At 44.1% G+C, this 272850-nt stretch overlaps 7 protein-coding genes across 9 annotated transcripts; 2 read left to right on the top strand and 5 right to left on the bottom strand.

Moving 5' to 3' along the window:
* Positions 1 to 11989: 11989 nt before the first annotated feature.
* LOC311111514 (sulfotransferase 2B1-like) lies at positions 11990 to 14744 on the bottom strand. The gene is made up of 6 exons (XM_084154248.1): positions 14437 to 14744; positions 13854 to 14062; positions 13604 to 13730; positions 13410 to 13507; positions 12553 to 12733; positions 11990 to 12398 (listed from the first exon to the last, which is right to left on the bottom strand). Exons 1-6 carry the CDS (start codon positions 14573 to 14575, stop codon positions 12274 to 12276), a joined length of 879 nt encoding a protein of 292 aa, XP_084010374.1. The 5' UTR covers positions 14576 to 14744; the 3' UTR covers positions 11990 to 12273.
* A 17465-nt stretch (positions 14745 to 32209) lies between these two features.
* On the top strand, positions 32210 to 43321 carry LOC311111341 (dipeptidase 1-like; the record flags this gene model as incomplete). Its single annotated transcript, XM_084154061.1, has 10 exons — positions 32210 to 32337; positions 32644 to 32770; positions 33252 to 33384; positions 34979 to 35129; positions 35648 to 35717; positions 37793 to 37969; positions 38882 to 38966; positions 42236 to 42311; positions 42760 to 42895; positions 43133 to 43321. The coding sequence occupies 10 exons, from the start codon at positions 32210 to 32212 to the stop codon at positions 43319 to 43321; spliced, it is 1272 nt and encodes a 423-aa protein (XP_084010187.1).
* Positions 43322 to 44724: 1403 nt separating this feature from the next.
* Positions 44725 to 66218, bottom strand: LOC311111808 (putative solute carrier family 22 member 31). Its single transcript, XM_084154663.1, has 9 exons — positions 65665 to 66218; positions 57936 to 58039; positions 57574 to 57728; positions 50214 to 50382; positions 49844 to 49989; positions 48161 to 48269; positions 47745 to 47959; positions 47303 to 47414; positions 44725 to 47085 (listed from the first exon to the last, which is right to left on the bottom strand). The coding sequence occupies exons 1-9, from the start codon at positions 66052 to 66054 to the stop codon at positions 46641 to 46643; spliced, it is 1845 nt and encodes a 614-aa protein (XP_084010789.1). The 5' UTR covers positions 66055 to 66218; the 3' UTR covers positions 44725 to 46640.
* Positions 66219 to 67031: 813 nt separating this feature from the next.
* On the bottom strand, positions 67032 to 69147 carry LOC311111433 (putative nuclease HARBI1). Of its 3 annotated transcripts, XM_084154149.1 has the most exons (6): positions 69061 to 69147; positions 68946 to 68981; positions 68293 to 68847; positions 68108 to 68223; positions 67900 to 68011; positions 67034 to 67805 (listed from the first exon to the last, which is right to left on the bottom strand). In XM_084154149.1, the coding sequence occupies exons 3-6, from the start codon at positions 68762 to 68764 to the stop codon at positions 67435 to 67437; spliced, it is 1071 nt and encodes a 356-aa protein (XP_084010275.1). In that variant the 5' UTR covers positions 68765 to 68847; positions 68946 to 68981; positions 69061 to 69147; the 3' UTR covers positions 67034 to 67434. The 3 variants fall into 3 exon arrangements, 2 of the variants coding, with proteins under 2 accessions (XP_084010275.1, XP_084010276.1); XM_084154150.1 differs by lacking the exon at positions 69061 to 69147 and having other exon boundaries at positions 68293 to 68981; XR_014610770.1 differs by lacking the exons at positions 68108 to 68223; positions 68946 to 68981; positions 69061 to 69147 and having other exon boundaries at positions 67032 to 67805; positions 68293 to 68849.
* Positions 69148 to 76717: 7570 nt separating this feature from the next.
* On the bottom strand, positions 76718 to 216695 carry LOC311111633 (ankyrin repeat domain-containing protein 11-like). Its single transcript, XM_084154407.1, has 14 exons — positions 216261 to 216695; positions 179690 to 179767; positions 128109 to 128176; positions 102649 to 102794; positions 99550 to 99682; positions 89275 to 89448; positions 88008 to 88208; positions 86938 to 87080; positions 86683 to 86830; positions 79255 to 86522; positions 78954 to 79052; positions 78545 to 78712; positions 78321 to 78413; positions 76718 to 78194 (listed from the first exon to the last, which is right to left on the bottom strand). The coding sequence occupies exons 4-14, from the start codon at positions 102733 to 102735 to the stop codon at positions 78009 to 78011; spliced, it is 8700 nt and encodes a 2899-aa protein (XP_084010533.1). The 5' UTR covers positions 102736 to 102794; positions 128109 to 128176; positions 179690 to 179767; positions 216261 to 216695; the 3' UTR covers positions 76718 to 78008.
* A 3658-nt stretch (positions 216696 to 220353) lies between these two features.
* LOC311111292 (mitochondrial inner membrane m-AAA protease component paraplegin-like) lies at positions 220354 to 225947 on the top strand. The gene is made up of 17 exons (XM_084154007.1): positions 220354 to 220800; positions 220957 to 221059; positions 221144 to 221236; positions 221359 to 221600; positions 222030 to 222169; positions 222343 to 222445; positions 222537 to 222662; positions 222760 to 222922; positions 223055 to 223228; positions 223408 to 223532; positions 223624 to 223726; positions 223906 to 224016; positions 224133 to 224248; positions 224410 to 224566; positions 224646 to 224809; positions 224946 to 225023; positions 225196 to 225947. The coding sequence occupies exons 1-17, from the start codon at positions 220585 to 220587 to the stop codon at positions 225397 to 225399; spliced, it is 2418 nt and encodes an 805-aa protein (XP_084010133.1). The 5' UTR covers positions 220354 to 220584; the 3' UTR covers positions 225400 to 225947.
* A 1312-nt stretch (positions 225948 to 227259) lies between these two features.
* Positions 227260 to 253986, bottom strand: LOC311111340 (cadherin-15-like; the record flags this gene model as incomplete). Its single annotated transcript, XM_084154060.1, has 15 exons — positions 227260 to 227460; positions 227604 to 227798; positions 227907 to 228052; positions 228167 to 228406; positions 228563 to 228796; positions 228894 to 229036; positions 229142 to 229386; positions 230035 to 230220; positions 230409 to 230537; positions 230708 to 230889; positions 230995 to 231139; positions 231533 to 231688; positions 232132 to 232296; positions 242982 to 243080; positions 253909 to 253986. 15 exons carry the CDS (start codon positions 253984 to 253986, stop codon positions 227260 to 227262), a joined length of 2544 nt encoding a protein of 847 aa, XP_084010186.1.
* Between the last annotated feature and the right edge of the window lie 18864 nt (positions 253987 to 272850).

Here is a 272850-nt window from a genome sequence, read left to right as displayed (position 1 = left end):
GGAGGTGGAAACATCATTCTTTGGGGATGCTTTTCTGCAAAGGGGACAGGACGACTGCACCGTATTGAGGGGAGGATGGATGGGGCCATGTATCGTGAGATCTTGGCCAACAACCTCCTTCCCTCAGTAAGAGCATTGAAGATGGGTTGTGGCTGGGTCTTCCAGCATGACAACAACCCGAAACACACAGCCTAAGGAGTGGCTCCGTAAGAAGCATCTCAAGGTCCTGGAGTGGCCTAGCCAGTCTCCAGACCTGAACCCAATAGAAAATCTTTGGAGGGAGCTGAAAGTCTGTATTGCCCAGCGACAGCCCCGAAACCTGAAGGATCTGGAAAAGGTCTGTATGGAGGAGTGGGCCAAAATCCCTGCTGCAGTGTGTGCAAACCTGGTCAAGACCTACAGGAAACGTATGATCTCTGTAATTGCAAACAAAGGTTTCTGTACCAAATATTAAGTTCTGCTTTTCTGATGTATCAAATACTTATGTCATGCAATAAAATGCAAATTAATTACTTAAAAATCATACAATGTGATTTTCTGGATTTTTGTTTTAGATTCCGTCTATCACAGTTGAAGTGTACCTATGATAAAAATTACAGACCTCTACATGCTTTGTAAGTAGGAAAACCTGCAAAATCGGCAGTGTATCAAATACTTGTTCTCCCCACTGTATATATCTGCTTACCTAAGTTAACTAATTTCTTCAGTAAAAAGACAGGTGCTGGTGATAATACTGCCATCGTCGTCGAGGCAGAGGCCATGTATCTGATGCTGCCCATCTATCTGATGCTGTCTGATGCTGTCTGGCCTCAGACTGGACTCTGCCTGGAGCCTCCAAATCACTAAGTCCGCCCCTGCTTGCGTGCAACTCTTTGAGGAAGGTTTACAGTTCCATGCATTACATTTCATGCACTATTGCCTTCTCGCACACAGTTGAAAGCCCTGCCACCTACACCTCTGATCCACTAACTGGCCTCTATAACCTTACACGACCTAGAGGGACCAAGACAATAGAGGAGAGTGGGTATTATGAGTACTGACACTCTCACTAGTTTCAATACCAGCATATCCCCACTTATATAATCAGAGGCTAAAAATTCCACATTTTGTTGTGTTACAGCCTGAATTCAAAATGGATTTAAAAAAGTATAATTCTCACCCATATACCCCATAATGAGAAAGTGAAAGCATGTTTTTAGAAACATTGGCAGATTTATTGAAAATGAATTACAGAAATATTTAATTTACATAGTATTCACACTCCTGAGTCAATACATGTTAGAATCACCTTTGGCAGCAATTACAGCCGTTAGTCTCTAAGTGCTTTGCACACCTAGATTGTGCAACATTTGCACATTATTCTTTAAAAATTCTTCAACCTCTGTCAAGTTGGTTGTTGATCATTGCTAGACAGCCATTTTAAATTCTTGACATTTAAAAAATCCCTAGTCCTTCCTGATGACAAGCATAACCATAACATGATGCAACCACCACCATGCTTGAAAATATGAAGAGTGGTACTAAGTGATGTGTTGTGTTGGTTTTGCCCCAAACATAACGCTTTGTATTCAGGACATCAAATTAATTTCTTTCCCACATTTTTTGCAGTTTAACTTTTTTTGGGGGGTCATTAGTGCCTTTCTTTGTGAGGCATTGGAAAACCTTCCTGTTCTTTGTGGTTGAATCTGTGTTTGAAATTCACTTCTTGACGGAGGGACCTTACAGATAATTGTATGTGTGGGTTACAGAGATGAGGTTGTCATTCAAAAATCATGTTAAACACTATTATTGTACAGTGAGTCCATGCAACTTACACTACAGTATATATACAAAAGTATGTGGACACCCCTTCAAATTAGTGTATTCGGCTATTTTAGACACACCCGTTGCTGACAGGTGTATAAAATCGAGCACACAGCCATGCAATCTCCGTAGACAAACGTTGCCAGTAGAATGGCCTTACAGAAGAGCTCAGTGACTTTCAACGTAGCACCGTCATATGATGCCACATTTCCAACAAGTCAGTTCGTCACATTTCTGCCCTGCTAGAGCTTCCCCGGTCAACTGTAAGTGCTGTTATTGTGAAGTGGAAACGTCTAGGAGCAACAATGGCTCAGCTGCGAAGATGTAGGCCACACAAGCTCACAGAACGTGACCACCGAGTGCTGAAGCGCGTAGCGCGTAAAAATCGTCTGTCCTCGGTTGCAACACTCACTCCCGAGTTCCAAACTGCCTCTGGAAGCAACGTCAGCACAATAACTATTCTTCATGAAATGGGTTTCAATATCCGAGCAGCGGCACACAAGCCTAATAATCTGGGTTTGGCGGATGCCAGGAGAACGCTACCTGCCCCTCGCTCTACAACCAAAGTTCATGACGCAATCTGAAGTGAAGAGGAGGGTAGATGTAACTATTTGACAATCATTCCATGCAACTGAAATAAAGTATTTCCTTTTTTACCATAGCAACTCTACTGTGGTAATTTACTCTACATGTTTTATGAATGGAATACTCATGTTGGTGTAGCCTACTCTATTATTTTTTTGTTTCCAATTTATGTTATAGATTAATTACAACAATATCCCTGCACTCTCCATATTTAAAATGTGTAACTAAATCAACCCAATTGTGATTGAATATAATCTATACTTTTTTAAAATCAAATTAAAGTTATTTCAAATGGCACATATATTATTTTGTCATTTAAGATGAAACATTTGAATGAAGTATAGGTCTACTACTCCTATACTGTATACTTCTACTGGTATTTTACATTCATCAGCCTTACGGTTTCTGATCCCCTGATTTCAATTGGGACGTGAATAGAGAGCCTAGACGGCGAAAGTTGCAGCTGCCTTGTATCAAAGTGAGATCAGCTAAATCACTGGTTTATTTTTGTGGGTTTTGCGTTGTAATCAAGCTTATTTTAGCAAGCTGGTGCATGTAATCTCCCGTTAGTATCGTTTTAAGAAAACCATCGCTAACACAGTGCAAAGTTCAGCTTCTTCGTTAAAATTGACCCAAAATGTTTTGGCCCGTAGCCATAGTAAAAAAAAAAAAACGATGAAGGCTATAGGCCAAAACGTGTTGGTTTTAACAATAAATAAGCATTTTATTCACTTCCACACTCCCCCTAGGTTTGCTGAATTTCTTCTTCACTTTCTGCCCAGTCTTTAAAAGTGCGTAAGACATTTAGTCTCTCTTTCTGTTCTCATAGTCTCACCTACACTTGCCAGTGTCCTTTAGAAGAGACTTGAGACTTGTATGCAACTTCTGGGGCTTTGTGTCCAACAAAGAGACAGACACACACACACGTTTGTTTTACTATCCTTGTGGGGACCAAACAATTGATTCCCATTCAAAATCCTATCTTCCCTAACCTTAACCCTAACCCTAATTGTAACCCTAAACTTAACCCTAACTCCTAACCCTAAACCCTAACCCTAATTGTAATCCTAACCCTAATTGTAACCCTAACCCTAAACTCTACCCCTAAGCCTAAAATAGCCTTTTTCCTTGGAGGGACCGGCGAAATGTCCCACACTTGTCAGAATTGTCCTTGTTTTAATATCCTTGTGAGGACTTCTGGTCCCCACAAGGATAGTAAAACCAAAAACACACACACACAGCTCATTCCCCAGACATTTGTCTCATGTGCATGAAACGTGAGTGAGGTGCTTTGTACTTTTATGTTGATATTGGGTGATCACAATGTGTTCTGAGGTCTGATTGGAGGCTGTGTGTGCAAGTGTGTTTCTGAGAACGTGTTTGTGAGTAAAAAAAAGACATTTCCCATAGGGCCTGAGTTATCAGACCATTGATAGATGGGTAGAATGTGGCTTTAGAGGGAGCCTTATCAGAAAGCCTTTCATGTTGCTGAACTGACAAATAAAAGTCAAACAGCCTTTCAGAGTAATATTCATTAATAATATGTTTTTTTCAATCGCTCTGACGTTGTGGAGAGGACACTGTGTACACAGCTGTTTGGCTGTGTCTCACGTCCTCCACTGCATCTGGGAAACGAATAGCTGCCAAGCCAACCATAAAGGAAACAGTGACAGCTGACACAAATGTACCTTTCCAACAAGCAACAGTATCAGAGATACTGTATATCCACAGAAGCCTGTGAACTCTACCAGAAAATTAATATTGAACTAGTCCGATATTTAATTGTTATAGATATGGCCGGTATACAAACACACATTTGATAACGCTAGTACACACTTAGAAAAGAGGGTTCGTCAAGTGTTCTTTGGTTAGGGTAATGGTGTTAAGTGGAACCATAATGACTCAACGACCCCTTTAATGATTATTGGCCTCCACCCACACCTGAGAAGCTGGGACAGCTCTGACTGGTCGTGGTGACCGTGGCTAACTCTCCCATGAATTAGCTCCCAAGGATACTACTAGACTCAATGGTGTTGTATGAGTGACAGCCCCTCACTCCAGGTGGGAGCTGAGGGGTAATGTTTTCCCAGTGACAGAATAAAGAGAAAGTAGAAAAGATAGAGAGAGTTTTATATGGAGATGAGAGGACTGTATGACAGGATGCCAGAGACACCAACATGCAGAGATTAAGTCACTGAGAGATATGATGTAAGAGAATACTTTATCATATCACTGTCTCCAAACGCAGATGATCTGATTTGTTTATATCCCTGGCCTGTGCATAAGGGCTGAAGAAACCACTCTGAAAGTTACTGGATTTAAATAGATGACTATTCAGTGTTGCAGACAGTGCTGTGTATGTGTGACATATTTCATCTTTCGTTCTGTGGTTTCTCTGCCTTTGTCATCCATTCTGATTGAGTTTGCAGATTAGGTTATATAACATCTCTGGTTCACGTTCATTATGTTTGATTCATATAGCAGAGGACACGGCCATCTGAATTACATGATCAAAACATAGATAAGATAGATAAGCAGCTATAAATAAAAAATGAAATCAAATCAAATAATAACAAGCATTCAGTTTTGTCTGTACCTGTTGGAATAATGTCATAGCACATCATCTAGCTATTATTACCAGAATCCACAAATTATTTTCCCTTCTGACCCTAGATTGGCATATCTCACCATTTGACTGCAACAAGTGTAATTCTCCCTGACTACTGACATTACAAGCACTATGACTGTCAGTGTAGCATTAGATACCTCTACAACAGTATGACTGGTAAAGCTCTCTGTAATGATGCTGTCTCTGTAGGAAGACACCGGCTTTCAGCTGCTTGATTATGTTTGAGAATACATTTTACATTCAGATGAAGAACATGATTAATTATTGACTCATGAGACGGCATTTCAGAGTTGTTACTTAGTTCACTGATTCTTAGTTACTGAATGTCAACATGCTGCCCAGACAGGCTCTTAAGATGATAAGAAAAGAGGGAAAACGAGTTCAAATACAATATTGAAGCCAATTGGCTGAAAAGATCATGCATGAAATTATGTTTTTGACAGTCTGAATCGCTTAGGGGAAACGTTGTGGTTCTGCTTCAACTGATCAGCAACCACTGTGCACAAACTCAACCGCTTCACTCTTCATTCGTTCTTATTTTTTTCTTCTTGGGTCTGAGAGGCAGTACTCATTGGCTTTGATATCATTTGGTAATTCACGATTAACAAGGTTCCGGCTGACAGAGTTTGATTGATCAAAAAGTCCAAGGCTTAACTTCCTGAGAAGTGGATGAGATTATGTTGTAATTGGAACCAATTTGGATAGAGGCACAGAGAGGAAAGGCAACTTCCACTCGACACTTACCTCTAGTCCCTTTGTATGCTGAAGTGAGTAGCACAGCCAATGAGGTTGACTTTTTTAGGAAATATTAATTATTTCCACTGCTGTTAGGAGTGGTTTGATGATCTCTCCTTCACCACTATTCCTGATGAATTTTAGTGATTCAAATGAATAATTCACCACATTCCCAAAAAAATTATGTTCCAGGCTTCCAATCTCACCTCCTCTGGAACATTTTAAATACATTTATACAATTTACAGGAACTTCCTTCGGAATGGGAATCAGCCGATGATTCATATTACTACCCTAGGCTCCCCAAATCTCTGGGTGGTCTGTTTTTAACCAATAGTAAATTACATATTTTTCATATTGAGTTCCTCATGGAAAGCTTTCAAAAGTTGCATAGTCATTTTATTTAAACATGTTTCTCTGACTAAAAGCTCTGCTGTGTGAGAGCCGGGTGATGATGATGATAATTTGGACAAAGAGACAGACCAACAGACAGACAGACAGACAGACAGGCAGGCAGGCAGGCAGGCAGACAGACAGACAGGCAGACAGGCATGCAGACAGACAGACAGACAGACAGACAGACAGACAGACAGACAGACAGACAGGCAGACAGGCAGACAGGCATGCAGACAGACAGGCAGACCGACAGACAGACAGACAGACAGACAGACAGACAGGCAGACAGACAGACAAACAGGCAGACAGACAAACAGACAGGCAGACAGACAGGCAGACAGACAGACAGACAGGCCTGGTTTGGAACTATAAGAACTGGGGACGTTGGTCCCAGACGGCACAGGAACCCTGGCTGTCTCAGTGACTCTTCCAAGACACCCCCTCCACTCAGGAATGAAACGCTCATTACTGCCCCAGGCCAGGCTCTACACAGCTGCCCCATTACAACCAGGGTGTGCCGGACAGAGACACAATGTGTGTGTATGTGTGTGTGTCTCCTGGTCATCAGCATTGAGACACACTATGGAGTAAGGAGCTGCTGTGACACACACGGTACCCAACACTGTCACTCACACTCCACTATAGAGGAAACTCATTCTGTTACATGGCCTTTTAAGGGTCCTCTGTCTCTGTGGCTGAACGTCATGGACCAGCAGCTAATTATAACAATATGCTCTATTCAGTATTCCAGAGACACTCAACACTATGTGTGTGTGTGTGTGTGTGTGTGTCTTGTATGTTGTAAATATACTATAAGTTCTACTGTATATCTGTGGAGCGCGTGCCTGTCTCTGAGCAGGAGTGACTGTGTTCTGTCTCTAAGGGTGGTTGGTGAGTGGGTTATAAGCACGGGGCCGGGCTTCTTTTCTTCACAGCTCCCTCAGTGGCTAAGTGCCTTTCCAGGTTCTGACACGATGGGGCTTTACGATGGTGTAAATGAGAGTGGACAGGTATTAAATGCCATGTCTGTCACACCTGTTTTAGGCAGCAGCTTGCGATGGCCTTCTCTCTTGTCCTCACCCAGCCTTATTTACAGGAGAGGCATCTGGACCATGGGTAGAGGGGGAGCTCAGGTGGCCACACTGATCATTGTCACGTTCGTTGATGAACGGGTCAGACCAAGGCGCAGCGTGATATGCATACATGTTTATTACACGAATAAACAACGACAAAACAATAAACCAACGAAACGTGAAGTCCAAGGTAGACAAACAACATACCTCACACGGAACAAGATCCCACAACCCACTAGTGCCAATAGGCTGCCTAAGTATGGTCCCCAATCAGAGACAACGAGCGACAGCTGCCTCTGATTGGGAACCACACCGGCCAACATAGAAATACCCATACTAGAATCTATAACATAGAACAACACAACATAGAATAAACACACCCTGACTCAACAAATAGGAGTCCCCAGAGTCAGGGCGTGACAATCATCTCTCTCTCTCTCTCTCTCTCTCTCTCTCTCTCTCTCTCTCTCTCTCTCTCTCTCTCTCTCTCTCTCTCTCTCACACACTCTCTCGCTCTCTCTCTCTCTCTCTCTCTCTCTGTCTCTCTCTCTCTCTCTCTCTCGCTCTCTCTCTCTCTCTCGCTCTCTCTCTCGATAGTTTTCTTGATCGTCTCTCTCCATCTCTCTGACACACACACACGTGCGCGCGAGCACACACACAGGGTCATCACCCGGGGTACTGTGGGGACGTTGAGGGTGAATGCCAGTGTATTGTGTTGGCTAAACATCCCAGAGCATGTCACACAGTTCCCCTGACACCCCTCCCCCCATTTCCCCAGAGGGATGCAGCTCTGTGTCCTTATGTCCCCATGTCTCTGAGACCCCTGTCTGGCTGGAGCCACAGCCATGTGCTGCTGGATCTGAAGGAGGACATGTTATGTGACTCACAGCTGTAGTCATTTAGCATATATAATAGTGTGTCTGTGTCACGCCTTGCTCAAAATCCATATGAAAACATGTTGATATTAAGATGGCTGGAGCCAGGTCTAGTCTATAATGGCATGGGTGATATGTGGACCTCAGTAGGGCAGATAGGGCTCTTGTTCTGGGAGAAATGTGACTTTGGATGTGAGAAATATGCTCTTTATTCAACCATGATGATTCATTATAATGGAATGCATATACAGTATAGTGCACAATGACTAAACACTTTGGTCACACAACCATCAGTGCTAGTCTCTGAGACCGAGGAGGGTTCTGGGGAGAGTACTCTTCAGACAGACAACTCTCCCAACAAATCACGAGGTTTGCTAAGGCAGGGCTTAAAATGTGGGCGGGAGTTGTGCTCATGTTTAGCTAAGGCAACAAGCGGATACGGCAGTGACGTCACCGGTGTCGCGCATCCCATTTCCAACTCGTTCTCTATGTCCCAACACACGCCGGAACTTCTACAGACACGTATGCAGGAAAATTGGTACATTGTGGGAGGCAACCCGTCTGTCTAGAGAGACTATTGTCATGCTACACATTCAAGGTCTGCTGAGATTTGTCTGATTTCACTCCCACACAACAATTTCTCTGCTATTTAATAAAAGAAAAAAGTGACTCAGTGGAGTCTCATACAGTGAAAGCTGTAAAACTTCAGAGCAGACCAATACCTATATTCACCAAATGTTGTGACAGATATTCACACTGACAATTATCTCTCCTCTTAGCCCAGTGCACAGGTGGAGTGGTGTGAAGAGGATCCCCACGAGCACTGTGTGTGTGTCTCAGTCAGAGCCTAGTAAAACTGAGGTGGTCTCTGGACAACATGAGGACTCCAGAGGAACTTATGACAACAAACTGTGTTTTTCTCCTCTTAGCCTGTGTTTCCATTAATTGTTTCACTGCACATAACTTAATTAGCAGTTGTTAAAATAACACGTGCACTGCACAGTGTGCATTAGCATAGCTATGATAATTATATGGAGTGAATGTGAGGACAGCTATTGTGAGGATTTGAGCCCTTTGCTGCCCTACTCCTCACTTAGCTCTGCCTGTTTGCTAGGTGCAATTCCACGACAGGTTGGCCCAAAGATATTTATGATGTTTTGGATCTTCCTGAAATAAAACCATATAAAGGCCCTTTGGGGGAAGGATGTTTTGAACACCTTTGAAGTCTAAATGATTAGAATTGGGAAATGTGTGACACTACAACGATGAGTCTGTATATGCTACAAAGTCAGTCTTGGTGTCATTTGAAATATGAGTAGTGTTTAGACTAAGAATAGCTAAATGTCTTTACATTCATTTATCCAAAACATCATAAATATCTTTAGGCCAATCTAGTGTGGAAATGCAAATTCAACATACACTATATATACAAAAGTATGTGGACACCCCTTCAAGTGAGTGGATTCGGCTATTTCAGCCACACCCGTTGCTGACAGCTGTATAAAATCGAGCACACCGCCATGCAATTTTCATAGACAAACATTGGCAGTAAAATGGCCTTACTGAAAAGCTCAGTGACTTTCAACATGGCACCATCATAGGATGCCACCTTTCCAACAAGTCAGTTTATAAAAATGTCGGCCCTGCTAGAGCTGTCCCGGTCAACTGTAAGTGCTGTTATTGTGAAGTGGAAATGTCTAGGAGCAACAACGCTCAGCCGTGAAGTGGTAGGCCACACAAGCTCACAGAACGGGCCCACCGAGTGCTGAATCGCATAGTGCGTAAAAATCATCTGTCCTCAGTTGCAACACTCACTACAGAGTTCCAAACTGCCTCTGGAAGCAACCAGCACAAGAACTGTTCGTCGGGAGCTTCATGAAATGGGTTTCCATGGCCAAGCAGCCGCACACAAGCCTAAGATCACCATGCGCAATGGGAAGCGTCAGCTGGAGAGGTGTAAAGCTTGCCGCCAATGGACTCTGGAGCAGTGGAAACGCGTTCTCTGGAGTACTGAATCATGCTTCACCATCTGGCAGTCCGACGGATGAATCTGAGTTTGGCGGATGCCAGGAGAACGCTACCTGCGCCAATGCACAGTGCCAACTGTAAAGTTTTATGGAGGAGGAATAATGGACTTGGGCTGTTTTTCATGGTTCAGGCTAGGCCCCTTAGTTCTAGTGAAGGGAAATCGTAATGCTACAGCATACAATTACATTCTAGACGATTCTGTGCTTCCAACAATTTTGGGGAAGGCCCTTTCCTGTTTCAGCATGACAATGCCCCCGTGCACAAAGCGAGGTCCATACAGAAATGGTTTGTCGAGATCAGTGTGGAAGAACTTGACTGGCCTGCACAGAGCCCTGACCTCAACCCCATCAAACACCTTTGGGATGAATTGGAACACCGACTGCGAGCCAGGCCTAATTGCCCAACATCAGTGCCCGACCATAACTAATGCTCTTGTGGCTGAATGGAAGCAAGTCCCCTCAGCAATGTTCCAACATCTAGTGTAAAGCCTTCCCAGAAGAGTGGAGGCTGTTATAGCAGCAAAGGGTGGACCAACTCCATATTAATGCCCATGGTTTTGGAATAAGATGTTCGTCGAGCAGGTGTCCACATGTAGTGTATATTCATCCAAAGACCCATCACCATGCCCTATTCTGAACTATAGATTCATATAGTTATATTTGGGTGGTGTTTGAGGGCAGCAGGGGCAGTGCTCTAGCTCTAGCCCTTTCCCCTGATAAACAGCAAACACTTCTCATCAAAGAAACATTCCTGCCAGGTATGCGCTCTCTGAAGCACCACTTGGCTTGCCGTGTAAGTACTAATCAAGCACCCGGAGTCTGAGAGCAGCAGATACAGATTGATGTCATTAGTTGCTGAGGGAACACTCATTGGATCAGTGTGATACACTGCCACTCATTGATATAAGCTATGATCGGGGGGATTATGACCTTTGTTAGTGTTCGCATAACGTCACCATAATGTTCTCAGCTTGACAGGCTCAAGGGGGATGGTGACACGTGACGCGGAATTTACCACCAGTGAAAGAAGAGACCATTTCCTCTTTGACTAAACCACTTCCTGTACTAATATTGCTGATACATGGCATACAGGGACAGAGTTCGGGTTGACCCCCAGAAATAGCTCTGTGGCACAACACTTTGAAATGGAATCCAGTGGTGTATCCTGACCTCACTGACAGCTGACCACAAGAGCCATGACACACAAGCCCCCACAAAGACAACTCTGGGTTCATCTTCAACAACCAACCCAGACTGAATTACATGACATTAGGTGGACATATGTGGGTGTATATTTTAGCAGCATCAATGAGACAACCGGAGCACTATGATAAAGACACATGACCACAGTCTCCGGTGGGTGAGACAGTATCCTAACTGTCACGAACGCTTTCATTACACAACTCACCATCCTTCACATTATTTTAGTTGAGCAGCACATGGAATCTGGGATTACATAGGCCTAATGATGATATCTGCCCATATGTTAGCATCAGTCACATAGTTTTCCAACAACTCAGGGCTATGAACCTTACTGATGGAAGTACAGTACGTAGCTATGAGCTATATATGGGAAATCCAGGTTGTTCGGAGTCAAGCTATGTGACTGACGTAACAACAGCTGTTAATGTACACGTCAGCCTTTCTGGAGTTAATGTATCAGCCCTTCTGCTTGATGCACTGCCACACACTGGGAGGTTTTCTAATGTGTCAATGTCAGGGAGTTAAATGTTTCCCTCTCAGATCCCATCAGCAGGCTAATGAGAGGGACAGGCTGACAGCGCTAGCTAGGGAGGAGACATGGTTTATTCATCTAGCTATTGCAGCACAAGCCAAGATGGAGGAGAAACTTCACTCTCATTCGGTTAACTGTAACATTTCAATTTTATTAGAGGTGGAAAAACCCAACTACAACAACAAATAGGTCACCCACAATATTTGTTTATATTAGCATATACATTTATTGTATAGTTTACTATATTGGCTTATGTACATTACATTTACATTCACGAAAACACAGAGAACATCAGTGGGACAATTCCAGGGTTTGTATGAAGCGTATCCATCAATCTCCGGCGGCATGGATAAGGGCCCTATCCTGATCCCCAAAGGCCTGTCCTCCTCCTCCTCCTCCTCCTCCTCCTCCTCCTCATCAGGACTCAGGAGGACACTCCCACAGGAAGGTCAGGGGACAGTCTTGCATCTGGCAGCTGTAGACGGTGTCGAAACAACCAATCTGCTCCTCTGTGAAAGTGTTTCTCCAGTCACCGATTTTACCTGCAAACAGAACAAGACCTTCATTATTATGGCCAATCTCTCTCCACAGCACTGTGAGTGCAGGGGAGGCCTATGGCATTGTTCTATTCTTCTGACGCTGACTGACACATAACTCTAGTCAGGATTGTACTCCTGTTGAGCAAGGGAGCCTCACCTTTCCTCATGAATTTGCCTTTGCTGTGGTCCATGATCTCCTGTGGGATCAGAGTGTAGTTCACCATGGCGTTGTCTCTCATGCTGCTGAAGCTGCAGTGTCTTAGGGAGCTGGTTAACTCCTTGCCCACCAGGGGGCACTGCAGGAAAGAGCTGATCCTCTCAATCGAGCCTCGCAGGTCCTGAGGAAGGTCAATGCTCTCTCTTATTATAGATATGGACAAAGAGGGTTGTTTTCACAAGAGGCTGAATTGATCCTCTATGTCTAGTCTATCCACAATATTTGTGGAATACTAAGAGATCAAACGCTCATTAAGTTGGATACAGTGAATATCTACAATGCAAGCAATTATTTTTCCTAAAACAATGTTCATGCAGTATTTTATGTGCACCTGTTCTCCAAGAATAAATCCTAATGTCACTTAAAATAGCATCTCACAAAGGTCTATTTATAATCTATGATTAATATTTTAATGTCTCTGATTTAACCAAAAAATGTGTTATTTCATAGTTTTGATGTCTTCACTATAATTCTACAATGTAGAAAATAGTGAAAATAAAGAAAAACCCTTGAATGAGTAGGTGTTCTAAAACCTTTGACTGGTAGTGTATGTCTGAAGGCTAGCCTATTTATGTAGTTAACACAACCTTAGAGACTCATGAGACTGCTGTGATACAAGTGTTGTGTTTTGATGTCCTTAAATGGACATGTCTACAATATGGTTAGTGGTGACAACTTCTATGAGGAAGAGCCTCATTTACTGAAGTTTTACTGCAGAGAATGTAATGGGTTGTTGGCTGAGCAATTTATGACAACAACAATAAATAGCAGACAGTAATAGACAATAGCTCTCTTACCAGCCACATCTCCTCATAAGAGATATAAAGAAAATGTGCCAAGACTCCTGCTTGACTGGTCCAGCCTTTCACATGATCGAACCAGGACCCATAACTCACTGTAAAAATGGTCAACATTGGATTAAATCTGACTGTTAACAGGAGGATTAAATCCCAGAACTGCCCAAGGTACAAATCATTAAGTGTCAACTCACCTGTACCCTCTAGAAAACCATCCAGAAACTCATCAAATGAGTTGGGCTCTGGGAGGAACTTGGCCATTTTATGGAAATGGTAATATGACACAACAACATCTTTGGGGTTTCTGGCGACATAGATGACCTAAGAGATGGGGTGGAGAGAGTGTCACTAACTGTCAACATATCATTTCCATAGAGTTGCTTTACAAAATAGGAAATGTCTCACAGCATTGAGAATAGTATTTTCAACATAACCACATCTTACCTTAGCTTTGGAACCCTGGAGGGCAGAGGCCAGCAGGTGGTAGGGCAGGTGAGTGGTGATGATTCGGGGGCCCTGGGAGGCCCCCAGCACCTTCGCACAGTAATGCTGTTCCAGCCAGGGGGCTCGGGCCCAGTTGGGCACAGTTTTGGAGAGTTGTGGGTCCCCTCTGTTTTTCACAAGAGTGACCACTTCCTGCATCCAGGTAGTCCCTTTAACCAGAGATCACAGAGAGAAAGAAAGAAAGAAGAGAGAGAGTTAAAGAGAGAGCGAGAGAGAGAGTGAGAGAGAGAACTATATACCTAATACCTCTGTCTTCATTGAACCCCTCCCTAAACCAGTACTTCAATAAAGACAGGTGGTCTGAGAGAAGTGTATCCTGAAAACAATTAATCAATAACAAGTAAAACCAACAGTAACAATACAATAACCTACTGTAGTCTGTACATATACAGTTATTAAAGCCCTGACTGTCTGCTTCAACTGCAAAGTGTGTGAAAGAGGGAGAAGTACTGTAGTTGGCTATTGTTGCATGTCTAATGTGTTGTGACACCGAGCAGGTGTGTGACAGCTGTCCTTTCCTCACCTGATTTGGGGTAGGTGGCAATGACAGTGTCCCTGTCCTGGAACTGGAAGTGGAGGGCATAGTTCAGGGAGTCCTGGGTGTGAATGTGCCCAGGGAATGAGATGTGATGGAAGGTCTCTGTCACGTCCAGCCTGGCCATGTCTGTCCGTCTGCCTGTCTGTCTGCCTGTCTGCTTGTCTACTTAACTGCCTGTCTGCCTGTCTGGCTGTCGTCTGCCTGTCTGTCTGCCTGTCTGCTTGTCTACTTAACTGCCTGTCTGCCTGTCTGGCTGTCGTCTGCCTGTCTGCCTGTCTGCCTGTCTACTTAACTGCCTGTCTGCCTGTCTGGCTGTCGTCTGCCTGTCTGCCTGTCTGCCTGTCTGCTTAACTGCCTGTCTGCCTGTCTGGCTGTCGTCTGCCTGTCTGCCTGTCTGCCTGTCTGCTTAACTGCCTGTCTGCCTGTCTGGCTGTTGTCTGCCTGTCTGTCTCTCTGTCTGTTTGTCTGACTGACTATCTGTGAGGAGGGAAGTATGAAATGCTCTGGCTTGCTACAGACCTTAAATAGCCAACCAGCAAGATACAACAGGAACTGTAAGAGGAACTCATGGGAGAAAAGCTGAGTGGGTGTAGCTGTGGAAATAGTTTAAAATATCTGACCTTAATGTTGTCTGCATGGAGGGGAATCTCCCAGGAGGTACTGTAGCTATGGGAATTACCACTGAGTAAAATGATCTGCACTGCCTGTACATAGAAACTGTCTCTGAGCCTGGTGGTCTGGGTCTTAAAGCTGGAATCTGTAGTTGCTACATCAAAAAAAAAAAAAAAACTTTATTTAACCAGGTAAGCCAGTTGAGAACAAGTTCTCATTTACAACTGCGACCTGGCCAAGATAAAGCAAAGCAGTGCGATAAAAAACAACAACACAGAGTTACATATGGGGTAAAACAAAACATAAAGTCAAAAATACCACAGAAAATATATATACAGTGTGTGCAAATGTAGCAAGTTATGGAGGTAAGGCAATAAATAGGCCATAGTGCAAAATAATTACAATTAGTATTAACACTGGAATGATAGATGTGCAAGAGATGATGTGCAAATAGAGATACTGGGGTGCAAATGAGCAAAATAAATAACAATATGGGGATGAGGTAGTTGAGTGGGCTAATTTCAGAAGGGCTGTGTACAGGTGCAGTGATCGGTAAGGTGCTCTGACAACTGATGCTTAAAGTTAGTGAGGGAGATCTCCAGCTTCAGAGGTTTTGCAGTTCGTTCCAGTCATATACTCATTGATGCTTAAAGAATATAACTTATAAATGCCTCATGAGTTTAGTTCAACTGTCCTACCCCATCAGAACCCAAAATACAAGCTTGTTTTACTCCAACGTTTGTAAACAAACAAGGCCCAGTGCAGAAAACATGTATTTTCCTGTGTTTTATATATATTTCCACACTATGAGGTTGGAATAATACTGTGAAATTGTAAAAATTATGATAATGCCCTTTTAGTGTAAGAGCTGTTTGAAAAGATCACCTGAAATCTCAGCCTGTTTTGGTGGGATGGAGTTTTGACCTGCCTGGTGACATCACCAGGTGGTAAATGAGTAAGAAAGAAATAACAGCTAGTTTTCAGTTTCCCCTCCTTACTCAGACCCCTCCCAGAAAGTCCTAGCAAAATTCTTGCTTGAGAAATTGCTATTTGCTAAAAAAGCTATTTTTGTTTCATTTTGACCATTTTAATTGAAAACAATCACAGTAAGGAATTTAATTGTTACCCAGAAATGATTTAATATTGAGATCAAAATGGCTGCATTGGACCTTTAAGGGCTCCTCTATTCAATCCTTACTGCGGAAATTCAGTGTTACAGAATGATTGAAATTTAAAGGCAATGTTCCTGCGTTAGCGGAGACAGCATTCACGGTAAACGCTGCTTATGTCGGCTCAATCAGAAATTACCTTTACATTTCTATTGCCATCTCTTAGCTTTTTACCAAAACACAGGCAGGGTGACCGTTTTGTTATTGTTTCAATGAAGGATTCTAGCTTTAATACTTCAGTACTCTCTGCCAGACTGAAGGATTTGCCTGATTCATGACCAGGGTGACTGGGGTCCCTGATTATACTACAGTGTTAAGTTTTATTTTTTCCACTGCTTTATTGACTCAAGGACCAGAGTTGTTGATGATGAGCGAAGAGTCCGGAGGGCGCTCTAAGGACGTTTTATCTAAGAGTTGATTATAATAATGCAAACAAGTCATGACCTTCGCAACTCATCTCCATGGTCATGGATAGATAAGACTCAAGGCTCTCTTTACTGCTCCTGATAGAGAGCTGACTGTAATCTGATTCAAATTAACCTCTCACCTCCAAACACTTATCTTTAGAGAAGACTTCAAAGTAACCAATCATAAGAGGCTATTACGGGATGGTCCTCACAATAGTCAGGATGATAAGCTAATGATACCCATAAAAACGATGAATTCAGTCATAAATGAATAAACCAACACAATGGCCAACACAGTGGTTAGAGTGCTTGCACTGAGATTGGAGGATTGGGGGTTCCATCCCTGGTTGAGTCATACCAAGGATCGAACCTCATGCCTCTCTGCTTGGCACTCTGCATTAAGGAAATGGATTGGGGGTAAGGTCCTGCGACTGACTAGCGTCCTGTCCAGGGGGTGTACTTGCTCCTGCCCCTATGTGTCATTCTGGCTCAGACAAGGCTTACTTGTCTAAGGCTTACTATTTAGGATTATTAGGAATACCTGTAATGTATCATATGCTATTTAGCAGCAAAAGTTTCCCAGATGTTAGAGTTGCTTTGCAGCTTCCGGTTTCATTTCCAAAATAAAAGTCTAGAGCTTGTTTTATAACTGCATTCAATAACAACGTTATACCAGTAGATGGCGTAGTATAGGCTTGGGCCTTCAGCAAATGACTTGTGTAAATATGATACAGACACAGAAGGGCCTTGTCTAGAATAACCGCCTGAGCAGCAAAACAGAAAGTAAATATGATTTAGGCTAGGCCTATTCCGCTATCTAAATATGACATGCTGTTGTGTGTTATTTAATGGCCAAATAATTGCTTAATTTATTTTGTATAGCCGAATGGGGCTACTGTGGTGATCATGTAACCTAATGAATCACACTTTTTCCAGTATTTGGGAGCACGGACTGTAGGCCTTGTATTAGGCATTTTGACTGTTGTATTAGTGAATTCCACTCGGTATGTAGGCTTGTTACAGCCATTTGTGTTGCACAACCCCATCAAGCAGAGGCTATATGTGGTCCTCTGTAGCTCAGCTGGTAGAGCACGGCGCTTGTAACGCCAAGGTAGTGGGTTCGATCCCCGGGACCACCCATACACAAAAAAAATGTATGCACGCATGACTGTAAGTCGCTTTGGATAAAAGCGTCTGTTAAATGGCATATTTATATCCATATCAATTTTTAAGGGGAGCCCTATAATAAACACAGTTATAAAACATAAATAGAGTTCTACAATTATTCTGCAAGACACCAGTACCCAAAATGATAGCCTAAATTGCAATGCCTACAAGTTGAAGGCCTATTTTTTATTTGGATATGCCTAAATTAAACATTAAATTATTAAAGTGATAGGCCAAAGAACTTTGGATAATTATGATCATTTTGAATACACACATGAATTTCAATAAACAAATGGATAAGACTGTTCTACTCTCTTTGATTTAGTTCCTTTTGCAACTCAGACAAATTACTGAATGGATGACATACTGACTGACTGAACTGAATGAAGGATTAATTAAATGTTCAAATATGTTGGAATAACGAGTTGCACGCATCATGCATGCTCTGCACTTTATTTGGCTAGTAGGCAAATAGGTCTATGTTACGGATACAGGTATCCTGTGTCCTGTGTTTTTCCTCTCCTTCTAACCTAATCACAGGTGTCCTGTATGTTCCTGATTGGTGGTCGTTGAGATGTCTGCTGATTGCTAAGGTGAACATTCCTCTGCATTGCACCACCTGTTGCTGGTTTTTCAATCACACAGCCCATTGTATAAAAACCAGTCAGTTGTGTTTGTTGGTAATTTTGAGAGAGACTATTTCCGTATGTGAGTATGGATACTGTTGTGTCCTGTGTATTGTGTACTCACTAAGTTGCTGGTTACCCTGTTTGGTAATTTTGTTAGACTACTTTTTTGTATGTGAGTAATGGATACTGTGATGTCCTGTGTTTAGAGTACTCACTAATTTGCTGGTTACTCTGTTTGGTAACTGTGTGTTTCTGGGAAAAGGGGAAGTTAAGCAAGCTGCCCTTGGGCATACATTACCCGTAGAAAGAACTGTCTATAAACACTAGTTAGACCTGAGCGGACCACCCACTGTATTTTTGTATGAGTAGCAGTAGCTTAGCGGTTCTTGAGGCAGGCAAGATCAGTTTAGGAGTGTTTTACACTATTGTTTCATTTCTTGGGTCCTGCTCAGCCCTTTTTCCCAAACCTTTACCGTGTGTTCCCAAATAAACATTTTATGTTTGACGGTAGTTTATGGTTGTCGTGTAGTTTTTCGTTCTCACTGTTCCATGTCATCATCCTAATTTGCATGAATTATGTTACGGGTCTCATGTCCATCCCCCTAGACGTTTAAAGCCACGGGGTTCGTAACATAATGTGGGGGCTCGTCTGGGATCATTCTCATTGATACTCATGCAAATTAGGTAGTGTCTGGTTCAGTGTTGAGCTTGGCAGCTGTAACTACCAGTTTTTTTTTGTGTGTTCAGTATTCGACGGCTCGTGTTGCTAGTTTAGGATGGCTACTTTTGAGTTGGATGCATTTTTGGAAAACCCTACGTGGGAGGTTTTTGAGAATTGCCGTAGAGTGGATCTGCAGGCTTTGGCTGACCACTTTTCTGTACCCATATCCAGGGTTTTAGTGAAAGCCGAAGTGAGGAAAGCAGTGTTAGAGATATTGTTGAGCGAGCGAGTGCTTGAGTTACCGCCGCCTGAGTCTGCTGCTCCTGTAGGGGATGTGGTTGCTGTTCCTGTAAGCCCATCAGTGTCTGAGGACGAGGCTAAGGCTCCAGCCACATTGCCCCGTTTTGACCCACTCTCCCCACTGACTGACAGTGATGCCAGGATGGATGTCCGCTCGACACGGCTCCAAATGGAAGCGGAAGAGTGGGCACAAATCAGGCTAGACAAGCTGGAAACGCGTAGGCTTGATCAGGAACTGGAGACGCGTAAGATGGAACTGGAGACGCGTAGGCTTGATCAAGAACTGGAGACGCGTAAGATGGAACTGGAGACGCGTAGGCTTGATCAAGAACTGGAGACGCGTAAGATGGAACTGGAGACGCGTAGGCTTGATCAAGAACTGGAGATGCGTAAAATGGAACTAGAGGCAGAAACAGCGAGGTTAGTCTCTGCTCATACTATGCCTGCTAGTGAGCCATCCTCACCAGCTGTGTCGTCTACTACTTTTGATATTAGTAGACAGATCACCTTGGTACCTGTGTTTAGGGAGTCAGAGGTTGATTCCTATTTCAGTGTGTTTGAACGTATAGCGGTAGCATTGAAATGGCCCGAAGAGGTATGGTGCCTATTACTTCAGTGTAAATTAACAGGTAAAGCCCAAGAGGTTCTGTCAGCACTACCTCTTGAAGACAGCTTGAATTATGACGTGGTCAAAGCTACTGTTCTTCGTGCCTATGAGCTTGTTCCTGAGGCATATCGACAGAGATTTAGGTCTCATAAAAAGGCTTCTACTCAGACTTATGTGGAGTTTGCTAGAGACAAAGGAAATCTGTTTGACAAATGGCACAGTGCTAGTAAGGTAACTGATTTTAACTCTCTACGGGAGTTAATCTTGTTAGAAGAGTTTAAAAATTGCTTACCCGAACGCATTGTAGTTTATCTGAACGAACAGAAGGTATCCTCACTGTCGGAAGCGTCTGTATTGGCAGACGAGTTTGTGTTGACGCATAAGAGCGTGTTTTCGGCTCGTACGGAGAGCAGGGCCACAGAGTTGTTAACTTTTAGTCCTAGTCGACCAGCAGTACATCCAGCACGCCCAAAAGATGTGCGTCACTGTTTCTATTGTCATAAGGTGGGACATATGGGTAATGATCGCTTTCTGCTTAAACGCAAACAGGGGATGCCTCAGCACGCCAGGCCGCCAACGGGTGTTGGGCTGATTCGTACGGTTGTAAGGCCAGAATCAAGACAGAGGCCTCATAGTGAATGTGGTTTGAAAGTCCCTGTCCCAGATCACTGTTATGAACCGTTCATTTTTGAGGGGTTTGTTTCTATATCAGATGACGAAGCGTCTCAGCGTCCAGTTAGAATCCTCAGAGATACTGGTGCGGCGCAGTCGTTCATACTATCTGATGTGTTGCCCTTGTCCAATAATACATATTGTGGTTCCAATGTGTTAGTACAAGGAATTGAAATGGGATTCGTCCCCGTGCCATTGCACTTTGTGAACGTATACTCTGAGTTAGTCAGTGGAGTGTTCAGAGTTGGCGTACGTCCTATGTTGCCAGTAAAAGGTGTGACATTTATAATGGGCAACGATATTGCCGGAGGAAAGGTGATACCCGTATTGGAGGTATTGGATAAAAGTGACCAGTCTCTCGCCGAGGAGCTGGGACAGGGTTATCCAGATGTGTTCCCCGCTTGTGCTGTCACACGTGCTCAAGCACGACAAGTGGGTGAAGTGATAGATTTGTCGAACACGATTCTATTCAGAGAGTGTGACCCAGAGGATAGTTCGGGTGCTACCTCTGGTAAACTGGTGCAGTCTGACCAACAGCCCAGAGAAAGGAAGAAGAATGTGGAACTTGTTGCTGAGGCAATACAGTTACCAGTTACTCGTGAGCAGCTGATCGCTAACCAAAAGGTTGACATTAGCCTGGCTAAATGTTTTTCTAGTGTTGTCTCAGAGGAGGAGCTAAAGAAGAAAAACATGGCATACTTCATTGATGGTAATCTCCTCATGCGTAAATGGACATCCCATGTTGACGCTGGCGGAGATTGGAATGCTGTTTACCAAATAGTGATTCCTACAGCCTTTCGACAAAATGTTTTATCCCTCGCTCATGATCACCAGTGGTCCGGACATCTGGGAGTCACCAAGACTTATGATCGAGTTTTGCGACATTTCTTTTGGCCTGGTTTAAAACAAGATGTGGCTCAGTTCTGTCGGACTTGCCACACCTGTCAAGTAACTGGGAAACCGAACCAGGTTATTTTCCCCGCGCCTCTTTGTCCCATACCGGCCATAGGTGAACCATTCGAACATGTGATGGTTGATTGTGTTGGACCATTACCAAAGACAAAATCTGGTAACCAGTTTATGTTGACGATTATGTGTGTGGCCACCAGGTACCCAGAGGCCATTCCTCTACGAAGGATTACTGCTCCGGTGGTGAGTAAGGCGTTGATCAAATTCTTCTCAACTTTTGGGTTACCTAAGGTGATACAAACTGATCAGGGTACGAATTTCCTTTCTAAACTTTTCAAACAGGTGTTAAAATCCTTGTCAGTTACACATCATGTGTCAAGCGCATATCACCCAGAGTCTCAGGGTGCGCTTGAACGTTGGCATCAGACACTGAAGTCTATGCTCTGTAAATATTGCTTGGAATCTGAGAAGGATTGGGATGAGGGAGTTCCTCTAGTTTTGTTTGCTGTCCGTGAGACAGTACAGGAATCCTTAGGGTTCAGCCCAGCTGAACTGGTGTTTGGACACACCATGAGAGGACCTATGAAAGTCCTTAAGGATCAGTTTTTGTCACAAGAGTTGTGTGTGAAAGAAAATGTGTTGGACTACGTTAGTCGCTTTCGTGAGCGCCTACATGGTGCCTGTGCTCTAGCAAAGGAAGCGCTGTCTTCCTCACAGAAACGGATGAAACGACACTATGACACACAGGCTGTTTCTCGTTCACTGCAGCCAGGTGACCAAGTTCTTGTATTGTTGCCTGTGCCAGGAGCGTCATTGTCAGCACATTTCTCTGGTCCTTATGTAATTGAAAAGAAACTAAGTGAAACTGACTACGTGATACAGACTCCTGATAGAAAACGCCAATCTTGTGTGTGCCACGTTAACATGTTGAAGACATACCACACCAGACCCGTCACTCAGATAGACAGTCCAGAGAAACTGTCCGAGTCGGCTGTCTCTATTGCTGCTACGGCTGTAGTGGGAGGTCATGTTAATGATGTGGACGGAGATGGTTTGGAGTTGCGCAATACTCAGCAGCAGTGTGCTAGATTGCCCAATTCAGAGATGCTGCTGTCTCTCCCGTCAAGCCTGATTCATTTAACGGACAGACAGTCAGATGAGATTGTGAGACTATTACACAGCTTTCCATGTCTTTTTAATGATGTTCCTACATGCACAAATGTGTTAGAACATGACATTAATGTTGGAAACGCTGCACCTATCAAGCAACATGCTTATCGTGTCAACGTCTCTAAGAGAAAGATAATGAGGGATGAGGTTGGTTATTTGCTGGAGAATAACCTGGCTATGCCAAGGTCAAGTCCTTGGAGTTCTCCGTGCATTCTGGTTCCTAAACCTGATGGGACATCCAGATTATGTACGGACTATCGGAAGGTCAATGCTGTCACAGTGCCCGACTCGTTCCCGTTACCCAGACTGGATGACTGTATTGATACTGTTGGTGCTGCTACTTATGTAACCAAACTGGATCTTCTAAAAGGTTACTGGCAGGTGCCGTTAACCTCACGTGCCTCCGACATCTCTGCCTTTGTGACCCCAGATCACTTCCTACAATATGCTGTCATGGCATTTGGGATGCGGAACGCACCAGCCACTTTCCAACGCCTGGTTAACACAGTATTGGCTGGAGTTCCTAATTGTAGTGCTTACCTTGATGATCTGGTAATTTATTCAACTGAGTGGTCTGAACATGTTAACACTCTAAGGGTAGTGTGTGAACGTCTCGCAGCCGCTTCTCTAACCCTGAACTTAGCAAAGTGCGAGTTTGGGAAGGCCACTGTTACTTATCTTGGTAAACAGGTCGGCCATGGTCAGGTGCGCCCTCTAGATGCCAAGGTCTCAGCTATAAACGCATTTCCCGCACCTACCACCAGAAGAGAGCTACGCCGCTTTTTAGGGATGGTTGGCTACTACCGTAGTTTCTGTAAAAATTTATCTGCGGTAGTTGCTCCATTAACGGATTTGCTCAGTCCGGCGAGAACATTTGTGTGGTCTGAAGATTGTCGTACTGCTTTCAACACTGCTAAAGCACTATTATGTAGTACTCCTGTTCTTGCTGCGCCAGATTTTGAACGACCGTTTAAACTGGAGGTAGATGCAAGTGCCAGAGGTGCTGGTGCTGTTCTACTGCAGCAGGACCAGAGTGGAGTGGACCATCCTGTCTGTTATTTTTCACGGAAATTTAACAAATGTCAGAAACTATTCCACCATTGAACAAGAAGCTCTAGCTTTGTTGTTAGCTCTGCAGTACTTTGAAGTTTATGTTGGTTCCAGTGCATTACCAGTGATAGTGTATACTGACCATAACCCCTTAGTTTTTCTCCACCGGATGTACAACCAGAACCAACGCCTTATGCGTTGGGCACTTGTCGTGCAAAATTATAATTTGGAGATCCGCCACAAAAAGGGGTTGGATAATGTGTTGGCAGATGCTTTGTCTCGTGTTTAATGATCTAGGTTTTTTTTGTTATCCCGGCAGGATGATTTTTTAATTTTGGGTGTTGTGATGGTACGTGTGTCGCAAACCATTGTGGTTTGCTCTTTTAAGGGTGGGAGTGTTACGGATACAGGTATCCTGTGTCCTGTGTTTTTCCTCTCCTTCTACCCTAATCACAGGTGTCCTGTATGTTCCTGATTGGTGGTCGTTGAGATGTCTGCTGATTGCTAAGGTGGACCAATCAGTGAACATTCCTCTGCATTGCACCACCTGTTGCTGGTTTTTCAATCACACAGCCCATTGTATAAAAACCAGTCAGTTGTGTTTGTTGGTAATTTTGAGAGAGACTATTTCCGTATGTGAGTATGGATACTGTTGTGTCCTGTGTATTGTGTACTCACTAAGTTGCTGGTTACCCTGTTTGGTAATTTTGTTAGACTACTTTTTTGTATGTGAGTAATGGATACTGTGATGTCCTGTGTTTAGAGTACTCACTAATTTGCTGGTTACTCTGTTTGGTAACTGTGTGTTTCTGGGAAAAGGGGAAGTTAAGCAAGCTGCCCTTGGGCATACATTACCCGTAGAAAGAACTGTCTATAAACACTAGTTAGACCTGAGCGGACCACCCACTGTATTTTTGTATGAGTAGCAGTAGCTTAGCGGTTCTTGAGGCAGGCAAGATCAGTTTAGGAGTGTTTTACACTATTGTTTCATTTCTTGGGTCCTGCTCAGCCCTTTTTCCCAAACCTTTACCGTGTGTTCCCAAATAAACATTTTATGTTTGACGGTAGTTTATGGTTGTCGTGTAGTTTTTCGTTCTCACTGTTCCATGTCATCATCCTAATTTGCATGAATTATGTTACGGGTCTCATGTCCATCCCCCTAGACGTTTAAAGCCACGGGGTTCGTAACAGTCTACATTAGGGTATAATGACTCTATGGCTGCATGCCTCCAGAAGGGCATCTTCTGAGGCTGAGGGATGCTTTTCCGAAGGCGCATGGTTCTGTGGTGTCGCATGGAGATCACAAGCTCTTCAACTGGACAGCAGTGTGGCGATGGAGGGAATAACCTATACGGAGACCACTGCGACAGAGTTATTATAAAGTGTGGGAATAAGCTTATGCCAGATTTAGCCTACGTTTAACCTCTCTTGTTCATTTCAAAGTCCATATGTTTATGACCTGATTCATAAAATCATGTAAAATCATTTAAAATTAATATTAAGCCCTCCTACAGAATATGCTTTGGCAAGATTTTGAGTGAAAATATTATATTTAAAAAACATTGAGTGGCAAAGACTCCAGTAGTCATACATGATTCACCAAACATATATTATTGTTCTATGTTTCATTATTCCTGGTAGATACTATTGGTTATGATTGCAGACAGAGCCCAGAGAATGGGATGGTGCAATAATTAATTAGTCATATTTTGATAAGGTGCATGCATGGCGATGTCCACTTCACCCAGAGATATGCCCATGCTGTAGAGATACACAGGCTCTGTCGTAGCCGGCCGCGACCGGGAGACCCATGGGGCGGCGCACAATTGGCCCAGCGTCGTCCAGGGTAGGGGAGGGAATGGCCGGCAGGGATATAGCTCAGTTGGTAGAGCATGGCGTTTGCAACGCCAGGGTTGTGGGTTTGATTCACACAGGGGGCCAGTATAAAAAAATGAAAAATAATGTATGCACTCACTAACTGTAAGTCGCTCTGGATAAGAGCATCTGCTAAATGACTAAAATGTAAATGTAATACACCTGGCAGACTATAACACTTCACTGTTGTAGGCATAATACAGCGAGTGCTATCTAGACTTGCGCTGGCAAACAAATCCTTAGCTACCTAAATGTGAAGTAAACTCAACTGAGAAGTAATAGAGAATGGAGACTTTTAACTTGAAAACGTGCAGAATACCTCTTTCCAGTTTTCCTGACTTCCGTTTCTTTTTTCACTGTGTTATGCTTGTTTGCGTAGCACTCCTCGCATCCCGTTTGGTGTATGTTTTTTTTTGTTGGTGAGATGAAAGTGTCAAAACTCTGAAAGGTATTATTGTACGACAGAATTGCAACACAATATTTGTTCATGCCTAAAATGTTAGTCCGTAATCGTAACATGGTGTTTGTATGTTCACAGATGAAATTTCACACGATCCTAACAATTTACATATGGATTTTCTTTCTTACGATCCTTACGATACGTACGTTCAGGACTCAGAATATGTGGTGGGGCGTTTCGAACGTCCCCAGTGGCTGCATTACAGGTGGAGATGGGGGGATATGCCATTGCAGATTAGGAGACAGCAGTTGGCAATGAATTATTGGGTCAACCTACAGGGACATGGGGTGTCTCATCCTGCGAAAGGGATTTTACAGGCATGCTGGGAACATGAGCGAAGACAGAACACAAGCTTTGGGTGGATGGGTAATATCCAGGCGAAGGAGATGGGACTGTATGGAAGGGAGTTTAGTCCAACAGGTAGTTATTCCTGTAAATCCACCATGGCTACTTCTGCCTCCAGTAGTTGATCTAGAAGTGTTGGAGAGACTACAGAAAGATAATCTGGCTGTATATACGGCGGAGCTGATGGCCATACTGTTGGCCTTGCAGTGGGTGGAGGAAGCTAAGCCAGCAGAGTAGTTATTTGCTCTGACTCATGCGCAGTGTTAATGAGTCTCCAGTCCTTTAGCTCACGTAGCAGACAATACCTTCTTTATGAGGTGCTACAAACCCATGGCAGGATTAAACAGATGGGTATTCAGATAAGATTTACTTGGGTTCCAGCCAATGTGGGGGTGGAGGGGAACGAGGCAGTAGATGCACAGGCTAAACAAGCACTTAGTAGTGGGGATGTTGATGTTGTAGTTTCAATGAGCAAGGCAGAGGCAAAAATACTGATATATACAGTGATGGTGCAGAGATGGCAGGAGCAGTGGAATATAAATACTAAGGGAAGGCATTTATTTCAAGTACAGAGGAAAGTCGGGGAGGGGAGGATGGCAGGAAGGGACAGAAGAGAGGAGGCTATATTTACAAGATTAAGGGTGGGACACAGCCAGTTGAATAAGACACTAAGCATGATAGGAAAGCATCCGTCTTGAAAATGCGATTATTGTCAGGAAATAGAGATTGTGTAGCATGTATTGTCCCCTGTAGCTCAGTTGGTAGAGCATGGCGCTTGCAACGCCAGGGTTGTGGGTTCGTTTCCCACGGGGGGCCAGTATGAATAATGTATGCACTCACTAACTGTAAGTCGCTCGCGTCTGCTAAATGACTAAAATGTAAATGTATTGCTACAGTGTGGGCAGTATCAGAGGGAAAGAGAGAGGATGATATTAAGTATGAGGGAGAAGGGGATACATGAAATTAGTTTAAAGAGTATATTGAGTAGAACGTCATTAGATATAGTATCACATATTTTGTTGTCTTTTTTAAGAGAAACTGGGTTGGCAGGTGGGATTTAGTCTATCCCTGTCTCTGGCCCACACTCCAGTACGGTAGGTGGCGGTAATGCACCATAACGTTGGCTGCCAACCGCCGATAAACCCCACTGAAGAAGAAGAAGAACTGACAAAGGGGCGTAGAGTTCGGCTACCTAACTTCGATTTACATCAAGAAAAAATGTGGTGTGCGTGAACAGTCTGAAAAAACCCTGCCGAACACCAAAACGAACAAAAACATCACAATATTTAGTCATAATATATGCGCGAACTGTTTCGACTGGGAAGTAAGCTTTAGGGCCGCTACACACTTAACGCAAACAGAGCGATGGAGCATCATATAAGATCCATTCCAAACGATCCATATTCATAACTAAAGGCCTTATGACAGTCCACATAATGGTATGAAGAATTGAAAACGTAGCCGTTTTTGTTATGAGTTAGTCATGAATTGAACACCCTGTTCCTATTTTCATATCCTAAAAATCAAAAGGGTAATTCCCTGCTGAGGCCAGATAAGACCGTGGGAAAAGGCAATAACAATTCACTGGAAATAATGCCATTGTATAAGACTGAGCAATATCATTTCAGGTGAAATTCATTGTTACTCATATATATATATTATTTTTTAAACCTCAATTGTATTATACACTGAGTCTACCAAACATTAGGAATACATTCCTAATATTGAGTAGCTTTCACCTGGTCAGTCTATGTTTACATTTTTTACATTTTAGTCATTTAGCAGACGCTCTTATCCAGAGCGACTTACAGGAGCAATTAGGGTTAAGTGCCTTGCTCAAGGGCACATTTACGTCATTTAGCAGACGCTCTTATCCAGAGCGACTACAAATTGGTGCATTCACCCTATAGCCAGTGGGATAACCACTTTACAATTATACTTTTTTTTTGTTTTATTTTTTTTTTTTGGGGGGGGGGGGGTAGAAGGATTACTTTATCCTATCCCAGGTGTTCCTTAAAGAGGTGGGGTTTCAAATGTCTCCGGAAGGTGGTGAGTGACTCCGCTGTCCTGGCGTCGTGAGGGAGCTTGTTCCACCATTGGGGTGCCAGAGCAGCGAACAGTTTTGACTGGGCTGAGCGGGAACTATGCTTCCGCAGAGGAAGGGGAGCCAGCAGGCCAGAGGTGGATGAACGCAATGCCCTCGTTTGGGTGTAGGGACTGATCAGAGCCTGAAGGTACGGAGGTGCCGTTCCCCTCACTGCTCCATAGGCAAGCACCATGGTCTTGTAACGGATGCGAGCTTCAACTGGAAGCCAGTGGAGTGTGCGGAGGAGGGGGGTGACATGAGAGAACTTGGGAAGGTTGAACACCAGACGGGCTGCGGCATTCTGGATGAGTTGTAGGGGTTTAATGGCACAGGCAGGGAGCCCAGCCAACAGCGAGTTGCAGTAATCCAGACGGGAGATGACAAGTGCCTGGATTAGGACCTGTGCCGCTTCCTGTGTAAGGCAGGGTCGTACTCTCCGAATGTTGTAGAGCATGAAAAATCTACTCTTTCATGGAAAGAGCAGATGTTCTTAATGTTTTGTATACTCAGTGTATACCACATATGTATTAATTGTGAGTCATACTGCGTAGTATCAGATTCGGGGTCCATGGTTTGATCTCCAACCAGGCTGTTCCCAAATTACAGCATCCAGCTATGATATACAGAATACATGGATCATGTGAAGTGTGCACTGTATCATCAAGTTTGTATATGTCAACACACATTAAAAAATAATATAATAATTCAACAAGAAGCCATTTGACAGGAAGAACATGATATTTACCGCCTAATGGAAAAATAAGCCTTACCATATAAGATAAGAAAGAGACTATACAGTCGTGGTCAAAGGTTTTGAGAATGACACAAATACTAATTTTCACAAAGTCTGCTGCCTCAGTTTTGATGATGGCAATTTGCATATACTCCAGAATGTCATGAAGAGTGATCAGATGAATACAATTAATTGCAAAGTCCCTCTTTCCCATGAAAATGAACTTAATCCCCCCAAAAAACATTTCCACTGCATTTCAGCCCTGCCACAAAAGGACCAGCTGCCATCATGTCAGTGATTCTCTCGTTGACGAGGACAAAGCTGGAGATCACTCTGTCATGCTGATTGAGTTAGAATAACAGACTGTAAGCTTTAAAAGGAGGGTTGTTCTTCCTCTGTTAACCATGGTTACCTGCAAGGAAACACATGCCGTCATCATTGCTTTGCACAAAAAGGGCTTCACAGGCAAGGATATTGCTGCTAGTAAGATTGCACCTAAATCAACCATTTATCGGATCATCAAGAACTTCAAGGAGAGAGGTTCAATTGTTGTGAAGAAGGCGTCAGGGCGCCCAAGAAAGTCCAGCAAGCGCCAGGACCGTCTCCTAAAGTTGATTCAGCTGCGGGATCGGGGCACCACCCGTGCAGAGCTTGCTCAGGAATGGCAGCAGGCAGGTGTGAGTGCATCTGCACGCACAGCGAGGCGAAGACTTTTGGAGGATGGCCTGGTGTCAAGAAGGGCAGCAAAGAAGCCACTTCTCTCCAGGAAAAACATCAGGGACAGACTGATATTATGCAAAAGGTACAGGGATTGGACTGCTGAGGACTAGGGTAAAGTCATTCTCTCTGATGAATCCCCTTTCCGATTGTTTGGGGCATCCGGAAAAAAGCTTGTCCGGAGAAGACAAGGTGAGCGCTACCATCAGTCCTGTGTCATGCCAACAATAAAGCATCCTGAGACCATTCATATGTGGGGTTGCTTCTCAGCCAAGGGAGTGGGCTCACTCACAATTTTGCCTAAGAACACAGCCATGAATAAAGAATGGTACCAACACATCCACTGAGAGCAACTTCTCCCAACCATCCAAGAACAGTTTGGTGACGACCAATGCCTTTTCCAGCATGATGGAGCACCTTGCCATAAGGCAAAAGTGATAACTAAGTGGCTCGAGGAACAAAACATAGAAATGTTGGGTCCATGGCCAGGAAACTCCCCAGACCTTAATCCCATTGAGAACTTGTGGTCGAACCTCAAGAGGCGGGTGGACAAAAAAAATACACAAATTCGGACAAACTCCAAGCATTGATTATGCAAGAATGGGCTGCCATCAGTCAGGATGTGGCCCAGAAGTTAATTGACAGCATGCCAGGGCGGATTGCAGAGGTCTTGAAAAAGAAGGGTCAACACTGCAAATATTGACTCTCTGCATAAACTTAATGTAATTGTCAATAAAAGCCTTTTACACTTATGGAATGCTTGTAATTACACTTCAGTATACCATAGTAACATCTGACAAAAATATCTCATAACACTGAAGCTGCGAACTTTGTGAAGACCAATACTTTTGACCATGACTGTAGACTGACTACAAGGGTTATGTACTAGCATTCAGATAACCCACTGCTATAGTGATATACAGAGGCCAGATTCACTGCCTGTCATTTGAGAAAATGATTAATGCTGAAAGCCAAATCATTTGATTTATTGAAAATTACAATTCAAAGAAGAACACATAAGATTTGAATTGTGTACATTGCACCTAGCTAATTATCTAGGAGCTGTATGAATTACAACTACGTTTCATACATTTTAATTCACTTTCTCATCAAAGGTTAGAGAGCTACCATGAAGCAGAAGCTGTGCAGAGACAGCATAGCTCAGCAGCATAGGCTCGTTAAAGTGTGGCTTAAGAGGGATGAAAACAAGAATGAGAAGAATGTTCCTCTATAATGATGGTTTTAAATGAGGGTGCAGAGGTTAACCTTATGTTTGAATTGAAGAGTCAATTGTGTGCTCTACTCATGAGCACAAAAAACATTTATATATATAAAACAACATGTACATTTAGCAGATGCTCTTATACAGGAGAAATTAGGGTTCAGAGCCTTGCTAAAGCACACATCTACAGATTTTTCACCTAGTCAGCTCAGGGATTCAAACCAGTAACCTTTCAGTTACTGGCCAAACACTCTTGACCACTAGGCTGTCTGTTGCCATGTCATATGCAGGTATTGTGACTCAAATATAGATTTATGTATCTTTTTAGATGTATTACAGTGACTCTACTCCAAGTACAGCAAAAGGTTAACCCTTTAGATAGATCTGATTAAACTTGCCCTCACCCCTGATAGACTCTGACCCTCAGCACATATTGTTGATATTTATAACACCTTTTTATATAATTTCTTATTTGAGTGGTCATGCCATCATCGGGTATCGGGCAGTGTCCAACGTTAATCCACATCTAAATCATTACTGGGGTTGTCTTGCATATGGATTTCAAATTTGAGGGATGTGTACTGAACGTTACACATTAACCAATATGCTTAACTTCATGCGTTCACTTTACAACCAAAGTGATAATGACAGAGGAACTGAGGAGGCATAATAAACTCTCTCTGTATTTGAGCCTGACCCACAAAGAGACACTTTGGGGACAGATGAAAAGTGCGGAGGGAACACTGTGAAATCTGAAGAGGCACAAGACAGACCAAAGACAAACTAACTTAGTGTAGGCTGAGAAATGTATTGAAACAAGTCAAAAGACACCTTTTGAGTTAGTAACAAACAGAGTTAGTGAGAAAACCATAGTGGCTGTAGGGAACCAGAGGCTGTTGGAGAGGACAAGTCCAGGTCAGGCTGGATCAGATTGTGTGTTAGTTACAGTGTAGTGAGAGGGTAAGAGATGTTGTCTGGAAATATTGTATGGGGGACTCTGCTGGTACTGTCCTGTGCTCTCAAACTCCCCTTGGCACAGGATGAACACATGAACAACGCACTGAGACTAATGTCAGAGACACCACTGATTGATGGGTAAGTGACCAACACATTTCTCTCTCATAAGACCCTAGGATGGGTGATTTTAATGTTTAAACCAAAATGAATATTTTATAATACATTACATCTACACATTTTATGCATACTGTAATGCTAATGGCACAAAACCAATGTCAATGTGAGCTGTGTACTGTACATGCTTCTATAAGATTTTGGAGGCTGTTTTTTAATGTTTCAAGATGGTTCTGTCCTAATGTACAGTTAAAGAATGGCCGTGTGTTAGCAGCACTGACTGCCCTGTATGAATAGTATCATGCGTTGTATCTCTCTGTCTGACTACAGCCATAATGACCTGCCCTGGCAGATGAGGATGAAGTTTAACAACCAGCTGAATAAAGTGGATCTGTACACCCTCAACAACACACACACCAACATCCCCAAGATCAGGGAGGGACGACTGGCAGCACAGGTACACACACGCATGCACGCACGCACACACACACAAACCGACAAGGACTCACCAAAGGTGTATGTGAGGGTGCCTGATAATAATACATGTATTACATAAGGGATCATCAACTAGATTCAGCCGCACGCCAATTTCTTTTCTTGAGCGGATGGTCGGGGGTCAGAACATAATTACAAATAATTTGTAGACTGCAAATTGACCTCAAGAAGCCCAAACAGATATAATATTTGACTAAAACATAATAATTTCAAACCTTGCTTACATTTGTATATGATTAAGCATCTCTCTATTATACGTGGAAATACTTGGGAACAGATTTCCCAAATTAAAATCACTTGGAGCTGATTTCCTGGTGTTTTTACAGTTATTCATGTTCATCAATGAAAAAAAAAAAAAAAAAAAAAATGCTCAGAAAACCGGGGGGGAGTGGTGTATTACACCATAATAATAAACTGATCAAATGTTTATTGTCCCCTTGCAGTTCTGGGCAGCATATGTACCATGTGAGACTCAGTACAAAGATGCCGCCAGACAAACTCTGGAGCAGATTGACGTCATCCACAGAATGTGCATGAAATACCCAGAAGCCTTCATGTTTGCTACCAGCAGCAAAGGTGAGACAGTCATCTACAAAAAATGTTTTAATAAAAAGTAATACAGTAAGGGCTCTACTCAATATGTAAAGCGGAAGTGTTGTAGATTCCGCTATATACAGTGCTATGAAAAAGTATTTGCCCCCTTTCTAATTTTCTCTACTTTTGCATATTTGTGATACTGAATGTTATCAGATCTTCAACCAAAACCTAATATTAGATAAAGGGAACATAAGTGAACAAATAACACAACAATTACATATTTATTTCATTTATTTCATAAACAAAGTTATGCAACACCCAATTCCCCTGTGTGAAAAAGTAATTGCCCCCTTACACTCAATAACTGGTTGTGCCACCTTTAGCTGCAATGACTCCAACCAAATGCTTCCTGTAGTTGTTAATCAGTCTCTCACGTCGCTGTGGAGGAATTGTGGCCCACTCTTCCATGCAGAACTGCTTTAACTCTGTGACGTGTGGGTTTTCAAGCATGAACTGCTCGTTTCAAGTCCTGCCACAACATCTCAATTGGGATTAGGTCTGGACTTTGACTAGGCCATTCCAAAACTTCCAATTTGTTGCTTTTTAGCAATTTTCATGTAGACTTGATTGTGTGTTTTGGATCATTGTCTTGCTGCATGACCCAACTGCGCTTCAGCTTCAGCTCACAGACGGATGGTCTGACATTCTCCTGTAGAATTCACTGATACAGAGCAGAATTAATGGTTCCTTCTATTAAGGCAAGTCGTCCAGGTCCTGAGGCAGCAAAGCATCCCCAAACCATCACACCACCACCACCATGCTTGACCTTTGGTATGATGTTCTTACTGTGGAATGCAGTGTTTGGTTTTCGCCAGGCATAATCGGACCAATCTCGTCCAAAAAGTTGACTCAAGTTTGCCAAAAAGCACCTGGATGATCATCAAGACTCTTGGAAGAACGTTCTATGGACAGATGATTCAAAAGTATAACTTTTTGGACGACATGGTTCCAGTAATGCCTGGCAAAAACCAAACTCTGCATTCCACACCAAGAACATCATACCAAAGGTCAAGCATGGTGGTGGTGGTGTGATGGTTTGGGGAACATTGCCTGTAAATTTCAATCACACTGTCACACCCTGGCTCTGGGACTCATTATGTTGAGCCAGGGTGTGTTCATTCTATGTGTTTATTTCTATGTTGGTAGTTCTGTTGTGTTTATTTCTAGGTTGGTCTGAGTGACTCCCAATCAGAGGCAACGAGTGTCAGCTGTTTGCTGGTTGTCTCTGATTGGGAGCCATATTTAACTGTCTGTGTTTCACTTTGGGTTTGTGGGTTTTTGTTCCGTGTTCGGTATTTTGTCACCGTGGACTTCACGAGTCGTTTATTGTTTTGTTTTGTTATCACTAAAGATAATAAAGATCACCATGTTCGTGCAACACGCTGCGCCTTGGTCTCTCCCTGACGATCGTGACACACACTGTAAAGTTGAACTTCTGCGATGCGGATTGAATAGAGCCCAACATTTGGTTGTGAGAATGAAACCCCTTTAGAACACTCAACTGTGAAATACCATAGATAACAGAGTTGTATTCACTTCCCACCTGTATTATCAAGTATTTTTTTTACCACAGATATCATGGATGCCTTTAGTCAGAACAGGACAGCCAGTCTGATCGGAGTGGAAGGAGGACACTCTTTGGACAGCAGCCTGGGCACCCTGCGCACCATGTACCACCTGGGGGTCCGCTACCTCACCCTCACACACAGCTGCAACACACCCTGGTGAGTAGGATAGGCTCTGCTAGCCTGCTGACGACAGGGCCACCCTGGTCTGGGGACAAGTTGCCACAGATTATACTTTGTAAGTGACAAGGTGTTTTTTTTTTTTGTGGTACTTTATATTTGAGATTCCTAAGTATATCAACACTTTACACCCCATATGATGCTCTCTCAAAGAGCTAGAAATGACACGAATACAAATGAATGAGACAACAGGTAACAGCTGAAACGGCTTATTAATAGACAAACAAAATACTGTATTCACTGACTTCTATGGTTGGGAAAATAGGGGATTCCTGTCGTCACCTGTTTCAGAGGTATCATATTCTGGGAGAGTTGTCTAAACAGATGGGCTAGCTAATCAAACCATGGCCCTGGACAGACCACAGAGCCTAGTGAATCCCCCATCAGCCCCTCACTGACTCATATCATATTAGCAGGATATAGGAGCGTGGAAAGGAAAGATCACTTTCAGAAGCTGACCTGGTGTTTTACTACGGTTGTGTGTGTTTTCCCTCCAGGGCAGATAATTGGCTCGTGGATTCGGGAGCCGAGCCATCACAGCACAATGGACTGTCTGAGTTTGGCAAGGTTGGTCCATCACACTGAGCCACACACACACATTGGAAATACCCACTCATTTCAAAGGTCAAATCTAAGATACTATTTAGTGCAGCTTGTAATACTTCTGCTTTTGAGTTTACTTGGAAACCAGACGTAAATGCCTGTCATAAACCATAGGTAATATTTCAAGTAAATATTTTAATAAAATGAGCAATTCCTCAGAAACTATTGGGTTACCCTCAAAGACTCATTTTCATCTACAGCTTGACATTTATGTTATAGCAGTATGACATCACCTGTATAAAACACTCTTGATGAAAACATGTTCATTCTCTTGACAGACTATCCTAGCTACAAATCATATCATTAGGTTTGATAGGCTGAATGAATCGCATATACAGTTGAAGTCGGAAGTTTACATACACCTTAGCCAAATACATTTAAACTCAGTTTTTCACAATTTCTGACATTTAATCCTATTAAGAATTCCATGTCTTAGGTCAGTAAGGATCACCACTTTACTTTAAGAATGTGAAATGTCAGAATAATAGTAGAGAGAATGATTTATTTCAGCTTTTATTTCTTTCATCACATTCCCAGTGGGTCAGAAGTTTACATACACTCAATTTGTATTTGGTAGCATTGCCTTTAAATTGTTTAACTTGGGTCAAACGTTTCGTGTAGCCTTCCACAAGCTTCCCACAATAAGTTGGGTGAATTTTGGCCCATTCCTCCTGACAGAGCTGGTGTAACTGAGTCAGGTTTGTAGGCCTCCTTGCTCGCACACGCTTTTTCAGTTCTGCCCACACATTTTCTATAGGATTGAGGTCAGGGCTTTGTGATGGCCACTCCAATACCTTGACTTTGTTGTCCTTAAGCCATTTTGCCACAACTTTGGAAGTATGCTTAGGGTCATTGTCCATTTGGAAGACCCATTTGCGACCAAGCTTTAACTTCATGACTGATGTCTTGAGATGTTGCTTCAATATATCCACATAATTTTCCTTCCTCATGAAGCCATCTATTTTGTGAAGTGCACCAGTCCCTCCTGCAGAAAAGCATGATGCTGGGCCCCTGTGCTTCACGGTTGGGATGGTGTTCTTCGGCTTGCAAGCTCCACCTTTTTCCTCCAAACATAACGATGGTCATTATGGCCAAACAGTTATATTTTTGTTTCATCAGACCAAGGACATTTCTCCAAAAAGTACGATCTTTGTCCCCATGTGCATTTGCAAACCGTAGTCTGGCTTTTTTATGGCGGTTTTGGAGCAGTGGCTTCTTCCTTGCTGAGCGGTCTTTCAGGTTATGTCGATATAGGACTAATTTTACTGTGGATATAGATACTTTTATACCTGTTTCCTCCAGCATCTTTACAAGGTCCTTTGCTGTTGTTCTGGGATTGATTTGCACTTTTCGCACCAAAGTACGTTAATCTCTAAGAGACAGAATGCGTCTACTTCCTGAGTGGTATGACGGCTGCGTGGTCCCATGGTGTTTATATTTGCGTACTATTGTTTGTACAGATTAACGTGGTACCTGCAGGCGTTTGGAAATTGCTCCCAAGAATGAACCAGACTTGTGGAGGTCTACACATTTTTTTCTGAGGTCTTGGCTGATTTCTTTTGATTTTCCCATGATGTCAAGCAAAGAGGCAATGAGTTTGAAGGTAGGCCTTGAAATACATCCACAGGTACACCTCCAATTGACTAAAATTATGTCAATTTGCCTATCAGAAGCTTCTAAAGCCATGAAATCATTTTCTGGAATTTTCCAAACTGTTTAAAGGCACAGTGAACTTCTGACCTACTGGAATTGTGATACAGTGAATTCTAAGTGAAATAATCTGTCTGTAAACAATTGTTGGAAAAATTACTTGTGTCATGCACAAAGTAGATGTCCTAACCGACTTGCCAAAACTATAGTTTGTTAACAAGAAATTTGTGGAGTGGTTGAAAAACGAGTTTTAATGATTCTAACCTAAGTGTATGTAAACTTCCGACTTCAACTGTAATTGTCTCTATAACACCAGTAGGATGACACAGTAAGAGGGTAATTTCCCCCAGTCCTGGCAGAAACATTCATAATGGTTTTTCACTCGACAGCAACTGATATTTGAGATGAACCGCATTGGGATGTTGATTGACTTGGCCCACGTGTCAGAGAAAGTGATGAACCAGGTTCTGGACCTGTCCAAAGCCCCAGTCATCTTCAGCCACTCCTCTGCCTACGCTGTGTGCCCACACAAGAGGAACGTGCCTGACGATGTCCTGAGGAAAGTGGTGAGTGAAGGGGGAGAGGGGCAAGAGGATAGTGGATTACGGAATACATATGAGGAATTTAGCCATTCCTTCTCCTTAGACCTCATCCCTCCCCTGAGGAGGGTGGTGAGTCAGGGGAGAAGGGTGAGAGACGAGGGGATAGAGAATTGGGAGTCGGGTAGTGAGAGAAGAAGGACTAGGGGAGCAGGCAGAGTGAGGTGATTGGATGCTGAGGAAGGTGAGGTGTATAAAGCAATTGGACCTGAGAGTGGTGGTGAGTGGACATGTGATAGGATGAAGGGGTATGTGACAGGGGGGATAAGTGGAAGAAGATGGAGAGAAAACAGACAGGGAACTGAAAAGGGGTTTAAGAGTGAAAATGAGGTGTCTGTGGGAATAGAGGCTGAGGAGATGAGAAAGAGGAAGGTTGAGACAGGTTGTTTTAGGCAAAGACAAAGAAAAGTAAGCAAAAAGATGGAGACAGGTTGTTTTAGGCAAAGACAAAGAAAAGTAAGAAAAAAAGATGTGGTAATGTCTACAGTAGTATTAAAACTACAATGATATCAAAAGCAAGTTAGAAAAGCCATCAGATCTTTCCAATACTTTGGAAAACAGGCACAAACTAAGAAGTTTTATTACACTATTAAACCCAGCTCACGTCAGAAGGAAGGAGTTGAACATTTATTGTGAAATCCCTCAAGCTGACAGTAGCTTACAAAACAAGAGTACGGGAAACATTTTAGTTATTCACCTGTAAGGGCCCATAAAAACTGTTTCTGTATAGCACCATAAAATGTTAACAACAGAACATAAAAGCCCAACTGACTATACCAATATGGTAGCTACAGTTATTCATTGTAATGGTTAGTGACTTGAGTTCATAGTTCTGATTCCTCACACAGTTACATGTGTCTGCGTCCTTTTTCTCACCAGCGAGACAAAAAAGGCATTGTCATGGTGAACTTTTACAACGACTATGTCACATGCAGCAATACAGCCAACCTATCACAGGTGGCAGGTGAGTAGCAGTTAAATAAAATGGCTGACTTACGGTCATTGTTTTTATCACAACTTTTTACTCTCCACCACTCACTCACCCAACCTTGTCTCTCAAATTGTTATTACACAGTGCCTTCAGAAAGTATTCATACCCCTTGACTTATTCCACATTTTGTTGTGTTAGTCTGAATTCAAAATTAATTAAATAGATTATTTTCTCACCCATCTACACACAATACCCCATAATGACCAAGTGAAAACATGTTTTTAGAAATGTTTGCAAATTTATAAAAAATAAACTGAAATATCACATTTACATAAGTATTCAGACCCTTTACTTAGTACTTTGTTGAAGCACCTTTGGCAGCGATTACAGCCTCGAGTCTTCTTGGGTATGACGCTACAAGCTTGGCACACCTGTATTTTGGGAGTTTCTCCCATTCTTCTCTGCAGATCCTCTCAAGCTCTGTCAGGTTGGATGGGGAGCGTCGCTGCACAGCTATTTTCAGGTCTCTCCAGAGATGTTCGATCGGGTTCAAGTCCGGGCTCTGGCTGGGCCACTCAAGGACATTCAGAGACTTGTCCAGAAGCCACTCCTGCATTGTCTTGGCTGTGTGCTTAGGGTCGTTGTCCTGTTGGAAAGAAAACCTCCGCCCCAGTTTGAGGTCCTGAGCGCTCTGGAGCAGGTTTTCATCAAGGATCTCTCTTTACTTTGCTCTGTTCATCTTTGCCTCGATCCTGACTAGTCTCCCAGTCCCTGCCGCTGAAAAACATCCCCACAGCATGATGCTGCCACCACCATGCTTCACCGTAAGGATGGTTTCCTCCAGACGTGACACTTGGCATTCAGGCCAAAGAGTTCAATCTTGGTTTCATCAGACCAAAGAATCTTGTTTCTCATGGTCTGAGTCCTTTAGTTGCTTTTTGGCAAATTCCAAGCAGGCTTTCAGGCCTTTTACTGAGGAGTGGCTTCCGTATGGCTACTCTACCATAAAGGCCTGATTGGTGGAGTGCTGCAGAGATGGTTGTCCTTCTGGAAGGTTCTCCCATCTCCACAGAGGAACTCTGGAGCTCTGTCAGTGACCATTGGGTTCTTGGTCACCTCCCTGACCAAGGCCCTTTTCCCCCAATTGCTCAGTTTGGCCGGGTGGCCAGCTCTAGAAAGAGTCTTGGTGGTTCCAAACTTCTTGCATTTAAGAATGCTGGAGGCCACTGTGTTCTTGGGGACCTTCAAAGCTGCAGAAAATTTTGGTACCCTTCCCCAGATCTGTGCCTCGACACAATCCTGTCTCGGAGCTCTACGGACAATTCCTTCGACCTCATGGCTTGGTTTTTGCTCTGACATGCACTGTCAACTGTGGGACCTTATATAGCCTTTCCAAATCATGTCCAATCAATTGAATTTACCACAGGTGGACTCCAATCAAGTTGTAGAAACATCTCAAGGATGATCAATGGAAACAGGATGCACATGAGCTCAATTTCGAGTCTGATAGCAAAGAGTCTGAATACTTATGTAAATAATGTACAGTTGAAGTCAGAAGTTTACATACACTTAGGTTGGAGACATTAAAACTAGTTTTTCAACCATTCCACACATTTCTTGTTAACAAACTATAGTTTTGGCAAGTCAGTTAGGACATCTACTTTGTGCATGACACAAGTAATTTTTCCAACAATTGTTTACAGACAGATTATTTCACTTATAATTCACTGTATCACAATTCCAGTGGGTCAGACGTTTACATACACTAAGTTGACGGTGCCTTTAAACAGTTTGGAAAATTCCAGAAAATGATGTCATGGCTTTAGGAGCTTCTGATAGGCTAATTGACATCAATTGGAGGTGTACCTGTGGATGTATTTCAAGGCCTACCTTCAAACTCAGTGCCTCTTTGCTTGATATCATGGGAAAAGTAAAAGAAATCAGCCAAGACCTCAGAAAGAAAATGATAGACCTCCACAAGTCTGGTTCATCCTTGGGAGCAATTTCCAAACGCCTGAAGGTACCACGTTCATCTGTACAAACAGTAGTACGCAACTATAAACACCATGGGACCACGCAGCCGTCATACCGCTCAGGAAGGAGACGCGTTCTGTTTCCTAGAGATGAACGTACTTTGGTGCGAAAAGTGCAAATCAATCCCAGAACAACAGCAAATGACCTTGTGAAGATGCTGGAGGAAACAGGTACAAAAGTATCTATATCCACATTAAAACGAGTCCTATCTCGACATAACCTGAAAGGCCGCTTAGCAAGGATGAAGCCACTACTCCAAAACCGCCATAAAAAAACAGACTACGGTTTGCAACTGCACATGGGGACAAAGATCTTACTTTTTGATGAAACAAAAACAGAACTGTTTGGCCATAATGACCATCGTTATGTTTGGAGGAAAAAAGGGGAGCTTGCAAGCCAAAGAACACCATCCCAACCGTGAAGCGCGGAGGTGGCAGCATCTTGCTGTGTGGGTGCTTTGCTGCAGGAGGGACTGGTGCACTTCACAAAATAGATGGCATCATGAGGAAGGAAAATTATGTGGATATATTGAAGCAACATCTCAAGACATCAGTCAGGAAGTTAAAACTTGGTCGCAAATGGGTCTTCCAAATGGACAATGACCACAAGCACACTTTTAAAGTTGTGGCAAAATGGCTTAAGGACAAGTCAAGGTATTGGATTGGCCATCACAAAGCCCTGACCTCAATCCTATAGAAAATGTGTAGGCAGAACTGAAAAAGTATGTGCGAGCAAGGAGGCCTACAAACCTGACTCAGTTACACCAGCTCTGTCAGGAGGAATGGGCCAAAATTCACCCAACTTATTGTGGGAAGCTTGTGGAAGGCTACCCGAAACGTTTGACCCAAGTTAAACCATTTAAAGGCAATGCTACCAAATACTAATTGAGTGTATGTAAACTTCTGACCCATTGGGAATGTGATGAAAGAAATAAAAGCTGAAATAAATCATTTTCTCTACTATTATTCTGACATTTCACATTCTTAAAATAAATTGGTGATCCTAACTGACCGGGAATTTTTACTCTGATTAAATGTCAGGAATTGTGAAAAACTGATTTTAAATGTATTTGGCTAAGGTGTATGTAAACTTCCGACTTCAACTGTATTTCTGTTTTGTATTTTTTTTAATGGGATATTGATGAGAAACATTTTTCCCCATCCATTTTAGAATAAGGCTGTAACGTAACAAAATGTGGAAAAAGGGAAGGGGTCTGAATACTTTCCGAATGCACTGTATATTCACCTTTCTTTTCATGTTCAATCTAGATCACTTTGACCATATAAAGACTGTGGCTGGACACAGTATCATTGGTTTTGGTGGGGATTATGATGGAGTGGGCAGGTGAGTAGAGTGAATTGACCTAGGAGTTATTCACCTAGTTACAATAAAACACCAATGAACTTGATTGAGCAAAGTGTATTATCTTAAAAGTTGCTCATTGTAATATACCAGTAAAAAAAGTCTAATGTCTGAGTAGTAGTAGTAATTTTTTTAAATAAAGTCAAAAGTCATGTCTGAGTAGTAGTAGTAAAACATTTAATCAAAAGTAATGTCTGAGTAGTAGTAAAACATTATAAAAAGTAATGTCTGAGTAGTAGTAGTAAAACATTTGATCAAAAGTCATGTCTGAGTAGTAGTAAAACATTATAAAAAGTAATGTCTGAGTAGTAGTAGTAAAACATTTAAGAAATGTTTTATGTGGAAAGAAACCCATTCTGCTGGGGGAGGAGTGCATAATATTGGCTTCAGTTTGACACACACACACACCTCTACCTGTGCTGTCTGTCAGGGTACCGGAGGGTCTGGAGGATGTGTCCAAGTACCCTGCCCTGGTGGCAGAGCTGCTGAGGAGAGGATGGACAGATGTTGAGGTGAAAGCTGCTCTGGGGGACAACCTGCTCAGAGTGTTCAGAGAGGTGGAGCATGTGAGTCCTACAGTAACAGTTACACACTGACCTCTACAGCTTAGCACCATTCACAACACCACTGTTTCCACAAGCTTGACATCAACACACAAGCCTCCATAGATCTATTTAAAAAGGGCAAAGGGCTGATGCAATGCAAAATACAGTGTCATACACACAGAGATTACAGGCATATTTAATGCACTATTTGGTCCAGTGCCTTGTTACCCTCCCTGACTCTGAACTCCTATCTTCCAGGTACGAGACAGCCTGAATGGTACGGCTCCAGATGATCTGCCTATCCCTTATGAAGAAGTGGAGAACGACTGCAGGACCAGCTATGGCTACCCTGTCCCCAACACAGACAGTGCTGGGACGATTCTGTCCCTCAGCCCTCTGGCCCTGGCAATAACACGGACTCTGAGCAGCCTGCTGTCCTGGGCCTAGATTCACAAAACCTTCTGAAGAAGACATTTCTTCTTAACTGCCATTTTTTACTTAACTATATACTTAAGAAGAAAGTTAAGCAGAGTTGCTATTCCTCGAAAAGGTTATTGGAAATTTGCTTGAGCTATTTCTTATGTTTCTCCTTAAGCAAAAAGTAAAAAAATTTGATTCTTGAAAGTTCTTGGAAATGTTCTTTATTCCAAGATAATAATAATATGCCATTTAGCAGACGCTTTTATCCAAAGCGACTTACAGTCATGCGTGCATACATTTTTCGTGTATGGGTGGTCCCGGGGATCGAACCCACTACCTTGGCGTTACAAGCGCCGTGCTCTACCAGCTGAGCTACAGAGGACCAGATAGATAGACAGACCAGACAAGATAGCTAAACCCTTGTCTTAAACTCAGGGCAGTGAGAGAAAAAGCTCATGAAAGCAATTGAACATGTTAAATTCACTCACAAACTTCATCTGAAAGTGTCAGCATTGATTATTTTAAACCCAAGAACATGTTTTAGAACCATAATCTCAGTAAGAAATATGCTAAAATGATTGCCATGGCTAGCTAGCTAAAACTATTGCCTAGCAACAAACATCTTAAGATTTGCAAGAAGAAATTTGAGAAGTTTGTAAGAAAATCATTAATTCTTACGAACTTATTTTGTAAACGTTTTTACGTAAGTGTTTTGTGAATCTGGGCCCTGGTCTCCATAGGCCCCCTCTACATAGACCATGCTGGGTGTGATGGTATTATCACCCCTTGTCTATGGCAGTACGGCTGCCCAAGGCATTGTAACACCTTACTACTTGAGTTCTGTGGTCACTTCCTCTTTCACAAGTTATATTGGGGATGGAATCCATGAACTGCGATTGAAGGAAGGATTTGTACATAGAAATGTTAACATTACTAAACCAGTAAGTGCTTCCGAAACGGTGTTGACCTTATACCAAGCAAACCCATGACCAGGCTACTTTACATTTAAATTTAAATTGAATGGTTAAATGTGGCCCTCAGTAACTAAATAATCAGGAAAATAGTGTAATCATTAGTTTTTTTTGTATATAATAATATGCATCTAATAACTTTACCATGCTGCTTTTTTTGTTTTAGTGTGATGCATGTGACAAAGGAAATACTAAACAGACTGAAAAGCTTTCGGAGGGGAGTTTATGGTTGAGACAACATCTGCTTTACTTCCTTCCCCTGTTCTTATACAGCCTTAGAGTCAATAGAACATTAATGGAACACTGTCCAATGAGCACAATTAACTTCATTTTCACATATACAATTCAAATTCAAGGCCAGGCCAGAACGGTGTGTTTCATTCAACAAAACTGTGTCTATTATCCCATCTGGTTCAATCATTTTGAGAATGCTGTACAAACGGACTTCATGAACTAGGCTGTTTGGCAATGGTGTGTTTGGACTAACTCCAAGCACCTGGCCATTATTTTATTCACACTCATAACATTTCCAATTCTTCAAAGTACAAAAATCTGACTGTTGATAATCAAACATAACACCCAGTTGAGAAAGACAAATGGTGGATTTTGTACATTCGATACATTTAAGAGAACAACACCATCTTGTGGTAAGCATTGTATCAGACATGACGCACAGTGCAGAACTCAACACATTTTCAGTTTAGGCCATACAAACTTGATTAACTGTTTAACAGATTTCATTTTTGAAAAGTGAGGTGAACAAGCGAATAAAGTTAAAAATAGAAAAAGTGGACCAGCTTAAAAAAGTGACCTTGTTAAGACCCTGTTGATGTCAAAAGTTGGATAGCATTGTTGAAAATGTCCTGGCCGGGTCTGAGGGACAGTGTGTTTTTCATAATCTGAAAGGAAATTGTGCATTTCTTTAATTGATGCTTGAGGACATAATTTTTGCTACTTTTTCAGATATTTTAAATTTTTTTGAGAAATGTGTAGAGGGGCAAACAGTAAATCAACATTATATGGCCTCAGCTTCCAAATAAATCAAATTAAACTTCTGAGAGTTGGACAACTTATTCATTGCTGAAAATAACATAATACTTTGTATATTGAATTTAATATAAGTATCTCCAGAAGAACAGAATATTGTCCGCTGTGGGGGAAAGTTGATTCCTTCCCAAATCAACTTACTGTGCAGGGGGATTGTTCCCATGCAAGCAAAACAGAGGGGGATGAAAGAGAATGAGTTGGAATAATAAGAGTGTAAACATCCTATCCAACAATAATGTAAAACAGTTCCACAGATAGGCCAAGAAGGGCAACAACTCAAACCTCAAACCACAGTCAAATACCAAAGAGAGCAGTGAAAAGTGGTTTAATAGTTGATAAAAATGTATATTCAGTTAAATGACTTCTAGAATGTTAAGTATCATGTCCTAGCAACTGCCTTCTTTGAAAAGGAAAGTTCACAGTTTAAGGCAGAGAGATGGATGTGATACAACTACTACACAATACGAGGTAAAGTCCCATTTGAAAGTTTATAATGACTCAGAGTAGAGGTCATGACCTAAGCACATTTTAATAATCTAAAGCAACTCTTTATCTAGGAACTTTGTTCCGGGTGCAAATCATCATGTGACAACATCTCATGTTCTTAACACATGTCCAACAAGTGGACAGGATGTAATGACATTTCATTGCTAAGGTCATAACTTAGGTCATATTATCAGTGACTGATACTTCATTGTGTCCCCCCCCTTATCAAACAAGGGGCTACAATACATTCCAGTTTGAGCCAAACTGACTTCTATCTTTGAGTTCCCCTCGTTGAGTCACCAGTGAATCAGATTAAGTAACAGTCAGGACCCTGCTCTCTCTCTCTCTCTGCAGTCACAGCACAAGACAGCAGTAATGAAAAGCATGAGTCACCAGTTAAGTGGACAAGCAACGCTTCTCAAGTGAGCCTTTAGCCTTAGTGGTTAATAAAGCCATAGCACCATACTGCACAACCTAGAGAAGAGAGGGTGTTAACAGTCTTAGAAACAGCAGTTCTCCATCAATACAAAAACAAAGGCCTAGCACTAGCATAGTCTTTCAGTAGTCTGTGCAAGTACACACACATTGTTTTTTTGTATAGTTTGAAACATTTGGCACAACACAAAAAAAAGACACAGTAAATCCACATATCATCTCCAACTCTCCCCTTCAAAATATTCACGAAGAGCCGTCGTTCAGAGCGATACGAGTCTGGATCACTGTGTCTCAGTCTGGTGAAAGGGAACCAGCCAGCTAGCCCAGTGGATGATACGAGGGAGAGATATCCAGTGGGTTTGAGGCGTGGTCTCTCTGTGGGAGAGGAGGATGGTAGTTAGAGGCTGCTAGGACAAGTCTTCTCTTAGTGCCTCTTCCTCCAGTATGCAGTGCACCTCGCCGTTGGAAGGCAGCAGTGGGGGCTGGGAGGGCGCGACGATCTTATAGGGTAAATTGTCTTTGATGAGCATCTTCCTGGTGTTGGAGACCAGGCGTGAGTAGTTATCAGGGCTGTACTCGGAAGCTCGGCGGCGGGTATAGAGCAGGGGCAGGTTGTCTTCACGGGACAGGAAGAGAGGGGGCCGTCGCTGGCTCTCTCCGTCCTTCAGGGAGTCGGGTAGCGGCTTGCGCTTGCTCTCCGGCAGCAGCATGATGGACAGCACTGAGAGGACGGCGAAGGAGGCGAAGATGACGTGGTGGAGGAAGTAACCCCTGTTGTTCTGGAGCTCCATCATAGAGGAGGCAGCCATGCCCATACAGCCAGCCGCTAGCACCAGCCCCAGACAACCACCACTGAGACAGAGGGAGAGAGAGGGTCAGGAGAGATAGAGCTCACTAACATTGTCAAGGGCACCTGACCCAGCATTTTGCATTTGATCCAGACATACAACCCACATTTCATATTCCTCCCTCAGACAGAAAATACATAGACAAACAAGCACCCACCCACCCACAGACAAACTAATGACAGTTTAGTGTGATCAGGACAGTACAGACAGATAATACTTACCGGACTACGGTGGGCATGACCTCACTGGCGAAGAATGCACTGAGCATGGCCAGGGCCTGGGAGAAGAGGAGCCCCAGCACAGACAGCACCAACACCAGCACTCCACGCAGATCTACAGAAGGACAAGGACATGTTATTCTGATGACTCACTAAAAACTAGGCAAACTAGGAAACAGGTCCTTAAAAAAAATTGACCTGAAATCACCTGAATAAATCAAATGGCCAATCAGAATCATAACAGTGACATTATGAATGGGGTTGTCATGGCAAACCTAGGGCTACTGTATGATGAGAATAATTACTAATGAACCATGTACAGGGGAGAGAAGATGGTATGAGACCCTGTATAGAGGCTCTAAAAGAAAATGTGTGTATAAAAATTGTATACCAACATAGTTTCATCAGTCATAGCACACATATATATAGAGCAGGTTAAACCTACACTGTGTGAGGGCCAGCAGCAGCAGTGAGGACAGGCCGGTGATAATGGCAGACAGCAGCAGGATACCACGGCGACCAAAGCGGTTGACGGACAGGCAGAGGAAGATACAGCCCAGAGCTCCAGTCAGCACACGCAGGAAGTAACTAAAGTAGAAGTTGTGGGAGTAGCTGCGGAGGTTCCTGGTGAAACAGTACTGGATGCCTGTGCCTATGAACCTGGAGGAGGAGTAGAGTTAGGAAGGTTAGGTCCTTGGCCCAAAACATGAAACTCACTCTGTCCAAACAGTACTATTAAAAGCAGCTGCGGTAAATGGTAACATTACCATTCCTCGTGGCTGTATTGTTCAGTGGAGGGAGTCATATAGAAGGTCATAAAAGCAGAAAATCATTCATCATCTATGTTAGATCCTAACTCACATAGTAAAGCTAAGGATGAGGCAGTTCCTCCAGATCACTCGGGTGGAATGCAACTCCAGGACTGAGTGGTAGCCAGGCTGGGTATCATCTGGGTACTCCGCATCTATCTCTACAGAGAAAAAAAGGAGGGTGGGAGAGAAAGAGAAGGAGGGGGAAGGAGAGATATGAGCCTACATTCACACTACCAATGCCAAAGGGCACTTGACCCAAACACTGTTCACTTGGTGCAAACATATAACCCACATTCCATAGGGAATTTCTCTCCTCAGAACCAGTGCCTACTATTAAATCACACTAAATGTAACCATTAGTTCGGCCTAGAGGTTAAGAGCGTTGGCAGTAACCGAAAGGTCTCTGGTTCGAATCCCTGAGCCGACTAGGTGAAAAATCTGTCGATATGCCCTTGAGCAAGGCACTTAACCCCGATTGCTCTGCTAAATGACCAAAATGTAAACGTAAAATGTAATGGGTCTTGATTTGGACTGAGGTCATTCCAGTTTGCGATTTAGTACACTACGGTCGTATTGAAATGTCCAGTAAACAAAGAGCTCTTATCATGGCTACCACAGGAGAACTCATGTGTTGGGTGCTCTCTCTCACTCATTAAGTGACTGGCTGCCTGTGAGAGGTGGAGCTGTGAGAGAGCTCAGTTGTCTAGCTAGCACAGGTAACCAGGAACCATAGACACGTCTGAACCATCTCAGAAACGTCCTATGCCACGTGTACCTCAAACAAAGTTCACTAATATTGGATATGAGGGAATGCTGAGAGTGGACTGGATGGGTTGTTTGTTATGTGTTGCTGTGCTGATTGTGGATGAGTGAAAACCAATAACATAAAATATGGGGAAACCTGGTCATTTGGATGTATTACCCAAAGCATTAGTTAACCTTGTAGCGGTATTGTTAGAGGGGTAAAGATAAAGATGTTTGTTTGGGCGCCAGGCAGGTATTAAGAGTAGGATAGAGAGAGTAATGCTACCAGAGACACACACACACTAGCAGAAGACACTGCCTTAAGTGTAGCCTGTTTGCCAGATATCCTTTCTCTCCACTGGCTAAAACACAGCACAGGGGTAACCCAACCAATAATCCCAAGGATTATAACGATTCATAGGCAATTGACAATAATGAACCCAGTGATCTACAAATTATTTGCAATAATTTGTATTAATTACCAGGGGGAAGAGTGAATGAGTGTATGAAATTGTGTGGGTGTAGACAAAACAAAAAAGGCCAAAAAAATGTCCCAAAGTCTGTCTGATACACCTGTTGGTTTGTTGGTATATTTGTCAACGCTTCGCAACAATGTTGCTACTAATCCATGCGATCAATGACAAGAGCGGTCCCAACAGATTCCAAACCCGACATAGAGCGGTAACACCGGCGATCGACTTAAAAACTTTACAAACTAAAGCACGCTGAAAATAAACAACACTTCTGCAAATGTTACACACGGTCGAAATTGCCGCGCCAACCGAGAGCTCTCACACAATGCCGGAAGAGTCATCTTTATTTCCTCCTTCCTGACTGCTGATGGGCTCTTAAAGTGGCAGCGCACAGTGAAGGCTCCGTGCAGGATTTCGCCGCAACCTGTTACACTACCCCAGGCAGCAGACATCATTCATTGACACAGACCAGCTAACAGGGCCAGGATAGGGTGGGGGGTGGGGGATGATGATACCTGAGAGCAGGTTCTCAGCAGGGTAGATGTCCTCACGGAGACACACTCCGTTCCTGGTGGAGAAGCTCTGGAGACACCTCTTAGCCTGGTGGATCTGACCTGTGGCCAGAAGCCAGCGGGGAGACTCTGGAAACACTGATGGACAGCTGAAGATGATTAGAGAAAACAGGAATATAAAATACACCTCTCTCTTTCTCCATCCATGTCGCTCTCTCTACTTTCTGTAATTCCACAAAAATAGACAAAAATTCATAATAATTATAACACACATCCCTCTTTCTCTATCCATGCCTCTATACTTTCTGTCCCATGACATAAACAATATACACTATACTGTGTCTACACAAAATAATGCTTATGACAGACTCACCACCAATAGGAGAGCAGCAGGAGCAGTGGCAAGGTTGCCACTGCTTGAAGAACTGGCCAATCACGACACAGCACCGCCAGCCCTGGCAACAAGAGCTCTGCCGCAACGGCAAAGAAGCCACTGACCATTTCAACCATGAGACGATGGGGAGGGTCACACAGCTCCAGTCCTGGAGAACACACAAAGGGAGATGGAGAGGATGAAGAAAGGAGATAGAGGAAAGAGAGAAGGAAAATGCAACTGGAACTAGTAGCCTGACTGACCATAAGACTATTTGTGACCGTTTGTGAAATTGAATGAAGTGGGTTGAAATTCCGCTCTACTTTGACCTAAACTCCAATGCCCTAGTTCTCCTCCTTCAAAACCCCTCACAGAGAAAACAGGGGGAAAAATACACATTTCCTTCCACTATGTTCTGTCCTGCTATTGTTCCCCCACTCCCCCTTTGAAAAACTCTCTGGCAGTAGATCACTGAGAGGCAGTCCTCCAGAATTCAGCTTAAAACCAAAAGTCTGGAGTCAATTTACCAGTGATCTTAGAGGAATGTAAGAAGAGCATTTGTGTGTGGGTGTGTTAAAGGCAGACTGCGGAGGGCCTCCCTCTCAGGCTGTATCTAGCACCATTACTCCCATACACAGAAGGGTCTTAAAAACACATTGAGCACTCTTTGGCTGCTTTCACTCAGCAAATATTCATCCACATACAAACACACACCATCTCCTCACAATCACAGGAAGGTTCCAGCAAGAAAACCCAGACCACCCTAACAATGGAACAACATCAGGGAGGGGACGACTCTTGGTCCAGGGGTGACCTAGATATCCTAGCCCACAGAGCCTTGTGTTACCTCACACTCAAGCCATCTCTCTGAGAGAGGGAGGGGGGTGTAAAGGGGGGAAGGAGGGAGTCAGTGAATGAGGAATGCTCAGCTTGGCTCAGGGGTGTGATTCCAACCAGTGCCCTTTTAACCCCAACATCACAGCAGTGCAACAATATGGCACTCAGTGACCTGGGTATCGGACCACAGCCCAGACACACGGTCAATCCCTAACCTGTCATCTTTCCCTATCCCTTCAACATCCCCCTATCGCTTCTCCCTTCAGTGATCCTTGATGTTTGTTGGCAACAGAGGGAAACCCCCAAGTGAGTAATGCTGAGGCTAGTGGTTGGTGTGGGATCATGGGGCATAATGGAAGGACTTTCTAACCCCCAGAGCAGCAATAGATGGCTATGGGCAACCTGGACGTAGCATAAACATACATCCGGGACACTCCAATTAGTATGACATGTTACATTTTGTATGGTATGTATTCATTTGTGGATGTCCATCATCCATTTCGTACGAAATGTTACGAATTGCAATTTGTACAAATAGTTATGAATTTGCAAAACGTATGATATGTTACGAATTCCAAATTTGTTGTGGCTAATGTTAGCTAAGTGGCTAGCATTAGCTGAGTTAGGGGTTTAGGTTAGGAGTTAGGTTAAGGTTAGGGGAAGAGTTAGCTAACATGCTAAGTAGTTGCAAAGTAGCTTAAAATGTAGAAAGTAGTAGCACATTTGCTAAAATTCTAAAGTTGTCCATAATGAGATTCAAACACGCAACCTTTGGTTTGCTAGAAGTTCGGGTTATACACCCACCCATCCACCCTGCATTCGTTTTTCATTAAGTAACCTTCTGTCTTATGTAACCATACCAAAAGTAACATATCATACTCATTTTAGTGTCTCGGATTTACATTTACTATGTTACATCTAGGTCTATGAGACCAGGTTGCTATGGGAAGTAGGGGGAATGCCACACAGCTAGCTGTCTACTGTCAGTAAAAGCCTCTATGTCAATATGTATTTGTTCTCAATGTTTTGCAATCAAACTGGTGACAGTTGTGAAAAATGTCAATAGTTGGAAGAGTTGCAGAGTTAATAGAAAATAATGCCATTGTTGATAAGATGCTTTCATTCATTAATTAGGCTATTTTCTCTTGAACCATATGGTGTATCTGCTAGTTTCTCCTCATGGACAAATAACAAATGAAAACTATATATGAAGAAAAAATTAACCTGTGCGCGCTATTGATTAAAGTAGAACAAGCTAATCAATTGCAGTCTGGAGTGACCGCTTGGTAAATGTTGATGCGAGAGCAGTTAAGGTACTAATTTAGCAAAATACACTGAACAAAAATATAAACGCAACATGCAACTTCAATTGAAATAAATTCATTAGGCCCTAATCTATGGATTTCACATGACTGGGAATACAGATATGCATCTGTTAGTCACAGATACAGTCCCTTAAAACAAAAAAGTAGGGGCGTGGATCAGAAAACCAGTCAGTATCTGGTGTGACCACCATTTGCCTCATGCAACGCGACACCTCTCCTTCGCATAGAGTTGATCAGGCTGTTGATTGTGGCCTGTGGAATGTTGTCCCACTCCTCTTCAATAGCTGTGCAAAGTTGCTGGATATTGGCGGGAACTGGAACGCGCTGTCAAACACGTTGATCCAGATCATCCCAAACATCCTCAATGGGTGACATGTCTGGTGAGTATGCAGGCCATGGAAGAACGGGGACATTTTCAGCTTCCAGGAATTGTGTACAGATCCTTGTGACATGGGGCCGTGCATTATCATGCTGAAACATGAGCTAATGGCGGCGGATGAATGGCACGACAATGGGCCTCAGAATCTCGTCACAGTACCTCTGTGCATTCAAATGGCCATCGATAAAATGCAATTGTGTTCGTTGTCCTTGGCCTATGCCTGCCCATACCATAACCCCCACCGCCACCATGGGGCACTCTGTTCACAACGTTGACATCAGCAAACCGCTCGCCCACATAATGCCCTACACGCTGTCTGCCATCTGACCGGTACAGTTGAAACCGGGATTTATCCGTGAAAAGCATACTTTCCAAGCATGCCAGTGCCCATCGAAGGTGAGTATTTGCCCACTGAAGTCGGTTACGACGTCGAACGGCAGTCAGGTCAAGACCCTGGTGAGGACGACGATGAGCTTCCCTGAGATGGTTTCTGACAGTTTGTGCAGAAATTATTCGGTTGTGCACACCCACAGTTTCATCAGCTGTCCGGGTGGCTCGTCTCAGACCATCCCGCAGGTGAAGAAGCCAGATGTGGAAGTCCTGGGCTGGCGTGGTTAGACGTGGCCAGCGGTTGTGAGGCTGGTTGGATGTAATGCCAACTTCTCTAAAATGACGTTGGAAGTGGCTTATTGTAGAGAAATGAACATTCAATTCTCTGGCAACAGCTCTGGTGGACATTCCTGCAGTCAGCATGCCAATTGCATGCTCCCTCAAAACTTGAGACATCTGTAGAATTGTGTTGTGTGACAAAACTGCACATTTTAGAGTGGCCTTTTATTGTCCCCAGCACAAGGTGCACCTGTGTAATGATCATGCTGTTTAATCAGCTTCTTGATATGCCACACCTGTCAGGTGGATGGATTATCTTGGCAAAGGTGAAATGCTCACTAACAGGGATGTAAACAAATTTGTACACAAAATATGAGAGAAGTAAGCTTTTTCTGCATATGGAAGATTTCTGGGATCTTTTATTTCAGCTCATGAAACCAACACTTTACATGTTGCATTTATATTTTTGTTCAGTATACAAGTAATCTGAACACAAGTGTGACGTGTGTATAGGAAGTATTTTTTATGTATTGTCTTCAACATATCAGGACTTATTTCAGCATATTGAATTTGGACATTTAAAATGGGTGTTTTGACACTCTGCTATAAATCAAAAATACATAACAGGAAGCGGCAACAGTATTAACTTAGGTTTTATAAATGGTACTTAACATAATTTTCCAACATGATTCTACTTAAATCAGGTAAAAACAACTGAATGAACCCAAAAACTTGCTATGATTTATTGATTTTGATGATATTAGTGAAATCGTGAAAATGACTTTGTCCTGGCTTCCCATAGACCAGTGTCCCTACACAGCGCTATGGAAAGCACTTTGTGAGGGAGCTTCTGATATATGGGTTAGGTCTATATTTATCCAGACATTAGCCACTGAAACATTTCCGAGTGAGAAGAAGTAATAAAAACTGCTATTAATACATTTTGCTGACTGCTTTAATTCAGCTAAACAATGTCTTATGTAGAACTCCCAAGGGCACAATCAGGTTAAATAATATATTCAAACTGAACTGTCCAGAATACAGAAATCTACAATATGATCCACATGACCATTTTACAAACAATATTACATTTTGAAGAGGAAATGTGATTACATTTCACAGAAATACACTGAGCTGACGTAGGAACAATAACCAGTAACTGCCCTAGGCTTGGGCGGTATACCGTTTACCGGGGTATTTGTAAATAGCCACAGGATGGTTTTTCAATACCGTCGAAACTATTTCTTTGAGGTTTTTCAATAAATTGACATATTTGTAGCTTTAAGTAAATACCTGCAGTCAACTTTTGCAATACGTTAGGAAATAAAGCAGACCGCGTTCTTCATTTCACCTTTCACATTATAAAGCTTACCGTAGTTCCCCAGAACAGTTGAGCCAGTCAAGTGTTTGTTTGTAAATAGCACAACAGGGAAAAAGCGGGAGCAGGTGAGTCCAGCTGTGTATTGACAGGGGACACATTTTATATTGAAAGTCAACCGTTTTTTTGCTTCAATAAAGTGATCAGGGCTGTGCAACTATATCGTTTTCCTTCACAGAAAATACATTTGTGCAACACATTCAGAAAGTGCGCAACGCTATTTGGCTAGCAGCCACACAAGTAAATGAGCTTACAATGAAAAAGCAAGGTTTTTATTGCATAAACGATGCATGGCCATCATATTTCCAATGTTTATCATAGAAAGAATGTAGCCAGCTACATTTCCTAATGTTTTGCTTGTAGATAATCTTGCATTTTACCGGAGAAAAGTAGGCTACACTGAGAAAAGTACTGGAGAAAAGTAGCGACACATCAGTCAGTCTGTCTGCTGATAGAATGCCCATTGCTGAATTCTCATCCCCGAGTGGAAAAGTACAATTGAAGCACAAAATGTGTCTGATGCAGAGCAGAAATTACTATAAGAAACATTTTAGATCTGCGTTTACAAAACGCAGCAAGATATTTCATACAGTGGGGAAAAAAAGTATTTAGTCAGCCACCAATTGTGCAAGTTCTCCCACTTAAAAAGATGAGAGAGGCCTGTAATTTTCATCATAGGTACACGTCAACTATGACAGACAAAATGAGAAAAAGAAATCCAGAAAATCACATTGTAGGATTTTTAATGAATTTATTTGCAAATTATGGTGGAAAATAAGTATTTGGTCACCTACAAACAAGCAAGATTTCTGGCTCTCACAGACCTGTAACTTCTTCTTTAAGAGGCTCCTCTGTCCTCCACTCGTTACCTGTATTAATGGCACCTGTTTGAACTTTGTTATCAGTATAAAAGACACCTGTCCACAACCTCAAACAGTCACACTCCAAACTCCACTATGGCCAAGACCAAAGAGCTGTCAAAGGACACCAGAAACAAAATTGTAGACCTGCACCAGGCTGGGAAGACTGAATCTGCAATAGGTAAGCAGCTTGGTTTGAAGAAATCAACTGTGGGAGCAATTATTAGGAAATGGAAGACATACAAGACCACTGATAATCTCCCTCGATCTGGGGCTCCACGCAAGATCTCACCCCGTGGGGTCAAAATTATCACAAGAACGGTGAGCAAAAATCCCAGAACCACACGGGGGGACCTAGTGAATGACCTGCAGAGAGCTGGGACCAAAGTAACAAAGCCTACCATCAGTAACACACTACGCCGCCAGGGACTCAAATCCTGCAGTACAAGACGTGTCCCCCTGCTTAAGCCAGTACATGTCCAAACGTCTGACGTTTGCTAGAGTGCATTTGGATGATCCAGAAGAGGATTGGGAGAATGTCATATGGTCAGATGAAACCAAAATAGAACATTTTGGTAAAAACTCAACTCGTCGTGTTTGGAGGACAAAGAATGCTGAGTTGCATCCAAAGAACACCATACCTACTGCGAAGCATGGGGGTGGAAACATCATGCTTTGGGGCTGTTTTTCTGCAAATGGACCAGGACGACTGATCCGTGTAAAGGAAAGAATGAATGGGGCCATGTATCGTGAGATTTTGAGTGAAAACCTCCTTCCATCAGCAAGGGCATTGAAGATGAAACGTGGCTGGGTCTTTCAGCATGACAATGATCCCAAACACACCGCCCGGGCAACGAAGGAGTGGCTTAGTAAGAAGCATTTCAAGGTCCTGGAGTGGCCTAGCAAGTCTCCAGATCTCAACCCCATAGAAAATCTTTGGAGGGAGTTGAAAGTCCGTGTTGCCCAGCGACAGCCCCAAAACATCACTGCTCTAGAGGAGATCTGCATGGAGGAATGGGCCAAAATACCAGCAACAGTGTGTGAAAACCTTGTGAAGACTTACAGAAAACGTTTGACCTGTGTCATAGGGCGGCAGGTAGCTTAGTGGTTAAGAGCGTTGTGCCAGTAACCGAAAGGTCGCTGGTTCTAATCCCCGAGCCGACTAGGTGAAAAATCTGTCGATGTGCCCTTGAGCAAGGCACTTAACCCTAATTGCTCCTGTAAGTCGCTCTGGATAAGAGCGTCTGCTAAATGACAAAAATGTAAAAGTAATTGCCAACAAAGGGTATATAACAAAGTATTGAGAAACTTTTGTTATTGACCAAATACTTATTTTCCACCATAATTTGCAAATAAATTCATAAAAAATCCTACAATGTGATTTTCTGGATTTTTTTTCTCATTTTGTCTGTCATAGTTGACGTGTACCTATGATGAAAATTACAGGCCTCTCTCATCTTTTTAAGTGGGAGAACTTGCACAATTGGTGGCTGACTAAATACTTTTTTTCCCCACTGTATGTGTTTCATATTTTTTTTCTGGGTGAAAAAACACCTGCATTTTGCATTAACGCAACCCGTAAATTTAACTTGCTAGTTGTCTAAGTAAGTGACTGAATTAATAAGGGGACGGGGCATCATATAGTGTTGGCTTTCTTCCGCGTTTGAGAAGTCAAAGCCCTTTGGATGAGTTATCTGTACAGCTGCCCCTGCCATCTTGATTTCCTTGCATTTTTTTTATCCTCTCCGTTCTCGTCCCATCTGCTATTACTTTTGTTAATTTTGTTAGCATTCTGGTAATAGATGCCCAATGGGCTTTTTTGGGATACTAAACCCGTAATACCATTAATCCCGAGATGAGAGAAGGACGGTATGACGATTTGAAAATCTGGATACCGCCCAACCCTAAACTGCCCCATTAAGTGTGTACTCAGGAGTGAGAGGTATTAGTAGGGTAAGTCAAGTATACTCACTGGCGAGGTAAGAGGAGAGGAAGACCCCAGCCAACATGGCGCCTTGAGACAGGCGTAGCAGCAGAAACACTACAGGGCTGTTGGACAGACACACAGCTACTCCTAACAGACCGGACAGAGACACAGACAGCAGGAAGCCCTGTCGACGACCCAACCTGAACATAGAGAAAATAATACAGTTAGATACATAGCTTCCTATGCTTACAGCCACATACACACATATTAAAACACTCATAATAGGATCAATAACAGAAACATAAAATACGTAGGGTGAAATTAATACAATTGTAGTTTACAATTATACAAACATACAACAGAAACATCATGGACACACACATGAAACATGCAGAGGGTGGAGTTACCAGTCACACACTGTGCCCAGGAGGACATATCCCACAATCCACCCTGTCATGAAGCAGATGTGCTGCAGAGGAATCTTCCAGTAGTCCCCACACACTAGGTTCCACTGTGGAGCAGAGCGAGAGAGCGAGATGGTGAGTCATTCCACCTCAAAAAGAACAATAAAGAGGATTTCAACACCCGCCATCTCAGATTGTTCTGAAATCGTTTCTGTAGTTAGAAACAGATAAGATTAGCATTCCTCAAACATTATTTGTTGAAACATAATTTAATCTCTGAGAAATTAAGCTAATTGATTTTACCCAAATTGGCCATTTTAAATGTATAGGATTCATATAGTAACTATTTGGGTGCAATCAATTAGCTTATTTTCTCAGAGATACCATTATATTTCAACAAAACACTGTTTCAGGAATGCTAATCTTATCCGTTTCTAACTACAGAAACGATTTCAGAACAATCTGAGATGGCGGGTGTCATGGCTTTCTGAAATGACATGGAACGACCCCGTTGCCACATACAGTCCCAGTCAAAAGTTTGGACACACCTACTCATTCAAGGGTTTTTCTTTATTTTTACTATTTTCTACATTGTAGAATAATAGTGAAGACATCAAAACTTTGAAATAACACATATGGAATCATGTAGTAACCAAAAAAGTGTTAAACAAATCAAAATACACTACCGTTCAAAAGTTTGGGGTCACTTAGAAATGTCCTTGATTTCGAAAGAAAAGCAATTTTTTTGTCCATTAAAATAACATAAAATTGATCAGAAATACAGTGTAGACATTGTTAATGTTGTAAATGGCTATTGTAGCCATTTACAACATTTGTTCTCAGAACAAGAATTACAGCCATTTGTTCTCAGAACAAGAATAGACTGACGAGTTTCAGAAGAAAGTTATTTGTTTCTGGACATTTTGAGCCTGTAATCGAACCCACAATTGCTGATGCTCCAGATACTCAACTAGTCTCAAGAAGGCCAGTTTTATTGCTTCTTTAAATCAGCACAACAGTTTTCAGCGGTGCTAACATAATTGCAAAATAATTTTCTAATGATCAATTAGCATTTTAAAATGATAAACTTGGATTAGCAAACACAACGTGCCATTGGAACACAGGACTGATGGTTGCTGATAATGGGCCTCTGTACGCCTATGTAGATATTCAATTATTTTATTTTTTCTCTGCCGTTTCCAGCTACAATAGCCAGTTACAACATTAACAATGTCTACACTGTATTTCTGATCAATTTGATGTTATTTTAAATGGACAAAAAAATTGCTTTTCTTTCGAAAACAAGAACATTTCTAAGTGACCCCAAACCTTTGAACGTTAGTGTATATTTTATTAATGAGATTCTTCAAATAGCCACCCTTTGCCTTTACGACAGCTTTGCACATTCTTGGCATTCTCTCAACCAGCTTCACCTGGAATGCTTTTCCAACAGTCTTGAAGGAGTTCCCACACTTGTTGGCTGCTTTTCCTTCACTCTGCAATCCAACTCATCCCAAACCATCTCAATTGGGTTGAGGTCGGGTGATTGTGGAGGCCAGGTCATCTGATGCAGCACTCCATCACTCTCCTTCTTGGTCAAATAGCCCTTACACAGCCTGGAGGTGTGTTTTGGGTCATTGTCCTGTTGAAAAACAAATGATAGTCCCACTAAGCCCAAACCAGATGGGATGGCGTATCGCTGCAGAATGCTGTGGTAGCCATGCTTGCATGTTTTGTTTTTCTCTTCCCTTCCAGAGATGGAGTCAATTTAGCCGACCAGCTCACAGGAAGGACAGGAAGAGGAGAGGAGTTGTCTGGTTGTTGTTTTGACCTCCCTCATTGTACCTTTCCTTTCACACACACACATCAGTTCCGTTTAAATTCAGTCAATTCATAAAGTAATTTGTTTCTAAAGTCATAGGATAGCATTCATTATTAGGGTTACATAGATTTCTGAATTGACAGATTTGAAACTCACACACTGGAGAATTCACAGATGCTGTTGTTGGTCTCTTACAAGACTAAAGGTGAATATATTTATTTTATTTAAAACCACTTGAAAACCAGGGTTTTGAAACTTTTTGTGAAGTTATGTTCCATCGACTGGTCCATGACGTCCAGTGGCCATTTGTTTGTTTAGCTGTGTTATGGCTACACAGTATTTTCTTATTTTCAGAGAGCCACACACATCTCCTCTCTGTACCTCAGATCTCCAGTGCCCTGCCCCCTCTCTCTTTATGGCCATGTCTGAAGTCCCCCTACTATGTCTAGGCTTTATGAGTAGTCCCTGTATCTGTCTGCAGTTGTGCCAAAAAGACATGCTCTTGTTGTTCTCTTACAGATTACAGGCTACACATTAATTTAGGTATTTTTACATGCACACACACCTTTCAATAGTTTTTATTTTTATTTTTTTACAAAAAATAAAACAAGTGCTATCTAGAACCTAAAAGGGTTCTCCGGCTGTCCCCATAGGAGAACCCTTTGAAGAACCCTTTTTGGTTCCAGGTAGTACCCTTTTGGGTTCCATGTATAACCTTTTCCCCAAAGGTGTCATTGTACGCTGATGATTCATGTTTTCTTTTAAATCCACAACTAGAATCCCTCCACAGCTTCATAGAGGATCTAGATACATTTTCTAACCAAATTATGACAAATGTACTATATTATGTATTGGATCACTAAAAAATAAAAATGTTACATTACCATGTAGTTTACCAATAAAATGGTCTGATGGTGATGTGGATATACTCGGAATACATATCCCAAAGGAAATAAATGATCTCACTTCAATACATTTTAATAGAAAGTTAGCAAAAATAGATAAGATCTTGCTACCATGGAAAGGTAAATACCTGTCAATTTGTGGAAAAATCACCCTGATTAACTCTTTAGTATTATTCCAGTTTACCTATTTGCTTATGGTCTTGCCTACACCTAGCGAACAGTTTTTTAAATTATATGAGAAAAAAATATTCCATTTTATTTGGAACGGCAAGCCAGACAAAATTAAACGGGCCTATTTATATAATGAATATGAATTCAGAGGACAGAAATTATTAAAGCATTAGACCTATCACTAAAAGCTTCAGTCGTACAAAAGTTATACTTAAATCCAAACTGGTTTTCTAGCAAATTAGTTAGATTCTTGAACATTGGGTGAGACAATGGCCTTTTTCCCTTTATTCAGATTACAACCTCTCACTTTCAGTTATTTGAAAAGGAAATCATCTCCCAAATATCACGATTTCTAAAACAAAGTTGGTTGCAATTTCAATTTAATCCTCCAGAAACGACAGAACAAATAATGCAACAAATATTGTGGTTAAACTCAAATATACTCATTGACCCAAAAACTTTTTTTTGACAACATTTAAAAAAAAAGGTATAATCTTCGTAAATTATATCATCGTTAGGACTGGTGGAGTAGTCGCACATGCAGCTAACAAAAATATATGGAAATGTCTGCTCTACCCAAAATTACAACCAAATAATTGCAGCCTTACCGCAAAAATGGAAGTGGAAAGTGGAAGGGGGAGAAAGTAAGGAACTTGTCTGTCGGCCTTGCATTAAAGAACATCATTGGTTAAAGAAAACTGTGATAAATAAAAAAGTATACCTGTTTCATTTAAGGACCAAAGGATTGACAGCCATCCCATATAGATTGCAAAATAGTTAGGAAGAGATTTTTGACGTACCGATCCCATGGCATAGTGTTTATGAACTGATACGCAAAACGACACCGGATTCAAAACTTAGAACCTTTCAATTTAAATGATTATATAAAGTTCTTGCTACCAATAGAATGTTATTTATATGGGGGATACAATCTTCCCAGCTCTGCAGATTTTGCTGCGAAGAGATAGAATCATTAGATCATTTGTTTTGGTACTGTCCATTTGTAGCTTGTTTTTGGACACAGGTCCAGGAATGGCTAAAGGATTGCAATATTTACCTGGAGCTAACCTTGCAGATAGCATTACTGGGTGATCTGAAATGTCATAGTCAATCGATCAATAATATAATAATACTTTTAGCAACAACAAAAAATCAATTTACAATCTGTAGAAACAATGAGAATAGAAAGGTTCAGAACTTTTGTAAAACATCACAGTACAGTTGAAAAATATATGGCAAATAGAAATCCTATATGGATGGTGTTAAGAGATAGATGGGTGGTGTTGAATGGAGTTGAAGGATGGGACTAATAACAAGATAACTAATAATGTAAGCATACTGTGTCCATAATAAGTATATAGGTTGTAGGTTGGGCGCTTTTGTGAAAGAGCACAGTTAGAAAGATATGGCATATAGAAGCAAACCGGATGGACATCATGAAAATGATCGGAGAGGTTGAGAGTAGAAGTAGTTCAGGAGAAAAAACAAACAAAATATAATTATTGTAAAATTGACTGTGTCCATAAAATTTATATAGTAAGTATAAACTGGAAGTAGAGGCCTAAGCATTGTTGTTCATTAGTTTACTCCAATTAGGGAAAGGGTGGTGGGGTTGGAAAGTAATAAAGGGGAATATATATATTTTTAAAGGATATGTATGTATGTATGTATGTATGTATGTATGTATGTATGTATGTATGTATGTATGTATGTATGTACAGTATGTATGTATTTATATATATATATAAAAACATGGGGGATTGGAAGTGATGCAGACAATTACATTGATGGAAGTTACAATCTATCTGCAATATTAAGCTGATCTACCCCCTAAAAAAAAAAAAGGCTTCTACCTGGAATCAAAAAGGGTTATCCTGTGGGGAAAGCAGAAGGACACCTTTGGAACCGTTTTATCTAAGAGTGTACGTGATTCCAATAAGAATGTAATGAATGACTAACTGTCCATCTCTGGACCAACAGCGCGATCAAGACCACCTTCCTCAACGTTGGTCTCATTGTTGAAAAAGCCTACTCTCTGCTATCTTGACTATTTATTATTGCATTTTGCTCAAAAACTATGCATTTTGGAGGGAAATTATATTATAGGCTCTCACAATTACATTTTTAGATGTCATAGAATAAATAATATGTATGCTACTTGGCAAATAAATGAATAAGAAATTAAGAAAAAGAAATTCTGCAGTGAAACTGTTTTTATTAATTATCCCACATTGTTTTTACTGGATGTGTGCAACATTCACATTTTGCTATTTTCTGTCAAGTCTACGCATACAATTTGATGCATACATTCAATAAATCCAAGGTATGCACCACACAGAACGTACAGCAACTGCCTCTGCAACACAATGCTGCAAGGCAACTGCAACACAACACAATGCTGCAAGGCAAACTGGTTCCATTGGAAATGAATGTACTTCTGGTGTACCAAAACGCAATGATGCAGTCGGTGTTCGAAGCGTAATGAATTTATCCTCTGCAGCAGTGGTAATTCTGGGTCTTCCTTTCCTGTGGCGGTCCTCATGAGAGCCAGTTTCAGCATAGCGCTTGATGGTTTTTGCGACTGCACTTTAAGAAAATGTCAAAGTTCTTGAAATGTCCCTTATTGCCTGAACCTTCATGTCTTAAAGTAATGATGGACTGTCATTTCTCTTTGCTTATTTGAGCTGTTCTTGCCATAATATGGACTTGATCTTTTACCAAATAGGGCTATCTTCTGTATACCCCCCCTACCTTATCACAACACAACTGATTGGCTCAAATGCATTAAGAAGGAAAGCAATTCCACAAATTAACTTTTAAAGAAAGCACACCTGTTAATTGAAATGCATTCCAGGTGACTACCTCATGAAGCTGGTTGACAGAATGTCAAGCGTGTGCAAAGCTGTCATCAAGGCAAAGGGTGGCTACTTTGAAGAATCTCAAATATAAAATATATTTTGATTTGTTTAACACTTTTTTGGTTACTACATGATTCCATATGTGTTATTTCATAGTTTTGATGTCTTCACTATTATTCTACAATGTAGAAAATAGTAAAAATAAAGACAAACCCTGGATTGAGTAGGTGTGTCCAAACTTTTGACTGGTAGTGTAGTTAGGAATGGAGTTCAAGAGCCAAGTCAATGGAGCCACTGAAATAATGGGTGGCCTATGTCTTCGTCCAGGATTTTATTTCCAGGGTAGAAAATTCCGGGGGCAGATTCAGCACACCCTATTTTTAAAAGACTGTTAATAAACATGCCTGGAATATGTTTGAGACTGTTTGAAACTGTAGCTCCTTAGTCAGTGCTCCATTCTCCCTTATTATTACATAAGTGAGAATTATAGCTCAGTGACGCTCACACACACACACACACACACACACACACTTGACGGCAATGGAAAGCCTTGTGCGAAGGAGGAGGAATTCAGCTGTGTGATAGATATAATCTCCTGATTGAATGAGAGTGACTGCAGATAGGTTTATCACATTAGAGCCACTGCACTGTTTGGTTTCCAGTGCCTTCCACCATTCCTCAACCTACTTCAATGCTTTATTTTTCCCTCCCCCATCTCTTCATTTCATTTGCTCTCTCGCTTCATCTCTTGATCTGTCCCTATCGGGGGGGGGGGGGGGGGGGGGGGGGGTTGCTTCCTATCGCCAGGGAAACATGTGAGAGAAAATACTCCACATCAGGGCCACTGCCTGCCTTGTTGATTTCCTGTACAGCCCACACACGCTGTCTCTCTCTCACACACACACGCATGGGGCATACACACACACCAGTATTTGCCTTGTGTCTGGACATTTGAGTAACTGCTGATACTTTTGTTTACCAAGATCCCTTTCCAGTATTTGCACAGTGGGATGGGCCTGCCCCTTTTCTGATATTATAAGGGACTGGTGAGATTAGTCCCAGTGCAATAAGTCAACATTTAGTTAACTTTTCCCAAGAAGCACAACAGGACAAAGTTAGAGAGGCATTGACTGTACTTGTCTGAAATAAGAATATAGGCCTAGCAGTAAAACAAATATGTAAAGGGTTCCCTTAGAGCCAAATAAATTCTGTTGAGCTCGAGTGTTCCTTGTTTATGAGATGGCTAAGGGTCAGTACAGAAAGATGAATGCTCATCCTAAGAGTGACCCCTGTCATGTGCTCTGTTGAGGACAGATCTTCCCAGGAACTCTATCTGGGTGGAAGAACACTGTGTTGTCCCTGCAGTTCCTGTTGTGCTGCTATCATCACATAAACACACATTCACCCATATTTCATGGCTCCACACAGCAGTCCCGTAATGTAATTATTATATAACAGACTAATGTGATCTGATAAACAGTGCTAATAAGGATATTTTTTAACTGGTAATCAAATTCAGCACATAACCAAACCAACATGTTTCCTAGAGTTGCAACAAACTCTAAAGCACGTTTACCAACAACAGATTTGAGCAATGAGTAGGCCAAACAGGGCATGCGGTGTCATCTATTGATGTCATCTAGTAGGCCTATTGATGACCAACTCTAGCCCCAGCAGTCTGTCTGGGATAAGATCAATTAACACAAAGAGGAATTAAAAGTTACAACCCCCGAAGTTATAGGCTAAACCCAAATCTACTTCGAGTGGCCTACTTTGAATGGATGAAGAACATTTGACAGGGCTTGGCTAAGATATTAACACATTAGCCTGAAAAGACGGCTAGCAGTAAACCAAATTAGGTAAGGTAAATGCGTCATCACAAAAACATCACTAACACATAACGGATTGCTAATCTGGCAAGACCACAAACTCTCCAAAAACAACAAACCATCGGATGCAAGTATACATTGTTTTACCTCTGTAACGTAGTTGCTTTGAAGGGCCGCAGCTTGGTCGTACTCCCATCCTCTCGTACATGGCACTATCTCCTTTGGAATGCTGTCTATGAAGTTGGAGACGTTTCTAGGGTATTTATAAAGTTCACAGTGACTCAGTCCAGAGCCATTCACCCACGGTATGGCAAAATGTAGATACCCTTGTCTGGAATAATTACTGAAAAGAAAAGATGAAGGTAAAAGGGTCGGGTCGGGTTTACAGTGGTACGACCCGGGAATAAGTGTGTAAAAAACGTCGCAAAAAAGATTCAGCATCACAGCAAAGTTCGGAAACCAGCTGAATATGGAAACAATTCGGTTATATCGTCCATATCCACCGATTCTGGTATAAATCTTAGTTTCAAAGTCCATTATTAGAAACCGTGCCGCAACAACTGTTTGTCAGCGGTGCGGGACATCCATTCCACACACACCGCAGGGCATGGTAGGATAGGCTAGATGAGGAAGCACAACTCTCCAGTCAAGTGGGCAGGTCGGTGAGTAATCGAAATGTCATTGGTGGGAAGTCCATCTGCTCGTACGCACTGTAGCCTAGACCTACTTCGCACTGACGGATCGCTATATTTATACACTTCATTCAGAGAGGGTGGCAGAAGGGATCAGGGGCCTGTTGCACAAAACTAGGATAAGGGATTAAGCCAGGATATCTTGGTGATCCTGGCTCAATTGATCCGTAATCCGGTTGCACTAAAGATGGATAGGGGGCAGGAGGATATGTTATGGTATAAATTACCATGGAGATTTATTCTGTGGAGCTAGCCTGCTCCAGACCAGGCTAAATTCCAGGATCTATTTAATCTCATCCCTAATGTCAGTCAGCAGTCACCACAAATGGAAACCAATAGTTATTTCACTGCTCACTATACATTGTTATCACATATAACTAGACCCACTGTCATTATTTAAACGTTTGTGATCATTAATTTCAATGATTTTGGATAAAAAATGATTTTTAGATGATGTTGCTATCATTAGATAATTTACAGTTTCCCATAGACTATAAGGCTATATATAAAATGATAGAATATTAGGGCCACAGAGGGGAAAAAAACACAAGTCATAATATTGTAACCAGTTGTTTTAAAGGAGGACAGTTGTTAAAATGACAGATGTGGGGCATTTCGTGAAATTGTACTTCAGTATGGTTTCATAAACAAAGACATGCTGATGTGCCAGAATATTAAGTATCACATTGTCATAAGTATCAAAACTGTAAAAACAATATGTAGCTTTTCTGCAGAAAGAACCAGCCTCATAAATTTATGACTTTATCCTTTTTCTTCAGTGTGGCCCTAGTACTCTGTCATATAAACAAATACACATTCCATATGAATATAAAAACACAATGTGTAACATTATGTTCCTTTATTGAATAAGGACAAAACAAAGCAGGTAAACCATCAGCTCCTTTCGAAACTGAAGTCACAGTGACTCTACAAGATGGAAAGCACAGAATCCAAGCATATTATACAAAATGATACATACACATTCAAAGGTCTGTATATAACACACCCTGCATGTCTGCACACTAAAATAAATGCAGGACAAATCCATACACATCAACTGAACAGACAAATGAATGGATGCAGTAGCCTCCCTGCAGCCTTGTATTACACACAGTATACCGCACAAACATCATAAGAGGCCAAATTCGTAAAAAAACGAACCCAAAAAAACCCAAATTCCTCTGCCACCGCAGGACATATTTAACCAAAATTGAAAGCACACATACTAACTAAAATAATTCAACACATATTGGTCCCTCAGCAGCCGACCACTGTCGTCATCAGGGAAGATTGCCGGATTGTCCCAGTCCATGGCTGGTGGCACTCTGGGGGCCCTCTCCTTCCTCAGGCAGGCCACATTGTGGAGGACAGCACAAGCCACAGTAATATCACATGCCCTAACAGGGCTGACCCTTAATTTGTGAAGGCAGTGAAAGCGTGCCTTCAGGAGGCCAAAGGTCATTTCAACTCTGGCCCTGGTCCTGGCATGGGCATGGTTGTAGGCCTGCTGTGCTTCCTGGGGGTCTGTGAAAGGTGTCAGGAGAAAAGGCTGGCAGCCATACCCCCTGTCTCCCAGCAACACACCAGAGAATTCACCTGTCAACACAAAATCTCATCATTACTACCTCATAAACACAGTGATATTCTTGACACAGCCATGATGGTTATAAATAGGGGTTGTGTGGCTTACCTTGTGATAGGCACTGATAGATTTCAGAGGCCCGAAAGATTCTGGAGTCATGGACTGAGCCAGGCCATTTTGCCACAACATTGCTGATCACACAGTCAGCATTGCAGACCATCTGAAATCATAAGATGAGGAATATTACACCAATCAATGCACATCACTGGCAATGCAGAGTGTTCGTCAATGGACAATATCAAAAAGTTATGTTCACCTGAACATTAATGCTGTGAAAGGATTTCCTATTCACAAAATCGGCCTCATGGGCACCTGAGGGGGCTTTTATCCTTATGTGTGTGCAGTCCACTGCACCAATGACATTGGGGAAACCTGTCACACAAAGTAATGAGTATCCTACTATGTGTTAACAGTTGTCCTGTAATTTGTAGATCCTCTTACCTGCAATCCTATAGAACTCCTCTTTGATGTCACAGAGTCTTCTGTGGCCAGGGAAGGAGATGAAGACATCTGCTAATGCTTTGATAGCCAGACACACACTCCTTATTGTGCGGCAAATTGTGGCCTTGTTCAGCTGTTCTGCATCCCCCACTGAGTACAGGAAGGCTCCACTAGCAAAAAAGCGCAAGGCCACACAAACCATTTGCTCCACACTCAGTGCATGGCTCCGTGCAGTGCGGTGCTTAATCCTGGGACCCAGTAGTCTGCATAGATACCTGATGCCATCTGCAGAAAACCTGTATCTTTCATATAGATGGTCATCAGGGAAGGCCAGTGGGTCCAACCGGTCCCTGAAGACCCTTTCTCGCCTGAAGGCTCTCCTCAGCACAAGTGCTTCTTCATCCACCACATCTCGCACGAATGGGCATGCCATTGTCAGAGCAGAAAGGAACACACAATTTTGGGCCTTCATATAGGCTAGTGGCCACACCTGGTGCTGGGGGGGTGGGCAAAAGAGGGCGATGCCTTATAACGATGACTTGGTTGTACTGATTGCTGGGAAAATAAAAAAAACCTTAGAAAGATGCCACCGTCCTGTGTGCTCACAATAAGAGCTCATATGTCATGGCTCACTTGACTTTACGAGAATATACCTAATTTTTATTTTGAGCTGTGTCATCTTCTTGGAGCTGGGGGAGGAAAGAAAAATAATGATTAATACATTTGTGTTACAGTTAGCATACAGTGTACATTGAAGGCATATCTCACCTCCCTCTCAAGTTTTTTTATTTCAAGGTCCAGTTTCCTAATTGTCCTCTTTTTTATTTCGGACTCCAGTGCAAGATTTTCCATCTTTTTCTTCTTGTACTGAATGTCTATGTCTGCCAGTTCTATTTGGCGCCGGAGGTGGTTGCCATACAACTTTCTGATAGCTTGTGAGCTCTGTGAACACAATACAATTAGCGCAGCTGGAATTTGGCAGGATGTGGTGTCCTTTTATTAATACGCACTATGTTGCCAGGCTGGTTTTCCCACTGTATAGCATCTGGGTCCTGTAAAAGAAATTAGATTTTTTGATTTTGATGAGGACTCCTCACCATTGTAGAGTAAATAGTACTTTCACAGTCTTAACATGATACCTCATGCCTTCTGGAATCCAGAGAGATGGTCTCCTCCTCATCATCATCTCCATCATGTGCTGTTGCTGCTGCACTGGGGCCTTCACCCTATCACATTTAATCGGATTCATATTGAAGCTAGTAGACAAGACATGCCAGGCCTACAGTATGCCTTTGATGGAGTACTCACTGGATCAGCATCGTCTGGTGCTTGTGCTGGTGGCTCTAACAGGAACACAGTGCTGCCAGACACTGCAAGGCAATAGGTAAACCAAAGTCAGACAGTCCAAATTGATTCAATATGAATGTGGTTGTATCCCATGTAGAGATGGAAGGACATACCTTGAATGAAGCGGGTGGCATCTTGGGAGGAACCTATGCTCGTCTCTTTCCCCCCAGGGATCCCCTCTAAGACGGGCCTGCCTTTATTTAGCTCCAAGGCCATGTCCTCTGCTGGGGTAAGGTCAGCCTTTGGTGACCCACCACCCGTGCCTTGTCTGTGGGTATTCTTTTTCACTGCTAAAACAGTACAGACAATGTGTGAGCAGGCACCTTCTGGGTACAATATATGCTTGTGCTTTGTTAAATATTAGTCAGGGACCATACCATTCTGCAGAATGTTCTTGTATTTGATTTTGACCTGCTGCCATGTCCGTTTTGGCCCGTTCATGTTTAATCTACACACACACACACACACACACACACACACACACACACACATTTAATGGAGTCACACTGCAAAAAATTACTTGGTATTTTTGTCTTGTTTTCAGTAAAAATATCAAAAAATTTATCATAGCTTTATACAGTGTGATGGAGTTACTTTACACAATTTCACTCATATCTGCAGTGCATTTCAATTAAAAATTTAACCGTTTCATAATTACAGTACAACTGCATTTTTGGAGATGTGAATTAAATATTTGAATTGTAATTGTGATGTTTCAGCGGAGCGGTGAGTGTGTAATTGTGCACTACTTACGCATTCAGGCGGTCTGCAATACTTTGCCACACTTTTTCTCTTTGCTTTATCACTGTGGCGGTGTTGCCTTTCTTCTTAATTATATCTTTTACCTCCTCGTATGCCTCCATGAGGATTTGTGCTTCCGACGGGGAAAAGTACGCGGCTCTAGTTGCCATGGTAAATCAGTTAATCTGTGATCTGTGGCGGGGTCTATTTGAGTGAGCCGTGAGCGCGCACCTATCCAGGATTGGTTTCACCTGGCTTAATGAATCCGTGTCTGCTCATCCTGGCTTGGTCTTTGTGCAACCAATTAAGCCTGGACGCACATGTTTTGGCTTCATTGAGCTCAGCTGAGTCATTTATCCCGGATGTCTTAATTCTACTTTTGTGCAACAGGCCCCTGGTTGTCAAATATATTTTTATTGTGTCGTTCACGAAACATGGTCACCAAACACTGCTCGATGAGTCAGGTAACAGGTGAGGTGAATAGAGGCATACTGGAATTATATTTTGGAGTGGATGTCACTGTCAATAGAAACGCTTGTATGATTTAAAATGGTTAACTCTTCATACCTTGTTCATAAGTAGCCTACTATAAATACTTCTGTGTCAACAAATACAATGGCCTCTACTAGTCATATTGCTAGGCAAAACTTGGCTTAAAGTTATTCTCAAAAGTCTAAACCCCTCATGATCACGGATTTAAATATAAGCCTAAACATGTACTTTTCCAGGCGTCCTCCTGCTGGCAAAGCAAGAGATCCGCCAGTGTTTCCCCTACCTCTGTATAGACAGTTTTCTAATTGGTTTCAGTTGACCACTTTGGTGCCACAGAAGCCTGAATGTTGCCTTTGGGACAAACTAGGGATTAAGTATATGGATGAAGTTAAAGTGTAAATTAGCTGTCAACTAAATCTGGTGCAAAGCATCCCTTCTCATACACAAACGGATGTTTTGTTGTACATTGTCCCTGCCAAATAAAGTATACATGGGTGTAAAGTGTTACATGTGTATACTGATTGGTATTCTATCAACTTAACTTGCCTGTGATAAATGAAAGCTAATCAACTTCCAGCAAATCAATCTTAATTAATAAAAATGAACTGGTGTTAAAGTTCCTAATTTGGCTTGTGTGTGCAACATAACCTGTGTGTGTGTTGGCATGGTGCTAAACTAGATGTGCCCATCTCCTGAATAAAAGCAGTAAACACAAAGTATTTCAAAATTTTATTTACGAACATAATCTCTGAGGAACAACAGCAGTTCTCGCGCTCTCTGTACATGCAACTGTAGAAAATAACAATTTAGAATTTTTACTTATCAGTTTAGTATTTATTATTTTCTCGCTTTTGTTTTCGCAGGAAATCAACACAGCTAGAGGCGAAAGTACTGGATCTTTAACAGCACTGACGATAGCATCAACAAACCCCTTCCCCCATAGCTGCTCCAACAATATGTACACAATTCAACTACATTGTACAAATAAAAAAAGTTACATCACCTGCAGCGAGCGCACTGTCTCGTTGCTGTTAGAACCCCACATTCTACGCAAGTTTAGACTAGTACAAAGAGGAGGGTGCAAAACGTCCTGGGATATTTATTTACAACTATGTACAATGTCTCTAACGCATTACAGGAGGAAAATTTACACAGCGGAGACCTTTAACTGAAACATACCACAGGTGTCAGAAAGATAATAAATAGGTTATTTCTCACCATTTAAAGAGTAGTTCTCCATGCTTTATTAGTCTTTTTCCATTCTAAAGAATTAGCTACTGTCTTGTTCAATAAAGAAAAAGAAAACTAGAAAAAGGCTTGAAATTGTGACTATTATGTAAAATAACAGTATGTCCAGTTAAAATAACAAAATATTAAATGAACACTCGAATTGAGTGTAACTTGTAGAGGTAACTTGTTGCAGACTGATGAGATCACAGGGTAATCTGTAGGGTGGAGATGGGGATGAGACAGGTGTTTGTTAAATTTCCTTATAGAAATGATTCTTCACTGGTGTGTGTTGGAAATAATATTTGGACGTGTGTAAGAGACACCGGTGTCTGGACAAAAATTACAGGGGATGTTGTCTTTATCAACCAAATGTCAAAAAATGTGAATGAAAAATACCAACTTGAATGGTTAAAACTATTGCTCTGTGCACTGTTTGCTGCAGGCTTTGAATACCGGGGTTGGATTTGACACTAATTAGCTATCACAATTTCAAGCCTTTGTGGTTCAATAAATGATCAAATAAAGAAATCAAGGCAGGGCTCAAACCGTTAAGGTGAGACACACACGAAACCGAAACACACTTGATGTCTTGTAAACAATATTGAGGGTGCGGGGGTATAGTAACGGTATACATTCTGCTCATAAGAAGTGATTGACATGCCACTGGTGTTTTATGCTTCGTACAGAAGAAAAAACCAAGACAAAAAGACAACACCCAACACTACATACACTGATCTAAAACACATAAGGATTCTGTTGACAAAACTCCCCCTCCCCCCGGAATAAAAATAAAAAATAAAAATAAATTAAAAAAAGACAATTGTGGGCTTCAATCAAACTGCTGAAGTCTACATGACCCTGACTACCTGTGTGCTATGACATTTATTCATGCGTTTACTGCCTTGTGACTAAGATGTTCCTCTTTCAAAATGTCAAGGACTACAACTAGTGAACTGCCTGTACACTGGAGTAGCAACACCCATTGTACTTGAATAGACACATCATACACAGCTATGTTGAGTGTGTACATAACGTCACAAAATGTCACTTAATATTGCCATTAGGATGAATGCGCAGATCACAGACTGACAGGCATCCTATGTGGAAGTTCAAAATGTTTTTTAAATCAGGACCCACCAAAAATAAGGAAACAATCAATACTCACAAATCAATATTCCAATTGGATAAAAACAGAAACATCCTTAACCATCACTTTTGCACCATTCTTCTCCCCTTTGTGTACGAGTTAACTAAGTTGTCTGTGTCTGCTTTTTGGTTCATGAAATTGAGGAGGTCAAAGTTTAATAATTGTCTATCTCGGCCTTACTCTTAGATTGGTAAACAACACAATATAGCACAGTATGATGATGGCCTATCAAACCAAACATTAAAACTTAACTTAACTGCTACACTTGAGAAGCTAAAGTGAAACAAACTACCTGCCTGTTAAATATCTCAGTCCACTAAATTGTTCTGAATAAACTATGTAACTCGCTTTTAGGGTGATTGGTCATAGAAGGGATTTCTGAATTTAACAAAAAAGGAATTTGATTAAAAGGCCAATTTAAAAATGTTATCAGTCATGCGCATATAAGTCAAATCTAGTTATTTTAAATCAAAGAAACAATTTACCCATGTTACGCAGAGGAGCATCATCTTTACTTTGGCGCCACCCTTTGAGTATTCGAAGAGCAGCACCTCATACTGTAAACTAATCTCCACTACTGTACAAAATGAGATAGAGGGGGTCCATACTTGGACATTTGAAAAAGTTTGAGTTTAAACTTTCTCTGTCTCAAAATGCACATCAGCCAATTAAAATCGCTGACGTAGTTGCATGTGAAACAACGCTACATGTTAGCTGTTCCTATTACATAACCTGGCACATTTAGCCCTATGCTAACCTGACCAGGTGGCAGTGATTATCCGCATCAGCCTATCAAAGATCCAAGACTTTATATCCACCAACCAATGGCATTTCTTAAAGTAGGTCAGCTTGGCCACCAGGGGGATATTTTAAGCCTCCAAATTCAAGGTTTACATTTTTTCCACTTGGTCTGTAAAGTATAGCGTCCCAATATTGCATGATGCATCCTTGACTATGCTGCTACTAATGTTAGACAATTCAAAGGGCATGTTTTCGCTATATGACAAATACACACGTGATGTCACCAGGCAGTCCAAAAACCCCACCCAGCCAAACAAGCTGAAATTTCAAACAGCTCTTACACTAAAAGTGCATTATCATAATTTCTGTATTATTCCAACCTCAGATTGGAAATATATATAAAACACAGGAAAATTGTTTTTGACTGCACTGCCCCTTTAAGGAAAAAACTTTACTAGTGGTCCACAAAGCTTGATTCAAATAACTCATTTGTGACGAGGTGAATTCTTATTTTTTTTGGACTGCATATAAAATGTTGTTGCCTACATAAGAAAATAAGTGGTGTTTTTGGTCTAACAGTAACGTTATACTATGGTATTATATTCGGTATGTAGAATAATAATGAATCATTAAGTAATCTTGCCAGACATTAATTCAGCTTTGATCTAAACTTGATCAAAATCCTTAAGTCTATTGACGTACCTGTGTGTCAATCTAATTAACATAAAAAAATACCCATACAAATCTGTTAGTTTAAGCTAGAGATATGTTTTTTTTGCATCTCAATCCACTGCATCCACCTATGTCGGCCTTCCGCATCTGCGGTGGAAAGTGGCAGAGCTACAGCGCTGTTTGTCAGATCAGGAGACATTTTGAAAATCGGTCTTCTCACGAAAATGTCTATAGCGTCCGAACGGTTGGCCTACTAACTAATATGACCACTCTATGGAAAGATGAGACTATCAAGAACACAATGGGGTTTTTGTTTTGCTCTAAGACCCCCACAACTGTCCCGGGACTCGTCTGATGGTAACCAGGTACCGGTAAAAAAAAAAAAAAAAAGTGAAGTATGGAGTTAGTTTTGTGCCAAAAAAATTGGTTAAATATGTGTCAAAAAAATATATACACATATTTCCTGATCTCCTAGATATAGGACAGACACTTCAAAACCTTATTCCTTATGATTATTTTTTTTACTGTCTTTTTATCCATTTATGAATGTGTTTTTCAATTTGTTTCTATGGGCTATAGTAGTAAAGCCCATATTTTATCAAATATTGTTTTCATATTTTTTTTCCATACTTACATGGGTCCTAAAATTCTTAATCAAATAGCTAAATGATCCATGGTATGACCATCTTAAAACAATTCCATGTTAGCTTAGGAGAACCCCCTCCCCCTCTCCCCCTCCATATGCTTAGACATTTAGAGGTTCAACAAGCACCATTCTGAGAAGTGGCGGAGAGCCGCAAATTGTCAAAAAATGACCAGGAGCCAGGCTCGCTACACTGAGCTATTGGTCCAGTTTACATTTTATTCTTCTTTTGATTAACTTTGATTAGCAGATGGTGCCGGTTGACTTCTGTTAAGGATGCTCTCATGGAAAAGTGTTCTATTACGTCCATCTACGTAAAGATTTGAAATTGGCTGATGCAGAATTTGTAACCTGACAATCACTGCCTTCGGGTCAGGTTAGCATAGGGCTAAATGTGTCAGGTTATGTAATGGGAATAGCTAACATGTAGCATTTTATCACATGCAACTACGTCAACAATTTGAATTGGCTGATGTGCATTTTGAGTCGGAGAAAAAAAAAAAAGACTTATAATTATAATGGTCGCAAGTATGGACCCAGGGAGTTTGGAAGCTAACACATTCCATAATTAAAGCAAGAATACATTTTTAAAACCAATATGGAATGTGGCCTGTATCTTGTGGATAAACAGCTTTGCTAAAAATTAAGATTCTAAACATTTCTTTAGTTTAGTAGTTTTAGGTGGTATACAGAAGAAATCAGCTAAATTCATGTCAATCTGATGTGGCCTGAAAAACAGTAATGCTTATGACAGTGACTTTCAAAAAGGGAAGTTAAGGATTTAAAATATTGAGCTGGCTATCAGATCCCTAGTCTTGTGTCCTGGAAATTCTCCAACATCATGATGAATATTATTCATAAAGACCCACACATACAATTAAAGTACAATTAAAGTACAATTAATGGGTAGATTAAAGAAAAAATTACAAAAAGAAAATCCCATCCAGAATTATAAATGAATGTGATGGTTTTGCTTGTTAGTGGCATTTCTTTCTTGACCAATCCAGATGGACCCTTGTTTGACTTGCCCAACATGGAGTAAATAAAAAATATTCACTGTAAAAAGGCATTTTCTTGGTTTCAATGTTTTTTTTTCTGATATAATTGTGTAATAAAGCAATGACTAATATAACTATTCTATTCTTTAAATAATTCAATAACCATTTTGCTACATCTGAGGACTATATTTGTGGCCCTTAGTTTGGCCATTACGGTGGGGTTTTGTACTACCTATTTATGTTGTGGTGATTCCAACCCAGGTAACTCATTTTGACCAGCCCTGGACAAAATCTATAGATGGGAACATTACAACTGTGCACTGGAGTCTTTAAAATACTGACAACGTGTACACATTTTGGCCCATGGGTATGAAGGGGAAAGTGCTGCCCGAAAGTGAACTGTACATACAAAGATAATTTTTATTCATTTATTTTTTTACACTTAACTGAGTGATGTTACAGTACATAAGTTATTTACAACTGTGCAGTAATGTGTGGCAAAATAAATTATCTAGAAGGCAGCAAGAATACATTGGTTAACGAATATAAAAACTGTACATAATTTACGGAATACAATTTTTTTTCAGTTTTATTTTTTTCCATTAAACTAATATTGGCTCTGTAGTGTTTCAAGTCACTTCCTCAGAAACAATTAAATGCCCAAGTAAAGAAATCGACAAAAAGAAGAATATTCTCCGCTAAACCACCATCTGTTTAGTCTTGAATCTTTGAATCGCAACATTCTTGTATTATTCTTTTGTCCTGTTTTTCCATTTGCAGTCATAGTTGCAGGTGAACAGGTGTGTGTGTTCTACCTAGCTTGGCAGAGTGTCAGAGGCTGGTTCTTCCTGCATGCAGAGCCAGGTGACCAGACTCTGGTGGGGATGCTCCGGTTCATCCCCATGCTCTGCCCAGGCCATGAGGCTGAAGATGCCGTCTCTTCCCCTCCGGCATTAACCCCCTGACACACTCTATGGACCCTTGGCTGTACTCTGCTCTGGGGCAGGTTGCTGGTTCTACCGGGTGTGGTGGAGGGCTGTGGACAGAGGGGACTGAGGCTCTCTGACTGAGTGTGGCCTTATGGTCCCGACCAGAGAGAGACAGCGTCCACACAGACTCCCCTGTCCTTTCAACAGGGAGAGGCTGGAGGTCCTGCAGATGCCACATGTTGCACCACCGCATAGCGCATGCATGCCCTTCTGGCCATGTGCTGCTTTCTCCTCTTCAAGGCTCACCTGGAGCTCTGTGTCCACTGTGGTGCCTCATTCCCATCCACCAGGAGATGATCCAGAATGGTAGGAGGGCTCCTCTCCGGCGTTCCTTTGTTGTTTCATTTACGGGGACCAATAAATGCAGAAAAATATTTCTATATCTTCTCCCCTATTCTCGATCCCAACATCACCTAAAAGGGAGGTGGTGTTGGGTGCTTCAAAGCAAAGCCGTTTTGCTTTTTATATTCTGAACAAAAGCATAAAAACTTGAGGGATGAAAGTGCAAGTTGTGTTTTTTCCCCGGTAAAAAGATGCTTCTTCCTCTCATGGAAGGGAATCATTAGCAAGTTTTTTTTTCTTTTACTTTTTTCTATATAATATATAGGTTTTAGTCCTCTTCAAACCGGCTAGCCCTTACCATACGTTCTGTTTGATGTCTGTTTGAAAAGTGATGATATTTGACCTCTAACTCTGTGAACGAGTGCATGTTTCTGTCACGCGGGCAACAGCACAAAGTCATCATTGACGTCAACCATTGGCACGTAGAAGGAGGGGACCTCGTTGACGCACAGAGACTTGTGTACAGCAGGGTCCAGCTCCTGCACCTTCAGTTGCCACTCCATCCTCTGCACTGCGTTCAGGGCAGCTGCCTCATGCTGCTGCCGCATTAACAGACACGTCTGAGAAGAGAAGAGCGAGAGAGGCCATTATGAACCGGCAGAAATACAACTGCCGTACACAGATACCCTGCATATCAACCACATAGCAAATGTGCCATAAAAGATGAAGTACAGTCATATCGTTACCTTCATGCGGTCATATTTGTCATCCACATCCTGGATCCAGGAAATGAACTGGCGGGCGTTGAAGCGATCTCTCACTGACTTGTTCTCATCACCCTGAGTTAAAGATGACAAGAGTTAAAGCATGTCACATTTTATATTTATGTATATAAAATATTAAGAGTAATTGGAAGAGATGACTAAACAAATCCCATGTCAATGGCCCTATCTGTCAACTTTTTGCCCACCTTTTTTACCACCCACAGACGCACCTGACTCTCTGTTGGCATGTTGTACACCTCAGAGTCCAGTAACATAGTGCAGGCACTGAATGGGACGGCCTGATTGGCTATCGTCCTTGCTGCTCTGCAATGGACCCGCAGTACTTCTTGCTCACACGAGACAATAAGCTTTTCCTGGAAGGAGAGATATAGAAAGTCAATACAATAAGATTGGAGAGAGGGGTGACAGACTGGAATTTCAACTTTACTTCAGAAAAGATTGCTTGGTTGGAGAAATGCATATTGCTGTTGCATTTCTATTACATAGCAGCTTTGAACATTCATCAAAGGATCGTTCAAAGCACTCCTTCTCAGTGAGACTTCAGAAGTGAGATGGATAGATATTTGGGAGGGTACAGTGAGCCCTGGTTCTTACCCTCTCTATGCTGTGCTGCAGTCTCAGCTTCCCCCTCACTGCCTCCTGCTGTCTGAAGAGCTCCTTCAGGGGCTCCGATAACGATGGAGGTGGAGCAATCTGAGAAACCAGGGCAATAATTATTTGAGGTTATGATGTAACCAATCTTTCCATTGCAACAAAGTTACAACTTTTGTTGTAAAGGTGCTGTGCGGTTATTATAGGTTACAGAATGCAGTTACTTGATGTTTATCATTGTCATGAAATAAAATCAATGAATCAACAGATGTGTGAACATTTGGAGGGGAAGGGAGGTACTCACCACTGGGATGTGCAGCTTGCTGAGAGGCTTGCCATCCAGCAGGTAGGAGCCTGTGTAGGTCACATACTCAGCGTAGCACTGAGGGGCCTGTGGTGTGATGTAGCACAATATCTTCCTCTTCTCCTCAATTTTTTTCCGTATCTGCAGGTATTCGAAGTAAGGGTTGGAGCGGTCACTGTGGTAGGGTTCTATGTCATCCAGTTTGATGGCGTTGACAATGACAGCCAGCGTCTGTTGAATCATCTCCCTGGTCTGCTGCATGGCTGTGTTGACCAGCTGAACTTGCGGTTTCGGGAACTTCCTCTTGCGTGGATGCTGCGTCTGGGATTCCTCTTCCTCCACCGGCCGACCTTTAGTTTTGCTGACCACTACAGGAGGCAGGGGAGCCGGGATAATGGTTGGTGTGGTGGAGATGGTGGTGACAGCCTCCTTTTCTTTCTCCAGAACAACAAAGGGGACAAAGGTGGGGGTGGGGATAGGGGTGGTTGTGGTTACAGCCATGCTCGTGGTGACAGGGGTAGGGACAGATGGAGGCATCACGCTATCAGGTATAGTGGTGGTGGTCGTACTCTCTGCTACTACTCTACTACTCTGCTTTTTTGTGTTGGTGGTGGTATTCTCCTGTTTTGCCAGCATCTGGGCCCTATTTCTGGTCATTCTCTGTGGGATCTCCTCCACCTTCTTGGGAAGGTCAGTTGGCAATGTTGTCAGAGTGACCGTGAGCTTAGATGTTGTCTCAAGAGCCTCCGAAACATGGACTGTGCCAGAAATTGTGACAGCAACTGGCAGAGGAACTGAGGGGACTGGACTGCAAGTTGGCCCAACAAAGGGATCTGATATCTGCCCACTTTGTTCTGGTTTAACAGTTGTCAAGGAGTCCATACATGGAGTAATTACAACTGATAAAGACTCTGTCAGTGACATCTGCCTGTGATGCTGAGTATTGTTTGTATCAACAGCTGAGAACATCATGTTTCCATCGCTCTCATCAGTCTCTTCATATGTGTCTCTGTTTTCGAAGACCTGTGGTTTCACAAAGTTAATTTCAGGGACATTCTGAGGCTCTGACTCAAATTCTGGTTGGAAATTGTGTTTTGGTGAGGGCACAACCAAATCCTGCAAAGAATCATTGAGTGGTAGGACCGTGGGAGGGCACAGTGGTTTGGCCAGGATAGGCAGGTCAACCTCCATAAGCTCTTCGTCCTCTATTGTTTCAATAGCAGGAGGCCTTATTTGAGTAGGTGGATGCTTGTGGTCGGCTGGCTCTGCATCTCTGACGTCAAGCTCTGGCATCTCCTTGTCTGGTAGGGAGGTCGGGAGGGAGAGAGAAGGGAGGTCAGGTAGAGAGAAAGGGCCAAGATCATCCAGTTCATCCACTGTAGCTGAGAATGGGTCTGTCCAGGGCACCACTGGCTCGTGGCTTACTGCTAGAGGCATATGGCTCTCAGAAGTAAAGCCATGGGAGTTTTGTCTGCCATCTTGTACTGCACAAGAAAGCTCTGAGTCCATCTGGTGATTATCCTCCAAGTTTGGCTTGCAGTCTGTGAAGAAACACTCTAACCTTGTGGAGGATGAGGTGGTTGTCAAGTAGTTTGGTTCCAATTCCATGGGTGTCATTTCAGGTCTTGCTGGAGAAATTGGAATGTCCTCCACAGCCTCTTTTTGCTCGTCAAAGTCAGTATCAGGTACATAGGACCTGTAAGCAGCATATGGAGGGGTCACTGATGGATGGCCAGGTATGGCAGTAATGTGCTGCAAATCACTGTCTGAATGCGAGAAGGGGCTGGTTATCTTGGAGACAGCTGCCTCTATTTCCCCATAAGTCCTTTGAGGAGATTTCAAGAGCATTTCAGAGTTCCAGCTGATGGTATGATCACTGGAGTTCTCCACCAGGTTGGGTGGTGGATGTGGGGGAGTCAACTGATGCACCTCTGTAACGCTTCTGTCTGGAGATTCAGCCCAGCTCTTCCTCAAAGGCTCTTCAACCCTTGGAGGAGAGAATGAGCAGACGTCCCTTGTCTGCTCAGTCTCCTCAGCAGCATGATGATCAGCATCTGTTGGTTCTTCAAGATCCCCTTCCTCCTCGTCCTCCTCCTCTTCTTCTTCTTCCTCCTCCTCCTCCTCCTCCTCATCTTCTTCGTAGTCCTCTTCTTCCTCCTCATCCTTTTCCTCAACGACAGGGGGCAGAAACTCACTGCCACTGACTGGGTCAGAGGGAACAAGACTGGGCTCACTTTGAAGAGGCTCAGAAAGGTCATCAATTTCCAGGAGAGGAAGAGCAGCAGGTGCAGGGGTGGGTGGAGCAGCAATGTCCAGACACGGCTCCTGGGGGTCAGGTCTGTGGACTGGCGTTGAGGGCTTCATCAGGAAGTTATTGTAGACACTCTCAGGCAGGTGTTCACTGGTCTCTGTGCCAGCCATTGCTGTGGTGGCCCCGTCTGGTGCTGGCTGGGCAAGTTCCAGCCCGGGAGACAGCATTCTAATAGGTGAGAAGTAAGGAGGAGACAGGCATTCAAGTCTCTCCACTGACGCTGCCTTGTCTTCTGGAGGCTGGGAGGCTGCCAAGTCAAACTCTGAGGTGTCAGGCAAAATGTGTTGCAGAAACTTGCCATCTTCAGCTTTGAACTCATCTTCCAGGGGTCTTCTAACATCAGATGAAGCCGATCGACTGACAAGGGGCAACTGGAGATTCTTAGCCGGAGTTAAACAAGTCCCCTCTTGGAAGGTGTGTGATGAGTTGGAGTACCTGTCAAAGAATGATGGGGAGCAGGCATTCATAGACATGGCCATGGCTGATGAGTTCTGACAATCTAACCCATCAAACATTATATCAGGGTAGTCCTCTGCACTGCAGGATGGAGTCCGTGGCGTCTGCATGATGTCCTCATAGCTGGGACAAGAGATTACAGATGTGGGGGTGGGAGCACCCGTTGGCCTATTCGGATCTTGCCTAGGTGAGGCAGGGAGATTTTCTTTCATCTGATGGCCTGCAAGCCAGTCCTTTGAATTTTGAGTGTCAATGGGTTGTATCTTTCTTTCCGGGGACATAATTTGGGCTGGGAGACAAACATCTTTGAGCTTCTTCTCTTTCAATGCAGATTCTAAACTATTTGATTTTTTTGATGATAGTTCATTGCGATTTTTCTTTATTTCATCAGTGGACTTCGTTTTATCCCTAAGTTTGGGATCCCCTGATCTGTGTCTTAGTTTCTCCATCTGCTTCATCCTCTCCTTATGCTTCTTATGGCGTTCTTCAATCTCCTGGTCTTTTAAACCTAACATTTGCCCAAAGCTGGTTAGTCTGAGATCTCCATCAACCAGAAGCTTTGAACGTGGGCGGTTGTCTTTGCGAGCTGTGTCTTTAGATTGAATTACTTTTTCATTTTCTTCCTTAGCCTTGGACTTAACATGGTCTGCCCTACTGTCTTTGTCCAAGGAGTCTCGGTTTCTTTCTTTTTTCACATCAAATTTGGGACTGTCTTCCTTTGATCTTTCCTTCAAATTGGTAATTTGAGGACTCTCTTTCAATCCAGATTTGATATCCTCCTTGGAGTGTTTAAGTGATCCAAAGCCGTCCGTGTACTTGTGTTTCTCCTCTTTGACTTTCTCCTTATGTTTCTCTTTTTTCTTTTTGTCCTTGATCTTATCACTGATGACAGTACTCAATTTGTCTTTGTCAGCTTTTTTAGACATCTCCTTTTCAAACTCCAATGTCTTATCAAAATCATCTTTATCGCCCTTAGACCCAAATGGAAATGTGTAAGGGTCCGCTTCTAATGGCATAGGCTCCTTCTCGAAGGGCAGACTTTCTCTGCGTCCATAGGATTCTCTTATTTCCTCTATCTTGTCTTGTTTATCCCCCTTTTCCTTCTTGACTTTGTCCTTCTCCTTGTCATGACTCTTTTTGGAGGATGATGAAGATGAATGCCGGTGCCTCTCTTTCTCTCTGAACTTGTCTTGAGGATTAGATATGGAGAGTGAGTCTCGTCTCTCATCAGTAATGTCTGGCAGGCTGATGTTGGAGGAATCATAGTAGCTGCTGAGCACTGGCTCATGACCCTGATCAGTGAAGCTGTCTGAGGATAACTCACTGTTCTTGTCATTGGAGTCATCCTTGTAGTCATTCATGGCCTCTTCCTCCAGCTTCTCCAAGAGCGACTTTTCATTTTCCCCACTCCCCTTTGAGGGCTTTCTGTCGTTAACATGATCTTGCTTGTCTTTATATTTACTCTTGGTCTTTTCCTCACTAGCTTCCCTCTTGTCCAACAGCTTCTGCTTGTTTTTCTTCTCTTGGTTTGAGTCCACAGACATTCTGTCTTTGCGTTCCTTGTGTTTCGCATCAACAGAATCCTTTTCTTTCTTATCTTTGTTGTGTTTCTCTAAGGAGCCCTTCCTCTCTTTCCCCATATCAAATGTGGTCTTGTCTTTTTTCTTGTGGTCTTTTTCTTTCGGTTTTTCTGTTGTGTGTTTGGCCTCAGCAGAATATTTTCTGGGTTTTTCCGTTTGGAAGTGATCAAGCTCATCCCTGTCAGGTGTGGAGTCTTTCCTGTGAGAATCTGACAACCCAAGGGAATCACTTAACTTGGCCACACCTCCGTTGTAATTGTCTTCTTCATCCTCACTTTCATCTGTGAAAATGTCTGCGATCTTGTACCATGTTTTCTCAGGTTTTACTTTCTCAGGTTTTCTCTCCTCCTTCTTCACCTCAACGACATCTTTATCCCTGTCAGCATGCTTGTCCTGTGAAGCCTTTTCTTTCTTGTCCTTAGTTTGTTCTGAAGACATCTTCCTGTCCTTGCTGTGTGTGTCTTTGTGTTTGTCTTTAGCTCCCTCCTTCTTGTCTTTAGAGCCTCTATCTGTGTCTTTTTCCTTCAAAGGCTTCTCAGTTGCTGTCTTGTCAGGCTTCTCCTTATCCTGTTCTATGGATCGGTCTTTAGGCTTTTCCTTGTGTTTGTCAGCTTTAGTCTTTTCTCTCTTTTCCACCCCATCTCCCTTTCTCTCCTTCTCTTTTCCAGAGTGGTTCCTCTCTCTAATTTCACATGGTTTGCTGACAGTTTCAATTTCTTTGAAGAAGGCATCATTCCCATAATCGTCTCTGATGGACTCCTGTTTGATTTTCAAGTCCTTTCTTTCTTTAGTGAACTCATAGGAATCTTTTCGGTCTCTACTGCTGTCCATGGAGTCCTTCTCTTTCTTCTCTTTGACAGTATCTGCAGATTCCTTTCGCTTCTTCTCCTTTTCTACAGAGTGGCTGGAGTTGAGTTTCAGTTTTTCGGTCAAATCCTTTTTCTTGTCACAAATCTTTTCTGAAGAGTCTTTCTCTTTCTTCTTGGAGGTAGGCTCTTTCTCTGACCGTTTGTCATTATGATCTAATTTCTTGTCTTTGATTTTGTTTTCCTTCCTCCGGTCTCTGCTCTCAATTTTTTCAGTCTCAACGATCAGCTTTACAGTGTTGTTTGCTTTATATTCTTTGTAGTCCTTCACAGGAGGAGCATCCCAGCTGTCATCTCCAAATAGGTCGCAGTCAGAGGAAAGGTCTGATGCCCATCGGTCATGGTGGTCGTCTGAGGCACTGAGCTTGGTGTCTTCCAGGTTTAAGAAACGGTTACTGACATCATAGACTTCATAATCAGGCTCTTCCTTCTGAACCTTTTCTTTCTTAGATTTTTCCTTCTCCTCCCTGGCATTTTTCTCCTTATCCACCTTAATATGTTTTTCTTCTTTTTGCTCACTGCTCTTCCTGTCTGGTTTAGATGACTTGTCCTTTGACTTTTTCTTCTTCTCCTCTTTATGAATCTTTTGTTGTTTCTCCTCCTTGGGCTTCTCTTTTTCCTTGAGGCTCTTTTCTTTTTCAGTTTTCAAGGGCTTTTCCCTCTCCTCCTTGCTAGGCTTCTCCTTGGTGGACTCTTTTGTTTTCTTGGATTTCTCCTCCTTAGCAGTTCTTTGCACTTCTTTTCCAGAAGACCAGTCTCTGTCCTCAGACTTGCCCTTCGACAACCTGTCCTCCTTTTTCAAATGCTCTTTTTCATGTTTAGACAGCTTGACTTTGCTTTCAGCTGGGGACTCAGTCTCAACAAGGAGTGACTTTTGCCTTGAATCATCAAAATCAAATGAGAAGCTTTTAACAAATTTCTCGTTCATGTCTTGATTGAGCACTAAACTGGGAGCCTTTTCTTTCTCTTTGTTTTTGTGCTTGTGTTTTACTTTATGCTTTTTCAACACTTTGCCATCTTTATCCATTTTGGAGACCGTACTGTCTGTGTTGGAGTTCTTGTGAAAGTCAGAGTTCTTTTTGTCTAGTGCATTGGTGTGCACATTGTTTTTCTTTCTGTTTTCCTGTGCTTTCTTTTTCACCTGTTTCACTGACTCGACACTTGAGTCGGCAGAGGAGTAGTCCGACTCACTGGAAAGCCTTGTTCTAACAGAGTCAGAGAGGGAGCTAACATCTGACCATACAGGAGATGACACAGTCTTCCAGCCGTCTGTCCTCCACTGCTTTGGGTTATGCTCTGTCAGCGAGGGTGTCAGTTTCTGAGAGCTCATGCTTCCATGAGAAGAGGAGGAAGAGGATGCAGAGTGAGTACTGAACGCAGAGGATTCTTTTAGGCTCATTGTGGAGTCCTTTATACAGTTCGAGCTCTTCATAGAGCCTTTATCATCCTCACTCCCTATGTCCCCACAATCAGAGTCAGAAGTGCAGAATTTGTCATTGACTTTACCAAATCTGACCTCCTTACTGACATTATTTTTTGTCTCCTTCTTCCTCTTCTTCTTCACTTTAGTTTTCTCTTTCTGCTGCTTCGAGCTCAGTGTAGCAGAGTCCCGGGCCTTGGCATTGGTAGGTGGCGCTGGTTGCCGTGGTGTGGGCATAGGTGTGAAACACAACGTCCCATCATCCTCGTCTGAGCTGTCAGAGAGAATCCGTCTAACAGTCTTCTTTGGTGTGAGCGAGTTGCTTTTGGAATAGGTTTTGACCACCTCCCCCTTCGGTATTGAAATTAAGCCGCTAGCCTTAGTGACACTGGGAGACTCCTTGCGGAACTCTTTCTTGAGCAAGTGCTTGTCGTCCACCGGAGGGACGCGCTCTTCCTCATCATCCTCGTCAAACTCATACTCGTCCTTGACGGGGGTAGTTGTTGTGGATAGGGGCTGATCCAGCTCTTTCTTCCCTATCAGCTTCAGGCCCTTCTCAAACTCTGAGTCTGTGTTATTGCCCTCAACAGAACTGGATGGGGCAAACGATGGGGCATCTTCTTCCTCTGAGGATTCTGAAAAAAAGAGATGATACAATCAAATAAATAACAGTTCAATAACAGCAAAAATCTGTCACACTCGGTGGTTAAAGGAAAAGCAAGGAAGTTAAAATAAAAGGAACAAATGGCAGGGTGAAGGTGTTTAGAGCTACTCATGGCATAAAATGTTACACACCTGACGAGCTCTCCTCACTGGAGGTATAAGTGCCTTTTCCAAGCAACAGATTGAGCATCGTTGGGGAGTTAGCAACCTTCAACGCGGTTTCCCCCCTTCTGTTGCTTTGTCGAGGGTCCCCTCCATACCTTAAAAGCAACTTTACCACCTACAAAGAAACAGAAAAGATTCAGAAACATCAAAACATTGGTCTCAGTCCTAAACACGGCCATTGCCCATCTACAGGAGCAATCACACACTTAACACTGAAGTTACCTTGAAGTGCCCGTTGTTTGATGCGTCATGTAGAGGGGTGTCATCATCCAAGCCCTTGGTGTTGACCTCTGCACCGGCTGCCAGCAGCTGCTTGGCCACATCGTAGTAGCCTCGGTTGCACGCTTCATGCAATGCAGTCCAGCCTGTGAATCACAAACACAGTTAAATAACGGCTCAAATATTTCTCAAACGTAGGATTCAAAATCATTTTTGCACCCAGTTTTGAACATTTTAGATTGCTAGAGAAGCAAAGAAATGTGCAACTATTATCATAAATATAAAATATAACACAGAAGTATGGAGGTGAAAGGCAAGAGGCTGGAGGAGGAGCAGCAGAGAGCAGAAGGAGGAGCAGCGAGAGGAGGAGGAGCAGAGAGAGGAGGAGGAGGAGCAGAGAGAGAGGAGGAAGCGCAGAGAGAGGAAGAGCAGAGAGCGGAGGAGCAGAGAGCGGAAAAGGAGGAGCAGAGAGAGGAGGAGGAGCAGAGAGAGGAGGAGGAGCAGAGAGAGGAGGAGGAGCAGAGAGAGGAGGAGGAGGAGCAGCAGAGAGAGGAGGAGAGCAGCAGAGAGGAGGAGCAGAGAGAGCGAGCGACGAGGAGCAGAGAGAGAGCGAGCGACGAGGAGCAGAGAGCGAGCGACGAGGAGCAGAGAGCGAGCGACGAGGAGCAGAGAGCGAGCGACGAGGAGCAGAGAGAGAGCGAGCGACGAGGAGCAGAGAGAGAGCGAGCGACGAGGAGCAGAGAGGGAGGAGGAGCAGAGAGGGAGGAGGAGCAGAGAGGGAGGAGGAGCAGAGAGGGAGGAGGAGCAGAGAGGGAGGAGGAGCAGAGAGGGAGGAGGAGCAGAGAGAGAGGAGGAGCAGAGAGAGAGGAGGAGCAGAGAGAGAGGGGGAGCAGAGAGAGAGAAGGAGCAGAGAGAGAGGAGGAGCAGAGAGAGAGGAGGAGCAGAGAGAGAGGAGGAGCAGAGAGAGAGGAGGAGCAGAGAGAGAGGAGGAGCAGAGAGAGAGGAGGAGCAGAGAGAGAGGAGGAGCAGAGAGAGTAAGATAACCACCAGACTGCAGTGGCAGCGACTCTCACCTGCAAAGTCTTTTACATTCACGTCAGCTCCCTCACTGATGAGCTCCTTGATGCGGCGTGCCTCTCCGCGGATGGCTGACCGGTGCAGCCTCGTCTCGCCCCTCTCATTTCTCTTGTTTACTTTGTCTTTGGTTTTAGATGCAGAGTTTGGCGTTCCCTTCTGGCCCAGACTTGACTGTGACTGATGCTTTGGTGTTGTGTCTACAAAAACAGGACAAAAACCGAGTTAATAGAATTGGCATGATTCATTTCTATAGTAAAAACATGAGCCAAGTGAGCATTGGGCTACATATTACAGTACCATTATGTAACGGTGCAGAATATTTCATTGAAAAACAACTGTTACAACTCCATCATCGCCTGTAGGTGGCACTCTTGCTCAAGACATCAGTCGGAGAACTAAGACTCCCAATTGCTTGAGTTCATTTCATCACATTTAGTGGATTAAACCAAAGCCTTAACCACATTTACATTATTGAGTTTGCAGAGAATAGTCCTGAATGCTATTTGAAACTCACTTAATCTGTGTTCTGACTTTAAGGCACAAACTCAGGCACTGGTGTATAATAATAATAATAATAATAATAATAATAATAATAACAACAACAATACTACTACTACTACAAACAACAGGAAACATATAAACCACATTAGAAGCACAACATAATGCCTAACACACAGAGATCAGCGCTACTACTTAAGAGGAAATATAGCCTACTAAAGCCTATGTTTCTTAAACGTTTAATTGCAATGTTTTAACGACAGAACATAAGTACAGCACTTGAAGAGGAAATGCTAGATCCGACTAATCTAATAACAGATAGCAGATATGAAATTAACAAAAGGCCTGGGTCTGGATATTCTGTGGTTTGGCACAGGTCTGATTTTGCACTATTAGTCCCTTTCAGACTCAATCCCTGGGGTAAACTACTTTCATTTCCCTCATGGTTTAATGCTACATTCCAAAACAAAGCAGCAACAATTTACCGTACAGGAATGTGATACCAACTTCTAGAGTTCCCCACAAACAGCCAGGCCCAGAAAAGAACAGTGGATTAAGACAGTGGAGGTCCATTTCACTGCAGTAATGGAAATTGATGAGGGTTATCTTGTATAATTGAATTCTAATTAAGCAGTGTGGTCTGTTCTTTAATGAAGCATGGCGCAAGAGTGTGGCTGGGACACTAAGCACCAGGGACACAGCACCCCCCTTCACCCCACCACGCGCTGAACCCTCAGAGACGTGGCATCCATGACAAACACGCACCTGGACTGTTGACTGACTCTTCAGCCGTCATCTGCATGAGAAGAGCCACCTGCTGCCGCTCAGAGAGGGGGTACCCGGCCCGGATCCCTGGCATGCCCATCCCAAACGGCAGGCCTGACTTCCTGGTGTTGGTGGGCTCCTTTTTAATGCGCTTCCGTTCCGGACCTTGCTTTTCTGTGAGGAGAGAGGGGAATGGACAATGTGAGGCCTATGGGTAGCACAAACACACAAACACAAGATAGCAAATTGCTCAGGCTATATCGGCTTTCACTTCAGCAGTCAAATTGAAATGGTTTAATTTCTGACCATGTTATAAGGAACCCCCTAGGTGAAACCCCTACCATCCTCTTGTCTAGTTTAGCCTGCATCCATCTTCTGAGGCGGCTGATGGTGGTGGGCCTTTAAACCCAGCTGCCCCAGAGGCAGGGAGGGGTCAACTATTGACAGTCTGATTTTTGTGTCTCTCTCAGGGGGTGTGACTTGGCAGAGTGACCGTGATTACAAAATGGCCGGTGTTCATTTCAAATGTGGCCGAGCCAAGGTCATCACAATGGCGACTTGCTGCTGGACAAAAGCAACTGCTCCTCAAAGACACGCCCATCAACTATTTTCAGTGTCTGGAGGTATTATCAAATCTCCACAGCACAATGTCAGTCTTACTTTACTATTGAGAGACATAAATACTCTACATTTGCAACTGCTGGATGATTTGGAAGTATGCTCCGTCAATGTTTGAACAAGCCCAAACTGTGCCAGCTACAAGATCCTTCCAAAACTCTTTTACATCAATAAAAACAAATTACATGGCCTTCAACTGCGTCCATGGAGACATCAACACACGTCGCTGTAGCTCTCAACAGAGTAGATTGCTCAAGGCCACAAACATAATTAATAGGAGTAGGAAACATGGCAGCTCACGCTTCCGGTCGCAAAACCCTTTCCAGAGATTTTCCATAGTCAGAGCTGATAGACTTTCACTAACATCTGTGAATACTTATGCCTAATGTACCCCCACCCCTGATACACACTCACATTCTCAAAGGAATTTGCCATTTAGACACATTCCTTTTATTCAGACTTAAACAGCATGAACCACAGCAGTGGATGTTTCAGGCGGTGGATGTCGAGGACTAAAAACACTAGAGTTACTTTTCCAAGCCTTTACAGTGAGCCCCAGTCAGTAATGAGCCTGCTTCAGTACTTGAAAAGGGCTGCTATCAAACTACATACAAGCCTCTAATTACAATGACTTTTCTACCAGATTTTGGACATGCATCGAGTAGGCTAAGCAGCACGCAAACATGTGTGGTCTGTCTTCAATGTAAATGAGATACAGTGGGAAGACTGAAAACAACAAAACAGCAGGATAACCCTCACACACATTCCACATGGATTACAAGGATGGAATTAAGACAGAGGCATCTGAAAATGCAACGTAAGCCCATAGATATCCGTAGCTGCTTCTAATTAAACAATTAAATAGTTTTAAAAAACATTTAAGACTATATATACACTGGCAAAAGAAGGCCTATGTATTCAACTAGGTTGATCCCTCAATCTCCCACTCTCTACCTCTCACACACATACAAGCATGCACACACACACGCTACACACTCACACAAGCGCACACACAGTGCACAGTCAGACACAGTAATGGGCTAAGCAAATAAATACTTACAGACAAAAGTGTGCAGTTGTTTAAAAATGGGTGTTTAGCTTGTGGAAAAGAGCGTCCATTACTCTCTGCTTTCAACTGGACGATTCAAACACTACATTTTGTTCATTAGTCTACTGTTGATATAGTCCCCAAATGTTTTGCATGTCAGCAGTCAAGTTTTCAAGATATTGGACTTTCAAGAAGCAAAGTGTCACTTCCAACATCAAGATGACGTGTTTTGCATCATCATGATGATGATGTGGCATTTGATTTGTCCTTTAACTTGAGAGATTTGATGGCAAAGTTGGAGGGAGACCAAGCTACCTCACTGTTCCCAAGAACGCCAATCTAGGCCAGGGGCGGGGGCCACAGCAAGACAACAGTCAAGTTACAATGGGCCCATGACGCCATTGTGTTAGCCTATTGTTGAAACTTTGCTATCAGCTTCCCACAGTAGGGGCAGGCAGAACCAGCCCAACTAGAAGAACCAGGTAGGCCTCGTCTGTTTGTGGTGTCCCCAAATTCAATAGGACAAAAAAGACGATGACAAGCTCATCTTTCTATCAATCCACTTGGGACATCAAACATGCTAACTTACTAACAGCCTGTCTTTCTCTGAGTGACAGCTATGGATATACTCAGACCAGTTCTGTCAGTTGGGGTTTCTGCACCGTGGGAGAGTTGTGTTGTGTTCTATTATTAGAGGTAGACCTGATGAGCTTTGTTTGCTTTACTACAATGTGAATGTAGGACTGGCCTTTCTTCCTGTGTTAAATTTCGTAGAACATGGGAATCAACTGTGAAGACAGTGAACAGTGAATACACAAGTGAGGCGACTAGGCAGGGTGAGATCTCATGGTCAATATATAAAAACATTAGCACCACAACTCTGTCTTTATTCTTAGACTGAGATTGAAACTGATAACAAAGCATGAACAATACTAGCACTTACTACCACACATACTAACACCACCACCACCCAGTCACACAGGAGCCAGACACATTCATGCTCCTGTATGAGGATTACCCTCAGGAGAATGTCATGGCCTGGGATAGTGAGAAGCAATTCCCTCCTACTCAGAAGACAGGGAGAGAAGAGAGAGCTCTGTTGTCAAGCAGCCCAGTCAGAGACAGCCAGCAAACAGGAAATGAAGGAAGAAGAGACCAGAAGTGGCCACAGGATGTTGTGTCACTGCTTTGTGCTTGGCTACGATGACGAGAGCAGAGGAAAGTGTCGGTGCAGAACAACAGTCTTCAGTGGTGGTAATGACAGAGAGAGAGACAGATCAGCAGACTACCGAAGGGCTTTCTCTCACACTGTGTTGGCCTACTAAAGAGCTGCCGCTAACTGCTTGACCTCCTTATCTCTATGTACAGAGTAGACTGGGCCATCCTGATGTAGGCTACAGTACACAAGGGGTCAAAGATGGACTGGAGAAACAATGGAACCGTTTCAGAACGTCTGGACAGAGTGCAACTACTAGCCTATCTAATATACCTAGTGGAGACTGTCAAGCTCCAAAACAACTGAACCCAGACCAAATCTGATATCAAGTCAAATCATAACAGTGAATAATTCATGGATCTTCCAAAGAATGGGAGATGAAATATTACAAAAACATTTCTCCCTCCAGGGATCTGAATAATAGTGGTGTGCAGCAGGCAGGCAGGCAGGGCTGATTTGGCCTGCGGTACGGTGGAGAACACCTAAAGCAACCACCCCCCCCCCCCCTACTAAAAGCAGCACCTGCTGATAAGACAGGCATCCTGTATTCCTGCCATATCGTGATGATGATGATGATGATGGTGTGTGTGCTAGCCTGCCTTCCAGTGCCAGCATAGCGTGGGCAGCAGCAGATCTGCACTCATCACTGTCTCTTATGTCTCCCACTCCTCATAGCGTTATCCAGAGCAGTCTCCTCGCTGAGCAGCCCTGGCTATGGCTCCTACACTCATACTGCAAGGAATGTGGAGGGTCTCTACACCAATACAGGTTAGAATCATCTGCTACACGCACTACCATCTCTAGAAAAATGTCTTGTAACCTGTCAAAACAGTGTGTTCAAGATAACAGAGCAATCACTGCAATTTGCAGTGAAAGATGATTCATCTAACAGATGCCTCAGGGAGAATAATTTCAGTTGAGATCGAGTGCCCTGTTATGACCATAAAAATGGAGGTTATGTACTCAAATAAGGTTCCACCACACACTGACTTCACTTTAAGTACTGACAGGGTGGTACTAGGCCTAGATAACTGTCAACACAGTATAATACTGTCATCTTGTGGTTTTGGAGAGTGCAAAGACAACACAAATGGAGAATGCAGCAAATCCCTGGTTACAAAATGACTCCAGTATGAATTACGTATTTCAAATGGAGTATATAGCCTAGTCCATGTTAGATGAGTTTCCTGCCCTCTACTGTCCCCTTCCATCAAAACTAGCCAGCAAATAAGGGGATGTGAAGGGTCTAACTTGCTCGTCTTTCATAGCTGAACAATACAATCAAAAGTAGCCACACCGTACATTTCTCAAAAAGCCAATATTATGCTACGAATTCAATACTATCTTATTGTATAGCTGCCTCAAGCTTCAAAACACTATCTCACAGGCCAACTATGGACATTTGTGTGACGGATGCCACGCAAAACCACTGAGTACATAGCATAGCCTCAGTCTGAACTCTCCATCATCACAGAAGCACGAGGAGCTGGAAGCACAGGGGCGTACTCTCCCAGCAGCCCACCACAGTGAAAACAATAGACCTGTAGTTCCTTTTCTGTGTAGGAGAGGAGCCACGCTGGACTGACTGCCATACCCTCAGAAAGGTTTAGAGAAAGAAATAGTGAGAGAGACAGAGAGAGAGAGAGAATATAGCTATGAAGTCATTAAGGAGGTTTCGGTTTCATCACTCGCTCTCTGTGTTGTTTTTCCCACTCAGGGCTGATGAGAAGGAGGAGGACCACAGCGTGGAGAAATGTGAAGCTCTCTCTCCTTCAGGAGGTCATATGAAGCCCAGCCTGCACTTTCCTCCACATCCTCAAAGTTCACTACTGGAATCCTTGTGGCTGTTATTTTCCAGGGTTCAGAATCCCTCTGTCGTCTCCTAACATCCATCTCCACCAGACATGAAGCCTGCAGCAGCACAGCCAGACCAGACTCCTCTAGCAGAACCTGGGCGGCAGGACCACCTCTGGTCTGTTCTGCAGGCACAAGGGAGCAGGCCAGGGGCACACAACCCCTCCATACAAAGGCCTACTGGGCCACAGTCTAGACTCTATCCCCACAATGGAGGGCCAAAGAAGGAGAGTTCACCATATCAAGAGGAGATACAGTATCATCAGAAAGACACCATCAATGTCAGGGGGAGGGGATGGGGCTGGCTGTAAAGTACTCAACAAATTCCATAGGGTAGAGACAATAACACAGCATGAAAGGAACTAGCTATCAAGGCCAAGACAACAGAAGAGGGGAAGTGTGTGTGAAACCACACTAGTGTGTATGGGTTAAATAAGAAGGTATGGAGACAACTGACACAATGGAGGATGAACCGTTTAATGAATGTTTCCATTTTACAGCCAGGTTTAAGACACGTGGATGGGAAAGATGACACTGAGAAGGAAAACAGGCAGGGAACACTAAGACAAACACACATTTCCACCCCCAAAGTGTATAAAGTACAGGCAAAGGCAATGTGTGAACTATGGTGTAGTTATTCTGAGAGACCGAAAGACATCCATCCTAGCTGTAGAGGTAGAGACCATCCAACATTAGCATGACAATAGACAATCAGGGCACTGTTCTAGACAGGGGGAGGGGAGATACTGAGGGGGGAGGCAACCTTTCTTTGCTAACAGCCTGCTAACAGCTTATAGGGTCACTACCACGAGCAAACACAAACACACAACCAAGCCACTATAGTAGTGACTAAACAGTGAGGACCTGGGGAATTGATTACGCTCCTGATTTGGTCACTAAAGCTGCACTGAGAACACAGGCTCTATATTCAATATCTCTTAAAAATAGAGAAATACAAGTTTTCCTGCAAAAAGCCAACCCACGTCACCAAAACAAAAAGAGAAATGTACACAATGGTTCACAGCAGTATTTCAAACAAACAGCAGTATTTCAAACCAACCCAATAACCCAGCACACAGAGGTGGGTTCCATTACCGTACATGTTATTACAGACCATCATCAACAAATAATTTCAAGATCCTCAAAGCTCAAGCCAAACAAGCTGGAACAGTAGTTCCCCTTTCTCTCTTATTAAAGAAAACAATTGAACACCTTACCCCAAACCTTTTCAGGCCCTCGTGATTGACAAATCCTCACTTAATTGGCCCATATTCTGTGTGGCCTTTTTCTCAACGATGGACAGTTGAACCAAGTTAAACCATGGCTAACCAAAACACACAGCCTTCTTTGAGGTTTTCTTCTTTGAGGTTATAAAAAAAAAAACAGCCTGCAGGAGCTCCTCCATCACACCTCTCAGCCCAGCGCCTCTTCAACCTCAGGAGGCTGAAGAAATTTAGCTTGGCTCATAAGACCCTCACAAACTTTTACAGATGCACCATTGAGAGCATCCCGTCGGGCTGTATCGCCGCCTGGTACGGCAACTGCACCGTCCGCAACCGTAGGGCTCTCCAGAGGGTGGTGTGGTCAGCCCAATGCATCACCGGGGGCACACTGCCTGCCCTCAGGACATCTACAGCAACTGGTGTCACAGGAAGGCCAAGAAACTCATCAAGGACCTCAGTCACCTGAGCCATGGCCTGTTCACCCCGCTACCATCCAGAAGGCGAGGTCAGTACAGGTGCATCAAAGCTGGGACCGAGAGACTGAAAACTGCTTCTATCTCAAGGTCTTCAGGCTGTTAAATAGTCACCACTAGCTGGCCCCAACCCAGTCCCTGCCCTGAACTTTAGTCACTGTCACTAGACAGCTACCACCCGGTTACGCTACCATGCACCTTAAAGGCTTCTGCTCTATGTACAATGGTCATGGAACACTGGTCACTCTAAGTAATGTTTACATACTGTTTTACCCACTTATATATATATATATATATACATACATATACATACATACATACATACATACATACATACATACATACATACACTGTATTCTAGTCAAGGCATATCCTATTTAACTATTGCTGTACATATACTATTCTTCAGATATACTACATATTCTATTCATATACTGTCCATATTGTCTATACATCCCATCCACCCACACACACACCCACATATATATACATACACAGTGGGGAGAACAAGTATTTGATACACTGCCGATTTTGCAGGTTTTCCTACTTACAAAGCATGTAGAGGTCTGTAATTTTTATCATAGGTACACTTCAACTGTGAGAGACGGAATCTAAAACAAAAATCCAGAAAATCACATTGTATGATTTTTAAGTAAATAATTTGCATTTTATTGCATGACATAAGTATTTGATCACCTATCAACCAGTAAGAATTCCGGCTCTCACAGACCTGTTAGTTTTTCTTTAAGAAGCCCTCCTGTTCTCCACTCATTACCTGTATTAATTGCACCTGTTTGAAGTTGTTACCTGTATAAAAGACACCTGTCCACACACTCAATCAAACAGACTCCAACCTCTTCACAATGGCCAAGACCAGAGAGCTGTGTAAGGACATCAGGGATAAAATTGAAGACCTGCACAAGGCTGGGATGGGTTACAGGACATTAGGCAAGCAGCTTGGTGAGAAGACAACAACTGTTGGCACAATTATTAGAAAATGGAAGAAGTTCAAGATGATGGTCAATCACCCTCGGTCTGGGGCTCCATGCAAGATCTCACTTCGTGGGGCATCAATGATCATGAGGAAGGTGAGGGATCCGCCCAGAACTACACGGCAGGACCTGGTCAATGACCTGAAGAGAGCTGGGACCACAGTCTCAAAGACAACCATTAGTAACACACTACGCCGTCATGGATTAAAATCCTGCAGCGCACGCAAGGTCCCCCTGCTCAAGCCAGCGCATGTCCAGGCCCGTCTGAAGTTCGCCAATGACCATCTGGATGATCCAGAGGAGGAATGGGAGAAGGTCATGTGGTCTGATGAGACAAATATAGAGCTTTTGGGTCTAAACTCCACTCGCCGTGTTTGGAGGAAGAAGGAGGATGAGTACAACCCCAAGAACACCATCCCAACCGTGAAGCATGGAGGTGGAAACATCATTCTTTGGGGATGCTTTTCTGCAAAGGGGACAGGACGATTGCACCGTATTGAGGGGAGGATGAATGGGGCCATGTATCGCAAGATCTTGGCCAACAACCTCCTTCCCTCAGTAAGAGCGTTGAAGATGGGTCGTGGCTGGGTCTTCCAGCATGACAACGACCCGAAACACACAGCCAGGGCAACTAAGGAGTGGCTCAGTAAGAAGCATCTCAAGGTCCTGGAGTGGCCTAGCCAGTCTCCAGACCTGAACCCAATAGAAAATCTTTGGAGGGAGCTGAAAGTCCGTATTGCCCAGCGACAGCCCCGAAACCTGAAGGATCTGGAGAAGGTCTGTATGGAGGATTGGGCCAAAATCCCTGCTGCAGTGTGTGCAAATCTGGTCAAGACCTAAAGGAAACGTATGATCTCTGTAACTGCAAACAAAGGTTTCTGTACCAAATATTAAGTTCTGCTTTTCTGATGTATCAAATACTTATGCCATGCAATAAAATGCAAATTAATTACTTTGTTTTAGATTCCGTCTCTCACAGTTGAAGTGTACCTACGATAAAAATTACAGACCTATACATGCTTTGTAAGTAGGAAAACCTGCAAAATCGGCAGTGTTTCAAATACTTGTTCTCCCCACTGTATATATACACCCCGGACTCTGACATTGCTCGTCCTAATATTTCTATATTTCTTGATTCCATTCTTTTACTTTTTAGATTTCTGTGTATTGTTGTGTATTGTTAGATACAGTTGAAGTCGGAAGTTTACCTTAGCCAAATACATTTAAACTTTTCATAATTCCTGACATTTAATCCTTGTAGAAATTCCCTGTCTTAGGTCACCACTTTATTTTAAGAATGTGAAATGTCAGAATAATAGTAGAGAAAATGATTTATTTCAGCTTTCATTTATTTCATCACATTCCCAGTGGGTCAGAAGTTTACATACACTCAATTAGTATTCGGTAGCATTGCCTTTAAATTGTTTAACTTGGGTCAAATGTTTTGGGTAGCCTTCCACATTCATCCCACAATAAGTTGGGTGAATTTTGGCCCATTCCTCCTGACAGAGCTGGTGTAACTGAGTCAGGTTTGTAGGCCTCATTGCTCGCACACGCTTTTTCAGTTCTGCCCACAAATGTTCTATAGGATTGAGGTCAGGGATTTGTGATGGCCACTCCAATACCTTGACTTTGTTGTCCTTAAGCCATTTTGCCACAACTTTGGAAGTATGCTTGGGGTCATTGTCCATTTGGAAGACCATTTGCGACCAAGCTTTAACTTCCTGACTGATGTCTTGAGATGTTGCTTCAATATATCCACATAATTTTCCTTCCTCATGATGCCATCTATTTTGTGAAGTGCACCAGTCCCCCCTGCAGCAAAGCACCCCCACAGCATGATGCTGCCACCCCCGTGTTTCACGGTTGGGATAGTGTTCTTCGGCTTGCAAGCAGCCCCCTTTTTCCTCCAAACATAACGATGGTCATTATGGCCAAACAGTTCTATTTTTGTTTCATCAGACCAGAGGACATTTCTCCAAAAAGTAAGATCTTTGTCCCCATGTGCAGTTGCAAACCGTAGTCTGGCTTTTTTATGGTGGTTTTGGAGCAGTGGCTTCTTCCTTGCTGAGCGGCCTTTCAGGTTATGTTGATATAGGACTCGTTTTACTGTGGATATAGATACTTTTGTACCCGTTTCCTCCAGCATCTTCACAAGGTCCTTTGCTGTTGTTCTGGGATTGATTTGCACTTTTCGCACCAAAGTACGTTCATCTCTAGGAGACAGAACGCGTCTCCTTCCTGAGCGGTATGACGGCTGCATGGTCCCATGGTGTTTATACTCGCATACTATTGTTCGTACAGATGAACGTGGTACCTTCAGGCGTTTGGAAATTGCTCCCAAGGATGAAACAGGTACACCTCCAATTGACTCAAATGATGTCAATTAGCCTATCAGAAGCTTCTAAATAATTTTCCAAGCTGTTTAAAGGCACAGTCAACTTAGTGTATGTAAACTTCTGACCCACTGGAATTGTGATACAGTGAATTATAAGTGAAATAATCTGTCTGTAAACATTTGTTGGAAAAATTACTTGTTTCATGCACAAAGTAGATGTCCTAACCGACTTGCCAAAACTATAGTTTGTTAACAAGAAATGTGTGGAGTGGTTGAAAAACAAGTTTTAATGACTCCAACCTAAGTGTATGTAAACTTCCGACTTCAACTGTATTACCCAACTGTTGGAGCTAGGAACACACGCATTTCGCTACACCCGCAGTAACATCTGCTAAATATGTGTGTGCAACCAATACAATTTCATTTCATTTCATTCTTCCAGCATGCAACACTACACTTCCTGGCTGCCAGGCTGAGGAAGTGATGCAACACCCCCTCCCCTTCCAGTCTTACCTGAGTCAGAATCTTTCTGGTCTCCATTGGCTCCAACAGTGAAGGGAAGCTTCCTCTTGGATGCCTTCTCTTTCATCTCTTTGACGCCATCGCTGCGGTCCAATTTAGGAGTCTTGTTTGACAATACTTTATCCTGGCAAATAAAATAAAACAAAATGAACACCGTATTGCACAGCTATAACAGTAAAGAAGACACAGATGATCATTTATGGGCTGCACTACTAGCTGGGAGGAATATTATTTCATTAAACTAAAACTTTAACCGTAGTTTAAAATGAAAGGGCCGATGTGGAAGGATATTTGTAGAATTTCTTCTAGATATAATATAAATATAATAATATAATATGCCATTTAGCAGACGCTTTTATCCAAAGCGACTTACAGTCATGCGTGCATACATTTTTGTGTATGGGTGGTCCCGGGGATCGAACCCACTACCTTGGCGTTACAAGCGCCGTGCTCTACCAGCTGAGCTACAGAGGACCACAGATGAGTGCCAAGCTTTAGCCTAACGTTTTGGAGACTTCCCTTAGCACTGGGAGAAGCCTGGACAGACAGAGACACAGGGACACAGCCCATCCAGGACAGGACAGACTGACAGAGGGACACAAAGAGACAAGCGGACGGCAGCTGTTTATCCCAAAGCTTTACACTGCAGCGTGCTTCTGTCTGCCCAGAGACTTCCAGCGATTAGGGGATTTGCAGAGCGTGACTTTTCCATGGAATTTCCTCTCGGCGCTCCGGCCGCAGAGCAGCACAGAGCAGAGGCAGACAGTCCCAGATGGGAAGAGAGAGATGGAGGGAAGGAGCTGTAACACCGCCGGGGTCTGTGGTCCACGGCAACTGGAACCCATCAGAGGCCCCCGTCCCCCCTTCAGCAAGCGGCCTGCTCCAGCACCAATGGCTCCCTCCAGCTGACATTCTGTCTATACAGTACAGCGCTGCCTCTGCCTCGACTTGCCTGGCCCAAAAGACTGCTGTTAAAGGGCCACGCAGCAGCTCTGCTCTCACACAAACAGCCTCACATTTAGCTCTAAGGAGAAGGGAGAGCTGGCTAACACTTCATAAGGTAAGGGCGCAGGGATATCAGTGTACAGTATTCCAAATACAGAAAAATATATCTCTGCTCTATGCAATATCCTGCTTATATATTAAAATATCGGGCTAGTAAACTGCCTCTGGATGGTTTTAGTTTGTAGTCAAAGTTAAAAGAACTCTGTGAACCCAGATTTTAATGATTGCTATAATGAAAAACATCTCAAACGATTATAAAACAAATAAATAAAACCTTATGTAATGCCTGTTTTTCTAACCACTAGATTTAGAGGAGGGCCAGAGCAGCTGAGTTGTTGGCCGGGTGCTGTCTGTGGTAAGGCAGGCTAATTAAATAGCTCTGTGTAGGTGGCTGTTTACCACAGAGCGGAGACGCAGGATCCAATCAGATAAGAGGTGGAATGTAGCAGCAGAATGCTCCCTCTCTCAGGCTAGTTCCCATTGCTGCACACTGCACAGTGGCACGCTCTGCAGCCCAGCCCTCCTACCGTCATGAGACTATGATGTCACCCTTACAGTACAGTGTAGACACACAGCAAGCTCTTCCTGCTGCTTAGAGCTGGGCTTAGCTATGTACACCAGCGAGGGAGGGAACAAGATACACATAGGTCTACATGTAGGAGGAATTTCCAAATAGAAAGACAGTACACAGTATACAGACAGCTGACACAGGCACACACATACACAAAACAACACATGTCAAGACAGACAGAGGCGTAGGCGCTAGGCAGAGCTAGCTAGAACTAGTCTTGCTGTGACACATGGAGAAAAGAGAGCTGTGAGCCACTGCTTCAAGGCTGCCTTCATGAGAAACCGTGTTTACTGGTCTCCTAGCAATGCTCTCGCTCCTCCTCCTCTCAGAGTCTGATGCAATCCTGTGCGGAAGGCTGTACATAGCCCACACGCACGTAAGCTGCAACTCTGTGTTGCTGCTGCTGACCCAGCGATTACCATGACATCATCATTCTGCGTCTAAGCCCACTGTTGCCAGCATGGACAGCCACACGTCCACAAAAACACAGGCTGGCTTTAGCTGCCATTTAAAAGGGACAGCCCTCCCCACTACCGAGGGGAAAGCACCCCTGAAATGACTCCCTAATCCCTAGTATCACAACCATGTGGAGAAACAATTACACAGGAAATGACACCTGTTATTACGTTACCATCACAACTCTGTTCATTAGAATCCACTTCTGGGAAATGATATTCAGTGGTCTAACATAGAATCTAGGGAGAAAATCTCTAGGAACTATTCTCTCTTGTTTTGTCTGAAAGAGTATAGTGTCTCTCATTGTCAGGCTAACTGTAGCAGTATGCCCTGGTCCGCCTGCCTGCCCAGCAACCTAATGCTACGTTTGATGCATGAGGATCTAAATTTGCCACACAGCGCCAGCAGCCTCCACTTCATTGGTCAAAAATAAAAAAAGATTAGTTCATAGATAAACCTACCTACTTTTACCTACTCAGGTGAGCCATATATAGCTGGCTAGCTAAAGCACATAACCTATGATATATCATGAGTCATTAGCTGATGCAACACTACAGACAGCCATTTCCCTGGCTCTAGGCTACATCTAGAAACACAGAAAGCGTCGCCATGTTTAAAGGGGAGGGTTGTGTGATGGTATTCCTAGTGCATTTAAGACAGTAGCAAGGAATGTTTCAGAGAGCGGGACACGTGTATAAGTTGCAGGTGTCACAATAATTCACGTAGGTTACATTTACTTTACAGTTTTACATAGCGCATTTTGCAAACTTGTATTTTAAGTGTTCTCAACAAGCTTTTTCTTTCACTGTAGCCCTAGCCTAGGCCCAACATTGGACCTCAGTTATAAGAAATAATCCTGAAAAAAGCGACAATGGGCTCTTAGCCAGTTGCATGCCAACTCCCATGGAGCTGCTTATTAAAGTCAATGATTTTTACTGTGTAATGAGGGCATGACCCCTAGATAAAGGACTCAGCAGCGGGAGCGGGTAAGGGGCTTTGTGTGTGTAGATTTGTGGTGTGTCCGTATGTGTGTGACAGTCTATGTGTGTGTTTCTTACCTTCTTCCCACCCTGCTTCTCCACCATGTCAGTGTTGAGTGGGAAGTCTTCCAGCTGGGGGGTTTTAGAACCCCCACCCTTGGGCATCGTTCAGCTATCGCCACGCCAAACCTCATTCACGCTTCCATCGCATCGTCATCGACCGTCTGCCAAAGGAGAGAGCGTGCAGATAGAGGGGGAGATAGAAAGAGACACGTTAGCACCTGGCCACTCGCCTCTACAGAAAACAAATTTCCGCCCCGCCACACAATGCTCCCATTAGCAGTACATCAGGCTCCCCATTTTCAACAATTACACCTGCACTCTGGTTTCAAAGGTGAGGAAGTGTGTGGGATAATGCCCCTGCTCCAGACCCACTCTCTGCCCTGTAAGTGTTTCATTGCTCTGCCATATCCAAAGGGTGAAAGAGATAGTATGGCATATTATATTATTATTATATTATATAGTGGTCAATGCGGGTGAAAGACAGGCCTACGGAAGCGAGTCTAAGCAAGATTTTAATACAATCCTGAAAAGTAGCTAATCCCTTATTCACACACAAGACATTCCTAATTTAAACCAATGTCTTGATGTCAATACCAATAATCCATCTTGAGTATAATAATATGGGGAGAATTATAGGTTGGGCTATATTGTGCACCGCCAGCAAAACTGTTTTTACTGTGGGACAGGAGGAGACAAACATCTCTGCTTCATGACTCCCGGTAACAGCTGAGGAATGTCTTCAGGGATATGGCACGTCTGGACAACAGCCCTGCTGCCCTACCCTACCCTGCCGAACATACATACTACACAGTGTTGGTGTGATGCAGGGAGTGGTGTGCTAGTGTGGGAGGCCTTTCTGAACCCACTGTTAGGTGCTAGCATGAAACCCACTCCGCAGTGAGCTAGTGAGGCCTCCTAAACCATCTACAGTGTTTATAGTGAGGCCTATTCTGTGCAAGCTTAGTATGGCCTCTCTCCTGCCCAGCTCCCTCCTGCTGAATCTCCACGCAGCCATGCTACTAGATTAGCCCTATTCTCTTTAGTAACCACTGCCCTGTCTGCATGTGGAGAGGTTGCTTCCGAGCGCTCATGAATAAATGATATATAAAGAGTTCCTCAATATTTTTCTCCTCCATAATGCATTTTTCTCCAGAGTGTGTGCAGAGGGCTGGTCTGGAGCCTGCCCCTCCTCCTGCCATCCTCCCTCTCTCTCCACTACCCGGGAACGCTGCCTGGCACTCAGCTCTGCCCTGGCGCCATGGCCCTCCCTCTGCAGCTCTCCTACTCAAAGACAGCTATTTATATCCCAGAGCCAGCGACGCACACCATCAGAGGAACACTGCTCCCCTCTCTTCCTGGCATATGGAACGTGAGACGCAGCAAACCTCTGCTTGGCTCTGCCTCCACCCCTCTTCTCTGTCCCCGTCCCCCAAAGCCGCACACACTCCAAGCTCACATTACGTAGCACAAAGTTGCAAAGGGGTCAACTACTAACAGAGATAAACAAACATTCTATGATACACACATAGCTCAAACTAGGTCGGCACATTATCTAGAACAATAAGTCCCACACTATTTTAGGATAATCTAATCTACAACTCCAAACCTCCATCGTAAATTCACACATCGTGACTGAAACCAGCCTTTGATGTTAGTGGTGCGAAACAGTTTCATATTATATTGAGATTATAATACTTTTTCTAATAACTTAACCAAGTACAATTTTCCCTCTGCTGTAACTTTCTGAGTGTGTATGTTGGTGCCTGCATGCGCATGGGAGAGTCAATAAGAACTTAAGTTTTCCTATATGGTTTCCACTGTGTACCATAGCAGTGACTGACTTAGTAGAACATTATATTTATTGAAGCTTATCTCTCCCTTTTTTTACATCAAGTAATAAAGACCCCTTGACTTTTTCACATTTTGTTACGTTACAGCCTTATTCTAAAATTGATTAAATAAAACAATTTCCTCAGCAATCTACACACAATATCCTCTGTAGCTCAATTGGTAGAGCATGGCGCTTGTAACGCCAGGGTAGTGGGTTCGATCCCCGGGACCACCCATACGTAAAAATGTATGCACACATGACTGTAAGTCGCTTTGGATAAAAGCGTCTGCTAAATGGCATATTGATGACAAAGCGAAAACAGGTTTAGAATTTTTGCGAATTTAAAAACAAAAAAACAGAAATACCTTTACATAAGCATTCAGACCCTCTGCTTTGAGACTCGAAATTAAGCTCAGGTGCATCCGGCTTCCATTGATCATCCTTGAGATGTTTCTACAACTTGGTTGGAGTCGACCTGTGGTGCATTTTATTGATTGGACATGATTTGGAAAGGCACACACCTGTCTATATAAGGTCCCACAGTTGACAGTGCATGTCTGAGCAAAAACCAAGCCATGAGGTCGAAGGAATTGTCCGTAGAGCTCCGAGACAGGATAGTGTCGAGACACAGATCTGGGGAAGGGTACCAAAAAATGTCTGCAGCATTGAAGGTCCCCAAGAACACAGTGGCCTCCATCATTCTTAAATGGAAAAAGTTTGGAACCACCAAGACTCTTCCTAGAGCTGGCCGCCCGGCCAAACTGAGCAATCGGGGGAGAAGGGCCTTGGTCAGGGAGGTGACCAAGAACCCGATGGTCACTGACAGAGCTCCAGAGTTCCTCTGTGGAGATGGGAGAACCTTCCAGAACGACAACCATCTCTGCAGCACTCCACCAAATCAGGCCTTTATGGTAGAGTGGCCAGACGGAAGCCACTCCTCAGTAAAAGGCACGACAGCCCACTTGGAGTTTGCCAAAAGGCACCTAAAGACTCTCAGACCATGATAAACTAGATTATCTGGTCTGATGAAACCAAGATTGAACTCTTTGGCCTGAATGCCAAGCGTCACGTCTGTTGGAAACCTGGCACCATCCCTACGGTGAAGCATGGTGGTGGCAGCATCATGCTGTGGGATGTTTTTCAGTGGCAGGGACTGGGAGACTAGTCAGGATCGAGGCAAAGATGAACAGAGCACAGTACAGAGAGATCCTTGATGAAAACCTGCTCCAGAGCGCTCAGGACCTCAGACTGGGGCGAAGGTCCACCTTCCAACAGGGCAACGACCCTAAGCACACAGCCAAGACAACGCAGGAGTGGCTTCGGGACAAGTCTCTGAATGTCTTTGAGTGGCCCAGCCAGAGCCCGGACTTGAACCCGATCTAACATCTCTGGAGAGACCTGAAAATAGCTGTGCAGCGACGCTCCCCATCCAACCTGACAGAGCTTGAAAGGATCTGCAGAGAAGAATGGGAGAAACTCCATAAATACAGGTGTGCCAAGCTTGTAGCGTCATACCCAAGAAGACTCGAGGCTGTAATCGCTGCCAAAGGTGCTTCAACAAAGTACTGAGTAAAGGGTCTGAATACTTATGTAAATGTGATATTTCAGTTGTTGTTTTTTAGTAAATTAGCAAAAATTCCTAAAAACCTATTTTTGCTTTGTCATTATGGGGTATTGTGTGTAGATTGATTAGGGGGGGAAAACGATTTAATAAATTGTAGAATAAGGCTGTAACCTAACAAAATGTGGAAAAAGTCAAGGGGTCTGAATACTTTCCAAAGGCACTGTAATACCATAGGCCTATATTATTATAGATTACATAACTATCCATTTGCTGTGCTTCTTGATGTAATTGTGTTATTAGGTTGTCTTCAAGGATTCTGGGGTGGTTTTGGCACATGGGCTAAATAAGTGTATTATGTTATTGAGTCCTCAGTCAGTTACTCTATAGGGGGTTTTGGCAGAGAGACTTCAATGTATCATCTGTGTGTTCTGAGCTTTCATCTCTTAGTGGGGAGAGGAACACACACACACAGACACACATGGACAGAAACAGAACCCTAAGAGGAAACACAATAACATCCATTCCAAAACACAGGCCTTATTTCCTCTGCCTTCCACCTCATTCAAAAGCTGCACAGCATCTGCTATCAGTGTGTGTGTGTGTGTGTGTGAGACAGAGGGGCCTCTCTCCACAAGCCAGCAGCTCTAATTCATTACATATGAGTAAATCTATGCACTGTAAGGTACAGTAGAGAGAGGCCGAGGCCCTGGTCAAATGCTGGATCTTGCAGCATCCGCTTCCCACACTTTTATACTGAAAACAACAAACCCTGGCTCTCTCCCTTCCAACCCCCCAAACACACACCATGTGTGCAGTCTGTCCACACTCCCCCAGGGGTCCCTTCCTGCTTTCTGCCACTCCGCAAACAGGGTCAGCCACGGGAGCTGTCAGATTTTTTTAATCGAACATTGGATATTTTTTCAGAGCTGTATTGATGCAATGTTGTACAGTTGTTGTGTTGCGTCAGCATCAACCACATGAGTAATGAAATTACCTCACTGACTGAGTTTCACTTTGACATTGTTTTGTCTGGGAGGCTAGGTAAACAAAAACCACGTTATCCTCACAGCACTGTTTACGGTGGAAGAGCAGCATGCCAAATTGCAAATGCTAAAGGCCTATTGGAGAACATTGATCTGCTATCACGGAACAGTACGATTTTGATAAGTGTGGTAAGTGTAAATGTGGCATTGTCAGGCAAAGTGACGTACGTTCCTTATTTTGCATGCAATATCTTATTGGAAATGCATTATCCGTCCAATTTCAACAGCATAAGCATGACGCACATGGCAGCCATTTAAAAAGGTATATATAAACAGTCTTTGATGTGGGTTGTTTTGGTGACAGCCCTTCCAGGCACCAATGTCACCTGACAGCAGTGATTGGTCATGTAACTAGGAACCACGCACTTCAGCCATTAGACAAAGCAAAAATCACGGGCCTGCTATCTAGCTGACTATTCTCAGCTGTGATTGGTGCTTGGAGAGGGTGGGTTCACACACAGGTTAGAGCTGTTACTCTTAGCGTAAATCAGACTATCCCAACAGAGGCAGGCCCTGGTGGGTTCATCGCACTGACCCAGTAGATGAGTGAAGAATGTGGTCTTTTATGGGTTCCCAATGGGGATGTTTTTACTGAGACTGACCCCTGGTCAGCAGAGCTGGAGGTTAGACTCTTAACTGCTTTTTCCTGGTTCTACAGTACACAGAGCCCTCACCTCTTTCTGCTGCTTCTACACTACACAGAACCCTCACCTCTTTCTGCTGCTTCTACACTACACAGAGCCCTCACCTCTTTCTGCTGCTTCTACACTACACAGAACCCTCACCTCTTTCTGCTGCTTCTACAGTACACAGAGCCCTCACCTCTTTCTGCTGCTTCTACACTACACAGAGCCCTCACCTCTTTCTGCTGCTTCTACACTACACAGAGCCCTCACCTCTTTCTGCTGCTTCTACACTACACAGAACCCTCACCTCTTTCTGCTGCTTCTACACTACACAGAACCCTCACCTCTTTCTGCTGCTTCTACACTACACAGAGCCCTCACCTCTTTCTGCTGCTTCTACACTACACAGAGAGCCCTCACCTCTTCTCCTGATACAACACTACACTGTGGCAGAAAATAGACGTTTTATAACTGTGCTGTTATAACTAACTTTTGTAGACGTTTTATAACTGTGCTGTTATAACTAACTTTTGTATCTTCTGTGATGTCTGCAGGGTTCTCCCCAAAGAACGTAAGAGGTGCGCTACGCCAGCAATAAGGCTGATGCAACAGATCAGAACGTTTAACTTCAAATGTTGATCAACTATTACTTCTTCACATTATGAGCGAAGCAATGAGCACATGGCAGTTGACTACACAGGTGAATGTTCCAAAATGCAATTAGCGGGAAAACACCGTTCTCACACGCGCACAGCACGTGAGCGGTTTCATGTGACAGTTGAAAATATCCAACAACCACCATGGGTTGCTAATTTAATTAAGATTGTGTCTTTTGCTGCTGGACACTGAAAGAAAGTTGATTTGAAAACCATAGAACATGAGAAACGCTGGCTTCAATTAGGGGTGTGAACGTTTAAACGAAGTCGGGATACTTAACGTTAAGAAAAATCCCTAACCGAAAAACTATGTTAAAACCAGAGAGGAAGAGGCAAACGTTAGACTACTTGGTGAATTTGCAAGGCATGCAAGACAAGACATTGCGAGATGCAGATTACCAAAACATATGAGCACGCTACTGCCTTCTGCCTCTCTCTCCCTCGCGCTGGCCTGCCTGCTCGGTCTCTTGCTAATGACACAAGTGTGTGTTCAGTCTTCGGTCTGTTGCATGTAGAATATCCTAGCCTATTCATGGTAGATGTCTTCTGGACAGTCTTGCGAGGACGGGGTAGCCTAACTCTTTGTTTTTGCCTCATGAAATTACAGTAGGCTACCGGTAGCCTGTATCGATTACGCTTTTCATACATAATGGAATGTGGCCCCTTGAAAGTGCCTCGGCTACGGCATGTTTGTTTGTCGGTCTGTTAGGGTAGAATACACTACGGTTTTTAAAAATGCCAACACGAAACCTTCTCTGGTGATATGAATGGACATTTTACTTGTCTGTAAAGGAATGCCGCTTCTGAAGCAGGACTAAAGTCCATCACTATGCAAACAGAACTGTCAATCAAAGAATCTCGAGCTGCTGCCTGCAGCCAGACCACTCTCTCCTAAAAAAGTACTTTGAATTTTGTTAAATACCTTGACATTTAGCAGAAATAAAACACATATAGCTACCATACCATGCAGCACTTTTAAAATAATTGTCTAAAAAGTGATCAAGTGTCGCTATCGACATACTACTGTAGCTGTGTTCTGTCTGTAAAGGGTTGCGGTAGATATAACTTCATTGCCCAGCAATACATATGTAATAGGACCATTATTCTGCATTTTATATTGACGTGGAATTTTATGATTTTTTCTTATAATTTTAACAGAAAACCTTTTTTTTTATGGCAGTTTAAAAGTTAAGCAAAATTGTCAATTTGTCACACCCCTAGTTTCAATGGCATATGAGGAAGTTATTCAATAATTTCTTCAACATTTCTATGGTCTGATTTTGGCGAGGCTACTTTGTCGACAGATTCAAGCCTTTAGATGTTAATTATCCTACATTATATTTGTCAAACATGACTGCCATTTGGCATATATATACACATACATACATACACAACTGTTCAAAAGTTTAGGGTCACTTAGAAATGTCATTGTTTTCGAAAGAAAAGCAAAAACAATTTTTATATTCTTATTCTGAGAAATGAAGGCTATTCCATGCGAGAAATTGCCAAGAAACTGAAGATCTCGTACAACGCTGTGTACTACTCCCTTCACAGAACAGCGCAAATTGGCTCTAACCAGAATAGAAAGAGGAGTTGGAGGCCCCAGGGCACAACTGAACAAGAGGACAAATACATTAAAGTGTCTAGTTTGAGAAACAGACGCCTCACACTTTCAATTAACAGGTGTGCCTTCTTAAAAGTTAATTTGTGGAATTTATTTCCTTCTTAATGCGTTTGAGCCAATCATTTGTGTTGTGACAAGGTAGGGGGGGTATACAGAAGAAAGCCCTATCTGGTAAAAGACCAAGTCCATATTATGGCAAGAACAGCTCAAATAAGCAAAGAGAAACAACAGACCATCATTACTTTAAGACATGAAGGTCAGTCAATACGGAACATTTCAAGAACTTTGAAAGTTTCTTCAAGTGCAGTCGCAAAAACCATCAAGCGCTATGATGAAACTGGCTCTCATGATGACCGCCACAGGAATGGAAGACCCAGAGTTACCTCTGCTGCAGAAGATATGTTCATTAGAGTTACCAGCCTCAGAAATTGCAGCCCAAATAAATGCTTCACAGAGTTCAAGTAACAGACATCTCAACATCAACTGTGCAGAGGAGACGGTGTGAATCAGGCCTTCATGGTCGAATTGCTGCAAACAAACCACTACTAAAGGACACCAATAAGAAGACAAGATTTGCTTGGGCCAAGAAACACGAGCAATGGACATTAGACCGGTGGAAATGTGTCCTTTGGTCTGGAGTCCAAATTTGAGATTTTTGGTTCCAACTTCTGTGGATTTGTGAGACGCGGTGTGGATGAACGGATGATCTCTGCATGTGTGGTTCCCACCGTGAAGCATGGAGGTGGTGTGATGATGTGGGGGTGCTTTGCTGGTGACACTGTCAGTGATTTATTTAGAATTCAAGGCACACTTAACCAGCATGGCTACCACAGCATTCTGCAGCGATACACCATCCCATCTGGTTTGGGCTTAGTGGGACTATCATTTGTTTTTCAACAGGACAATGACCCAACACACCTCCAGGCTGTGTAAGGGCTATTTGACCAAGAAGGAGAGTGATGGAGTGCTGCATCAGATGACCTGACCTCCACAATCACCCGACCTCAACCCAATTGAGATGGTTTGGGATGAGTTGGACCACAGAGTGAAGGAAAAGCAGCCAACAAGTGCTCAGCATGTGGGAACTCCTTCAAGACAGTTGGAAAATTATTCCAGGTGAAGCTGGTTGAGAGAAAACCAAGTGTGCAACGCTGTCATCAAGGCAAAGCGTGCCTACTTTGAAGAATATAAAATATATTTCGATTTGTTTAACATTTTCTTGGTTATTCTACAATGTAGAAAATAGTAAAAAATAAAGAAAAACCCTTGAATGAGTAGGTTTCCAAACTTCTGACTGGTACTGTATATATATTAGGGATGTGACAAATGGAAAATATAACATTTAAAACGTCAATAATAAATAAATAAAACATCAGTCAGCAACAGTTTGGGTCTCACAGTGAATCCCTTTCAGATAGTTAAGCATTGTACCTGTACTACCATTACTGTACCTCAATTCAACCTCGCAAAGTCTGCATTTCCTTCTCACTTAACTTCTCAAGGTATTGGCATACAGGACTTCGCTGCTGTCGCTTGCCTTTCTCTTCCATTTTTCTAACAGTTAACGACGATGACATAGTGGTGGAGAGTCGACTCCAAAATAATGTATTCCTCGACTCCTTGCATATTGACTCCCGGTATCGACTCCCATTTCTGAGTGTCAAGATTCGATTTGCTAGGAATCAACTCCTAAGATTCAGTATTTTTTAAACGGAGGAGTCTGATTAGTTGCGGTACTTCCGAGAACACAAACACTTGCATCTTTCATAGCGAGCTAGGAAGAGAGGGAGGGGCACAGTATAGGCAGGTCAGCCACCAGGCAGAACCGCGCACTAGGCCTATCTACCGGCAACCAAAAGCTGTATCTCGCAATTTCTTGGCTTGCAATGTCTCGCAACTTCATTAAAGCAGGGTTTACTATGATGTTTACTTTCTGCATCTACAAAAAAAAAAAAACTTGTTTAGGGAGTTATCGTAACATTAAGGATCCGAATTTCATTTAAATATTTTAATGTTCCCATCCCTAATATATATATGTAATTAAATGTCTGGCCAATTTTCCTGGTGCCTTCCTCATGTCAGCATAGGTGTGGACATGACAGGGTGTAGCCAAAACGCATAGGCTATCACCTACACTTTGACATGTAGGCAAATTATATATTTACATTTGCATATACTAATGTTTTTTCTTAACAGAATGCTTTTTTTTTTTTTTTTAGTTTTCGAATACATTTAATTGGCTATTTTGGATAATGTCCTTGGTGCCCTGGCAGATAGACTTGGTACCCTGGCAAATTGGGCACCTCTTGAAGGCCAAATGGCATTGCCCCTAAAATAGGGCTGGGCAACATATAAAACGAATTTGATTAATTTGAATGTATGTTTTAGCGCAATGTTCCAAATGCCTGTATCGTAAGAATAAAAACAAATATATATCCTTCGTTTTTATGAGTGTATTTTTGGTCTCGCCTCCTTCGCTCCTTCTGTGCTGTGTGCACCTTCCCACTCGCACACAGACACCAAGCCCCTCCCCCTGCCACTCACAACAACAAAGATGAGAGATCACTTCTTCCACTGACAAGCAGTTTGAACTTGCTATTTGCATTTGTGGTTTGGTCCAACATAATCGTCATATGGACACCGAAACACATTAAGACATTTTACTGTAATAGAGGAGAACTTAATATTTGTAACGATACTCTTTCTACGTCTCAACTCCCAATATTAAGAACAGAGCAGACCCTAATAAAAGGAATGTTCAGTTTCTGTCACGTACCGTTAGCAGCATTTTAGCCAAAGACTTGTGATAGCTGTGTAGTCTGTGTTTGATAAATGTGCAATGAGAATAAAAAAAATATGAATTTATATAAGGAATTGGCAACTCGTTCTAATTATGAGATTTCAACATCTAAACAAAGTGAACAGGCTATGTTGTTCAAACAGTTGGAGACAGACAGGAGGATGTATTCATAATAGTTCAACTGTTCTACCTTGTTAGCAAGAAAATAGAGCCAAATTGGCTAGATTTTAAATATAAAGATTAGCTGGCTACTCACTAGCAGATGGGCTTGTGTTTGAGAGATTGTTTGAGACCTGTGTTAATTTTCTATAATGCCTGCTACCAGAAGTTGTCATTATTAGTGGATGTGCATTTACATGGTTCTGTAAAGAAATGTGTATAGACTTGAAGCCAAAATAAATAATGAGTGTGTCTTACAGTTGAAGGCTTATATTTAGCCTAGGTATAATTTGACAAAGCCCTGAATTCATTAGATTATTCCTGACTGTTTGAAATGCAGTGTATTGACCTTTAATTTTGCAAAGCTTATTTAGAGAGATAAAAAAGACAAGTTTAAGCCATATCACCCAGCCCTACCCTAAAATCCCGAAATTCCAGGCCTGGTGACACAGGGAATTACTTGAATTACTCTTGACTGGCCCTCATGGTCCCAGTTCTGTTTACCACTGAAAAATGAAACTACTAGTATAACTCTAGGAAAAATGCTGTCAAAAATACTGCATTTAAATCACTGTGTTTGCTATATTCTTTGTTATGATTTTAGGCTCTAGATTTGAGGAAATGGCAGTTCCAGGTGTTAAAAGATGCACAAATATCTGAGTCAAAACAGGGGCACAGCACCCCTCCGGGCCTCACTTCAATAACCCTGGTCTGGAATACAATGGTAAACATATTCCATGTTAATTACATAGTATCATGGCTAACAGATGATTATGTCGCTGCACAAAAACATAATTTCATTCTGAGACAGCACCGTGTGTGGTTCCCAGGTTTCTCCAATAGGATCCACAGGGCTCAGAGGTGGGTGTGTTGTGAAGGCCTCCCTGTCCCCTGACACACACACTGCTAATAATCTCCAGTCTCCACTCGCAAGCAACCGCATCTGCTTTACAAACACATTTACTGGACGCGCTGCTTATGAACATGAAACATTTCGGGATATATAACTACCGTAATTCCATTGGGATGATAAAACAAACAAGCCCCTAAAATTGTAGCGAGCGTTCGTAAACAGATAGTCCTCTGGGAGATTGTGTGCAGCGGAGGGGGTGAGTTCACTTTTTCCACTGCGTGGGCCGAGCCTCTCCATACGTTTAACAGTATCACATGACCAGCTAGCACGAATGTACACACAGAGAAAGAGAGGGCACATATCTACTACTCCGCCATGGGCTGCAGGTACTATATCTCCACACAGCGAAGTAAAGTTTCTAATGAAAATCACAGAAGCAGGGTAAGGAAGTAATCTTTCCCCATTGAAAGCAGTTCAGCCAAGCCTCTTATATAACTGGATTATAGGCCCCGTCCAAATGTTGTGAATGATATACATTCACTGAAGGAAAAAATAAAACGCAACAATTTCAAAGATTTTACTGAGTTACAGTTCATATAAGGAAATCAGTCAATTGAAATAAATTCATTAGGCCACCATTTGCCTCACGCAGCGCGACATCTCCTTCGCATAGAGTTGATCAGGTTGTTGATTGTGGCCTGTGGAATGTTGTCCCACTCCTCTTTAATGGCTGTGCGAAGTTGCTGGATATTGGCGGGAACTGGAACACGCATCCCAAACATGCTCAATGGGCCTCAGGATCTCGTCATGGTATCTCTGTGCATTCAAATTGTCATAGATAAAATGCTATTGTCTTTGTTGTCTGTCGCTTATGCCTGCCCTTACCATAACCCCACCACCACCATGGGGCACTCTGTTCACAAAGTTGACATCAGCAAACCGCTCGCCCACACGACAACATACACGCACGTGGTCTGCGGTTGTGAGGCCGGTTGGACGTACTGCCAAATTCTCTAAAACGACGTTGGCGGCGGCTTATGGAAGGGAAATTAACATGAAATTATCTGGCAACAGCTCCGGTGGACATTCCTGCAGTCAGCATGCCAATTGCACGCTCCCTCAAAACTTGAGACATCTGTGGCATTGGTGTTGTGTGACAAAACTGCCAATTTTAGAGTGGCCTTATTGTCCCCAGCACAAGGTGCACCTGTGTAATGATCATGCTGTTTAATTACCCTTCTTAATATGCCACACCTGTCAGGTGGACAGATAATATTGGCAAAGGAGCAATACTCACTAACATGGATGTAAACATTTGAGGGAAATAAGCTTTTTGTGCATATGGACAGTTTCTGGCATCTTTTATTGCAGCTCATAAAACATGGGACCAACACTTGATATGTTGCATTCATATTTTTATTCAGTGTATAATCATGTCGTAGGTCCCAGTCAACTCCATTTCACTCAAAAGTTACTTCAACCAGTAAATGCTAGCAATGGCTAGCTATGCTAGCTATTCTACCAGTCTGTTTTAATGAGTGATATAATGCTAATAGCACACACCGCACACGAAAATACACAAACATTCCCAGCTAATGAGAAAAGTCATGGTATTTTATTTATGAGAATGAACAAGATTTAACAAGGCAACCTCTGGATTAATTTGAATTTGACACCAATGGCAGATTGAAGGATTTTTACATCCGTACCTCAGTACGACCCACGTGACCGCAGTGAAACGTCACGGCGTGAGGAACTATTGATGAGCCTAAAAGATCCAGCAGAGCTACCTGGTACCCAAACATCAACCCTCCAGTGATTGGAGGAGGACCGTGTCAGCATTCTGAGTGTGGCAAGCCCAGGCCTGTAGGGACAGGGGCAGAGACTCCAAGGAGAAGACTGGGAGGAGGGGGGTGGGAGTCTGTGGGTCTGCCAGACTGGATAATAGCTCAGTGAGGCGCACGCACAAACACAAAGACATCGAACACACACACAGGATGGAAATAGAGTCAAATAAATGCTGTGCTTTGATGCGGTATGGATGATGTCACACCTTCTGGCACGCTATACCATGTGACCGAGTGTAAGAATTGGACGCACAAACAAACAGGCATCAGAGAAATGGGAAAGGTGGTAGAAATAAGCCATCTCTGTTTCTGCCTGAGGAACTAGAGAGGAGGTGGAGAGGCTAAGGACTAAGACATCCTCTCTGCGTCATATCACTGTCCCTCCGCTTCTCTTCATTTCTCCCTCTATCGAGCCACTCCCTCTGCGGTCAGACAGAGGCCAACGCTTCAGCTCACTGCGGGATGTCGTTCTTCCACACACACATACGTGCACACACACACGCACAGCGCTGATGAGGGGTATTCTGAAGGCCCCTGCTGCTACTGCGAAGATGAAAGGCAGATCGGTAGCCCCGCGCCCCCCCCCCCAGCCACTCCTAACTCAGGCCTGTCATCAGCTCCACACCACTGCATTTCCCACTAAAGCAGCTGCTCTCATTCTAAAAATGTAGAAAGCTATACCGCCACAGACCCAGCAGCTGCACATAGTCATTCGGCATGGGGGGTGTATTTAGGGAGATTTGCCATATTATTCTCTCCATGCCCCTCTACCAGACACGAAAACAACTGCACAGTCCTTGTCATTCAATTTCTAGAGCTGTAATGTCTGTTATGGTTATAGTATATGATCAATCACCAGCCTACACTGTCCATCATTCATCGTTGTCATAATCATGGTTTGCTAGATCACAGGAGTTATTGAGAGCTACCTAATGAGGGGAGAGTAGGAGCAGTGAGGCCTTTCCTGCTGTGTGTACCATACCAGCGGCTGTGGAGTCTATTTACATTTCATATAAGAGAGGGGCGCTGCAGCTAGCCCTGTTTAGTGTGCAAATAGAGCCAGCCTGGCCCACTCCAGTATCCAGGCAACCAGGACCCAGATTGGCAGTGCAGCCCCTGACCCGCACAAATTCATTTCATTAGAGGCCTTTGTAGGCAGGGGGAAAGACAAACACGGCGAGTAGAGATGCATTAAGGTTGTGATGAACTGAGGGGCCTGGGGGAGGAGATGGGATGGAGGGGGCTCTGTCTCATCTCTCTCACCTGAGAGATCATAGGCCAGACAGACAGGACAGGACCTCCATCCAGACTGGACAGCGCCACCAGTCCACCCAGCAGTCTCTGTTCTGAGAGCAGGGGGCTGGAGAGGCTGGGGGCTGGAATCCAATCACTTCATCTGATATTCTGAGCACGACAGCTTTCCCCTACACCTTTCCCTCTCTCTCTCTCTACTGTGGAGAGAGCACTCTGACCAATACAGCTCAGTGCTGCTGCTGGAATGCGTCTCTGGTAAATCATCTTGTCTTTCTCTGCCAGTGACCTCGGCGAATTGAGGTTGTGCCATATATTCTGCCATGCATCTGGGAAAGCTAGTAAAATCTTATATTTTCTACCCTCATATCGGAAGGCTTCATCTCTTCGTCTCTGACTCACTCATCTTAGTGCTCCTCCCCCTCCATGCATCCTTCCTTTCCTCATCCTCCTTTCTCTTCTCTTCTCCTCTCCAAAGCTCAGCATCTGATCCTACCATCTCCTGGACAAACAGAAACGAGAGAAAGGCAGAGCGCCTGACATAGCCACAATAATAATACACACTGGGCTTGTTGCCTAGCAACGCAGGGACAGGGCACATGTACCGAACGAGCTGGCAGAATGAGAGAGCGTGTGAGAGGGGGGAGGGATGGAGAGAAAGCCAACATAGCTGGAGTAATAATGGTAATGCATGCCTCTGCATTCTAAGCCTAGCCAGCAATGAGGATCCATTTCTGCCCTTCACCTTTGAAAGAGTAGGGCTATTTTCACTCCACCCTAGTCTTAGAGAGAAGGGGATATTCCACATTAAACACCATGGATACACAGACATCCAGGCAGCAACAGCGACACGTCCGGGGCACATTTTGTGCTCCAATTCTCCGGGCTCGAGAGATGCTCGAGGTGTCACTGTCATCATGCTGCCCAGTTTCCTAACTAGCCTCCGAAAAAAGAACTATGAAGAGCAATAAGGAGACTGTGTAGTTTTCCCTAGCAACCAATGCTAGCCAAGTAGCTACCTAGTTTGCTTTGATTCAATGAAGAGATAAATGGCTGATTATTATTGAGTAGCTTGTATCTAGGAGCAGGAGTGTAGACCTTACAGTGAAATGCTTACTTACAAGCCCTTAACCAACAAGTTTTAAGAAAGAATATTAAAAAAAATATATATATATACAATATAAAATACAAAATAAAAGTAACAAATAATTATAGAGCAGCAGTAAAAATAACAATAGCGAGGCTATATACAGGGGGTACCGGTACCGAGTCAATGTGCGGGGGCACCGGTTAGTCGAGGTCATTGGGGTAATATGTACATGTAGGTAGAGTTATTAAAGTGACTATGCATAGATAATAAACAGAGAGTAGCATCAGCGTAAAATAGGGGTGGGGGGACAATGCAAATAGTCGGGGTAGCCATTTGATTAGATGTTCAGGAGTCTCATGGCTTGGGGGTAGAAGCTGTTTAGAAGCCTCTTGGATCTAGACTTGGTGCTCCGGTACCGCTTGCCGTGCGGTAGCAGAGAGAACAGTCTATGACTACGGTGGCTGGAGTCTGACAATTTTTAGGGCCTTCCTCCGACACCGCCTGGTATAGAGGCCCTGGATGGCAGGAAGCTTGGCCCCAGTGTTGTAGTGGGCCGTACGCACTACCCTCTGTAGTGCCTTGCGGTCGGAGGCCGAGCAGTTGCCATACCAGGCAGTGATGCAACCAGTCAGGATGCTCTCGATGGTGCAGCTGTAGAACCTTTTGAGGATCTGAGGACCCATGCCAAATCTTTTCAGTCTCCTTAGGGGGAATAGGTTTTGTCGTGCCCTCTTCACGACTGTCTTGGTGTGCTTGGACCATGTTAGTTTGTTGGTGATGTGGACACCAAGGAACTTGAAAGCTCTCAACCTGCTCCACTACAGCCCCGCCGATGAGAATGGGGGTGTGCTCGGTCCTCTTCTTTTTCCTGTAGTCCACAATAATCTCCTTTGTCTTGATCACGTTGAGGGAGAGGTTGTTGTCCTGGCACCACACAGCCAGGTCTCTGACCTCCTCCCTATAGGCTCGTCGTTGTCGGTGATCAGGCCTACCACTGTTGTGTCTTCGGCAAACTTGATGTGTTGGAGTCGTGCCTGGCCATGCAGTCATGAGTGAACAGGGAGTACAGGAGGGGACTGAGTACGCACACCTGAGTTGAGGATCAGCGTGGTGGATGTGTTGTTACCTACCCTTACTACCTGGGGGCGGCCCATCAGGAAGTCCAGGATCCAGTTGCAGAGGGAGGTGTTTAGTCCCAGGGTCCTTAGCTTAGTGATGAGCTTTGAGGGCACTATGGTGTTGAACGCTGAGCTGTAGTCATTTACATTTACATTTTTAGTCATTTAGCAGACGCTCTTATCCAGAGCGACTTACAGGAGCAATTAGGGTTAAGTGCCTTGCTCAAGGGCACATCGACAGATTTTTCACCTAGTCGGCTCTGGGATTAGAACCAGCGACCTTTCGGTTACTGGCACAACGCTCTTACCCACTAAGCTACCTGCCGCCCACTAAGCTACCTGCCAGTCAATGAATAGCATTCTCACATAGGTGTACCTTTTGTCCAGGTGTAAAAGGGCAGTGTGGACCGCAATACAGATTGCATCATCTGTGGATCTGTTGGGGCGATATGCAAATTGGAGTGGGTCTAAGGTTTCTGGGATAATGGTGTTGATGTGAGCCATGACCAGCCTTTCAAAGCATTTCATGGCTACAGACGTGAGTGTTACGGGTCGGTAGTCATTTAGGCAGGTTACCTTGAAACATGTTGGTATTACAGACTCAGACAGGGAGAAGTTGAAAATGTCAGTGAAGACAATTGCCAGTTGGTCAGCGCATGCTCGGAGTAGACGTCCTGGTAATCAGTCTGGCCCTGCGGCCTTGTGAATGTTGACCTGTTTAAAGGTCTTACTAACGTTGGCTACGGAGAGCGTGATCAGACAGTCATCCGGAACAGCTGATGCTCTCATGCATGTTTCAGTGTTACTTGCCTCGAAGCGAGCAAAGAAGTAATTTAGTTCATCTGGTAGGCTTGTGTCATAAAAATATAGGGTACTGGGATTGGTGGCAATTGCACACCCTTATTTACCTTGATTGACTCCTTTTAAATCAAGTGAACGGATTTAGAGGCACTTTAGCTAATTAAGGGCTCTACCAGTGGTGAGGGGTGGCCCCAGATTCGAAGGAGTGGAACTGGGGTAGTAGAGCAGGGATTGGGCAGAGACAGACTGATTTAAGGAACAACTACAGTAAGGCGAAGGCAACACAGGTTGCTCTAAATATCACACTGTCTCTACATAAGCCTGGTAGATTTCACCCTCTTAACTTACACTAACATAAAACATTGAGGCTAGGCTGGAGCTTTAAGCATGAATTCAGAGGGAACGTGCGTGCCGAATCCAACCTCCATGATGTGGAGAAACATTTCTGAAAATGGGCCAGTCGATTACTCTGCCTACGCATCATGCATGCACACATCACACACGCGCTTAAAACCATGCACACAAAGCACCCAGCTAGCTTCATACCTGCAGCCCAGCAGGCTATCTCCATAATGGATAGTAAATCTGCTTTTCTCTATGATGGCTCTGGCATCACTAGTAGGTTGCGCTGAATGGTTATTGGATTTCCACCTAGTAGTGCACATGCATTGGCCATATAAAAAAGAGCATTTCATTATGCGTATTCATACAGATCAATGGAGCGTGTAACAGGGAGTCCATCTAATCAGAAGTGCATTTACATTGGGCCTATCAGCAGCTAGGAGGCCGGTGCTACTGCCATGGCAGCAAGCTACATAAAGCCATGCTAGACTAGGATCCCAGCTAAACAAAGCCTAGGTCACTGCTACAACGGTACTGCTATACTATTTATTTACTTCCATGGGACCTGTTTAGTGACATTACCGTAACTCACTAGGGGCCATTATCCGACCACACACTGAATCTGCTTCTCAAAGATCTAGAAATTAATCTCAGTGGATCCCAAAGATGACAAACAAGACTGGGCCATCTCCCTCTACTTCCTCTGAACGCAGAAGGCAGCTGGGGTAATCACAGTTGGTCCTCAGAGCTCAACAGCCAATCTGGCTGAATGTATAGACAGGAGAGCCACCACGGGATTAGCCCCCTGAGCAGCTTCTCACAAGCCCCCTCACACGCATACACACGTACGCATAAAGGCTAAGACAAGCCTCCGCACCTCACTCAACCCCCTACACACACCCCTCACTCACACCCACGCACTCTACAACTAATGAGCTGAAGCTTAAACCTGGACTCACAGCCCTGAGAGGGGGCAGGCCTGAAGACCTGCCGTGCCTCTGTGGGGGAGGAGAACATACACACACGTAAATAATGTAGGCTTACACACGTGTGTATGTAGACAAACATGTGCCTATGGAGGGCAAAGAGCAGCACATCATTGCAGGGCCTGGTTGCAGAATGTAGAGCAGTCAGAAACCAAGCTCTGTTCGGTTTAGAATTCCTCAGCTGAAACACTCTCATTTACAATGCGCTGTGAACGGCGACAGCATCTTAAACCCCTCTGAGCCAGGGACAAATCAACTGCTCTCACATAGGCAACACAAAAACACACCACCATTCACAAAGCTAGTCTACATAAACAACCAGTTAGTGCTTCACACCCATATCTGTGGAGGGAGCAGTGTGCTGTTCTCCCTCTCTCTGGTGTTATGTTTCTATGCTTGGCTGATCACGTGGCCCTGGCACACACAATAACTGTGGCGTCGGCGTGGTCCTTCTAGGAAACAGTGAGAATAGCCATGACACGCAGACTGATAACAATTGGAGTCAGAGTGCTGTGGCCAGCCATGCCGCACTGGTAGATGTGAAGGCTGCAGCTCCTGCCAAGCCAAATCATGTCAGGATGAGACTGCAGCCAAAGAGAGGTGGGGGAACGGCAGAACGAACCCCACCCCCATCAAACATGCCCTTACTACCTCACACTGGAAATGAGGCCCGTCTTTCAATTCCCTACTCCTGAACTGAAATGAACACACGCTATGGGGGACTGACACATTTCCGCCTTTGAAATTATATTACAGTCTCTAATCAAAATGCTAGCGTTAAGGACACCAGGGTACTATCAACATGGTGTTTCCCATGTACTGTGCTACAGCTAAATCAAATGAAAGGAGAAGAAATAGCTAGCATGGTTTCCCAGAACACATTCAGCAGGAACGTCATTGCCTACCACTCAGTGTGTATGCGTGTATAATCAGGTGTGTGTGAATGTGTGCGTGTGTGAATTAGTGTGTGTGTGTGTGTGTGTGCTCGTAAGAGAGATAAATGTGAGGCGCTGTGACTAGGGCTCCATTAATTAAGGATTATGGGAGAAGGTAAAAATATCCGTTGAGCGGAGCTGGATAATGAACAAAGCACAGAGGAGGAACACAGGGAGATGGGATGTGACCTTTACCAACATGAATAGGAAAACAACATCAAAACAACACGCCATCAAGCTCTGCCTGCACCCATCTTGTCGAGCCGGGATGAGAAAGCTGTCAAAACCTTTCCCAGACGTAACGGGATTACGCAATCATGTGTGAAAGACAATCAGTAGATTACTGATGGGATGGGAGGCGTGGAGCTGGCAGGTTTACCAGAGAGAACATGGCTCGAGAGGTTTCTCAGGCCTCTCAGCCATACTAGTGTTGTAAATGTCTGGCACTGCTAGGTTAGCTCCTCGTTGGGTCAGTAACCTAGATCTTACTGGGAAAGTGTGTGTGTGTGTGTGTGTGTGTGTGTGTGTGTGTGTGTGTGTCTGGGGCTCCTAAGAGCAGGCTGGGGCGCCAAAACAGGCCGAGGCCCCAGAGCCCAGACCACAGGCAGGCTGACAGGGGACAGTTGGCAGGGCTGCCTGAGACAACAGCATAAACAACCATGAGGAGTGGAAACCCGATCCCTCACAGTGGAAAAAACCCTCAACGCACCAGGCAGGCAGAACAACAGCAGAGAAAACACTGCCATTATGCCACCTCATTCCACATGGAGCCTCTATGGCTGGGGAGCAGATTCACAGGAATCCTGGCCTGACACACACACTCGCCTTCTCTTGCTCTATGGGAAGTTGATTGGGAGCGTTCCGGGGGACCAAACAGAATGCTAATTTGTCCTGGTTCAGCAGTAGCAGTGGCATGAGAGGAGCCGCTCCCTCAGATCCCAGATGAATTTTATATCAATGAGCAGGATAAAAGGCCCCTAACAGCACAGCACAGCAGTCTGAGAGCTGGGGCGGGGCCTGGGGTGCTGCTACGCACCCCCAAATGCCCAATGGGAGGTGGCTGCCTAAAGAGGGTACAGCCAGGGATCCACTGTGTGTGTGTGTGTGTGTGTGTGTATGGCTGGACGAAGGGAACCAATTGGCTGGAAAACACTGAAAGCTTGGCCAAGGTGAACATCACACTAACGAGCTCAGAAGTTATTTCCCAGCGCCCACGCCCCCCTGGGGATCGCTGTATAACTTTGGAACATGTTCTCCACCAAGCACACAAGCAATTACAGCCACAGATGACCTGGAGCAGGCTGGCTCCACTAAATATGCTCTTTCCTTCTGAATACATTCCACCTCTAGCTCGGTCGTTCAATCGCTCTCTGGTCTCCCCTTTCTATCCTCTCTGCAATCTTTTCCTCCCATACATGCCTTCTCATTGCTACAAAAAGAAATCACCATTGGCCACCACTGAGCCCCACATATCCAGGGCAGCCCCCTCCCTCAGACAGACACTGTGTCCACAGCCGGCCAGCCCTGAGCCACACAATGGAACAATCAATACTCTCATTAGACAAAGTAGACCCGCATCAATTAGTGGTTTGGACTAGTGCCATCCAAGAACCCTTCCACTGAATCAATGACACTGGTCAACAAATATGGCAGTTTCCAATGACTATGCTACCTGCATGGCTAGCCAGAGGAGATGTGAATGGATTAGCATGGAGTGTTTCTCTCTGCTGCCTGCAGTGGATTCTAATGCAGGTCTGTTATACCCAATTCACATAGGATTTGCGGTACATTGCCTGAAAAAGAATTGGGCAATGTTTATATGGTCCCCTTTCAAACAGCCAAATGTTTACCACATTCTTATCACCATTCACCTTTCATATCACCATTACTTTTGCCAGGAGGGAGCAAGAGACATTAAACTTTGACCCTGTTGTTGTGATCATTGTCATGGTAACCTGAGTGACAGCAAGCTCGTGAATGTAAATTCCTCCGACAGAAATATGATTACTAGGTCGTTTGGTGGAAATAAAAGTTTCGGCTTTGGAAATACCTTTCAGATATAAAGAAAAGGTCGAAAAATAGTTGCGGTATGGTAAAGTTGCCGGGAAAATGTATTGGTATGAAAGAGATATTATTTCCTCCTCAGTGAGGCCAAGGCAAGCTGAAGCATCACTGAGCTGTGACTGTCTGCCCATGTTGTGTGTTACACTGGGCAGTAAACAAACTCTACACATGTAAGGAGAGAAGAAAGAGAAACACTTGATTAAGAGACAGAGGGTGTATCCGTTTTGAATAAGAAATATGTTGATGCACAGGCAGAGAGAGAGAAAGAGAGGAGATGGAGAGAGAAAATGAGAGAGAGAGAGGAGAGAGAAAGAAAGATTGAGAAAAAAGCCTTCTAGCTATACGCTCACAACATGATTTCATAAGGCTGATGGAAAGATGGAATAAAAACAGTCTTCCTTCCCCCTCCTCATCGCTGACTACTAGACGATGTGAGAGCAGCAGCCACTCTGAATTCAGAGCACAGAGCCTCACGCTACAGTGCATTCTGGGAAGCCCTCTCCATTAGCAGCGCTGGAGCGGTATACACACACAGGCCTTGTTCGAGGGAGCAGATGGAATTGGAGGAGGTGGGGGAAGGAAAGGAAGCCCCGCTACCTTAGTCAAGATGACCTTTTCCTTCTCAGAAAAACAGCTAAGCTTGGAGAGATACATAGCTAGCACAGAGAGCCGCACAGCACACAACATAGTTTTAGCCTGCGCTAGGCTAGGAAGTGGAGACACTGGCAACAGACTCACATTCTGAGCTTGTACAGACCCATGGACATCTTAGAGAGCAGCATGGCCGTGTCATTCCCTGGGGCAGCTCTGCGCCAGACTAGCACCGTTTGCCCTAGTGCTCCCTCCCCCACAATGACTGCAGAGCAGAGCAGGCCTTGAGGCCGGCTGGCACAACGCTCCTGGAGTAAATATCAGTAAATTGGGAAAAGTAATGACTGCAATAAAAGAGCTTTAGTGAGCCTTGCTCCCAGCAGCCAGCGTTGGGTCTGAGTGCTTTTAAGAGGCTCTGAGCAGACTTCCTCACTGATTTTAATACAGGCCTTTATGCCTTTAATGCAAGTGTTAACATAAAGCCAACCCGTTCACCACTTCAACCCAGGCCTCCTCCATTATTGTGGCTCCTGCAGAATGTACCATGTGGAGTACCAATTCTCTTAAGGCTTACATCTGTACCCAGTGAGAGACTGTCTGGCCCTAGTATTACAGAGGTAGAAGGAGGGGAAAGGCTGACACAGTGATACCAAATAATTTTTCTGAGAGAAAATCATCAGTTTCACAGGAGCTATCTGCGTTCAGTAAGGCGGCGTACTGTTCTTCTGTTCCCTGTTTACGCCAGTGCAATGCTAACAGGTCACAGCTTTGTTGTATAGTTCCCTATGAGGGTGGCTAGCTTGGCTAAAATGGCTCCAGTGTGCTCAAGCCAGTGAACCAGGGCTGTGTGGGCGGCTTTCAGCAGGATATCAGGGTCTTTGGGACACACTCACTCCAGCTATGAGCGGAGCCCTCTGTGTAAAACAAAAGATCTGAGTCACAAGACTGCCAGCTGAACATGGCAGTCTGTCCACACACGCACTCACCACGAGGGGTTAGCGTCAACAATGACTTCACAAATCCAGACCTTTTCCTTTGACAACCATACACCAACAAAATGGTTCTCTTGCACTCAGGGTAAATAAATGTGCTTTCCTTCAATCTGTGCCTTGGTTGACTGTGGTGGAAAAACACTTGTATAGCTGTGGCTTGAGTTCCCTTCTCATAGTGTCTGTATTTGAGCCTTGCTCCTGCTCCTGGCCCCAGGCAGGACAAAGAGCCCTGGCTATTGAGCCCTGGCCTGCTTTAGCCCAGGCAGGGAGCAGCAGTGTTTGGCCCCTATTGGGTTTCAGCTCTGAATGGATGGACAGGCTTCTCTGTCACAATGGCCACTCTGTTCTGGAGCCTCATTGGTGGAGTGGGGAGGCCGTGACCCCTCAGACTCAGGGAGGGGGTTGATGAGGAGGGTAAAGGGGGGGGGGGGGCGACAGACAATTTGGCTAAAACCAGTGCATTGTGGATTTCTTCTCAACTTATTCCCCTCTCCTCTTTTTCATGTCAAAGAATACAAATGAATGACCTGTCCAGCAGAAACCAGGTGACAGTACTTAACACTAGAAAGGCCTCGAGGGACCCCCCTTCCAGCCAATGACGTGTCTTTTGGACGTCAACATTTCAAGCAGCGCCCATCTCTTCATACAATTTGACAATTCATAGTATTGTCACCGATCAGACTATTGTCAATTTAATCTTGTCGTTAGGCTAACTATTAATATGTGTGAAATTAGTTTCAATATAGTTTAGGTACAGTTTTGATGGGCCATCTGCGCAGGCTGGCTGGCTGTGAATGACTGGCGGTGAATGGGGAAGGGGGGAAATAACATGTCCTCTTAAAACTGCGTATAACACACATTTTTGTTCTTGATATTAAGATTCTAACAACGACTGTGTTGTTATATAGACTTATTTAGAAAAATGGCAGCGTAATTAAACATGTAAATTAGTTGGGTCCACATCACGCTGTCAGCTTTTCTAGTGCTAAAAGCACACACTTCATCATTCACATGGATTCTGTAGCTTGCACTTTTACACCCCCTGCTATGGCCTGTGTTGGCCAAGCTTTTAACCACATGACCTCAAATATAAAGAGTCAAATCACCAGACTGACTTATCACATCGTATCAATGGAGGGAAAAGACATGAAAACACCAGAAACACAATACCAGTTCCCTGTGTAATTGTGTCTGTGTGTGATTGAGTGAGAGAGTAAATCTCTGTTTATATATATGCGTGTGTGTGTGCGCGAATGTGTGTGTGTGTGTGTTCGTTTTCCAGCTCTGCACTCCTCTGAATGGAAACTCCAGTAATTGACAGAGGCGCAGGCCTGAGGGGATAGTTCTTCCCTTTTTCACAGGGCATCACCACTCTGTCTATAATCAAAGCTGCAAGACACTTCCAGACACCAACTCCAACCAGATGTATGCAATTTAGACAATTAAATATTTCCCCTAACACTCTGCAGCTCTACCGCAACACAGGCACTTCTCATCAGCCTGAGCCTCATATAGTCCTTACCTACCCCAGAGGGCTGAAGGGGGAGAGAGAGACATCATCAGCTCTCTCTCTCTGTACCCGTGTCTCTGAAACATCCAGCCCCTCTCTAGTATGTCAGAAAGCTTTACACAGCAGAAAGAGAGGCAAGAGACAGGCAGGCCCCCGTGCACTGCTCTCCTGAAGCCATAAACGCTCCCTCTCTCCTTCCCTCTTTCAGCCTGGAATTTCCTGTTGATGGCCCACTGCTAACGGCCCACTTACTCTCATGGAAAAATTAGACAAGCTACAAACATTTTCTCTCCACTAGCAGGAAGGCAATCAGCGAAGAGAGGGAGGGAATGACAGAGTGGAGGGAAAAATAAGAGAAACGTGTCGTTGAGGGTTTTGGCGTACCAGGAGTTGCACCACACCGGCCCAGAGTCCTAATTATCCAGCCAGAGACAAGGCCTGGTAAGGCTGTAATGATACACCACTGCTTGTGATACAGACACCTCTGGATAGCAGAGATTAGGCCTCCCCTGGTCTGGTCAGGCAGCCTGCAGCATGTGACTGGGCCAGCAGACATGTGGAGTATAGAGAGAGAGCTGCTGATATAACACAGCTCTATCAGATAAGCCAGGCCAGGGAGAGAGAGGAGGACGTTGGGAGGAAGGGAGGGAACATCAGGTAGGCTGGCCTGGACTGAGATGGATGGACGTGGGCAACAGATTGGATGCGTTAGCTAGTGTGGTGGTGGTGTTAATTGGTTTTTGTAAGGGCTGGGTGGAGAAGAGAGTCGAGGAGGGCGGCCCCTGGTCTTACCAGTTGAACAGCAGTGGCACGGGATCCACGACAGCCTGGGCGCTCAGAGGACAAGGGGTGCATTGAGACTGGGGAGAAGAGAAAGATGATACACGCATGAGAATGTGCAGACCGCATACCCTGGCCACTCATGTTCCCTCCACAAAGCTCCCATTTTCCCCCAACCTCCCCCACCCACCCCCCTAGTGGTTTCCTGACGCTCTCCCTTCACCCTCTGCATGTCTCTCTTATGTTCCAGTACAAATGGACTTGGCCAACACTGAAAGGTAGTCTAATACATTTCAGCCCAACTTAGGATGTTTTCCTCCCATCTTTCCCTTAGTCGTTGTGCGGTTGAGTGACTCATCAAAATCCTCAGTATGCTCCTTACATCAAGAGGCACGCTCACACTGACATAAAAGAAGGCATAGAAAGGGGAACACAAAAGGACACACATGTGCGCACTCCAACGGCTCCTAAAAGTAGGCCAGGGCTTCTAGCTGTTCTTCAAGGCCTCTGCGTCATTCCTAAACGCCTGTGACAGTCGTGTGCATCTATCCAGCCTTCCATCCCCCACCACAAGACTCATGTTTAGTGTTCCCCTGACACACATCTTTCCAGGCCTCCCCTCTTCAGTTCCATAACACACACACGCGATTGCATAACAGCATGTGGGAGCGGGGGCCCCTGTGTTGTGCTGTGAGTGTGTGTGTGTGTGTGGGGGGGGGGGGGGGGGGGTAGCCTTCTGAGCAGAAGGCTACATTCATATGCAGATACTGCGGGCCATGTGTGGAGAACAGGAGAAGAATCGCCTTCCAACACTGGAACAAATCACTCGTTCACAGTGAAGACTTCCAGGAAAACAGAAATAGAAACAAATAAACAAAGCAATAAGACACCTTCTTTCCACCCTTTATGTAACTTAAATAGGGCTGCCTTTATAAACAATCCCAGTCAAATAGGAAGAGGGGCTTAAAGCAGATTTAAATCTCATCTGCCGGGCCTCAGCAGCCAACAGGTTAAAAAAAAGATTGGGGAAAGTTGCATGGAGGGTCAATCCCAATTTTGCATAATGACCCCATTTTGAAACTATAATTTTGTCAGTAAGATGGCAACTTTAAGAGCAGAGCACATCCCCTATGGACAGCTCGGTGGGTAGTGTCAGTGCTAAACCAAATAGCAGTCAGGCCCATTTAGAACAAAGCCCTTTTTCCCCATCAGGAGAGCTAGGGGGAGACACAGAGAAAATGTCCTATAATAGGTCAGCCAGTCACTCACTTTACCAGAGTGCATAAGTAAACACAGCCAGGGAGTGTCGTCTTTTTGTGGTTTAACTGGTGGTATAAACCTGGGATGGGCAGTTAGGACTGGGCTAGATAAACGTAGAGCCTTGGAATGCCATGGCTATTAGCTTGGGTTTACAGCCAAAACACTTAAGATTACTACAAGCTCTACACAGATGCAAGATTGCAACACTCAATGTCATTTTTCGACACAAAAGGGGCAGCTCCTTGTAATATCCTCTGGCATTCTACATACTTTTTTACTACCTGAAAATTGAGACGCGCCGTATCATTCCTTCCACAGCCGTGGGGGCAGTGTTGTTGCTTGGTTCCTTGATCTGATCTACAGGCTACATAGACTATTCATATTGTGCATTAATAATAATATAATAATATGCCATTTAGCAGACGCTTTTATCCAAAGCGACTTACAGTAATGTGTGCATACCAATTTTTTTTTTGTGTATGGGTGGTCCCGGGGATCGAACCCACTACCTTCGCGTTACAAGCGCCGTGCTCTACCAGCTGAGCTACAGAGGACCATTGATAAACAAATATAATCTCAGCAACCGTTTAAACAGTAAACCAAACAACAAGAATCGACCCAAAAACGTATTTAGTTTACAAGTAATAACTAGCGATTACAGGCTATTGTAAAATGGTAGAACCTGCTGTAGCCAACTAGCTAGCCATGTGCTTTTTTCTCCATTAAGTTGTATTTTTAGCTGATATGGGAATGAATACACAAGCAGCATATTAAACAAGTATAGTGTTTAAGGTTACATCAGCAAATATAAGAACATTTGCCAGGGCATATTTTTCCAATTATAAACCTGATTATTTCACATGGAGATGTGGGAAGCTAAAAAGGCAAGCTAGCTAGGCTGCCAACTAGCTAATACTACTAGCAAGGCAAGGTGACTCTTCCTTGCTTTCACAAAATGAAAAGAAAATACAAAAATGTGCTATCGCCCCCTTGTGAATGGGAGTGGGATCGACGAGGATATCACATTACCTAAAAAGGTGTCCGCTACTCCAAATATCCCATTCCGCCCACATGCACGCACGCATGCAGATCAACGGAGTAAAGCATGTAGTAACCTTTAGGCCTTGCTACAAACAAGAACACACCTGTGGGGGGGCCTCTTTCCCTATGATTTACATTTCTTGACATCAAAACGTTGGGTTTAGGTGTTAAATGTTCCCGCTAGGCAGTAAAAAAACAAATGTATCTGTGAAGGATGTGATTCCCATTAGAAGAAAGTAGTTTCCCATTAGACAAGGGGAATGCAAGATGGGTTGTTTCCTGGAGTCGAGGGTTGCATTAGCTTTTAGAAATCTGCATTATCAAAACGCAGACCATCAAAATCTGCGTTTTAAACCATTTCACCTGCATTTTATATTGAAAGTCAACAGTGTTTATTTGCTTCAATAGATTGATCAGGGATGTGCTACTATGGTTTTTATTTACACAAAATAAATTAATGTAACATTCAGCAGAAATCAGATGACAACGGAAGTGCAACACTAGGGATTTTTTGCTAAAACGATGCATGGCCATCAGATTTCTCATGCAACTACACCGGAGAGAAGTACTTCAGTCAGAGCGTTGTCTGCTGATCGAATGCCCGTTTGTGATTTATATCAAGACAATTGTAAATATTTATCATCTGAGTGAAGAAGTGCAACTGAAGCACACTAAATGAGTCCTTTTACATCATGATTTGAGCGAAATGTGACTGAAGCCGAGCAGAAATTACAATAAGAAGCATTTTAGATCTGCGTTTACAAAACACAGCAAAATATAGTTTGTGTTTTATCTTTTTTTCTGCGTGAAAAACACAGAATTCTAAGTTAACGTGACCCCTGGGAGTTACATGTGTGTTAGCTGGAGGTATTGAGAGCTACTTCCTACCGTAGGCATGGTTCTCCCTCCAGAATGAAACAGCTGCGCTGTGCTCCCTTCAATAACAAACCTCTGCCTCTCCTCTGACAAAACACAACCCAAGGTAAAATAGGACAAATTCTTAGTGTTTCTAATGTATGAGACACTCAAGGAAAGTAAGTGCAAGATATTATGTCTGCACACTCTTTTTCCACTTCACATAGGCCTAAACTCTGCACCCCGGCCTGCTAAACAAATTAGGGCAAAATGTAATGAATTTAAAAGCACATAAGTATGTTAGTTTCGACCAGATACGGTGAGAGCAGAGGCAGAGAGTGCGCCAGAATTCTCTCGGGTAGGCCAGAGTCTCAGCTCAAAGTCTGTCACAGACGCAGTCAGCTTAGATCAGACCAAACCCCAACTCACTGTACCGTGCTGTACCATACCCTGGTCTACACAGCCCAAATCCCATCAGGAGAGCTGGGGAGACAAACACACAGAGAAACTGTCCTATAATAGGTCAGCCATTCACTCACTTTACCAGAGTGCATAAGTAAACACACAGCCAATGACCATCGTTTCACACTGATTCTTGGAGATCTAGCCGACATAAAATTGGCAGTAAGTTACACTCTATTAGAGCAGCACAAACTAAGCAACAAGCTATTCTGCTCCCATGTGATTTTAAGCCATCAACCATACAACACCCAGTGGAGCAGACTCCTACTTTTCTAAAACAGGAAATGTAGCCTATGCTTTCTGGTTGGTTGCTAGTGGATTTCAGCAATTAGGTCAGAGTGAAGGCTGTGTAGAGAAGGGTTGTGTTTAAACATGACATGTTCCCTCTGCATTGCCTTCCTTGATTTTAGTTCTAGTACATTGAAAGGCCAGGTGAACATGAAACTCTGGGACAACATCACCATAGAACCTCCCATGGGGAATGGCCTGGCAAATTTCACACAAAAACAACACTGTATGACGACATCATGCAGCATGCTTCCAAAATGAGAACACAAATCAATCATGACAAATAGCTCACAAATCACAGAGATACTTGCTCAAAATAAAGGCAGAGAAAAATGGTGCTCTAACCCAATCCAAACCACATTCATTTTCTCTCTCTTGCCTTCTGAATGTGAGAATCTGTGGAGTGCAAAAATCCGTGGGCATGTGACCGTAGAAAAATGAGTCATGGTGACCTACATAGGCAGTGTGTGGAAGAGAGGGTTGTGCTTCTGCATATAAAAGTATTTACTTGGCTCCATTCTGCATGCACCTTCTCACTGAGAGGGGAGGAGAAAAACAGAGGAGAGAAGGGGCTATGAACGAAGAGAAGAGAGGGAACAGAGGGAGCAATAGAACTGCAATAACATTGCAAGGTAGATGACTGAGAGGACGACATTAGGGCGAGAGAATGGAGTGATTCTCTGTTCTTTCTCCAACAGAACAGAGGCCAGAGAGCTTGCGGAGGAGAGGACAGGGAAGTTAGTTGGAGAGGGAACAACGAGGGGGAGGAAGTCATCTTTGATTCAGCCATTATTAGTGGACCTTCCTGACTGCACCCCTGTCCAAATCTCTTGTCCTTTCCCACTCAGACACAGCACTTAATCTATTCAAAAGATGGACAGACACAGGAGCCAAACACATTCCCCACAATGCATCACAGAGGCACGTAAACACGCACAGACACTCAGTCAAGGTCCTGGTAGGAAACAGGTCTGCGCACTCTCCTCTCAGAGACCACATAGGAAAATATTCCCAAAAGGCTTCCCTGGCTGCATTCACAATAATCCACTCTTATACTTTAAGGAGAGCATATCACCATTAATTGAACGAAAAGTAGATTCATCTGCTCACTGCCTTGGATCTATAGGCACAGATATACAGCTGTGGAAAGAATTAAGAGACTGCAAATGTTTCTTAAATCAGCATCTCTACATGTATGACAGCCATTCCATTCCAGTGTCTGTTGAATTCCAACACAGGCACACCTCATTCTACTGAATTAGGTACTGATTAGGTGATCACATGAACCCTATCTTATTTAACGAGGAAAAGTATAAAAACCACTGCTGTGGTCATCACTATCGTCTTGCAATAGGACCAGCTGGATGGCAAAAACAGTGCTAATAGTACCTCAAAAGTAATATTAATCATAAAATAACTATTGACCATGTCAAAAGAGTTGAAAAGGAAAGTTTTGAGTGAGGAAAAGAAGGGTTCAATTCTGGCTTTACTGGCAGAGGGATACAGTGAGCGTCAGTTTGCTTCCATCCTTAATATTTCAAAGACGGCGGTTCATAAGAACAAGGTCAAGCAGCAGACATTGGAGACAACAAAGCTACAGACCAGCCAAGGGCGAAAAAACTACTCTAATGACTAGGATGACCGCCAACTAATTCGAATGTCACCCAACAACCGTAGGATGACATCAAGTGACCACAAAAAGAATGGCAAACGGCAGCTGGGGTGAAGTGCACGGCGAGGACGGTTCGAAACAGGCTCCTAGGGGCAGGGCTGAAGTCATGCAAAGCTAGAAAAATGCCCTTCATCAATGAGAAGCAAAGAAGAGCCAGGCTTAGGTTTGCAAAAGACCATAAGGATTGGACCGTAGAGGACTGGAGTAAGGTCATCTTCTCTTATGAGTCCAATTTTCAGCTTTGCCCAACACCTGGTTGTCTAATGGTTAGACGGAGACCTAGAGAGGCCTACAAGCCACAGTGTCTCGCAACCACTGTGAAATTTGGTGGAGGATCGGTGATGATCTGGGGGTGCTTCAGCAAGGCTGGAATCGGGCAGATTTGTCTTTGTGAAGGACGCATGAATCAAGCCACGTACAAGGTTGTCCAGGAAGAAAACTTGCTTCCTTTTGCTCTGACATTGTTCCCCAACTCTGAGGAATGGTTTTTCCAGCAGGACAATGCGCCATACCACACAGCCAGGTCAATCAAGGTGTGGATGGAGGACCACCAGATCAAGACCCTGTCATGGCCAGCCCAATCTCCAGACCTGAACCCCATTGAAAACGTATGGAATGTGATCAAGAGGAAGATGGATGGTCACAAGCCATCAAACAAAGCCGAGCTGCTTGAATTTTTGCGCAAGGAGTGGCATAAATTCACCCAACATCAATGTGAAAGACTGGTGGAGAGCATGCCAAGACGCATGAAAGCTGTGATTGAAAATCAGGGTTATTCCACCAAATATTGATTTCTGAACTCTTCCTAAGTTAAAACATTATTTTCTTTGCATTATTCGAGGTCTGACAACATTGCATCTTTTTTATTATTTTGACCAGTTGTCATTTTCTGCAAATAAATGCTCTAAATTACAATCTTTTTATTTGGAATTTGGGATAAATGTTGTCAGTAGTTTATATAATAAAACAAAAATGTTATTTTTACCCAAACACATACAGTGGGGGAAAAAAGTATTTAGTCAGCCACCAATTGTGCAAGTTCTCCCACTTAAAAAGATGAGAGGCCTGTAATTTATCATCATAGGTACACATCAACTATGACAGACAAATTGAGAAAAAAAATCCAGAAAATCACAGTAGGATTTTTTATGAATTTATTTGCAAATTATGGTGGAAAATAAGTATTTGGTCACCTACAAACAAGCAAGATTTCTGGCTCTCACAGACCTGTAACTTCTTCTTTAAGAGGCTCCTCTGTCCTCCACTCGTTACCTGTATTAATGGCACCTGTTTGAACTTTGTTATCAGTATAAAAGACACCTGTCCACAACCTCAAACAGTCACACTCCAAACTTCACTATGGCCAAGACCAAAGAGCTGTCAAAGGACACCAGAAACAAAATTGTAGACCTGCACCAGGCTGGGAAGACTGAATCTGCGGTAGGTAAGCAGCTTGGTTTGAAGAAATCAACTGTGGGAGCAATTATTAGGAAATGGAAGACATACAAGACCACTGATAATCTCCCTCGATCTGGGGCTCCACGCAAGATCTCACCCCGTGGGGTCAAAATGATCACAAGAACGGTGAGCAAAAATCCCAGAACCACACGGGGGGACCTAGTGAATGACCTGCAGAGAGCTGGGACCAAAGTAACAAAGCCTACCATCAAGTAACACACTACGCCGCCAGGGACTCAAATCCTGCAGTGCCAGACGTGTCCCCCTGCTTAAGCCAGTACATGTCCAGGCCCGTCTGAAGTTTGCTAGAGTGCATTTGGATGATCCAGAAGAGGATTGGGAGAATGTCATATGGGTCAGATGAAACCAAAATAGAACTTTTTGGTAAAAACTCAACTCGTCGTGTTTGGAGGACAAAGAATGCTGAGTTGCATCCAAAGAACACCATACCTACTGTGAAGCATGGGGGTGGAAACATCATGCTTTGGGGCTGTTTTTCTGCAAAGGGACCAGGACGACTGATCCGTGTAAAGGAAAGAATGAATGGGGCCATGTATCGTGAGATTTTGAGTGAAAACCTCCTTCCATCAGCAAGGGCATTGAAGATGAAACGTGGCTGGGTCTTCCAGCATGACAATGATCCCAAACACACCGCCCGGGCAATGAAGGAGTGGCTTCGTAAGAAGCATTTCAAGGTCCTGGAGTGGCCTAGCCAGTCTCCAGATCTCAACCCCATAGAAAATCTTTGGAGGGAGTTGAAAGTCTGTGTTGCCCAGCGACAGCCCCAAAACATCACTGCTCTAGAGGAGATCTGCATGGAGGAATGGGCCAAAATACCAGCAACAGTGTGTGAAAACCTTGTGAAGACTTACAGAAAACGTTTGACCTGTGTCATTGCCAACAAAGAGTATATAACAAAGTATTGAGAAACTTTTGTTATTGACCAAATACTTATTTTCCACCATAATTTGCAAATAAATTCATTACAAATCCTACAATGTGATTTTCTGGAAAAATTTCTCATTTTGTCTGTCATAGTTGACGTGTACCTATGATGAAAATTACAGGCCTCTCATCTTTTTAAGTGGGAGAACTTGCACAATTGGTGGCTGACTAAATACTTTTTTCCCCCACTGTACCTATAAATAGTAAAACCAGAGAAACTGATAATTTTGCAGTTGTCTCTTAATTTTTTCCGCAGCTGTATATTAGCTTTCCTAGTATTAGACTATTGAACAGCCTCTGGTGCACATGAGGGCAACAGCATTCCATTTTTAATCAATAGGCTCTGCAGAAGTATTCAGTTCCCTTTGAAGCCCTGGATCTGGTTTCCTAATCACCTCCCCATCCCCCCAGCCTTTCCAATACAATGTAGCTGTTTTCACACACTGCATGAGGCAGAGCTGGGTCAGCCTGTTTAGGGAGAGAGGGAGGAGGAGAGGGGAGAGAGACCTGTCCCTGGCTCAAACACAAATTGACAAGATTGGACAAAATCCCAGACTAGTGCCAGCATTAAACACAACTAGCGTCCTGCACACAGCTAGCTAATGGTGGAATTATCTTCCTCCAATGGTGGGCCTGCTTTCCTGAAATCAATAATACAGCTATTATCCAAATCACAACAGCAGGAGAAAGGTTTCGGTCTGATATCTGAGAAGCCAACAACATTCTATGTAGCAGTGTGTTGAGAATGAATAGCTCTTCCAAGGTGTCATGTAGGAAAATATCTTTATACAAAGAAACAAAACCACAAGAACAAAACATGGGTTTGTGTTATGCTGAAAAACACAGTAAAAAAAAAAAAAAAAATTACAACCAAGGGTCTTAAAAGGTTACAGTGGGGGAAAAAAAGTATTTAGTCAGCCACCAATTGTGCATGTTCTCCCACTTAAAAAGATGAGAGAGACTGTAATTTTCATCATAGGTACATGTCAACTATGACAGACAAAATGAGAAGAAAAAAAATCCTGAAAATCACATTGTAGGATTTTTAATGAATTTATTTGCAAATTATGGTGGAAAATAAGTATTTGGTCAATAACAAAAGTTTCTCAATACTTTGTTATATACTCTTTGTTGGCAATGACACAGGTCAAACGTTTTCTGTAAGTCTTCACAAGGTTTTCACACACTGTTGCTGGTATTTTGGCCCATTCCTCCATGCAGATCTCCTCTAGAGCAGTGATGTTTTGGGGCTGTCGCTGGGCAACACGGACTTTCAACTCCCTCCAAAGATTTTCTATGGGGTTGAGATCTGGAGACTGGCTAGGCCACTCCAGGACCTTGAAATGCTTCTTACGAAGCCACTCCTTCATTGCCCGGGCGGTGTGTTTGGGATCATTGTCATGCTGGAAGACCCAGCCACGTTTCATCTTCAATGCCCTTGCTGATGGAAGGAGGTTTTCACTCAAAATCTCACGATACATGGCCCCATTCATTCTTTCCTTTACACGGATCAGTCGTCCTGGTCCCTTTGCAGAAAAACAGCCCCAAAGCATGATGTTTCCACCCCCATGCTTCACAGTAGGTATGGTGTTCTTTGGATGCAACTCAGCATTCTTTGTCCTCCAAACACGACGAGTTGAGTTACCAAAAAGTTATATTTTGGTTTCATCTGACCATATGACATTTACCCAATCCTCTTCTGGATCATCCAAATGCACTCTAGCAAACTTCAGACGGGCCTGGACATGTACTGGCTTAAGCAGGGGGACACGTCTGGCACTGCAGGATTTGAGTCCCTGGCGGCGTAGTGTGTTACTGATGGTAGGCTTTGTTACTTTGGTCCCAGCTCTCTGCAGGTCATTCACTAGGTCCCCCCGTGTGGTTCTGGGATTTTTGCTCACTGTTCTTGTGATCATTTTGACCCCACGGGGTGAGATCTTGCGTGGAGCCCCAGATCGAGGGAGATTATCAGTGGTCTTGTATGTCTTCCATTTCCTAATAATTGCTCCCACAGTTGATTTCTTCAAACCAAGCTGCTTACCTATTGCAGATTCAGTCTTCCCAGCCTGGTGCAGGTCTACAATTTTGTTTCTGGTGTCCTTTGACAGCTCTTTGGTCTTGACCATAGTGGAGTTTGGAGTGTGACTGTTTGAGGTTGTGGACAGGTGTCTTTTATACTGATAACAAGTTCAAACAGGTGCCATTAATACAGGTAACGAGTGGCGGACAGAGGAGCCTCTTAAAGAAGAAGTTACAGGTCTGTGAGAGCCAGAAATCTTGCTTGTTTGTAGGTGACCAAATACTTATTTTCCACCATAATTTGCAAACAAATTCATTAAAAATCCTACAATGTGATTTTCTGGATTTTTTTCTCTCAATTTGTCTGTCATAGTTGACGTGTACCTATGATGAAAATTACAGGCCTCTCTCATCTTTTTAAGTGGGAGGACTTGCACAATTGGTGGCTGACTAAATACTTTTTTTCCCCACTGTACTTTGGAATTCTGGCAATGAGGCACTGTATCTACTTCCCCAGAGTCAGATTAACTCATGGATACCATTTGTATGTCTCTGTGTCCAGCATGAAGGAATTTAGAGGTAGTTTTGTGAACCAATGCTAACTAGCATTAGCGCAATGACTGGAAGTCTAAGGGTATCGACTAGCATGCCAGCAGATACACATAGACTTCCAGTCATTGCTATCTACTAGCATGCTAGCAGATACCTATAGACTTCCAGTTGTTGCACTAACGCTAGTTAGCAATTGCGCTAGCGCTATTTGGCAACTTCCTTCAAACTGCTCGCAGAGACATAGAAATGGTATCCACAAATTCATCTGACTCTTGGGAAGTAGATAAAGGGCCTCATTGCCAAAATCCCAAAGTATACCTTTAAGAGTGGTAGTGGGTTAGCTCAGAGAAAACACCCAATGGTGAGGGAGGAATTGCTCAGCAAAAGGCAAACAGGCTAGTTAGTGAGCTCATCCCCATATAGCCCAGGCAGAGGCCTAATTGTTCAGCATTTCCCGACAGAGCTAATTAAAAAAAGAGAAGAGGTGGAGGAGGAAGCAACAGAAACAGGGCATTGATCAGCCAGGAGGGGAGGCCTAACAAACCCAGCAGGAGCTGCAGTGATACACACTCCAATATTGATGGGCCTGTTTAACAGATACAAACCAAACACATGGGTTGTTATCAATGATGTGTATAAACCCTGGATTGCTGATGCTATGTATTGGCCATTGAGAGGCTTTATTGGTACTACCCAGTAGGAGTAGTCCTCCATAAGAATGAATGGAATTCTACAGTATTTCAATGAAATGTTAAGGACAAAATTACATGTATTTAAGTATACTTTTTTTGTAGTAGTGTGGAAAGCAAAATTAGTACTCCCCAAAAAATTATATATATCTCATTGGTTGTTATTGCCTAGTACCCTGGCTAGGCCTAGCATTGTGCAGAGTGGAGCCCATCCAGTTAACAGTGTTGTTCTGGGTCAGGATTCTCCAGCTTGTCTTACTGCATTAAGAGGGGAGGGGAGGGGAGGAAAGGAGAGGAGACTGTTCTGAGGAGATTCAGCTTTCCTCTCCTCTGTGTGTCTGGTTTCTGCTGCGTCACCACTAAAGCTGGTGGGTCTGATCGCTGCCAGAAACCTGAGGGATCACACAGCCTCAGCCAGAGAGCACAGCCAGCACCAAAACCAACTAACTCCGTAGATGCGCGCACACATACACATGAACGCACACACTTACACACTGCTGTAAAACTAACACAACCGTGTACAAGTAGGACGGAGCCTAGCTTAATCCCTGTGAAACCAAAGACAACTGGCTTTGACCACCCAAGAAACAGAGGAGCAACATGAATGCTCTTGCATTTCAATGCAACATCAAAGTAGGAGCGTCTGGATCAGACCCAGTCAAATGCTAGGTCTCTGTCACTGACAGCTTCAAACTTGTACCAGCTGGTTCCAACCCACCAACACCACAATCATCATCTTCTTCAGCAGCACCTATTGGGTGGTAAATTGGAGACGAGACAGCTCGTCTACTCATCCCAGTCAGAATGGTGAGAATTGAGGACAAACACGTGGAGGCCCAGGCCTGAGACCCAGGATGTCTGCTTTCAATCACAGCCCTCTTTTAAACAAACAACCTCTGACACAGACTCCCCTGAAACCCTCTCCTCTGCCCCCTTTCCCCTAGATAACCTCGGTTGCAACAGGCAGTGGTGGAACCAGGACTTTATTAAATGGCGGTGGTAGTGTAGTGCCTAGCCCTATTAGGGGTTTAACATTTCAGGCTATTCCGTTAAAACAACCAGAGCCTATGCGCACTTTGTAATCAAAATTAATATCTTCATTGCCACATTTCAAACAGTCCTTTTGTGAGGCGCAGCCGGGAACTACTTCTGTACGATGGCGAGTATAGGGTCAATAAACCAGGAGGATTCTCCATCATCATTTAAAATCTCCAGTTTGGGAAGATTTTGGCTTCCCAGTAGATAAGGGCGATGGACAGAGTTGTGGACAAAACATTAACAGTATATCGCCACTGCTTAACGAGAATAGCCTATGTAGCTGTCAACACCTCAAACACGTTGACACATTTATGCCGAAATCACCCCAGTATTCCTACCGGCGGAGCGAGACGAAAACGCTAAGAAACAACCTGTCTCCATTCAAGCAGCCCTTCGCAGCTGATTCTGACCTGATCGGGCCAAAGAAATTACAAGAGTGATAGGGGTTTATAGCCGCAAACATGTGCCCGTTCTCGGTGGTTGAGAATAGGGGGTTTCATTCAGCACCTCGTGAAAGTGCTCAAGACACATTATGAACTTCCCTCTCGCAACCTTTTCAGCACACAGGTAGAACCTGATCTATATAAGCAAGCATTTCTCCTATTTGTCTGCCTCTTCAGTCGAGAGTGCATTGCATGGTGCCGTTGCGAATGTCAGACTCCACTCTGCGTGGCACATCGATCTGCAGGTTGAACATAGTGAGATTGTAAACTCCTAAATTGATAGTGCAGTTTGTTTAGGAGATTTTACAGCCAACTAGCTAATTCCTTCACATGCTGAAATTGACTTTGGTATTATTGTGTTTAGCTAAGTTTGCTAGTTAGATACACTTAATAGCCAAAAGTATGTGGACATCTGCTCGTCGGTCATCTCATTCCAAAACCATGGGCATTAATATGGAGTTGGTCCCCCCTTTTCTGCTATAACAGCCTCCACTCTTCTGGGAAGGCTTTCCACTAGACGTTGGAACGTTGCTGAGGGGACTTGCTTCCATTCAGCCATAACAGCATTAGTGAGCGGGCACTGATGTTGGGCCTTTAGGCCTGGCTCGCAATTGGAGTCCCAATTCATCCCAAAGGTGTTTGATGGGTTTGAGGTCAGGGCTCTGTGCAGGCCAGTCAAGTTCTGCCACACAGATCTCGACAAATCATTTCTGTATGGACCTCGCTTTGTGAACGGGGGCATTGTCATGCTGAAACAGGAAAGGGCCTTCCCCAAACTGTTGCCACAAAGTTGGAAGCACAGAATTGTCTAGAACGTAATTGTATGCTGTAGCATTAAGATTTCCCTTCACTGGAACTAAGGGGCCTAGCCCGAACCCTGAAAAATAGCCCCAGACCATTATTCCTCCTCCACCAAACAAGCTTTACACCACTCCAGCCGACGCTTAGCTTGCGCATGGTGATCTTAGGCTTGTGTGGGGATGCTCAACCATGGAAATCCATTTCATGAAGCTCCCGACAAACAGTTCTTGTGCTGACGTTTCTTCCAGAGGCAGTTTGGAACTTGGTAGTGAGTGTTGCAACCGAGGACAGACGATTTTTACGCACTCCGTGGTCCCGTTCCATGAGTTTGTGGCCTACCACTCCGCGCTGAGCCATTGTTGCTCCTAGACATTTCCACATCACAATAACAGCACTTAGAGTTGACCGGGGCAGTTCTAGCAGGGCAGAAATTTGATGAACTGACTTGTTGGAAAGCTGGCATCCTATGACGGTGCGACGTTGAAAGTCACTGAGCTCTTCCATACGGTCCATTATACTGCCAATGTTTGTCTATGGAGATTGCATGGCGGTGTGCTCGATTTTATACACCTGTCAGCAACGGGTGTGGCTGAAATAGACAAATCCACTCATTTGAAGGGGTGTCCACTTACTTCTGGCCATGTAGTGTACTCAGCCAGCCAGCCCATAGAGAGAATTGCGTGTTTTGTAGTCGACTTGAGCTGCAACAGATTTCAACAATGATTGAATAGCTACCAACCTTAAAATAACGACAAAATGAAACATTTGTTCACAAAAAAAAAAAAACACTGTAAATTATGGGAATTGGTGGTTTTGGGAGGATTTTTCCCTTTAACAGTGACAGCCCATCACTTTACCCCGGAGTGGGAGAGGATCAGTACCGTGCTACAGACCCCTTTATGAGAGTCACAAGTGCACATTTTTTCTCTATGTAAGAAAAATATTATAGCACAGGCCTATACAATGTCAGCCATGTTTACATATAGATTTCACACGCATATTGCACTTTATTTTAGTGTTGTTTTTGATGAGTAATCATGTATTTCACAAATCCGGAATACCAACACTTTTTATTTTCTTTAATACACAAAAATTACCTACAGTAACTGCAATACGTACCGAAATGTGGGTTTGGTGAACCGTTACACCCCTAAGCCCTAGTGCAAGGTAAGCGCTTAATATTGAGTTGATTGGATTGCGGTGTGGCTGTTTGAATCTTAATTCGCAGGTCACGTCTTGTCCGCCCTCAATTTTGATATGAGCCTAATCATCTGGCATCAAAACCAGCTGGAGGTAGGAGGTGGGGAGGGGGCAGAGGATGGAGGAGAGGTGGAGACAGGAGAGAGGCCTGACTGGTCACAGCCCCTGGTCCACTACATGCTAGGAGGAGCATGTTGACTGGGCAGCGGCAGGAAGCAGCACTGAGGTGTGACCAGTGTAGGGGAGAGGAAAGGGGAGATGCACTAAAAGGAGCATGTGAATTATTGATGATTGAGCCAGCAGGCCAGGCCACAGTGCTAATGCAGAGAGCCTCTTCATAAAGCAGCCTGGATACGATTACACATTACATCACCCCTTCCCCCACCCTGCCCCTGCCTCCAGTCTCTCCTCCCCCATCCGCAGCACACCCTCTTTGTGATGCATTATTAATCAGGCCCGGGTATTGCATAGGCCTGCTGAATCGAGATGCAGTGCATTTCTCTCTCTCCCCCGCTCCTTTTCTCTTTCTCTCTCAAACACACACATACATATAGATCAAACAAGTGCTTGACCAGTGAGGAACTATGGAGGAGAGGAGTGTGAGGTAAGTTTTGAGAATAAAAAAAATTAAAGACAGACAACTGAGGTTGATACTATTACAGAAACGTATATGGGTTAATGCAAGGGTTATGTCATGTAGCCCAGGTGTCGCATTAGCTTTTAGAAATTAGATTTTCCAAACGTAGACCGTTTTAAAAAACAAATCTGCGTTTTAAACCATTTCACCTGCGTTTTATATTGAAAGGCAACAGTGTTTGCGCAGGTAGCCTAGCAGTTAAGAGCATTGGGCCAGTAACCAAAAGGTCTCTGGTTCGAATCCCTGAGCCGGCAAGGTGAAAACTCTACTGTTCTGCCCTTAAGCAAGGCAGTTAAACTCCAACAACAACTTCTCCCGAGCACCGATGGCGTGGATGTCGATTAAGGCAGATTGAAGGGTTAAATGCTGAAGACATTTTGGTTGAATGCATTCAGTTGTGCAACTGACTAGGTATCCCCTTTCCCTTAGAGTGATCAGGGAAATGCAACTGTAGTTTTCCTTCACACAAAATAAATGAATGCAACACATTCGGCAGAAAATAGCTTTGTATTCATCAGATGACAACAGAAGTGCAGATTACTAACAGCCACACATAAGTAAATTAGCTTACAATGAAAAAGCAATTTTTTGTTGTTGCAGAAACTATGCTTGGCCATTACATTTCTCATGTTTATCATAGAAAAAATATAGCAAGCTACATTTCCTAATGTTTTGCTTGAAGTTTCTTGCTACAGTAGAAAAACGACACCAGAGAAAAGTACATCAGTCAGAGCGCTGTCTGCTGATCGAATGCACATTCGTGAATCCGTGAATCTGATTTATCAACAGATCAAAGATTTCTCATCCGAGTGGAGATGTGCAAATGAAGCACAGAAATAGTCCTTTTACGTTCATGATATGGAGTGAACCGTGATTGAAGCAGAAATTACAATAAGAAGCATTTTAGATCTGCATTTACAAAACGCAGCATGACTCTGCGTTAACTTGACCCCTGGTAGCCTAGTTCCCAAACAACTTCACAGAGTAGTGTCTGTAGAGTAGAGCTAGTAGAGCAACAGACAGCTGGACTGAGCCACTCCACACCATGCTTAGGGAGGAGGACTGAACCATCACCCCCCCACCCCTCTCGCTCTGCACATAACTCGTGTGAGCTCTGTGTGAGCGAGCGTGTGTGTGCCTCCTGCCAGCACCGTGTGGCCTGCAGGAAATGGTGGGAATGAGACAGAGGAAGGAAAGAGAGGAGGCCTGGAGGAGAAATGGACTGGAGGAACGAAGGGACAAAAGGGAAACAGGGAGAGAGGGTGAGATAAGGAGTCGGATGGACGGAGGGCCTGTTTACACCAAGGTTTTAAGACTGTTGGACAACGGATGGGACTCGATGGATATTTATAATGAGTGTGTATCATGAAAACCGTTGTACAACTGTGGTATTACCTTGTTGGATTCATGTGCATCATTAATGATGTTAACTACGAGTAAGTACGCGTCTCCTGCATACCTTTCTCTGTTTTTGAGGAGGCTATCACACAAGTAGTTGGCTAAATATCACACAACAACAAAAACCTTCTTCATGAGTCTGTTGCCAAAGTGTAACCTAGGCTACACAACTGGAGAGACTGCGTAAATCAAAGCAAACAAAACAACTGCTACAGAAATCAGTCCGAGGCTTGTGGACACATACCATGTTATTCACAACCAGTATCGAACCAAACCACAGCTAAAGCCTGGAAGTTGTTTCAGTATATTTACCAAGCAGACCTCCCACCCTCCTTATGCACACAAACTACATGTTGAGTGCTTGCTTGGCTCCATCAAACATAGATTGCAAAACCCGTTGGCCACTGCTCTGTGCCTCTTCCACAGTGAAGAGTGCACAGGCTCATATTTACGAAAGGAGCGAGGGAGACGACAGGAAACGCAGAGGAGAGGAGGAGTGGGGGGCAGCCTAAAGCCTCAGACCAGGAAAGAAAAGAAAGGAGAGAGAGAGAGAGAGAGAGAGAGAGAGAGAGAGAGAGAGAGAGAGAGAGAGAGAGAGAGAGAGAGAGAGAGAGAGAGAGAGAGAGAGAGAGAGAGAGAGAGAGAGAGAGAGAGAGAGAGAACAGAAATGAATAAAGATAACGTTACCTCTAACACTGAGGCCTCTCTTCAGTGTGTTTCAATCCTCAAGGCCACACATTCTATAAGCTTTTCAACATGGATATACAATTGTATGAAAAGAAAAACAAGCCAGTGTATGTGTGTGTGCATGTGTGTGAGCGAGTGTGTTGACTTTGCAGCAGACCAGCATCAGTCTGTTTTGGTTAGAGTAGTGTGTGTGTGTGTGTGTGTGTGTGTGTCTGCTGCGGCAGTTAGCCAGTTAACAGAGCCTGCACACAGCACAGCGAGCCTGAGTTGCTGCCACTGCCTCCAGATTTTCATTGTTGCCTGTGGAGCCTGCACCACCAGCCCTGGCCTGCCCATCCTCCCCTCCCCTCCCCCTCACTGCGGCAGCGCAGATGGTAGCTCTGTGACCTCGCCGTTCCTGCCTCCTTGTTTTGATCCTGCAGTCCTGATTGTTCAAGCTAATCCCACACTCCCAGAGTCCTTGGCAGAGGGCCAGGACTGTTATTAAGCACAAAGGCTTTTCGTTCCATCTACCGTCATCGCTGCCCCTCTCTCTCTTTGGTTCTCCCTCTCTGTGTTGCTGAAGCCAGCTCGGCCAGCCTCAACCTCCATGGCTCTCCCCAGGCGTGTCTGATCAGAGAGCTCCACCTCGTCTCAGCATCTCCCTGCCTACAGTCCACACAACACTGAGACCTGCCTCTCCCTGTCACAACACTGAGACCTGCCTCTCCCTCTCTCCCCAATTCAATGGGCTTTATTGGCATGGGAAACATATGTTTACATCTCACTCTGTCATGTTGTTCCCTTCCGGCCCTTTTTACTACTAGCTTGGTGAGAGAGGCCATTTTTCGTTTGCCAAAATGACAGAGGGAAATTAATTATGTGAAGTCCTATCCTTCTCAGGCTATGAAATGAAAGATATCCAAACCTGAGAATACTAGAGCAGCATGTTGCTTAGCAACCTACGCAAGCCACACTGCAAGTGTCCATGTAAGGGGCAGGCAGTGACGTGCACGCATACACACACACGTTCAGAGTCCTGGCTGTCAGGCAGGTTCAGAGTCCTGGCTGTCAGGCAGGTTCAGAGTCCTGGCTGCACACACGCCTAAGTACACCACCAATATCAAGTCAATTTGCTTGTGCTTTAAAGCATAACAGAGACTGAACCCTGTACAGCCAGGTCGCATAAAACATAATGCAGCTGGCAAACTGTTGTGGCCAATTTACCTTAGATTGATGTGCTACAGTTAGGGAAATAAGTATTTGATCCCCTGCTGATTTTGTACGTTTGCCCGCTGACAAAGAAATGATCAGCCTATAATTTTAATGGTAGGTTTATTTGAACAGTGAGAGACAGAATAACAAAAAAATCCAGAAAAACGCATGTCAAAAATGTTATAAATTGATTTGCATTTTAATGAGGGAAACAAGTATTTGACCCCTCTGCAAAACATGACTTAGTACTTGGTTGCAAAACCCTGGTTGGCAATCACAGAGGTCAGACGTTTCTTGTAGTTGGCCACCAGGTTTGCACACATCTCAGGAGGGATTTTGTCCCACTCCTCTTTGCAGATCTTCTTCAAGTCATTAAGGTTTCGAGGCTGACGTTTGGCAACTCGAACCTTCAGCTCCCTCCACAGATTTTCTATGGGATTAAGGTCTGGAGACTGGCTAGGCCAGTGCTACAATCACAGGTCTTCCGGACAGAATATAGCCTTTCAATTCAGGTTTCAGCTTGTGAAATAGAAAAACAAGAAGTGAGCTGCACAACCGTTTCTGATACACCTGGCTGCAACATCACTGTCAGATTAGGCCATTAATGAACAGGCTGTTCCTATAAGTGTGTGTTGGTGATCTGTGGTTTTATGGCTAGAAGGCTGCAGCTTTTGGACTACAGGAAACGGAGGGCCGACCACGGCCCCCTACACATCGACCGGGATGTAGTGGAGCGGGTCGAGAGCTTCAAGTTCCTCGGTGTCCACATCACTAAGGAATTAACATGGTCCACGCACACCAACACAGTTGTGGAGAAGGCACGACAAAACCTCTTCCCCCTCAGGAGGCTGAAAAGATTTGGCATGGGCCCTCAGATCCTCAAAAAGTTCTACAGCTGCACCATCGAGAGCATCTTGACTGGCTGCATCACCGCTTGGTATGGTAACTGCTTGGCATCTGACCGCAAGGCGCTACAGAGGGTAGTGCGTACGGCCCAGTACATCACTGGGGCCGAGCTCCCTGTCATCCAGGACCTCTATACTTGGCAGTATCAGAGGAAGGCCCTAAAACTGTTAAAGACTCCAGCCTCTCTGCTACCTCACTGCAAGCGGTACCAATGCACCAAATCTTGAAGCAACAGGACCCTGAACAACTTCTACCCCCAAGCCATAAGACTACTGAATAGTTAACTAAATAGCTACCCGGACTATCTGCATTGACCTTTTTTGCACTAACTCTTGACGCTGCTGCTACTGTTTATTATCTATCCTACTGCCTAGTCACTTTACCGCTACCTATATGTACATTACATCGTACCTCTGCACGTCGACTCAGTACTGGTACCCTGTGTATATAGCAAAGTTATCGTTACTCATTGTGTATTTATTCCTTGTGTTATTATTTTTCTATATTTTTCTCTCTGCATTGGGCCCGTAAGTAAGCATTTCACTGTGCGTGTTTACGAAGCATGTGACAAATACAATTTGATTGAGCCAAACAGCTGTGGTGTTTGGCGGGTTGCTAGGCGAGGCACGGCAGGAAAGGGGTATAAAAGGTGTGAGGGGCTCAGCAGCAGGAAGAGATCAGACAGAGAGAAGGAAACGAGAGGTAGAGACGTAGACTGAAGACGCATCGTAAACGAGAGCACTTTTACAACACCGCCATATTTACCAACACAAAAGGCCCGGTGCAGAGTACAGCCCTCTCACCCAACAGCTGTCATTTACGGAGCCTGATTAACATCTACGGTGGCCCTTCTAGACCAAAATACCACTCCATACAAAACACCCAGTTTTTCTCCCCTGAAAATATACAGGAAAGACTCGTTCCAGCTACATTCAGTTTGTTTGAAGGCAGGGATAGGGTCCATGTTAGACTGTCTTGGAGGTGGTGGTGGGCTATAGCCAACCATCTTCTGTACTTAAGAATCAGGTTTAACGATCAATATGAAGAGGGCTCTTCTTTCTGCTGCCGCATTGCAATAAAAGTCTGGGCCTGATATGAAAGCAGCTCGGCTGATAAAAGCTTGGATCCCACAGTACAGCACAGCTAAGACACTCACTTTCACACATCAGTCACACACACTCACAAAGCCCTCGGTCACATTATGAATACACTGTACAGTTCAGTCACCTGAACACTAAGCTCCAACTCTCCTTTTTCTCTCTCTCACACATGCGTCCGCTGACAGTGGGGCAAACAGAGGACTAATAGCATAAACAAGTCTCTCTGCTATGTGTTAAAATAGGCCTGTGGCTGAGGAGAGGAGCTGGGTGTCAGGCAGCTGCCCACATGCCCGCAGCAGGATTTGGACTCCAGTTTTAGAGCCAAGCCCCAGGCCTTGAGTCACTATCAGATTTCAAATTCGAAAAGCTTTATGAAAGAGCTAGACTATATGAAGACTACATGAGGAAGTAATGCTAGTAACGACTGGAAGTGTATCATGAGTTCACAAACACTCATGCTTCTCATGAGAAGGAGAGGTGCAGCCAGTGTGGCGTGTGTGTGTGCTGCTCCTTAGTCCTACTGTAGAGGCCCTGACAGCCAGGTAGGACTCTGAACTTTGCGCTATACTCAACGCCGAGTTGGCTCGTGTTTTCACTGTTGTTATGGCTGCCAGGTCAGAATGACACCACGACGCAACCCACAGCCCTCCACACACACACACACACAGAGAGATAGACTGGACCTTGGATCATAATTAGGTGTGATCCCAGATTGAGCGTTTGGACCGCTGGCAGAGAGTGACCGTGCTCTGTTAGCCAACGCGTGTTAGAGTGAGTGCACCTGCACCGCGCCGTCATGTCCTTGAGGAAGCAGAAGAGTTTCGGTTGTTGCGTCACTCTTGGGTCAACAAGACCCATGCCAGCAGCACTGCCTGGTTTCATATAGACCTGCCCTAGAGATTGAAATAGCCTCCTCCTTCACACCATGCAACACGCACAAATCCATCCTAATCTAAACTCAAACACCCTTCCCATCACACTAGCAACATCAGCTCCCCATAATAATCAAAGTGAGCATGAGCTGCCAGGGCAGGGTGATGTTGATTTGACATGCATTGAGAGAGAATTTTTTTTCTAATGCTTTTTTTTCCAAAAACAAACATTTCTCAATACAAGCTTGCCAACAGTCTTTGACAAATCGGGCTCCTTTCATTTATCTAACAAGCATTTATCTGTCTCTCAGAGCTGACGGTAAAACGCTGGGCAACCGAATTCAGCAGCGCTCCACCTCTCCTCTCCTCTGGCCCATGACATCACTCCTCCAAAGCTGCTCTATATTTAGCTGCTCACCTCCTGCTGTGTCTCACTACTCTGTCAATGCCCAGGCCTGGCTCCCTCCCTCCCACCTCCCTCCCTCCGATGGCTCATCTCTCAGCCAGCCAGGGGAAGGATGGGCAGCTCGTAAAAGGATTGAGGGGAAAGGGAGAGAAGGAAAAGGCCATGGTTGAAAGAAGAGATAAGAGGGAGAGGGAGACATTGAGAAAGGGACCAGGGAGGGGGGCTGGGATGGCGTGAATAATACAGCTGTAAATCAGACTGTCTATAAACTGTGTGGCCTGTTCCATCTCTGTGAAACCCGCTCACATGTTCCCTCATTACGTTTCATCAGATCGCCCCACTGTCCCTGTCCACCCATCCACATGACTTCAAACAAAGCTCTGGGCTCCGCTCCGCTGCAATACTACGCTCTGCAACACTGGTCTGCCTGCTCAGAGAGGAGCTGCTTGGGTAGAGGTAGGCAGGAGCAGTGAGGAGTGTGCACCATGTGCCTGCTTGTGACTGGCATTTCAAACATCCTCCCTCCACAGAATAACATCCTGTGAAGCTAACCTGTGTCACAATTTATTCAGGATCACATTTTTGCCAGCAGAGAGTGAAAACCACTGAGCAGGAGGAAGTGTAGGAGACGAGCAGTGCTTTTTCTGTCTAGCGATTCTGCACATTCAGAGCAGTACCATTTAAAGATGTGTACCATTTCACCGGTAACTCTATTATTGTGCCACTTTGGGTAACGAGCATCAGCATTTGACTCCAAGTGTGAGGTAGAAAAGATTCCCAAAGCATCTACTAGAGAGGGAGGAGTGAGGCTGACAAACATTCTTCTGTCCACATCTCCCGGAAGCCGATCCCCATGGAGGGAGGCAGCTCCCCACGTGTTTGAGATGAAAGGCTGTCATGCAGGGCACCAGGAAACAGCAGCACTGCCCCCTGTAGTCCCCTGCACCCTTTAGGCTTACAGCCACAGGGCTCCAGAGAGCAGCCTGAGAGAACCTGCCAAGAGAAACGAGGCCTAGAGACAAACTACCAAGCCATGTTCGAGGAGAAGAAAGAGAAACACCATATATTCACTCCCTCTGATCTGATAGCTTTTTTCAGCTGTGCTCCCACTGAGTCAATAAATAAAATGGACATGGTAACAGGCAAGAACTAGCTAGCCTATATTTATGTCATCTCCAGCAAAGTACCCGCATTGCCAATGGATGATTTGACCATCTAAAAGAACACCAGTTTGAGTGGTGCATCAAAATCCATCGCCCATCTCTCCACTTCATTCACTACGTGGCCACAGCCTGCAGTAAAATCTCCCATTACTCAACAGGGAGGTTTCCCCTGGAGTGAATGGTTCCTCACTTAGTGGTCATGAGCAGCAACAGTGACAAGCCAAGGGCTTTGAAAGCACAGCAGCTATGGTCAGAGCAGAGGCCTGGAAAAACCCAACTCCTCCAGTGAAGTCTTTGGAAAGGTCGTCCTGACCAGACAACACTGGGCCTTTCATTCCCCTCTCCAGCTCCTCTGTTTACACCACCATGAAAACCATGGAGCTTGGACAAATGAGCACTTCACTGAGCCACTCGAGCAGCCCAAAGTCTCTCCTTCAGCTCAGTGTCAGGGAAGGGCCACAGCACAAGGCCTCTCAGGGCAGAGAGAGAGAATGAAACATGTTCAGAGAACACATACACCACCACGACCCAACAACACGTCAAGTGTTAGCATGTAGGCCCTATTATGAAAAGCAGTGCCTAAACCAGGGGGCAGAGTGGATGTGTGGGGCAGAGTGAAATAGTGACTCGGAAGATATGTGTGTAACTTGCAGGCTGCAGCATAACAACGTGTAGCCTAACCGCTAAGGAACGTCAATTCGGTCAAGCAGAATACTTCCATTTCTTTGATGCACACAAACAGAATTGGGAGCCGCATATCCCAACACATCCACACTGACCTTATCTACTGCTATACTCCCAAGCAGTCCATTCTACCCATCCATTCTCATTCCATGCAGTCCCATTTACATTCCACATGAGTCACTCGTGAGATGAGAAGAATCACCAAGAACAGCTGCCCTCTGTCACCTCTTCAAACACAATCACACAAACCACATGTTGGCGCTCCCATCTGTGTACTGTGTTAGTCATTGGGATTGGGGACTCGGGCCGCAGTAACAGGTGGGCTTGCATGCAATTCGGAGCTTAGCAGATTATCTGGCCGAGGCTCCGGAGAGAGTCGGAGGGAGAGAGAAGGAGAGCAGGAGGCCTGTTCTGCTGCTGCTGTTGTGAGGCAGTCTCTCTGCAGGGCAGGTGAACAGCAGATCCGGCTCATCTCATTCCCTGTCACGTACAGCGCCAGCGCTCACTCCATTACCCCCTCGCAACACCGCGCGACGTCCACCAGGCAGTTGCCATGGCAACGTCCACCGGGTTAACCCGTTGGGGGAACGTGGAAGCGAGGAGATGGAGGGAGAGAGATGGAGAGAGAGAGGGCCGTGTGCGCTGCCTGCCAGCCTGCCTTGGACCCATTTCTGTAGACGGAGGTTCAGCAGAGGAACAGAAAATCTGCATCTCCTCTGAGACTGGGAGGAGGGAGATATAAATACCTTACAACCCACTGTCTTGCTAACGAGGTTATCTTCTAAATAGAGATGGAGGACGGAAAGGCAACATGATGAATTGTGTGTTGTGATCATTGGTTCTATGAGCAGCCAGCCTTCCCTTCCCTCTCTCAGGCCTGTGATGCATTCCACTGTGACTCACTAATGAGGATGAGATGAGATGCACACCCAACTGGGGGACAGGTCAGCCTACCAAATGATATGTAACACCTCCAATGCTAGAAATAAACCAGAGCCAAACTGGTCTGAAAAGATATCCATGTAGATAACAATGCAGCCAGTTCCCCAGTCTGATCTGAATGCCACGACTGAACTCAATGACCCAACGGGAGGAAACCACATTAGATAAACATCCACATTAGCCCAAGACTCAACGCAGACTCACACAGTCCAAACAGTATTAGGCTACCGCTACACTACCTCCACCTTTCCCAAACAAAAACAGTAGGCTAATTACTAAGACAAAATACACCCATTACAGCCGTCTGTCTGAGTAGAGCTGCTGTGTGGCTGGGCGGTGACTACAGCAAGAACATAATCTAATAACGAGACCAATTAGATCATTGGCATAATGACTATTATTCAGTAATTGTTAGCAGTGATGCCTCAGCCTACATCATAGCTAAAGCTGTGGGACCTTCACTGCTATGGTGGAGGAAAGAAGCGATTTGACTATTTGGGCTTACAATTAAAACCCTATGGCTAGGTCTTAGAGCAATGTCTATAAAATGCCTAATGTTCTATTATAATTAAAACACACACCGAATACTAAGTACATGAAATGATGGCCTAAATATTTTCAACATGTACAGTAGTGGCAAGATATGGCTGATGACTCAAACATCCCTGCAGGTAGCTCTCCAACAGAGCTTTGCACTTGTAATGCACTCTCCCTGAGCTCCCCAGGGACCCACTGCACCAACAACTGGACCACAGTGAGGCTCCAACCTGGGCTGGGCTGAGCTCCGAGCACTAAGCCCTGATCGAACGCGTCAGCCGCTCTTATGCTGATGATAGTATCGATCAGCTCATTACGTTTCTATTACACCCACCCAGCTAATAGAGTCTGGGATCACACATCGGATTCCCCAGATCATCATCCCCAGGACAATTGACCGATTTGTTTTCATTATGAATCCACTTAAAATATTAGTTTGTTTCAAGATGCGCCAAAATCGTAATTTTTATCCTTTGAAAATACTTAATGATGACATCAAACGGTCCACTAAAACCCAACATATCACACTCACCATCAAACAAATAAGAAACCCTGTGCAACCGGATCCTCCTTCCTCCACGCACTGATGGTATAGCTGCAGCCGAGCGGGTGGATTACAGCACAATGTCCATTATACGCTGAATCTGAATAATCAGTGTGTTCTGTTCCCTCTGAGTGGAAAACATTCACGATGCAACTAGCTTATGTCCTTTAATCAACTGCTGCTCTCTGCCTGATGAGCAGCACCACAGTGAATATGGGGATATGAATAGTTAGGAGAGAGGGTAGATTAGACTGGCTGTTGTTTACCTTCATTTCTATGGCTCAGAGAACCAAGGACGGATTAATACCAAGAAGAAAATGACACCAAAAGGAAAATCACTGGGGAAATGGAGAAAGGGGAGGAGAGTGGTGGTCTAGAAGGGATGGGGAGAGGAAGAAATGACAGGAGTGGGAGAACAGGGAGAGTGGAGTAGCCTCTACATGCTAGGAATTTACAGCGAGAGTTAAAACCACTCAGCTGAAATAGTACAGTACTTGTCTAGACAGTATAACAGCAAAACCAAGCTCCATCAACACTTACAGACCTGGGAGCTGCAGCTCTCGGTCTAGAAAATGAACAGGCCTAATGGCCTTCACAGATAAACACAGCAAAAAAAGAAACGTCCCCTTTTCAGGACCCTGTCTTTCAAAGATAATTAGTAAAAATCCAAATAACTTCATAGATCTTCATTGTAAAGGGTTTAAACACTGTTTCCCATGCTTGTTCAATGAACCATAAACAATTAATGAACATGCACCTGTGGAACTGTCGTTAAGACACTAACTGTAGTGGCTTCCTTTCCTCTTTACCATAGCCACTGCCCTAGCCTGAAGCGGGGTTGTTTCGGACGCATACAGTCCACACTCAACGTTTCCAAACGGCCAAACATTCAATGAGATCCAGGGATATAGTGCAACAAAACTGTTTATTCTTCTTATCTAACAAAAGGGTATTCTCCAATCAACTTAAAGCAGAGATTACTTGAAATGCAAATACCTAATATAATATGACCTGTCTGTCTGTATTTCTGTATGTCTATATGGTCAAAAAACTATACCGCTCCCGCATCTAGCAAGGACTCCTCCCCCCGAAGGCCCAACTTCCTGCCTTTATACTAACACAATTAACACAGTACAATGAATGGGCAAGAGGGGGGGCCAAAAACTGAGTTACACTAATAACAAATGAATATATCTCAATCCGGTAAATAAATCATAAAGGTACGTACCTAATATTTCATCATATACATTAATATTTAATATATTTACACAAATGTACATGGAGCTCAGTATGTTCAGTCTTTTATACAAAATATGCCCAAATCGGCTCTAACATACCGGCCCCTAATTGTTGACTGCACTGAATGCACAACAATTACTTAATATTCAAACGTAGAGCCAATACAAAAACATTCTATACCAGAGCACCATTACAGTTCATAGCTATATACAAATATACAAGGTGCCATATAGGAAAATAGTCCATAGATCTCAGTCTGAGTTGAAGTGTAAAGGTGTTCAACTTCCAAAAAATGTCAAGAGTTTGACGTCCACAAAATGTATGACATCAAAGAATGTAAGAGTACGACATCAACGAATCAGAGGTGCGCGTGATTCAAAGATGGAGCACTGTGTGTGTGTGTGTGTGTGTCTCACTTCGTCGCCTCAAGGAGCAGACAGAGTTTATTGATAGGTCTCTGTAGGATATTGGTCTTAGTCTTAACCATGACGCTCCGGACAAGACCTTTGGCCCCTGGCAAAGCCTTCACCACACGCCCCATTAGCCAAGAGTTCCTTGGGGCGGTGTCATCGACGATGACCACAAGGTCACCAGGACTGAAGTTTCTCTTAGTTTTGTTCCACTTGTTCCGCTCCTGCATAAGTGGAAGATACTCCCTGATCCATCTCTTCCAGAAGAGGTCAGTGATATATTGTACTTGCTTCCATCTCCTTCTTGAGTATAGGTCACTTCTCTGGAATAGTCCTGGTGGCAGGACTGGCTTTGCTTTCAGATGAAGCAGATGGTTCGGAGTCAGGGGTTCTAGATCGTTAGGGTCATTTGTTACAGTAGTGATTGGTCTGTCGTTCATAATCGCCTCAACTTCACACAAGGCTGTCTGCAAAGCCTCATCATCCAGTACTTGCTCTTTAAGGACTGAATAGAGGATCTTTTTCACCAGTCGGATCAACCTCTCCCATACCCCCCCCTGGTGGGCTCCAGAGGGAGGGTTGAATGACCATGTCACTCCTTCCTTCAGTAATTTATTTTGAATCTTGTTGTGATCCAGCTCTTTCAGAGCTTCTCCTAGCTCTCTGTGTGTTCCGACAAAGTTGGTGCCATTGTCTGTTCTGATACTTGTTACTGGGCCCCTTCGACAGATGAACCTGCGCAGGGCATTGATGCAGGAATCAGTATCCAGATAACTAGCAACTTCTAGATGGACAGCTCGACTCACAAGGCAAGTAAAGATCACACCATACCGCTTCACATGAACGCGGCCTCGCTTCACCTCTATGGGGCCAAAGTAATCTATGCCCAAATGGGTGAAAGGCGGCAAATCAGGTGCTACCCGATCTTGTGGAAGGTCAGCCATCTTCTGTTCCCCAGCTCTAGCTTGCATCCGCCTGCAGAAGACACAGCTCTTAAGGATCTTCCTTGCTAAGGAGTTGGCACAGGGTATCCAATATCGCTGGCGAAGTCTAGAAAGCATGTGACCTCTCCCAGAGTGGCCAACCTGCTCATGGATGTGGAGTAAGATCAGTCTGGAGATGTAGGAGTCTTTGGGCAGGATCATAGGATTCTTTAGTTCCGTAGGCATAGCAGCTTTGCTTAACCTTCCTCCTACTGTCAGAATGCCATTGTCAACTATTGGATCAAGCTTACAGATTGAGCCGCTTCTCTTGGCACATTGTTTTCCTTTTACAACTAGTGCAATTTCTTGTTTAAAGTGCTGTCGTTGCTCAAATCGAATGATGACCTTTTCTGCTTCATCTAGGTCATCTACAGACAGACTTTCTTTTCCAAACGTCAGTTTGAACTTGTCAATTTGTTCCTTCAGTGAGTTTGTCAGACTCTGATCTGATCCTGGATCAGTTTGGGTGAGAACTTTCCTTTTCTGGCTTAACTGTAGTAGAAGTCTCTTCAGTTTCAGCATCCAGGCAACTGCTTTCTTCAAGCTGTTCCATGTTGAATAGTACTCAATCAGTTTGCTGGTCGGACTCTTTTCTTCCACACATGTACTGTTTACGATGACGTCTTTTCTCACCTCTGGATCATCTGGAGGGATGGAGCCAAGCTCCTCGGGGACTTTCGGCCATTGTGTTTCTGTTTTCTCCAGGAATTCTGGTCCTTTGCGCCATCTCTTTGAGTTCAGGAAAGTTTCAACATGTAATCCTCTTGAGGCATCATCGGCTGGGTTGTGTTTGGAGTTCAAATACCTCCACTGTTTTGCTTTCGATAGGTCACGGATCATAGCAACCCTATTAGCCACAGAAGTATGGAATCTCTTGGTATCGTTGCGGATGTATTTTAGCACCGACTGGCTGTCTGTCCAGAAAGTTGACTCCTCAAGTTCAATCTGGAGCTCCAACCTTAACATCCTGTCCACTCGCACTGCCAATGTTGCTGCAGCTAGTTCCAGTCTGGGGATCGTCATCTGCTTGAGTGGAGTCACCCTTGATTTCCCCAGTATGAATGCGATGTGGACCTTTTCCATAACGTTTGTGAACCTAAGGTAGCTTGCCGTGCCATAACCTTGTTCACTTGCATCACCGAAGTGATGCAGCTGTGCGGTCTTGATTTGACCAAAGTTCTCCGGCATCATACACCTGTTGATCTGGAATCTGGAGAGCTGGTCCAGCTCTGAGAGCCATCTCTTCCATGAAATAGAGTGTTCTTCAGGGATGACTTCGTCCCATCCACACTTTAGCTTGCAGAGCACTTGAAGAATTTGCTTTGCCTTTAATACGAATGGGGCGAGGAAACCTAATGGATCATAAATAGAGCTGACAGTTGAGAGAATACCTCTTCTTGTAAGGGGTCTGTTCTTGACAGTGACCTGGAAGGTAAACACATCCCTTTCAATGTTCCATCGGATTCCAAGTGCTCTTTCAACAGGCAGCTTTTCTCTGTCCAGGTCCAGTTCTTTTATCTGCTTGGCTCTGTGTTCATCAGGGATAGAAGCTAGTACAGTGCGGCTGTTGCTGACCCACTTGGTCAATTTGAACCCACCTTGAGAGCACACATCCCTGAGGTTTCTTGTGAGAGCTATGGCTTGTTCTTCTGTGGCCACTGACTTGAGGCAGTCGTCAACATAGAAGTTGGACTTGACTGTTTGAATCACCTCTTCATCGTACCCCTCACAGTTGTCTTCTGCAGTCTTTCGCAGTGCAAAGTTTGCACAACTTGGAGAGGATATAGCACCGAAAAGATGTACTGTCATTCTGTACTCCTCCAATCTTTTGTTAGTATCACCATCCGGCCACCATAGGAATCGCAGGAAGTCTAAGTCATCTTCATGGACACGTACTTGATGGAACATTCCTTCGATGTCTGCCATCATGGCAATGTGCTCTTGCCGAAATCTTAGCAAGACTCCTATAAGCGTGTTTGCCAGGTCAGGGCCTTGAAGGAGTTCACTGTTAAGAGATGTACCTTTATAGGATGATGAACAGTCAAACACCACTCGTATCGTTCCTTTGCGCTTATGGTGAACGCCATGGTGTGGTATGTATCATACCTTGCCTTTCTCTCTGAGGAGCTGTTCTTGTGGTACCTTCTCGGCGTAACCTTTTGTTATCATCTCTTCCATGAAGCCTTTGTACTCTGCAGCGTAACCTTTGTCCTTCTTGAACTTCCTGATAATATTTAGAGCCCGCTGCTTTGCCATGTCACGGTTGTTTGGCAGGACTACATCTTTGTTGCGAAAGGGCAACGGTAAGTAGTACTGATGGTCTTTGAGGGTTATGGAGCTTGATACTATCTCCATAAACCTACGATCCTCAGCTGACATCTCACTTTTCTCTTCATACTCTCTCTCAGGGAAGTCATGGTTGTACTGATTTACAAGAAGAACCCCCAGGTCGGCCATTGAGATACGATTGGCCATCACCGTAGGACGCCCGGATTCTTCTGCCATGGTACAACTGTTGAGAGGACCATTCATCACCCATCCAAAGAGGGTTTTCACTGCATACGGTCCGTTGCCTTGGCTATTTATGATTTGCCAGGGTTCCATTGCCTTTGGAGCATTTACGCCAATCAGAAGTTCGACGTCAGCATCAATCTCCTTCAACTGAACCTCTTTCAGGTATGGCCACCTTTTGAGCTCTTTCTGAGTGGGAATGTTCTCTCTTGTCACTGGGATCTTATGTTGGGTGTAGACCTTTGGTAATGCAAGAAATGTGTCGCCTTCCACATTGCCAATCTCTAATCCAGATATCTCAAAGCTCTTGGTAGGACTCTCCTGCCCCATTGTGCGTAGCAGAATTTCAGTCGCACTGCCTTTAGCTTGCAACTGCCTCATGAGTCTCTCCGTACAAAATGTTGCTGAGCTACCAGAATCGAGAAACGCATAGGTTAACACAGACTTGCTTCCATTTGCCACCTTTACTTGAACTGGCACAATTGCAAGTGCACAATCTGTACCGGCCCCGGTATCTTCACCAGCTTCCAGTGAAACAAGAGCACTGCTGACAGTCTCCTCCCGCTTTACTGCTACACCACTCATATCTGCCTTTTGAGATCTAAATCTCTCTCTTCCTTCAATGTGCAGGATAGTGGGGTGCTTTCTTTGACAGCTCTGACAGGTCATCCTTCTTTTACATTCTCTGCTTAAGTGTCCTCTCATCAAACAGCCAAAACAAAGGCCTTTTGATCTCAGAAACTCAACCTTGAATTCATGTGGCTGTGCCTTCACCTGTTGGCAGTCGACCAATAAATGCGCACCAGCACAAAATATACATGAGATACTGGGAGCATCAGAAGGGTAGGTGCCTGGTCTCTTTACTTTGAATGTTTGTTCTTTTAAAGGTTTTTCAGAGTCACGATCTGCCACTACAGCTACTGTAGTGGCAAAGCTGCTTCCCCTACTCTTGGACTTGAACTGCTGTTTAAAGTCAGCTTCTGTTTTGGGTTTTAAAAATCTTTTGTTGTACAGGGGATCTTGAATATCTCCATACAACGGATCCTGCAGTATTTTGGCCTGTTTTTCCATGAACGTTACCAGGTCACTGAACTGGGCCCTCAGGTGACTTCTCTCTAAAATATCACATGCCATAGACCTCCATTTTTCCCTTAGTTTGTAGGGAAGTTTTGACATGATCAGCTTTATGTTGGAGGGAAGATTAAGCTCTTCCATGTTCTGTAGGTCTTGCATAGCGTTACAGCAACCTCTTAGATAGAGTGCATAACCACCCAGTCCCTTTCCATCATCGGGTTTGATGTTTGTCCAGTTCCAAGCCTTTTCCATGTAAGCAGTGGTGACTTTGATTTCATTGCCAAAGTGTTCCTTTAACAACCTCTTAGCTACTGCATAGCCTCTTCTGGCTTCCATATGCAGACAACTACGGACCAGATCCTTGGGCTGACCAGAGGTGTATTGTTCCAGGTAATAGAGCCTATCCTGGTGACTGCTTGTCTTATCTTCTATACCATGCTCAAATGCACGCATGAATGGCCTAAAGTTTAGAGGATCACCGTCAAACATAGGTATCTCCCTAACAGGGAGTGTGGCTTGTTTGTGCTGTAGTACTAGGAGGTCAGCAATTTCATTCTGCCTTTGCATGACAGTAGAGAGGTTATCATGGCTGGTATTATGGCTGATACCCGCAGTGTTGATTCTGTGTCGATTGCTAGACCTTGCTGTTGGCTGCTGAAGAGTGTGGTTCAGTTTGGCATTATATGCTGCTATGTCCGTTTCCAGTGCCATTTTTTCCATCCTAACATTCAGTTGAGCTTTCTCCAGTTCCAATGCATGCTTGTCTTGTAATGATGCTTGGCGAGCTAGTAGAGCTGCTCGTTCTGCCTCGGCTTTAAGGCGTTCAGAGGACACTGAGGAAGCAGTCTTAGAATACTTAGTTTTACTTGATATTTTTGACACATTGGAAATGCTGTCATGTGGTTCAATGAGCGTTTGTGGCTCAACTTCAGCCTTTTTCCATATTTCCACCTCTTTCAGGAAATGTTCATAAGTTCTCATTCTTGGTTGATAATAGTTAATGCTCTCCTGTTCCTGTTCCTCCTCTGTGACCAGCTCTAGCACAGATTCATGAGCCTTCTTAAAGTCATTGAGCACAGCATCAAATGCTTCAAGACTCTCATTCACAGTTGCAATGTTTCCTCCATCAACAAGAAGGACTTTTATTTCATTCATTTTGCGTGTACACACTCCAAGTTTGCCTCTCCGGGCTGCATAGAGTGAATTTAGATGCTCCTCTGCCCTCTCCAGTGGAGTCTTATTTGGGATTTCCTCCTCCATCATTCACTTTTAGTTCACTCAATTTACAATGACACGGTTGTTGGTTTGATTGTTAAACGTAATGCCCCTTTAGACCTCCTTTAATCTTTAAAAACACAGTCATCCATTTCAGCATATTGACCCATTTTGAATTGCACATGTGCAAGTTTGGCATTTTAGATGCGTTTTAAACATTTCATCCCGTTGAGGTTTTGTCCCTTTAATGAAGTTTTAACACGCAGTATCTTTAGATCCTTAAGTTGCATTCGTTGCGTTGATGGATTGCATTTCCACGTTAGGCCAAATATTAGATATATGATTAGGCTACATTGTGCATAGGATCTGTGTTTCCCAAACTTAAACTTCTTAATTGTTTTCACAGCGCTGTATTTTGAATTCCATTCCCAAGTTTATCAAACATTCCAATTATAAGCACATTTGCGCTTCCATAATATGCATGATCAAACGATCGCCTTGAACAGGGCAGCTCATTCATTCGCAGTGGTTACTCACGGCTGGCGAAATCTAGGAGTTCAAATCCTTCCAAGCGAGCTGTCCTTATGGTCCGAATGCAATTACAAATAGAACAAAATCCAGCGTGTGTCCGAACCGGAGATTTCCTTCCGGTAGTAATCCTTCACGGAGTTTTTTGACTTGTATGTAGTGGCTTCCTTTCCTCTTTACCATAGCCACTGCCCTAGCCTGAAGCGGGGTTGTTTCGGACGCATACAGTCCACACTCAACGTTTCCAAACGGCCAAACATTCAATGAGATCCAGGGATATAGTGCAACAAAACTGTTTATTCTTCTTATCTAACAAAAGGGTATTCTCCAATCAACTTAAAGCAGAGATTACTTGAAATGCAAATACCTAATATAATATGACCTGTCTGTCTGTATGTCTATATGGTCAAAAAACTATACCGCTCCCGCATCTAGCAAGGACTCCTCCCCCCGAAGGCCCAACTTCCTGCCTTTATACTAACACAATTAACACAGTACAATGAATGGGCAAGAGGGGGGGCCAAAAACGGAGTTACACTAATAACAAATGAATATATCTCAATCCGGTAAATAAATCATAAAGGTACGTACCTAATATTTCATCATATACATTAATATTTAATATATTTACACAAATGTACATGGAGCTCAGTATGTTCAGTCTTTTATACAAAATATGCCCAAATCGGCTCTAACACTAACAGCTTACAGACGGTAGGCAATTATGGTCACAGTTATGAAAACTTAGGACACTAAAGAGGCCTTTCTACTGACTCTGAAAAACACCAAAAGAAAGATGCCCAGGGTCCCTGCTCATCTGCGTGAACATGCCTTAGGCATGCTGCAAGGAGGCATGAGGACTGCAGATGTGGCCAGGGCGATAAATTGCAATGTCCGTACTGTGAGACGCCTAAGACAGCGCTACAGGGAGACAGGACGGACAGCTGATCGTCCTCGCAGTGGCAGACCATGTGTAACAACACCTGCACAGGATCGGTACATCCGAACATCACACCTGCGGGACAGGTACAGGATGGCAACAACAACTGCCCGAGTTACACCAGGAACGCACAATCCCTCCATCGGTGCTCAGACTGTCTGCAATAGGCTGAGAGAGGCTGGACTGAGGGCTTGTAGGCCTGTTGTAAGGCAGGTCCTCACCAGACATCACCGGCAACAACGTCGCCTATGGGCACAAACCCACCGTCGCTGGACCAGACAGGACTGGCAAAAAATGCTCTTCACTGATGAGTCGCGGTTTTGTCTCACCAGAGGTGATGGTCGGATTCACGTTTATTGTCGGAATGAGCGTTACACCGAGGCCTGTACTCTGGAGCGGGATCGATTTGGAGGTGGAGGGTCCGTCATGGTCTGGGGCGGTGTGTCACAGCATCATCAGACTGAGCTTGTTGTCATTGCAGGCAATCTCAACGCTGTGCATTACAGGGAAGACATCCTCCTCCCTCATGTGGTACCCTTCCTGCAGGCTCATCCTGACATGACCCTCTAGCATGACAATGCCACCAGCCATACTGCTCGTTCTGTGCATGATTTCCTGCAAGACAGGAATGTCAGTGTTCTGCCATGGCCAGCGAAGAGCCCGGATCTCAATCCCATTGAGCACGTCTGGGACCTGTTGGATCGGAGGGTGAGGGCTAGGGCCATTCCCCCCAGAAATGTCCGGGAACTTGCAGGTGCCTTAGTGGAAGATTGGGGTAACATCTCACAGCAAGTACTGGCAAATCTGGTGCAGTCCATGAGGAGGAGACGCACTGCAGTACTTAATGCAGCTGGTGGCCACACCAGATACTGACAGTTACTTTTGATTTTGACCGCCCCTTTGTTCAGGGACACATTAGTCAATTTCTGTTAGTCACATGTGTCAGGCATCAGTGTGTAGTGGTAGGACGGAGTCAGGCGCAGGACACAGAGCTAGTAGACAACGTACTTTACTCGTGAAAATAAATGAACATAATCTCCACGCAGGGAGGACAAATACCGCTCACCAGTCTATGACCCCAAACATAGAACAAACACGCACACAACACAGTGGGAGCCAGAGGGTTAAATAGGGAACAAATCATGAACATAATGGGAACCAGGTGTGTACAATAAAGACAAAACAAGTAGAACACAGAAACATATATCGTGGCAGCTAGTACTCCGGTGACGACGAACGCCGAAGCCTGCCCGAGCAAGGAGGAGGGGCAGCCTCGGCTGAATCCGTGACAACATGTCTGTGGAACTTGTTCAGTTTATGTCTCAGTTGTTGAATCTTGTTATGTTCATACATATATTCACACATATATTCACACATGTTAAGTTTGCTGAAAATAAACGCAGTTGACAGTGAGAGGACGTTTCTTTTTTTGTGCTGAGTTTATGATTGCCACATATACCAATGGCACGATCTCCAAGCTATTGATTGGATTTCTGCTTAAGCTTCTACTGAATTTAAAAAAACTGCAGAGAGGCCCAACCCTCTTCCTGGAGATCTACTGTCCTGTAGGTTCAGTCCAACCCTAATTTAGCATATCTGATTCAGCTAGTTAAGGTCTTATTGAGCAGCTAATAAGTAGAATCAGGTGTGTTAAATTAAGGTTGGACTGAAAACCCACAGGACGGTAGATCTCCAGGAAGAGGGTTGGGCAGCCCTGCTTTACACAGTCCTTTGAGCAGAGGCAGCCAACATCCCAGGTGTCCCACTTGACCCCAGTGCTGCCACATAAGCACCATTCCATTTGCTACTGTTGGTGTGTGTGTGGGAGGGTTGATGGATGAGTGAGTCACTCCCAACAACTGTCCTTGGCTTGGATGAAAATGGAACACGGGGAGGAAAGGTTTAGGATTAGAGAATACATGTAGCCTGCATCATAACTCTGTAGTGCCATTTCAGCATTCAATGACAAGCGATCTCATGTGACCTTTGGCCTACACTACGAGGACCATAAAGTAAACAAAGAGTGTGAGATTGTAAACTACAATATTTGCAGCCTAGGAAACCTCTACACCTCCACAAGGCATGAGTGCTAGTAGTAATCATGCATTGTGTTTCTCTGCACAGTTCCTCCAGACAGTGATCAGCGTGAGCTGGGGCGTGCTGCAGACAAGGTCTAAGGCCTCACACAGTGGCTGTCTGCTGCTACCTCTGACATATGGCGCTCTCCTTCACGACCACAGCCCCGTTCACACCACTGCCCCCAGAGCCTCGTTTAATAAAGGCAAGGAAAGAGGGGGTTATTATTAAAAACATGTCTGTCTAAAAACCATGGGAGCAGGATTCATTCATGGTGCAGCTCAAGTTCCTTCTTATCTCAGAGCAGCTCAGATGAGTTTCCTCTGCCTTCAAAGAGGTTAACAGGTGCGAGGCCCAGGCCCCTCAGCTCCTCCCTCTGTCCGTCTACAGCAGGGTTCTTCAATTCCGGTCCTGGAGGGCCGAAACACCTCTGTTTTTCATCCTCTCCTTCTAAATTAGGGGCTGATTCAGACCTGGGACACCAGGTGAGTGCAATTAACTACCAGGTAGAAATAAAAAACAGAAGTGTTTCGGCCCTCCAGGATCGGAATTGAAGAACCCTGGTCTACAGAATGGAGTAATGTCCCACACCAGATCCTGTTTCCCCAACACCACCCCCTCGTTTCCTCCCACCCCTCCCCTGCAGAATCCGGAGCCCAGACCACAGATCGGTGAGAGAGATGAGGAGCCCAGCAATAAATCTGGCTGATGCAATCTAATGAAACATTGTATTAGGGCGGGCTCAGTGCTCTGCTCGGTAAATAATGGAGTTCTTGCAGCCAGGAGAGATAATGCTCCCACCCAGGGGAGAGAGAAAGCCTCAGAAACACCATTATGAGTTTAATGGAAACTCAAAACAGGTCGGTGCTCCTGGATGGCTGGAGGCTGGCTCAGTCACGTCATGTCTGCACTGCTCGCTCACCACTGATAGAGAATTGATACAGCAACTCAGGCTTGGTCAGGACCAGGGATGAAGGATGCACTAATGGAACTAACAGAGGAAACCCTTGAAGAAATAGGGCGTACATGCTGACCAAACCACCCGCGTTGCAAAATAAATGTACACATACATGTTATTTAATAATTTTATCCAAACTGCTCGCAAGCCTCTGCGTAGCCAGGCGCTGCAAGTCGCGCCTCTCCCATCTCCTCATTGGTTTTCAGGAGCATATACCCACGTGGGTGACTGAAAGATGAACGAGGTCCACACTCCAGTCCAGTTGGTGGCGGTAATGCACTTAAAGTTGGTTGCCAACTGCCATATTAAATTCACAGAAGAAAAATGTACAAGGAGAGATTAATCAAAGAAAACAAACTAACTAGGTTTGCCCTTTTATCTGTGGATTAATTGTCAGAGTAGAGAACACACACTTTTGTGTGACTTAAAATGGGTCAAAATTCTACAAAGATCCAGCAACAACAAAAAAAAGGATCATCTGCATTACAGGTAAAATAACAACCCGATGTTTATCACCCAGGACAAATTAGCTAGCAACAGCAAGCTAGCTAAATGTCCACGAATGTTTCATGTGTTTTTCAACCTGTCCCCAAATATAGTTGGTTCACAGTTTGCATTTGGTATTTTAACCTGCGTGTCATGAACGCGTCTGGTGGGGATAGACATATTCAACATGCGCACGATGGCGGACGCACACACGGAACCAGTTTGGTCAGCAGGTTATTATAGCGTATAGGCCTACACCCAGAGAGACAGTGATAATAAACAGTTGAAGAGTTGACGTAATTGAAGAGCTGCAGACAGATCTCACATATCTACACTTAACATATAAACACCCTCCAAACTACAGCAGCGCCCAGGCTATGTGGGTGATTATGCAGATGTAGAGCAATTACACAGGAAGTACAGATAAACCACGTTTTTCTTCCTGAGAAGGAGAGAAGGAGAAAGAAAAACACAGGGAATGAAAACATGATAATTGCTGTACTATTTCAGTCCAGAATATATCAGCTATTCCTGTGTTGTGAGTCACTCCTGGGACTTCTATGACAAACAAGGCGAATGTGGAGTACTCTGAACCCAGGACTCTGAGCCGACAGGGACCTGCCATTTTGACAGGAACACATTCCTGGCTGAGGGAAATAGGAAGAGATGGGCAAAGAGCTGCTGGTGAAAGAGAAACAGTCCATTATTTTCTAGTTCCACTGAACCAGAATCTTTTAGATTTCAGCATCTTACTACTACTAGGCTACAAACATAGTAGTTTCCTGTGGTGGATATTAGTTTCCACAACAACGCAACACTCAAAATGACCTTGACCAAATGTTACAAATAGCCTACTGAATAATAAAGCACATGATGCTCTGGATGGAATGAAGGGGAGACAAAAAATAAACAATAATTCCTCTCGTGGGCCAGGTCTACGGCAAAGGAGTCCAAATGAGGTAAACAGAAACTTGGTACTTGGCATTGCCACTCTGTATCCTTGCAGAGTGTGAGACTTAGCATTCCTCATTAACTTCAATTCATTTCGTAGTTTTGCTTAGCTAGAATACTGCTGTATCAGTATATCAAAAACTACAGCACAAGACTCTGAAACCCAGAATCCATCAGGAGAGGCAGGGCTGCCAGGCCAGCCTGTCACAATCACCAAGTCATTGCCAGCATGGGAGAGTCCTGTCCATCTCTTCAGAACCTCTGGCACATAAACACACACACATAAAATCCCCTCTCTCCCCTTCACTGCTTCTTTCAGAGTGGAAGTCAAAATTCCTGCCTTCACTAAGTCCAAGTCAAACACAAGAGGCGGTGACAAGGGTAGCGAACCCTGTCCAAGACAGACACTGTAGGTTCCTGGCAGGCACCATTGCATGGAAGCAGACAACCTATTCTGAAAAGTAAACCACACCAAAATAGAACCCCTTCAATCTGGGGCTAATGTGAGGCCTTCTTGTCCACTGGGTTCTGGACTGGAGGCTGGGGGAGAGCCATTCATTTAGGCCGTAAAGCAATGGGCTCCAGGGTCCAAGTGTTCCACCTCATCAGTCACACCATGCATTATCAACAGCTCCAGCCCAACAGCCATCACCGTTCCAATCCAGGCCTCAAAATGAACAGAGACCGAGAGGTGATTTCTGTTCCCCGAACAATAACAGAATATGTGGAGGACATAAAGGCTCCCTGGCAATCATTGGGAGGTCATTATCTTAGCCAGAGGTCACCAGAAAAGCCACTTTTGTCCATAGAGCCTGGAGAAGTGAAATGAGAACTAAAGCAGGACAATGAGAGAGGAGAGAGCCGCCCTACTGCCCTGCATCAGGTTGGGTCAGGTGGAAAAATGCATAGCCTCCCCTCCCCACCAAACAAAAAGGAGAAGCCAAGCCTAAACAGCCCAGAGGACACCGTGGATGGTTAATAATTTAGGCCCTTTTCCTTGGCCAAGGGGGTGAGGTTGGGTCTCCAGGGGGGCCTATAGCATGGCCCTTTGTTAAGAAGTATCAAGAGATGGTATCAACGACTATAGTTTACTCTAAGATTAAACAATGGATTGAAACGACTGTATTTGGCTGCAGTTCTCTTCACTGATGAGTAAAGCTAGTATTCATTACAGAACCAGAAAGAGCTGCATTGGTCATATGGCAGTGCAACCGAGATGGAGACTGGAAAGGGAACAAAATCTAAGACACAACCTTGAATTCCCTGAAAGAGAAATCCAAATGGCTTTCCAGGCAGTGGACACCTACCGACAGAGCAACCCACTAGGGCTTCTCCAAAAGAGAACAAAGATGAATATGCATGTGATGAAACCTGCTTCCCAACTTGTAATCTCCTCAGGTTCCCCCTTGCAGGTCATCACAGAGCCTGCCTCCTCTCATCAATTACCCTGGAGTTTGTATCGATCCTCCCAGAGGGGCTTCTATTTAAAGCACTGGGGCCGGGAGGGAGAGGGGAACCATCCATAAAGTTGGCTGAGCAAAAATGTATTAACAGGTAACAAGGGACCTGGGATCCAAGGCCCTAGATCTGCATTTGGAGATAGCAGGTGAGCATGCTATATGCGTAGGCCTAGTATATGTAGACCAGATATTCTCAGTAGCAGCGTAGTCAGATTCAAACTAAGCCCATGTTTACCGCCCACTGAGACATCTGACCGAGTTGGCAGGCAGCCAGTGGTTATCACAGGGGTGTGGTGGGTCTTCATTTCCATCAACCGGGAGCAGCAGTACACCAGGCCCTTTCTCAGCAGGAGAGAGGAGAGGGGGAGAGAGAGAGGGAGAGAGCGAGAGCGAGGGAGCACACTGTTTCCCCCCATGGAGACAGCCATATGTCACCCTGACCACTTCTCATCAGACACTGATGGTCCGCCATAGTGAATATGACATGGCTTGGATGAACGGTGAGGTGGAGAGAGAGTGAGCCATGAGAGCCTTCCTTCCTTCCTGGACAGACAGGCCCGTGAGAGGCGTGGGAAGGGTTAAGTCCGAGAAGGACCATCTGCTGCCTCATCTGTTCCCTTGCTTGGCTCCGTCAGAGAGCTTGGACACACAGAGATGCTCAGTGACTCGATCTCTCCCCTCTCTCTTTATCACCATCTCTAAGAACAGCTGAACAACAACTCGGTCCAAAACATCAATCTACTGCTCTGTTTCTCAGGATTTATCTATCCATCTCCCCATTATACTGGCCCTAGGGGTATACTACAAAGCAGGAGCAATGAGTTAGCCAGATAACTTGCCTAACTATTCTGAAATAACTTGTATTTTTTGGAAAGATAAGCTTGAAATGGGCATGTCTAATTGACTAAACAACTGAAAACACATACCTAAGTTTAGCTTTCTTAAGGAACCAGAAAATCTATAGTAATTTCTGGTTAGCTCATTGATGCTGCTTTGCAGTATACCCCTCTATAGTGAGAACGTTAATTTCACCCAAGGGTGCCAAGAGCTTATGACAGGGCAACACATTTTGTTTACATAAAAGGAGGTATATGGAAAGTACAGATCTTGACATTCCTTTTATATAAAGAGTTTTTGTATTAAAAAACAACAGACCCCCACTAGAAATCATGTTTACATAATGTAACAAAGCACTTTAAGCAATAACCCCCCCCATTACCTTAAATAGAAACTTAAAGTGGGAGGGGGAAAAAGGAGAGGGAAACATATTCACACACAACAGCAATTACAATTCTCCCCAGCATACAAGCCTGGGCCGATTCAGAGCTGATTCCAGTCGGCCAGCTGGAGTGAATCAAAGCCAGGAGCAGGGGGCACACACACACACACACACACACACACACACACACACACACACACACACACACACACACACACACACACAGAGGGCCCACATTAAGTGTCTGCTGTCTGTCGCTGTGAGCCCACTGATAGAGGAACACCTGGATCCGGAGAGAGAGAGCAGAGAGAAGCCCAGGCCTGCTTAACCCTCTATGTTTCTCTGCATGCACGGTCCAGGACGCAGCACAACGGGCAACAAAAACAAATGCCCTGCTCACCTACATGCCTCGCAACAGAACAGGAAACACACGCACACCTGCTTTTAGGTTTCATCCAGATAGCCCTAAGTTGTTTAAAACAGGCAGGCACACTAACCCCCCCCCGCCCCCCACTCCTTCATCGGTTATGTACAGATACTCTCCCTCCTCAATGAGACAGATCGTCCTATTTGGAGCATCAACTGCATCATGGAAACCGAGGCAGCACCAACACTACAGTGAGAACTGAGGTGGTAGCTGGTGCTAAGGCAGCTGGCCTCGGGGAGGAATTATCACAAGGAAGAAGCCTATGAAATCAAATCTTATTTATCACATACGTTGTAAACAGGTGTAGACTAACTGTGAAATGCTTACTTACGGGTCCTTTTCCAACAATGCAAAGTTAAAGTGAAAAAATATCAAATAAAAATAGTGACACAAGGAATAAATACACAACGAGTTAAAATAACATGGCTATATACAGGGAGTACCAGTACTGAGTCGACGTGCAGGAATACGAGGTAATTGAGGTAGCTACAGTGGGGGAAAAAAGTATTTAGTCAGCCACCAATTGTGCAAGTTCTCCCACTTAAAAAGATGAGAGAGGCCTGTAATTTTCATCATAGGTACACGTCAACTATGACAGACAAAATGAGGAAAAAAAATCCTGAAAATCACATTGTAGGATTTTTAATGAATTTATTTGCAAATTATGGTGGAAAATAAGTATTTGGTCACCTACAAACAAGCAAGATTTCTGGCTCTCACAGACCTGTAACTTCTTCTTTAAGAGGCTCCTCTGTCCGCCACTCGTTACCTGTATTAATGGCACCTGTTTGAACTTGTTATCAGTATAAAAGACACCTGTCCACAACCTCAAACAGTCACACTCCAAACTCCACTATGGCCAAGACCAAAGAGCTGTCAAAGGACACCAGAAACAAAATTGTAGACCTGCACCAGGCTGGGAAGACTGAATCTGCAATAGATAAGCAGCTTGGTTTGAAGAAATCAACTGTGGGAGCAATTATTAGGAAATGGAAGACATACAAGACCACTGATAATCTCCCTCGATCTGGGGCTCCACGCAAGATCTCACCCCGTGGGGTCAAAATGATCACAAGAACAGTGAGCAAAAATCCCAGAACCACACGGGGGGACCTAGTGAATGACCTGCAGTAAGTAACAAAGCCTACCATCAGTAACACACTACGCCGCCAGGGACTCAAATCCTGCAGTGCCAGACGTGTCCCCCTGCTTAAGCCAGTATAGGTCCAGGCCCGTCTGAAGTTTGCTAGAGTGCATTTGGATGATCCAGAAGAGGATTGGGAGAATGTCATATGGTCAGATGAAACCAAAATATAACTTTTTGGTAAAAACTCAACTCGTCGTGTTTGGAGGACAACGAATGCTGAGTTGCATCCAAAGAACACCATACCTACTGTGAAGCATGGGGGTGGAAACATCATGCTTTGGGGCTGTTTTTCTGCAGAGGGACCAGGATGACTGATCCGTGTAAAGGAAAGAATGAATGGGGCCATGTATCGTGAGATTTTGAGTGAAAACCTCCTTCCATCAGCAAGGGCATTGAAGATGAAACGTGGCTGGGTCTTTCAGCATGACAATGATCCCAAACACACCGCCCGGGCAACGAAGGAGTGGCTTCGTAAGAAGCATTTCAAGGTCCTGGAGTGGCCTAGCCAGTCTCCAGATCTCAACCCCATAGAAAATCTTTGGAGGGAGTTGAAAGTCCGTGTTGCCCAGCAACAGCCCCAAAACATCACTGCTCTAGAGGAGATCTGCATGGAGGAATGGGCCAAAATACCAGCAACAGTGTGTGAAAACCTTGTGAAGACTTACAGAAAACGTTTGACCTGTGTCATTGCCAACAAAGGGTATATAACAAAGTATTGAGAAACTTTTGTTATTGACCAAATACTTATTTTCCAACATAATTTGCAAATAAATTCATTAAAAATCCTACAATGTGATTTTCTGGATTCTCATTTTGTCTGTCATAGTTGACGTGTACCTATGATGAAAATTACAGGCCTCTCATCTTTTTAAGTGGGAGAACTTGCACAATTGGTGGCTGACTAAATACTTTTTTTCCCCCACTGTATGTACATACACTGTAGGTAAGGTTAAAGTGACTAGGCAACAGGATAGATGATAGACGGAGCAGTAGTGTACGTGGAGAATGTGAAAGTGTGTGTGTGGCGTCAGAATGCATGTGTGGGCATATGTAGTGTGTGTGCTGTGTGTCAGTGTGTCAGTGTAAGTATGTGTAAGTGTGTGGGTAGAGTCCAGTGTGTGTGTTTGTGCGCAGAGAGTCAGTGCAAGAGTGTTAGAAAAAAAATAACAGCCTCAATGCAGGTAGTCCGGGTAGCCATTTGATTAGATATTTAGCAGTCTTGTTTAGCAGTCTTATGGCTTGGGGGTAGAAGCTGTTCAGGGTCCTGTTGGTTTCAGCCTTGGTGCTTCGGTACCGCTTGCAGTGCGGTAGCAGAGATAAGACTATGGCTTGGGTTGCTGAAGCGCAGGATTGGTCAGAACTGCTATCCACTTCAGCGCCATCATGATTTAACAGGACGCTGACGAGAGACAGGTCCAGCTGCTGACCTATAGGTTGTTGTTCAGTCAGATGCACTGCTAGTACCCACTGTGTTTACACAAGGCAAAACCACTCTGTGGCAACAAGCATATGTGTCTCACTCCAACCAGCATGGGAGAACAGTGATTTGGCACAACCCAAACAAACCTGAACCACAAAAGAGGACATAGTGAAATCCTAAGAAAGCATATCAGTTAGCCTAGCTACTGAGCAGTTCCATTCATTCAGATATTAAAAACGTGCCGTTCCCTCCCTGTATCAACGATACGGCACAAACCCACTGATTGACCAGGGCTCCAATCAGTTGATTGAAACAAGGGGAAAAGTAATTTCCCTTTCCATCCAAGCCAAGTGGCCAAATGACAGGTGTACTAGACTAGAGGGAACGCATATGATGGTGACGTAACAGTCTTTTGCTGTAGCCCACACAGGGAACCACAGAGGGCAGCTGGAGAAAAATAATCACATAGGCAGAGAGCTCAGACTCCAAGCCTCTCAGAGCAGAGCCCAGGACTGGTCAATACGACATTCAACAGCCTTTATGCAACCAGCAGCAGGACAGGCCCAATGACCAGCCAATGATTACATTTCTTGTTTTCGCATTGAATTATCACAGCAAGCAAAGGTCGCCCCCTCTGCCAAGGGGGGAGAGAGGCATGCAGACGTACAGTGGGCTGGTGAACAAGGTCACCCCATCCCAGGAGTGGTTTTGGCTTACTACCAAGCCAGGGCTACTTGAAACCAAGGTCACAGTGCCCTGGCTGCTGGAGTGACAGCGGACTGAACCCAAACGCTGGAAGCAGGATTGGGTTGCCACTGGCAGGGCTGCTGTGCTACAGGTCTGACTGCCCAGGCCCGAGCACTTTACCTCAGGCTCCTCTGAGAGCTGGGCTGGGTGGGGAGCACAGGGAATTCAGATTACTGGAAGAAAAAAAACATTCACTGCAGTTTCCTGAAATCAGATCCCGTCTGACATAAATCAGAAACTGAGCCATTATGGCTGCCATTATAGTTAGAAACCAGAGACGAGGGAACAAGCTACTCCACTCATTCAACCTTTAATAAGCGGCTCCCTAAAATAGGCCCGTCTACTACCAGAGCACTCAGAGCAGGAGATTAGGCTGTGTGTGTTTTTAATACAAGCTCAATATATTCCATTCACCACCACAAGGGTATAGTTTACCCTGATGCTGACAGGCTCCCCCCCAGCATAGCCCATGCCCAATGTTAGGGGGTCTGCCTAGTGTTGTTCAGCACACCCAGGCCCCATCACTGTGTCTGTGTGTCTGTCTGTGCCTCAGTTTCTGCTCTCCCACTCAACACTACATTAGCCTGCTAATCTCCAGCCCCATGCAAACAGCCCAGTCATCATGATCCAGAGAGGAGAGAGAGGAGAGGGGGAGGGAGAAACCTGGCAGCAGTCAGGGGAAAAACCACAGCGTCACTCGGGGAGCAGGCGGAGGGGAAGGACAGGGAAGAGGAGAATGGTTGTTGTGGCTCCTCTTTCTACCATCTTTCCCGCTCTCGTACTTCACTGATTTCCACATGGACACACTCATCTCAGAAATTGTACACATTAGCTGCAAGTGAAATAGCAAGAAAAGTAATGCTATCCAAGCAAATCGTTGAGCCAATGTTTAGAAATATTTGTTGATCATGTTCTATAGATCTTAGAATATGATTCTCTATTTTCTCAATTTTTCATTTTAATATTGAGTACTCAATTCACACAGACATTGACAGTCAAGTCAGAAATATATATAAACCATTGTGCTGTGGATTGAGAAGTAGGCTAGCTGCCCTGGAGTTGGACCAGTCTGGTGACATTGACAAATTAAGAGGTGAAAGGTAAGACAGAAATAGCCAATTTATCTGCAGTCAGTCCCATCACTCATGTCAAACAGTCCTTTCCCATGCATACAACACTAACAAAGTGCAGAAGAGCACTGTGGTGTAGGCCACAGTCAGGCTGCTGAGCTGATACTACACTCCACCAGTCAGATATAGCAAACAAATCCCTCATATTTCCATTCTCACTCTACAGAGAAAGAGATGAAACATGTTACATTACAAAGAATCCAATTATTGAGCTAAAAGGGTCAGCGAGAGAAACAATGCACAATGTCTCCATGGCGCTCCATCTTCTTTAAATCACCCAGCCCGGCCAGAGTTCTAAATACCCTAGCAAACAGGCAGTAACATAGACTGCAAGGAGACGCTGTGGGAGGGCCATTTGTTCCACTGGGTTTTGTGGTTCATCCCCCTCCCCGTCAGATTTGATGGGGGAATGTTTGATCCTCTGAGGAGACGACGTGTGGAGGAGGTCCAGTAGAGAGGCCCAGAGGGGGAGACACTGGGTGCCTGGCGGGTACATAGTACTGTTCAGAGGGTATTGTACTGGAGGGAGAGGGGCAGAGGGACAGTGAGCAGGCTAGGACCAGCCACTCTGGTCTCTTGGACCCTGATTGAACAGAACCACGTGAGGCCACTGTCATATCCATTTGGAAAAAGGCACACAGCAGCCCGTGATGAGGCTACTGTTATCCTGTTATTCCCAACGCTAAGCCAAAGCTCAGCTCTAAAATTAGACTTAAGATCTAAACACAGACTTTGTGTACGGACGACTCACTGATGGGAACTTGGCTTTGGAGAAGGGGAGGCAAAACATTTAAAAACATTCTGTCCCATCTACAAAACACCCAGCCAACTCCTCAGCATCCAGACACACACTACAAATCTGACCAATTCAGAGTAGCACTGGATATCTATCATCCCAGCAGTCAGCCAGTCCCCTCTCCTATGCAGTCAGTGTGTTGCTGTGGTGGGTGAGCTTGTTTCTGACTGAGTGTGTGGGAGTGGCAGGACAAACACTGGCCTGCCTGGCTGTCAGCAGCTCTGACACATACCCTTGAGCAGAGCATGAGAATCAACCCTGACCTCCTAGCAGCACATTCTTTTCAAGCCAGCAGCATAACATCTCTTAATTAAAAAAATGGATACATCCTGTTCTCCTCTCTACTTCACCACAAACTGCATTCAAAGCACTGTTCTCTTCTGACATATTCAAGATTGAAATATTTTTCCTTCCCATCTCATCTCCCCACCACTTCCCTCAAAGCATTTCATACCTCACAGGAGAGCGAACTGGAGTCGGCCCTTACAAACTCTTTTCTATGTAGCTGCGCTATTTATCATTTTCATTCTCACACCTACATGCTCATTTCCAAAGCCCAGGGTACCGCTAGGCCCAACCTGCCATCAAAACCCATTTCAGTGGCAGAGTTGGACATGGCCCCCTGTCCTTCCCATTACCACGACTCCCTCCAACTCCTCTGGCAGCCACGGGGCTTCTCCTCTGAACCTGTGCTATCTGCAAAGAGAAACACAATACAACGTTTCTGCCATCAAGCTATGCTCAAAGGTCAGTGTCTCAGCCAGTTCGTCAAAAGGGTTATATTTTCTTGGAGCTGGTGACAGCACACGTCCGAAATCCGCATTTATAGTTGTGTCCTGTGAGTGGACAGACAGACAGCTGGATGCTACCGACAGCCTAGCTACGGTGGGTATTGCCGATATGTGATGACTCCAATTGGCATTACGGTCTGGCTAATGGAAAACACTGCCATGTATTTGTCAACTAACCTGCATTTGGCGATACTTTCTTTGTTCTCGATTCGTGAATTTTTTTATCTTAAAATTGTGTGTCCAGTTGCATGTGGTTCTACAAAAAACTGAGAAAAATTCTGAAAGATATTAAATCCATGGTTTGTGCTGCCCGAGTAGGTTCCTCGCCATCTTAGCTGCCGCACATCTAGCATTTCCCAGCATCTTGGCAGGAACGATGATTATTTATGTGCCGCGGCCACGTGTAGAAGTAGCTGACAGCACCGCTCCCGAGTGGCGCAGTGGTCTAAGGCACTGCATCGCAGTGCTAGCTGTACCACTAGAGATCCTGGTTCGAGTCCAGGCTCTGTCGCAGCCGGCCGCGACCGGGAGACCCATGGGCGGCGCACAATTGGTCCAGCGTCGTCCAAGGTAGGGGAGGGTTTGGCCGGCAGGGATGTGGGTTCATTTCCCACGGGGGGCCAGTATGAATGTAAAAAAATATATATAAAAAAATGTATGCATTCACTAACTGTAAGTCGCTCTGGATAAGAGTATCTGCTAAATGACTAAAATGTCAATGTAAAATGTCACACAGTGCAACCAAAACAAAGCTCTACACACATGCAAGAGGCATTCTCACTTAATACAAAAGATGGATTTAATATATTTCGGAATTGTCTCTGGTTTTTGTAACAACCTGCAACGGGACATTTATAAAGATACACCTTTTCCGGTTTCGAGAACAAAGAAAGTATCGGCAAGTGCAGGTTAGTTGAAAAAGACATGTAGGTGTTTTCCATTAGCCAGACCGCAACGCCGATTGGAGTCGTCACATATAGATACCCACCATAGATACCAACATCCCTCCCTCTGCAGTTGGGTGAGAGAGAGCTAGTTGACACTTCCTTTCAGGGTGTGTTTGAACTTGAACCTCAGCCAATCAGCAGCTGCGCTGATTAATGGAACAATGACATCACACTCTTGGGTATCATTTTAAAGAACGGTTCCTCCTCGGTGCTTAGCTCTAATGACTTCGAACAGAATGAGAAGAAAAACATTCGGCAAAGGCATTATTTTACCTCCTACCAATCCTGCTCTTCACATTATGCAGCAAGCCTACTAAAGTACAAACTGTCAAACTTCTGCTCAAATAAGCTATAGAATCACAAGGCATAGGCCTCTATCACAGAACAATATAACAATCCAGGTCTGCACCCTAAGTGGTTAATGGGGCACACTGGTCTAGTCAGAGGGGATAACCCCAAACAAGAATATTACAATTGAGAGAAAAACCATACATTTGACACACCAAATGCAAAAGGTTCAATCCTTTCAACCGTCCACAACCTCCTATATCATCTCACCATTCAACATGCTTACAAGAAAACCTATCACAACAAAGTTCCCGCTCCTTCTGCCTCGAGTTCACATTCCTCAGCTAAAGATATGAGTGAAATGCCAATTTGCAGGGTAATGATGCAGAGTTTCTCTCCTCCCTGGTCACAGAGCCATGCCTGTTTGGAGCACACAGACTCTTTCAATAGAGCATTAGCATGTGGCCTGCCAGGAGGAGAGGTAGGCGGGTGGGAGCGGGGTCTTGGGGAACAAAGCCCCTATAGTTGTCTCAAGCCAGGCTATGAGAGTTATGTAATATGACTGGCAGGGACCACTTTCCCGTTCAGAGTGCTGCAGACTAATCCCATTGAGGAACAGGCCTACTTTGGAAAGGGGAGGAGGGAGAGAAACACGCTGGTAACGAGCAGAGGCAAAACGGTGCAGGAAGAGCGATCACAGGAGAGAGACCTTTCATCTGCACTACCATCCAACACAGCACAACTCCCAACCAGCAGGTAACGGTGAGAATAATATCAGCACTGCCGAGGGCTGGGAGCAGGCTAGAGAGAGGGAGAGCGAGAGAGAGAAAGTAAGAGCAGAGAGAGTATGAGACAGGGAGTGGCAAAGAGAACGATTTCTAGAGAGCAGGAGAGAGAGAGTGAGAGAGGACAGAGCATGAAACAGAGGGAGAGAGAGGTACACAGGAACCTACGTCTGTTTCTGCTAACCATTGGCAAAGTGGAGGATGTGGAGCAGTTAAAAATAAAATCTGATTCTGATTTACTCTACTGGTGCCTGGAAACCATGTGACTGGCATCACATGAGGAGAGATGGGGTAGGGGGGGGGAGAAACACACTACTGGCAGCATAACAAGCTTTTTGATCAGTTTCCTTGGTTTCCACTGACAGTAAGCAGATATGGTATGATTTCAGAGGTAAACATCACCAGCTCCCGTTGCACAGAGCGTCTGGCTAAAGAGAAGGCTACAGAAGGAGTTGCAGAACGAAATTAGATTAGGGAGAGAAGGAGAGGGGAGATTGATTGTACAGCCCCCATGGTGAAAGTCTCTGTGTGCTCGGGCTGTGTGCCGCGGGGAAAAGCCAGTCGTCTCTTCAGAGGCGTGGGCTGCCACTACTTACTGATGAAGCAGCACAGTCACATGAGCCGCATGCAGGAGAGCAGGGACTCTTCATTAGAGACACTGAGCTCTACAGGAGCTGTGACCTACTTTCAAACCAAGTTGCTCGCCACACAAACAGCCATGCACACACACCAACCACACACATTACACACACAAAAGGCCACACCAGCTAAAACACAGAACCCCTTTAACAAAGGGACAGGAAGGCAGGGCCTGGGCATGCACTAAGCCATGCTCTTAATACACGCATTCCAGTCGAGAGTGCAGGGCTTTAAAGCTGCCTGTTGGTACTAGCACTGCTCCTGTCTGGCCCTCTCCCACTCTCTCTCTCATAGCTAGAGAGAGACTGGCTCAACCCATGGCTTGAAATGATATAAATAAGTCTATAGCCACACAAACCGACCGGTACACAGTTCCACAGCAAACCCTCTCTATATTGCCATAAGAGTGTATGGTTTATGTAGCATCTGAGATGGTTTGGAGAAAAATGACCAGTCAAAACAACAGGACTGCTGGCGTACAGGAATACGGGGCTTAGAAAACAAACCCCTTCCTGTAAACAACATTTCAAAAAATTATACTGCGTGTTCAACCCTTCAGTACGTAACGACAAACACAGGACCAAGAAACAGATGGCTCCAGAGAAAAAGTGGAGAGAATGTAGCAATACATACCGATTCCATGGCTGTCTGCGGATGGGTGAGGTTAAAATCCTGCTTAAAACGGGCTGCAGTAGCAAAGTCCAAAGAATCCTACAAAACAAAAGAAAACCGAAGGATTAGTTACCAAGATGCTAGCTGGCATTTCACATTCCTAATGAGTTCATCTTCCCGACTCAGGTTCTCCTATTCCCCCAACACAGTATGGCTGACAGAAAAGGCTTGTCTAAGCGCAACCTTTCAAAGGTCAAATCCCCACACCATGCCAGCCTCTCCTACCCCTGTAGAGAGCCCCTCACAACCAGCCCCCCAGCAACAGCCCCTCAACCCCCCCAACCACAGCCAGCCCCAACCCTAGCATTGTCCCCACTCTGAGGGCAGGGGTTTATCAGGATTTGAGAGACAGTCAGAGGGGCTTTTCAAAGGCCTTCAGTTGTGCCACATTGGTTACATTCCTGTGTCGCTGTCACCTAGCCCCTTGCTCACATTTGTTCCATGGCTGTTGTTCAAATAACATTGAGAGTATCCACTAGCACAAATGGTTCTAGCAAGTTGACTCAAGAGGACCACATAAATATCCACAAGCCCTGGTAGTTAGGCTAAGTGGTATTGTGGAAAAGTATATGTCTAAGGATGGAGAATAACATGATTTCAGTCTTAGAGGGCCTTATTAGCCAAGAGTTTGTTCTTTTCAGAAATAAATAAAATATAAAAGGTAAAAGGGCTTTTTGCTTAGCATCTAACACGCTTTCCTTCTGAAGAGAACAGGTGCAAAGCTTACCAAATCTGTCTGTTAGACTGCCATTATTCTGTGCAAGGCCATGAATGCAAAATCACATGCCATTAGTAGAGATGTTAACAAAAATACATTTGACTGGTCATCCTTATCGGTCTATAGGTTAATTTGCATAATTTAGTGGAATTGAATTGACATGTGTGTATTTTCGTTAAAATCATGCATCTTATTTATCACACGCACACAGCATACAGAGCCTAGTAGGAGGCGCAGAATAGCTTATCACATGTCAGACAACGCAAGAGCAGCTCCTCAAAAAGATGGTACTGGAGTGCATTTATCATTTTTATTTAACCTTTATTTAACTAGGCAAGTCAGTTATGAACAAATTCTTATTTACAATGACGGCCTACCAAAAGGCAAAATGCTTCTTGTGGGGACGGGGGATAAAAAATGTATTATACATATATAGGACCAAACTCACATCCCAACGAGACAACACAACATAAAGAGAGACCTAAGACAACAACATAGCATGGCAGCAACACACGACAACACAGCAAGGTAGAAACCCAACATGAAAACAATATGGTTACAACAACATGGTAGCAGCACAAGACATGGTACAAACATTATTGGGCACAGACAACAGCACAAAGGGCAAGAAGGTAGAGACGACAATACATCACGCGAAGCAGCCACAACTGGCAGTAAGAGTGTCCTTCTTTCTTTTCTTTCCAAAACTATTGAGCGTGCCGTCTTTAGCCAACTCTCTTACTATCTCTCTCAGAATGACCTTCTTGATCCAAACCAATCAGGTTTCAGGACTGGTCATTCAACTGAGACTGCTCTTCTCTGTGTCACGGAGGCTCTCCGCACTGCTAAAGCTAACTCTCTCTCCTCTGCTCTTGTCCTTCTAGACCTGTCTGCTGCCTTTGATACTGTGAACCATCAGATCCTCCTCTCCACCCTCTCCGAGCTGGGCATCTCCGGCGCGGCTCACTCCTGGATTGCGTCCTACCTGACCGGTCGCTCCTACCAAGTGGCGTGGCGAGAAGCTGTCTCCGCACCACGTGCTCTCACCACTGGTGTCCCCCAGGGCTCAGTTCTAGGCCCTCTCCTTTTCTCCCTATACACCAAGTCACTTGGCTCTGTCATATCCTCACACGGCCTCTCCTATCATTGCTACGCTGACGATACACAACTAATCTTCTCCTTTCCCCCTTCTGATGACCAGGTGGCGAATCGCATCTCTGCATGTCTGGCAGACATATCAGTATGGATGACGGATCACCACCTCAAGCTGAACCCTGGCAAGACGGAGCTGCTCTTCCTCCCGGGGAAGGACTGCCCGTTCCATGATCTCGCCATCACGGTTGACAACTCCGTTGTGTCCTCCTCCCAGAGTGCGAAGAGCCTTGGCGTGACCCTGGACAACACCCTGTCGTTCTCCGCTAACATCAAGGCGGTGACCCGCTCCTGCAGGTTCATGCTCTACAACATTCGGAGAGTACGACCCTGCCTCACACAGGAAGCGGCACAGGTCCTAATCCAGGCACTTGTCATCTCCCGTCTGGATTACTGCAACTCGCTGTTGGCTGGCCTCCCTGCATGTGCCATTAAACCCCTACAACTCATCCAGAATGCCGCAGCCCGTCTGGTGTTCAACCTTCCCAAGTTCTCTCACGTCACCCCCCTCCTCCGCACACTCACTGGCTTCCAGTTGAAGCTCGCATCCGGTACAAGACCATGGTGCTTGCCTTTGGAGCAGCGAGGGGAACGGCACCTCTGTACCTTCGGGCTCTGATCAGTCCCCTACACCCAAACGAGGGCATTGCGTTCATCCACCTCTGGCTGCTGGCTCCCCTTCCTCTGCGGAAGCATAGTTCCCGCTCAGCCCAGTCAAAACTGTTCGCTGCTCTGGCACCCCAATGGTGGAACAAGCTCCCTCACGACGCCAGGACAGCGGAGTCACTCACCACCTTCCGGAGACATTTTGAAACCCCACCTCTTTAAGGAATACCTGGGATAGGATAAAGCAATCCTTCTACCCCCCCCCCCCCCCCCCCACACACAGCGGAGTCACTCACCACCTTCCGGAGACATTTGAAACCCCACCTCTTTAAGGAATACCTGGGATAGGATAAAGCAATCCTTCTACCCCCCCACCCCCCCCCCCCCCCACACACACAGCGGAGTCACTCACCACCTTCCGGAGACATTTGAAACCCCACCTCTTTAAGGAATACCTGGGATAGGATAAAGTAATCCTATCTACCCCCCCCCCCCCACACAGCGGAGTCACTCACCACCTTCCGGAGACATTGAAACCCCACCTCTTTAAGGAATACCGGGATAGGATAAAGTAATCCTTCTACCCCCCCCCCCCCCCACACACACAGCGGAGTCGCTCACCACCTTCCGGAGACATTTGAAACCCCACCTCTTTAAGGAATACCTGGGATAGGATAAAGTAATCCTTCTACCCCCCCCCCCGCCCCAAATAAAATTGTAAAGTGGTTATCCCACTGGCTATAGGGTGAATGCATCAATTTGTGAATCGCTCTGGACTAGAGCGTCTGCTAAATGACGTAAATGTGCCCTTGAGCAAGGCACTTAACCCTAATTGCTCCTGTAAGTCGCTCTGGATAAGAGCGTCTGCTAAATGACTTAAATGTAAATGTAAATGATGATTGAGTCTTTGAATGAAGAGATGGAGATAACACTCAAACTGGACCATTTTTTTTGCAGCTCGTTCCAGTCGCTAGCAGCAGCGAACTAGAAAGTGGAGCGACCCAGGGAATTGTGTGCTTTGGGGACCTTTAACAGAATGTGACTGGCAGAACGGGTGTTGTATGTGGAGGATGAGGGCTGCAGTAGGTCTTTATTTAACCAGGTAAACCAGTTGAGAACAAGTTCTCATTTACAACTGCGACCTGGCCAAGATAAAGCAAAGCAGTGCGATAGAAACAACAAAAACGCAGAATTACACATGGGGTAAACAAAACATACAGTCAATAACACAATAGAAAATCTATATACAGTGTGTGCAAATGTAGTAAGTTATGGAGGTAAGGCAATGAATAGGCCATACTGCAAAATAATTACAATTAGTATTAACACTGGAATGATAGATGTGCAAATAGAGATACTGGGGTGCAAATTAGCAAAATAAATAACAATATGGGGATGAGGTAGTTGGGTGGGCTAATTACAGATGGGCTGTGTACAGGTGCAGTGATCGGTAAGCTGCTCTGACAACTGATGCTTAAAGTTAGTGAGGGAGATAAGAGTCTCCAGCTTCAGAGAATTTTGCAGTTCGTTCCAGTCATTAGCAGCAGAGAACTGGAAGGAATGGCAGCCAAAGGAGGTGTTGGCTTTGGGGATGACCAGTGAGATATACCTGCTGGAGCACATACTACGGGTGGTGGTTGCTATGGTGACCAATGAGCTAAGATAAGAAGGGATTTGCCTAGAAGTGATTTATAGATGACCTGGAGCCAGTGGGTTTGGCGACGAATATGTAGTGAGGGCCAGCCAACGAGAGCGTACAGGTCACAATGGTGGGTAGTATATGGGGCTTTGATGACAAAACGGATGGCACTGTGACAGACTACATCCAATTTGCTGAGTAGAGTGTTGGAGGCTATTTTGTAAATGACATCGCCTAAGTCAAGGATCGGTAGGATAGTCAGTTTTACGAGGGCATGTTTGGTAGCATAAGTGAAGGAGGCTTTGTTGCGAAATAGGAAGCCGATTCTAGATTTAACTTTGGATTGGAGATGCTTAATGTGAGTCTGGGTAGGGGTACCCAGGTGGAAAGCATGGCCAGCCGTAGCAAAATGCTTATTGAAATCCTTGATTATCGTAGGTGACAATGTTTCCTAGCCTCAGTGCAGTGGGCAGCTGGGAGGAGGTGCTCTTATTCTCCATGGACTTTACAGTGTCCCAAAACTTTTTGGAGTTAGTGCTACAGGATGCAAATTTCTGTTTGAAAAAGCTAGCCTTTGCTTTCCTAACTGATTGTGTATATTGGTTCCTGACTTCCCTGAAAATTTGCATATCGCGGGGGCTGTTCGATGCTAATGCAGTACGCCACAGGATGTTTTTGTGCTGGTCAAGGGCAGTCAAGTCTGGGGTGAATGGGGCATGCTTATTTAAAATGGAGAGGAAAGCACTTTTAAAGAACAACCAGGCATCCTCTACTGACGGAATTAGGTCAATATCCATCCAGGATACCCGGGCCAGGTCAATTAGAAAGGCCTGCTCGCTGAAGTGTTTTAGGGAGCGTTTGACAGTGATGAGGGGTGGTCGTTTGACTACGGACCCATTACGGACGCAGGCAATGATGCAGTAATCACTGAGGTGTATTTAGAGGGTAAATTAGTCAGGATGATTTGAGGGTGCCCATGCTTACGGATTTAGCGTTGTACCTGGTAGGTTCGTTGATAATTTGTGTGAGATTGAGGGCATCTAGTTTGGATTGTAGGATGGCCGGGGTGTTAAGCATATCCCAGTTTAGGTCACCAAGCAGTACGAACTCTGAGGATAGATGGGGGGCAATCAATTCACATATGGTGTCCAGGGCACAACTGGGGGCAGAGGGGGGGTCTGTAGCAAGCGGCAACAGTGAGAGACTTATTTATGGATTTTTAGAAGTAGAAGCTCAAACTGTTTGGGCACAGACCTGGATAGTATGAAAGAGCTCTGCAGTAGATTGCAACTCCGCCCCCTTTGGCAGTTCTATCTAGACGGGAAATGTTGTAGTTGGGGATGGACATTTCAGGGTTTTGGTGGTGAGACCGGGAACAGTTCGAATGGCTGCTACAGCACAGGCGAGCAGGAAGCAAGGCTGTTGATTGCGTGTGCTAGCGGGCTGGGGCTAGCAAATGGATCTTCGTGGTCATCGCAACGGGAAGCCTGTTGAAACCACATCCGACGAATTACGTCAGCAGACCAGTCATGATGGATCGGCGGGGCTCCGTGTCGAAACTAGGAGGTCCCGTCCGGTTGACAGAGAGGTAGATAGCTGGGAGATAGATGGGCCTGTCTCGAGGCTAGCTCAAGGCTAACTGGTGCTTGCTTTGGGGGCAGTGGTGATTAGCCAACAACATCCATTCGGTTGCAGCTAGCTAGTTGCGATGATCCGGTGTTAAGGTCCAGTGATTCAGTGATTCCGGCAGAAAATCCGATATGTTCTTGGTCGATAGCGTGCTGTGCAGACAGTGCAGACTGGCCGATAATAGTCCAGGCTAGAGCTGGCTGGTAGGTAGTGCAGGCCACAGACAATGGTGAAAACCGCTAACGGTGGCTAATAGCAAGTAGCTAGTTAGCAGGCTAGTTTCAACTGGAGGTTCTGGATAAAAAGGTATAAGAAATAATAGAATCCGTTCCACATTGGGTGAGGCTGGTTGCAGGAAAGTATATTTAGTTGAAGGATGAAAAGTGTGATTGAGAAATATATACGGAAGAGACTGACACACTACAGAGTACACGACCGCACTTCTACGCCATCTTGGATTATATGACCAGCTCGGATAGGGGGGAGTGAGGCCTAAGAGCTTGGTCATTGCACAACAAATAACAATTCTAAATGCAATTGCATGTATAAAAAAAATACTTTTGGATGGCCACGATTAAAAACAGATACTATTTGTATTTCTCAATCTCAATTTGTAATTAAAGCGCTCCTCCGAATTGCCATCTGTGTGCATAGGCTATAGTCAACGGTAGGCAGGCTATCAGCGCGTCACCCACCACTTTGCAATGTGAACTAGAGGCTGTATAATTGTTTGAAAACTTAACGTTTTACTATAATTCAAATAATGAGAAATGTCTTACCTTGCTTCAAAGCAGCCTAGCCAAAATCCAACCATAGAAATGTGGAGGCAATTATTTTATAGACTTCCTCATGCTATTAACCAGCATTTCTCTGCTGTTCTATTGGTTTTCATATCAACTTTCTTTAGTTGTCAAGAAGCCAAAGGTACAATCCTAGTCATTTTAACAACCCATCCTAGTTGTTGCTATTAGATTCCCCCTCCAAGTTTCTAACTGAGATTTTCATCTCTGTCATATTCTCATTATCTCACCTTTTCATCTCCGCTCGCATTAGGTGCGCTGTTTATAACAGTGTTTTCCCACGAATTGCATTTTGGCAAATGTTTGAAAATGACGTTTTATTAGCTGCTTCATTACAGCAGTTGCAAGTTCAATAATAGGCTATAGCCTTTTAACTGTAAGACGATAGGCTTGCTATTGTTGCATGTTTTCATTAAGCTCTTATTGAAAAATGTCAGTTCCTTGGATGCATGCATAGCCATTTCTGTAGGTCACATCATTCTACTGTTTGGAAAAAATGTAACCGTTTATTGACCAGTTAATGAGGGTTGGTTAGTCGGCAGCAACATTTACCTAAGTGTGCATCAATAGCCATTAGAGATCGCAATAGTCATAGATTAAGAAAATATATGTTACATCTGCAATCCATTTTATGTCTGTCAATCTTAGCATCTAGAAATGGAACAGCAAGAATCTCAACTTTGAACATACCAACTGAAGTGGATGACACTAGAGCCCAGGCCAGGACTGAAGGTGCCAGGGCAAAACAGGAAGCCAGGCCAGATTAAGGGGCCAGGCCTCACTGAAATGGATGGATGGCGTGTCTGGGAGGATCAGAACCCTGTTGGTTCTCCCAGCAGGAATCCAGGGATTGGACTAATCCAGAATGGAGAGCAGTGCACTCCCTCTTAATGGGGCTTGAATACAGGCCTGTAATCTTACTAAGAAAATCCCCTGACCACACAGTGACAAAGTACACTCACTTTAAGCCGGGCCATGCTAAAACACACAAGACATCACTCATGGATAACACAGATCAGTCTCTGCCAGACCGACCCAGGGTAAGCTCTTAGTTGGGTAGAATATGAACATCTGAGGATATCATGCCAGGGTTCAATTCAACTTAACACGTTTGGTGAAATGTCGTACTTAGAATCCCTATGGAGCTTTAAATCCTGATTGAAATAAAAAAACATCAAAATGATCACGGCAAACTCACTGACCTCCCTTTGTGCACTTATGATCAAATGAACGAGACAGGTTCTTTCAGTCACTGATAAGAGCCCCTACTACTAGCAAACACACTGCACATTAAAACTCTGTCTGTGGAGGATCTCTCCCCCGCTAGGTCTGGCCAGAGGCTTTCCTCCCCTCGTAGGGTGCACACTATGCTGACCTTAAAAGGGAAACTTTGAGCCTGAGAAGACAAGCTCCAGTGCTTTGCCGCAGCTCTTAGGGAGCTGGTTATTTTCCTCTTGAAAGAGGATGCTTCCACAATTATTCATACACTGGGAGGGATTACCAAAGACAGGACTTCAGTTGCACCACAGGGCATGGGCCAGGCTCTGCTGACCTCATGCAAACATAGTTGAGACTGTTTAAACTACCAGTCATTGCAAGGTGCCCAGCCCACACTTCTCAAACAACTTAAGCAGGATGACTCAGCCAAAAACACATGGCTCCTACCTGATGGTGGTCCCCTCATGCCCTCAGGGCAGGCACAAGACTCAACGAGAAGAGACAGCTATGTCTGTAGGCAAGGGGCAGGGAAGACCAGGTATTTTAAGAACGCCATAAGTTAATCCTGTGTCATTATTTGAGGCTTACTGTAAGTGTGTTTGCCCTGGCCATAGCGAGGCAGAAGTACACAAATGCTCTTGTGCAAATATCCATAGTCCTGTCTGCCAGGGCTGCTGGGCAGGATGTGACATAGGTTTGGCGGCTCTTCTTATGTGAACACGGCAGAGACAGCCTACTGGTATAAAAAAACACAGCAAGGAGGTAATTTACTACCTGCTGACGTTAAGCTGGACTAGAAGTCACCCGTTCCCCCACAGAGGCAGTGGAGGGAGCTGCCAGTCAGTCCAATGTGTCCAGGAATTGTACATTTATGACTGAGGAAGTAGTAAAGTGTAACAGGACCAAACTGGACGTTAAATCCCTACCACATGGGTGGACAGACTGCTGGGAGCACAGACACGCCACCATAGGTTTGGCCATTCACAGTCAAACCCAGAAATCCTACTTACTTAGACTTAAATGAAGGTTTGCAGGGCAGGTGGGGAGCCTGGGCTATTTCTGGCCCATTTTAAGAGCCTTTTTGCAGGGGTAGTGAGGCTTGAGTGAGGCATGTCTGCAGAGAGAGTGAGGGAGACGCTGAAGTTTGTCTGCTCTTCATTTTACATTTACATTTACGTCATTTAGCAGACGCTCTTATCCAGAGCGACTTCCAAATATGTGCATTCACCTTATAGCCAGTGGGATAACCACTTTACAATGTTTTTTTTTGGGGGGGGGGGGGGGTAGAAGGATTACTTTATCCTATCCCAGGTATTCCTTAAAGAGGTGGGGTTTCAAATGTCTCCGGAAGGTGGTGAGTGACTCCGCTGTCCTGGCGTCGTGAGGGAGCTTGTTCCACCATTGGGGTGCCAGAGCAGCGAACAGTTTTGACTGGGCTGAGCGGGAACTATGCTTCCGCAGAGATTTTGGTTCTGCGCTGCAGCTCTGGGCCCCTCCAAGGTCTCACACCAAAGAGTGTGTGTGTGTGTGTGTTTGGCCTATAGTGACCCTCCAGGCACAACGTCTCCAGTTATTACTCCAATGTATTTATGTGTGTTAATACACATGTTTAGCAGGGTTCTCTGGTGAATGAGACCGGTTCCCCAAAACCAGCCATGTTTACACAACTTGTGTTGAGCCACACTGGGGGGCTTTGATGTGCTCATTTGTTACGGCTGCATCTATCCTGGCTAATTAGGTTTGACTCAGCATGATGGGAGATTGAGAAGGCAGGCGACACATGAGTAGAAACTGCTGATTGAGGCACAAAACCTGGCACAAAAGCTTCACAAAAATCTAGAGATACTAATCAGCATGGCTTTTAGGTGAGCCTACCAGAAAGACCAGGCTTAGAGAGCACAGTCAGCACACAGACCGACATGGGCCAACTAGCCTGTAGCTTCACATCCAAACACACTGCAGGACATAGGCCTACAAGTACTAGCTAGCTCTCTCTCCTTCTGGCTAACATCCCTGTTGTGTTCCTACAGGGGTTAGGTTTTATGATATGGCCAAATTGATGAGATGAGTAAAGCAGGACATGTAGGAGTTGACCTAAACATGCAAAAGGTTAGAGGTGAGAGTTCAAGCCTCACCCTTCCTTCCCCCATGCTGACCGTAAGCAGGGGCAGCTCAGGACAAAGGTGTTCTTTCGCATGTTTGGCTATTTGAAGTGAAAACACTAACACCATCTTTTAAAACAAATCCCTACTAGATATGGGGTATTTCAACATCAACAGGGGAAAGACAAATAATGGACTTTGTTCATGAGGAGTGGTGTGCATATGGGTGCGTGTGAAGGCAAGTCATACTTCTGACAAGTTTGAAAACCTGGCCAGTGTTGATTTTAACTACGGTCTCTGTGGACTCAATAGTCCAGCTTTGAAGCCGAACGCCCAGGGTTTGAGATCCAAGAATCTCATTGGAGTTGGGAGAGGAGTCATGGCCAATCCTAGGACCTAGCCTCAACAACAGACAATGGCTGCCAGAGCTGCTCTGCTACAACCATACCACACTGTGTCCAGATAACTGCTTGGAAATAAAACAGAGGGAACACACACAACAACTGCTAACACTCAGACCCTCAATCTCAAACACAAAACAATTCCACATGCCATAGAGCCCCGTAGCTATTTAATGTGTATATTTCCGGAGATTAGTCCACAACATGTTGCAATGGTGATAGGGCTGAAAACACTGGCTGTGTCTGCAGGAGAGAGGGGGAAATAAATACTGGACCCAAGAGTGTATACACATGCTATTCTGAAGCCCACAGCTCAAAGCAAAGACTGGAAAATATGGAAAAGAGAGCCGAGCTACTGAGAGAGACAGAGCGAAGGGAGGAGAGTGAGAGGTCAGCCCATTTGAGCTCTAGTAATATGGCTGGGGGGAGGGCAAAGTGAGTGGAGCTCTAAAAACAACAGGCTGGACTGTGTGTTGTTTCAGCCCGGGCTGCCACTGTGTGTCTGCGGCCTGGCCCGTGGCTTTGTGCGAACGTGCAGGCCTATGTGGGGCACCGGGCATTGTGGGATTAAGGAGAAGACGGGTGCTCTAATGGTCACCTGAGGGCAGGCACAGCCATCCTTTATCATGCCTCTTTTCTGTTGTCCCCCCCCCCTCTATTCTGCTCCCCAGGGCATCGGATTACAGGAAGCGCCACCATTTTCACAATCTGGTCAGCTCCATTTATCTGGGATATCTGGACGATGAGGCAGACCCCTCCATCCCCATCCGTTCTCTCCATGTGTCCCTGGGATACAGAGCACCTCTCCAGTCCTCTCTGGCTGCCCTATCAGACAACACATCTGACTGAGCTGACAGCAGCCTGGGACTGGGACACTAGCTCTGACCTTTATGTCTGAATACTGAACATGCATCACAGAGCAGACACGGACACAGGGGGACAGGGAGAGTCTGCACTGCTCACCTACAGAGCAGCAGGCACACAGACAGCATTTCCCTTACCTCCATTTATTTGTAGGTGGGGCACCAAGCTGCTCATGGTGGCATTGTTATTCAGCACTTGGTTGTAGCGTGCATTTTTTCAAATGTGTCCCAAAACACAAGTATTACTAAATAGAATACAGGAATAATATACCTACTGTTATGAATTATTCTTGAAAACAATATTCTAACCAAGTTACCCAAATAGCTGGAGTGTTGGGTACCAGGGAATAATATATATTTTTTTAAAGTGTGTAGATCAGCTTAATATTGCAGATAGATTGTAACTTCCATCAATGTAATTGTCTGCATCACTTCCAATCCCCCATGTTTAAAAATATATATATATATATATAAATAGCTCCAAAAAATAAAGGAAACACTAAAATAACACATCCTAGATCTGATAATCTTATTAAATACTTTTTTCTTTACATAGTTGAATGTGCTGACAACAAAATCACACAAAAATTATCGATGGAAATCAAATTAATCAACCCATGGAGGTCTGGATTTGAAGTCACCCTCAAAATTAAAGTGGAAAACCACACTACAGGCTGATCCAACTTTGATGTAATGTCCTTAAAACTAGTCAAAATGAGGCTCAGTAGTGTGTGTGGCCTCCACGTGCCTGTATGACCTCCCTACAACGCCTGGGCATGCTCCTGATGAGGTGGCGGATGGTCTCCTGAGGGATCTACTCCCAGACCTGGACTAAAGCATCCGCCAACTCCTGGACAGTATGTGGTGCAACGTGGCGTTGGTGGATGGAGCGAGACATGATGTCCCAGATGTGCTCAATTGGATTCAGGTCTGGGGAACGGGCGGGCCAGTCCATAGTATCAATGCCTTCCTCTTGCAGGAACTGCTGACACACTCCAGCCACATGAGGTCTAGCATGGTCTTGCATTAGGAGGAACCCAGGGCCAACCGCACCAGCATATAGTCTCACAAGGGGTCTGAGGATCTCATCTCGGTACCTAATGGCAGTCAGGCTACCTCTGGCGAGCACATGGAGGGCTGTGCGGCCCCCCAAAGAAATGCCACCCAACACCATGACTGACCCACCGCCAAACCGGTCATGCTGGAGGATGTTGCAGGCAGCAGAACGTTCTCCACGGCGTCTCCAGACTCTGTCACGTCTGTCACATGTGCTCAGTGTGAACCTGCTTTCATCTGTGAAGAGCACAGGGCGCCAGTGGCGAATTTGCCAATCTTGGTGTTCTCTGGCAAATGCCAAACGTCCTGCACGGTGTTGGGCTGTAATCACAACCCCCACCTGTGGATGTCGGGCCCTCATACCACCCTCATGAAGTCTGTTTCTGACCGTTTGAGCAGACACATGCACATTTGTGGCCTGCTGGAGGTCATTTTGCAGGGCTCTGGCAGTGATCCTCCTGCTCCTCCTTGCACAAAGGCGGAGGTAGCAGTCCTGCTGCTGGGTTGTTGCCCTCCTACGGCCTCCTCCACGTCTCCTGATGTACTGGCCTGTCTCCTGGTAGCGCCTCCATGTTCTGGACACTACGCTGACAGACACAGCAAACCTTCTTGCCACAGCTCGCATTGATGTGCCATCCTGGATGAGCTGCACTACCTGAGCCACTTGTGTGGGTTGTAGACTCCGTCTCATGCTACCACTAGAGTGAAAGCACCGCCAGCATTCAAAAGTGACCAAAACATCAGCCAGGAAGCATAGGAACTGAGAAGTGGTCTGTGGTCACCTCCTGCAGAACCACTTCTTTATTGGGGGTGTCTTGCTAATTGCCTATAATTTCCACCTGTTGTCTATTCCATTTGCACAACAGCATGTGAAATTTATTGTCAATCAGTGTTGCTTCCTAAGTGGACAGTTTGATTTCACAGAAGTGTGATTGACTTGGAGTTACATTGTGTTGTTTAAGTGTTCCCTTTATTTTTTTGAGCAGTGTATATATATACATATATATATATATATACATACATACATACAGTGGGGAAAAAAAGTATTTAGTCAGCCACCAATTGTGCAAGTTCTCCCACTTAAAAAGACGAGAGAGGCCTGTAACTTTCATCATAGGTACACGTCAACTATTACAGACAAATTGAGAAGAAAAAATCCAGAAAATCACATTGTTGGATTTTTTATGAATTTATTTGCAAATTATGGTGGAAAATAAGTATTTGGTCACCTACAAACAAGCAAGATTACTGGCTCTCACAGACCTGTAACTTCTTCAAGAGGCTCCTCTGTCCTCCACTCGTTACCTGTATTAATAGCACCTGTTTGAACTTGTTATCAGTATAAAAGACACCTGTCCACAACCTCAAACAGTCACACTCCAAACTCCACTATGGCCAAGACCAAAGAGCAGTCAAAGGACACCAGAAACAAAATTGTAGACCTGCACCAGTCTGGGAATACTGAATCTGCAATAGGTAAGCTGCTAGGTTTGTAGAAATCAACTGTGGGAGCAATTATTAGGAAATGGAAGACATACAAGACCACTGATAATCTCCCTCGATCTGGGGCTCCACACAAGATCTCACCCCGTGGGGTCAAAATGATCACAAGAACGGTGAGCAAAAATCCCAGAACCACACGGGGGGACCTAGTGAATGACCTGCAGAGAGCTGGGACCAAAGTAACAAAGCCTACCATCAGTAACACACTACGCCGCCAGGGGCTCAAATCCTGCAGTGCAAGACGTGTCCCCCTGCTTAAGCCAGTACATGTCCAGGCCCGTCTGAAGTTTGCTAGAGTGCATTTGGATGATCCAGAAGAGGATTGGGAGAATGTCATATGGTCAGATGAAACCAAAATAGAACTTTTTGGTAAAAACTCAACTCGTTGTGTTTGGAGGACAAAGAATGCTGAGTTGCATCCAAAGAACACCATACCTACTGTGAAGCATGGGGGTGGAAACATCATGCTTTGGGGCTCTTTTTCTGCAAAGGGACCAGGATGACTGATCCGTGTAAAGGAAAGAATGAATGGGGCCATATATCGTGAGATTTTGAGTGAAAACCTCCTTCCATCAGCAAGGGCATTGAAGATGAAATGTCGCTGGGTCTTTCAGCATGACAATGATCCCAAACACACCACCCGGGCAACGAAGGAGTGGCTTCGTAAGAAGCATTTCAAGGTCCTGGAGTGGCCTAGCCAGTCTCCAGATCTCAACCCCATAGAAAATCTTTGGAGGGAGTTGAAAGTCCGTGTTGCCCAGCGACAGCCCCAAAACATCACTGCTCTAGAGGAGATCTGGATGGAGGAATGGGCCAAAATACCAGCAACAGTGTGTGAAAACATTGTGAAGACTTACAGAAAACGTTTGACCTGTGTCATTGCCAACAAAGGGTATATAACAAAGTATTGAGAAACTTTTGTTATTGACCAAATACTTATTTTCCACCATAATTTGCAAATAAATTCATTAAAAATCCTACAATGTGATTTTCTGGATTTTTTTCCCTCATATTGTCTGTCATAGTGGACGTGTACCTATGATGAAAATTACAGGCCTCTCTCATCTTTTTAAGTGGGAGAACTTGCACAATTGGTGGCTGACTAAATACTTTTTTTCCCCACTGTACATACATACATACATACATACATACATACATACATACATACATACATACATACATACATACATACATACATACATACATATATATACAGTGGGGAGAACAAGTATTTGATACACTGCCGATTTTGCAGGTTTTCCTACTTACAAAGCATGTAGAGGTCTGTAATTTTTATCATAGGTACACTTCAACTGTGAGAGACGGAATCTAAAACAAAAATCCAGAAAATCACATTGTATGATTTTTAAGTAATTAATTTGCATTTTATTGCATGACATAAGTATTTGATACATCAGAAAAGCAGAACTTAATATTTGGTCCAGAAACCTTTATTTGCAATTATAGAGATCATATGTTTCCTGTAGCTCTTGACCAGGTTTGCACACACTGCAGCAGGGATTTTGGCCCACTCCTCCATACAGACCTTCTCCAGATCCTTCAGGTTTCGGGGCTGTCGCTGGGCAATACGGACATTCAGCTCCCTCCAAAGATTTTCTATTGGGTTCAGGTCTGGAGACTGGCTAGGCCACTCCAGGACCTTACGGAGCCACTCCTTAGTTGCCCTGGCTGTGTGTTTCTGGTCGTTGTCATGCTGGAAGACCCAGCCACGACCCATCTTCAATGCTCTTACTGAGGGAAGGAGGTTGTTGGCCAAGATCTTGCGATACATGGCCCCATCCATCCTCCCCTCAATACGGTGTAGTCGTCTTGTCCCCTTTGCAGAAAAGCATCCCCAAAGAATGATGTTTCCACCTCCTTGCTTCACGGTTGGGATGGTGTTCTTGGGGTTGTACTCATCCTTCCTCCAAACACGGTGAGTGGAGTTTAGACCAAAAAGCTCTATTTTTGTCTCATCAGACCACATGACCTTCTCCCATTCCTCCTCTGGATCATCCAGATGGTCATTGGCAAACTTCAGACGGGCCTGGACATGCGCTGGCTTGAGAAGGGGGACCTTGCGTGCGCTGCAGGATTTTAATCCATGACGGCAGTAGTGTGTTACTAATGGTTTTCTTTGAGAATGTGGTCCCAGCTCTTTTCAGGTCATTGACCAGGTCCTGCCGTGTAGTTCTGGGCTGATCCCTCACCTTCCTCATGATCATTGATGCCCCACGAGGTGAGATCTTGCATGGAGCCCCAGACCGAGGGTGATTGACCGTCATCTAGAACTTCTTCCATTTTCTAATAATTGTGCCAACAGTTGTTGCCTTCTCACCAAGCTGCTTGCCTATTGTCCTGTAGCCCATCCCAGCCTTGTGCAGGTCTACAATTTTATCCCTGATGTCCTTACACAGCTCTCTGTCTTGGCCATTGTGGAGAGGTTGGAGTCTGTTTGATTGAGTGTGTGGACAGGTGTCTTTTATACAGGTAACGAGTTCAAACAGGTGCAGTTAATAGAGGTAATGAGTGGAGAACAGGAGGGCTTCTTAAAGAAAAACTAACAGGTCTGTGAGAGCCGGGATTCTTACTGGTTGGTAGGTGATCAAATACTTATGTCATGCAATAAAATGCAAATTAATTTCATAAATATCATACAATGTGATTTTCTGGATTTTTGTTTTAGATTCCGTCTCTCACAGTTGAAGTGTACCTATGATAACAATTACAGACCTCTACATGCTTTGTAAGTAGGAAAACTTGCAAAATCGGCAGTGTATCAAATACTTGTTCTCCCCACTGTACATGTACACACACACACACACACACACACACACACACACACACACACACACCCTTTAAAAATAGATATATTCCCCTTTATTACTTTCCAACCCCACCACCCTTTCCCTACTTGGAGTAAACTAGTGAACAACAATGCTTAGGCCTCTACTTCCAGCTTATACTTAATATATATATTTTATGGACACAGTCAATTTTACAATATTTATATTTTGTTTGTTTTTACTCCTGAACATCCTCTACCCTCAACCTCTCCGATCATTTTCATGATGTCCATCCGGCTTGCTTCTATATGCCATATCTTTCTAACTGTGCTCTTTCACAAAAGCTCCCAACCTACAACCTATATACTTATTATGGACACAGTATGCTTACATTATTAGTTATCTTATTATTTGTTGTTAGTTGTTATTAGTCCCATCCTTCAGCTCTATTCAACACCACCCATCTATCTCTTAACACCATCCATATAGGATTTCTATTTGCCATATATTTTAACGGTACTGTGATGTTTTACAAAAGTTCTGAACCTTTCTATTCTCATTGTTTCTACAGATTGTGAACTGAAAATAAACATTTTTGCTAAAAGTATTATTATATTGATTGATTGACTATGACTTTTCAGATCACCCAGTAATGCTATCTGCAAGGTTAGCTCCAGGTCAATATTGCAATCCTTCAGCCATTCCTGGACCTGTGTCCAAAAACAAGCTACAAATGGACAGTACCAAAACAAATGATCTAATGATTCTATCTCTTCGCAGCTAAATATGCAGAGCTGGGAAGATTGTATCCCCCATATAAATAACATTATTGGTAGCAAGAATTGTATATAATAATTTAAATTGAAAGGTTCTAAGTTTTGAATCCGGTGTCGTTTTGCGTATCAGTTCATATGCCATGGTATCGGTACGTCAAAAATCTCTTCCTAACTATTTCGCAATCTATATGGGATGGCTGTCAATCCTTTGGTCCTTAAATGAAACTGGTATACTTCTTTACTTATCACAGTTTTCCTTAACCAGATATGTTCTTTAATGCAAGGCCGACAGACAAGTTCCTTACTTTCTCCCCCTTCCACTTTCCTCTTCCATGTTGGGGTAAGGCTGCAATTATTTGGTAGTAATTTTGGGTAGAGCAGACATTTCCATATATTTTTGTTAGCTGCATGTGCGACATAACTCCACCAGTCCTACCGATTAAATCATTTACGAAGATGATACCTTTTTTAAACATACTTTCCAAAACAAATGTTGGGGTCAATTTGTATATTTGAGTTTAACCACAATATTTGATGCATTATTTGTTCTGTTGTTTCTGGAGGATTAAATTGAAATTGCAACCAACTTTCTATGGCTTGTTTTAGAAATGGAGATATATGGGAGATGATTACCTTTTCAAATAACAAAGTGAGAGGTTGTAATCTGAATAAAGGGAAAAAGGCCATTGTCTCACCCAATGTTCAAGAATCTTACTAATTTGCTAGAGAACCAGTTTCGGATTTAAGTATAACTTTTGTACGACTGAAGCTTTTAGTGATAGGTCTAATGCTTTAATATTTAATAATTTCTGTCCTACTAATTCATATTCATTATATAAATAGGCCCGTTTAATTTGGTCTGGCTTGCCGTTCCAAATAAAATGGAATATTTTTTTCTCATATAATTTAAAAAAACTGTTCGCTAGGCGTAGGCAAGACCATAAGCAAATAGGTCAACTGGGATAATACTAAAACGTTTTGCTAACTTTCTATTAAAATTTATTGAAGTGAGATCATTTATTTCCTTTGGGATATGTATTCAGAGTATATCCACATCACCACCAGGGAAGAATATGACACATTTCCAGTTGTCTCTAAAAACAGCAGGAGCGCTGTAAACCCAAACGTAAGCTGAAAACAATCATGACTAAATGGCAATTCAGGTTTCAGTTATTTAGACCAGTTGTGTTTTCACTAGAACAAAAACACAGCTAGCTCTTACAGTTTCACTACAGAATTAGACGTTTATCCATGTTTCTCAAACGTCAAATTTAGAAGTTGTTGCAAATGTCACATTTCAAAGTGTTTAAGGTTAAGTTTAGGCATTAACTCCAAATAGTTAAGGTAAGGGTTAAGGTTTGGGATAGGCTTAAAACAAAAATAAACAACTTTCTATCGCTGGATTGGAACTTTCAAACTTTGGAATCAGAGGCAGTTGCTTACATCCATCCGCCACCCCTCGTCCACAACGACTTGGCAAAACCTACTTGAAGGTAACAGCGCTCACGGTTGCCCCTATAGGCCGGTTTCCAAGTCACCTCCCGACATTCTCAGACATGGACGTCGAATACTGACCTGGCTGCAAAAACGAGAAGAGTTCAAAGCAATTCAAAACATGATAAATGAGAAGTATGGCATGAGTCCGTGTGAGAGGAGTCAATTGTGTGTTGGCAGCCTGCTATTCTAGCGTGCATAATTGTTTTACATTGGTGCACACAGTGCAGTTTTTCAGCTTCTATTCTTTATGCAGTGGGACTGTGGCGTGGAACCAACTGACTTAAGGCTCGCACCGAACGTGCATCTAGCATTTGTCTACCGATCGTGCAGCGTGCAGTGTTTTAGGGGCCACCTGCTGTAGACGTCTGACTGACGACTTTTTCCCCACACGATTATTCAGAAAGTATTCACACCCATTGACTTTTTCCACATTTTGTTGTGTTATAGCCTGAATTTTAAAATGGATAAAATTGAGATTGTGTGTCACTGGCATACCCCATAATGCCAAAGTGGAATTATGTTTGTAGAAATGTTTACAAATTCATTCAAAATTAAAAGCTGAAATGTCTTGAGTCAATAAGTATTCAACCCCTTTGTTATGGCAAGACTAAATAAGTTCAGGAGTAAAAAAATTCTTAACAAGTCACATGAGTTGCACGCAATAATAGTGTTTAACATGATTTTTGAATGACTACCTCATCTCCGTACCCCACACATACAATTATCTGTGGGGTCGAGGAGTGAATTTGAAACACAGATTCAATCACAAAGACCAGGGAGGTTTTCCAATGCCTCGCAAAGAAGGGCACCTATTGGTAGATGAGTAAAAATTAAAATAGCAAATATTGTATATCTGAGCATGGTGAAGTTATTAATTACACTTTGGATGGTGTATCAATACACCCAGTCATTACAAAGATACAGGCGTCCTTCCTAACTCAGTTGCCGGAAAGGAAGGAAACCGCTTAGGGATTTCACCATGAGGCCAATGGTGACTTTAAAACAGTTACAGAGTTTAATGGCTGTGATAGGAGAAAACTGAGGATGGACCAACAACATTGTAGTTACTCTGCAAAAAATCCAGCAAAGAAATGAACTTTATGTCCTGAATACAAAGCATTATGTTTGGGGCAAATCCAACCCAACACATCACTGAGTACCACTTCATATTTTAAAGCATGGTGGTGACTGCATCCTGACATGGGTATACTTGTCATCGGCAAGGGAGTTTAAGATAAAAAAAAGTAATGGAATAGAGCTAAGCACAGGCAAAATCCTAGAGGAAAACCTAGTTCAGTCTTTTTTCAAACAGACACTGGGAGACAAATTCACCTTTCAGCAGGACAATAAACCAAAACTCAAGGCCAAATAAACACTGGAGTTGCTTACCAAGACGACATTGAATGCTCCTGTGTGGCCTAACTACAGCAGACTAAAATCTATGGTCTGTCTAACCATGACCAACAACCAACTTGAATGTTGTTTATAATAATGTGCAAATATTGTCCAATCCTGGTGTGCAAAGCTCTTAGAGACTCAGAAAAAGGTACAGCTGTAATATGTATTGACTCAGGGGTGTGAATACTTATGTAAATTAGATTTCTGTATTTAATTTTCAACAAATTTGAAAAGAAATCTAAAAGTATGTTTTCACTGTGTCATTATGGGGTAGTGTGTGTACATGGGCAAGAAAAAAATATATTTAATTCATTTTGAATACAGGCTGTAACATTTCAAGTCAAGGGGTATGAATACTTTCTGAAGGCGCAGTACATGTAAAAATCGGTGCGCACTTGGTTCGCAAATTACATTTAGAGGTGCTAAGTACTCTCGGCCAGCAAATAATATTGGTGTCTGAGCCCTTACAGAATGCCTTATATAAGGAGTTCATATGCAGGGTGCAAACCTTGCATCTAAACTCCAAATACGCACAAAATGTCTAAAATGCTTAATGTAACAAAGCATGTTCACCAAAATACAACTGGTGAAACAGGAACATATAGCCTAAACTAGCATGGCTAAATACTGTATAAAGTAACGTGATCCCATTGACAAAACCATAGCCTCCATCTACCCTCTTTGACGAGACACAGGCACTTACTATTGAGACAGGGGTCGCGTTAGAGTTCAGGAATCAGCGTTTTCAAAAAGCAGTTTTAAACCATTTCAACCTGCGTTTTATATTGAAAGTCAGTGTTTTTTTTTGCTTCACAGAGCGATCAAGGGAATGCAACTACAGTTTTCCTTCACAGAAAATACATTAGTGTAGCACATTCAGAAAATAGCTTCATTTTCATCAGATGACAAAATAAGTGCAACTGTATTTGGCCAGCAGCCACACAAGTAAATGAGCTTACAATGAAAAAGCAAGGAATTTTTGGCAAAAACGATGCATGGCCATCATATTTCAAAATGTTTATCAAAGACAAAATGCAGCCAGCTATATTTCTTAATGTTTTGCTTGAAGTTAATCTTTCATTTTACCAGAGAAAAGTAGACTACACCGAGAAAAGTACAGGAAAAAAGTAGCTACACATCTGTCAGAGTGCTGTCTAGTGCAACTGAAGCACCAAATGTGTCTGAAGCCGAGCAGAAATTACAATAAGAAGCATTTTAGATCTGCGTTTACAAAACGCAGCAAGATATTTCACGACCCCTGTAAGAGCCGATATGTAAACAAGCATGTTATTTTCCACCTTATCCAATGTCTCACCCTGTCCGCCTCTCAAAGCCCCCACAATGACTTACAGCTCGGAACAACAGTAGCTCAATATGACAGACACCAGAGTCCAGTGGCAGCCTGCTATATTTCAAGCATCAAGTATCAGCAGCCGCAGCACGCTTATTGTAATATCTTACTGAGGCAAATTAGATTCAGCCATCCTATCTGTCCTCCACATTGGAGAGGAACCTGACACTGCCTCCTGAGAGAGGGGGGAGTAGAGGGAAGGGGGGAGTAGAGGGAAGGCGGGAGGGTGTGTGTGCTGCGTGTGAGAGACCTGCACACTGCCCCTCTTCAAAAACATCTACATTATTGATCAGGCTGGCTTCTGCAGGGACCACGCTAAAACTCCTCACCTCCAGCGCAGGCAGGCGAGACGGCAGAGAGGCAGGCAGAGGCAGGGGGACTGAGAACAGAGCCAGGCAGGCAGCACCACAGGCCCTTTCACACTGCGTGGACAACACCACAGGCACAAACACACGATTTATGCACTCACGTGCACATCCATGTACATATTTTGTATTCTAGAGTGAAATTGCAGTGAAATGGGAAATTACCTAACATTTACTGATTATTCTTGAACAATAACATATGGCCCATCATTTTCTACATCATGGTCTTTGATAGGTTCTTAGCAGAATAAAAAAAGGTTGAACAAGGTACTTATGCTACACACTGAAATAGGGCTAACTTTTAGTCCTAAACATGATACTGATGACAGAGCTTGACTACTGCAAAAGAGCTATTTGCACATGGAAAAGATAAGCCTGTGCCTTCAACTAGAGCCACCATAACAGGCATTCCAGCAAAATGACCATTGCACTTTGACCACAGTTCAGACATATGGACCTCATTGATTTCTAAACTGGAATCCAATTCAATACGATATTGAACCTCCCCCAAACTTGCCAGCGATTCCATTAAAAATGCCAATATCCATCTGAAGAGATATACATTATTAACCCCCATGTCCACGTAGAGAAGGCTTCTGACATGGCCAGGGTAGTTTAAGGATATTGGGTCCATCTGTCCAATACTATAGGAAGAATTATAGTCCTATGATTGATGCTGAGGGGATGTGGTGGTCCCACCTAGCTATCTTAAGATGAATGCACCAACTGTAAGTCGCTCTGGATAAGAGTCTGCTAAATGACTAGAACGTAAATGGGAAGAGGAGAGAGAGGAGGAAACATTATAAAGGGAAGATAGGCAGGGTGATGCAACCAGATGGTGAGGAGGGGAAGATAATGGTAGAAAATTAAAATGATGAAATTAAGGGGTTTTATCAAATGAAGGAAGAAAGCGAGGAAGGAGAGAGGAATCCGCACTACTCCTGACAGTTACCAGGGCTTGTTTGTTCAGCAGAGCCACCATCCACACTGGGCTCACACACTCCATCTCAAAACACCCAGCATTCTACTGTTGTCAAGGTAACCATTTCTCTGTGCTGCGAAACCCACATTCCAAGGAATTCAAAACACTCACTGGTCCTAATCTAAAACCTGTGCTTTAAACGTACAGTGGGGGAAAAAAGTATTTAGTCAGCCACCAATTGTACAAGTTCTCCCACTTAAAAAGATGAGAGAGGCCTGTAATTTTCATCATAGGTACACGTCAACTATGACAGACAAATTGAGGGGAAAAAAATCCAGAAAATCACATTGTAGGATTTTTAATGAATTTATTTGCAAATTATGGTGGAAAATAAGTATTTGGTCACCTACAAACAAGCAAGATTTCTGGCTCTCACAGACCTGTAACTTCTTCTTTAAGAAGCTCCTCTGTCCTCCACTCGTTACCTGTATTAATGGCACCTGTTTGAACTTGTTATCAGTATAAAATACACCTGTCCACAACCTCAAACAGTCACACTCCAAACTCCACTATGGCCAAGACCAAAGAGCTGTCAAAGGACACCAGAAACAAAATTGTAGACCTGCACAAGGCTGGGAAGACTGAATCTGCAATAGGTAAGCAGCTTGGTTTGAAGAAATCAACTGTGGGAGCAATTATTAGGAAATGGAAGACATACAAGACCACTGATAATCTCCCTCGATCTGGGGCTCCACGCAAGATCTCACCCCGTGGGGTCAAAATGATCACAAGAACGGTGAGCAAAAATCCCAGAACCACACGGGGGGACCTAGTGAATGACCTGCAGAGAGCTGGGACCAAAGTAACAAAGCCTACCATCAGAAACACACTACGCCGCCAGGGACTAAAATCCTGCAGTGCCAGACGTGTCCCCCTGCTTAAGCCAGTACATGTCCAGGCCCGTCTGAAGTTTTCTAGAGTGCATTTGGATGATCCAGAAGAGGATTGGGAGAATGTCATATGGTCAGATGAAACCAAAAAATTACTTTTTGGTAAAAACTCAACTCGTCGTGTTTGGAGGACAAAGAATGCTGAGTTGCATCCAAAGAACACCATACCTACTGTGAAGCATGGGGGTGGAAACATCATGCTTTGGGGCTGTTTTTCTGCAAAGGGACCAGGACGACTGATTTGTGTAAAGGAAATAATGAATGGGGCCATGTATCGTGAGATTTTGAGTGAAAACCTCCTTCCATCAGCAAGGGCATTGAAGATGAAACGTGGCTGGGTCTTTCAGCATGACAATGATCCCAAACACACCGCCCGGGCAACGAAGGAGTGGCTTCATAAGAAGCATTTCAAGGTCCTGGAGTGGCCTAGCCAGTCTCCAGATCTCAACCCCATAGAAAATCTTTGGAGGGAGTTGAAAGTCTGTGTTGCCCAGCGACAGCCCCAAAACATCACTGCTCTAGAGGAGATCTGCATGGAGGAATGGGCCAAAATACCAGCAACAGTGTGTGAAAACCTTGTGAAGACTTACAGAAAACGTTTGACCTGTGTCATTGCCAACAAAGGGTATATAACAAAGTATTGAGAAACTTTTGTTATTGACTAAATACTTATTTTCCACCATAATTTGCAAATAAATTCATTAAGAATCCTACAATGTGATTTCCTGGATTTTTTTTTCTCATTGTCTGTCATAGTTGACGTGTACCTATGATGAAAATGACAGGCCTCTCATCTTTTTAAGTGGGAGAACTTGCACAATTGGTGGCTGACTAAATACTTTTTTCCCCCACTGTATGTGTGCTTTCTCCTGGAGAGTTTCCGCTTCCTTTTGAAAGAAATAAGAACAGCCTTTACAGAATTCAAGAGGAAACGTGAGTATGATAAATTAGTGAGTTTTGTGGACGAGGCCGTCGATAGGAAATCAAACCTCACCTCAGGGGGGCAGACACATCCCTGGTCTCCTGTTGATACTGTCATCTTCTGAAATAACAGGGACAATAAGGCTGCCATTTCATAATGGCCACTATTTAAACCATAAAGACTTTTTAAATGTCAGGCAGGCAGGCAGCAGACGTGCGTACACATCTTCACTACCATGCCTGAGTGCTTGTTTGTGACTGACTAGCTCACAGACACGATGGGAGGGGTTGATGCCCTTCCCCGGGCTGTCTACCACACACACGCCCTAGTGCATCAGCAGAGGTGGATTGAGGGTCAGTAAGAGAACACACATTACCCCCCCCCCCCCCATCTTTAGCTCCCTAACCATCACATTGTAGAAGACCCAAAAAGGGAGACTTCAGAAATTGCACAAAAAATCTAAACCAACCCAATAGTCTTTCCTAATCTACAAAGCAGCAGCACATTTCACAGTACCAAGTCCAACCCCTTCTCATTCTACAGCCTATCACCGCCATCACCATGGTGATGTGTACAGTGATATTACATCTATTCCCCTCTGCAGAAGCAATTCAGAGGCTGAATACCAGGTTGTTAGAATGCCTGCACAGGTTTAGCCATGACATTCAAGAGAAATTATTTTCAGATTTTACCGTATTATTCATTGGAGAGCAGCGGTGGACAGGAAGATACACTAAATGAACCCCAAAGCGCACTTCTCCCATAGAATAATATTTGTCTTAACAGGATGGGTGTGTAGCTCTTTACATGAACAATTAAGGGGTTTTAATCCATTTGCCCCCCAGGAAAGACAGTGAGAGGTGTAAAGAGATTATGCATCAGAATAATTAACACTACTATTAAAATCACCAATATTTCATCATTTGACATTGATATGCCCAGAGGAAACCAATAGGTAGAACACGCCTGGTAAGAGGTAGGCGACGTGTGTGAGAAAGGATGTTTAAATGTGCATTGTCCTTCACCCATCTCCAGCCCCCTCATGTTGGAGCTGTGATGGCTGCACTGAAATAGTGACGTAAACAACATCTGACTGAGTCACAGCAGAACTGGAGGCTGGGAAGGGAACAGCGCTGTGTTTCTGTGGAGCAGCTCACCGCAAAAGCAGCCTCATGCACTTAAGATTCTGAGACGAGCAGGGCTGCAGTAGCCTTGGCTGGTGCACTGACGCGGTCTTCGAATGCAGAGAGAGAACGCAGCGAGAGAGCATGAGAGAGAAACAGAAAAAGAGTGGTGAGCAGAAACGGAATAGAGAACTTGGATGAGGAGATTTAATAGAGGATGAGCCCTGAGGGGTAAAGGTGTCAGCATGCTTCAATTCGGCTGGCGCCTAGCCGAACTGCGCTTGAATTCTCCCTTAAAAAGACTGTTGCTTGAAAAACAAATAAAAAAGCGGCAATAGTACTGTTTGTGCATTTTGAGACGCCGTAGTCAGTATAATTCTGACTATTTTGAGGAAATGTAATCTAAGATAAATCAAGTAAATCGGTCATGAAATTTTGCAGAGGAGATCTTATTTGCGCAATTTTGCATCTGAGTAGGATGTTTGGTGCGCTATTTCTCAAGTTAAAACATTTGCATGAGGCCGAAAAAACCCTTATCGAAGTACAAAACGAACAAAAAACATCAAAATGTCGTCATAATATATGCACAAACTCTTCCCAACTGTTTCGGCTGGGAAGCATGCAGACGCCTTAAGAGTGACATTAGGATGAGAACAGAAAGTGACGTGAGGGAAACTGTGACAAGCTTCTCAGAAACCCATAAGATGGCCTCAGTAAGGTAGGTTATAATAGCAGCATTCAAAGACTCCCCTCACCCAAGTATACAGGAACTGAGGTGGCCAATTACCCTAGATATACCCTGTGTAGCTCAGTTGGTAGAGCATGGCGCTTGCAACGCCAGGGTTGTGGGTTCGATTCCCACGGGGGGCCAGTATGAAAAAATGTATGCACTCACTAACTGTAAGTCGCTCTGGATAAGAGCGTCTGCTAAATGACTAAAATGTAAATATACACCAAACTAAAAAAAAAGGATTCTTCCCCAAAGTCGAAGATTTCATTTTCTCACTGATGTAAGATCTGCTTCTAGAGAGCCTACCTGACCGTTTCAAGGACCATTTTGTTTGTCATTTCCTGTTCCCATGGCAGCAAAGGCAGAGGGGTTTCAATGATGGCCTAGTGAATCTGAAGATGGAAGGGAGGTGCAAGCAGCAGCACATGGCACATCAACCCCACACAGCCACCCTAAATCAATTCTGCATTAAGACTGCACATAGCCATCCACCCACTCTCAGCCAGGCAGCCAGATACAACCAATTCATCTAATCTGCTGCTACACCAGCTGACTTACAGGACGTGGACATAATACCTCTGTGGTGCAGAAACCAATGATTGTTATGGTTGTTTAAGCACATTCAACACTCTCCTCCCTCATCAAGGTAGTATGGGTGGTGTAGTAATGTGCTCTGGAGGGGATTTCCAATCCCATAGCTTTGAGAGGCGGCCGTCCCTGCCCGGGGTCTCACTGTAACGGGAGCTGACCACCATGGCTATTGGCTAGCTCTGGGTGTCAGGTGTGGAGGAGGCATTTCAGAGGATCTATGTCCTCTGTTGGGCCTCTGTGTCACTTCCAATCCCCTCCAATCAGCCAGGAGCCAAACAACCAGCCACCAACCTAACAGCCATAGTCCCTGTGATTTCTCATTTTCTCCTCATCGGAAACCTGTCTGCCCAGGAGAAGTGGATATGCATGAATTAAGGCTGTGCAGAAATTACTGCCAAGTCCATAGAGGGGATGGGGAACATTTGTGTGGCAGTATGCGTGTACATGCTTGTGTGTGTGTGTGCATGTGGGTGTGTGTGTGGTCACTGCTGTGAAGGGTCTATTTAGTTGTGCTTCCGAAGTACCACCTGGAAGATGAAGCATTGAAAACATCACTGATTGCAGCTCCAGCCAACCACACAACTGGAGTGTGTTCCTGTATGCAGCCAGCCTTAACAGGGCTCATAATAACACTATATGTAGAGGTGTTACCACGCAAACACACACTCATTCACACACAGACATTGAATCACACAGGATTCTAACAGGCAGAGGCCACGCTCAAGGCTGTGGTGGTCACTCTCACTTCCCCACTAGAGCACTGATGGTGCTGGGCATGGGGCCTGGTGCTTGGTTGTGGCACAGATGCATCAACTTCCTGTTCTCACAGGCAGGGCTGGCATGCAGTGCTGCACAAACACTACAGCTAGGCCTGACAGGCTGTCATTAGGGAACGCAATTACCCTTCATAACAATCCTCTCCACTATCATTCTGTGCTCATCCTGCCTCACTCTCTCGCTCTCTTTTTAAGGGCACACACATTCAGATGAATACACGTTTAAGCTCGAATCGTATGTCAACATGTTCCTTTTTTAGATTAGAGGGAAATCAATGGTGACATCCCAAAAAGACAGGAAAACAGCATGTCTACAGCTGTGAAAAAAAAGCTTTTGCCTATTTAAAATCTTTGTAAAGTTGCAGTGAATGTATTTTTAAGTGGTAAGAATCAGTATCACACAGCAGTGTCAAATGAAAAGCGAAGAGCTCACAGCAGCTGGCAGACCGACTATTCTGGCCTGAAGAGTAATAGGTAATTTCTTCAGAACCCAAGTCCATGCATATGTTATCAGCAGCACCATGACCCCTTCAACACACACACCCAGAGAGTTACACACATACATACTACACGGCTGCAGCATCCCAACGAGCACAGATGAATCTTTGAGGTTGGAGCATGTGTTTGCTAAAGAAGTGCTTAAAAAGAAGTGCACGCTGCAGAGGCTTTGATCACACAGATGAAAAGAGAGACGTCTCTCCACCTCCTGCCTTACATTCTAGGTGCTGCATACCTGGCATTCTCTCACTGAAGGAGAAGTCAACTTTCACAACAGCCTTCTTTCACACAGAGAGCATTTACATGGTGCAGAGACACTGTAGGAAACCTACGACTTGGCAAACCAAGCTTGGTAGAAACAGGGGGGAGGGAAAACGCTAGTACCGCATAGCCCCTCCCCCAAACACAGACACGCTAGTGTGTGTGTGTCACAGTGATTTACTCAATGAAGGAAATGAGGCAAACAGTCAGCTCCAACGCCCTTCACTTCCGGTGAACAGCGCTTCCTGAAGAACTCGAGCTATGCATAGGTAGAGTGCCTTGCCAACTGTGTTAGAGTATAGCAGCACCTTCAGCAGAGACACTAGCTAGCTAGACCATCCTGAGCAGAAAAGTTGATGGGTAAGGTTGTTTGTAGTGATGTGACTTCAAGTATCGATTTGTAAAAATAAGTGTTTTTTTGCACTAGGTAGCTTTAGTCGGCTGTACATGCGTCAAAAGTCCAGTATTTTTCACCCTATAGCTTGTTCTCCATCTTTTTAAACAGTGAGACGTTTTCAGAACTTATTTCCATGACTGATCAAAACTAATTTTCTCATGCTCTCTCGTGTCTATGCAGCAGACATATAGTGAGCAATATGTTTGGAACATCAAATCGCAATAAATAAAAAAATTGCAGAAGCGAAATACATATAGAATTGTGAGAATCACAATACATAGTATCGTAATATCTTATTGTGAGGTCCCTGGTAATTCCCAGACCTAGTTGTTTGTGTGGTATGGGTGTATGTGTGGTTCAGGAGGGTGTTTGTTTAGCTAGCATTACCGTGCATGACATGGCCACACCTGGCGGTGCTGGGCCCAGCCAGGAATGCAGATAAGCATGACTGACTGACAGTAGGGAGAGGGGGCGCAGCAGGCCTCGACCCTGTGAAGTTTCTCAGTGGGTGGCTGGTCAGCACTCTTACTGCACTTTCAAATGCGCCAAAAATAACCCTGTTATGCGCAATTGAATAATTCATTATGTAAAACATTCATAATAGAACAGCAATAGTCTTAAATAGATTTCAACGTGGGCCCTGCAACTGGAATGGTTCTCTAAAAGTGCACCAAACGTGCCACATGAAATTGAAAACCAGCTATTTCAGACCATAGGATTATCCAAGATTTTCAAAATCTCCCGTGGTACGTTCAAAACAAGACATTATTCTGAGAAATTAGCATGGAATTTCCAACCAAAAATTGTGTTGGAAGCAACCCCTTGCATACATAATCAGCAAGTCATAAATTGTTCTGTCCTACATATATACACACACACTAGCAAGATAAGGCTGGCGTATTTCTATAAAAAGCAACACTACCGAGTAGAGTTTGACACACGTAGGACAAATAATGAAAGTAGGCCTACATTTGGCAGTAGGAGCATTAGTGTCCACACACATGCATGATTAACATTCTCAACATCTAAACAAGAGCATGATGACTATCATGATAACCTAGATAGTAGTGATGGGGGGGGAAATTAAGTTACTTATTGGAATATTATTTCCAAGTATGGATTTTGCTAGGTAGCATTAGCTAGCGCTAGCCAGCTGTTTCACAAGGCTGTAGTAGTGACAGGTTAAGACATCTCCAATCTAAGTTTTGCCTTTAGAATGAGAAAATTAACTACTAAGCACGCATTTTTTACTTCTCCCATTGACTTGCCTAACCTTAATTTGGTTTGTCGAGTCGATGTTGCGCCTCGGAGTTTGAAAACTCAGTGCTAAAAGGTGTTTTCCCCACGCAGACTATTCCAGTTAACTGCAGGAGGTACAGTGCATTGTGAAAGTATTCAGACCCCTTGACTTTCTACGTTACAGCCTTATTCTAAAATGGATTAAATACATGTTTCTCCTCATCAATTTACACACGATACCCCATAATGACAAAGCGAAAACAGGGCTAGAATTTTTTGCAGCTGTATACAAAAAAAATCAGAACAGAAATACCTTATTTACATAAGTATTCCGACCCTTTGCTATGAGACTCGAAATTGAGCTGAGGTGCATCCTGTTTCCATTGATCATCCTTCAGATGTTTCTACAACTTGATTGGAGTCCACCTGTGGTAAATTAAATTGATTGGACATGATTTGGAAAGGCACACACCGGTCTATATAAGGTCCCACATTTGACAGTGCATGTCAGAGCAAAACCCATGAGGTCGAAGGAATTGTCCGTAGAGCTCAGAGACAGGATTGTGTCGAGACACAGATCTGGGGAAGGGTACAAAAATTATGCAGCATTGAAGGTCCCCAAGAACACAGTGGCCTCCATCATTCTTCAATGGAAGACGTTTGGAACCACCAAGACTCTTCCTAGAGCTGGCCGCCTGGCCAAACTGAGTAATCCGGGGAGAAGGGCCTTGGTCAGGGAGGTGACCAAGAACCCAATGGTCACTGACAGAGCTCCAGAGTTCCTCTGTGGAGATGGGAAAACCTTCCAGAAGGACAACCATCTCTGCAGCACTCCACCAATCAGACCTTTATGGTAGAGTGGCCAAGCGGAAGCCACTCCTCAGTATAAAGGCACATGAAAGCCCGCTGGGAGTTTGCCAAAAGGCACCTAAAGACTCTGACCATGAGAAACAAGTCTGAAACCGAGACTGAACTCTTTGGCCTAAATGCCAAGCGTCACGTCTGGAGGAAACCAGGCACCGCTCATCACCTAGCCAATACCATCCCTACGTTGAAGCATGGTGGTGGCAGCATCATCAGCATCATGCTATGGAGATGTTTTTCAGGGACTGGGAGACTAGTCAGGATCGAGGGAAAGATGAACAGAGCAAAGTACAGAGAGATCATTGATGAAAATCTGCTCCTGAGCACTTAGGACCTCAGACTGGGGCAAGGGTTCAACTTCCAACAGGACCACGACCCTAAGCACACAACCAAGACAACGCAGGAGTGGCTTCGGGACAAGTCTCTGAATGTCCTTGAGTGGCCCAGGCAGAGCCCGGACTTGAACATCTCTGGAGAGACCTGAAAATAACTGAGCAGCGACGCTCCCCATCCAACCTGACAGAGCTTGAGATGATCTGCAGAGAAGAATGGGAGAAATTCCAAATACAGATGTGCCAAGCTTGTAGAGTCATACCCAAGAAGATGAGGCTGTAATCACTGCCAAAGGTGCATCAACAAGGATCTGAATACTTAAGTGTGATATTTCTGTTTTTATTTTTAATAAATTAGCAAACATTTCTAGCAGCCTGTTTTTGCTTTGCCATTGTGTGTATTGTGTGATGAGGAAAATGTTATTTTAACCAATTTTCGAATACGGCTGTAACGTAAACAAAACGAGGAAAAAGTCAAGGGCTCTGAATACTTTCCGACTGCACTGTATGAGACATTTCAGGAAAAACAGGAGTATCAAACAGCACTGCAGCCAGCAGGTGTTGACAATCTATAGACTCAAACACCACTAACTGGTTTTAAGGACAGTTGGCTTGGCTGCAAGAGGAAACAGTATTTGGGTGCAAAACAAACTGAAGCATGCTTTAACCTTAGAAGGAACTATGCAAGGCGATCTCAACAGTCAGGTGAAGGTACCCACTGGGCAAGCAGGACAAACCTAAACCTGTCCAAACGAACAGCTCAGAGCATGTAGAAAAACACCCAACCAACCCTACACAAGTCACAGGCAAACCCATCCCCCACCAGACAGAGCCTCCAAATCAGTGTCACTTCACAAAAGAGCTCCAAGCAATCCTGGAAAGCTAGCTATATCAACCTAGTCATGTGACACACTGGCCTCATTTGTCTGAAACACAGTTGTCTATCAAACCCTAATGAGTAACAGAAAGTTCCTGTGTGCAGGCTTAGTTTAACATCCAAGATCACAGTGTGACACCCATTAGAACTGGCAGTGGGAAGGACTGAATCCAATGCATAATAACAACCAGAGTATAGGCTAATGGAAACAAGCCAGAGAATATGGTGGAAACAATGTGATGAAAGAATCATAACAAATGTGTGGTTAAAATACATTGGCAATGTGCAAACCACAAAAGCAAACAAAAACTTCAGCTGCTAATTGTTGTAAAGAGATTGAACAAACAAACTCCACAAATCAAAGCTTGGTTGTATAAAAAAAACAAAAATAATAGCTGAGTAGTATAAATGTCCTTGGTGGTCAAAGGAGGGTGCTTAGGGCCTTTGTGTGATGTATATGGCACCACGGCTAGTGGAAACAAAGTGTCACAGCCCCGTGGAGGACGTCCTCTTTGGTCTTTGCTTAGGTATGCTTTTCAGTCACGCACTGCCCCACGACCCCATCCCCCTTCCTGTCGCTGCATTTCAATGTAAATGGACCGATTGAATGGCTGCAGCTGCCCCATCAAAAGGACAGCAGAGCTGAAGGCCCCAGTGATTGAGATTCAGCCAGGCCACGCTCCCCCACCCACCCAGCTCATCACCAAAAGGAGAGGGGAGATACGAGCCCACAACAACCCACAGGAAATTCAATTCTCTGGCACAACTCTAGCCAGCAGCCTAAACCCATTTCTAAAATGGCAGTCCTTCTCCTCCCAAGCATTTCAAACGCTGGATAAAACCCTGCTCACTTAGAACTTGAGCAGCCGAGGGAGAGTTAAACTAAGTATGAAACATTTAAGAGTGAGGAGGAGCGACTGAGGCAAGCGATTCCATGTGAGCTGAGTTTGGTCTCTCTCCACCCAGACAGGACAGAGCAGCACAGAGGACACGTCAGAGCTCTCCTCTTTCAGGGGCTCACAGGCAGTGACTGAAGAACTGGCCAGCCAAGCCAGCTACCAAAGGACATTCTTAGTGCCACGTATGGATAATGCATCACGCAGTGCTAAGCACATCCAATCAAAACACCAACTGTTGTCTTCAGATTTACACCCCCCCCCCCCTTGTGATTGTGATCCTTCCCAGCTCACATCTGCCCACGTTAGCAAAGCTGTAACCTCCCCCACACTTGACACAGAAACTGCTCTCTCATACAAAAACTTCTTGAACATAAAGTGCTGGACTTTTTGGGAGGAAATACACAAAGGTACAACAGCATCCAACTGTAAACAAGGAAGCAAAAGCCTATAATTGAAGCTTTTGCTTCATGACATAATGTTTGGGGGGGAAATGTATTGGTCTCTGAAAAATAACACTGTGCTTCTCACCTTAAAAGCAATACCAAAATGTTCCGCTTCAAGTGTGCCCTTATCAAAAGATCAAAAGCAAAACTGTTAAAAGTTAGGTTTTAAAACTGCAGCAAACCAGAGGAGGGGAGACCCGTTCCCTTTGATCTATAAGAGTCAGGGAATAAATATGATTAAAAGTGCTGCAGTGGAAGACGTGAGCAAAACCTGTGACCAGGAGAGGAGGCATCAGACACAGGACCTTCAAAACTCCAAATGAGGCATCCCTGTCCCTGGGGCAGAGCAGGGAGACTGAGACACAGCCATTTTGATATTTTTTGTTTGTGTGGAGGGAGGGGGAACGATTTCAAAGGGGTTTAAATGGCAATCGACAGTCCAGAGAGATTGCGCTAGCTGGGAGAATGTTATAAAAGATTTACACCGCAAAGAAAAAAAGCGAATGCTAGCCCCATTCTGTGGACACAGAAGATTCTGGAACACTGGCTATACCCTAATGCTGTCCAGAGTATTGGTGGGGCCAGCTACATGACTGGGTTTATCATTAGCTCATAACATAACAAAACCTTCCTTCCCACATTCAAACATGTGGCCTGGAACCAGAGTAAACAAAAATAAAAAACATTGTGATTCAAGATCCAACACCTTGTCAGAGCTGTGACTCAATCCAATGGAAACAGTTGCCTGGGTATAAACATTGTTAATCTTTAGGTGAGCAGTTTCTCAGCAATGCATGCCACAACAAGTGTGGGGCCAATGCAGCTACTGCACACTGACCTCAGGGCCAACGTGTAGAGAGGATGTGGTGGGACAGACCACAGACAGTCACAGTACTGATGTTTTGCTGTGTCTTTCCTGCACCACAGGTTAAGATAGTCGCACAGAGCAGCAACATAAACACAGATGGAGGATGTACAGACTTGCGGAAGCCTTGTCACTCTCCTCTACACAAGACATAACACGCCAAACTGAACAAGGCCCTCCAATCCAGACTGCCAGAGAGGCATTGTGAGGGACACATTGTTCCCCACTGCAATTTATATTTCTGCCCCTATTAGCCAGTCTGCCATTGCTGAAGGTGTCACGTTACACACCGTGTAGGCAGGAGAGGGCACTGAGGGACTATGTAAAATAGTGGCACTGCCATGACCACAAATGGGCTAATGTTCAGGAGACTTGGGCCAGGACACAACAGGAACCACGGTCTCTGAACCTGAGTCAAAGTGGCTCACTTAGGCAGCTGAAGACCGGGCACACCGGATGTCTGCCTTGAACAGGAAATCGTTCTGAGAAATCCCAGCTCCCAACACAGCTCCTGACCTCACTGACCCAGGCAGGACTCAATTTCCTGTCTCAGGCTTACACACTACAACAGGACACTGGTGAAAATCTCCATCTTGGCTATAAAGTTCTCCAAAACCTCACCCTAAAGCTGAAACTAACAGGGGAGTGTACCAAGTGGATACATCGCGAAATACGTGTTGCACCAGGTACCAGGGCTACTTATTGTATAAAGTTGATTTAATACATCCAACACAGAGCCAAGTTGTATTTACATAAAAAAAAGAAGAGGGATGTAGTTGCAAAATAACTACAGAAACTAAGACACACGAAATTGGGGCTTCCAACGTCTTGACAAAGGTGGTGGTGGGGGATTACATGCATTGCTGCGTCTGCAGTGAATTTCAATGTGAACGCCCAACAAGCTGAAGAGCTCAGAGTATCTCTGTAAGAAAATACAGCCAGCAGCTCCACTGCAGTGTTTTCAACATCACTGATACTGCACCAAAACGTTATCAACCACAGTCTACTCCAAGTACAGTGTCATTTGTTAAGAACCATGCTCATCTTTTCATGCTCTCCCACAACCAGAAGTCAAAGCCTTACTATTTTGACTTCTTGTTGACTTGAAATGTTCATACCATTCCACAGCCACTCAAATTATAGAGCCTGAAACCAATGGCATTGGGACTACTATATGAATTAATTCGAAAACACTGCACACCTGTATTACTTTGATGACAACCATAATGATGCTCTTGTTAGGACATAGTAAATGACACATTTCACAGTAACTGTGTTAATACATTACAGTAAAATATTCTAATCAAAGTACCAATCCTGGATCCATGAGTCGACTAGGCAAACAAACATTGCCAAATCAAGGAGAAGTCCAGCAACTTTGGAAAGCACTAATTTATTATGATGCTAGTCTTAGCTAATCTCACCACTGCATTACACAACATAATAACCTATTATTTCATCCCATCTCGGTGTCTTTTTCCACAAAGAAATAAGCAGATGAGTTGTCTGTAAAAACGTCACTGGCAGTGATATAGTATTCCCTTGAACACATGGTGTTCGTTCTTTTTTTAACAACAAAATAGATAAATCGCCTGAAGATAAGTGTAGGCTATTACATGGATGGCACTGAAGCTTTTCAAATACATTTGGGAGTATATCCCAACTACCTATGCAACTAAATATCTAGCTATAACATTAGCAGGATCTGTAGGTCCACAAACTACTCGCAGGCTAGTTTGCCACGCTTTTCGCCTAGATTAAGACCTTACTTGCCATCTTGCTAGTTAAACGCGTACGTAGTTAGAATACTGGGGGGGTCAACTAGCTTCATAACACATTCCTTCGACTCAAGCACGAAGCCATGTTATCTAGTTAATTATACCGTTAGCCTTAGCTGTTTAGCTATCTAACATATCTAGTTCACTAACGTTAGTCACATAACAAACACAGCTAGCTAGCCAACTAATGTTATTGCGTCTTACCTTCGACAGAATCTGTGTTACATCGACAAGCTTATCGGCGATATTCCTGTCCGATGCTTGTTTTTCCCATTTGAGGCCCTCTGGTTCAGCAATCTGCCGTCCGTAGACATCCAAGAAATGTTGCAAACATCGTAGTTGAAAATCCGACTACTGGAAGCGAATGTTAGCAAGCTAGGCTAGTTAGCTAGCTAATATTTCTAGGCTAGTGCTAACTAGCTTGCTAATTCCTGAACACCAACAACCGACAGAGAAAGCTTAAGATCTTCTCGAAAACGTTCATGGAGAATTTGTATTTTGTCACCATGGTCTGAAATGAAGCTTTGTATGCTCGGTAATCTAAACGGGAGCCTTGAGAGGTAAACTTAAAGTAGCTAAAAACGATATTTTGTTTCGGCTTAATCTTCTTTAACGACACCTTGCAAACTGTTTCCAGACGGGCTTTGACTTCGATATGGGGCTAAAGGAAAGAGGCCAAATGAAACACTGATTGTGATTGGCTTTTGAATGTGGGCGGGTACTATTTGTGCAGCGATGAAACTTGCGCCATTATGGATCAAATCAATGTACAAAATCTACATTGATACAATAATCTGAAGGCGCGAACATGGTTGACGGATTACTTCAATTTCCATGGTTGGGGACCCATTTCCATTATACAGTTGGGAGAGCAAGCAAAGGAAATGGAGTACGATGGCTGGGTGCACTTGATTTACCTCGCCCAGCGTGATGGATTAAGATACCTCATATCGTATTATTATTATTCACGTGAACAAACGTATTATTGCATACTTAAATCTTATCGTAGTCCTACTCATGATGTCAGTAGAACCAAAGCACATTTACAGGAAACTAGCACCCTAGTCTGTCCCAAATGTCCAGATCACAGGACAGGTCTGAATAGCCTATTTCACTTCCAAAACACTTTTTCTCAGTGCAATTATCGATGCATGATTTCTTACCGTTGACAACTACAATCTCAATATCACAACATTGTTGTTGTTGATGATGATGACCTGTGCACACTTTGAAAGTAAGACAGGTTTGGGTAATTTGGTAATGCATATCGATTGCACCCATTGAAGAGCGGCCTCTGCTGGGCGGCAACATGACCTGCACGGAGATGTAAGAAGAGCAATCATTGGTTAACATATGTATTTTTCTCTTGAATCTGTTTTTTCATTGGCTTATTTAAATGTTCGTCACGATGATGGGGGTGGGCCTTTATTTTGCCTCTCAAAGCATAATTTGTTTAATGGTCCTCTACATTATTAAATGGACATACAGGTCATACTGCATGCGTGTAGGAGTTCCTTTTTTTTTTATGTGTCACATGCTTCGTAAACGACAGGTGTATTTACTAACAGTGAAACGCTTACTTACGGGCCATTCCCAACAATGCAGATAGAAAGAAAATGGAAAAAGAATAGTAAATAGTCAAGTAAATCACAAAATGTAACTGACTCGATGTGCAGGGGTATGACGTAATTGAGGTAGACATGTACATATAACTAGGAATAAAGTACATTTTAGTCATTTAGCAGACGCTCTTATCCAGAGCGACTTACAGTTAGAGCATACATAATTTTTTATACTGGCCCCCCGTGGGAATCGAACCCACAACCCTGGCGTTGCAAACGCCATGCTGTACCAACTGAGCTACATCCCTGTCGGCCATTCCCTCCCCTACCCTGGACCAATTGTGCGCCGCCCCATGGGTCTCCCGGTCGCGGCCGGCTACAACAGAGCCTGGATTCGAACCAGGATCTCTAGTGGCACAGCAGTGCCTTAGACCACTGCGCCACTCGGGAGGTAAACAGTAGCAGCAGTGTATGTGATGATTCAAAAAAGTTAGTGCAGAAAGGGTAAATACAGATAGTCTGGGTAGCTTTATCCCCATGTGCAGTTGCAAACCGTAGTCTGGTTTTTTTATGACGGTTTTGGAGCAGTGGCTTCTTCCTTGCTGAGCGGCCTTTCAGGTTATGTCGATATAGGACTCGTTTTACTGTGGATATAGATACTTTTGTACCCGTTTCCTCCAGCATCTTCACAAGGTCCTTTGCACCAAATTACGTTCATCTCTAGGAGACAGAACGCGTCTCCTTCCTGAGCGGTATGATGGCTGCATGGTCCCATGGTGTTTATACTTGCGTACTATTGTTTGTACAGATGAACGTTGTACCTTCAGGCGTTTGGAAATTGCTCTCAAGGATGAACCAGACTTGTGGAGGTCTACCATTTTTTTTGCTGATTTCTTTTGATTTTCCCATGATGTCAAGCAAAGTTTGAAGGTAGGCCTTGAAATACATCCACGGGTACACCTCCAATTGACTCAAATGATGTCAGTTAGCCTATCAGAAACTTCTAAAGCCATGACATCATTTTCTGGAATTTTCCATGCTGTTTAAAGGCACAGTCAATTTAGTGTATGTAAACTTCTGACCCACTGGAATTGTGATACAGTGAAATAATCTGTCTGTAAACAATTGTTGGAAAAATTACTTGTGTCATGCACAAAGTAGATGTTCTAACCGACTTGCCAAAACTATAGTTTTTTAACAATACATTTGTTGAGTGGTTGAAAAACGAGTTTGAATGACTCCAACCTAAGTGTATGTAAACTTCCGACTTCCACTGTATTTGGTTAACAATTTAACTAATCGGTACCGCTATTCGGTTAACTATTTAACTAATCGGTACCGCTTGCCGTGCGGTAGCAAAGAGAACAGTCTATGACTTGGGTGGCTGGAGTCTTTTACCATTTTTAGGGCTTTCCTCTGACACCGCCTAGTATAGAGGTCCTGGATGGCAGGGAGCTCGGCCCCAGTGATGTACTGGGCCGTACGCACTACCCTCTGTAGCAGCTTGCGGTCAGATGCCAAGCAGTTTCCATACCAAGCAGTGAACTGGCTTTCAATGGGGCAGCTGTATAACTTTTTGAGGATCTGAGGGCCCATGCCAAATCTTTTCAGCCTCCTGTGGCATGACCTCTTCACGACTGTGTTGGTGTGTTTGGACCATAATAGATCCTTAGTGATGTGGACACCGAGGAACTTGAAGCTCTCAAACCGCTCCACTTCAGCCCAGACGGTGTGAAAGGGGACGTTGTCATTGATTAGGCTGTATTAGGCTACAACAGAGTATATCATTTTTGGTATTACCTTAGTCTACCAGGCTATCAGATTTTCTCTGGTATTTCTTAGGCAGGGCAGCTTTTACAATCACAATGTCATGCACAAACCTTTATGAACAACAACAAAACTTTCCAAGCTGTTTCACCATGATTTTACTGATAAAAGATGAGTATTGAGGAATGTTCTATTTTCTAAATATAAACACAATGAGTGCGCGATGCAATAGCTACCTCTGGTGGCTACTTTTGTAACTACAGCAACGTCCATTGAGACTTTATTTAGCATACACGAGAGGCAGAAACAGTAAAATACAATATTGTATCAGCGCACACGCACATTGCCAATAATACGTGTATTTTTGTATTTTTTTTACAGTTAGCATCTATTCTATGTGGCATTTTTATCTCAAGAAACGTGTTTGCTGGCTGGGAAAATCCTGCGCAGGTAGGACGCTCATGAAGCAACATCGTGACATAATCAGACAAGGGTCAAAGGGCAGTTCAGTGCTGACTTTTCTCTATATATCTATGATATATATTTACTGACAATAAATTATATATTTTCTGTAAATTGAAATGTATGTCTATCTCAGCGTGAATATTGAATCAAATCAGATAAATAGATGCTCTTTGATCAAACGAAATATAGCTCTCGGTGTTAAAGTTCAGGGTTTAGCAAACACTTTTTAAGTGCGTCAGGATATGTATGTGCTCATTTGCTCTCGTGGTCAGCTTAACAAGGAATTTGACCCATTTAATTCACTGACCTTGCTGCAATGATACAAATTCCTTACCAAAACAGAATAATGGGTACATCTACATTTCAGAGCATATCAGAAGATTTGTGAACGAAACCTTGTCGTATAACATACAGAGACAGTTGTACATATGCTGAGGACGGATCAGTGTGAGGAGTGATATATCTTTAATGTAGCAAACCATCTTTATTATACTTGTCATGTTGCATAACAACAGTTAGCTAACTATCTAGTTAGCTTATTTGATAACAAAATACCGCGCTGACCACTGCTGCAACCTCAAGATCGAAAGCCCATTGTTATTGAATTATTGAAGCTAGCTAGCCAGGTAGTGAATGCACTGCTAATGGTGACCATGTCCGTTTTATTAGCTAGCCAGCTGTACTGTAGTTGAAGCTAACCTGTGCGAACGTTAGGTAGCCTAGCAGGCAGGGATATGGCAGCTCTGCGACGTGCCAGTTCTTGTAGCAATTACAAGACCATAATATGGACCGTGTCAGGACGCAACAACTGTCAATTTGTCAACAAGCGTCCAAACAACGATGGCGTCAAACTGCAGCAATCGACATGTATGAAGTGTAAAAGATTATCAGGCTCACTTCGTCCATTTGCGACTCAACCACATTATGGCCTCAACCCTGGACTCATTCAGGTTAGTAGCCTGTCTTTGTTTCCACCATGACAATAGCCCACTGTCATTCATATCACAATGGTCATGCCACTCCTCTTTTATGTACTGTAACTACTGTACCTGTGAGTAACAGGAAAAGGTCCTAGTCTAATGTTATGTTACCACTTCTTTCTCCAGCATCTTCTACACAGACCCATGAGTCCCAGATTGACAGCAATAAGTAAGCTACTGATCAAGAACAACTTGTTCAAAAACCCTGTTGGCCTGTGGAATATTTTAGGTAAGCAGCCACCCCACCCAATAATTCGAAGTTGGTCTACTATTTTCCAGTCTGATGACACTGACTAGTAACCTATCATTGCAGGTTCCACAAATTATTTCAGTACATCTCAGTCTAACCAACAAGATAAAAAGAAGAGTGATGGACCTAAGGGGAAAACTCCAGAGGAAGATGAAGGTTAATAAGAAATGTCAACGAAGCATTGCATTCAGGCTACAGTCCTTTATATTAGATACCTTGTGCCATGATGACACAGGTGAGTTGTTAGCTGCCCCTCTTCATTCCCCATTGTCTTTCAGAGGAGAAGAAGCGGCGGGAGCAGGAGGATCAGATGTACAGGGAACGTCTGCGCACTCTCTTCATCATCGCCCTCATCATGAGCGTGCTCAACTCCATCAATACCAGCGGGGGAAACATCTCCTGGAATGATTTCGTCAATGAGATGCTGGCCAAGGGTGAGGTGTCTCGTGTGCAGGTGGTCCCTGAGAGCGACATCGTGGAGATCTACCTCCACCCTGGAGCAGTCATCTTCGGAAGGCCTGTACGTTCCTTTTCCTCATTCTAGAATCTAGACACTGATGTACAGTAGATCAGGGTATACTACAAAGCAGAATCAAGGGGTTAACCAGCTACCTTGCCAAAATATTTGGATATCTTTTTATTTTTTAGAAAGATGAGCTTGAAATGGGCATGGTCTAATTGATTCAACAAATGAAAACGCATATCTAAATTTAGCTTTTTAATGAACCAGAAAATCAATTGTTATTTCTGGTTGCTTATCAATGTTACCTGGCTAACTCATTGATCCCACTTTGTAGTATACCCCTCAGCTTTTAGAATGTTGATACATTCTATCCCCACTTTAATGTTGACGTGATGGCCATGTCACCTATTTATAAGCACAGGTATCTAGATGATGTTCAGTGAAATATCCCCCCTTAACATGCTTCCTCCGTCCGTCTGCGTGCAGAGGCTGGCTCTGATGTATCGTATGCAGGTGGCCAACATTGACAAATTTGAGGAGAAGCTTAGAGCTTCAGAAGAGGAGCTGAATATTGACGCCAAGGACAGGATACCAGTCTCCTACAAGCGCACTGGCTTCTTTGGAAAGTGAGTACCTGACTCTCAACCAACAGATGCATCTGTGACCTGATCATGCAATAATGAATATCACATGCATGCCATGGTTAGGTAACATGTAATATGTTTATAACTTAATAACATGTAATATGTGTTTCCATGGCATTGGTACAATACTGCTTTTGTCTCTGTTTCTGTCACAGTGCACTTTATGCCCTTGGAATGGCTGCCATTGGGGTGGCAATCCTGTGGTATATCTTCCGCCTGGCTGGCATGGGTGGAAGAGAGGGCGGCTTCAGTGCATTTGTAAGTAGGGGCCGTTGAACTGTTTTTCGTTTACTAGTGGTCTTAGCCATTTTGTTGTGTTTCTCATGCTCATCTGTGATGTGCTCAACAGAACCAGCTGAAAATGGCCAAGTTCACTATCGTGGATGGCAAGTCTGGGAAGGGTGTGCGTTTCAAAGATGTGGCAGGCATGCACGAGGCAAAGATGGAGGTGAAGGAGTTTGTTGACTATTTGAAGGTAAGAGGGCAAATGTAAAGAGGTGATTTGTGTGATGGTTATTAGCAATGTCAACCGGTTCCTCAGTGTCTTACAGACCCCTGTTCTCTCTTGGCAGTGCCCAGACAGGTACCTCAACCTGGGGGCCAAAGTCCCCAAAGGTTCCCTGCTGCTGGGGCCCCCAGGCTGTGGAAAGACTCTGCTGGCCAAGGCTGTGGCCACAGAGGCACAGGTGCCCTTCCTGGCCATGGCGGGCTCTGAGTTTGTAGAAGTGATTGGGGGTAAGATTTACACTGCTCCCAATCAGAAGTCATATCAGTAATCAGTTTTATGTATTGAAGTTGTCCAAAGAAGACTGCAAGGTGGACAACGAGTCAAAGCAATAATAAAGTATATTTTGTCTGTAAGTGCAGGTCTTGGTGCTGCCAGGGTGAGGAGTCTGTTCAAAGAGGCGCGTGCCCGAGCCCCTTGCATCGTCTACATAGATGAAATTGATGCTGTGGGAAAGAAGCGCTCCAATAACATGTCTGGCTTCTCGAACACCGAGGAAGAGCAGACCCTCAATCAGCTGCTGGTGGAGATGGACGGTGAGGAGGGGGTTTGTTCTGAGTTAACCCAGATTAGGGTTACACAAATAGTTTTCCACTACTTCGTCACGGTTATCAATCTCTTTATCATAACTGACATGTGAAGGTTGAATGATTTTTTTGACTATTCAACAACGTTGTTTGTACTTGTGTAATGTTTATTATCATTCTCCCAATAGGAATGGGCACTACTGACCATGTGATAGTCCTGGCCTCCACAAACCGGGCGGACATTTTGGACAATGCTCTCATGAGACCAGGGAGACTGGACAGGCACATATTTATTGACCTTCCCACTCTGCAGGTACGGTGCCCTGTCCTTTGAAAGTATCTATGTCCAGAAGATCTCCAACGTATTAAGTATGCAGGAGCTGTTTCCTTCTTGTGCATTTCAGGAGAGGAAGGAGATCTTCGAGCAGCACCTGAAGATACTAAAGCTCACCCACCCAGCCAGCAGTTATTCCCTGCGTCTGGCAGAGCTCACCCCAGGGTTCAGTGGTATGTAGCACATGGCGGATGTTACTCTGTGGGTCTCTTGCACACACACACAAATACAGACTAATGGCACCCTGCTATAAAGACTGTATATTCACCCTCTTGTATGCTGTCGCTGAACATAGGCTCACAGTTTTCAGAATACACTGATGTATTAATGTGATTGTGCATTACTCTCTCAGGGGCAGACATTGCCAATATCTGTAATGAAGCAGCCCTGCACGCTGCCAGGGAAGGCTACAAGTCCATCGACACCTTCAACTTTGAGTACGCTGTGGAGAGAGTCATAGCCGGTACGAGCTCATGACGATGTCTGAATGTCTGCCACCATGGAACTCACCCGGGCAAAGTTGTTGTGGTAGAGATTGATTTCTGATCCCTTATTGACTTTCTACATTTGTGTGTACAGGAAGTGTGAAGAAAAGTAAGATCCTGTCCAAAGAGGAGCAGAGGATTGTAGCGTTCCATGAGTCTGGCCATGCCGTGGTTGGATGGCTGTTAGAGCACACAGAGGCACTCATGAAGGTGACACACCACCTCCATAGCTGTCTATCCACTACTGTCAGTGTGTCTTTGCTCAATGCGATGTTGTTGAATACTATGGATAAATGAACAGGACCAAAAACATTCTAGATGGCCATATATTGTACAATAGTGATATATTCACTGGATGTCTTGTTTGCCAGGTGTCCATTGCCCCCAGGACCAACGCTGCCCTGGGCTTTGCCCAGATCCTGCCCAGAGACCAGTACCTGTTCTCCAAAGAACAGCTGTTTGAGAGGATGTGTATGGCTCTAGGAGGAAGAGCCTCGGAGGCCATCACCTTCAACAAGGTCACCACAGGTAGGGCGTCTGACCGTTCATCACAACATGCACACACCTATAGCATTCAGTCTGTGAGACATGTTGGTCTCTGCGCTAGGTGCCCAGGATGACCTGCGGAAGGTGACTCGTGTGGCCTACTCCATGGTGAAGCAGTATGGCATGTCCTCCAGTGTGGGTCAGGTGTCCTTCCCTGAGACAGAGGAGCAGGGGGCGGTGGGACGCAGGCCCTTCAGCCAGGGCCTCCAGCAGCAGATGGACCACGTAAGTCTGCACCCGCCCAACTACACTTTAGAGACCAAACAGTACGAGTAGTAGATTCCCCTGTTGTAAGTTAACCTGTAGTTCTGTTCATTGGCGATAACCTTGTGAAGTATGGCTTGTATTTTGGTTCTTGCAGGAAGCTAAACTGTTGATAGCACGTGCCTACAGACAGACAGAGAAACTGCTTCTGGATAACAGAGACAAGCTGATAATGGTAAGACCCTCATTCCACATTTGTTAGCCACATTTTTGTGTGATATACAGTGGATTTGTGATGTCTATATAGCTACCATCTTTAAACACTCATCATGCTTTGTATTCCATTGTCAAACATAACTTTGCATTCACAGTTGGCTAACAGTCTTTCTCTCTGTGTGTATTTTCAGTTGGCCAATGCTCTCCTGGAGCGGGAAGTGGTGAACTATGAGGACATCGAGGCTCTGCTGGGACCCCCTCCCCACGGGCCCAAGAAGATGATCGCCCCTCAGAGCTGGATCGAAGCAGAGAAGGACAAGCAGGACACAGGGGAGGATGATGAGCCACGCCCACCTCCTCGTAGGAAGGATGACGATGATGACCATCTAACCTGAGGCCTGGATGACCCGGTCAGTCTCAACACTCCTCCAGTGTATAGGAGGACCAGAGCTGCAAGTTTCCAGTACACCAATCACTATAAACAGTTAAGTGCCACCTCACCTGCTTTTCCTGGTGGAGATCAGTTCAGTTTGTTGATCAATGTCCATTCACTACAGAGTATGGAGTATCTGTTAGTATTAGGACTGATATTGCTCAAGATATTGGAGAGGAACAGTGAAAACTTGTAGACCTTTTAGGACCACTGGTCCTCTTTCAGTTCCTTAGAGGGAACATTTGGTGGGCCTTTTTTTAGGTTTGAAGAGTATTTCAACCATACGCAGAGTAAGTAGCACTTGTAAGGATGCTTCTGTTTGATTAACTTGGTTTGGGTCAGCCTAAGCATGGCATAAGTGTTGTACCAATAAAGATTGTTTATTGCTGCAGTGGATATGCAGTTAATTGTATTATGGGCAGAATCCTAACTTGAGTTGGAAAACTGTGATTTGCTCCAAAATCCCTGTGATGCTCAGGGTTTTTTAAATAAAGCTTTATTTAAACTGTCCTTGAGTTGCCAGCACCATCTTGTGTTCTGTTTACCAAACTTCAATATGACTTCAAGCAATTGTCCTCTTTTTTTTATTATTGTTATTATAAAGAGTATTATAAATTAATAGTAATGAGACCACTGCTTTGAAACATTTGTTTGTATGTTATTATGTAAAGATGTCAGTAAAATCTAAATTGTAAATCATTTATACATGTCAATCAAGAACAAAAATGTCACATCCAAACCATTGGTTCTCACAGAAGTTTGAGCATTGCATTATGTTGTAAAAATGTCCACCAAGCCATATCTCCTCAAATGTTATGGCATTGGTTATTGGCTTCAAATGTTCTATCAACTGTAGGTGTAAAAAACTGAAATGGGAGGAGAGTTAACAAACTATCAAACAAGTGTATAGACCTCCACGTAGATTTTGATTTAGGAGGGAAAAACAAAATGTAAAGATATTAATGGAAAATGTATGTACAAAATATTTATACAAAAAAAAGGAAAACAACTAACAGTATTTAGAAAATCTAAATGTTTTCAAATTGTAGTGGTCACATACAGTATTTAAAATGTACAATCCCACAGACGTTCTGTTTCCTTAATTGCATGCTTAGCCCTTTTTGCTATCACTGTTCAAGTACATGGTCAACCTTTCTCTACATTCCTCCCACATAAAAAGCTTTCTACAAAAACAAACCAAAAACTATTAGAGAAACCTCAAGACAACACACCTGACTGGTAAGGCCACTGTGGCTCTATGGGTGGACTGACTGACTGGAGGACTACAGTGCATGTTTCTCTTCCCTCATTGGTATGCTCTACCATGTGTTTCCTTCCCTTCTCCATTCTGCAGACACACGCGTTCCACTCAGCACAAGGTGAACCATTCATATGCTGCAGAAGGCTGTGTTGTCTCATCAAACCTGTCAGAAACTCACTGAACTGTGAAGAGAATATCAACATTACCCAGGATAGTACCTCAAATGACAACCGTGACCTTTACAGTTGCAAAGAGAGAGATGGGAGGAGGACAATATGTTGTGTCAAAAGAGCCTAAAGAATTGAGCTAATGCACTGCTGGAGACAATTGGAAACCTGAGAAGGAATAGGAACACAGAGATCTGCTCTAAACTTCTGCCAATCAGCCAAATCCCTACCCTGTCCTACACGTAGAGGATGATATCAGGTTCTAGCTTCAAGCAGAGTAGGGAGGATGTATGATGAAGTATAGGGAATTGGGTAGAGTTTAGGAGAAAATAGATGGCATCTGAGGATAAAGCTACAGTAAATGTACTGGTCGCTAAATAACCAGGCAGTCTCCTTAGCGTGGGTCGTACATGTTGGCCAGTTTCTTAAAGCGTGGTCCCCAGTCATTGAGGTAGTCATAGTCCTGGTCGCCGTCTGAGCTGGCTGAGGCGATAGAGCTCAGGCTGCCTGCCAGAGAGCCATCACCCTCGTAGTCATAGATCAGAGCTGTGTCGTAGGGAGGGACATTGGGGTCATGGTCTGCTGCCTCCAGGCCCTGTGGAGACACAAATAGACAAGAAATAACAAATCTAACATATTTAGCACATATTAGTTTCTCTCTGTGGATTTGGACCGTTCTTATTTCAAATGACTACAACAACAGGCCATAGCCAGGGCCATAATGGAATCCTCTCTCACATCGTTGATGAAGTCCTCAATGTCAGTGGGGTCCGCTGGGGGTTTCCGTGGATATGAGGGGGAGGGCAGGTTGTCTGGGTAGTCTTTCCTAAGTGGCTGCTTTCCCCTGGGGATGCCAGAGACTGGAGGGTAGAAGGATGTTGGGAATGGTCCCACATCTGCTGGGTTCCTCAGTAGGTCAATGTTGAAGGCATTCTAGGTAGAGAAAAGGATGAGAAATATGAAGTGTCTGTAGGACAAGATAGGCGATAATGTCACCAGATAACTGGGTTTTGCCAGCTGTAACGTGTTATGTTGTCTGACCTCATCCTCCTCTCCACCACCCTGCTCGTCATAGTTCAGGACGTTGTCACGGATGTCATCGTCTGAATCCCCCACCAGCAGCCCTGCTCCTTTCTTGATATGATGCCGTCTGCAGTTACCCACGGCTACAGCCAGGAGCAGCAACACTGATAACACAGAGACCCATCTCACTGCACAGAAACATTTGGAAAATGGTGTGTATTCATGTAGCTATGTGTTTTGTTCAGGTGATGTGAGGGTTTACATGAGGTATAACTTACATAGAAGGAGTGCGATGCTGGCCATGATGACCAGTAAGGCGATGAAACTGACACCAACTCGTGTTCCGAATATGGCAGCAGCTTCGGTCTTACATTCACCGTCTTTCCCACACGGACACACAGTCACATTGACCTGAGCGTATGCACTGAGACTAGGGGTGCCAGAGTCAGTCACCAACACGGTGACAGCATATTCCCCTGTCTCTAGCTCTACCAGGGGTCGCAACACTGCATGAGTCTCTGGAGAGAGAGAGAGAGAGCGACACACACAGACAGACAGACAGACAGAGAGAGAGGGAGTTGGAATGAGAAGAAGACATAGCATACTACTCCATAACCCATCCTACATGGACTAATGGAGTATCTAATCCTGTCGTCGCTGTATATAGTCCTTACCATTGACCTGTATGATGGTCCAGTTGGCAGACACATTGATGTCTTGCAGGTGGAAGGTGAAGGGTTCAGCGTGAGGGGGCAGGTCCTCATCCACAGCAGTCAGGAACAGACCAGATGTCTCCCGGCCTGACTCGCTGCACACCGTCCCCATCAGGGGGAACAGCTGAGGGAGGAAGTCATTGGTCTCCCGCAAAGTGATCACCAGAGACGCTGTGGTCGAGATTCCACCAGCATCTAGGAGGAAATTACATCATTATTCACTGTCACTTCCTGCTTGACATGATGTCTCCAGTTATGTGAGGTGAATCAGTGGCTAACTCTGGATACTCACCTGTGTCTGTGACTCTGATGACTGCATTGTAAATGTTGTTCTTGACGTGAGGGGAGCGGACATTGAACGGTTTCCTAGCTGTAATTTCTCCAGTCTCGTGATTGATATTCAACCATCCCTCAGGATCTCTGAGTATGTCATACCTGATGGAAATGACAGTAATGTTTTAATTTCCTTATAGATACAGTATATAAACGTATATATTCTTATATATTCAGTGTAAACACATTAAGATTCACCTATCTTACTTGAGTTTTGCATTATCAGGATCGTAGGCGATGTTACTGGCCAGCACGGTGCCAGGGACCACAGACTCAGGAACCACGATCTCTATGGGGTCTTTATTGAAGCGTGGGGCCTCGTTCTCATTCACCACGGTCACCACCACCGTGGCACTGCTTACAGGGTCCTTGGGGGCCTTGATGCTGAGAGGGTTCACATTCTCCACCGTCAGAGTCAGAGTATACACCTCTTGGGACTCGTAGTCCAGAGCCTGCAAAAAAATGCAGAGATTTTGAAGGACAACTTGGATAGTGTGGGTTTGACAGTACCAGTCTAACGTTTGGACACACCTACTCAAGAGTGTGCAAAGCTGTCATCAAGGCAAAGGGTGGCTACTTTGAAGAACCTCAAATATAAAATATATTTTGATTTGTTTAACACTTTTTTGGTTACTATATGATTCCATATGTGTTATTTCATAGTTTTGATGTCTTCACTATTATTCCACAATGTAGAAAATAGTCAAAATAAAGAAAAACGTTTGAATGAGTAGGTGTGTCAACACCTTTGACTGGTACTGTACATGTTGAGAAATAACTAAACTACATACCGTTACATATATTTTGTTGTCCATTTTATGCATCAGTCACATGCTTGAAAATGCCAGCTACAGCCAGTAATGTCACAGCACAGGACTCTAACGTGGCCTGGTGACTTGCAGCCCAGTAAGTCACCACTAGATGGGGATCCAGTGTCATGTATCAAGGCCTTGACCACTGTGTGTTATCCAAGGCTCTATACTCTATATATGCTCTAAATAAACTGGATTAACTGATTGTCACGTTTGTCATTCTAACATGGAGCCAGAATACCCCCACACATTCCCTCTCGCCTTCCTGCCAGATGGAGAATGGCTTACCTTCACCACTGACAAAATACCCTCGTTGGTCACAGGGTCTGTATGAATGGCAAAGTTCCCAGAGGGGTTGCCCTTGGCGATGGTGTATTTGGTCTCCCAGTTTCCTGTCCCTGGCTCATCATTGTCTGTGGCGTTGACCCATCCAATCGCAAAGTCTACTTTGTTCTCCACAGCTGACATAGTGTACTGAAGTCAGGAAACAGAGACACAAAGAAGTTGTGTTGTGTTTTAGTTTATATAAACACATGTGAATGTGTATGTCTATATTTTGAACCTGGTGTGAATGATGTGTCCACATTGTTTATGTTATCTGATAAAAGTAAATTGATGGAAGGGAGCTAACTGCTTCTGAGAGATGAAACAGTGAAACTCACCAGGTCTGGGGAGAACCGTGGGGGATTGTTGTTGATGTCAGTCACATGTATGACTGCATTGGCAAAACTGGTCAACCCCATGCCTGACATGTCGGCAACCTGCAGTTTCAACCTAAAACCTTTAACCACCTGTAAAGAATGCACAGAAGTTCACAGTCATTTATGTCACATACAGTATATTCTGTTACATTAATGAGTTTTTCCTTTCAAACACCTTTCAAAATATTGTGCTTTTGTTGAACTAGAAATGGTATGACCTAAATAATGGGTCAATGAGAAGACAAAGGAAGACCCCCTACCTCCCGGTCTAGGCCCACGTCTCGTGTGTAAATGGACCCTGTCTCGTTGTTGATGCCAAACATGGTCTTATTGATGTAGAGAGGCGGGATGCTCTCCTGGCCAATGATGGAGTAGCTCAGGATAGCGTTGTCTGTGGTTGGGTCGTCAGCATCAGTCGCAGTCACAGACATCACAGATGTGCCTATTAAAACAACTTCAGTCACTCTCTCAGTTCACTACCCAATCAGTTGACATTTTGTGTATCAACTGTGTATCCACGGTGTGTGTAGGTGGTGCATGTGTTTACCTGGTACGGAGAATTCAGAAACAGACCCAGCAAAGTCTTTCTGGGAGAAGTTGGGCCGGTTATCATTTTGATCCAGCACTACGATCTCAATTGTGGAGGGATTCTCTAGTCTCTCTCCACTGGGCGACAGGGCAAAGGCTTTCAGCTATAGTGAACAGAAACAGAACATTACTCATATGTTTCGAGACATCGTCTTTTCATTCATAGTGTTTGCTGTTCTTACATGATTCTCAGTTTATTGACTGTGGGTCTATATTCGGCTGCTCGTGTAGGCCTACGAAGCAAGCACTCCACTACAGTAACAGACGTGCTCAACTTCCCGTCTCACTCAACCATGACAATCAATGTAATAAAATCGCAGTGGTAGATGTTTAGTTGAAAAACATTGAATTACATGCTAACATTTAATAACATGCTATTATGTTGTGGGACATTCCTTGTTACCCAAACAAAAGAAGGCTTCTGGCTGACCTGCTGTGACATAGTGTAATTTGCGTGTGAAAGGCAACAGTGCTAATGTCTCTCCTGTGAGTTGTACCGTGAAGCTTCTGTATTTCTCTCTGTCCAGGGGAATCATGCTCCTGATCCAGCCCGTTTTATCGTCTATCTCAAACAGGTCCTTAGGGTCCTGGTCAACCCCTGGTCCTTCCAGCTTGTAGATCACTTCTCCGGTGAAAATCTTGTCTGATTTGATCTGGAGGAACAAACAACGCAGGAGGAAGGCTGGGTGAGAATCTCATTGTAAGGGTGAGAAGAGAGTGAACAGAACAGAACAGCACATAGGGTACCAGATGGGAATTTGGTCACTGATGGGAACTGAGAGGGAGAACAACAGCACATGACTGGTTAGTGGTTCTGGAGGTCAGAGAGGCCAGCGTGGCTCTTTCATTCTCAGTTTAAAGGGCTGTCTGTCTGGACAATAACCATGTTCACTTCAGTCTGAGAGCAGTGGGTTTTCTAGATCACGTGACTGATCTTACATACCATGTTTGGTAAGATCAATTTCACTGGACCAAAAAGTGTCAGTGTTACCCTAACATTTACATTGTAGTCACTTAGCCAACACTCTTATCAGTTAATGTATACAATATAGAGGCCCTAACATCAGTATAGATATGAGATGTCATGATTCAGCACCTGGACCAGGTTTTCGGGGACCTGCTTGCTGTTCTCCAACACCCTGATTGGAGGGATGATCCAGTCCCTCTTCACCCTGCTCAGACCCCCACTGCTCTTCTGTCTCCATGGATACAGGATCGCTGGGTTCAGGTCCTCCCTCCCCGCTTGGCCGCTGCTCCAGACCTGGGGGGAACAGAATGGGATTAATTTAAGAAGGCCATTATACATAATTCATTCAATGGCATCTTCCATTTAGATTGTCTGAGTGAGGGCCATGCATTTCTGGATGAATTAAGTCATTTAAATCATGATTCATTTTCTTCATGTCAAGGAGTACAGAACCCAAATACATTTTTATATTTTTGGTAGTCGTGTTGTGGCTACTAATATCAGTTGGTGAGGGGTGCAGCAGTTGGCCTCTCTCTGTGGCCTTGTGGTGGTGGAATGGTGATCCCCCCTGCCCCATCCCTGATGTGGAATCCACTCGGCTGGGGCGGGTGAGGGGGTGGAGAGGCATGGGTTCAGGTTTCACACACTACATCTCCAGTGATTAATTTGTAAATTGGGAGGTGCCGGAACAAAAAGTGAGCACGAGAGGGGGGTGACCTGGGTGGGGCTCTGAGGTACCGGAACGCATTAAAATAAATCACCTTTGTAATAAAGCAAGGCGCTTGCAGAAGTTGCACACATGGGGAAATTATTTTGTAGCCTAGGGTCCGGGAAGAATGTGGCCTTTTATAAGTGCATTTCATGCAATTCTACATCATATTAGATGACTGGAGACTTTACCTCACAAATGATCGAAATGACAGGCTACTTTGACACTGACAGGCAGAATCTGAGATCAATACAAACGACATTGTCTTGAATCCATCAATAGCCTAGGCCTAGGTGTGTGGAGAACACCTTCCTAATATTGAGTTGCACCCCCCCCCCCCCCCACCCCCCTTTTGGCCTCAGAACAGCCTTGATTCATCGGGCATGGACTCCACAAGGTGTTGAAAGCGTTCCACAGGGATGCTGGCACATGTTCATGCCAATGCTTCCCACAGTTGTGTCAAGTTGTCTGGATGTCCTTTGGGTGGTGGACTATTTTTGATAGACAAGGGAAACTGTTGAGCGTGAAAACAGCAGTGTTGCAGTTCTTAACACAAACCGGTGCGCCTGGCACCTAATATCCAGCCTGGTCTCATAGACTAGTAAATGTAAATCCGGGTATGAAATGTTACGTTTGGTATGGTTACATAAGACAGATGGTTACTTAAGGCAAAAACGAAGGTAGGGTGGTTGTCGGGGTGGATGGGTGGGACAACCTTAGCATTTTAGCTAATTAGAAACTTTTCAACTACTTACTACTTTTTAGCTACTTTGCAACTACTTAGCATGTTAGCTAACCCTTCCCCTAACCCTAACCTTAACCCTTTTAGCTAACCCTTCCCCTAAACGTAACCCTTTTAGTTAACCCTAACCCTAACCTTAACCCTATAACCTAACTCCTAAACTTGACCCTAACCTTAACCCCTAACCCTAACCCCTAGCCTAGCTAACGTTGGCCACCTAGCTAGAATTCGTAATATTCACTTACAGAATAATATGAAATGGTCTGAGACCAGGTTGTACTACCATACCCCATTCAAAGGCACTTAAATCTGTTGTCTTCCCCATTCACCCTCTGAATGGCACACATACACAATCCATGTCTCAAGGCTTAGAAATCCTTCTTTAACCTGTCTCCTCCCCTTCATCCACACTGATTGAAGTGGATTTAATAAGTGGCATCAATAAGGGATCATAGCTTTCACCTGGTCAGTCTATGTCATGGAAAGAGCAGGTGTTCTTAATGGTTTGTATACTCAGTGTATATTGTACACTGAACAAAAATATAAACGCAACATGCAACAATTTCAAAGATTTTACTGAGTTACAGTTCATATAAGGAAATCAGTCAATTGAAATGAATTAATTAGGCCCTAATTTATGGATTTCACATGACTGGGAATACAGATATGCATACAGTGCCGTGAAAAAGTATTTGTCCCCTTTCTGATTTTCTCTATTTTTGCATATTTTTTATACTGAATGTTATCAGATCTTCAACCAAAATCTAATATTGTCTCACCCAATGTTCAAGAAGGGACTTTTTCCCTTTATTCAGATTACAACCCCTCACTTTCAGGTATTTGAAAAGGAAATCATCTCCCAAATATCACTATTTCTAAAACAAGCCATAGAAAGTTGGTTGCAATTTCAATTTAATCCTCCAGTAATGACAGAACAAATATTGCAACAAATATTGTGGTTAAACTCAAATATACTAATTGATTAAAAAAAACGTTATTTTTTGAGAAAATGTTTAAAAATGTATAATCTTCGTAAATGATATTATCAGTAGGAATGGTGGAGTTATGTCGCACATGCAGCTAACAAAAACATATGGAAATGCCTGCTCTACCCAAAATTACAACCAAATAATTGCAGCATTACCGCAAAAATGGAAGAGCAAAGTGGAAGGAGGAAAAAGTAAGGAACTTGTCTGTCGGCCTTGCATTAAAGAACATAATTGATTAAAGAAAATTGTGATAAATATTTTCTTTTACCAATTTCATTTAACGACCAAAAGATTGACAGCCGTCCCATATAGACTGCACAATAGTTGGGAAGAGATTTTTGACGTACCGATTCTATGGCATAGTGTTTATGAACTGATACGCAAAACGACGCCGGATTCAAAACTTAGAATTATATAAAATTCTTGCTACCAATAGAATGTTATTTGTATGGGGGATACAATCTTCCCAGTTCTGCAGATTTGGCTGTGAAGAGACAGAATAATTAGATCATTTGTTTTGGTACTGTCCATTTGTAGCTTGTTTCTGGACACAGGTCCAGGAATGGGTGAAGGATTGCAATATTTGCATGGAGCTGACCCTGCAGATAGCACTACTGGGTGTCATAGTCAATCGATCAATAATATAATAATACTTTTAGAAACATTTTTTATTTTCAATTCACAAACTGTAGAAACAATGAGAATAGAAAGGTTCAGAACTTTTGTAAAACATCACAGTACAGTTGAAAAATATATGGCAAATAGAAATCCAATGTGGATGGTGTTAAGAGATAGATGGGAGGTGTTGAATGGAGCTGAAGGATGGGACTAATAACAACAACTAATAACAACAAGATAACTAGTGTAAGACATAATCTGTGTCCATAATAAGTATATAGGTTATATATTGTGAGCTTTTGTGAAAGAGCACAGTTAGAAAGATATGGTATATAGAAGCATACCAGATGGACATCATGAAAATGATCGGAGGAAGTTCAGGAGTAAAAACAAACAAAATATAATTATTGACTGTGTCCATAAAATGTATATAGTATGTATAAGCATGAAGTAAAGTAGAGGCCTAAGCATTGTTGTTCACTGGTTTACTCCAATTAGGGAAGGGATGGTGGGGTTGGAAAGTAATAAAGGGAAATATATTTTTAAAGGATATGTATGTATATATATATATATATATATATATATATATATATATATATATATATATATATATATATATATATATATATATATGCGCGGGAAAAAAAACATATGGGGGATTGGAAGTGATATAGACAATTACATTGATGGAAGTTACAATCTATCTGCAATATTAAAGCTGATCTACCCCCTATTAAAACAAATATATATATATACATATATATTAGATAAAGGGAGCCTGAGTTTACAAATAACAAAAAAAATATGATACTTATGATCAAGGTGATGCAACACCCAATTCCCCTGTGTGAAAAAGTAATTGCCCCCTTACACTCAATAACTGGTTGTGCCACCTTTAACTGCAATGCCTGCAACCTAACGCTTCCTGTAGTTGTTGATCAGTCTCTCACATCGCTGTGGAGGAATTTTGGCCCACTCTTCCATGCAGAACTGCTTTAACTCAGCGACAGGGTTTTCAAGCATGAACTGCGTGTTTCAAGTCCTGCCACAACATCTCAATTGGGATTAGGTCTGGACTTTGACTAGGCCATTCCAAAACCTCAAATGTGTTGCTTTTTAGCCATTTCCATGTAGACTTGATTGTGTGTTTTGGATCATTGTCTTGCTGCATGACCCAGCTGCGCTTCAGCTTCAGCTCACAGACGGATCGCCTGACATTCTCCTATAGAATTATCTGATACCGAGCAGAATTCATGATTCCTTTTATTAAGGCAAGTCGTCCAGGTCCTGAGGCAGCAAAGCATCCCCAAAGCATCACACTACCACCACCATGCTTGAACGTTGGTATGAGGTTCTTACTGTGGAATGCAGTGTTTGGTTTTCGTCAGACATAATGGGACTCTTCTTGTCCAAAAAGTTGACTCAAGTTTGTCAAAAATACTTTTGGAAGAATGTTCTTTGGTCCGATGAATCAAATGTATAACTTTTGGACGACATGGGTCCTATTACGCCTGGCGAAAACAATTAAACTCATGTTCATTCTCATTCTCTATCACGCACGCTCTGCCTTTATCTCAAACACACACTCAGACACACTCAGACACACTCACACCAGCTGTCACCTATGGATTTAGTTCCTGTGCTTTCCCAACCTCTCTCTTACTCACACTTACAGACTCCCCTTTATGTTCAACTCTGCACCTGACTAGGGGTTGGGGGTCACCTTATGAATCCGCTCTCGTGACAGAATTCCTCACACACACACATTCCTTAAGAAAGACACCGCCTGTCATCACTTCTCAGGAGAAAAAGCTCAGCATTTAGTGGTGACAAGATGATCACAGATATGGGCAGATAAGTACTGTCTATGTAAAAATGAACTTGCTAAGAAGATACAGAAAAAGTAACACATTTTGTTCTCATTCAGCTTTTCATCATCAATCTTGAAGTCTGTAGGAACAACTTGTAATAACATGCTAATACAACTAAACAGAATATGTAACATTGACCATAGCCCATTCCTCACATGGCTCTTTCCATACATAAAGATGATGATATGGGACATACATTATTAGATTTAATCTCTATTGTGTATTGGGACAGGGTGGCCCTTCCCTGTCCCTTAGGCCTGGAGATATGACACACTGGCACTTTGTCACGCTGCTGTAACGTACAGTCTGAGGAGAATGCCAACCATGAGTGCCATGTGCAGGCTGAGTTAGGAGCAGACTAATCTTAGAGTACTCTATATTCCCAACCCCGACCCTAAACCACTGGTGTAGCCCTCCCTACGCTCATACAGAGATGTTTACACTCACATACCAGGCTAGACAGCAAAGCCTTCTCACCTTCCACTACCGCTCTGATCACAGATCAGAGATCAAGCTACGGCCAGTCAGAGGCCAAAGGCCCTGTTCAATCAAAATCTGTAACTGGATGACCAGTTAAGACTGAAACAACATTCCTGTTGAATTCCTGATTCAAGTACTCTACAACAAAATTAACTCTGCAACTTATGAATTAAAACTGGCTTTTTTGTTGTGGGGTTACTTGTTTTGAATTAATACAAAAACAGCTCAGGAAGAACAACTAAAGTAAAATAATAGCATATACTATTAGAATTAGATAAATATATGTTGCAGTCTAGTCTTGTGAACCAGAACTGACCACTGTGCTCCTGTTTAGTTTTGTGAGATCAGGATGTTGAATGGGGCTAGAGGTGTACATCTATTCTGATCATTTGGAAAGAGCCTGCTACATCGGAAGACAGACCCAGTTAAAATCATTGTGTTGATCTCCTGTGGTCTGAACACCATCTGGGTGGCAAACAAACCCAGGAGAGCTCTGTAATGTCTTAATCTATTTTCCAGTTCAGCAGTGACTGGGCTACACCTAGGAGTCATCTTACCAATTAGCACCAGTCACCTCTGACAGCTAGGGTGAAGGACAGCACACCCTCCTCTTTCTTCTCACCAACATGAACTGTTTTAGGGACTTTTTCCAGATACTTTTACACCTTGGCCTCTCACCCTGTGGCCAGAGAGCAGTTAGGACAGTTGCCTGGTGCCTCATGGGGGTCAACACCCCCGTTAACACAGTGAGGAGTACTGCACTCTGAAGTAGGTAGGTAGGGTAAGGAATCTTTTTCTATAAGTCTGCTGTTGACATAAAGTGTCTCGTGGTACCAAACCAGACTACATCATCATTTATACACAACCTTTCATTTGTTTATTTGTGTTGATTTGCAGCCTGGTTACTGACGCGGCCAAGAGGAGGGAATAAGCTGGCAAACGTATTGGGGAAGTTAAAAGTATCAGAACATATGTGTTATTGCGGTCTGTGTTACTGATATCAAGGGCAACACCAAGCTTGATATACAACTATGCAGAGTATCTAAATACGTTTTATTTCAAAATCACTGTGTATTTCACAATCAAAGCATCCAAGATCTTATTCGCAGTGTGATATAACATTTACAGTCAAAAGGTTTGGGGCAACATTTCAACGTAATAATCTGTTGCTGTGATGAAAATATTGCTCAGACTGACCCCACACTGAGGAGCTGAAGTGAGACTGTCACACTTTCATGGGTAGTGTCAGCAGCAAGGACCCTTGGCAACTCGCTCTAACTGTTGTCTCTAAAAATAGCTTTGAAAGTGTGCCAATCTCTCAGACTCATTTAGATCCTGCATTTTGTGAATGAAACATAGCTGCTAGGAGACCAACATCTGTCCCATGGAGTGGATACTTATTACTGAAGCTTGGTAGATATAACATTATACCATAGTCTACTATAGTATCCAAGGATGAAATTATTCAAATTCATTCTGTTGAGTCAAGGATGCTCAGTCAGGGGAGGGATTCACACACACACACACACACACACACACACACACACACACACACACACACACACACACACACACACACACACACACACACACACACACACACACACACAGTTATACACACACACAGTTATACACACACACACACAGTTATATACACACACAGTTATACACACACACACAGTTATATCTTATCTTCCAGTGGAAAGCTTCATCATCTCAATAAAAACATAATGTGAGTTCTGCTACAGGTGCTAAGTCATTAACATCTAATCTGACTCTGAAATATATAAACATCATGATGTACAGCTTGGATGTGATGTCACATTTGTAGGTTTACATGGGCTTAGGAGGGCTTTTGGAATGTTCCAGAGCATACAATCGGCTAGTCATAGTTGCCATCTACAGGTATCTTCCTTGCTGGGCACCATAACCCTGCTCTCACCTTTTTTACCAGAGTAATACATTCCAATCAAGTCACGCATATGGCTGGGTCAGCTGGTCCAAACCATGGGAGGGATATGGTGGGGGAGCATGACTGATGCCCTTCCCTAGAGTGAGAGTTGTATATCTTCAGAGCTATTACTAGCTTGCACCAACTGTATGGGGTATGTCATGAGAGTAGTAACTCTGTTTGAATTTTGATTTTACAGTAGTAGCTGCTGTGTGATAACACACTTATTTTTGCTTAATTCACTCCATTTACCGCAGCAGGTCATAGTCAGTGCAAGAGACACAGATATTTACCGTTACTCATACATATCTAGACAAAAATATAAGGCTTTTACAATTAGAGTATGCTCTTGCTAGAGTTCCAATTATATGTCTGCTTTGTTATGGATTCAAACAGTTAGTCATAGCTTTAGACACGTGCCTCTCTAAAATAGAATATAAAATAGACCCCTGAGGCAGCCATGTGCTAGTTGAGTGGAGGTACAGTCTGTGTATGTGAGCCAGCCAGAGTGCCACAGCATGAGCAGGAGGGGAAGAGGGAGAGAATGCAGGCAGCATGCCTGACAATCCCTCTGGCCATGGGGTGGAGGGTCAGACAGGTGCCTCTGTTCCCCTCATGGTCCCCCTGCGTCACTGTTCCAAAGGTTCATTCAGTGTCTTCTAATGAGCAGCTATCTACCTCCCTTCCCACCCATTCAGCTAAGGCTGCTTGGGCCTCCTATGTTTGGGGGTGCTAGCCAGGGTTTCACGAGAGCAGATGTCTGAACTTCATGACTGCTGACCTAATGGGGACGATGAGAGTTACTTAGGACTCCACTCCCAGAGTGTGGGAGTGAGAATAGAGCTTGTTAATTTGGCGTGGAATTTTATTAAAGCCTGAGGGAGGTTGTACCAGGACCGAAACCACTTCCTCATCTCATCATGTCCCCCTTTCTTTCGCTCTCCCAGCTCTGGCTCAGGAGTCTTCCCACCAGCACCACCCCTACCACCACCCCCACTACCACTACCCCTACCACTACCCCTACCACCACTCCCCCTACTACCACCACCACCACTACCCCTTCTTCACTCTAGGGTCAGTCCTCTTTCAGAGGGTCATGATAGAAGTCCAAGGAAAGACCATTACCGTGCCCATTAACAGTGCCGTTTTTGTTCCGTCGGCCTTGTCTGCCACTGCTATTCCCTTATCTCATTCAAAAGAAAATACATTACCTTTTGTGTCAGAGAGAAAACATCCTTTGATGCAAGGCATAAGGTGCTCTGAATGAGATGAGTGTCCCATTTCAAAAATGTATTTTCCTGTTCCTTTCCATGTAATGTTTGTCACATCTGTTGTTGTGAACACAAAGACTAAATGGAACCTGTTTTCTAACAACATGAAGAGACCCTATCCGTTGAAGGGTCACTAATTGGTCAATGACTCAGCTGGAGGTATCACCAAAGCTTGTTACAATATTGGCTCTTTCCCAATTCGTCTTTCCTTCATCTTCGTGTCCTTTCTCCTCACCTCACATTGGAGGAGAAGATCCAAGGCCCCTCCACTCAGATCTTTGAGAAAGAGGTGAGGAGAGTGGATGCCAGCAATTAAGGAAGTATGAATTGGGAAAGAGCAATTGGGAAAGATCATCTCTGGTAACAGTGCACTGACAGTGTGGTTTTAATGTTGAGTCTGCCCCTGTAGTGGAGGCCCTTCCTGTTCCTGAAACCCAAGTCTGTGTAAAACAGAAAGCATCCACCCAGACAGAACAGGCCTGTGATTCAGACGCTGAGCAGCTGTACTGAGTGATTTCTTCCAATGGGCATGAACTCAGCACCGGCTGCTGCTTTATGGACGGATTTGTCCCTGATTTCATGGTTTAGGGAGTGGCCGACTCCTCTTTCCACTGCGGGGATTACTGAGCGGGACAAATGGCATCAAGTACGCATCTGGGAACAGCTGCTGGCCAACATGACCGCCTCTATGAACAGAGCCCACATTCTGTAGGCATGCAAGCAGGCCAGTTCAATATAACCCTCTTTCTTTCCCAGGGATATTCTCAAAAACAACACAGCCTTCCTCCCATAGGAGTATATGTAGTAGGTGTTTGTGAAACCTCATCAGCCCCTTTCCACTCACTGGGTTGTAACACCTCTGGCATTTCAACATGGAACACAAACTCACATAGGTTACACTTACACACAGAGCTAAAATAGTTATCTGATGTACTGTATGTAACCAGAGTAACTAGGATCCTCAGGTATGAAGGATCTTGTTCTGTGGTTTTAGGTCTCTCACATCGGTCCACACACAAATAGATTACTGGATGTCAATGTATAGTCCAAATCATGAATGTGAATGTATGGGCGTTCAAGTGCAGAGTGGGCATTGAGCTACAGTCTATTGTTGGTGGTCCTGGTGTTCATGTTCTTTGGTACGTGTTTGTACTTAAAGTGTATTGCTTTCAGATTACACATTTTGTGATGCAAGCTAAGCCCCATGGGTTGTGTCATCACATACCTGTTCCTCTAACTCACAGTAAGACACATGGCCAATGGCTGGGGGCAAACTGTGACTAACTGGCATTCCCCACGGCTGTTTCATTGATCTATTACCACCATCTTCTACAGCTGATGTCATTTACCATGTGGTTCTCGAATTGGATACGCTAATAAAGAAAATGTGACTCAGCCCTTACCCATTTGTCAGCATAAAAATGTACAGTAGGCTACACATTTTGCCATCATCAATTTGAAGCCATTGCTTAAAAAATGGTTTGAAGTCTTGTTATCCATACGTTTAGAAATTAATTTAGCTGCAAACCTGCAACATCCATAATGATTTCAGGCCATTCAACAGAAGAGGTTACTGAGGGCCAAATGTCTCAGTCTCCAACCTGGGTTCCATTACATGTATAAACAGCCCTAGTGACTGAATGAGTTTTGTTAGTAAAATGTCTGTTTCCAATGTCATCCATTATGTGTCTTATAATGGTGTTGATGACAAGCCTGCTAACAGTGGAGCCCCGATTTCCGCCTGATGTATAAAACATCAGCATTCGTTGGTCATTTACAAGAGTATTCATCATCTGATCTACAACGGTTGTGAAATGTTTAGATTAGCCAATAGCCATGTTCACCTCTTCACATGATGTTTATCACTTATATTGATGAAAATCAGTTTATGTTATGTTAAACAAAGCATATCATTCAAATTTAAACATAAACCATAGATTTACTAAATAAACAGTTAAAAGTTTGTCCCACCACAGCCAACACTGCACTGTGGAAATATAGGACAAACACAGTTAAAACTGCTTCTACTTGAATCACAATCAAACTGCTTTAAGTAACACATATACATCCAAGTAAAAGTCTGACAAGCAGACTGTGAGAAAATATCAAATGTAGTCCAGTTGGTAGAGCATGACGCTTGTAACGCCAAGGTAGTGGGTTCGATTCCCACGATCACCCATACGTAAAATGTATGCACGCATGACTGTAAATCGCTTTGGATAAAAGAGTCTGCTAAATGGCATATATATTATAGCTGAAATGGCTCCAATTCTGTGTGATTTAAGAAAGTGTAGGCCATGAAGTCTATAGAGAGAGACACTACAGCACTATAGTATAAGAGTTCCTACCTGACAAAGGCCAGCCACCAGCACACACAACACTGCCAACCCCCTTGATGCCATCTCCTGTGCCAGCAAGCAGATCTTCTCAGCGAACTCCAACACGTACTGTACCCAATGACCACGGTGGCACCTCTTTCTCAAACTAGTTTTAGGAGAAGCTCAGGGTTCCTGGCAGTACTGGGCAATGGAACCAAATGTCTAAAATCCAAACCCCCTGTGTGTCTCTCTCCCTCTCTCTCTCTCTGGGCAGTGAGTGCAGAGGCGATTGAGTGACAGCACATGTGCGCTGGGAGGGCTGAAGTCTGAAATTCTAACCCCCTAGCCCTCCGAGTCTTCAACTGGGACACACCCCAGCTATGGGCAGGGAAGTAGGGGGTCACTGGATGCAGAGAGAGAGGGAGGGAAAAGGCGAGAGAGAGAAAGATGGATATATAGAGAGAGATTGAGATAGAAGGGGAGATAGTAAGAGCAAGAAAGAAAGAAAGGTAAAGAGAGGGACAGAGAGGGGGAGAGAAAGAGGAAAGGAGAGATGGAGAGATGGAGAGAAACAGAAAGATAGAATGAGAGAGAGAGAGAGAACGAGATAGTGAGGGAACGAGAGAGCGCACGAGAGAGAAAGAGGGAAATGTGGAGAGGAGAGCGGAAGAGCAGCTGGTGGCTGTGCTGTGTTGAGAGAGCCCTGGTGAAGGTCAGTCCTCAGCAGCAGTGTTCAGTCTGTCACTGCTCTGCTCTGGCCTGCCTGCTGTCCCTGACCCTGGGCCACACAGCCCAGGAGGAGCCTCTACTGTGTGTACATACTCACCCTCAACCATTCACTCACCCTCAACGTACTAATAAAATATTCACTGTCGCAAACAGAACACATGTCCAAAACTACGTCATCTGACTGAACTCCCTAAATTCAGTTAGTGAAGGTCCTCTCTTTACCATTCTTAACAGGTCATCTGCTTTTCCCTAACTCTGTCACAGACATGAGCCTGTTGCCCAGCTGGAGGTAATTAAATGTCCTAAGAGTGCATATGGAACCTTTACTGTCCATGCAGTTCTGTTATGTGTATGTCGGGCCTTCAGAAATACAGACCATTTGCCCAACACCCTTTCATCTCCAGCTGTTTGGAACACCATGTCAAAGCAGCGGGTGAAGAAGATCTACTGCTCTCTGTGCATTATACTATGACACTTATTTTATGGCAGTGGGGAATCTTTCAACATGCTGAATCTCTCAAAAAGCATCCTTGAACTAAAAACAGGTAAGCAGACACCTATTGTTATATAGCTAAAGTTCTGCACATTGGCTTTATCCAAATTAATTTTGTGAACCTGTTTGATGTAAGTGTACTAAATTATGAATTATTATACGAATTATTATGAGTAGATAAGCACCATATTGTGACATGCAAACCTGTGGTGAATGTGATGTTAAACCATGGTATTATAGAGTATTGTTCCACTGACACGTACCAGAGGGCTAGGTACGGCTAGGATCGGGGAAAATACAGAAGTCCCCAGGCTAGGACCACCAGGGGTGGGAACTGGGGGTATAGGGAATTATTGGATCAAAAGTGTTGCGCTACTGGCAAGGATCGTAACTACGAGGGTACGGCTAGGATCAGAGGGACACTTACAATTTTAGATAGTGTTGCGCTATCGGCAAGGTCCGTAACTAGTACAGCTAGGATCGTAGCAGCACTTTAAAGTACACTATAGTGTTGCGCTTCGGCAGGGAGTTGTACTTGGGGGTACAGCCCAGATCGGAGGAGCACTTTAAAGTATAGGGTGTTGTATGAATGAGAGTGCGAATGATCCCAGTGTAATAAAAGAGTGAATGCGGGTTATTACAATTAATAAACCTGTATACCTTGATAGAAAACGAATTAGGAGTTAAAGAAGTCTGTGGTTGCTTAAACCGTATAACCCGTTAATAACAATTGGGAACATAAAGGTAGAATAATGAATAACTAGTATGACTAAACTGAAACGTTTGAACTGATATAACTGAACTGTAACGTTTGATGTTTGACATAGCATAATACTGGTTTTAAATAATTAAGTTGAAGCAATTTGGTTTATTATTTAATTTAACGTTTGATGTTTGACCCTGCAAAATACTGGTTAAATAATTAGACTGAAATAATTTGGTTTATCGTTGAAATATAAATATGCACCGACTTTAACTAATTAGGTGGGAATAATTTGATTTAAATAAATAGACTAACGTATTTTAAATAACGGACGAATATTACGTTAAAACGAAAAACGGACAAAACCTGTTCGGAGTGGAAACAGGAGGGAGAACCGCGTAGGGGTAAATTTAAAGAAGCAGTGTGAGAGAGAGAGAGAGTAGGAGGGGGCCAGTACCCACTGATAGCCTTACCTAATCTATTGGCGGGGAATGAAAGAGGCCCCAGCAACCTTAGAATGAGGTGAGAGCTAGTGCGGTTTTCATTTGGTGACGTCACTTGCTCTATGAACTGGAAGTATTTACTTTGAAAGCATTGTGGAATGTGTGGGGTGACTGGCAATGTATGTAGAGGGTCCCTGGTTCGAACACAGGTAGGGACATTGGGTAAAGCTTTCGCATTGGGGCTATAGACCTAGATTACTACGTGGATTGAGAAATGTGAAAGGTTGAATTAGATAGCTTAAGTAGAAGTATTCTAGAAAGGTCTATGAAAATATGTTACAAGGTACCCGCGCCTCCCCCATTGTGTAGGAAGGAGCGAGGGGTGAGAGATAGTTCAAATGATAGGAATATCATTAAATGTATGCTTATCGACGATAGCAAGTATTTGTTTTATTAATTAGGGCCTAATCAGAGAGAACAGTTAAAGAAATTGAATAGCGAACTGAAATGGCGATAGAGCTGTGAAAATTGAGTTGAGGACAAAGGAGAATAATTTATGGCTCTGGTTAGCGGGAAAAAAAAATAGAGACAGTCCAGCGGGTTAGATTGAGCTGTAAGATTTCAAGTAGAGGTCTAAATACTTGACTGGAAGGCAGTGCTTTGATAAATTCTAATTGTTATTACTTTATTCGATCGGTTGCTTAACACCAGTGGTGTATGCAAATAGTTGGTGAATTCTAGAACAATAATTTATTTTCGTTACGGGGACCAGGGGATGCAAGTAGCTTTAGCTATTATGCTGAGGGAATAGCACCAACCTATAGTGGGTTCTAGATTTGTTAAATAAACAAACTTATATTTTGAACTAGAGTAATGCGGTGGGCTGCAATTATAACATTGTCAGAAAGGGGCACAATTTAATGTGAAATAGTTATTACAATTATTTTTAATAGTTATTACAGTTATTATCATTGATCCAGTAATGATAGAAGGATAGTAGAGGAAAGGCAAGGGATTACATCTCATTTAGGGAAAGAAGAAGAAGAGATCACCAGTAGCAATCATGAAGAGAAGGTTCCCAGAAAATAGTGAAGATATTGGTAATATCTCTAACAAATGAGAAAAAGGACCAGAAAGATAGTAACAAAATGGCCAAAGGAGGGAACATTTGATGTAACCGTGATTGTATTGGCTAAAAAATGAAATATGACATTTACAGGGGGGACAGGAACAATAGAAGGGGAGACAGATTTTCGTAGGGGGTTGATCAAATAATTGATAATGGATCATTTGAGATGAGATCACATGTAGCATATTTAGGGTAATCAATTAAATAATCATTGTATACTCGAGGAATTTTGAGTGGTTTTATGGATTAGTTATGAGGAATTAGATTGATACAAACAATTATTGATGGGTTAGGACTGGGGATATCTTTATCATGTTTTGTGTGTACTACCATCTTTAGATTACTGATGGTAATTGAAGGTTAACAGAGTGTATAACCAGGAGAAAGAGATTAGCTTATCTCATTGGTATGTTGCCCAGGGCTAGGGGGAGCAGTAGTGAAGTTAGGCAGTATTTAGGTCATAAAATTGAGCTACCAAATTAAGTGGGGCCTGGCTATTTGTGGTTGTTGTTTTTCAAATTGGGTTTTTCAAATAAAAACAACACACCTAGTATGATGGTTATAAATGGTTGTTATGTTAAAATTAGGGGGTAAAAATAAGGGATGGCAATTGGATGATAAATTACCAATATTACCTAAGTGATTGTTTAGGTAGGTGGTAATATTGACACATGGGCAAAACATGTGTCAAAAGGGGGATAATAAGTAGATGGTAGGAGGACAAAATACTTTTTTTTAAAAAGTCAGAAATAGAAATTGAGAGCTGAACATGTGTGAAGATAGTTTATTAACCACACCCGTATGTCAGAGGTTTTGTGCCCCACAGGTGAACTAAAGGAGAAGGTGACCCATTCTATCTAACCAGGTGACTGGTGAGCATCCAGTCCCTAAAGAAGAAAAACTGGAAGCAGGCCTGTTGGGAAGGGCCCTATCAGGTTATATTGGTCACTGCCTTTGCCATTAGAATAGCAGAAAGAGCAACCTGGGTCCACGTTACCCACTGCAAAAAGGTAAGAACACATGCAAGCACCACTGAACACATGCAGAGTTAGAGAGAAGAACTGGGATTTTTTGGGGGGAATATGGATAACTTGAGTTGCATCATAGTCTCGGCAATGGTCTTGATATGTCATGATCCACCACCAGTTGTGCTATGCCCTTACCATTGTTAAGAAGTAAAAGAGAAGAGAAGCGACCTGACATACTGACCGTCAAGGACGAGTGGCCTACAAAATGGGAGTCAGAGAAGGGCAGACTGTCAGATTCAGAATAAGGGTTAGGGACGTAGCCAATGGGTGGGGTACATGTCAATAAGCAAATTGGGATTATAAAATCCCATTATATTCGTGTTTGGCCCCCACGGCGGATTGTTCCTAGACTCAAGTGTTTAAACACACTCTGGGACGGGGATATGAGACCGAGGGGGACTGATCATCCAGATGGGGGGTAAAGAGAAACAAAGACATCACCAATTATCAATTGGAGATTTAAGTTCGGAAGCACAGGAGAGAATTCTAAACCTTACAGCCCCTGTAACCGATGTGTGGTGGGCGTGTGCCAGTAAAGGCAGTGTAAGGCAGAGAATTCCAAAAGGGTGGCTAGATACGTGCGCCCTGGTTCTACTGGTTCAGCTAGTTAGAATTAGTCACCAGGAACCAAGGATTAAACAGATGTAGGAGGAGTTTTAACAAGAAGGAGAATAGCCCTATTTAGATGGATGCGATTGGGATACCAAGAGGGGTATCGGATGGATACCGAGCTATGTAACAATTAGGGGAAGGGTTTACTACCACATTCTTTTGGTGGGGGACAATAAACAAAATTGTGAATTTGATTATTTATATCTATTACGACCAACAACGATTTATTGGCTAGACTAGGGATGCAACAGAAGGGATCTTTGAACAATTATCCGCCATCTCACTCTTATGACTTAGTAAAAAGAGGTTGGCTCTAGATCAGGCAGAAAGGGGTGGTGTCTATAGAATGGTAAGCCATTGTTGTACGTTTATCCCTAACAATACCAGTCCTGACGGGAGTATCTCTAAAGCCCTAGTTGGTTTAGATAAACTATCAGCTGAAATGAAGAGCATGGCTGGAATGGAGGGAAACGGACTGTTCTTCTGGTTGGGGGAGTGGTTTGGTAAGTATGTTGCACTGGTGGTCACTGGATTTCTGACCCTAGTAGTTGTGTTTCTAATATTAATGTGCTGTGCTGCCTGTGTAATTCCTTGTCTGAGAAAGTCTGTTACAGATGTCGTGCATACGGCTGGTATGATGCCCCTCCTAGGGGCTCAAGAAGGGGATGCAGACTCTGAGTCTAGCTTTCGGAAGAAACTGGGGTTGACAAAGGATGACCCTTGGTTTGCTATTGGTGAGGTGGTGGAGTGACACCCTAGTGGGTGTCTAAAGGGGGCCAAAGTTTACTTCCCTGTTTATGTTTTATGCTTTATTAATCAAGTTAACCATTGTGAATGTTTGTCTTTCCTTATGTGAAGGTTTGAAGTTCCTGGGTGGCTGGTAGCCAACCTAGTACAAGTTAGGTGTAGATGGAAGGACTGAGGGTTTTTATTTTTTATTATCATTATTGCCTATTAATAAAAGTGTGATTATTTTTGTTTGTATTGTATTTTAATGAGTGACATCCTAGTGGGTGTCAAAAGGGGGAATCCTAAATTTCCCTGAAATGTCTTATTTTGGGTTCACACCCAGCGGGTGTGAAAAGGGGGATTGTGGGGATCTATTTTCTTACAACTAGATGTGATGCCTAGCTTAGAAAGAATACATTAATGATTAAACATAATAGGTTTGTGCTGTACTGATATAGATTGTTTAACATAACAAGCTGTGATTAATGTGAGGAACCGTTAGGGGGTAGGCTGAGACAGACTTGTGACTCACATACACACACTGCCTCTTTGTTAAACCGCTCAAGGACATGTGTTCTGCTACAGTGGAGAGGAACAGACTATGTCTGAGGTTGCTGACTCGAGACAAGTTGTGGAGATAACAACTAATGCCTCTCAACAGTGAAGCGCCAAGGGGCTCGGACCAGCCTGTGCGCCAACGATAGGCTGAGTAAGTCTAAACCACGCTCAGTCTCTACTCTGATAGGCCTGCTTGGAGCAGGAACTATCTCTGTCAGAGTATTTAAAGAAGAACTTATAACATGGCTCAGTTCTCTGACTGCCCTGCATGGTTTTTCAGTGGGCCCGTATATACGAACATCATATTTACCATTCAAGTGTTTGCATTCATTAAAATACTAGTCTATTTTAGAAGACGTGTATTGACCTCTTTTTGTTCCTATACCAGATTTGAATTGACGCAACTTAACAGACGCGACTCAGTCGTTCATTCTAAATGTTCCATTGCCATACTGGCTGGCAACGTTCTTATTATCCCTTGCTTGCTAGCTAGCCAACTACGGCTCACTTACAGTCACGTCAAAAAGTGCAGCCAGAATAACAGCAAAGTAGCTGCATTTGCATTTGTTTAAGCTGTTTTCTAGTGACATTTATTTGGATACATCCATAACAATGAGCTAATGAGGCCCGATTTTGCCTGGCATAGAAAATGTTCTCACTCGTCAGGACACTGTTGTTCAGAGGAGCTAGCCAAAAACACAACAAACACAATCACTACAAACTAAAGCTGGAAAGACTGCAAACTACCTGCACTTTTTTTCAATTGACATTTCTTTGTATATATCCATAAAAATTATGCCAGCTAATTCATGATTTCGACTGGCTGAGAAACGCTGCCTGCCTGTCTGTCTCATCCCGACTCCCGACACGTTCATTACTATGGGACAGCTGGAGATCGAATTTGAATATTGAAACAATGTTGCAAATGTCGGAGAGACAGACAGCAAGGTTTATGCAAATCTCCGCTGTTGAAAACTAAATGTTAGTCTAAAAGAAATGTGAGATAATGTTTATTATAGTGGAGATCAAGTTTATGAATTGCTTGGCTGGGCTGATGAGACAGTGAATTGCGCAGTCAGATGGAACAGAGTAAATTGGCATTTCAACGTCATGGCTTTAGCTGGTGGTAACTTGTGGAATAGACACCGGCTGAAATGCGGTTTTAACCAATCAGCATTCAGGATTAGACCCACCCGTTGTATAACATTTGATTAACACTTGATATACTGTACATCATCATGAATATTCGGTCTGGTTGGCTGATATGTGCAGCAGAGAGAACCAGAACAACCAGCCTGGTCTCATAGACTAGATGTAACATAGTAAATGTAAATCTGGGACAGTCAAATTAGTATCATATGTTATGTTTGGTATGGTTACATAAGACAGAAGGTTACTTCATTTACTGCAGCAGGGTAAATCAGGGTCACACAGAGTGTTTATTGGTAGTCTTAAACAAATCAACTTTGAAACAAAAGTATATGGTCCTCTGTAGCTCAGCTGGTAGAGCACGGTGCTTGTAACGCCAAGGTAGTGGGTTCGATCCCCGGGACCACCCATACACAAAAATGTATGCACACACGACTGTAAGTCGCTTTGGATAAAAGCGTCTGCTAAATGGCATATTATTATTATTATTTATACACCTCACACACACGGTTATGGGCAAAAAATGAAAGAAGTCAGATATAGAGTTGAAATGTATTCAATTTTGAGTTTGCATCCCAATATTACACTTTAAATACATCACAGAAGACTGAAATATAACTAAACCATTTGACATAGAAACACCAGATTTTCAGAGTTAAAATAAATAAATAATGTTTATTAATTATGAAATTATGAAAAATATTAATAACATTCCACCCATGAGGTCAATAGAGGGCGATTTGGTCATTTGACTGTAGGAAAGGGCTACAGCAAAAATGAAAGGCGGGTGGTTGGTGGGGGTGGATTGGTGGGCATATAACACGAACGTCTAGCAACCTAAAGGTAAGCGTTAACCACCTAGCCACCTAGCTAACGTTAGCCACAACAAATTGGAATTCTTAACATATCATACGTATTGCAAATTTGTAACAGATTGTACAAATTGTAATTCATGACATATCATACGAAATGGATGATGGACATCCACAAATTAATGCATACCATACGAAACATAACATATCATACGAAAATGGAGCCAGCCATATATCTTGAGTTAGAAGATTATGTGTATTAAATTATGACATTATTTAAGAGCACTGAAGATAAATCACAATCAGTAAAAAAAAATTGAGCTAGCTAACAGATTTACATCAATCATCAACACCAATGATCAGCTGATAGCCCACCCTCTTTTCCCGATGTCAATCATGTCTTTAGGAGGCTTGCTTACTATTAGTGATGAGTGTGTTGTTGCAGAAAGAAATAGGCCTATGCCCTTTTTTTCTGTTTGAGCACCTGCCCCCTGAAAGGTCTGTGCACGGCCCTGCATTACACCATGTTTCCCAATGTACTAAAGCTGTCCATCCAGAACGGTTTTGGGAGGCAAGGTCTACAGTTACACTGTGGTTTAAAGGTTGTTTAAATCTACTTGTGTGGGCAATATAATTATTATGGAAGAAATAAGGTGATTTGTAGCAAAAAGTGTGAAACACAGACTATTGAAACTAATGTAATAGTTAAAGTGTGTTGAAGTTGAAGTATATACAGTTGAAGTCGGAAGTTTACATACACTTAGGTTGGAGTCATTAAAACTTGTTTTTCAACCACTCCACAAATTTCTTGTTAACAAACTATAGTTTTGGCAAGTTGGTTAGGACATCTACTTTGTGCATGACACAAGTAATTTTTCCAACAATTGTTTACAGACAGATTATTTCACTTAGAATTCACTGTATCACAATTCCAGTGGGTCAAAAGTTTACATACACTAAGTTGACTGTAACTTTAAACAGCTTGGAAAATTCCAGAAAATGATGTCATGGCTTTAGAAGCTTCTGATAGGCTAATTGACATCATTTGAGTCAATTGGAGGTGTACCTGTGGATGTATTTCAAGGCCTACCTTCAAACTCAGTGCCTCTTTGCTTGACATCATGGGAAAATGAAAAGAAATCAGCCAAGACCTCAGGAAAAACAGAAAAAAAATGGTAGACCTCCACAAGTCTGGTTCATCCTTGGGAGCAATTTCCAAATGCCTGAAGGTACCACGTTCATCTGTATAAACAATAGTACGCAAGTATAAACACCATGGGACCATGCAGCCGTCATACCGCTCAGGAAGGAGACGCGTTCTGTCTCCTAGAGATGAACGTACTTTGGTGCGAAAAGTGCAAATAAATCCCAGAACAACAGCAAAGGACCTTGTGAAGATGCTGGAGGAAACAGGTACAAAAGTATCTATATCCACAGTAAAACGAGTCCTATATCGACATAACCTGAAAGGCCGCTCAGCAAGGAAGAAGTCACTGCTCCAAAACCGCCATAAAAAAGCCAACCTACAAACGCTTTGCTGCAGGAGGGACCGGTGTACTTCACAAAATAGATGGCATCATGAGGAAGGAAAATGATGTGGATATATTGAAGCAACATCTCAAGACATCAGTCAGGAAGTTAAAGCTTGGTCGCAAATGGGTCTTCCAAATGGACAATGACCCCAAGCATACTTCCAAAGTTGTGGCAAAATGGCTTAAGGACAACAAAGTCAAGGTATTGGAGTGGCCATCACAAAGCCCTGACCTCAATCCTATAGAACATTTGTGGGCAGAACTGATAAAGCGTGTGCGAGCAAGGAGGCCTACAAACCTGACTCAGTTACACCAGCTCTGTCAGGAGGAATGGGCCCAAATTCACCCAACTTATTGTGGGGAGCTTTTGGAAGGCTACCTGAAACGTTTGACCCAAGTTAAACAACTTAAAGACAACGCTACCAAATACTAATTGAGTGTATGTGAACTTCTGACCCACTGGGAATGTGATGAAAGAAATAAAAGCTGAAATAAATCATTCTCTCTACTATTATTCTGACATTTCACATTCTTAAAATGAAGTGGTGATCCTAACTGACCTAAGACAGGAAATTTGTACTAGGATTAAATGTCAGGAATTGTGAAAAACTGAGTTTAAATGTATTTGGCTAAGGTGTATGTAAACTTCCGACTTCAACTGTACCCACTGGGCACACACTGGTTGAATCAACATTGTTTTCACGTCATTTCAATGAAATTACTTTGAACCAAAGTGGAATAGACGTTCAATTGACTTCTGTGCCCAGTGGGTACAGTAGGCCTATAACAAGAGTGAAAATAGCTGGTGTGTTTGTTGGCTAACCCTGGTATGTGCGATGAATGAATGTCTGTCCATGAGTGTGTCTCTGTGTGTGTCTGTGGAAGTTCCTGGGCTGACTGAGGAATGAATGTGCAGCACCTGTCTCTGTCACGTTAGGGGAGCAGCTGGCAGGAGCCGTCCCATTCCCCGCTCCTCCGCCCCCGCATGCCCTTCATCATGCCCACAACACGAACTCCATCCCCCCATTCCTCAGCCAGACCAAGGGGGTGGAGAGGAGGTGGTTGGATTCCCCTCTGAACACAGGGAGATAGTCTACTGCCCACTTCTGGGCATCCATGGTCTCACGCTAACGCTACATTTCTCGTTGGACTAACCGAGTTCCATTGCTTTCTCATTGTACAAAGTATAACCCCAATATGCCGTTTTTTTGTAAGCATTACAAAAACAAGCTATTATTGTCACAGATCATTAAAAAAAATGTATTAAGTAAAAAGTAGTCAAACATTTGAGAAGAACAGAAAAAGTCCATCAAAAAGCCATAGAGAAAATGTCAAGCAGCAATGATGAGAGCAGCATTTTGTGGTGTTAATCATGCTAGAGAACTCTATTAAGAGTATGGCTCACCTCTACTCTCATCTGTCCTTTTAGAGCTCTTACATGCAATGTCCCATGGAGGTGATAATAGTAAGAGCAGCCTGTGGTGGTTTGGGGCTCATTCTCTATGTCATTGTAGACTCTGCAGGGGTGACAGGTGGCTCTGGCCAATCTGAAGCAGTAATAAGGACTGTAACAAGCATAGCAACCTTTCTCCCCATCAGGCCCAGAGATAATGAGACAGACAGTACAGGGGTGTGTCATTAGGAAAACACTCTGGGTGTCCTCATTATAGTTGTACTGCCTTAGGTGGATCTGATGGTGCTGGAAATAAGAAGGAAATGTGAATGGACACTCATTTTGTATTTTCTCTCTGGATTGATCTCTAGCAATTCTTCAAGAAAACATGTCTCATCAGCTCAGAAAGTATTTTACGTTCTTCCATCTCTGTATATTTAATGTATGACAAATTCATATTCTGTGTTGTTATGATTAGGGGAGTTTGTACTAGTTGGGGGTGTAAATAATCTAGGAGGAGTTCATACTCACCAGAAGAGGGCAGTAGAGGACTATCTAACAGACACATATTGGGCTGCAGAGATGCTCCTTCACTGGTCCTAACAAATCTACTGCCTCCTATTCCTTATCATTAAACCATATATTTCAGATGATCTTGATCTTCTTATTCCCTCTCAGTGGCTATGAAGGATCATGTTAATCAGTGGTATTCTTCATCACCCCGTTTAGTTTCTTGTATCACCTCAACTATGAGATACAATAGCCAGGTTCAGCAAGCCCAATTTAGGATGAATGATGTGACCATTCATCCACAGCCTGTTGTAGGCATATAGCCTAATGATCCTATTTGCAATCAACTGCAGATACAATAGACCAGGGCTACTCTAGTAGGGGAGACCGGAGATGGTTGTAACACTTTTAGATTTTTTTTGTCAATTTCTCAGAGATTGTTTGAGGTACTACATTCAAAATGTGATAGGAACAACTTCCATCTGTCTGCTACAAATTGGTATTGGTATTATCTCTCTAAATCAAACAGACAAGGTGTGACTTTGTCTCAAATACAAGGAGTGAAATGTTACAATTTACCCCACCTCCCAGGTCAGTTGTAACAGGGCTTGGGGTGAAACGTAACAGTTTGAAAAAAATGCTTAAATCATGACATGCAACAAGATATTGAAAACCTTTATTGAGAATATGAGAACAACATTGCCATGTTTAACATTTTGTGTGGCAAAAATAATAAAGTCATAATACAAATCATAAAATGTTTATTATTTTTACACTACATTAACTGGCCCTTCTCAACTAAACAACATTTACATTTACATTATTTAGCAGACGCTCTTATCCAGAGCGACTTACAGTTAGTGAGTGCATACATTATTTTTTATACTGGCCCCCCGTGGGTATCAAACCCACAACCCTGGCGTTGCAAACGCCATGCTCTACCAACTGAGCTACATCCCTGCCGGCCATTCCCTCCCCTACCCTGGACGACGCTGGGCCAAATGTGCGCCGCCCCATGGGTCTCCCGGTCACGGCCGGCTACGACAGACAACGGCCGGCTACAACAACATCTGAAATAAACAACTGAATGTTTTTGGTGTGTGTGTGTGAATAAAAATTATTTTCTTGCCTCAAAATCAGAGTTTATCACAGGGTCTTGCTTCTTCAGATGAGGGTTGAGGACTAAACTGAGCATGTGCACAGTGAGTCACATGATGTTAGCTTGTTCATGATTGGAGATATTGAGAGTGTTACAGCTATCCTGTGTTACAACCATCCCCGGTCTCCCCTACAGTACTATTTGAGAAGGTCCGGTCACACACATTTCCTAGGTGACAAAGGTCCGAATGGATATAGTCATTTATCGGCGTAGTAACAAACCCCCACCACGCAACCCATGCAACCCCAAACTGTTCACACCTCTTTTGTTGGCAGAGAGAAAATGTTGCAGTTTTAAAGCAAATTTCCCACAATTCTACAAGTTTTTCCATGTCTTATGTGTGTTTATATGATACTATGGGTCAAAGCCCGACCACATTTTTGTAGTCGGGACCCGCGGTCCGTATTGACCCCGTTCTGGGTCCAGATCCGGACCGCAGTCCGCCAGCTGAGTATGGAGGCAATAGAGATATGATAGCTCAACTCAAAATTCATTTTGAGATTATTGGCATCACCCAACAGTTAAGAAAGAACAATAAAGTGTTAGAATTCTGCAGTTTTATGTTGTTGAAGTTGAGTCCATTCTAAGGTTTCCAGGAAAATCTGCCCGTTGCTACTTATCTTTGTTATTAGAGCCCATTTAGCTCTATGGTCCTGAATGAGCTTAGCCAAGGTGCATTCAATGTCTTTTTTCGATTCCCTTTAGAAACGTACAAACATTATAATATCTGTCCGCATTATATATCATTATCATTATCAACATTAAGTTTAATATGGCCTGTCATTAGATTTTTTTTCCAATGATTGTATGATTTTATAACATGATAATAAGGACCTCAATCTAAAAGGTACAAATAACAAAATCTAAGAATATCATATGCCACAGATCTTCAAGTTAAAACATATTGATGATAACTAGAGGAGCCTCCAGTTATGGAGAATAATTCATAAACAAATTTAAAATCAATCCAATCCAAATCCAGTCTGGGTGCGGTGAGGGAAGAAATATGGTTTCTAGCAGTGAAACAAGATCAAAGTATTTTTGTTTTACTCCCTCTTTTTGATTCATCTCTTGCGTTCTCTGTATTCCATCTATTTCTCTCACTCTTTAGAAGACAGACAGGGCTATGCTTTAAGGGATCCGAGGGTAGCCTACCCATTAGACACACAGACCAACCACAACACAAATGGAGCACAGACGGAACACAGAGAGGGGTGTTTCTAGACTGGCAAGGGTTAAAGACCTACAGCCACCTGTCCAACCAGACATGTCCATTCTTCCTCCTTTAATGACCTCCCTGAACAGGAGAAGAGCAGAGTGAGAAAGGAATAGAGACCCCCAGACCCAGGAAAGATTGGTCCATTCTGACATGATTCACTACCTAGCTGAATAAGATCAGTCAGGATCAGGAGAGTCAAACAGCTATGGGAATTAAACACATGTAAAACCAAACTATTAACAATGACATGGGATGAAGCTGTGGGTTTTGAAGAGGGAGCACTGTATTATTGAGCGACAGTGGTGGGCAGACAGACAGGGGAGGTAGAGTTAGCTTTAGCTCCCCTAGCTAGAGTTCTTTTTGCCAATTAGAGCTAACATGTATGACACACTTGACTCCCCCATTTGAACCGTGGGCAGGGATAATGGGAATCATCCTGCAGCTCAATCGATGACATTGAGTCCCTGGGCGGACATCTACCTCACTACACTACCAACACACACACACCACCACCGCATCTACTGCCTGTCAGGGAGGCAAATGTCAGCTCTCTCTTGTACACGCGCACACAATCAATCAAATTCAATCAAATGTATTTATAACGCCTTTTTTAAATCAGCAGATGTCACAAAGTGCTATACAGAAACCCAGCCTAAAACCCCAAACAGCAAGCAATGCAGACACACACACACAGAAACAAACAAATAATACATTGTATGAAAACAGATGGACAGATAGACACTCACAAATTCATACTCACAGATAAACAGACACAAAAAACACAAGAGCTTTTCAGAAAGATGCTCCATTTTACAGCCAGCCATAAGTAACAAAGCATGCTTCCATCTATCCCCAGAGGGGGTTCCTGGACTGTCTGAGGGCAGCCATGTCATGGGGATTACACACATATTAATGCATATGTAATATACTGTATATAAGCCCCCTGCTATAGACTGGCCTCTGTCTGTGAGATACTGTTACTGACTGGGATCAGATACCTCTCAGCTGTTATTAGTCAAGACGCCGTCATATGGTAATGTAGTACTGTAGAGTAACCATACCATGCATACTCATGAGTCAGGTTGAAATAGGCAAAATGAGAAGAAAACTAACCAAATCCAACTGAATCTGTGGTCAGTTTTTCCACAGTAACTCCAGCCCTGGAGTGTTGTGAGAGCAATGTGACAGAAGAGTACGTTTGGGACTGGGGAGGTGTGTGTGTGTGTGTGTGTGTGTGTGTGTGTGTGTGTGTGTGTGTGTGTGTGTGTGTGTGTGTGTGTGTGTGTGGGTTTGTGTGTATTTGTTTAACTATACCAGAAGTCCCCACAAGAATAGTGAACTAACAACAATTGGACCAACTGGGGACATTTTGTTGGTCCCCACAAGGTCAAATGCTATTTCTAGGGGGTTTAGTGTTAAGGTTAGAATTAGTGTTAGGGTTAGAATTAGGTTTAGGGTTAGGAGCTAGGGTTAGTTTTAGGGTTAGGGTTAGGAGCTAGGGTTAGGTTTTCGGATTAAGGTTAGGGTTAGGGGTTAGGGAAAATATGATTTTGAATGGGAATGAATTGTGTGTCCCCACAAGGTTAGTTGTACAAGACTGTGTGTGTGTCTGTGTGTGTTTGTTTGTTTGTGTGTTTGTGTGTGTGTGTGTATGTGTGTGTGTGTGTGTGTGTGTGTGTGTGTGTGTGTGTGTGTGTGTGTGTGTGTGTGTGTGTGTGTGTGTGTGTGTGTGTGTGTGTGTGTGTGTGTGTGTGTGTGTGTGTGTGTGTGTGTGCGTGTGTGTGTGTGCGTGTGTGTCAGTGGAGGACCATCCTCCTCAGTGAATTTCATAAAAATGAAAATAGTGAAACATAAAAAAAGTTATCCTTTCTAGATAAAACTATAGTAAATATATTCAAGTCACCAAATAATTGATTAAAACACACTGTTTTGCAATGAAGGTCTACAGTAGTCTCAACAGCACTCTCTGGGGTTGCACCATGATGTAACCGGAGGACAGCTAGTTTCCATCCTCCTCTGGGTACATTGACTTCAATACAAAACCTAGGAAGCTAATGGTTCTCAACCCCTTCCATAGACTTACACAGTAATTATGACAACTTCCGGAGGATGTTCTCCAACCTATTAGAGCTCTTGTAGTATGAACTGACATGTTGTCCACCCAATCAAAGGATCAGAGAATGAATCTAGTACTGAAAGCATAAGCTACAGCTAGCTAGTACTGCAATGCATAACATGTGGTGAGTAGCTGACTCAAAGAGAGAGAAAAACAATAGTTGAACAGTTTTCAACAAATTAATTTATTCAAAAATGAAGGAGAAGCAAGAGAGAGCGAGAGCTAGCTATGGTGGGGAGAACAAGTATTTGATACACTGCCGATTTTGCAGGTTTTCCTACTTACAAAGCATGTAGAGGTCTGTAATTTTTATCATAGGTACACTTCAACTGTGAGAGACGGAATCTAAAACAAACATCCAGAAAATCACATTGTATGATTTTTAAGTAATTAATTTGCATTTTATTGCATGACATAAGTATTTGATACATCAGAAAAGCAGAACTTAATATTATGTACAGAAACCTTTGTTTACAATTACAGAGATCATATGTTTCCTGTAGGTCTTGACCAGGTTTGCACACACTGCAGAAGGGATTTTGGCCCACTCCTCCATACAGACCTTCTCCAGATCCTTCAGGTTTCGGGGCTGTCGCTGGGCAATACGGACTTTCAGCTCCCTCCAAAGATTTTCTATTGGGTTCAGGTCTGGAGACTAGCTAGGCCACTCCAGGACCATGAGATGCTTCTTACGGAGCCACTCCTTAGTTGCCCTGGCTGTGTGTTTTGGGTCGTTCTCATGCTGGAAGACCCAGCCACGACCCATCTTCAATGCTCTTACTGAGGGAAGGAGGTTGTTGGCCAAGATCTCGCGATACATGGCCCCATCCATCCTCCCCTCAATACGGTGCAGTCGTCCTGTCCCCTTTGCAGAAAAGCATCCCCAAAGAATGATGTTTCCACCTCCATGCTTCACGGTTGGGATGGTGTTCTTGGGGTTGTACTCATCCTTCTTCTTCCTCCAAACACGGCGAGTGGAGTTTAGACCAAAAAGCTCTATTTTTGTCTCATCAGACCACATGACCTTCTCCCATTCCTCCTCTGGATCATCCAGATGGTCATTGGCAAACTTCAGACGGGCCTGGACATGTGCTGACTTGAGCAGGGGGACCTTGCGTGCGCTGCAGGATTTTAATCCATGACGGCGTAGTGTGTTACTAATGGTTTTCTTTGAGACTGTGGTCCCAGCTCTCTTCCTGCCGTGTAGTTCTGGGCTGATCCCTCACCTTCCTCATGATCATTGATGCCCCACGAGGTGAGATCTTACATGGAGCCCAGACCGAGGATGATTGACCGTCATCTTGAACTTCTTCCATTTTCTAATAATTGCGCCAACAGTTGTTGCCTTCTCACCAAGCTGCTTGCCTATTGTCCTGTAGCCCATCTCAGCCTTGTGCAGGTCTACAATTTTATCCCTGATGTCCTTAAACAGCTCTCTGGTCTTGGCCATTGTGGAGAGGTTGGAGTCTGTTTGATTGAGTGTGTGGACAGGTGTCTTTTATACAGGTAACGAGTTCAAACAGGTGCAGTTAATACAGGTAATGAGTGGAGAACATTTATTTATTTATTTATTTATTTATTTATTTGAGAACAGGAGGGCTTCTTAAAGAAAAACTAACAGGTCTGTGAGAGCCGGAATTCTTACTGGTTGGTTGGTGATCAAATACTTATGTCATGCAATAAAATGCAAATGAATTACTTAAAAATCATACAATGTGATTTTCTGGATTTTTGTTTTAGATTCCGTCTCTCACAGTTGAAGTGTACCTATGAAAAAAATTATAGACCTCTACATGCTTTGTAAGTAGGAAAACCTGCAAAATCGGCAGTGTATCAAATACTTGTTCTCCCCACTGTATATTTCGTTGTATTCTTTTTTTTCACTTTCACTTACTTAGCTAGGGAATGCAGCTAGCTCATTTAGCCTACTCAAACACCCAGCTCAAACAGAGAGGGATGCTATGTTAGCTAGCTGGCTATGGCTATCCAACACTGGAACTTTTCCAAGTCAAGGTAAGCTTTTGTTTTTATTAATTTATTGCCACCGGGGCCCACCGGTGTAACTGCTAAACTGCTTGCCGTACACTGTACTGCATGATTGTAGCGGGTTTACTAACGTGTTAGTTCTAGTAGCTATGTTGACTATGAGGTTAGCTAATATGGTGACAACGATGTAGGCTGTGCGTAGTGGTTAGCGGTTATGCTAGGAAGGTTTGACTTGGAAAGGTTTTTTCGCCTGATCACAGACAGCAGTTGTGTTGTGCAATTAAGTCCACAAGCGAAGGGAAAAGGTGAGAGGAGGAGAGCGGGTAGATTCGAGAATAAATTATACAACGAGCAAAGTGATCCTCCTGTTTGTATGTGGCTGCTATTAAAGTGAACTGTTCGCGGGTGATCAGGGGTGTATTCATTCCGCCGATTCTGTTGAAAAATGTTTCTTAAAGGGAAGCAAACGGAACGAAACAGGGATAAACATATCTGAATTTGTCCAATAGAAAGTTTTGTTTGCAACTGTTTTGACTAATGATTACACCCTAGATCAGCTAGATGCAGGCAAGAGTGTGCACGGCTGTATTGAATGTGTTACTGTCTGTTACCTTGATTACTACAATTTTTCTCTCGACCTGTGCACCTACCTTGTAAACTTTTATTCTTAGGCTACGTTGTAGCAACCTCATGATGGGTATAGGGAAAATTAGAGTATCATGTAGTAGCCTTAACCTATCAATGTTACATTGAGCTGGGTGAATGAAATATGAATGACAGTCATCCAATTTGCTGTAATAGAAATAAGGCCATGCTTGTGTGTGTGTGTGTGTGTGTCACAAGTGACACTGACTCTTGCGAGACTAGAGACTGCCATTTTACCTTATATTTATATTGTAACGACCCTGTATTGTGTTCTGTGTTCATGGGTGTGTTATCGTTCTCATGGGTGCTAGCAGGGGTTAAATATGCCAGGACAGATGGAAAGGTTGGGGGGGTATGATGGGTAATCCCGCGGGGTTTTGGAATGCTTAAATAGGGGTTACTGTCTCATCTCTCTTCTCTTCTGTTCGGGACCCTTGATTTGACATGTTCTATTTGTGTATGTTCGAGGTTTAGCGGCGTGGGTTGTGGCCTGAACAATAGCCCATTCAGGAATAAACCTGTGTTCTGCCTGTACACCTGGTGCCCGTCTCTCTTTTACTTTATGACCCAGCAGGGTCATTACATTGGTGTCAGAAGTGCTTTCGAACGACGGGATAGATCGAGATTAGGCGAGTTAGCTGTTTCAGTATAGGCCGTGGTTAGCTTTAGCGTGACTCGCATCTACGGTCATGATGATCGGGGCGAGGCGGAAAGTTAAGGAAGAGTCGGACAAAGTGTCCGTTGTGGGCTCGGGTGTACCCGGTCGGGAGGGTCAGGCGATGACGGCTGTAGAAGAGCTGGAGAGCCACATGGCGGGAGTTAAATTGTCAGTCAGCAAGATGGCAGAACGGGCGGGTTTTCCTTCAAACCGCTCGACCAGAACAGACGTCACGGCGACGGAGATATCGACGTCACCGCGTGCGGAAATGGCTGGGCCCCCTTATGTAAACAGAGATGGCAGCGCCCTATTGCCATTAGCCACGGTAGCGGCTAAACTTCCAAAGTTCAATGGACAAGGTAAATGGGAAGTTTTTTTCACTCAATTCGAGTTGTTGGCTAGAGCCGGGAGGTGGTCTGACGAGACGAAAGGGTTACAGCTTGCCCTGAGCCTGTCAGAGGAGGCGTCGGAATGCCTGCTAACGCTAGCCCCGGACGAGAGGGGCGACTACGGTGCGCTAGTGGAGGCATTGGGGGGCCGTTTCGGCAGCGATGCACAGCCCAACATGCTGCGGATTGAACTGAATAACAAAAAGAGACTTCAGGGGGAATCATTAAAGGCGTTGGCAAGTGATATTCTGAGCCTGACCAGGCGGGCTTATGCAACTATGCCGATTGGGGTGCAAGACGAGCTGGCACGGGACAGTTTTATTAGAGCGCTCTCCCCCACCGAGCTGGGTAAGCATGTGCAGATGTCGGACCCAGCATCTCTGCGGGCTGCAGTGGAGATAGCCAGGAAGAGGGAGCTGATCTGGGGTGAGGGAGTGAGAGTGGAGGTTGCCAGTCAACCAGAGGTGAGAGCAGCGGCGGCCGGGGTGCCGGGGGTCACCAAACCAGAGTGGGTCGACGAGTTGGGAGGGTTAGTCAAGACCGCTTCGCTTGTCATTGAGAGGGGCTCCAGACAACATCGCAGTGTCAGCTCAACTTCCATTGTCTGCTGGGGTTGTGGCCAGCCTGGCCACATTCAGCGGGAGTGTGGCAGATTCTCCAGTCAACAGGGAAACGACAGCGGGTTCTCGCGCAGGGGGCAGCGCGGGCCCATTCCTCCGCCCCCGAACCCACAGTAAGCAGAAGAGGTACCCAGCAGTGCAGGCAAGAGGGTGGGGACCTGCTTCCCCAGGGTGTAGCTGCCACCGTGTTTCCTAGTCCGGTAGTTGTGGTGGGACGTACCACCATTGGGGACTTCTGCAATGTCATCGTCAAGGTAGAGGGGGTGGAATGTTTGGCCCTGGTCGACACGGGCTCTACAGTAACCCTGGTGAGACATACTACCTGTTGGGGTGCGGGTGGAGCCGACCCTTGTCCAGCTACGGACTGTCACGGGGGAGCTAGCCCCCATGTTAGGGAAGTGTCGGTTGTCTGTGACTGTGGGGGGGAGAACTGTGGGGTGTCCGGTGTGGGTAGCAGCGGTACAGGACCCCTGTATACTGGGAATGGACTTTTTGAAAAACTGTGGGGCTCAGTTGGACTTAGCTTCGGGCACTTTGAGGCTGTCGGGGGGGCCCACAGTGGGAATGTCGCCTTCGGGAGGGCCAGCAGGGGGCAGGGCTGTCCCTCCGTCTTCCTCCAAGCTTGCCGAAACTCCACTGGTCGTCCCGGCTGCTCCCTTGGTCGTTGTGCCATCCCAGCAGCTGTCTCCGGCGGCAACGACCTTCACTCCCCATAATGGTGCAAGCACAGGCATCCCAGTAGCCCAAAACACACTGGCTCCTTCACCCCATCAGCCCGACGGGGGGAAGGAGGAAGTTATCGACACCGTTGAGGCTGTGTGGCTGAAAAACTGTCAAGGTCTGGACGAGAGACAACAGAGACAGTTAAAGCAGCTGCTGTTTGACTTTAAAGATAGCTTCGCTTGGGGGGAAGATGAGGTAGGGCAAACGCACCTGGTTCAGCACGACATCGACACTGGGGACAACCAACCCATTAAAATTCGGCCCCGTCGCATTCCCCTTGCCAAGAGGGAAGCAGCAGCCACAGCTATTGCTGACATGTTGCGGGCTGATTTCATTGAGCCATCAGATAGCCCATGGTCCGCGCCGGTCGTCATGGTGCCTAAGAAAGGGGGTAAACTTAGGTTTTGTGCGGACTACAGGGGCCTAAATTCTGTCACCATTAAAGACTCTTACCCCATACCGAGGATCGATGAGTCGCTAGACCACGTCAGAGGGTCCTCGTGGTTCTCTTCCCTTGATCTGCGCAGTGGCTACTGGCAGGTGCCCCTCTCGCCTGGGGCACGTGAAAAAACGGCCTTCTCCACGGATAGGGGCCATTGGCAGTTCAAGGTGCTGTGCTTCGGGCTTTGTAATGCTCCTGCCACCTTTGAGAGGCTCATGGACAGAGTGCTGGCGGGGGTTCCGAGAGACGAGTGTGTCGTGTACCTAGACGACATATTGGTACACGGCACGTCGTTTGAGGGGGCACTGGGGGCACTTAGGCGAGTGCTGGAGAGGATCTCGGGGGCGGGGCTAAAATTACACCCGGAAAAGTGCCATTTCATGCAAAGGGAGTTGGCGTTCCTGGGTCATCAGCTGGGTGGTGAGGGTATCAGCACGATGCCAGACAAAGTGGAGGCTGTGAGGGGGTGGCCAATTCCAAGGGGAAAAAAAGAGGTTAAGAGCTTCCTGGGTCTGGCATCCTACTATCGTAGGTTTGTGAAAGGGTTTGCGGGGATAGCAGCTCCTTTGAACCACCTTCTCAAGAAGGACACTGTTTTTCAGTGGACCGAAGAGCACCAGCGGGCGTTTGAGGCCCTCAAACGTGCCCTGGTGGAGGCCCCTGTCCTGTCCTCACCAGACCCAAACCGTCCGTTTATCCTGGACACCGACGCAAGCAATGAGGGCTTGGGGGCCGTGCTGGCTCAGCGTGGTTCTGACGGGGAGCACGTAGTAGCTTATTACAGCAGAACTTTTGATAAGGCTGAAAAACGCTACTGCGTGACAAGGAGGGAGCTTTTGGCTGTCGTGGCAGCAGTACGCCATTTCAAGTACTACCTGGGGGGCCTGCCGTTTGTGGTGCGGACGGATCACTCCGCCCTGCAGTGGCTTCTCTCCTTCAAGGAGCCAGAGGGTCAGATCGCCCGCTGGTTGGAGGAGCTGCAACCCTACGACTTCCAGGTGGAGCACAGGGCCGGCCTTCGCCACAGCAATGCAGACGCCTTGTCCCGCCGCCCGTGTGCTGAGGACGGCTGTGGGTACTGTGCCAAACGGGTGGAGCGAGAGAGGGAACTGTGCATGGAGGAGGGAGTCACCGCCACGGTGAGTCAGCTGAGTGTGACAGAGTGCCGGGAGCTTGAGGCTGTGGACGTCGGGGAGTGGAGGCGTCGCCAGGAGGAGGACGCAGAGCTGCGTCCTGTGCTGGGGTGGGTGGAAGAGAGAAGACGACCGCCATGGGGGGAAGTAGCCCCTCTATCACCAGTCACCAAAGGACTCTGGGCTAAATTCTCAGTCCTTAGAGTGGCTGAGGGAGTGCTCCAGAGGGGGTGGAAAAAGCCAGCTACTGGAGAAATGACGTGGCAGGTAGTGGTTCCCAAAAGGCTGCAAGGGAGCGTGTTACAGCAGCTTCACGGGGGAGTAGGCGCAGGGCATTTTGGGGTCTCCAAAATGTTAAAGCGCGTACGTAAAGGCTTCTATTGGGCCAGGCACAGGAGGGATGTGGAGGACTTTTGCAGGCAGTGCGATGAGTGTGCTGCTAAGAAAGGACCTCCAGGTCAGTCACACGCCCTCCTACAACAATTCCCAGTAGGGGAGCCCATGGAGAGACTGGGGGTAGACATAGTTGGACCGTTTCCAACCACAGACAGCGGTAACAGGTGGATTCTAACTGCTATGGACTACTTCACCAAGTGGCCAGAGGCTTACGCTCTCCCAGACCAGGAGGCAGAAACAGTAGCTGATGCATTGGTAGGGGGAATAATCAGTCGGTTCGGGGTGCCACAGTCTATACACAGCGACCAGGGGAGAAACTTTGAGTCACGGGTGTTCTCAGAGTTGTGTAGACGGTTAGGCGCGGAGAAGACGCGCACTACTCCGCTTCACCCCCAGAGTGATGGGCTGGTGGAAAGATTTAACAGAACATTAGCACAACAACTGGCTATCGTTACCTCAAAACACCAGAGAGATTGGGACACCCACTTACCGTTTATTCTTATGGCATGTAGGTCGGCTGTTCAGGAATCGACTGCGTGCTCCCCAGCGCTACTAATGTTAGGTTGTGAGTTGCGCACCCCAGCCGAACTGACGTTTGGCCACCCTCCTGATAACGACGACGGGGTTTTGCCTGGCCCGAACTATGTTCGTCGACTGCAGAACCGGTTAGAAGCGGCTCACACCTTCGCAAGAGAGCAACTCGAGAACGCAGGAATGCGCCAAAAGCGCCACTATGACTCACGCGCTAGGGGGAGGCACTTTGGAGCGGGAGAACGCGTGTGGCTTCACAACCCCACGCGCAAGAAGGGGCGGTGCCCAAAGCTGGACAGTGCCTGGGTGGGTCCGTGCCTGGTGATAGAGAGAGTGGGGGAGGTGACGTACCGGGTGGAGGTTCCCCCACGGGGCAGGAAGGTGGTGGTCCACCGGGACCGATTGGCGCCCTACAGAGGGAGGAAAACGGTAGGGAATGGAAGTGAGGACTCTGATGTGAGCACACGGGGACAGTCTAGCGAGGAGACTCTAGTGCAAGCTGAGCCTGGGACGGGGGCTGCCTCTTCGGAGGGCGCTGGAAATGACATTGGGGCAGATGAGTGTTCTGGGGGTCCACCAGTGAGAGTCAAGGGGAGGCACAAGAGACTGATGCGACCTCCGGGTCGTTTTAAGGATTTTGTTTTGTAACCCTAGGGGCTAGGGTTTAGAAAGGGGGGGGCTATGTAACGACCCTGTATTGTGTTCTGTGTTCATGGGTGTGTTATCGTTCTCATGGGTGCTAGCAGGGGTTAAATATGCCAGGACAGATGGAAAGGTTGGGGGGGTATGATGGGTAATCCCGCGGGGTTTTGGAATGCTTAAATAGGGGTTACTGTCTCATCTCTCTTCTCTTCTGTTCGGGACCCTTGATTTGACATGTTCTATTTGTGTATGTTCGAGGTTTAGCGGCGTGGGTTGTGGCCTGAACAATAGCCCATTCAGGAATAAACCTGTGTTCTGCCTGTACACCTGGTGCCCGTCTCTCTTTTACTTTATGACCCAGCAGGGTCATTACAATATTATCAGCATGCCTTGTTATTTTGCCATCATCTCTATTTACGAGAGCCTTTCACTCAAGTGAGCTGTGCGTTACAATGATTGCGTTCACCTAATTTCTGACATCCTCACGTGTGAAATTGAATTGCATGAACTGTTTGTTCGCTTGCATGGTGTGCTGTGATCTCACAGATAGGCATGAACTACATTGACTTGAGACAGCTTTTGCCAATTCCCTATCACCTCCTCCCTCCCCAAACTAATTGCTAAACGGACCTCCACATTGTTGTGCTGCTGCGGGAAAAAGTCACAAATCACAACGCTCTCTACAGCACTACTAAAGGAAAGTGCTTGTTTCAAAAGTGTGACTCCAATTTTTGCCCAGTACATGCTGTAATTGGATGTTTTGTGTCCCCCATGACTGCAGACACAGGGGAAATGCCCGATGCAGCTGCGAGAGGCTACATCCAACGTTACAACCCAGCAGGCCCGGCGCCAATCGAGAGACAAACCAGCAAACAAATCGAGAGACAGGCCAGCAAGCAGCCACCGGCAACCGAGCCAGGCTACCAAGAGCTCAACTCATAAAACGCTCTCCATAGCACTACTAAAGGAAAGTGCTTATTTCCGGTGTGTGAGTGTGACTCCAATTTTTGGCCAGGACATGCTCTAATTGTATGTTTCGTGTCCCCAGCGACTACACGCCCGACGCAGCTGCGAGAGGTTACACTCAATGCTACCACGCAGCCGGGCTGGTGTGGAGCGAGCGACAGCCGCCGACCTGCCATTGACAACCGAACCAGCCATCAACTAATGACCCCTGTTCGGAAGGAAGAACCGAACCCTGCTCAGAAAGAGACGAATGACCGAACATTGGCCACTGCTCCGTGAGTGAATCAACTGTTGTGTTAGTTTGCCCCAGTGCTCATAGTTACCATGTAGCCCTAATTCCTAGCCCTTTTATACGTTTCTAATCGGGCCGTAGTGATACTGTATATTGTCATTGTTGTAAAAGCTTAATTTATAATAATGAACCTGTGATTGAACTTTGGGCTGCCACTGTGGTTGTGTTTGCTGTGGGATTTAAGAACACATGCATGTGTGTATGTTCGTATACAGTGCCTTCACACAGTATGCACACCCCTTGACTTTTTCCACATTTTGTTGTTACAAGCATAATATTAAGTTGATATATTTTTGTCACTGGCCTACACACAATACCCCATAATGTCAAAGTGGAATGATGTTTGTAGAAATGTTTACAAATTAATTACAAATGAAAAGCTGAAATGTCTTGAGTCAATAGGTATTCAACCCCTTTGTTATGGCAAGCCTAAATAAGTTCAGGAGTAAAAAGTTGCTTAACAAGTCACATAAGTTGCATGAACTCACACTGTGTTCAATAGTGTTTAACATGATTTTTGAATAACTACCTCTTCTCTGTACCCCACACATACTATTATCTGTAAGGTCCCTCAGTCCAGCAGTGAATTTCAAACACAGATTCAACCGCAAAGAACAGGGAGATTTTCCAATGCCTCGCAAAGGGCACCTATTGGTAGATGGGTAAAAAACAAAAAACTGACATTGAATATCCCTTTGAGCATGGTGAAGTAATTAATGACACTTTGGATGGTGTATCAATACACCCAGTCACTACAAAGATACAGGTGTCCTTCCTAACTCAGTTGCCGGAGAGGAAGGAAACTGCTCCGAGATTTAACCATGAGGCCAATGGTGACTTTAAAACAGTTACAGAGTTTAATGACTGTAATAGGAGAAAACTGAGGATCAATCAACATTATAGTTACTCCATAATAATAACCTAATCGACAGTGAAAAGAAGGAAGCCTGTACAGAATGCACTTTTTGTCCTGAACACAAAGTTATGTTTGGGGCAAATCCAATACAACACATTACTGAGTATCCTTCTCCATATTTTCAAGCATAGTGGTGGCTGCATCATGTTGTGGATATGCTTGTAATCGTTAAGGACTGGGGAGTTTTTTTCAGGATAAAAAAAGAAACCGAATGGAGCTAAGCGCAGGCAAACCTGGTTCAGTCTGCTTTCCACCAGACACTGGGAGATGAATTCACCTTTCAGCAAGACATTAACCTAAAATGCAAGGCCAAATCTACACAAGTTGCTTACCAAGAATACAGTGAATGTTCCTGAGAGGCCGAGAAACAGTTTTGACTTAAAACTACCTCAATCTACGGCAAGATCTGAAAATGGTTGTCTAGCAATCAACAACCAATTTGACAGAGCTTGAAGAATTTGGAAAAGAATAATGGGCAAATGTTGCACAATCCAGGTGTGGAAATCTCTTAGAGACTTACCCAGAAAGACTCACAGCTGTAATTGCTGCCAAAGGTGCTTCTACAAAGTATTGACTCGGGTGTGAATACTTATGTAAATAAGATTTCTGTATTTAATTTTCAATAAAATAGCAAAAATTGTTATTGGGTATTGTGATTTTTTTTTGATTATTTAAATCCATTTTGAATTCAGGCAGTAACACAAAATGTGGAATAAGTCAAGGGGTATGAATACTTTCCGAAGGCACTGTATGTGTGTGGCTGCCTGCGTGCTGAAATGGGGAGACAGAGGACAGTTTGGGGGTCAGTGCACACCCCTCCCATCTGGCTGCGGGGTAGGTGGAGGGGGCAGCGAGTGGCTTTTTGGGGTTGACAGTTGCCAGCGAGCGTGAGCCTAATCTCCTCCATCAGCTGTCAGAGCACGGGACGTCAGGGCCACTCCTCGCCTCTCCTCTCCTCGCTCTCTCACTCCACCGGCAATGTCATGTTGTCAGCCCACATATGCTCGTCTGCACTAGGGGAGATGTGGGGGAGACATGGGGACACGGGCAGCTTCCGTCTTTTTCCTGTCGCTCCGAACTCATCTCCTCTACGCTCCAACGCGGCTGCTCACTCTCGCCTTTAACCCCTACTACTCTCCCTCTCTCATGTTCTATCTCCGTCTAAAAACACTTAAATTCATGCTAGAATAGTTCCTCTGCCATTGTTTACAGTGTTAAGGTAAAAAAAAAAATGCATTTCAAAATGTTCTGATATTAGTCCTAGGTTTTTAACACAGCATGAATAAACAGTAGGTCTGTGTCCCAAATAACAGGAAGGCCCATATGCCAATGACAGCAGAAGGGCATATGTCTGTTATTAGTCGAAGGCTGAGGCTGCCCCAGTGAACTGCCCCCAGCACCAACCACAGGGGGGTAAGGGACGCAGTGTCAATCACACAGAACACATGCAGAGCCCCTCCCTCCCAGGACTCAGTGCACATGGCACTGGTGACTCATTACATATGAGCCTGGGATAGAGACACTCACATGCCCTGATAATGTGTCTGTAGCTGTACGGAGCATATATGTGCCTACCGAAGCGCACAACATCTCTGTCCTAACATGCATGATAAAATGAGGAATCCCATGCAACGTGTGTTGGAAAGGTGCCGTGTAGCGTGTCACTGTACATGCTGTTATCATGCTCCTCTGCAGCAGTGCATGGGTCACGCCCTTGTCTAGGGAATTTACATTCATGTCGTGTTTTAGATGTTAGTATGAAAAATGTATGCACTCACTAACTGTAAGTTGCTCTGGATAAGAGCGTCTGCTAAATGACTAAAATGTAAATGTTAACCAATATTTGGTCAACTATCACACCACCAAGCCTAGACAGCTCAGTGGCTCTCTGTAGCAGAAATGTGTATCTTCTAGAAAGGAGGGAGGAGAGGTCTTCATTCTAGACCTCATTCTTCGGCATCTACCAATCTTAATTTCCTACTGTGATATGGTTGACAGAGAGTTAATTAATGTACTGCTAAGGTATCTTATACAGCTTTTCATAAACAACCGTGCACGCACGCACACGCACACACACACACACACACACACACACACACACACACACAGCGAGGTTATTATATATATACAGTGGGGGAAAAAAGTATTTAGTCAGCCACCAATTGTGCAAGTTCTCCCACTTAAAAAGATGAGAGAGGCCTGTAATTCTCATCATAGGTACACGTCAACTATGACAGACAAAATGAGATTTTTTTTCTCCAAATTATGGTGGAAAATAAGTATTTGGTCAATAACAAAAGTTTCTCAATACTTTGTTATATACCCTTTGTTGGCAATGACACAGGTCAAACGTTTTCTGTAAGTCTTCACAAGGTTTTCACACACTGTTGCTGGTATTTTGGCCCATTCCTCCATGCAGATCTCCTCTAGAGCAGTGATGTTTTGGGGCTGTCGCTGGGCAACACTGACTTTCAACTTCCTCCAAAGATTTTCTATGGGGTTGAGATCTGGAGACTGGCTAGGCCACTCCAGGACCTTGAAATGCTTCTTACGAAGCCACTCCTTCATTGCCCGGGCGGTGTGTTTGGGATCATTGTCATGCTGAAAGACCCAGCCACGTTTCATCTTCAATGCCCTTGCTGATGGAAGGAGGTTTTCCCTCAAAATCTCACGATACATGGCCCATTCATTCTTTCCTTTACACGGATCAGTCGTCCTGGTCCCTTTGCAGAAAAACAGCCCCAAAGCATGATGTTTCCACCCCCATGCTTCACAGAAGGTATGGTGTTCTTTGGATGCAACTCAGCATTCTTTGTCCTCCAAACACGACGAGTTGAGTTTTTACCAAAAAGTTATATTTTGGTTTCATCTGACCATATGACATTCTCCCAATCCTCTTCTGGATCATCCAAATGCACTCTAGCAAACTTCAGACGGGCCTGGACATGTACTGGCTTAAGCAGGGGGACACGTCTGGCACTGCAGGATTTGAGTCCCTGGCGGCGTAGTGTGTTACTGATGGTAGGCTTTGTTACTTTGGTCCCAGCTCTCTGCAGGTCATTCACTAGGTCCCCCTGTGTGGTTCTGGGATTTTTGCTCACCGTTCTTGTGATCATTTTGACCCCACGGGGTGAGATCTTGCGTGGAGCCCCAGATCGAGGGAGATTATCAGTGGTATTTTATGTCTTCCATTTCCTAATAATTGCTCCCACAGTTGATTTCTTCAAACCAAGCTGCTTACCTATT

This window comes from Coregonus lavaretus (assembly GCF_964263955.1).
Source record: "Coregonus lavaretus genome assembly, chromosome: 37".
Classification (NCBI taxonomy): Eukaryota; Metazoa; Chordata; class Actinopteri; order Salmoniformes; family Salmonidae; genus Coregonus; species Coregonus lavaretus.
The sequence above is the reverse complement of the archived record's forward strand: the minus strand, read 5'-3'. Positions and strand labels throughout refer to the sequence as shown.

Coding starts and splice junctions, on each gene's coding strand:
- LOC311111514 (XM_084154248.1), bottom strand. CDS start 14,575: ATGGCCAGGCTGGACGTGACAGAGACCTTCCATCACATCTCATTCCCT. Junction 12,734..13,409: donor CTTATGAGGAGATGTGGCTG/GTAAGAGAGCTA, acceptor GACCTTCCTCAG/GACCTGCGAGGCTCGATTGA. Junction 12,399..12,552: donor AGGCAAATTCATGAGGAAAG/GTGAGGCTCCCT, acceptor TTCTGTTTGCAG/GTAAAATCGGTGACTGGAGA.
- LOC311111808 (XM_084154663.1), bottom strand. CDS start 66,054: ATGGACTTTGAAACTAAGATTTATACCAGAATCGGTGGATATGGACGA. Junction 50,383..57,573: donor CCTCTCCTCTTACCTCGCCA/GTGAGTATACTT, acceptor TGTGTTCTCCAG/GACTGGAGCTGTGTGACCCT. Junction 47,086..47,302: donor GTCATGCCCACCGTAGTCCG/GTAAGTATTATC, acceptor CCTCTGTCTCAG/TGGTGGTTGTCTGGGGCTGG.
- LOC311111433 (XM_084154149.1), bottom strand. CDS start 68,764: ATGAAGGCCCAAAATTGTGTGTTCCTTTCTGCTCTGACAATGGCATGC. Junction 68,224..68,292: donor GGAGTTCTATAGGATTGCAG/GTAAGAGGATCT, acceptor TTTGTGTGACAG/GTTTCCCCAATGTCATTGGT. Junction 68,012..68,107: donor TTCACAGCATTAATGTTCAG/GTGAACATAACT, acceptor TTATGATTTCAG/ATGGTCTGCAATGCTGACTG.
- LOC311111633 (XM_084154407.1), bottom strand. CDS start 102,735: ATGCCCAAGGGTGGGGGTTCTAAAACCCCCCAGCTGGAAGACTTCCCA. Junction 87,081..88,007: donor GAATGTAAAAGACTTTGCAG/GTGAGAGTCGCT, acceptor TGTGATTCACAG/GCTGGACTGCATTGCATGAA. Junction 86,831..86,937: donor CAAACAACGGGCACTTCAAG/GTAACTTCAGTG, acceptor GTTTCTTTGTAG/GTGGTAAAGTTGCTTTTAAG.
- LOC311111292 (XM_084154007.1), top strand. CDS start 220,585: ATGGCAGCTCTGCGACGTGCCAGTTCTTGTAGCAATTACAAGACCATA. Junction 221,060..221,143: donor TGGCCTGTGGAATATTTTAG/GTAAGCAGCCAC, acceptor CTATCATTGCAG/GTTCCACAAATTATTTCAGT. Junction 224,567..224,645: donor CTTCAACAAGGTCACCACAG/GTAGGGCGTCTG, acceptor TCTCTGCGCTAG/GTGCCCAGGATGACCTGCGG.